This window comes from Phyllostomus discolor, chromosome 5 (genome assembly GCF_004126475.2).
Source record: "Phyllostomus discolor isolate MPI-MPIP mPhyDis1 chromosome 5, mPhyDis1.pri.v3, whole genome shotgun sequence".
NCBI classification, from domain to species: domain Eukaryota; kingdom Metazoa; phylum Chordata; class Mammalia; order Chiroptera; family Phyllostomidae; genus Phyllostomus; species Phyllostomus discolor.
The window spans coordinates 64,020,734-64,309,091 of record NC_040907.2 but is presented as its reverse complement, the minus strand read 5'-3'; the positions used below and the strand labels follow the sequence as shown (position 1 = coordinate 64,309,091).

The 288,358-nt window shown below is 40.7% G+C and overlaps 5 protein-coding genes and 1 long non-coding RNA gene across 12 annotated transcripts; 4 read left to right on the top strand and 2 right to left on the bottom strand.

Annotated features, from left to right (window-relative positions):
• Window positions 1–13,005: 13,005 nt before the first annotated feature.
• Window positions 13,006–61,785, top strand: SYDE2 (synapse defective Rho GTPase homolog 2). 2 transcript variants are annotated; one of them, XM_036026365.1, is made up of 8 exons: window positions 13,006–14,464; window positions 22,630–23,322; window positions 30,907–32,009; window positions 38,517–38,643; window positions 50,642–50,823; window positions 53,852–54,083; window positions 59,128–59,175; window positions 59,740–60,092. In XM_036026365.1, exons 1-7 carry the CDS (start codon window positions 13,156–13,158, stop codon window positions 59,136–59,138), a joined length of 3,657 nt encoding a protein of 1,218 aa, XP_035882258.1. In that variant the 5' UTR covers window positions 13,006–13,155; the 3' UTR covers window positions 59,139–59,175; window positions 59,740–60,092. The 2 variants fall into 2 exon arrangements, with proteins under 2 accessions (XP_035882258.1, XP_028367718.2); XM_028511917.2 differs by lacking the exon at window positions 59,128–59,175 and having other exon boundaries at window positions 13,007–14,464; window positions 59,740–61,785.
• A 15,569-nt stretch (window positions 61,786–77,354) lies between these two features.
• On the bottom strand, window positions 77,355–156,372 carry DNAI3 (dynein axonemal intermediate chain 3). Of its 2 annotated transcripts, XM_028513546.2 has the most exons (23): window positions 156,221–156,363; window positions 143,412–143,507; window positions 142,968–143,006; window positions 133,991–134,172; window positions 132,536–132,640; window positions 129,980–130,138; window positions 128,689–128,888; window positions 123,130–123,246; window positions 119,658–119,848; window positions 118,745–118,869; window positions 116,734–116,823; window positions 114,365–114,451; window positions 113,407–113,535; window positions 110,627–110,700; window positions 107,367–107,511; window positions 105,975–106,062; window positions 95,572–95,702; window positions 90,931–90,994; window positions 86,473–86,618; window positions 84,478–84,682; window positions 83,306–83,397; window positions 82,101–82,223; window positions 77,355–78,052 (listed from the first exon to the last, which is right to left on the bottom strand). In XM_028513546.2, the coding sequence occupies exons 2-23, from the start codon at window positions 143,491–143,493 to the stop codon at window positions 77,906–77,908; spliced, it is 2,721 nt and encodes a 906-aa protein (XP_028369347.1). In that variant the 5' UTR covers window positions 143,494–143,507; window positions 156,221–156,363; the 3' UTR covers window positions 77,355–77,905. The 2 variants fall into 2 exon arrangements, with proteins under 2 accessions (XP_028369347.1, XP_035882256.1); XM_036026363.1 differs by lacking the exons at window positions 77,355–78,052; window positions 83,306–83,397 and having other exon boundaries at window positions 156,221–156,372.
• LOC118500672 lies at window positions 114,372–123,102 on the top strand. The gene is made up of 2 exons (XR_004903247.1): window positions 114,372–114,576; window positions 120,781–123,102. It is a non-coding gene; the product is annotated as an uncharacterized LOC118500672 (long non-coding RNA).
• On the bottom strand, window positions 153,044–154,173 carry LOC114497694 (protein BRICK1-like). The gene has a single exon (XM_036026364.1). The coding sequence runs from the start codon at window positions 154,149–154,151 to the stop codon at window positions 153,924–153,926; it is 228 nt and encodes a 75-aa protein (XP_035882257.1). The 5' UTR covers window positions 154,152–154,173; the 3' UTR covers window positions 153,044–153,923.
• Window positions 156,373–168,541: 12,169 nt separating the features above from the next.
• MCOLN3 (mucolipin 3) lies at window positions 168,542–205,216 on the top strand. 2 transcript variants are annotated; one of them, XM_028513007.2, is made up of 13 exons: window positions 168,542–168,936; window positions 171,786–172,015; window positions 174,447–174,614; window positions 180,736–180,889; window positions 182,064–182,148; window positions 182,227–182,323; window positions 190,324–190,423; window positions 196,751–196,863; window positions 196,948–197,097; window positions 200,978–201,079; window positions 201,181–201,303; window positions 202,118–202,324; window positions 204,056–205,216. In XM_028513007.2, the coding sequence occupies exons 2-13, from the start codon at window positions 171,788–171,790 to the stop codon at window positions 204,188–204,190; spliced, it is 1,662 nt and encodes a 553-aa protein (XP_028368808.1). In that variant the 5' UTR covers window positions 168,542–168,936; window positions 171,786–171,787; the 3' UTR covers window positions 204,191–205,216. The 2 variants fall into 2 exon arrangements, with proteins under 2 accessions (XP_028368808.1, XP_035882255.1); XM_036026362.1 differs by lacking the exon at window positions 168,542–168,936 and adding an exon at window positions 168,956–169,145.
• A 5,669-nt stretch (window positions 205,217–210,885) lies between these two features.
• MCOLN2 (mucolipin 2) lies at window positions 210,886–265,995 on the top strand. Of its 4 annotated transcripts, none has more exons than XM_036026358.1 (14): window positions 210,888–211,560; window positions 226,444–226,603; window positions 232,846–233,019; window positions 234,737–234,890; window positions 241,953–242,037; window positions 242,141–242,237; window positions 243,904–244,003; window positions 250,382–250,494; window positions 251,683–251,832; window positions 253,400–253,501; window positions 253,605–253,727; window positions 260,423–260,629; window positions 262,027–262,148; window positions 265,186–265,995. In XM_036026358.1, the coding sequence occupies exons 1-14, from the start codon at window positions 211,484–211,486 to the stop codon at window positions 265,220–265,222; spliced, it is 1,701 nt and encodes a 566-aa protein (XP_035882251.1). In that variant the 5' UTR covers window positions 210,888–211,483; the 3' UTR covers window positions 265,223–265,995. The 4 variants fall into 4 exon arrangements, with proteins under 4 accessions (XP_035882254.1, XP_035882251.1, XP_035882253.1 ...); XM_028512820.2 differs by lacking the exon at window positions 210,888–211,560 and adding an exon at window positions 212,033–212,230; XM_036026361.1 differs by lacking the exon at window positions 232,846–233,019 and having other exon boundaries at window positions 210,886–211,560.
• The last annotated feature ends 22,363 nt before the right edge of the window (window positions 265,996–288,358 follow it).

Genomic DNA, 288,358 nt, shown 5'->3' with positions numbered 1-288,358 from the left:
GTCATACTTGAGAAGTTTTCAGTTGTTACATCTGCAAATACTTTTCCAGCCATGCTCTCCTTCTGGGACTCTGATGACGTGAATGTTAGTTATTAACCCACCTGAGGCTCTTTTCATTTATCTCAAGTTCTTTTATCTCTGTTGTTGAAACCGGAAAATCCCTATTGATATATCTTCAAGTACACTGATTCTTGCTCTGTCATCTCCATTCTTTGGAAGCCTATCCAGTGAAGTTATTTATTTACCTGTTGTTTGGTCATGCTGCATTTTTAAAACTTCCTTTTGGTTCTATTTTTTGCTGAATCTTTCTATTTTTCTATTTTAAAAGTACCCATGTTTAAGCATTTATATAATAGCTCTTTTAAAGTCTTTGTCAGATCATCCTAACATCTGCGTCATCATGACATTGGTGTCTGTTGATTTCCTTTTCCTGTGCAGGCTAAGATTTTCCTAGTTCTTTGTACCCTGAGTAATTTGGGGGTGTATCCTGGACGTTCCAAAACTCTGGGTCTTGTAGACCCTATAGAGAATGTTGATTGATTTTTTCTTTTTAAACAATCTAACTAGCTTAAGGCTGCAATTTTCAATCCACCTTCTGTGGGCTGTGGTTCCAATATCAGCTCAGCTCCTCAAGCCTTTGTAGCCCTTTTCAGATTTGTTCCACATGTGGGTCATCTGCTGGTCAGTGGGATGGGTTAGTTCAGGTCTCAAGGTCATTGGTATACTGATCAGGTTCTGATGCACATATACAAAACTCAGTGGCAAACCCAGGAATTCATATACAATCTATCTCAGCCTGTTTGAGCCTCTATAACAAGAATACCATAGTCTAGGTGGCTTAAACATTAGTTTATTTATCAAAATTCTGGAGGCTGGGAAGTCCAAGATCAGGGTACTGGCAGATTTGGTGTCTGATGAGGGCCCACTGGCTGTTTAATGAATGGCGGTTTTCTGTGTATCCTCACATGGTGCAAGGGAAGGGGTGAGGAAACTCTTCAGGGACTCTTTTATGGACACCAATCCCATCATGAGGGATTCACCCTTATGACCTAACCACCTCCCAAAGCCTCCACCTCCTAATACTATCACAGTGGGGGTTATGTTTCAACATAGGAATTTTGGAGGGACATAAGTGTTCAGTCTGTAATGGTGAAAATTGTAACAGTGGGGAATTCTAACCCACCCCACCTTTCTTTTGACATTGTTTCTGTAAATTCTGACTCTAACTAATATGTAGCTTGTAGATGAATGGCATATTTGTATAAGGATACTTCCAACTAATTTCAAAACAATAGACTCCGACCTTCAAGAATCCCAGCTCCAGGAGATTTGCTGACCTTCTACTGTGGAGCCAGAATGACGTAAAGTCAGGATGATGTGAATCCAGGATGACTAAACCAGGATGATGCACAATGGACCATCACTTGCCTTCTTGGAATGGACTGTGTTCGTCTGCACATAGAGAACTTTTCAACCTTCTCCCTTGATCTCTTTGTTCTGTTCCCCACTCTCTCTCCTTTTATAAACCTTTGCCTCCACTGAGAGATGGAGATGGGCCTTGGAACAAGAGTCCCCCATCTTTCCAGGAGATGGGTTTTGAAACTGGAGTCTCCCAGGTTGGGAAACTGCAGGGATTTCTGCACTTTCTCTGAGCTTGGAAGTCCCCTTCCACTTTCATGTGAGAGACTGGAGGGCTTCTCCTAGAGCTCTACCTTTGGGGCAGCCCAGGGCCCACTTCCAGATGTGAGGCTGCATTGCACTCAGGTCAAGGGCTACTAGGAAAAAAAAAAAAGGTAAACTCACCACCTGTTCATGGTCCTATGAACTCTTGTCTTCCCCAATCCACCTGCTACTATATACTTTTCAGAGCCCCCAAATTGGTGATGCATGCATTCTGTCCATGTTTTATAATTAAGAGATGGCATATGCATTCTACCCAAAACACTAGTTGCCTTTTTGCTTTGCAGATATTTTATTGTACTTGTTCTGACTGCATTCTAAGAGAAACTATCTGGACCTGGGTATGTTGAGTTTTCTCTAATAAGTTTTATTTGAGCAAGACTTCTCTTGTTTCTCCGTCCCTATAGTATGTGAACCAAATATAACTGTGATTTCTATATTAAATGTGCACTTATTTAATTTACTCCTGAGGTAAACAGAGACATAAAACGTCTCATACCTCCAGGCAGGGATGACCTATGCATTAAACCTTGTTTAGGAGCTTTGTTCTCTTTTTATTTGGACAATCTTTGGATATGTAATTATGACATTGCTGACTGGTACTCATAGTAAGAAAAGAAAGAAAATGTTTTCAGATTAGTGACCTTCTTTTACAGGTAAAGAAAAACTTTTTTTTTCCATGTAATTTCATGGAGATTCTGGTAGAAATGGCATTCCCTAGTGGGTCATTTGAAATTCTTGTTATAAAATAAGCTTTTGCTTTACTCCCCACCCCCAGACATGTTAGATCATTTGTGTTAACATATAACATGCTGATATTTATAATAAAACATCACACTCTATGATAATTGTCCTTGATTACCAGAATGCCGTTTTAATACTAGTAATGATCTTGTTAAAAGTGTGGTTTCCCGGCAGCAACTATCCTTCATATGAAGGTGAATTCCACTGTGATGGCTCCCGGTGTGTCTGCTCTGTGTGGGTGGAGGGGTGTTATGTGAGATTTTTTTTACTTTTCTATGTTTTCCAAGTTATCAGTGATTTTAAAGAAAGAATCACTTTCATCAGATACAAAATGCTTTTAAAGGGGAACGGATTCATATTAGAAGATCGGAAAACTGGGCTTGGATCCTCCCAAATAACCGTGATTAAAAGGCTTCCTCTTTCTCTGCTGGCTGTCTCTGGACAGTAGCTCATGGGCACGAGCTGCCTGACTCCAACGGGCACTGAGTTTGGACCCTGTTGTAGATGTGTGAGCTAAAGCTGTCTTTGCATGAAGGTCGTTCTTTCTTTCTTTTTTTTTAAGAGCAATTTTTAAGAGTTTTCATAGGGCACTGACCATCACAGTGTTTTTAAAGAATTTAATTTAATTTTTGAGAGAGAAAGAGAAATATTGATGTGAGAAAGAAACACCCATTGATTACCTTCCAAAGGCACCCCAGCTAGGGACCAAACTCACAACCCAGACATGTGCCCTGACCAGGAATTGAACTAGAAACCTTTCAGGCTGCAGGATGATGCCCAACCAACTGAGCCACACCAACCAGGTAAGCATCACAGTGGTGATAATGACTCTGTAGGCTCTTCTTTTCTCTTAATTACTGGATCAAGCTGCCTGGTATCTTTTATAGGGACACTAATCTCATCAGACCAGGAACCCACACTCATAATGTAATTATCTCCCAAAGACGCCGTCTCCAGGTTCCTTCATATTGGGGCTTTAACATATGAAATTTGTGGAGACACAAATATTCAGTCTGTAACACCACTTGAATGGCTTTCCATTTCTTGAAGTCTACCATTTCTACACTGAATGGACATTTCTGGCCTTGCATATACTATGTCCCACTTTTTTATATGTGTCATAATAATGGGTGTACCAAAACTTAAAATAACTGGTTTTGTATAGTAACAAGTATCTAGTATTCTTTTCTGGATTACTTGAAATAGTTAATAAATGAGTGCTTATCTGAAGTTCCCTTTTTATATATAGTTGAATAATCAGGAGATGATTTTAATCAGGAGAGAAGCTATCAGGAAGTTTTGGGTTTGTTTTTCCCTTGAGGTGGTTCCCATGCTATTCCAAAATGTTAGGTAACATGTGGCTCCTTACCCTGTGCCTTAGAGAAAATCCTTCAGTAAAAGAATACAAAAAGCTAAAGATGTGTTTACTTACTTATCTCTTTCAGTGTAATTATGGTTTTTCTCAATAGTTTCTTGCTTATAGGTACAAGTAATGGCCATTGGCTTTGTTTACATGAAAGAACCTTGAGTTTCCATTAGGAAATGAAAGAAAGCATTATTTAGCATTATTTCTGAATGCTAAAAATGCTTTCATTTCTGTTTTCTTGATAGTGAGAGGTTGATGGGGATCTGAAAAGTCTTTTTGCTTCTTTAATTTTGTGAGTTTAGGTTTAAATCCACTTGGTAATGGATAGAGAAAAAACAACTTTAAGTAAGAAACCACTGGTATTAATTAACCTGGCTCAGTTGACTGGGTGTCGTCCCCCAAAGCTAAAGGTTGTTGGTTCCGTACTCGGTCAGGGCACATGCCCGGGTTGCAGGGTGCTTTCTGGTTAGGGTGTGTACAAGAGGCAAATGATCAATGTTTTTCTCACACACATGGATATTTCTCTCACTCTCTTTTTCCTTCCCTTCCCCTCTCTCTAAGAATAAATAAATAAAATCTTTAAAAAGAAAAGATGCCACTGGTATTTATTTTTTGCATATATAGAGTTCAAATGGAAAGCTCTAGTGAAAAACTAGGCTGTGGTACATGAAGGCATTTTTGACAGGACTGCCAAGTGAAACAGCTTTCAAGCTGTTTTCATTTGGCTCTCTAACCCTCTCTTAGAGATTCCCTTAAAATTTTTTCTTTTTGATGAATATTAGCTGGGAGTAGCTAAAGATAAAAGGTCAGAAAAATAGTGCTCTATTAAAGAAATATCGATACAATTTGCTTACCATAAAAATTCCCCATTTGTTAAAGTGTAAAAGTCAGTGATTTCTGGAATATCTCCAAGGGTATGCAACCATCACCCCAATCTAATTCTAGAAAATTCTCATCACCAAACCAAAATAAAGCAAAACCCTCTAGCAATCACTTCTCATTCTCCCCTTAACTTAGCCCCTGGTAACCACCAATCTATTTTCTGTTTCTATGGATTTGCTTGTTCTGGATAATTCATATAAGTGGAATTATACACTGTGTGGCCTTTTGTATCTTGCTTCTTTCACTTAGCATAGTTTTCACAGTTCATCTAAATTGTCTGTTACTTCTTTTAACCCTTTAATGAATATCCCATGAAACAATAGCAAACTGATATTACCATGGAGGAAATAGAAACATATTAATTTGCTCTTAGGCATGAAAATCACAAATGTCAACACATTTGTGTGGAGTACCTACACATGCCAGAACTATTTACAAGGTGGGGTTATGGCAGTTAAGGGTGACAATGGTGTTCCATAAACAAATAAACAGATATCTAATATACTACTAAATAGTAATAGGCACAATGAAGAAACATAAATCAACATCAATGGAAGTGTCAGGGGTATTGTTTTAGATAGAGTGGTCAGGGAAAGGGTCTCGGAGGAGGTAACATTTGAAGTGAGTGAGACCTGATTAATGGAGGAAGTCATGCAGAAATCATTCCAGGCAGAAGGAATAATAGCAAATGCAAGCATTATGGGGCAGGAGTGCACTTGGTTTATTGGGGCAACAAGGAGGCCAGTGTGGCTGGAGGGCAATGAGAGGAGGGAGGAGACAAGAGAGGCAGAGGAGGCAGAGAGGGGGCCTCAGGTAGGCACTGGGCCACTCGTCTATGACAAAGAGGCTTGGGGAGGAGGTGGAGTATCAGAGAACAAACAATGCAGGCTAGTAGATTTGGTAGTGGAAAGATGAGGAAGTTTTCTTTTGAGGGTTTTATCTTAAAAGTTTAACAAAAAGAAAGGTCCTAATTGAGGAAGAGGATGAGTGCCCTTGAAATTTAGTGGAGTTGTTGAGCAGCACTGAGGGACCACTTAAAGTTTGTGATGTGTTTTTCCGTACTCATGTTAAGCTGTCTGAGTGACTATGCAAAGTATATCAAAAGTTAGCTCTAATTGGAGTTCAGGTTTTGCCAAGTGAGTAGGACCATGGGAAAGCGGGACAAGAGAGTTGAAATTGTATGCAGGGAAGTGATTATACAAGGGCCGTGCAGTGTAAACTGGGAAAGCATGGAAGAAAGGACAGAGGGAGTGATACACTGGAAGGAAAGCGGGATCAATGTATTGTGGGAAGCTGGGTGCTGGAGGGAGTGAGCTATAAAATAGGAACTGGTGTTCAGACAGTTTGCAGTGATCGGTTATGGCAAACTCTAACGCATGGCTCTGGGATTGGGTGGCTGATGTGGGTGGAGGAAAAGAGTTCAGGGAAACAACAGGCCAGGGTATTTATTGGAAGGATCCTTTTTGTGAACAATGAAATCATGAAAAGTGATGACAAGAAAATCGGCAGGGAGAAAGAGATAGAGAGGCAGGTGCTAGAATGAAGGAAGGGGAAGTTGGTAGATGACTACAAAAAGCAGAGGCAGCAGGTGATAAAGTTTAATGCCATGTGTTTCAACATTGAGCTGTGAATTTTTAGGAGGAAGAAATAAGGATTTGGAATTAGCAAGGGTGAACAAGAGCTCTCCATGATATGTGGTTTTTGTGCATGTGACTTTTCCAGTTAGGATTTGAACTACTTCTATCTGATTTCAAATCATTTCCATTATACCACCTCAGATTTGGATTGGAATCATAATTCTTGGACCTAGATTTCAGTTTCTCTTGCTATCCCTGCAGAGTTAACCAGTGACTGCTCTCAAAGTCGTGTTGCTTTAAACAGCTGTCAGGATCTATTTTAAAAGTCTGATTCCTGTTAAAATAAAAAATATATATTATAGAAAATGTCAAACATGCACAGACAGAGAGACACTGCTAAAACAAACCCCCATGTACTCATCACCCAGTTCCAACAATCGTCAACTCAAAGCTCATTTCCTTTTTCTACATCCTGTCTCTTTTCTCAATTATTTTGAAACAAATCTCTGACTATCCCATGTCATTTTATCAATATTTCAGTATTTACCTCTAAAGGATACAGAACTATTTTTAAAATTACAACTAAAGTTATAATTCCTCAGTTTCATCAAGTACCTAGTCAGTGCTTAAATCTCCCTGATTGGGTAATAATTAGCTTTAAACAGCTGTTTCTTTAAATTACACTTTTCAAGTAAAGTCCATACATTGTAATTTTTAATACGTTAAAGAAGCTGGATTCTCTGACCTGTTTTCTACCATAGTCTGGATTTCATTATTCCATTTCCAATGGTGTTATTTTACATGCTCCTCTGTTCTCTGAAATTTTTGGAAATTGGTAATCAGATGTTGACACTAATCAGACTCAGGTTCATTTTTTGGTAAGAACGCCTCGCAGGTGGTGATGTGTGTTTGATCAGAGGCCACTAACATCAGCCTGTGTCTTTCTCTGTGGATGTTAGTAGCCACTGGTAGCTCTTGCCTAGATCCATTATTTCATTAAGGTGCCAATTAGTGATGTTCTATCACTTTTTTATTAAGATTGATAATTTTTGAAAGATAGTAACTTCCCTTTATCAGCCACAGGTTACTCTGAGGTACCAGTCATCTAGGAAAGACAGGCTATACCATCTGTTTACTTTTGAAAGAGGCTTACCTCAGGGCTCCTGTGGTTCTAAGGATGCATATATTTTACCTTTAAGCCAGGTATATAGTAGTAGCTTGTCCTGCTTTTAAAGTTAGACTACATTTACTCGATGCACATTGTGGCTTAAATATGAATAGATTTACTGTTAAATAGGAATATATAATAGGATTTAGTTTGTAATACCCTTAAAGAGGACAGCCCTGAGAAGCATTCAAATGTTCAACAGGTTTCCAATGTTAGGCTGCATTTCACAAAAGTTCATAAAATATTAAACTCTTTTCTGATAGGTAACCAACTAAATAGCTTATAAAAATGAAGGCTTAAGTCAGTGCAAGTGCTATTACAGCAAGTGTCAATTCTCTTTTTCTATTCAAGGAAACGTGCCAGGAATGTAATGGATGTGGAATCAGATAGACGGGGTTCGAATGCCCCCTCACTATTAGGGTGACCTTGAGCAAGTTACTCTGAGTATCTTAAATATATAATAAGAGAATCTGAAATATCAGTGAATATTCTAAACATACATTTCTGAAAAGTTGGAAAATACATATGCATTTAGCAAAAGCCTCTTTTAAAAATCACTTTAACATGGATGTGAGACTTCCGGCAAGATGGAGGAATAGGTGGATGCACCGTACCTCCTCGTACAACCAAGATTAGAAAACCAATAATTTACAACAATAATTTACTATCAGAATAACACCCAGATCCGGCAGAGGATTTATCTGAATGGAAGTCGGGCAGCCAAGAAGTTGAAGTAGGCGCGTTCATCCGGACTGGTAGGAGAAGACGAGCCGGGCGGGCGCGGGGCTGGCTCGGGTCGGCGGCGCACGGAGGTCGGGGGAAAGTTTGGCGCGAAATTGGCACAAAAGCAATCCGGGGGCGCAAGAACGCAGCGGTGATCCCTGAGTACACAAGCTGCGGCTGGCAGACCCAGAGGGGTAGTGATTGTGGACCAGGGCAGAACTCGGGCCCAGAAACCCAGACAAGGGTCTGAGTCCAGGGGAATGGAACTACCGCCATTGTTTTCTCCCCTCCCGCTCCCGCCCCACCCCCACCCCCACATATAACGTCACATTCTAGCGACTGGGGTGCCCAGCCCCGGTGAGCACCTAAGGCTCCGCCCCCCACCGTAACAAGAGCAACCAGACGGGGGGGGGGGGGGAAGGAGAGATAGGGGGAAAAAAAAATATGTTTTCAACGGAGCAGATCAGTCCCCCAGGACTCATCCTTTTGAGCGACCAAGAATTAGCCAATCTATCAGATGCGCAGTTCAAAACACTGGTGATCAGAAAGCTCACGGAACTGATTGATTTTGGACGAAATTTAGATGAAAGAATGCAGATTACCATAAAACAGATGCAGGAAGACACTCGGAGGAGAACCAATAGTGAAAGGAAGGAATATGAGTCTCAAAACAATATAGTGGACCAGAAGGAAGATAGAATCAACCAAGCAGGAAAGCATGATGAAATAAGAATTCAAAAAATTGAGGAAAAGATTAAGAGCATCCAAGACACCTTTAAACGTTCCAATATCCGAATCATAGGGGTACCAGAATCGGAAGGGGAAAAGCAACAGATTGAGCATGTAGTTGAACAAATAATAAAGGAGAACTTCCCCAATCTGGCAAAGGGAACAGTCTTCCAAGAAATCCAAAAAGCTCAGAGAGCCCCAAAGAAGTTGGACCCAAGAAGAAACACACCAAGACACATCATAATTACATTAGCCAAGGTAAAAACGAAGGAGAGAATCCTAGAAGCAGCAAGAGGTAAGGGGACAGTCACCTACAAAGGAGTTCCCATCAGACTGTCAGCTGATTTCTCCAAAGAGACCTTACAGGCAAGAAGGGGCTGGAAAGAAATATTCCAAGTCATGAAAGACAAGGACCTACATCCCAGATTGCTCTATCCAGCAAAGCTCTCATTTAGAATGGAAGGGCAGATAAAGTGCTTCTCAGATAAGGTCAAGTTAAAGGAGTTCATCATCACGAAGCCCTTATTTTATGAAATGCTAAAGGGACTTATCTAAGAAAAGAAGATAAAGAAAAGACATGTATAGTAAAAGGTCAGCAAACTCACAAATATTAACAACCACACCTAAAGCAAAACCAAAAGAAACTAAACAATTAGAACAGGAACAGAACCACAGAAATGGAGGGCACCTGGAGGGTTAGCAGCAGGGGGGTGGGAGGAGGAGAGAGGGAGAAAAGGTATAGAGAATAAGTAGCATAGAATGTAGGTTGAAAATAGGGGGAGGGCAAGAATAGTACGGGAAATGTAGAAACTAAAGAACTCATAAGTATGACACATGGACATGAACTAAAGGGGGGGAACGTGGGTGGGAGAGGGGGTACAGGGTGGAGGGGAGAGAAGGGGGGAAATGGGACAACTGTAATAGCATAATCAATAAAATATATTAAAAAAATCACTTTAGAGTGTGATAAAGTAAAAAATGTTGCCAGTTGTCAGAAACTGTTAATTATGAAGATATGAGTAGCAAACACTGCTGTATTGAGCACATGCCATCTTTCATCCTAAGGGCAGTGGTAGCGTAGTCCGTTTTAGGCTGAGCACTTTCTTAATACTGATGGAACTGCATGGCAGACCAGGCAGGTCCACTATACCAGAGGATCCCTAAAAGGCAGTTTAGAGAGAGAACAGGGCATTTTCCAGAGTTAAACTTGTCTTCAGTTCCACTACAAGTATATATGGAAGACTGAGCAGCAGTGAGACAGAAATGCGCTCTAATTGCCTAGAAAATAACCGTAACATACCTAGACATTTTCCTTCTATTACTTTTAAACTGAGTTCTCTGCCTCAACCTGCCCTCCCTCCCCCGCCCCCCTCTTCCAGATTGTCAGTCCTGCCCCGTGTCTAGTTTGGCTCTCTGCTGTATTGGAGCCCTATTATCCCACAGCTGTTTCATCTTTTGTGACAGTGCTGACACATAGCTGTTAATTCGTGGGGCATCCAAATGAGTTCCAAGTTGGTGAGAAACAAGTACAAACACTGGAAAATGGGTTCCCCCACCTGCTTCAATCTTCATAAGGATCTGTTGATTAGACATATATGAAAATTGAGCTAACAAAAAGGAAGAGTAATGCACATAAAGTGGGATTTGCATTTTTAAGGTTATTAAGTAGTTTCTCATTGTTGTGGCTGCCTTAACTTCTGTTTTGACCAAAATACTTGTTAAAACTTGTGAATTTATGTGACAGAACATTCTCAGCTTTAGTGTCATTAAATTCAGTTTTTCTGTGCAACATCAGACTAGTTTTAAGTAATGCTTAGAACAATGCATAATATTTTTATTGGCTGTGTTCTTTAACTCCCAATTCAGGAAGTCGACAAGTTGTATTAAGAATATTTTTCTATTCATACATTATATAGTTATATATCAATAAAACTTGTGCTAGTCTTAATAACTATGTTAACCACAAGAATAAAAAGGGCTTGCAACCAGGAGTTGGAATGGAAATAATTTCTGAGCTAGAGATCCAATTGTGTTTATAGACACCATTTTTGGCAGCTTTACTATCAGTCCTTTCCTGTGGGAATATTTCACTGGGACATAATTTTATGCCTTCACTATTCATTAAATAGCTTTGGTTCCATGGAATAAAAAATACTGTGGAACTAAAAATAGTAATGTATGCAAATTACAATGGAACATTTCATGGTATTTTCCTAGATCAGAATTAAGATAATTTAACAAACTGTGTTCCTCTCCATCACCAAAAGAATTTTAAAACAACACTGCTGTAGTATGGTCCAGTGGAGAGTTAGTCATCAGACTGGAAATTAAAGCCATTTAGTTCCTTCAAATTAAAGTTGACATTGATTTAAAAATATTTATTTATCATGTCCATTATATAAGACATTACATTTAAAAGGGAGAACAGTTTTCAGGAACATATATAAAGGACACAGGGACAAAATCAAAGGGGGGTGTGATCATGGTTGGGAGATGGTGATGGCTGGGGTGGGGGGAAGTGGAAGGGGGAAGGCAGAGACAACTGAACTTGAACAATAAAAAAATGTGAAAAAATACATTTATACTGTGCAAACAATACAAAAGTCTATTTTAATCTCTGCCCTTCAGGAGTTTATGAATTTTGTTCTACAGGAGAGAGTATGTTTTGAATAATACAAGACAAAGCAATACATATACTATGTGCAGGTACAAATAAAGTACTGTTGGAGTTTGGAAGAATGGGAGATTATGTCCATTTGGGAAATCAGAGATGACTTTATAAATAAGGTGGTTGGTTAGAATCTTTTAAAAAATATTTTATTTATTTCTTTTTAGAGAGAGGGGAAAGGAGGGAGAAAGAGGAAGAAACATGGCTGCCTCTGACACCCCTTCCAGGGACATGCCTTGACTGGGAATCAAATTGGTGATCCCTGGTTCCCAGGCTGGCACTCAGTCCACTGTGCCACACCAGCCAGCACTAAGTGGAATCTTAAAGGATGGGTAAGATTTCTGAAAATGGAGATGCAGGTAAAAACATTCCGAGGCAGAGATCAGGTACTAACAAAGTTAGTATAGATCAAAGCACATTTAGAAATTGGAAACTTTGAATGGTTGGGGAGGAAAAATCTTACATAGCAAAAATACAGATGGAAATGTAAGTTAGAGCTAAATTCTCTTATTCAGTTATGTGAGCTTTTATTCAACAAATATTTCTTGAGTACTTACTATGTGCAAGTATTGTACTAAAAGTACATTCATGAGTTATGCAGACAAAGGCCCTAATATGTAAACACTGAAAAATGTTGCTGAAATTAGGGGTGATGCAACACACTGATTCCATCAGAACATACTTCAGTTTACAACTGTTACATAGAACATGTTTTTGAGAAAGTTGGTATTTCCAAATGGCATTGTTTCTCAATTTCAATCTAATTGTTCCTCAACCCAGCTTTAATAAAAATGAAGTGTTATCTGGGTGATGGAGGGGACACTACATTTGCGGCTCCATTTTACAAGTTTTGGTCGATGTCAGAATTAATGTTGTTTTAGCATTAACTGATTGGGAAAAAAAAAAGACTTGAAAGAGAGACACCGAAGGTGATTTTCTTATTTTTAACATACAAGGATTTATCCTGATTGAAAAGGAATCGATGCAAATGTCCTTTAGGTAGCTAGCTCTCTGTGCAAATAAAACGATTTGGAAAGTTTCTAGAACACATGGCAACGAGTTACACCTGTCCTCATACTTTGTCAGTCACAGCAATCTTTGTTTTTTCTCGAGCTAGGGCTTGCTTGTGCAATGGTGACAGTGGGAAGGGTGGTGAAAATGATGGGTGGCAGCCAGGAAGGCACTTTCCCTTTCAGTCTTCCTAACCAAAACTTTCCAGCCTCCAGCCCAGACAGATTCTCCTCGTTTCTTCCTGCCTCCCCACTACACTGCCACGCTCCGCCAGCTCGCCCTCCCTCCTTCAGTGTACTTTAGCTCACCTTCACCCAACCCCCCCGTCCTGCCCTCCTCCTGGCCCCGTGCCCCGTAACTACCCGGGCTCGCGGCCCGCACGCCCCGTCGCGGGCCCAGACCCTGGGGCATGCGCTCTGCGCGCCACCGCCCTCCCCCCCCCCCCCCCCCCCCAGCGGCAGAGTTATGCCAAGTATGTGAGGAGCCCGCGAGGGCCCGCGCTGGCCATGGGGAACCGCGGCAGCCTCCGCGAACGCCGCTTTCTGCCAGAGCGGGGCTCGGACCTCCCCCCGCCGCGGGAGCGAGCCTGGCTCTTGAAGCCGAGGGGATGGCGGACCCTCTGAGGAAAACGCTGTCCAGGCTCCGGGGAAGGCGAGGGCCCCGCGCCACTGGGGGATTGGGACTCCGGGCGGCCGCTGCAGCTACTGTAGCGGCCTCCTCCGCTGCCCAAGGAAACGCCGGGGGTGTTTCGGACGGCCCCCCACGCGAGCACGCCGGCGGAGCCCCACAGAGCTCGGAGCCGCCTGCGCCGTCGCTACAGGCGTGGGGTCCGAAGACGCGGGTCCCGGGACCGCGCCCGGAGCAGTCGGGGGCGCTCGGGCCTCGGCCGCGCGGCGGAACGGAGGCCGCCCCTCGGAGCCGCGGCCTCACTCGTGCTCCTCTGCACGCCACGCCGGGTTCCGAGGGCAGCGGAGAGGACGCAGACGAGGACGCCGCAGACTACTACGAGAACCTGCCCAGTGGCTCACAGTCCACGCTGGAGCCTGAGGGGGTGGAGGCGGAGCGGTGGCCCCCGCCTCCCCCGGCGGCGGGCTCCTCCCCGCGGGCGGAGGGCGGCCGCCTGGAGACAGGCAGGCTGCAGACCCAGTTGCGAGAAGCCTATTATCTGCTGATCCAGGCTATGCACGACCTTCCCCCAGACTCGGGCTCGCGGCGGGGCTGGGCGGATCGCGGCTGCCCGGCGGGAGCCCGGGCTCCGGGCCAGCCGTCTTCCGGCTGCGGCGCTGCGGGCCGCCGAGCTCGCCCTAGAGACTGGGAGCGGGGAGGTGGGGGCCGCTCTTGGCAGCAGGTGTCCCCGCCCTGGTCGCCTCCGAGGGAGTCGTGGGGAGGCCGCCCACGGACTCCTCGGATGCGTCTGTCCTGCAGCAGAAGCCTCGAGAGCCTCCGAGTAGGCGCCAAGTCCACTCCCTTCCAGCGGTGGCCGAGCGACAGCTGGCTCAGGTGCGGCGCGCGGGAGGACCTAGACGAGCCTCCGCCACGTGGAGGCGGGATGGACGGCTGGAGCGGAGGCAGCTCCCGGGTTGCCGAGCCCTCCGGCCTCCTGAGTCCACGCTCCAAGGACCCCGTCCGTACCCTGGAGGGCACTTTCGGGGATCCTGCGGGGTCCCCTGTGATACGCAGCAAAGGAGACGGCCAGGAGGGGCTCCCCTTCCTCAAGCCGCCTGCGGTGACAGTCAAGAAGCTGCAGAAGTGGATGTACAAAGGACGCCTGCTGTCCCTGGGAATGAAGGGTCGCGCCGGTGGGACACCCCCGAAAGTCACGGGAGCGCAGGGCACCTCTCCAAATCTGGCCGCTTTGAAAATGTGTGAAAGCCAAGTCCTCTCGGTGCCTCCAGATGAAAGAATTACGCTGACAGGTAGAATAGTTTGCAATAAAAATGCTAACACTTCGAGCCTTAATGTTAACTAACTGGGCTTCTGGGTTTAGAGGGATTTTGCAGACTGGTACGTGCCCGTGCCAAACAAAGTAAGTGTCATGTAAATGGCAGCTTAATGCGATTTCGAGGTTACTTAGTATAATGCATCCACTCGTTTTGCTTCCCCCCCCCACCCTGCCCAAGACAGTGGCATGAGGAACTTGGGTTTGTTGTTGTTATTTCTTTATAACCAGTCAGTGTGCCTACTTCTTAAGTACAACAGTGAGTAAAGGTTAAGTTCACCACACGCTTTTAGTAAGTTTGGAGTTGGGCGGTGCTGCCTTGATTTTTATTCTTTGTAGCTCTAGGCAAATCCGTAGACTTGTGGAGTTTGTACATTTGAATTTGATCCAAGGTAGGCTTTACAGACTTCATAAACTGTCATTTTACTCATTATACCTCCCCCCTCCCAGGCGTGTGTGCACACAGACAGACACATACACCAAAAACCAAAACCTTAGCAAACCAAGAAAAAATTGCCATAGTAAAATTTATTTTTAATCAGGTAGGATTTCACGTACTTCTCTCCATTTTTCCCTCCCTTCCTAACAAAGTTAAATAAATTTTTTTATTGTGGAAAAACAATGGCACAAATATTTTAATCAAAAGAAAAATGCTGTTTACATACTTAAGAAACTGTAGACATAAAGGCATTTGTAAACTTAAGTATACTCGTCCTTATAATAGGATTTTGATACCTATTTTGTATGTGTGTGATTTTTAATTTCTACTGTAGGGTTAGGTTATCAGTTCTAGAAATCTAGGAATCAGGAATCTAGAAATCTAGGAATCTAGAAATCAGTTCTTTTATGTTGTAAGTAGTAAAAATTCTCTTCTGAAAGAACTATAAAACCTTCAGATTGAGCCAAAAACAACACAACCTTTTGAATCTCACTCTTAAATATGAGGACTTTCAGTGAAGATGACTTACACGTCAGTAATAATTTTTAAAACATGAAATGTCGAAATGTAAAATATATTCACAGCACTTGGCAGTTGCTGTGGTAAGAATTATGAATTCTACAGGACTGGGTTTATACACATTGACTTTGTTTAACCAATAAACACAAAACAGTGAGGAGACACAAAGTTCCCAAGACTTCTAATCTCACAATGAGAACAAATCAAATTATTGACTTAAAGTGTATAGGAACATGAAAAGTTTCTTTGGATCTATAAATCTATAATACATGTCTGTCAAAAATCTCCCTCAAATTTATTCCATTTCACTGGAATAACAGAGTAGTAGAATGTGATTTTTTTTTGTTGCTGTTGTGAAGAAAGGTGAACTTTATGTTAAGTTCAAATTATAATACACATTTCAGGAGTAAAGTATTTGTAATCATTTATTACATTTTATTGCCATTGTAGCTGCACCTCCCCTGATTCTGATTCAGTTAACTCTTTGTAGCAGAGTTAAATTTGAGCCACAACAAAAAACCTGTATAGAACTTCAAATATTTTTTTACTCTTCGTTGCAAACGTTAAACTTTTACTATTGGATGACTTTTAATGCCCTTAGTTGTAGTGTAAACATTCAAGGATTTTAAAAGCTATAATAAATGTAATCTTTACAAGTAAACTATTGATATTTTTTATTGAGAAACGAATTAAATGAAACTAAAAGAAATTACAATGAAACATTAGAATTACCATGTCATGGTATTTTAGATATTTTACAAGAATTCTAAGCAAAAGCTTAATCTCTGGCTTAAAGAACTTTCTCAGATGTACTTCCTTTCATATCAGTTGATCTTTTTACAAAAGATAAAAATAATTTGTGCAGCGTTTACATATCTAGTATAGATTTGGAGAGTTTATTTTTTTAATAACTATTTTTCATGGAGGTTAGTTAAAATTATTTAAAACATCCTGGATACTTTACGTGGTTCCCGTATAATCTTTATCTGCGCGGTCCCCCCCACCCCCCTTTGGTGGTTGTTTACTGTCACTGTTCACCATCACCAAAGAAACAGAGAGGTTGAGTAGTTTGCCGAAGGTCACTACTGGATTCAAACTCAAGTCTTTATGACTCTAAAATCCCTATTTGTATAAAGGTCAAAGAGACTCTAAAGTTCTTTTGAAGTTTGATTCAATTAATTCTATTAAATTATTTGGATTGAGGAGATGGATGGAATTTCAACAAAGTTTACAAGATTCAGCAACTTCCTCAAAGTTGAAAAGAAGATAAGGAATTCTAGAATAGGTTTTTAGACATTTTTTAATCAACTGCCATATCTATTTTGAACCTTTACCTTTAAATTTTTACTTAGTTCAAATTGACATTACTTGGATTCTACTTTTAAATATGTTTTCTGAAAAATTAATTGGTCAGTCTAGATGAATCAGTACATTCTTGGTGGTATAAACATGTTAAATAGCCTAAAGGGTTTATTTTATATTCATTTTTCTACACAATATTTTTATGAGTATATTTTCTTTAAAGCAGTTATACTTAGAATGTATAACACAGAATGTAATGGGATAGAGATACCTAATCTATGTGGGTATTTTGGAAATTTTTGACCCATATGATATATGGTAGCCAAAATGATAATCCTATTTTGATTTTTGTCTATTACTAAAAACCACTAAAACTTTTGGTAGTATAGTAATGCCAGTGATTTGTTGCAGTTGAGGATGTAGGATTCACAGATTGACCAATTTGTTCCTAATTGAGATGATTATTTAAGAAATCTAAAGCCGTTACACTCAGTAAATATTGTCAAATTCCTGCAAGCCTTAAGATTATGAAGGAATTTTAACCTGTTTGCCAACTATACTTCATTATGTTTATAAATACGTTTTCATTAGCATATAGTACTCAGAAATAAATTCAAAAGCTCCACTTTGAGCCATGTTGTCCTTTTACCGCTTTAAAAAATAATTAGCCTTACTTTGACTCTGTTTTTCTTGCTCCATAATCTGTGGAAGAAAAAAATTTAGGACATGTAACTTGTGAATATTTTGTCTATAATCTTTAGAGAGTTCTTTTAAATTAGTATTAATTAGTAGGTATGATCTTGTGTATTATATCTAGAAGTGCAGTTGATACTTTTAATGCAGATTCTTCTCTATTTCCTCTATTTTCTCACCTAATTTCTTACATTTGTGGGATACAGTCTTTATGCATTTTTCTAAGAAGCTCTTTTAATGCACCTGCCCTTTGAGATTAGTAGCTATAGGCATACAGCTACTGTGTTCTATCAGTAGTTTTAAATCCCTCTCTGAGAAATTCTGCCATTGTGGCCCTAGAAGCAAGTTCAATTTTTGTTTTTGTTGTATGTGTGTTTTTTGGGGGGAAGGGTATGATAGAATATTGGAGTTGCTGGTGGTGGGAAAACTCCCTCCCACTCTCCCTCTATCCATCCTCACCTCACCCAAGGGTGTGTTCACTGATTCTGGAGACATAGGAAGGGAAAGAGAAACATCAGTGTGAGAAAAACATTGATTGGTTGTCTCCCACATGCATCCCAACTGGGGATCAAAGTGCAACCCAGGCATGTGCCCTGTTAGGGAATCAAACCCACAACTTTTTGGTGCAGGGAAAGATGCTGCAAGTAACTGAGCCACCTGGCCAGGGCTGGAAGTCCCACATTTCTAGGTAGTGTTTATATTTTGAGAACCACTAAGGGTATTTTCTAGACCTTCACCAGTCACTGTGTGTGTGTGTGTGTGTGTGTGTGTGTGTGTGTGTGTTTCACAGTTATAAGGCAGTGCTTTTCAAGTTTAATGTGCATATGAATTCCCTGAAAATCTTGTTAAAATGCAGATTTAATATGCAGAACTGAGAGTCTGCATTTTCACTGCTAGTAAGGATGCTACTGTTTAATACTCATTTTAAGTAGAAACGTTCTAGAATTCTTAATCCCTCCAATCACTTCTTTTAATACATTGGTTAAACTTTTGTAAAACCATTATACTTTATTCTGATAATTAACATTGACCCCTATTAGAGAAAATCACTTGAGCTCTTTCTGCTTTAATTTTATATGTATGAATTTTTATTACTACTTATATATAGTAAGTTTAAGCAATTCTCTCCAGATTGGTCTGATCTTGCACCAATAAAAATGAGAATTTGGAATCTACAAACCATATAGTATGGTGGTAAATAAAATACAGGTTCTGGGTTTCTGATTAGATCCACCACTTACTAGGCTTGTGAACTTGGACAAGTTACTCAACACTGCATTACTTTTGCCTCAGTCCTCAGGTTGCTATGAGGATTAAAAAAGAAAATCCACTTGGTACCATGCCTGGTGCTTAGCTGTTATCAAGAGAAAGGCAAGCAGGCTTTGTGAGAATGTTGCTTGCCACAGATGATTGGAATTCTGGATGGAGAGTGAAATAATCAGAGGTTGAGGAGTACTGCCTTGCGGAGCATTGGGAATTGAGCTAGAGTATACCCCTTTAGGATCACTTACTTACTCTACTCATCTTTTCTTTTGTGCTCTTTTTTTCTTGCTCCTCCACATTACTTTTGTGGAACTGAAAATAGTCTCAGTGTTTTCTTCTCTACTTTCCTGTCACAAAAGCTAACACAGCTTTTTTCTTAGGGTTTTTATTGCTAATCAAAAGGGAGGAAAAGTAAAAGATAGAAAAAGCACTTTCCTTTTCAGTGTACTTCTCTCCCCATTTAGATTTATTTGGAAAAGACCATATATACACTTATATATACACACCTAAGGCTAAAGCTTAAGCTTATTTTAGTCATTTCTTTTGGGCTGCCCAACTTGACGCTATAAGCTGGGCTGCTTGTATTTATTTGAACTTGAATACAGTGTTCATGAGAACACTTATACTTAGGTTTTTAAAAGAGAAGCAAGCAAAAGCAACAGTTTGTTTCTGTAGTAGAAATATTAAAATGAAAAGATATCTGTAGACATTGTACACTTTCACTGAAGGTTGAAATACATTATTTCTCAAAGTGTTTGCTGATGATTTGGGGCACTAGTTAAATGTTCAGTAATATTGAGTCATGTAGATGTATTATGAAATAGAAGTTGAGAGCACAAAATTGGCTTGAGTAGTTCACTATGTAAATATTTTTCTGAGTAAAAAATTTTAATTACCACTTCTGAATTTTCTTATAGGTATTTAAAGTAAAAATGATTTTAATTAGAACCTGATAATTATAATATATTGTTGCAAGAGAACAAAAACTTTTTTGCCTTGTAACTTTGCACATTTATTTTTATATATTTTACTTGTGCTTTATATTTTTTAATTTTACTTTATATAGTATAAAATCTGAAGCTAAAGGTAAGTTTTAAGTTTATGTAAATAAGGTTTAACACTAATTTTAGCATAAAAAGGGAATGAAGGGAAGATTGCAAATAGCCTTCCATTTCTATATAATGTATATTTATATACATCCATTTAACTAACTGTGGTACAAATGAAATGATTTAAATTAGGTATAAATAATTGCTCAAGTAAAATTTATTGTCCTGAATATGTAGCTTATATTCAGCTTTTTAAAAATTATATTTTATTGACCATGCTATTACAGTTGTCTCAGTTTTTCCCCTTTTGCCCCCCTCCACCCAGTACCCCCAACTTTCTCAGGCAATCCCCACACCATTGTTCATGTCCATGGGTCATATGTGTAAGTTTTTTGGCTACTGCATTTCCAATACTGTACTTTACATCCCCATGGCTATTCTGTAACTACCTATTTGTACTTTTTAATCCCCTTACCTCCTCATCCATTCCCTTGCTTATATTCAGTTTTAATAACTGAATAAATTTGGCCTTTATCAGAAATTATAGTAATGTACCTATTTATCTAAATTTAAGCTCCACCATCACACATTTTGAAATATTCAGCAACAGCAATGCAACCTTGGTTTCAAGTTTTTGAAATTTGTAGTCTCATGAAGAATAATGTGTCTCATGAGACTACAAAAGGTAATTATTCCTTTTACTATTTATTACACATTCATTAAATGCTTATATGAATAGAAGTATTACATTTGCTTAAATATGGGATAATAGTATCTTTATATTTCTCATTGTAGTTCCTTGTAGTTGTACAAGTAGCAGTATGTTGAGAATATATGTCAAAAAAACTCCAAATAATGTCAAACTATTTAAATTTTTTGCATGTTTTTAGAGACATTGAGAGAAAGGAAAGTAAGATGTGGCTCATGGCAGTTGTGAGTAGTATAATTTTACACTTCGTGCTTCAAATTTATAGTATGTGTTAAAACTACATGTAATATCCTGTGAAGGTCTGAAATGCTATTAAATAATATGGGATTTGGGTTGGTAACTAGATCTAGACTGCAGTGTATTTGGCAAAAGGATGTAGTGTCTAAAAACCCAGAAGCTCCAGTGATTCTAACAGTGATTGTGTATGTGCTGATTTTCAGTTCTGAATTTTAAGTGTAAGGGAGACAGAACCAAAGAAATACCTTTGAATCCTCAGGGTTTTGTTAATTAAACTGGATCAATTCAAGATATTGAACATCTGTTATGTGTTTGCATGTTAAATTCTGGAAGGTGGAGCTAAGTATCCCAGGTGTACTATACAGATTTCGAAGTAAAAAGGGTTTGAGTGCTGCCTCTTCCATTTTCCAACTGGGTGATCTTGGGCTTGACTTTTCTTAGTAGTACTATAGTTTTCTTTTTCTTCACAAAATTTTTATTTTTTTTTTACAATTATATAGTTTTCTAATATTATTTTCCTTAATCCTTACCAGCAGCCAGCACCCTGTAAGGTTAGCTGGGTTGATATATCACCGTGTTCAGAGAGGGTTGCCTACTTTTCACCTTTTAGTGGGTAGCATGGTGTTGGAAAGACTGGTAAGAGCATGGATTTTAGGGTTAGACAGGCTTAAATTTGCATTCAGGGCTAGCATCTTGACCGTATTTCTCATATTTTTTGAGGCTTATGAAAATAATTATACTTGTCTCATAGGATTATTGTGAGGGTTAAATGAGGCTAAGGGCTTTCTTATTGCTTTATCTCTTATACCTGATGCAATGAGAAGTGTTGAGAAAAATGTCTGGCATAGTGGGCATTCATGGGAGCTTTCTTCCTTTCTTTTTTCTTTTTATCCAAAGTTTTTTTTTTAAAGATTTTATTTATTTATTTTTAGAGAGGGAAGGGAGGGAGAAAGAGAGAGAGAGAGAGAAACATCAATGTGAGGTTGCTGGGGGCGATGGCCTGCAACCCAGGCATGTACCCTGACTGGGAATCGAACCTGCAACACTTTGGTTCACAGCCCGTGCTCAATCCACTGAGCTACGCCAGCCAGGGCTGCTTTCTTCCTTTCTGATTGCTAGTCTCTTCACGCCTCTGGAACTAATTGAACTTGAAACCCAATTGTTTAAGGTTTAAAAATATTTTATCTGTTTATTAACTTTTAATCTGGTTGGGTAATGTTTATAATTTAAAAAGGACAGATTTACATTTTTAAAGGATTTTCTTAATTTTGTGCCTGGCCAGTAATAATGGCTATGTTGTGTTTACTGTGTGACAGTATTTTGGGTTCTAATACAGGGCCTTCTTAAGGGATTTTTGTTTTTGCTTTAGATATTTAGAACTTAAACCCTGCATAAGATACTACTGTGTTATATGGTTAGGAAACAAAATGTTGACATTTTAATAATCAGGCATCTTAATAATGAGTAAGGTTTACTTATTTTGAAAGATTTATTCAAAGTTAATCTTTGTAGAGGTAGGAATATTACTTGTGTTTTCTAAAGACTTCTGGTCCTTGTAGTTAGTTGAAATTATTTAAATATTAATTAAAAGTATACTGTGTACAGAGCATTCTATATAAGCTTTTTTATAGAGTGTTTTCCTTAGGGTAAGGCTTTGTTGCCCTGTCATGTTTATAATGGCAGTCTCATAGTGTGTTTACCCTTTTTTTTAGAGTTCTTATGAATTCTTATATTCTCAGTCTTTCTAAATAATAGAAATAATTTTTAGGCAGAAAATCCAACATTTTTCTTGTCAGTTTTAATTTCTGAATGTGATTAATAATTACTTTTCTATCTTTTTAGAAATAGTATTTGAATAACTGGTCTCAAGGGCCATCTTATTCTTTGTATACCAGGAATTATATTCTACCTTCTTTTTTTCTTTAAAACAGATTTATTTGAAAATGTTTATGGCTCTACAATGAGGAGAAAAGAACTTGATGACTTGAAGGGTAATATTGGATTCAGGGGTCCTAAGCCACTTAACAGCATCACTGTGTCAAAGAAACGTAATTGGCTATATCAGAGTACTCTGAGATCATTTAATTTGGAAGAAGAAACTAAGAAATGCCAAGATATAAGCCATTTATCCATCTCACCTGCTTCTCTACCTAAACATCAACTGTCGAAACCTTTCCTTAAATCATCCGAAGAATATTGTACATATGTGGTGTGTAATACTACAGATTCTTCGTTATCAAGAAACTGTTCTTTAGACTTCAATGAGGAAAATGATGCAGATGATGAAGGGGAAATATGGTACAACCCCATTCCTGAGGATGACGACTCTGGTATATCAAATGTTTTGAGTTTGGGTGAGGCAAACTCTGCTGTTCTGAAGTTTCCTGCTGTCAGTTTGAGAGTATTATCCAGTAGTGACCTGAAAGCAGAGCAGCATCCTGAAGACTTGTTTTGCTCTTCTGAACATACAGAGAATGTTCAGACCACACAATCAAATGAAATGAATCCTGTAGATTCCATCCATTCCACGGACTTTCTGAAGCAGTACAAGCAAAAGCTTGGACACAAGATGCCAGATGGTGTAATAGTGGACGGCACTCCCGTGTTGAAATCTCCTTCTGCAGGTAAAGATGGTTATATATCTACCATTTCTTTCTTCTCCCATTTTTGAATTCTTTGGTGGTACCTAAAACTAAATATAGATGTCTGTTGTAGCTATATACTTTTCCTTACAAATTGAATGTATTTTCATGAAAATCAAAATCATTTATAAACTTTTTATATACATGGTGATTAATTATTTTTACCACACACTTGAGTTTGTTAGTGTGTTCTTTTGAGATAGTAATTATCTTTGTTTTAGTTGCAAGAATGGCATGATGGGAAGTAGAAGAGAAAGATATTCTTTCTTTTTTTTAAAGATTATTTACTTCTAGAGAGAGGGAAAGGGAGGGTGAAGTGGGAGAGAAGCATCAATGTGTGGTTGCCTCTAGTGTGCCCCCAACTGGGGACTTGGCCCATGACCCAGGCATGTGCCCTGATTGGGAATAGAATGGGTGACCCTTTGTTCTTTATGCTGGCACTGAATCCACTGAGCCACACCAGACAGGGCAAGAAAGATATTCTTTTGTTTAAAGGAAATAATTGAACTTTGATACATATTGGATTGAACTATATGAAATTTCTGATATTTAACTGTTTTTGATATGCAAGAAAACAGTATTTCACATAGCTTAACCTAATGGTTTTATTCTTCTTTGATTGCTTTTGATTTTTTTAAAAGATTTTATTTATTTCTAGAGAGAGGGGAAGGGAGGGAGAAAGAGGAGGAGAGAAGCATTGATTGGTGGCACCCAGGCCTGTGCCCTGACCAAGATTAGAATTGGCAATGCTTGGGTTTGTAGTTCGGCACCCAGACCACTGAGTCATACCAGCCAGTGCTGCTTTTAATTTTCTCATGTGCTGCTTCTCAAATTTAGTTACAGACACACCACCCAGGAGGAAATAGAGCATAAGGCATATTTAGTTGCAAATATCAAATATTGGTAAGAAAGCAGTTCTGTTTTACATCATTATTTTAATTTATAAAATTTCAAATGGTACAGAATATTTAAAGATGTGGGATGTAAAGCCCTGGCTGGTGTAGCTCAGTGGATTGAGCGTGGGCTGGGAACCAAAGTGTCCCAGGTTCGATTCCCAGCCAGGGTACATTCCTGGGTTGTAGGCCATAACCCCCAGCAACCGCACATTGATGTCTGTGTCTGTCTGTCTGTCTGTCTTTCTCTCTCCCTCCCTCCCTTCCCTCTCTAAAAATAAATAAATAAAATCTTAAAAAAAAAAAAAGATGTGGGATGTAGTGATACTGTCAGCACCTTGTCTGTATCCCTTGGGTTTTATTACTCATTGAAATGGGGGCAGCCTACTTCCAGACATCAGTGTCTGCATCTCTGCTTGAGGGTCCTTTCAAAGTGTTCGGGAGTCTCTGCAGGGCAGCCTGGGAGCTTCAAGCATTGATGACAGGAGCTGGAGCAGGACCACCCCAGCTCCCTCCTCCTTGGGTGGGATAATTCTACATGTTTCCCAGAGTTTTCTCATGAGGTTAAACTCCAGTTGTCCATAGTGGTAGCAGTCTTCATAATTCACCTTGAACTTTCCCATGCATTTTCTCACTTCCTTGCTGTTGTTTCAGCCTACTTTATAAGTAAGCTACTTGCATCTGAGTCCTTTTCTTAGGGATATGAGGAGGTGGAGTAAATGTTATATTATTAAGAGAAAAAATCAAGTTACCAAATTGTACTATCTGATGCCAATTTTTCAAGAAATGTTGGAAAGTTATACTGGAAATGTTAATGGACCTCCTCCTTCTGTGTTGGGGTTGAAGGTAATTAAAAATTTTTGTGTGTGCATTTTTAATTGTAGTCTGATTTTCCATAGTAAGTTGGTGTGTCTTTTATAATTTGGATGGACAGAAGAATAAATACTATATAAACTAATAGTTTGGAGTTCAGGTTGTGATAAAGGTAGACTGAGGGGAAGCTTACAGGTGTGTGGCAAACAGTGATGGGTATGGAATGGAGCAGAAAAGGCAAGAGAGCATAAGGACAAGAGCAAAGTTAGAAAACCAGTGTCTGGAAAGTGTTACACACTTTAAGTTACCTTCTTTAAACTTTAAGTTTTTCTGTCCATGACAAATATTGAACCTGGAAAGTCTAGCAGACATTTAAAAAAATATGGTAGCACTGTCGTTTCTATCATTTTCCTTAGTGTCTTTTTTCCCTTTAACAGGGATTTTAAACTGGTGTGTCATGAGAATTTTTAAAACATGCAACACCTGACCATTTAGTCAGGGGCACTGACCTCTTTTCCCTTGAATTGCCAACATAAAGAATGACAAAAGCCAACACAATAGTCATCCAGTGTGAATGAATCAAAATTATACCTTTTTCTTTGTCAGATTGGCCAAAAATATATTTTTTTTGGTGTGCTGCAGAATTTTAGTAATAGTTTATGTATGCCATGAAATAAAAAAGGTTGACAATCTCTACTTCAACATATTAAAATATAATAAACACATTTCTAAATTTAACAAAGGAAATATTTAGTTTATTTATATGCCATGTTTTTTTGTTTTAATCAGAAAGGTTATATAAAGTGACCTGTTTTCTTTAGCAATATTGCCAGAAAGCTTTTGAGAAATAGGCAAAGAGAATGGTTGAATTTCAAAATAAGTTTTGAACCCTGGCTGGGTAGCTCAGTAGGTTAGAGTAGGTTCGATCACTGGTCAGGGCACAAACAAGAATCAATCAGTGAAAGCGTAAATAAGTGGAACCACAAATCAATGTTTCTCTCTTTTTCTCTTCTCCCTTCCTCTCTTTCTAAAATAACACCAATAGCCCTGGCTGGTGTGGCTCAGTGGATTGAGTGCCAGCCTGTGAACCAAAGGGTCACTGGTTTGATTTCCAGTCAGGGCACATGTCTGGGTTGCAGGCCAGGTCCCTTGTAGGGGCCAAATGAGAGGCAAGCACACATTGATGTTTCTCTCCCTCTCTTTCTCACTCCCTTACCTTTTCTCTAAAAATAAATAAGTAAAATCTTTTAAAAAATCAATAAATAAAAACTCAAAAAAATAATAAAAATGTTAAAAGAAATTTTGATCAAGGAATAGGAGGGCTGAAGTATTTGAATATGAATGACAATTTTTAAAATATACTACCCCAATTATGACATGTTCTTTTACTTATTAACTTCTAGATGTATCTTTTACATAGTTGCAATCACAGTGGCCTATTTTTTATTGTTATTTCCATGTTGTATCTTCATCTCGTATTGTACATGTTTAACATTGTTATTAACATTATTGTTTCCCAATCAGTATAATGTTTAATTGGGTTGATGTGCCCTAATATGTGTGATTGGTTCCCTGATTGGTGTTAATAGATTGTTTTCATTACTATTGCAGTGATTTTTGTCATGATCTTTTTTGCTTCGTTAGAATTGATTACTAGTATAACTACTGTTTTTTTTTTAATCTTCACCTGAGGAAATATTTATTGCTTTTAGAGAGTAAGGGGAAGGCAAGACAGGGGTAGAGAGAGAAAGGAAGGGGGAAAGAAAGAGACAGACAGACATCAATGTGAGAGAGAAACATGGATTTGCTGCCTCCCGTATACAACCCTGACCAGGGATGGAACTTGAAACCTAGGTATGTGCCCTGACTGGGGATGGAACCCATAATATTTTGGTGTACGGACGATGCTCCAATCAACTGAGCCACCTGGCCAGGACTCATTACTAGTTCTTTATAGCTGGTAACTACTGTAGGTAATTCCTAAATTGTTTTTCCTAAAAAGTATACCAATTTATAGGCAACTAACAATTGGTTGGTTGAATTTATTTATTCAGTAAACACTGAGTTTCTGCTGTGTGCCAGTTACTGAAGGAGTATGCCAGTTTCACTTGATTCTAGCCTGGTTCATAAATTTATATTTAAATATTTTCATTTTATATTTTCCCCATATTGCTAGCCTGTGATTTGATTAGCATAATTCTGGTTTCGTTTGAAGTGATTGTTGAATTTGGTAATATTTCCATTCTTAGATTTTATTTAAAAAAGCATTTTTCTTTTAATAAATTCATTGTTGTCTGCAGTAGAAATTGCTAACTTCTACAGTATATTATTTTAGTTAAGGACTTCAGTAGGAAATAGTTAATGCACAATTAAATATCTATACAATAAAAAAAGTAAGAATGTTACATTAACTCCTTTATAATTTAATAAAACTTAGAGCAATTTAATATACTGGGTAGCTTTTTTATACTGTGACAAAATAGATAGATTATAGACTAAAGCAGGACTCCAATTACTATAAAATGTTTTAGAACAGTAAACCAGTAGAATTGTACTATGATTTACACTACAAGGGAATGCTTTGTCTGGTTTATCAAACACTTCATTTCTTATTAGTTGCTTACCAGAAAAGCCTAGCAGGCATACTTAAAATAGTACTTTTTCTATAAAGAAACGACTTCTTTGTCATTGGGAGAAATAAAGAAGGGTGGAGGGAGAATGTTATATTAATACTTGAAAGAAATGTCATTTAATCTGTTGATTTTTTAAAAGATTATTTATTTATTTTCGTTGAGATGGGAAGGGAGGGAGAAAGAGAGGGAGAGAAACATTGATGTGTGAGAGAAACATTGATTGGTTGCCTCTGATGCGTCCCCAACCAAACTGACCTGCAACCCAGGCATGTGCCCTGACCAGGAATTGAACTGGAGACCTTTTTGGTTTGCAGGATGGTGCCCAGTCCATTGAGCTATACCAGTCAGGGTATTAATTTTTAAAATGAATAAATACTTTTTTCCTCATTTCTAATATTGCATAAAGTAGCCTCTGATATTAGGGTTATTAGGGATTTTTATAAGGAATACTAAGATTATGAAAAGTTTATTTAAATTTTAAATAATTCAATAACAATTGTTTCTTTAGTGGAATAGTTAAAGTTTAATATGTTTTAGAAGATATTTTCATTTTGCTTTATTAATTTGAAAATGTACTAAAACCAGGTTCAAATTTAAAAATAAAACTGATTATTCTATACATGTTTTTTTAAACTGGGGGATTGAAAGTTTAAGGTTAAATAGACTTTAACTTCTTTATAGTTGAGAAAAGTCTTTGAAATATATAGGGTGGTAGGGCAAAAGTAGTTTTATCCTATATAGGGTAGGGCAAATATACAGGGTAGGGCAAAAGTAGTTTACATGGAAAATAATACAGTAATTAATAAATAATAATACAAGATAAATTCTGTATTTTGTGAACTCACAACTGTAAACTTACTTTTGCCCTACCTTGTATATATGTGCAGAAAAATGTTTAGAAGGATGAGGAAGCCAAAAGTGTAGAATTGAAGAGCATAGGTTCTGAAGGCCTGTGGCTGGGTTTGAACTGTGGCTCTGCCTCTTAACAGCTGTGTTATCTTAGAAAAATTAGTTATCTCTGTGCATGGGGTTTCTTATCTGGAGAGTGCAGTGCTAGGGATATTTTAACTCAGTGTTATGAGAATTGAATGAGGGTCTATGTATACTGTTAAATTAATTTTTCATATTTTGTCTAGCTCAATAAATGTTGGCTGGTGTTATTTTAATAATTAAATATTCATAATGTCATATTAAACTACTTTTAATATTATTTTCACCACAATATTTACACTGGTTAATCACTTGCTAGTGCAGTTTAGGCTGTTATTTTATTTATTTTAGTTGTTCATTTTTGTATTGAATATCTTTTTAAAACTTCTGTTGAAAACCTGGGTAATTATGACATTCAGAAACAAATTAAAACTATTTTTGTGTGGAAAAAATTTAAAAAATATTTCAATGTTTTACTCTTTATGAAAAATGAAAATGATAAGAAAACTTATTTATATCTCTGTGTTGTCTGTTTAATATGTTGAAATTTCAATGAAAGGCATTGATTTAGCATTTCCAGTTCTAGGGTATTGTATAGAAATAATAGAGAAAGAAAATGGCTTTACAGTTTTGAAAATTATTGACTTAGATTTGATACTCAACATTCATTTCCTTTTTTTATGTTTTTTATTTTTGACTTTAGAGATGGGGGGAAGGGAGAGAGACAGAGAGGAAGAGAAACATCAATGTGAGAGAGAAACATTGATTGGCTGTCTTCCATACACACCCCAACTGGAGACTGAACGTGCAATCCAAGCATGTACCCAGACTAGGAATCAAACCAGAGCCTTTCATTTTGCAGGATGCTGCCCAACCAACTGAGGCACACTGGCTGGGGCATTCAGTTATTCTTGATTGACTAGAATTTATTCTATATAATCTTTGCTGATATGTTCTAATAGAATTTCAGCACAAGAGGGGCTCTTAGTTGTCAAAATTATAAACTTGTTTGGTCCTTAACTTTAACTTCTTTTTCAACTAGCATTACTATGTGAGAAATTTCATTTTATTATTTTAAGAGGAGATTATTTTTATTATAGATTGATTTCTGAAAACAAAAAAGAGGATTTACTATATGGCTCCCTGATACATTTTCTGTGTTTATTACCATATGTATGTTTATATATTTACTTAAAAATTTTTTTATTGAATTTATTGGAGTGACATTGGTTAATAAAATTATACAGGTTTCAGGTACACAGTTCTATAATGTCATTTGTATATTGCATTGTGCGTTCATCAACCAAAGTCAGGTCTCCTTTTGTCACCATTTCTCCCCCCTTTTCCCTCCCTAACCCACTTTCCTTCTAGTAATCACAATATTGTTGTCTGTGTTTATGAGGCTTTTTTTTTTTTTTGCTGAATCCCTTCACCTTTTCGGCCAGCCCCCCAATCCCCTCTTTGCTCTGATAGCTTTCAGTCTGTTTTCTGTATCTATGAATCTCTTTCTATTTTGTTTGTTTATTTTGTTCATGAGTGAATCATATAGTATTTGTCTTTCTCTGACTAGCTTATTTCACTTAGCCTAATACTCTCAAGGTCCATCCATACTGTCACAAAAGGTAAAGTTTCCTTCTTTTTTTATAGCTAAGTAGTATTCCATTATGTAAATGTACCACAGCTTTTTTATCTACTCATCTACTGATCGATACTTGGACTGTCTTCAAATCTTGGCTATTGTAAATAATGCTGCAATAAACACAGGGGTTCATATATTCTTTCAAATCAGTGTTTTGGGTTTCTTGGGATCTAGTCCCAGAAGTGGAATCACTAGGTAAAAATTTATTTTTGAGAGGATTATAAATATAGAGGAAACATTCTTACATTAGAGTAGAATTTCTAAATAAACATTTAAATAGGAAATATGTTAAAATAAATATTTTACTATATTAAAATATGGAACTTTCCTAGTTTCCTCTCATATACACTATAGTTATAAAATAACATACTCACTGAAGTATGTTACAGTGGAAAAGATCTTACAAGAACCTATATTATCCTCTCCAAACCTTCAGAATTGAAAAGCAGATGGAGAGGGAGATGCTTCTTTCCCCTAGAAGCCATTTGGAGATCCTTATTATTCTGCTTGAACATGGTAATAAAGATTCACCTAAATTTAACACTGAGATGAGACAAGGGAGGAATTTCTGTCCATGTGAGAGGTTGTTAAGTGGGTGGTTTATAAAGTATCAATCAAAATATATAAACTTATAATACCTTTTTTCTTTTTTTTAAAGGTCCTGGGATCCTAGTTCCTACAAATAAACCTGAATGGGGAGTTATAGAACCATCTTCTCCAAACCCTAGCCCTGTGAAAAAAGGCAGTTCAATTAATTGGTCTTTCCCAGATAAAATAAAATCTCCACGAACTGTGAGGAAACTCTCCATGAAAATGAAAAGGTTGCCAGAACTTAGCCGGAAACTGAGTGTTAAAGGAAACTTGAATTATATAAACAGCCCAGATAATACTCCTTCCTTGTCTAAATGTAACTGTCAAGAGATTCATCATACAGTTATTCTGCCTTCTGGGAACACAACCACAGCTGCTAAGAGGAATGTTATAAGTCGGTACCATCTTGATACCAGTGTATCTTCTCAGCACAGCTACCAGAAGAAAACCTCTATGAGTTCTAAGTATTCCTGCAGAGGTGGTTATCTCAGTGATGGAGATTCACCTGAACTTGTAACTAAATCTAGGAAACTTGGATCTGAAAACAAATTTGGAAAGGGAAAAGAAACAATCCCAAGCAGCTGCAGCAAGAATGAAATTGACATTGATGCTTTTAGACATTACAGTTTTTCTGATCAACCTAAGTGTTCACAGTACATATCTGGGCTCATGAGTGTGCATTTCTATGGTGCTGAGGATTTAAAACCACCTCGGATAGATTCAAAGGATGTTTTTTGTGCAATTCAGGTAGATTCAGTAAATAAAGCAAGAACTGCTTTGCTTACATGTCGGACAACATTTTTAGACATGGATCACACTTTCAACATAGAAATTGAAAATGCTCAGCATTTGAAATTAGTAGTATTCAGTTGGGAACCTACTCCAAGAAAAAATCGAGTGTGTTGTCATGGAACTGTTGTTCTCCCCACCTTATTCAGAGTAACAAAGACACATCAGTTGGCTGTCAAACTTGAACCTAGAGGTCTTATTTATGTGAAAGTGACTCTTTTGGAACAGTGGGAGAATTCTCTTCATGGACTAGATATAAATCGAGAACCAGTAGTGTTTGGTGTTGATATTCGAAAAGTTGTAGAGAAAGAAAATACAGGATTGATGGTGCCACTCCTGATACAGAAGTGTATTACGGAAATTGTAAAGAGAGGCTGCCAGGTATTATTTTACTCAGTTTCTCTACTATCCCCTTATCTATCCATCTATCTTAATGAATTAATTAGTTAATTAAATTTATTTGTAGTAATTTCGGGGAAGGAATTAAAGGTAAAAAAATCTAATTTAGACATTTTTCTTTTCTATTGTTTATTTTTATTACGTTACTATTTAGGGTATAATTCATACCTTAACCTATGTTGGCAATGATTGAGAGCGTGGTAGATGGTTCCACATTTTATGTTGTAATCCAGAGCTGATGGGCCTTATACCTAGAATAAGCCAGAGCTGATAACATAGGCAAATAATTAATTAATTTAAGTAATGTTTCTCCATGGTTTAGTTCCAACAGAGAATCTAATAACTCTGCTTCACTCCTAAAATTAACTTCCTGCCCTTATTCCCTTCTCTCCCTTAGTCCCACTCTTTGAAAAGCATAAGCTTTTTTGTCTCATAACTTTGGGATAGCATGGAGGATAAAGAGTGGTTTCTACTAATAAAAACACATCTTATTCTCTTTTCCTTTTAAATAAGAAGGTCAAAGCAGCCTATTAAAACAAACAAAAAGCCTGGTGCTATTTATAACAAGATATGCAAATATTAACCAGGTAGTTGAACTTATTTTTCTTTATTTGTATTAATACATGCAGACTATGACAATGAGAAACAGCATATCACTGAGGATGTTATTCTGAGGTATAAGTAATTGTTCATACTCATTTTTGCAACATAAATTAAGCCTAAAAATCATTATGTTTTGAGGTATTTCTACTTTAGTGCTATCAGAATTTTTAACGTTGATTAAAAATGTCAAGAGTAGATATCACAAAACCTGAGGTTTCTTTATATATAGAAAGAAATTTAAAATAATCTATTATGAACTTATGGAAAGCATAGAAACAGGGTAAGTTAATGGAGTTTTGCATTAAGATTCAGGAAACAGATTCTGGTTTCTTCTTCATTAATAACTGTGTGATATTGAAAAAGTCATTAAATCTTTTTTGTCTTCTTTGCTTATATCTACAAAAATAGATGCACTAGCTCCCTAAAGCTGAAAGGTAGAGCACCTGAACTTTTGAAATCTCTTCTCAGATATATGATACATCAAGTTGAGTTAATGTTGTCTATGTAGGAGTGAGGCCTTTAGTTTCTAATCCAACTTTTGGTCCAGTTACTTTTTTCTTAAGGTTCTCAATTTCCCGTCTACTTTTTTTTTCAGGCAGCATATAAAGAGGTGAGGGAGATTAGGCAGATTTTAAAGCTAATTATTAAACAGAAACTTTTATAGTTGAGTATGAAAGTAACTCAAATAGCACTGTACTTTTATAGTTTATATTCTAAAATATTTTATAAAGAGCAGATATATAAGATTGTTGTACCTTATTTTAAATGCTAAGAAAACATTTTTAGCAATGTCTTTTATTTGTATACTTAAAATTCAGGAAGATCGATTTTAATGAAGACTTACTTTAAATGAACTAAAAAATAAGTTTCAGTTGTACATTGGGACTGTACTTTTTATAGTCCCAATGTACAACTGAGTTTTACAAAAAACTTATTTTGTCTCTTTTGCTTCTCTCCACACCCAGCCTTCCAAAAAGAGGCACAGTCTACCTGCATTTTACAGACTAGTATACTGTTTAAATTTTGTTTGCCTTTTTAGCCAGTATTTGTTCTCATTTTTTTCACCATGAAAATCAGGTATTGATAGTCATGCAAAAATAGTCTATGGTGTCTTAAAAATTCTTTGAAGGCTGCCAATAGAAAAATTTACTGTAGAAATAATACTGATGGTCCATTTAGTACAGATGGCATCAAGCATGTACTTCAAGTGTTTGATTTAAGATGTTAAACTCTGAAGTTTGGGATATATTTTGAAATATCCTTTCCTTGAAATATCTATATTAGATTTTTTTCCTTTAAAAATCCAATTTTAAAAATATGATTATAATTTCAGGTTTTGGGATAACACAGTCCATTAATTTATTACTATTGAAGTATTACTTTCTTGACTTCCAGTCAAGATGGTGGCATAGATAAAAATGGGTCATCTCCTCACACAACCACGTCAAAATTACAATTAAAATATAGAACAGCCATCACTCAGAACCATCAGAAATCCAGTTGAATGGAGTCTGACAACTATGGAATTAAAGAAACCACATCCATCCAGACTGGTAGGAGGGTCAGAGACACTGAACAGGCTGGTCCCACAGCCATGTGTGGTGGATAAAAATTTAGAAGGGATATCTTAGGAGTGAGGAGTCCCATCCCCACACCAGGCTTCCTAGCCCAGGGTTCCAGTGCCAAGAGGAAAAGTCCCTGTTACTTCTGGCTAAAAAAACCAGTGGGGATTGAGTGGTGGACAAAACTTCTAGAGACCCAAGCAGTTCCCTTTAAGGAACTCACACATGGACTTACTCATATTCACTTCCTCTGACCTCCAGCATCTGGGTAGTAGTTTGAAAGGTACCAGTGTCATACAGGGAGGAGCTGAAGAGTCTGGCATCAAGGCAGGAGCTAGAGGATAGTTTTCTCTCAGACAGAAAGTTGGTCAGAATCCACTGTCGCTTTTCTGTGCCCTCTGTACCCATCCAATTTAAGAGACCACCCAAACTATTGCCTATGACTTTTCTGTATGAATAGCTGGTCTTGGCTCATGCTTCACAACTTCCTAAATCCTATCAGATAAGTAACAGCTGGCCTCAGTGAACCCCTGGCCCCTGCACCTCTTGCTAAGGGGCAATACACCCAGCACTAGCCGCAGCCAGCCTAGATTCACAGCTTGGCTTCAACTGGGAATCTCTAAGCCCAGCACAAGTAGCAAGAATCTCAGACTGCTTTATAGCTCAGGCAGGGTGGCTCTGGACAGAACATAGGTGGGGGCTGACTTTGGCCTGCACCACCTGGAAACAGCAGAGCCAACATACCCAGTGGGCAGCTACAGACCATGTCAGAGCACCACCACCCTGCCATTGCACAGCTAATCCTCCACAGAGGGCAGAGTTGGTGGTCAGTGGTCACAGCCAGTCCTTACAGCTGCCTGGCTTGGGTAAATTCCATTGACCTGTAGTTGAGCAATCAAAGCTCAACTACAAGAGGAGGGTACACCTTGAGTACTCAACTTGGGTAATAGTGCCTCTGGACGCTACAGGACACCTATTACATTATGCTATGCCTCCAAGACCAGGAGTCATAGCAGCTCTACCTGATACACAGAAACAAACATAGGGAGCTGCCGAAGTGGGGAGACAAAGAAACATGGCCCAAATGAAAGAACAGATCAAAATACCAAAGAAGAACTAAACAAAATGGAGATAAGAAATCTAGCAGATGCAGAGTTCAAAACACTGGTCATAAAGATGTTCAAGGAACTCAGTGAGGACCTCAACAACATAAAGAAGATCCAGTCAGAAATGAAGGGTATATTAATTGAAATAAAGAACAACATACAGGGAAATGAGGAGAGTGGATAAAGCTGAGAATCAAATCAATTATTTGATTTAACAAGTTGCAGAAGATGGGTCTCAGTATAGGATAGTGTCCATAAGAGATACAGAGAAATGTTATCCAAAATATTTGAGGTGATAAGCTATTGAACAACAACAACATCAAAAAAACAACAAAAAAAAATCAGAAAAACAAGAAGAAAAAAGAATATGAAAAAAAACAAGGAAAGTAAGCAGCCGCTGGGACAACTTCAAGTGTTCCAAAATTCACATCGTAGGGGTGCCAAAAAGAGAAGAGAAAGAGCAAGAAATTGGAAATTTATTTGAAAAAATGATGAAAGAAAACTTCCCCAATTTGGTGAAGGAAATAGACATGCAAGTCCAGGAAGCATAGAGAATCCCAAACAAGATGGATGGAAAGAGGCCCATGACAAGACACATTGTAATGAAAAAGCCAAAGGTTATAGATAAAGAGAGAATCTTAAAAGCAGCAAGAGGAAAGAAGTTAGTTTCCTACAGGGGAGTTCCCATCAGACTGTCAGCTGATTTCTCAAAAGAAACTTTGCAGGCTTGAGGGGTTTGGCAAGACATATTCAAAAGCCATGAAAAGCAGTGACCTACAGCCAAGATTGCTCTACCCAGCAAAGCTGTCATTTAGAATTGAAAGGCAGATAAAGAGCTTCCCGGACAAGAAAAAACTAAAGGAGCTCATCATCACCAAACTGTTATTATATGAAATATTAAAGGGACTTATTTGAGAAAAATAAAAAGATCATAACTATTAACAGTAAAATGGCAATAAATACATATCTATCAATGATTGAATCTAGAAAACAAACTAAGCAAACAGGAAAAACAGAATCATGAATATGGAGAGCATTTTGATGGTTGCCATATAGGGTGCTGGTTTGGGGGAATGAGTGAAGAGGTGAGGTGATTAAGAAGTACAAATTGGTAGTCACAGAATAACCATAGGTCCATAAAGTATAGTATAGGAAATAGAGTAACTGCCAAAGAACTTATATGTGTGACCCATGGACATGAACAATGGTGTGGGGATGGCCTAAGGGAGTGGGGGTGCTGGGTGGAGGGCAAAGGGATAAAAATTGGGACAACTATAATAGCAATAATCAATATAATTGGAAAAGAACAACAACAACAAAAAAGGCTGTCAATATCTGTCCCCCCCCAAAAGTATTACTTTGTTTAATTTCTTCTTGGTTCATCTCCTCAAGTTCAAGGTGATACATCTTATGGGATTTTGTGGCCCTTATTGTGCCAACACAAGAAGGGCTCTACTTAAGTTAGTTTCTTTTAAAGTGATGGCATTTTCTTTGATTCTGTTTAATATTTTAGTTTTATTTTCTTGACCATCTATAGTTCTACCATGTTTTTCTTGCAGTGATGTGACTAGCATAGCACATGCTCTTCTCAGTATGAGTGCACTGTGAATGTGGACAGGAGTTGGAAATCTGAATTTTCTTCTCAGTTCATCACTTGGTTTCCCATATTATGTTGATCCTTTTGAATATAATGGCACCTTGCATTACCTTCTTTTAGAAATAGTTGTAGGTCCCTTACTACCTTTCAATTAATACTTAATAGCTTATCACCTCAAATATGTTGGATAACATTTCTCTGTATCTCTTATTGACCCTATCCTATAAAGAGACCCATCTTCTGCAGTTTGTTCTGTCAGTCATTTAATTACTCAGAAGAGGTTAGTGCCATAAGGAAACCTGGAAGTTTCATTTGTGTACTCCTTCCTCTAGATCATTTATAACATTTTAAAGTGATTTCTAGTTCCAGTTCTATCAGTTATTTTTACTTTATTTCTGCATTGACATAATTTCTGTATCCATAACTTTCTTCAATTCAAGGTGACTGAACTTGCTAAATAGTCTTTGATATGGAAGTGTAGATGCCAACCACTTATTTTCCTTGATTTTCTTGAAGGTTTATTCTTTTAAAACACTTTGGTTGCTTCATCAGGCATGCTTTCTCTATACAGATATCATGTTGATTTTTTTTCTCAGTGAATTTATGGTGGTCTTCTTAAGACTTAATATTTTAGAACCTGTATGTGCTAACGTTGTTTAAAAAACAGTCCCTTGTAATATAAGTTGAGGGGAGGATGGGTAGTATCTGTGCATCTTATATACATTTTGAACTGGAGGTTTTATTATTACCTCTAATATATTTCATTGAATTTCCTCTATCACTCTGTAATCAATTAATTTGATAAATTAAAGAAAGAAACCCTAGCCCTGGCTGGTATGGCTCAGTGGATTGGGTGCTGGCCTGAAAACTGAAAGGTCATCAGTTTGATTCCCAGTCAGGGCACATCCCTGGGTTGTGGGCCAGGTCCTCCTCAGTTGGGGGTGTCCAAGGGGCAACCTATTGATGTATCTCTTGCATATCAATGTTTCTCTCCTCTTTCTCCCTCCCTCCTTCTCTCTAAAAACAAGTAAATAAAATCTTTTTCTTAAATCCTAGGTTTGTTTTTATTTCTTCCTGAGAATCTTTTTTTTCCTGAAAAAATAATTTTACACAAATAGTACATTGGAACTTTATTTCTGCTATATACTTTTCAAAATAGGTAAATAAATTGAATTTTAAAGAGATAATATAAACTTGCCCAAATTCACCAAGGAAGGAGTGATAAAGTGAGACTTTATGAATTCAAAACCCTCGTTTTAACCACTGTGACGGCAAATGAGTTTGCTCTGTATTTCATTCCAGAGCAAAGACATCAAAGGGCTTGGTCTTAGCATGGAGATGCTGGTTGAGCATATAACACTAAAGGGAATGGATTGCATTTTTGCTTAAGGTAGACAGCACTACAGAAGTCAGTATATTGTTTGAATTTAAATGAAAGAATAGAATGTTTTTATTAAAACTAAATGTGGTCGATAGTGAAATTTCAAAAGCTGTTATTTGAGGTCTTTTTAATGCGATTAGAACATATTTGATTGCCAAGCTTGTATGATTTATACATACTATACTATTATATTTTCTCTTTGTCAAATTTACCACAGTATGGCCATGATTTTATTTCTAGGTAGTCGGCCTGTACCGATTATGTGGTTCGGCAGCAGTCAAGAAAGAACTTCGAGAGGCTTTTGAGAGGGATAGCAAAGCTGTTGTTCTCTGTGAAAACCAATACCCAGATGTAAATGTGATAACAGGTAATAAATAGGTTTAACTTTATGTACACATTTTGGAAAGACTACATCTGCAGGAAAGAGAATTAAAATACTGGTTTTTAGCCTAACTTTAATTTGGTTTTATCCTGAAGTCTTAACTTATTCTGGGAAAATTAGGGACAACTTCCTGGAGGAGGTGATACCTCAGACTATTTTTAAAAAAACATTTTCAAGGGGAAGGGAGGGAAGAAGAAAGGGAGAGAAGCATCAGTGTGTGGTTGCCTCTCACATGCCACCTACTGGGGACCTGGCCTGCAACTCAGATATGTGCTCTGATTGGGAATCGAACTGGCTACCCTTTGGTTCACAGGCTGGTGCTCAAACCACTGAGCCACACCAGCCAGGGTCCCGACTGTTTTAAAATGTGATCTGTACTTAGGCAAAGTCTGGAGGAGGGCACTCTATTAGCAAAATCTTGGAGATGGGAAATTATAGAACTTGTAGCACTTGCTAAGAGGAAGGCAGTAGGCTGGACAGTGGTGAAAGATGGCTGCAATGCTTTCTCACACTGGCACCCAGAACTGACAGTGAGGATCATTAGAAACAGCAGAGTTAGAACCTGGTTATTTCCCTTCCCTTCCCTTCTCTCTTGCCCAACTTCATTTTTTCCCCTTTTTTTCTCCCCTCACTCCCCTCCTGCCTCCTTTTCCTCTTCTGCCTGCCTTCTTTCCGTCCTTCCTTCCTTCCTTCCAAGTTAGTTGGATGAGATTTTCCATGTACTAGGTTTTATAACAGCACTCCACATTAGAAACATACAGGTAACTAGAAGAGCTGAAAAAAAGGTAAGAATAATGGTGATCACCAATTATTTAAGGTGAATATGTGTAATTCTAAAATCTTTTTTGGTTATTATGTATTTAGAAAAAAACTTTAAAAAATTGTTTCTTTGTGTTATATTGCTAAAGGCTAAAATCTGAAAGGTTATTTTTTATTTTTTTCTCCAAATCAGAACTGGCATTTTAAACCTAACACTATGTACTTCTGGGGTGCTAGCATGATAGTGGTAGTAGAGATTAAAGTGAGAATCCCAAAGGAGAAGGGAAGTCTGTGCACAGGAATGACTAGAATTCACTTAATCACTTATCTATCCATATCTGGAAATTATTTACTTACTAAGTATTTGTTGAACATTTATTACATACCAGGCATTCTTCTGGGCACCAGGGACAAATGAACGAGATAAACAGTGTCTTGGGGGGAAAATCAGTAATGAAACCAATGAATAATGAGATAGTAACTTATTGGTGATAGTTGGGCAGCAGGCATGATGCTGATTGGAGTTAGTAGTTGGCTTGGTGACTCCGGTACTACAGTGGTCAGAGAAGAAACTCTGAGAAATGCATTTCAAGCTTTGACCTATCTATATGATAAGGAGTTATAGCCACTGGAAGATTTAGGGATAGAGCTCTCGGCAGAGAGAACAGGGTGAAATTTGTGATGGACTAAAGCAAAGATACTACAAATCAGCCTGCCTGTCTGCCTCCAGGAGGTAGAAGTAGTATTAATGATTAGAATGGTTTTATGTATATAATTTTTATATATGTGCTTAATATTTATATATAAATATATTTTAAAATACATGAAATACTTTAAATATATTTATTAAAAATAGAAATATGTAAAATATATAAAATTTTAATATAAATATAAAATATTTATATATTTAAATAAAAATATTTTAAAATATATAAAATATTTATATGTTTAAAATATATGTATTTTTTAGTGCGATGATATCTGTACCCCACCATCAGATGAGTAAAATTTCCCTGTGTAGTTAGTCTTTGTGCTTTAATGAAGGTGAGAGGCATGTGGTTTCATAGTATCTGTTACAGAGCAGTTTCAGAGATGTAGTCAGAACCATTTCTTTATTTCCTTTAATTGCCTGCATTTTTCAAGTACATGATAAAAGTTTATTGTGTTGCACTAAATAAACTTCATAAATTTCCTCTAAGTCTTCCTTAAGTAGCTCCTATAGCATTAAAGATTGTCATGACAGACTTAGGCTTTTTATGTCCCCAAAATGAAAGATGTTAAGAAGGAAATATGACTTAAGATGTTCCTGTCTGCCACTTAGTTTTGGGGGTAAGGCCATATAGCTAATTTCTAGGTTGATGAGTAGTTATATTTTTCTTTGTCACAACATACATAAATACCTCTTCTCTGTATCATTTTGTAAAATTTAAAAAATTTTTTCCCTATGAACCCTTTGCTTGTAGAAAAGAAACTTAACTTTTATTTCATTGACCATAATGTGCATTGAACACACTTTAAGGGCTTAGTATTGGTTAGTAATTCTCCATTATTTGCCCTTAAATGATAGTGAAGTAAGTAATCTTGAACTTAGATTAATTTAAAATTCCATTTATATTAATGATCATTTAACATTAGTTATATAAAGGATAATGATATTTGAAATATACTTTTTAGTAAGTTATAACATTATCTTTTGTAGAGATCATTTAGGTTGTAATTTAATATAAATGCATGATAGGACAAGTCTCACACTCCCAGGGCATACTGAGTTGTGTTAGAACTAACAAGTCTTGCTTTGTCAAGGAACACATGGAGTTGTTTTTGTTTTTTTAAAGTATGTGCTAGAGGGTTAGTAGTTCTTTACGTGGTAGCTACAGAAAATTTTATTTCCACTAATTGTAATTCAACTGTTTTCTTTACACAAAATGTTGCTGTTCATTGTAGATAGTTTTAGACTGCAAAACTAATGATGGTAATAAAGATCATATGATATAGATTAAGGAATGGAAATAAACAGTTATAGCATGCCTACTGTTCACAAAGTGTTTTTATCTTCATCACCATGTACATCTAACATGTATTGATTACTGTGAAATGCCAAGCATTATTTGTATGTGTCATATGTCTTCATTATGTCAAAGAAGAAGTTTGGTCAATATTCTCATGGTTCCCCAGTGTGCACTTTCCAGATTACCTTTCACTGTTTAATAGAAACTTATGCTCTCTTGAGGAATGAAGCTTTTTTGGGGCTAATGGCACATTCCTACATCACCTTAACCTTCCTTATTTAACATCATCTACAGAACTTTTGGGCATTCCCATTTATTCAGTAAAGACTTTGATAATCTTCTGTACTGTTATATTTCCAACCAAAGTCTTATCATCATCCTAAGCTGTTTTAACATACTAATGACCAATTCAGAGTCCATTTGTTAAAACATTGTTCTTTCTTTATTAAATTGTTTTTGCACCTTGTCAAGAAACAATTGACCATAAATGTGAGGGTTTATTTCTGGACTCTAAATTCTATTTCATTGATCTGTATGTTTGTCTTTATGCCATTACCACACTGTTTTGATTACTGAAGCTTTGTAGTAAACTTTAAAATTGGGAGGTGTTAGTTTTCCAGTGTTCTTTTTTTTTGCAGGGGTGTCCAACCCATGGCCCATGGGGTGCATGCGGCCCAGGATGACTGTGAATGTGACCCGACACAATATCGTAAATTTACTTAAAACACTATGAGATTTTTTTATAATTACATGTTGCAGTGTATTTAATGTGTGGCTCAAGACAATTCTTCTTCCAGTGTGGTGCAGAGATTCCAAAAGGTTGGACACCCCTGTTTTTTGTTGTTGGATTTTTTTGTTTTTGTTTTTGTATTTTTGTTTTTTTTTCTATTTTTGGTTCCTTGCATTTCCATAGGAATTTTAGAACCAGCTTGTAAATTTCTGTGAAAAGTTATCTGGTTTTGCATTAAATCAATAATCAATTTAGGAATATTGCCACGTTAACAGTATTAAGTCCTCTGATCTATTAACATAAAGTATAGCTTTTGATTTATTTAGATCATTTTTATAAGTGCTTTTTAATTTTCTGAGTACAAGATTTGTACCATTTTGTTAAATTTATCCAAAAGTAATTGTTTTTGATTGTTGTTCCATTACAGTTGTCCCAATTTCTCCCTCTTTGCCCTCCTCTGCCCAGCCCACCCTGAATAAGTAATTCTATTTGATGCTATTATAAATGGAATTATCTTAATTTTTTTTGACTGTTCATTTTTAGCGATAGAAACACAACCAATTTTTGCATATTGATCTTGTACCTTCTAAACTTGTTTACTAGTTCTATTAGTTTTTTAGTGAATTCCTTAGTATTTGCTCTATATGAGATTGTCATTGGCAAATGAAGAGAGTTTTATTTCCCTCTTTTTAAAATGGATTCTTTTTATTTCTTTTTTTTGCCTAATTGTCTTGCTAGAACCTCTAATATAATAGTTGAGTATCAGCGGTAAGAATGAACATCCTTATCTTGTTTCTGATTTTAGGAAAAAGCAGTCTATAACTATCAGTTATGACATGAAATGGGTTTTTCATAGGTCCCCTTTATTAAGTCAAGGGAGTTCCTTTCTACTGAAATGATCATGTGGTTTTTTTCATTTATTTTATTGATATAGTATATTACATTAATTGGTTTTCAGATGTTAAACCAACCTTGTATTCCAGAGATAAACCCCACTTGGTGATGATTTATCCTTTTTTTTTAATATCTTGCTGAATCTAATGTGTTAGTATTTTGCTTGTTTTTTAAGTATATTTTATTGATTATGCTATTACAGTTTCCCCAATTTCTCCCCCTTTATCCTCCCTCCACCCTGCACCCCCCAGCCCTCTAGCATTCCCCCCACCCTTAGTTCATATCCATGGGTTGTACGTATAAGTTCTTTGAGTTCTCTGTTTCCTATACCATTTTTTATCTTTCCCCATCTATTTTATGCCTACCAATCATGCTTCTTCTTCCCTGTACCATTTCCCCTCTATACCTCCCTTTCCTTTCACCACTGAAATCTGTCCATGGGATGTCCATTTCTCTGATTCTGTTCCCGTTCTAGTTGTTTGCTTAGTTTTTGTTTTCTTTGTTTGTCTTTTCTTTTAGGTTTGTTTGTTGATAGTTGTGAATTTGTTGTCATTTTCCTGTTCATAGTTTTGATCTTTTTCTTAGATGAGTCCCTTTACCATTTCATATAATAAAGGCTTGATGATGATGAACTCCTTTAACTTGACCTTATCTGGGAAGTACTTTGTCTGCCCTTCCATTCTAAATGATAGCTTTGCTGGGTAGAGTAATCTTGTATATAGGTCCTTGCCTTACATGACTTCAAATATTTCTTTCCAGCCCCTTCTTGCCTATAAGGTTTCTTTTGAGAAACCAGCTGCTAGTCTTATGGGCACTCTTTTATAGGTAACTCTTTCCTTTCCTCTTGCTGCTTTTAAGATTCTCTCTTTGTCTTTAATCTTGGATAACTTGATGATGTGCCTTGGTGTGTACTTCCTTGAGTCTACCTTCTTTGGGACTCTCTAGGCTTCCTGGAAGTTGATTTCCTTCACCAGATTGGGGAAATTTTCCTTCATTATTTATTAAAATAAATTTTCAATTTCTTGCTGTTCTTCTCCTTCTGGCACTCCTATAATTCATATATTAGAACATTTCAGGTTGTCCCTGAAATTCCTCAGCCTCTCTTCATTTTTTCAATTCTTATTTCTTTACTCAGTTCCAGTTGCATGTTTATTTCTTCCTCTTGTTCCAAATTGTTGCTTTGAGTCCTGGTTTCCTTCCTGTCACTGTTGGTTCCCTGAATATTTTTTCTTTATTTCATTTGGGTATCTTTCATTTGTCTTTTTCATTTTTCAACCAAGCTCAATCAGTTCTGTGAGTATTTTGATTACCAGAGCTTTAAATTCTCTATCAGATAGTTTGGCTGTCTCCTCGTCACATAGCTCTCTTTCCGAAGCTTTGCTCTGTTCTTTCATTTTGGCCATATTTCTTTGTCTGGGTGCACCTGTTAAGTTGTAAGGGGGTGGGGCCTTAGGTGTTCAACTGGTCAGGGCAGCCCTCCTTGCTGTGCCGTGGGCTGCCTGTTGGGGAGGGGCCAGAAAGGGAACAATGCAGCTTGCCTGCTCCACTGTAGCTCACTTTCCAAAGATTTCTTGTGTGAGACTGGGAGCTTCTCCCATGGCGGCAACCACTGTAGTCCACAGTGAGCTCTGAGTCTCAGTTTCCCATTCAGCCAGCCCTGACTGCGTGGTCTACCACTTCATCACAGTTTCTCTCAGCTGGCTCTGCCCGCATGGTTCCTGACCTTGCTGCGGGTTCTTACCAGTCTGGTTGTTCTGTTTGACTGTTTCTTTAATACCTTGGTTGTCAGACCTCCGTGCAGTTTGATTTTCTGGCAGTTCTGATTGTTTATTGATTTTAGATTGGTTGTTATCCTCTTTTTGGTTGTGCGAGGAAGCGAAGAATTTCTACCTACACCTCCATCTTGGCTGGAACTCCTAATGTGTTAGTATTTTGTTTCTATATTTTGTGTCTATATTTCTGAATATTGACCTGTAGTTTCCTTGTGATATCTTTGTCTGGTTTTGGTATGAGGGTAATGCTGGTCTTGTAGAATGAGTTGGGAAATGTTCTTTCCTATTTTGGGGAAGACTTTGTGAAAAATGATATTAATTATTTCTTCAATATTGGGTAGTATTTATCAGAAAAACTATCTGGGCTTGGCTTTATTTTATGGGAAGTTTTAAAGTGACTAACTCAAAGACCTCCAGCCAAGATGGAGGCATAGGTAGATACATTTTGCTTCCTCCTACAACCAAAAGAAGGTCAACATCAAATTTAAAAACAAAAAATAACCAGACCTGCCAGAAAATGAAACTGTGTGGAAGTCTGATAGCTAAGGAGTTAGAGAACAAACATTTATCCAGAGCGGTAGTAGGGGCAGAGACGGGCAGCTAGGGCAGAGAGGATGTGCGGCAAGGCAGTGGCTGGTGGACTGGGTAGGTGAGGTGTGGCAGCTGGCAGACTGGGCAGTCTCACATTTGCGTGCGGATAAACTGGGAGGAAAACTGGAGAGAGAGAGAGAGAGAGATCACACAACCCAGGGGTCCTGTTCAGGAGAATAAAGACTCAAACTTCTGGCTGTAAAAACCTGTGGGGGTTGCAGCAGCAGAAGAAATCCCCAGCCTCATAAGAGAGTTCATTGGAGAGACCCACAGCGTCCTAGAATGTACACAAACCTATCCACCCACAAATCAGCACCAGAAGGGTCCAATTTTCTTGTGGGTAGCTGGGGAAGTGACTGAAAACTGGCTGAGAGCGGAGCAAGAGGCACTGTTCCGTCTCTGACCCTCCCCCACATACAGCGCCACAATGTAGCCACGTGGGTTGCCCCACCCTGGTGAATGCCTAAGGCTCTGCCCCTTACAACATAATAGGCCCCTTGAGACAAAAAACATGGCCCAAATGAAAAAACAGATCAAAGCTCCAAAAACAGAATTAAGCAATGAAGAGATAGCCAACTTATCAGACACAGAGTTCCAAACACTGGTGAGGATGCTCACAGAAGTGGTTGAGTATGGTCACAAAATAGAGGAAAAAGTGAAGGCTATGCAAAGTGAAATAAAGAAAAATATACAGGGACTTAACAATGAAGGGAAGGAAACCAGGACTCAAATCAACGAACTGGAGCAGAAGGAAGAAATAAACATTCAACCAGAACAGAATAAAGAAACAAGAATTCCAAAAAATGAGGAGAGACTTAGGAACCTCCAGGACAATGTTCCAACATTCGAATCATAGGGTATCAGAAGGAGAAGAGGAAGACCAAGAAATGAAAAACTTATTTGAAAAAATAATGAAGGTGAACTTCCTCAATATGGCAAAGGAAGTAGACTTCCAAGAAGTCCAGGAATCTCAGAGAGTCCTAAAGAAGCTGGATCCAAGGAAGCACACACCCAAGGCACATCATAATTACATCACCCAAGATTAAAGATAAGGGGGGAATCTTAAAAACAGCAAGAGAAAAGGAGACAGTTACATAAAAGGAGTTCTCATAAGACTGACAGCTGATTTCTCAAAGGAAACTGCAGGCAAGAAGGGGCTGGAAAGAAGTATTTGAAGTCATGAAAGGCAAGGACCCAAGATTACTCTGTCTAGCAAAGCTATCATTTAGAATGGAAGGGCAGATAAAATGCTTCCCGGATAATGTAAAGATAAAGGAGTTCATCATCACCAGGCTCTTATTAGATAAAGTGTTAAAGGGATTTATCTAAGAAGAAGATCAAAACTATGAACAGTAAAATGACAACAAACCCACAACTGTCAACAACTGAACATTAAAAAAAAACAACAAACTAAGCAAACAACTAGAATAGCAACAGAATCACAGAAATAGAGATCATGTGGAAGGCTATCAGCAGGGAGGACGAGGGGAGGAATGGGGGAGAGAAGGTACGGGGAATAAGAAGCATAACTGGCAGGTACAAAATAAGACTGGAGGAGGTTAAGAATAATATAGGAAATGGAGAAGCAAAAGAATTTATATGTACAACCCATGGACATGAACTAAGGGAGGAGGGGGAGTGCAGGTGGGAGGGGCAGTGCAGGGCAAAGGAGAAAAAATGGGGCAACTGTAATAGCATAATCCATAAAATATATTCATGAAATTACTAATTCAATATCTTGTCTATTCAGGTCTTCTGTTTCTTGCATAACTTTCAGTTGTTTATCTCTCTGAGTTCTACTTGCATGTGAGTTGTCTAATCTATTGGCATAGAGGTGTTCATAGTATTATCTTAAAATTCTTTTCATTTCTGTGAGGTGATAATGATTTAAGTTGTCTTCTCTTTTTTTTTCTTGGTCAACCTAGTTGAAGATTTGTCATTTTTGTTAATCTTTTCAAAGAACCAACTTTTGGTTTTGTTGATTTTCTTTATTGTTTTCTATTATCTGTTCCATTAATTTCTACTCTGATATTTTTCCTTCTTCTACTTGCTTTGAGTATAACATGCTCCTCTTTTTTTAGTTTCTTAAGGAAGAAACTGAGGCCATTGGTTTGGTTGAGTTGATCATGCACTGGAGAGTGTTCTACAGTATGTGCTGGGAACACGGGGGTCAGAAGAGAGAAGATTCCTGTTCTCATGGAGGCTACATTCTAGTGGTGGGGGATGGGGGCATAGAGGGAGGAAGGAAGTGAACACAATAAATAAAAGAAGATAATGAAAATAAAATAATTAATATTCTTTTCTTATTCTCATTTTCTGTCTCCTTCTCTTTCATTCTCTGGAGTGTCTATTTAATATCTTCTCACTCTCTTTTATTCTTATTTCAACAATATTATTCTTATTGATGACTGTGTCTCTAACTTCACAGAGAAAATAGAAACTATCAGGTAGGAATGTCCTCTGCTTCTTGTGACTCAACCTGCCAACCTGCCTGCTTTTCCGCTATCCTTTCTGCAACATTATAGAAATTATTTTCCTCACATTTTGGATTAATTTTAATTCTCATGTGTTCTCACATGTCTCTTCTTCCTTCTTCTTTGGGGGCTTTGCTCAATTGACTATATTCCTCTTTCCTGGACCTTAAAAGCAATTTTAATATTTTCTTTACATTAGCATTTAAATGTTGAAATCTCTCCCATCTTTAAAAAATAATCCTACTTTGATCCTACTTCACCCTTGCTGTTTCTGCTCCTCTGTGGTTATCACCTCTCAAAGCCAAATTTCTGGAGCAGGTTGCCTATCTTTTTCCCTTTTTCTCTATTTCCTTAATGTCCATTTGCTTCCTAATCCACTCCAGCTTGACTTCTGTGTCCTTTATTGTCCTGAAATTGTGCTTACCAAGGTTGCTTTTCTTCTGTGGTGTACATTTTTTGGTCCTTGTCTCGTTGTTTCTTATCCCTATTTATAAAACCCTGTTGCCTTAGAACCACAACAGATATTTGTTAAAAATATGGGACAGGAGCCCTGACCCCTAGAAATTCTGATTTAGTAGAACTGACATGGGCCTCTGGAATCTATTGTTTTAAAGTTCTTCAGGTTATTTCATTGTGTAGTCAAGTTTTAGAAACACTGTTCACCATAGTATTTAACACAGTTCTTATCTAACATCACTGTTGCTGGGTATCAATTGATACTGTGGACTCTTGAAACATTGTTGCCTTGACTTCCTTGGCAGCATATTTTCCAGTCATCCTCCACCCCCTTCTCCACCTCTTCTTACCACTAATACTTCTTTAGCCATTTATCCTTTAGTTACTTTTTGAAGATGCTCTTCCTGACGACCCATTAAAAGCCTTCTTCAGGGTCTTCTTTTTTAAAAGATCTTATTTATTTATTTTTAGAAAGGGAGAAAGAGAGGGAGAGAAATATCAATGTGAGAGAAATACTGATCAGTTGCCTTTCATATATGCCCCATCTGGAGACTGAGCCCACAACCCAGACATATGCCTTGACTGGGAATTGAACCAGTGGCGTTTGGCTTTGCAGAATGATGCCTAACCAATTGACACACACCAGTCAGGGATAGGGTCTTTACTTTTCACTAGGTCCTCTTATATCACTCATTATGCTTCTCTCATAGTCCATCATTCTTAGGCTTCCAGTTACCATCTTAAGTTGATCGTTCTTAGGTCTGTGTCTCTAGCCATCTCTTTCCTGAGCCTCAGATTTTTATATCCAGCAGCTTTGCATGTTTCATAGATACCTTCATGTATTCAAAATAAAACTCCTATCTACCCCTGAAAACATGGTTTTCCTCCTTTTTCCCTGTTTCAAGTAATGGCACTACTATTCACCTTGACGCTGTAGCCCGAAACCTAGGAAACAGCCTTACTCCTTTTCTCTCAAAATTACAAGTGCATTTTTTTACCTAGCAGTCCTGTTTTGGGAATTATTCCACACATACAAAGTAATGATGTATAAGATTATTCATTGTAGCCTGTTTTAGAATAATAAAACATTAGAAACAACCCAAGTATCCATCTGCAGCAATTGACTTTGGGACATCCATGCACTGAAATAACATGATTTGGCTGTGAAATGTTTGAGGAGGCTATGTGCTAAAGAGATCTCAAGCATATGATATACCTAAAAAAACAAGTAACAGAACAGGACATACATGTTATCTTTCATGTACAAAAGAGGAGTGTAATAATATATAATTTGTACTTTTGTTATCACATATGGTAATACGTATTTTCATAAAACTGGAAGGATGCATAAGAAACTAATGAAACATGGTTACTATTAAAATTTAAAAGATTATCAGATGGGGAGTTTTCTATATCATCATGTTTAAGTTCAAACTGAGCTTTCAAACTAAGTTCCAAGCTCAGAGCATGTTCTGCATCAATATTGTCTGTACTTAGGTTTTTGGTGTCAGAAATACCTCTTATTTTTCCTTGTGATCACATTCTAGTCTTTAACTAAAAACTTATCTACCTTGCTTATATGTAACAACCATTTCCTCTACTCTTAGTTCATAACCTTATGAACTAAGGTTGTGTTTGAAATTATGATGTGTTTGAAATTAACTTCTTTCCTATTATAATAACAAGTTTGATGTTTTCTGTTCTTGGCTTTTGGTTTTGTTTATTTGGTTTTAGGAATGATTTTTCTCTTCCATAGTGTAGTGTTAGAGATAATCCAACCATCCAGTACATATGTGTAAGACATATGTCCTGTATTAAAGAGAAAATATATAGCTCACTTATTTGCTAAGGCTTTGGACCATTGGTACTCTTTCACTATCAAATAAAAATCTAGAAATTCAAAATTCATATAATTGGAATAACTTATGAAATGCCCTGCTTTCTTAACTTTTATATGTACACAGAGAAGCTTCTTATGAGGAGTCAGAATCAATAGGGTATGTATACCAAAAATGACTTATTCTATGAACAACAGACCTAATATGTATGATCATTGGAAATTATATGCATGCATTTTTAGGATGGGTTCAAAACTTAAAGTCAGTTGATGAGTCACTTAATAGATACAAAATGCTAGTATTTTGTTATAATACATTTTTATATTAACACTTTTATGATTTTCAGAATATTAAAAGTTGGGTGTAATAATACTTAAATTTAAAAAAAATCACCACAGTTTTTTTTATTTCACTTTGAAGACCAATCGCTAATTGTCTCTGGTTTGTTTGTTTTCTAAAGGTGTTCTTAAGGATTATTTAAGAGAACTCCCTTCTCCTCTGATAACAAAGCAGCTTTATGAGGCTGTATTAGATGCCATGGCAAAAAATCCCTTGAAAATGTCATCAAATGGTTGTGAGAACAATACAAGTGACTCCAAGTACACTGTAGACCTACTGGACTGCCTGCCTGATGTCGAGAAGGTAAACGTAATTGGCATACATTTTTCATGAAAACCAGCTAGTAAATTATATACTTAGCTCTAGTACTGATAATTTTTTAGCTATTTTGACATTTGTGGCACTCTTGCGTTTTAGCTCTGCCTTTACTAATAGCTTCTTAAACAGTATAAATCTAGAAACTGCTTCTTAAACAGAATAAATTTAGAAAAAATAGTTATCTTTTCTGTATTATTTTTGCCTAGGCATAAATACTCATAAGTTTTTAAAGAGTATTGTTATCTTATTATTACAATAGTATGTTTATTATAGAATAATTGGGAATATATAGAGAAAGATGGAAAAATTACAATGATCAAAACCCATAGGCAACTATACTTAATATTTTATTTCCTTTTAGTATTTTAAAAATATGGCAACTGGTTTGGTGTATATGGCTTAGCCTCAACAGTCAAGCAACCCCCAGCACCATTTCCTTCCTGCTTGCCTTTTCCCATTAGTCCCCTCCCCAGGATCTCAATCTTGGGACCAGTGTCTTCAGGTATGCCTGCAGGAGAGAGAGTAGGATGGCTGGATGTGTAGAACCAGTCTTAACCTAACTTTAGCTGTTGTTTCTTAGACCAAAAGGAAAAATAAGGGAAAAACATGGGGTTGAGCTTGTCTAGGTAAGGTTGACAGCCTAGATTTCTTATGTGAGGGCAGAATGGTCAAGAGTTAGTGGGCAGACATGTTAAGCCCAATAGCTTCATTCACTGGTTTACTATAGTCTTCTGGTTGTCCTGTACTCTGTCCAGTTAGATTAGCAATTAACTACTCCTTTTGGTGGAGGGAGGAGAGTAGCTATAAAGAGGTGAGCAGATGCAGAAGGGTGGAGTGAAGGGGTAGAAATATTCCCTCACCGATACAAGGTATCATTTAACATTGACATATTGACACCAATATAAGTGTCATTTTACGTGTAAGTAAAGAAATTCATGTCAGGGAATTTAAATCACTTGACCAAGGCTAGACAACTTTTATGAGTGTAATAGTCTATCACATGAATTTATGTCTTTCTGACCCTAAACCTCTTGCTATTAACATCCTTTCTAAAAAGACTGCATAATATTCCACTGAGTGGATTTGATATAATATGTCACTACTCTCTTTTGTATAATATTGAGGTTTTGAATCTATTTGTATATATTCAGAAATTTTTTTTTCAGCTAGAATTATTTATCTGAGAATCTCAGAGTGGAATTGCTGATTTAAATGATGTGAACATTTTAAGGCTTTTAATAATGTTTTTATATTAGTTTTCAAAAGGGACAAAAGAGTTATATGTTTTTGGCTCATCTTATTTAATAGACAAAATAGATTTCTTATTTTAAGTTGCACATTTTGTTTGTTGAGATCGAAGCTAATATTTTTTTAAATATTAAAAAAATTATTTATTTTGACAAAGAGGGGAAGGGAAGGGGAAAGAGAGGGAGAGGAACGTGCACATACGAGAGATACATCAATTGGCAGCCTCTTGCAAATTTGCAGTTGGGGACCTGGCCCCTCAACCCAGGCTTGTTCCCTGACCGGGAATCAAACCAGCAACCTTTCATTTTGCAGGCTGGCACTCAGTCCACACCAGCCAGGGCTGAACCTAATATTTTTAACCAGTTAAAAATGTGCTTGTGTGTGTGTATGAGACAGAACTTTATTTCAAAATATCAGTTTATATTCTTTTCTAGCTTCCATTTTCTCTTACTCCCTTCTCTTCATAGCCAAACACTGAAAGAACATTTATTCCAGCTCTCATTATTTCTTTACTGCTCATTTGTTACTCAACACTTTGTAATCCTGCTTTCTACCCCATCTGTCTGGATTTGTTCTTGCCAAGATTACTAATGACCTTCTGATCCCCAAATCCAAGTGTCACTTATAGCTCTAGGAATAAATATTTCATTTTGTTTGTTCTTATAATTTTTTAAAATTACAGTTTTAGTTGGGATTCATTTCTTCAGTACAATTATGAAGAAGAAATTACGCACTCATTTGTTAAATGATTTATTGTATACTGCTACTGTAACTTAAAAAAAATCATTCCTTTTCATAATTACTTAAACCTAAATAATCATTCCATTTCTTGAGCAAATTCCCCTTATTAGTTTCTTTAAGGATTATTTTTTTTTGGATTAGTTTCTTTAAGGATTTTTTCTCAATAAATTTGCTTTAATTTGTAACTATACTGCTTTTCCCTTTTCCATGGTTTGTCAACTTAAAATATCAATTAGTTAAGAAGCACATTGGTCTTTTTCCTAATCTAGGTCACAGGAGAACCTGGCCATGTTCTAAAATGTTCAGCTTCCTAGATTTAAGGATGTCAGTACTCTACTTTTGACTACAGGATTTGTCTGCACTTAAAAACGAGCACTCTTACCCTAATCCTCTTTCCCTGACAATCCTTTCACTCTTGTCGTTTTAGAGGAGGGAAGAGAGGGAAATGTTGATGGTGTATTTACCTAGGGATTCCAGCTGAAATTTGGAATGCATTCATGAACATTTTATAAAGAGTATATATTTTAACCACTTAATAGATCAAATTAATGTTGTTGTAACCTAAGGGTCCTGTGTAACATTTCTATAATAAAATGTTTCAAGTTCCAAATGCCTAACTTATAAGCAAATCTTTGAAATGACTTTTTATTTGTTTTTATTTGGGTGGTTCTATTTTCTAAATTTTTAAATTAAATATATTGGAGTGACATTGGTTAATAAAATAACATAGGTTTCAAGTATATAATTCTGTATTACATCATCTCTATGTTGCATTGTGTGTTCACCACCCAAAGTTGAATCTCCTTCTGTCACCATGTATTTGACCCACTCTGCCTTCTGGTAACCACCATGCTGCTGCTGTTGTCTGTGTCTGTTAGTTTTGTTTATTTGTTTGTCTTGCTTATTCATGAAATAATCTTTTAAAAGTAACAGAATGCCTAACTATATTTTTTGCTATAAATTGTGCCCTTGAATTTTCCCTTATATAATTATATTAAGTGAAACTTAATTTAATTTAATTTAGGCAACCCTCAAGATGTTGTTGGATCATTTGAAGTTGGTGGCTTCTTATCATGAAGTGAATAAGATGACCTGCCAGAATTTGGCTGTGTGCTTTGGACCAGTATTGTTAAGTCAGAAGCAAGAGACTTCCAATCATAACAACAGAGTCTTTACTGATTCAGAAGAACTTGCAAGTGCTTTGGATTTTAAAAAACATATTGAAGTTCTTCATTACTTACTTCAGCTCTGGCCAGGTAAATGGTTCTATGGCAATATTTTTCTCTTTCAATGATAGGGTATTTGAATTAGCTAATCATTAAATATATCATATGTGATTGAAGAAAATCTTTTCTAGACTTTGGTATTTGATACCTGCCCTGTAGGTTTCTCCATTTAAATATTATGCTTTTTCTGATAATACTACATTCTGGATTTGGTCAGATCTGGATTTGAATCTGGTTGTGTCACTTATTAGCAGTCTGACCCTGGGCAGGTTCCTTAACAACTTAGAGCCTCAGTATCACCGTTTGTCATACGGCTTTCATATGTTTGTGGAACTTAAAGGAGGACTGAGTAAAAAATTAGGTATGTAAGGTGCTCTGCACATTCCTTGGCACATAATAGGTATTCAACAAATGTATTTTTCTCCTTAAATAATTTCTTCTTTCTGACATACTTACTGTATTTACAGTCTTTCTTCAAATTATTCAGGCTTGAATTGGCAGTTATCTTTGACCTTTTTATCTTTCTTATCCCTCCTTGTAATAGTAACAAAAGGCTGACCGTTATTTTCCACATATATCTCTTATATAGTTTCAGAGGTAAAAGAAACATGTATTTAATTAGATGTTCCATAAAGGATCCTGTATTTAAGTTCCAAATTTTTCTTATCCTGAAGTAACCCCTGCTTCCTCCCCCAGCACTGCATAGTATTGTACTCAGAGGCCTAGTGGAACGCACAGTGGTAAAAGCACCTCGGCCCTGGAGTTAGGTTTGGGTTCAGATTTGGACTGTGGCATTCACCAACAGTGTGGGCTCAGGCAAATACTTTAGTTTCCTCAAACCTCAGTTTGCTTCTTTGTAAATAGTGCCTACCTCAGGGTTGTTGTGGAGGTTGACATAAAGCATCTAAGGCAGGGAATAGAGTGTTTGGCACAAAGTTAGCTTTCAATAAATGTGCTCTGTTATTCTTTTATAGACGTATATGAGAAGGAGAGATTAAAGTACAAAGAATGCCCGATTTAGTCTTTTTAAAAAAATTTTATTTATTTATTTTTTTAGAGACAGGGAAGGGAGGGAGAAAGAGAGAGAGAGAGAAACATCAATGTGTGGTTGCCTCTCATGTGGCTCCCACTGGGGACCTGGTCTGCAACCCAGGTATGTGCCCTGACTGGGAATCGAACCTACGATGCTTTGGTCTGTAGCCCGCACTCAATCCACTGAGCTACGCCACCCAGGGGCTGATTTAGTCTTTTAAAGTAAATCTTTTTAGCCCTGGCTTGTGTGGCTCAGTGGATTGTGTGCTGGCTTGTGAACCAATGGGTCACAGGTTCAATTACCAGTCAGGGCACATGCCTGGGTTGCTGGCCAGGTCCCCAGTAGTGGGTGCATGAGAGGAAACCACACATTGATGTTTCCCTCTCTAAAAATAAATAAATAAAAACTAAAAAAAAATCTTTTAAAAAGTGAATTAAAATTTAAGCTAATAAAATTTTTCAACTTTTAGATTTAGAAAGTAAAATTTTTAAACATCAGCTTAAAAATAATTTCTAATTGGTATTTTAACTGAATTAGTATGTACTATTAATTATCTTAAAATTCTTAGTCAAGATTCTCTGTATAATTAGTCTGATTTCTGCATTTGGTGCCCAATATAAGGAAAATCACTTCAGTTAAAGTTTTAAATGTGTGTTTCCTAGCTTTTTCTAAAACTGCTTTAATTCCAGTAAACATCAGGCATTGGGAGAGGAGTTGTCTTATCATTCTAAGCACAAATGAAAACTTGCTTGCCTGGAGATGTCATTAGGTTTACTATCAGTATCTGAGTGCTTTATCATTAATTCTGTACCAGAGGTTCATGTCACTTCATTATTTTGTAACAGCCACCTTTGTTTTGGGTGTAGAAGCAAAAATTAAATCATATCTTTTGTTATAGAAAAAGCAGGTTTAGATTTCAGATTCACTGTATTTCAATGATAGCCTTAAACAACTGACTCTTAGTGCATTAATACATTATCCCAAAGATTTGTATTGTTAGATTTAATAATAACTGACACTTTTTCTATAATCTTTTATTTTTCTTTAGTTATTCTTTCTTGACCAAAGGACAGAATAGGGCACAAAGATAAGAGGAAACAGCAGTTAGTTTTGCCTTCTAAACCATTTCCTTTTGGACTCAAGAAAAGGCAGAAATCAAGTAAACATGAGGCAGTTACTGAGCCTGAGAAAGTTGAGGGGATCACAGAGAATGGGCCACAGCTTATCAGCTTGGTGAATGCCCATCTCATGAATTCAGCAAAAGGTTTTGGCTCTCCTTGCTATGCATATCTTACTTACTTTTCCTTTTGGAATTTCCTCCACTGAAGAGGTAAAAAGAGTTATTTCCCCTAGCTGATGTAGCTCAGTGGATTGAGCATGGCCTGCAAATGAAAGGATTGCTGGTTTGATTCTCAGTTGGGGCACATGCCTGGGTTGCTGGCCAGGTCCTTGGTTGGGGGCATGTAAGAGGCAACCACACATTGCTGTTTCTCTCCCTTTCTTTCTCCCTCCCTTCCCCGCTCTCTAAAAATAAATAATTAAAATCTTTTTTTTTTTAAGATTTATTTATTTTTAGAGAGGGAAGGGAGGGAGATAGGGAGAGAGGGAGAAACATCAATGTGCGGTTGCTGGGGGCCGTGGCCTGCAACCTAGGCATGTGCCCTGACTGGGAATCGAACCTGCGACACTGGTTCACAGCCCATGCTCAATCCACTGAGCTACGCCAGCCAGGGCTAATAATTAAAATCTTAAAAAAGAGAGTTAGTTCCACCCTTTCTTTTTGCTTTATTGGTTTTTTGTTTTGTGTTATTTTTTGTTTTATTCATTTTGGATAAGATTATAACTGGCTTTGAGCTTTCCATTTGATAAATTTTGTCTTCAAAGTGATCAGTTAGAACTCTAGCCTATTTGCATTGGAAGGAGAAATTATCCTGCCAATGTTTTTCAGATTTTCTTCTGCCAAAGCCCTAAGGTTCTTTAGAAGCAGCTTCAGGGCCAGATTGGTAGCATGTTAAGGAACAAAATAGAAACCCACCTCCCTTTTGACCAAAACAGTCTTCTCTTCATATTTTCTTAATGTAGTAGGTTTGTACAAAATTGTTGTTTTTTTAAAAATAAGTATCTCTTTTAAGAAGAATATTGAAAATTACTAATAGACCACCCTTTCACTTTACAGATAGGGAAATAGCTTTAGAGAGAGTGTAACTCTAGACTAGCTGTTTGCTCTATCACATTTTCTGTGCTGAGTGGATTTGGGGCAGGGTTTTTGGAAATGCTATTGATTTTTTCCTAATCCTTTTTGTTTAATTTTTCTCACTAGACAAAACTTTAGGAGGGCAGGGACTTATATTCCCAACTCCTAACAGAATGCTTGGCACTACCAGCCAATATATTCTGTTAAATAGGGCAATTATACTGTAGATAAAAGGCTAATAAAGTGGTTTAAAAAGATATAAACATAATGGTAGAAAACAAGATAAGAAAATTAAATTTCTTAGTACTTATCATTATATTTTGAAACTTTTCCAGCAACCATAATGCCTGCAGTTTTTATTTTATTCTGTTGAAAGTAGATGGTCAGCAGTGCTGGGAAAACTAGAACTTTTTTTGGAGTGGTTAAAATTAGCCATTTTCTGCCTTGGTTGGGTGGCTCATTTGGTTGGAATGTTGTCCCATACACCAAACGTTGCGGGTTTGATTCCCATGATACCTAGGTTGCAGGTTCAATCCCCAGTTGGGGTGCATATGGGAGGCAACCAATCCATGCTTCTCTCTCCCTCCCTCTGTCTCTAAAATCCTTGAGTGAGGAGTTTTTCTAAAAAGCCATTTTCTCTGCATTATTAATAGGAAACCATTCCACCATCAGTAGTTTAAAAAGCCAGTGAGATTGATTTTTCAGAAATTGAATTTTTAGTCTAAAAGATATAAATATCACCATAAGTTTCTTAAATATTTTCTAAGAAAATATACAAAAATGTTTGAATAAAGATTGGGTTAACAACTTAGTAAAATAAACCTGGGTTTTACAGGTGAATGTCAGAAAATGCAGGCATAGTACACAAGCTCAAACACAGAGTAACAACTGTTTTAGTGTGGTTGCATCACGAACCAGATGACCTCAGGGTTAGCAGGAGACTGTCATGGGTTGACAAAAACAATAAGCACGACACTTAGGCACTAAGAAATACCACAGAAAATGAAGAGAGAAAAGGAAGGAGACATAGTGGAGATAAGAAGCTAGAGGAGAAAAAGGAATATGAATAATTAAATAGTAGAAAAATTTAGAAATTTTTTACATAGAAAAATGTATACATTCTGCAATTATATCAGTTAATGGTGTGGGATATTTTTATTAATACTGATATTAAAGATCAATTTAAAGTAAATACCAGACCTTTATTTTCTAGAAACTTTAAATCAAGAGCTTTTAGCTATTCATAATATGTAATAACCATCATAAAAATTCAGATAAACAGAAATGTTAAAAACATATCTATACATAATTATTATTTTAATAAATAAGTAAAAAATGATGTAATCTCTAGAAAATGCTATAATATCACTAAGTCTGGAAAACTAGAACCATATACAATACGTGTATGTATTATTTTTCAATTATCTTATTTTGTATAATAGGAAACAAGTATTCAGTATCTGTTGGAGAGTGTCAAGTTGCTGCATTATCACTGATATGTTCCCTTTATTTTAGAGAAGGGAAGTATAAATGGAGAGATATTAACAGAGAATAAATAAGCAGAAAGAGAAGGTATTATGAAAAGATTTTTAATAGCTATGCCTCAGTATTTAAATTAAGTTTGTTTTATATACAGAAGAATCTTAGACAAATGTTTTGTTCAATATACACAAAAGTAAATGCTGAAGCCTTGGTTTGTTATGAGATAATGTGCATTTCTGTGGTTATCTGTATAGTCAGCACGATGTCTGCCCTTAGAAGAAATTAGTCTTCCTATGAAGAATGTTACTTTAGATTGTTAGATACCTAACCGCAATGGGAAAATAAAATATCTGTACTATTTTCAGGCAATAAATGAAGACTATAAGTAGCTAATGCTGTATAATCAAACTCAGGTAACATGTGGTCAAGTCTAGTATGTATTTGTGCATTTTATCAAAGTGAAATTTGGGCTGCTTGGTAAAGAAAATTATGACACTGCTGCTAATAGAATTGCAAAAAATCACAAAGGTCAGAACTTTTAGAGTGAGCACTTTAGATGCCTTTGCCTCATTTATATATTTGCAGACAAAGGAACCTTTTGTTTTGTTTTGTTTGCATATCAACATGCCTTGCCTGCTTTTTGCTGTAGCTTTTAATTTAGAAGAAGCTACCACCTTAGCTACTGTTTGAATTATGGGTAGATAATTAACAGACATTAATCAACACTGGAAATTTGATTCATTTGGGGATGTTATGATATAGCATGAATTAGCATCACTGTACATTCTACTAGCTTCTGTCCCTAATCTTGATTATGTCTGGTCATAGAAAAAATAATTACGGAATGCTTTCTTTGATAGTGCGCATGTTTTTGTTTTAATGCATGTTTGTAGTTATTAAATGCCTTATCCTTAGCTCTGTTTTTTAAAGGCTAGTTGGATTACTATCACCAAAGCAAATTTATGTTTTGTTTTTAGTGCAACGTATAACTGTCAAAGAATCAACAACAGAGCAGAAATCCTCTCTAAATTATTTGAGGAAGAAGAAGGAACGACCTTACATGTTAAATTTGAGTGACACTAATTCATCAAGAGTACTAAGGCCACGGCAAGCCAGGTTAGACAGTCCGCTTAGCAATCGTTATGCAGGAGACTGGAGCAGCTGTGGAGAAAACTACTTTTTAAATACAAAAGAAAATTTAAATGATGTGGATTATGATGATGTCCCTTCAGAAGATGGAGAAAATGGAGAAAATTGCAGCAAAATGTATAGACCTGATATAATGATTAAACAGCCAATTTCCTTGTCCAAAGAGTGCACATTTCAGACATATTTGACAATGCAGACAATTGAGTCCACAGTGGATCGAAAAGTCAATCTCAAAGATCTACAAGAAAGTATTGATACACTGATTGGAAATCTGGAGCGTGAGCTCAACAAAAACAAGCTTAGTATGAGTGTTTGAGATTAAAGAGGTTTTTTTTTTGTTTTTTCATAATGTTTTAAAGTTTCAAATCATTCTCACAATGATGTTTTTATTTTTTTATTCTTAAAGCCTTCAATTAATTTCTAATAAGTTAATGTGACTCAATTAAAAACACTATTCACTAATATAACATCTCACTAGAAAATTTTACGTTGGGTAAAGATAACTTGGACTTCTTGGATATATTTTAATAAATCTTGCCAATTCTGTGGAGATAACTTTAAGTGCACTTAAAGGGTTCAGATAAGTTATTAGCCCCTCAAGTTTTTCTACGTTACAGGAACTGCTCCTCTGCAGCTGACACAGGTGCTCCTTTTGGAGGACCATTGCAGCTGAGTCCGCGTGCTCTGCACCACCATTTGATCCCATTCCATTTGCAATGCAAATGCTGCTATAAGAAAACCTTTTTATAAATAAAAGTAAAACTATACAAATATTAATGTATTCTGTATTAACAGTCAGTAATTATTGAAGCTTATAAAATTAAATATTTTTATAATCCTGAAATATGTATATGTTTATAAGTTCATATATGTGTACTTATTAGAATGGTTGCCAAATCACATGTATCTTTAAAATATATGTCAAGGGGCCAAAATCATTAGCTTAAAAATGTCTTTTTCAGGGAGAGAACATTTAAGTTAAAGGAGGTGCATAGAAACACACAAACCAAAACACTAGACACATCTGAATACAAATAATAGACTTTTTTTGATTTACAGAAAGTCACAATATTCCCAATGAAAAGCCATCTTTTAAACTGAAGTTCTCTAACTGAAAGGATTAAGTTCCAGATTTCTGCACTGATGACTTAGATTATAAAAATTTTCATCTGTTTTGTGCAGTTTTAAGTTCTACTTTTTAAAAAAAATTAATTATAGATAAAACATTTATTGGTAATAGAACATTTATAACATTGACGTTATAATTACCCTCATTTGTTTCTAAAGAAATCTTGCCAGCATACTATGTTACTGATTTTTAAAAATTAACTTATTTTGGCTTAGTATATTTACAGGGTAGTCATTATAGCAATCATAGCAGTGTTTGAAATGTACATTTAGAAGCCTTTTTAAATTAAATTGGAATGTATTTAAAAAATTTTTATGCCTACAGAATGTATAATTTTAAAATTATAAATAAAATTTGAAATACCAACTTAAAGATGTAGCAGCCATTAAAAAACCTGACTTCTTGATGTTTTTCTAAATATTAAAGTATTTAACTGTTTCTATGCAATATACATTAGTAAACAAAACACCTTTTTATTTAATTTGCTCAATTGTTTAAAAAAGAGATAAATATTTTTATGTGAAATTTTCAGTTTTTAAGCTTTGTATAATAATTCAGAAGAATACCAAAGAATATGTGACAGGTATATAGATTGAGTAAACAATCAAAAGAAATGTACTTTAAGTAATTTGAAGGGAGACTGTCTCAGGCTTCTTCCTTTTGTTTGCTATATCATGTATATTGTATTAATTAAGTTCCAGAAATGTAAAATTTTATTAAAATATTATAATCTTGGTGTCATGCTGTTGTAATGATTTTAAGGGTCACTTATTTTAATGCCATTTTTTTTAAACAAATGTGTTATAGTATTAGCCCATTAATGTTATCTATAAATATATGTAATAACTTTTGTCAGAAATTGAATTTCCCAGAATCTGATATATTTTAAGGGTCACATTAATTTTGTTATATTATTACTATTTTTTAAAGATTTTAAAAAAGTTTTTATTTATTTATTTTTAGACAGGAGAAAGAAACATCCCTGTGTGGTTGCCCCTTATGCGCCCCCTACTGGGGACCTGGCCTGGAACCCAGGCATGTGCCCTGACTGGGAATCAAACTGGCAACCCTTTGATTTGCAGGCTGTCACTCAATTCACTGAGCCACACCAGCCAGGGCTATTTTTAAAAAGATTTTAAGTATTCATTTTTAGAGAGAGGATGAGAGAGAAAAAGAGGGAGAGAAACATCGATGTGTGAGGGAAACAGCGATTGGTTGCTTTTTGCACACACCCCAACCGGGGACCTAGCCTGTAACCCAGGCGTGTGACCTGACTGGGAATCAAACTGGTAGCCTTTTGGGTTGTAGGCTGATACTCCACCCACTGAGCCACACCAGCCGGGACATCTTATATTATTTTGGATGGAAATAATTTTCAAGTTAATCTCTGCCATTTTAAATAGAAAATACTAAACATTTTTTGTTGTCTGACTCACGGAGACATAACTATAAACCTCTTTAATTGACTCTTACTGTACTCAGTAGTGCTCAATAAGTTTGTACCTTTACTTTTTATAAGATTTTTAATTTATGTTATTTTTAGACAGAGGGAAAGGGAGGGAGAAAGAGAGGGAGAGAAACATCAATGTGTGGTTGCCTCTGGCCTGTCCCCTGCTGGGGACCTGGCCTGCAACCCAGGCATGTGCCCTGACTACAACTCAAACTAGAGATCCTTTGCTTCTCAGACCAGTGCTCAGTACACTGAGCCACACCAAGTCAGGGCTGTACTTTTATTTTAAATGATCTTTATTTCAAATTTTTGAGTTTTTACATCTTTTTATAATCTCCTGGGATCTTTCTACAGTATTAGACTGTCAACTGTCATTTCTTTCAAAGTCTGTCAGCCTTAATGGTTTTTAGGATTAAAAGAAATTGAATTTTAGTGTATGTACTTGAATAAAAATTTTAAATAATCCAGGTAGATAGGAGATAAAGAGTAAAAGTGGTTTCTCCCTGCCATCTATACCAATCTTACTTTTCAGAGGTAACAACCACTTTTTTAAAAAAGTTAAATTTATTGAGGTAACATTGGCTAATAACTATATAAATTTCAGATATACAACTTTTTCTTCAAGTACTATCTCCATCACTCAAGTTACTGCTGTTGTTCCTTGATTTGTCATTTAATCAATATGTTGATTAAGCAGTTTATCTTACTTCATTTCTCCTCCCTATTTTATGTTTTTAGTTCTTTTGGTTTCCTTTATGACTTTAAATTACTAGTTATAACTGAAGGATGGGGTTACCATCAGATGAGATTGAGATGACTCTCATATTTTTATTTAAAGATTTTATTTTTAGAGAGAGGGAAAAGGAGGGAGAAAATCATCAATGTGTGGTTGCCTCTTGCATGTCCCCCAATGGGGATCTGGCCTACAACCCAGGCATGTGCCCTGACTGGGAATCAAACTGGCAACCCCCTGGTTCACAGGCCAGCACTCAATCCACTGAACCATACCAACCAGGGCTCTCATATTTTTAAAAATGAGCTCCTCAAAATGGACATTGCTATTATTAATAGTTATCCAACGTCCTATAATGCCCTGTTAGCCAAAAGTACTAATGCTTCTGTACCTGGTAATGATGCCCTCAGAGTCACTGTGAGTATAAGAAGGTGAGAGGGCTTCATGTGTATCTAAGCAAAGTCCCACATCATAACCGCCTGGAAAATGTCAGGTTGTGTAGCTTCATCTTAGGGACCTTAAAGAAACAGGTTTGGGCAGTGGTATGATTCCTGAAAAGAATTTAATCTCCAGACTGTAGAATGATTTGGAGTTGTAAGATTTTATAGTTTAAAACTATTGGTTTTTAGGTTCTTGGATAGTGATAACATTGTAGCATGTTTAATAACAAGTACTTATCTGAGTCTTTTGGACCTGAGGACTTTGGTACAAAGGAGTGCTCCCTTCTCCCTGCCCAGTGTTCCTGTTGACTTTAGTGAGGTTCACATCTGATACACATTGAGAGTCCAGAAATCAGTGTTCTTCATCGCAATCTGACTCCACTAAAAACAGGCTAACCCAGGCAGAAACTTTTGATCTCGGCAGAAGTTTCACTGATGTTTACATATCAAGTTGTACATTTAAGATTTGTGTCCTTTACATATATTTATAAATATTTCATTGAATTTATTGGGATGAAATTGGTTAATAAAATTATACAGGTTTCAGGTATACAATTCTATAATATACATATCCTTTATATATTTTTAAGTAATTTTTTAAATGGGAAAGCTAGGGAAACAGGTCTCAGAGAGGCTAGGTGACAAGAATGAGAGTCGCCAAGGGTAGGCCTGACTAGAATGCTGCTGTTGCTGTCACTGCCACCAGACAGCCCACTGTGGACACCCCTCAGATTAATTGTAAAACATCCCTTTTCTTCTGCACCATTCCTGATTGATTCAGAGTCCCTGACAAGCATGGCACTGTGTCCCAACTTCCAGGAGGCAGAACTAGCATCCTTTCCCAGAAATTCACACAATGGTACATTCTCTGAATGTAAGAAGGAGATTTAGCTACGGAGCAGGCTGAGCAGTGACAAATATCCATAAGCCTTCCCTAGTTTTCATCTCTTCCTGTCGCCCCCCAAATTGGAGCCTTCCTCCTGCTCTCCATATCCGACCCATCACAATTTGGATTCTGCTGTATCCTGATAGTGTGCACATGTTACTTCTAACACCGCAGTCCAGGCCATCATCAGCCTGTCTCTTCTGTTTCATCTCCTTGCTATCACTTTCTCCACACCCACGGTCCATTCTATCCACAGAAGTAAGGCGATCTTTTAACATGATAAACCACACCTTTTCCCAGGTCCACACCATTTCCTGCTCCCTATGCTCTAGCATCACTGAGGGCCTGTTCCTCTCTTGGGATCTTAGCACTTGCCATTCCCTCTGTCTGGAAAGCTGCTTCTCCAGCTCTTACTTGGGTAGCTCTTTTTTGTCATTTCACTCCTCTGCTCAAATGTTACTACAGAGACTGCTCTGAAAACCCAATTGGCAACCTGCTTTGAGAATTGAGGGAGGAAAAAGATGGAGATTTCTATTTCCCCTAACAAGTACCAAATAGTTATGGTACTATTTGATTAAACTCAAAACAGGTATACCTTTGTAAAATGTTTACACTTAAACTAAGTTTGAGAAGAAAACTTTAAAAAGTCCATTGTCACTGTTTTATCATCCTGGCTTATTTTCACAGGCTTTTTATCACCATCTGAAATTACCCTGTTGTATTATCTATGCCTACCCTTCTAGAATGTTGGCTCCGTGGCAGCAGGAACCTTGCATTTTTAGTTTGTTGCCATGGACCAAGGAACTATAAGATGTTGAGTTAATTATTAATAAATGAATAAATATAAAGGGATTGTCAGAGAATGATTGTCTTTTTCTCAGAAAAAAACTAAGGACTATGAGATGCCATGTCTATGTAATTTTTCAAGTATTCATTCCTGAGAAATTATTTGTGGTTAGGAAAGTAACATTACCTTTTTTAAAAAATGACTTAATGTTTCTTTTGGAACTAGAATGGCATTACAAAAATTAGTGACTTAAAATGTTAGTGGGTTGGTAAATTTTGGGTAACATTTTGTAATTTTTTTGCTGCAGACCAGTAAAAACAATTATTTAAATAACATGTATGAAAAAGTGCATCTCACCATAAGAAAGGAAGGTCTCTAAAAAAGCTTTTGTTAAAATGTATCATTTATTTCTTTATGGAAATTGTGAGCAAATAATGTCCTCTTAATTTTGGCCTCATTGACTTCAGTGTGCACTTTTTGCTAGAACTGGAAAAACCTATTTTTCATCTTATTAACTTCATAAAGTTGACTTCATAAAGTTGAATGAACTCTATAAATAGAACTCTGATTAGAAAGAAAAGCAGAGACCATATTTTTTATAGTCTCTTTTGGGAGAGAGAGACTATATTAATACTTTTATTTTTCTCGATATCAAGTATTTGTTTCAAGCAAGTGAGAAAAATGCCTAAATATTGACCTCTGAGTTGGGTCAACTTAATCCTTATTGTTTGATAAGGCCACTGGCTTTTAAGTCATTGAGTTCATCTTTCTTTTTTTGCTTAATCTAGGTATTTATATAGTGCGAGTTGGCCTCAATATTCCTTATACTTCGTTGGACAGTCTCTTCAAACTAAACTCTTCCAAGGAGAGTTTAAAATGCCAACTTTAGAAAAGTACAATGGGTATTAAATAAAAAAATTGGAAAGTCCCTCGCCTCCAAAATGCTTTTGTGCAAGTGATGAGACAGCAAAGCCTGCTGCTCACATTCTCCCGCAGCTGCAGTTACTGAACAGTCACTCCTTGTTCTTGACCCTTGTACAAGAAAAGGGAGGCAGGTGGCCAGCCTGTTGTATCTGTTCTTGCCTAACTCTTCCCCCTGTAGCCATTGCAAAGCCCACATTTTAACTGAAGAGCAAGTTTGAATCATCAGGTGAGTGAAACATGTCTAAACTGGTAGATAAGAAATGTCAGAGAATAAAGTGCTGTCTGTCCAAGGTTATGAATTTGTGTTTGACCTGTGCCTGATGTCAAAACTCATCTGTAGTCCTGGCTGATGTGGCTTAGTGGATTTAGTGCCGGCCTGTGAACCAAAGGGTCACTGGTTTGATTCCTAGTCAGGGCACATGCTTGGGTTGCAGGCTGGGTCCCTGGTTGGGGGCTCCCACACATTGGCAACCACACATTAATGTTTCTCTCCCTCTCTTTCTCCCTCCCACTCTGTCTAAAAATAAATAAAATCTTTTTAAAAATTGTAAAAAGCTAACCTTGAGTGTGGCTTTTTTACTTCTACTACTGCCTGTCTTAATGTTTTCTGTGTGGCCAGCATGTGTGGTAATATCCCACATGACAATCTGAAACAGAAATAAATGTTATTACATATTTTCAGGGTTAAAGATTTTGAAAAATCTATTCATATTGGTATGCACTCAGATAAATCAATCACCTTGGGGGATAAATAAAACAATTAAATAAAATCTTAAAAAAAAGCTCATCTGTAAAGCCAACCAAACCATGCATAAAAGAAAACACATTAGTGTCTTTTTCTATCAACATTTTATGATGAACATTTTAAAATATAAAGATAACTTGAAAATTATACAGTGAATACCCATATATCTGCCAGCTGGATTCTATAATTTTAAACATTTTGCCATATTTATTTGATCATCTATCTACCCCCCATTAACTGTCTTAATTTTGGTATATTTTAAAGCAAATCAAAAACTTACATATATTTCACAAAGTGTCATTTCAGAAGCCAGGGGAGAAAAAAAAGCACCTGAATTGGAGCTGAACTTTGTGTGAATATAACTTTAACCTCTAAAAGAGTCACATAATACATGTTCGCCACAAAATCCTAGATTTCATCATGGTTAGAAAGATCCAATATTGCTATTAACAACCTCTAAAAAGTAATACATGTTTGGGGTCTCTTGTGATCCTTTCCGTGTTACTTTTAGCTCTCCCCGGCTCCCATCACTCACACAGCCTTCCCAGTTTCTGCCATGCTCGGGTACTGTGTGGAATATTTTCTTATTTCCTCTGACGGGGTGTCCAGGATGGCTATGAATGTAGCCCAACACAAAATCATAAATTTACTTAAAACATTATGAGATTTTTTTTGTGATTATGTGTCACAATGTATTTAATGTGTGGCCCAAGACAACTCTTCTTCTTGCAGTGTGGCCCAGGGATGCCAAAAGGTTGGACACCCCTGCCTGAGTCTAAAATACCTTTTTTTCAATTAAGGTTATCTTAGAGTCAAACTTCATATTACTGCCATAAATGGAAAAGCAGTATGTATCCTCTGTCATAAACAAGTTACCTGTGTTTTTTCTACATACCAAAAAATTTATAAGGCACATCTTGGCCTGCATTCCATGCTTTGGGAAATACTGAGTTATAGTCCCCATCCTTCCCCTTTTTTATCACAAATACTGGACACAGAAGAGTCAAAACTGCATTGGAAGTTGAACACGGATGACACCAGGCTATTCTCCTTCTCAGGGACAAAAGCACCACATGCAGACTCGCCCAAGCCTGAGTGTGAGCTGGCAATGGGGAGAGGTGACAGGCTTCCCACAGCAGGGCCGAGAAGGGCCTGCGGCCTGTCTGAGAGGGCGCCCCAGGGGAGCCCTCTGTGGTGAAGCCCAGCTGCCCCGCAGGCCCGCACTGGCAGCGACAGGGCCAAACGCCCAGTCCTCGCATCCTGAGTTGCTACTTTGTGGACTTCTCGGGGCTCTGGTCCTGACCACATTTTCTTTTTCTTTCAGTTTCCTCTTATATTTTGTCCCTCTGCCACCAGCATATCTTCTCCAAACTACCTCTGTGTGATCATAGGTGTGGCGGGAGACCACCACACACCCATCTTTCCTTCCTGGATTTGGAACCAAGATACAGGAGCCAGACATATGAAGGTCAAAAGACCAGATTTCCTACTGATGAAGGTAAACTGGAAAATATAGCTTGGGTTTATGGCCAAGTGGGCTTCTTTCTGCAGCCCCCGTGATGTGATCATTTCCATCCAGTAACTGGCAGAGTTGGCTCAAAACAGGCCTCTCCTGGCAGGGGTGGAGAGCCTGCCAGCGCTACAAAAACACATGTGCTGGCACTGTGGGTGAGAGAAGCCAGAAGGCTTCCAGCCAAGTGTGAGCAAGCCCTGCTCAGTTTGCAACTCAGAGGAGCCAGTCTTCTGACTAAAACGTGGCTGGTGGGCAGGGGGAAGGGGGTGGTGGTGCAGAGAGAGGCTGGAAGTGAGCCTCCCGTGTGCTTCCCTCTCAAGAGGCGGAGAAGTTACCCTCCCGTCTGCAGCAACAGGAGAAGTCTCGAGTGTTGTCCCCTCACAATCACTCCTATTGCTTCCTCCCCCGGTGACCCTGTGTCACAGGATGAACTTTGGGGACCTTCATCAGAGGGAGCAGGAAATGGGAATGCCGAACTTTGAACTGTGTGTTGGCTGCCAAAAACAATATGTAAAGACTTTTCAGATAATTGCTAGGCAATTACTGCCATTGGGCACTCTAGTTAATCTGCAAAGTGGCCAAAATTGGGCATATTCTAACCTCCCTTGATAAATCTTGTGCCATGGCCAGCTCTGCTGCCTTGAGCCTTAGTATCCCAACCAGTCTTGGCCTTTCCTTCCATTCCTGGCAGGATCCACCCCCTCCTCGGCCTCCTCAGCCTCCTCAGCCTCCTCAGCCTCCTCCACCTCCGGGGGAAAGTTGCTTTCCATTGGTTCTGTGGTCTCACCTGTGAGTTTGTTAGTACTTTATTTTAAAAATGAGAGCTTATTAAACCACTTTTAAAGAATGTGCACAAGAGACTATCATTGGAACTTCTTTAGTTTCAATTCTTTCTGTTAATTGGGGTCCCTCGGTGCTGCTGCCACCCTTGCATGTCTTGTTCACTTCTGAAAGATTGTCAGCTTTTGTGTTAGCCGTCTCAGCTTCCCGTAGCTGCTTGTGTCCTCAGCCGGCACAGAGCAGCACTTACGCTCTTGTGAATGCACTGACATGGGCCCTGAGTAACGGAGACACTGGGCTTCTAGCAAATCACCTAGTGGAAATCTTATGAAAGTCAGAATTGCATATGTAAATTAACATAAATATACACATGAAGGGCCTAGACTATCCAGAACAACTTTGGGGGGAAAAACAGTGTTGGAAAACTAATACTACCTGATTTCATGATAATTTATAAAGTGACTATTACAAAAGCAGTGTGGTATTGGCACCAGGAGAGACAGACAAGCCCGTGGAACACAATGGAGAGTCCACAGATAGACCCACACACAGTAGAACTGCTTTTTGACAAAGACTGCCCAGTGGGGGAAGGTTAGTCTTCCCAACGATGGCTGCGGGAACAGCTGCACAGTCGTATGCAAACAAACGAAGGAATGAACAACTTTGATTCACGCCTCATCCCACATGTAACAATCAACTTGAAATGATCAGAGACCTACATGTAAACCCTTAAGTTCTAGAAGAAAAGCTTGGGTTATGCAAAGATTTCTCAGGTCACCAAAACCATGGTTCATAGAAAAACAGATGGACAAACTAAACTTCATCCAACTTGAAAACTTCAGCCCTTTCAAAGACATGGCTAAGAAAATGAGCGGCTACACCACAGTTGGGGAGTAAACGTTTGCATGTGTCTGGTAAAGGACTTACATTCAGTATATACAAGGAACTTTCAAATCTCAATAATAAAAGTAACCCTACAAAAATAATGAGCAACATATGTGAACAAACATTGCATTTCATGAAAGAAGATACGTGGTTAAAAATAAACGCATGAAAATAGTCTCGACATTATTAGTCATTAAGGAAATGCAAATGGACGCTGCAATGACTGCTACTGCACACTGATTAGAACGGCTCGACGCCAAGCCTGCCCGTAAGTGGTGAGAGCGTGGAGCACCGGGGCTGCCCTCCACTGCTGGGGGGAAATGCAAAATGGCACTCTGCTCTACAAACATTGGGCAATCTCTTAAAAAGTTGGACATACACACATCGCGTGATCCAGATGTTCTACTCCTAGTTACCCAAGATAAATAAAAACATATGTCCATAAAAATACTTGCAAAAAATGATCTTAGCAGACTAATTTTTAAAGTTACTCTTTATTGTATTCTTTCCGTTACCATTTTGTCCCTTTATACTCCCCACCCCCAGCAACCCCCACACTGTTGACCATGTCCACGAGTCCTTTTTTCCTTTTTGCTCCATCCCCACCCCCCTCGCCCCCTCCACTAGCTGTCATCCTGCTCTCCATCTGCGAGTCTGTCCTCATCTTCCTTGTTCGGTCTGTTCATTAGATTCCACATATGAGCATAATCATGTGGTGTTTGAACAGACTAATTTGTAATCGCTCCAAACTGGAAACAACCAAACCAAACGTCTAGCAAACACATTATGGTAAGTACAGGGTGGGGTAAAAGTAGGTTTACACATGCTCATATGGAAAACAACACAATGATGAATAAATAATAATACAGGAATAAACTGTTTGTGTGCTCTCAACTGTAAGCTGACTTTTGCCTTACCCTGAGTGTCCGTACAATGGAACACCACTTGGCAACGATGGGTGATGGTACCAATACACACAACATGGATGACTCTTAAAGTGAAAGAATAAGACAAAACAAGTAAATGCCATATGATTCTATTTATATAAAATAGAAAATGAAGACAGACCGCTCTACAGTAACGGAGAGCTGGTCAGTGCCAGCCTGGGAACTGGGAGAGAGTTGTCAGGGGGAGTACTAAAGAGGGGCATTCAGAAACTCGAATGGGTGATGGGTATGTTTAGCTCTTGGATTTTGGTGTTAATTTCATGTATGTATACATACGACGAGAGTCAACCAGTTGTATACTTTAAATATATGTGGTACATTTTATGTAAGTTATAACTCAGTGACACTATTAAAGGTGTGTCGGTGTCCTGACTGTGGCTGGGCTGGTTGGGCGTTGCTGTGGAAACAGAAACTCTCCGGTTCAATTCCCGGGCAGGGCGCAGGCCTGGGCTGCAGGCTCTGTCGGAGGTCCCACGCACAGGAAGGGCAGCTGACGTCTCTTACCACATCACTGTTTTCTCCTTTTCTTTCTCCCTCCCTTCCCCCTCTCTAAAAATAAATGAAGTTTAATTTTTAAAAAGTGTGTATATGTGTATTATATATATTAGACTCATAGAGGAGCATAATATTGCCGGTGAAAGCACAAGCTCTGGAGTCAGATGGTTTGTGTCTTGCTATGTGGCTTGGGAAGGAACCTACTTTTTCTATGTCTCAGTTTTTTTAATTGTAAAATGGGCATAACTGTAGTACCACTACCTTACAGAGTTGTTGAGGGGATTAAATGAGTTAATGTATTTAAAGCATCTAGAACAATAACTGACACTGTAGCAAGGGTGCATGAAGTGTTAGCTGTTGTTGTAACTACTATGGCAGCCATTAAGTTTTCAGCAGTAAACAGAACCACTGTCAAACCATAAAGGCCTATTATAAAATATCCAAGTAGTACAAGTAATTCAAGTAATTCAAGTAATACAAGTAAAAGTCCCCTTGCTTCAAAATGATCTGGAGGGAAAGGCCAGTAGATTAAAGATTAGCCCTGTACTGATCTTTATCGCAGCTGGAATGGAAAAGCTCCCTCTTTGCTTCGCACACATCCCCTCTGCTGCCACTCCATTGCTCAGCAGTAAACATAAGGAGCATTTTGATGGTTTTACTTCTGGACCGTTGGCACATATACAGTAAAATATACATATCTACATATTTGTATAAACACATATACAAATGTGACATATGTGCTCACAGTATGCAAATTATTATACAATTTGATTTTTCCCTAAATAACTTGTGGATATCTTTCCTTGTCAGAGTGAATAGATCTATCATTCCTCAGCTCAGCTAAAGACTAGGTAGCTCTTTTTCTGGTTGAATAGAATCTCTTTTGTCATTTTCCTATTGATGGGCATATGGATTCCTTCTACACATTACAATTTTGTTCTGGCTAATATTCACTCTTTTAAAGTGAAGTTTACAGTTTATCTTAGCAACTCCATTAGCACTCTTACCAACAAGACGCTTATTTGTCTTGTGTTGCCATAATAAATGTTCATCGCAAACTAGAAAAGAATAAGGTTCTAGTTTTGGTTGTTAGAATTCTGGAAAATTTGGATTTTGTTTTTTTTTAATTTGTTATATTTAGATTCATGCAGTCTAGCAACTTTATTAAAAGTGAAAAACAGTAATTAATTTCAACTGTTAATTTAATTTGTTTATTAAGGCTGAAATAAAACAGACACTGGTCATATTTTAGATTTAACTTAGTGCTGTTTTCTTTTTAGAGTTTTTTTTTGGGGGGGGATTATTCTTTAAGATATGGCTCCTAAAAAGGGCTGGAAAATGTCTTTAGTTGACAGGGAAGAATGTGAAATCTTCTACTTTACATTTTCTTGCCTTCGCTAAGGAAAAAATAAAAACAGCCTAGAGCATCACATATGCAGGGGACTTAGAGCAAACTGATTTTCCGTGCTTTCAAGTTGATATTATTACAGGAAAAAACAACCTATATTATTTACCAAAGTCACTGTGTCTATTTTTAATGTCCTATTTGTGAACAACAAAGCATTTCAAAGCAATTACATTTATTTTTCTGAAACCATTGTTTCCCCCAATAAACTTGTGTGGCTGTTTTCTTTGGTGTTTGGGATTCTTGTCTGATTGTGTGTGCAGTTGTTTTACACAAGCCTGCCACCCTCCAACAGCTCATCAGCCATGGAAGAAAGGAATTCATCAGTCAGGGCTTAATTTGCCCTTCGCTGAGATATTTCATTTCCGTTGTGGGTCCTTGCTTGGTTACACAGTATCTGACCAGGCCATTGGCAGCCTAGCAACCTGGTGGCACTCCATCTACCCCAAGCGGCCTGGGCTGAGGGCCCAATGAGATGTTAATTATTTACAGTGGCGGATTAGTGAAGCTGTGGAAGTGGACCCGGGCCAGCATCTCCTAGAGAGACTGTCTTTTCAGCTGAAGTGCACACAGCTGAAGTGATGATGTTTATCCGAGGACCTGAAAATACACTTACTTCTACAACACTTCTTGAGGGGTAAAAAGCAATGTGTAAAGTTGAATGGTAATTAAACTTAATCTAAATAAATCCAGCATTATTAAAATGATTAATTTTCTGAGAAGTCAAAAGCATTTTAAGTTATGCAAAAAAGAAAGCTACTGCTCAGATTTTAAATACTGTGTCCAGTATAGCTGGTCTCATTAAAGTAATCAAAGGCCAATATTAAACCAGGCATGCAGAGCCCCTGCATAAGTCCTATCTGAGAGGGAGAGACACTCCCATTATTATTAATAACAATGTTAAAATAGAAGATTGTTACATAGGACAGAGAGGAAACATAAGGTTTACATGGTGTATGTGTGTGTGTGTGTGTGTGTGTGTGTACCTGAGACCAAGCAAGAAAAGGAGGCACTACATTTATTAAGCACCAACTATGAGCTCGGTATTTTACATACATTGTCTTTGTATGGCATTTGTCTGAGGTAGGCAGAATTATTATCCCCATTTTACAGATGATATAACCAAGGCTCAGGGAGAGTGCAGCTTGCCTAGGGCGACGAGGTTAGGATTTAGACTCAGGTCTGGCAGGATCCCAAGCTCCCTTTCCTTTCAGTATGTTGTACGCCAGACCAGAAGACTGGAGGGCAGGAAAAGGAGACTGGGTTGACCCCATGGTGCCCTTGGAAAAGGGTGAAGTTTGGGATAAAGGGGAATGTAAGGAGGCGTACCAGGTTATCCCCTTTTTATTCACGCCCAATATTCCTACATTTTCAATTATAGGAAGCTACTAGCTTCCTGGCTTGAGACTTAACTGTGTTCTCTTCTGCAATTCAGCAGGTCTGGCCTGTCTGCAGTGTGGAGAGTCTGGGTGAGAGAAAAGACATTAGCTTGAGGAACTGCAGAGTCTCAGAGGGAACTCTTCCCAGGAGGCAGCACAGTGAGTCTGCCCGAGTGCCTCAGAGTCAGAGGGGAGTGAGTGTGCAGAGCGAGGAGTGGTCCCGGGCATTTGACCCCTTCCTCTTTCCTTCCCTCGCTGCTCCTTCCAAAGGCACCAGACCCGCAGAGAGGGCCAAGACTCGCCGGGCTTCTTTTGCCCTCTGTCCCTGTAAATCTCTTACACCCGTAAGCCTACCTTGGCGTCTGCTTCTTGCAGGACCTGAACTAGCACAGAGGTATCGTCCCAGCACCTGTCCCCAGGTTACAGGCCATCAGGCATATTGAGAGATGGGAGCCTGGAGTGCCTGGTGGTGGCAGGTTTGCTTTTACACGTTTATTGAACTCCATCTTCATCCCAGGGTTTACAGGACACACCTGGGGGCCCTTTGCAGTGGGAAGAGATATCCAATAAACAGGTGGGGCAAGAGCTGTTAAAACTTGGGCTATGGCTGTCTTATGTGACCCTTTTGGTGGCTGTAGGCTGGTGAGGGGACAAGACCTGGAAAAACTGCAACACACAATGCAGGTATCGTACTGAATCAGTAATAATTTCCATCATAAGTAAGACAAACCTCATGTTTTAGTTTCTATAGCAAAGATATTATAATCATGTTGCATTTATAAATTAGATGAAATGATAGCGAACATACTGCTTGTTTTATGCCAGATGCTATACTAAGCTCCTCACTTGATAAAAGGCAGACACTAATTCACTCTCCATTACCCCCTTCTTCTATGCTAATAAAACCTTGCTTTTATTTGAGACAACAACGTGCCAGCCCGAGGTAATAGCTCATGCCACACAATCGTGACGCCTCTGTTCCCTGTAGTCCTGGCTTCTTTTGCACAGAGGGGCGCCCACACAGCCCAGGTCTGTCCAGCAGACCCAAGCAGTGGCCGGCTAAGGGTGGCGCTGCGGCACTGGGTGATGGAGCAGGCTTCTCCGGGAAGACAATAGGGCAAAACCCCTCACCTTCGCAGGCCTTTGCGTAAATGTCGCCTTACCCGTAAGACCTAGCCTGAGCACTCCGTTTACAACGGTAAACCAGGGCACGTAGTTAGGGCACGTAGTTAAACACTCAAAATATCTTTTTTTCTCTTTGAGTGAACACATGAAAAGAAAGTAGGGAAAAATCATCGAAGAAAATTTGGAACAGCAAGCCCAGCTGTGCTGGGGCAGACACACGCCTGTCACGTGTGGTGAATCGGAGGCCAGTGTGACAGGGTGGTGTGGAGGAGGGTGGGGAAGGAGAGGTACGACAGGGGTGGGGGGTGGTGGATGGTCCGGTCACGCGAGGGCTTGCAGGTCACAGGAAAGCCTTTGGCCCCTGCTCTGAGAGCGCTGGGAGGCTGAGGAGGAGGAGGACTGACGCGCGCTGACTTCCATCTGGAATCACCAACTGGCTGCGGCTGAGAGAGGCTGAAGTGGGTAACCCAGACGCAGGGAGAAGAGTCGGGAGGGCGCTGCAAGGCCCCCAGCCGGTGCTGACAGAGGCTCGGTCCATGGGGTGGCAGTGTGAAGGGAGAGGAGCGATCGGGTTCTGCATGTGTTTTAAAGATTCACACACAGATTGGGTGTGGATTGTCCGAGAAAGAGAGAAATGAAGGGTAACCTCAAGGTTTTTTGCCTGAGGAACTAGAAGCAAAGTCTTTGGGGAGTCTGCAGGGAAACTGGGTTTCGGAGGGAAAACCAGGCACTCACTGTTGAACATATTTAAACTTGAGATGCCTATTGTACATTCAAGTGGAGACGTTAAGTAGTCAAAAGGACGCAAAGCTCTTGTTTTTATGGGAGAGGTCCAGGCTGGGGGCATAGGTAGTAATTAAAGCTGTGGGGCTGGATGTGTTCACCCAAGACATGAGTGTGGGTTAAAAAGCAGAAGAAGGAAAAAAGATGTTCAAGTGCAAGGATGAGTCCTGGGACAGGCCCATGGTGAGGATGCCGAGGTGCTGGGTCCTTATAAAAATGTTGCAAGGTAAACCCTCTCAACCTGCCTTGAAAGGAGTGGGATCTGTTCAGTGAAAAACATCTGTCCAAAGGCACACAGATGGTTAAGTGCTGCTGTCTATCTGACTTTTGTAGAATTAATAAATAAAGCATTGGGTTCATTTCCTCTGGCAACTGAACTCATAAACCTTGGCATCATCCTTCCTGACCTGATCTTTTACTTTAAACTATTCCTACGGTCTCCTAATAGGATTTCCTGCCACGAGACTCTCTCTCCCAGCTCTAATCCATTCCTTATCTCCCTGAACATAAAGTTGATTGTGCCACCTTCCTGCTTGGCCCTGCTATTAATCCCTCATTATGTGCAAACTATAATCCAGCTTTTTAAGCTTGATTTACAGGAGCCTTTACAATCTGGCTCCAAGCTTCTCTTCTAGTCTCATCTCCTGCTGGCCTCCCCCGGCCCCACGTCCCGTATCAGTCACTTTTCTGACATTGGATCTCTTATTGGGATACACCAAGCTCTTTCACAGCTGAGTTTCACATGCCATTTCCTTTTCATGCCCGCACTGCGGCAGTATGGCCCGTACGGGGCTGAGGAGAGGACACGACGGCGGGCATCCTGTCTTGTTCCACACGTCAGAGTCCAGCTTTCAACCTTCACCCTTGAGTATGCTGCTTGTCCTAGGTTGTTTTAGATGCCCTGCGTCAGGTTAAGAATGTTTCCTTCTCTTTGTAGTTGCTAAGGATTTATTCTTGTCTTTATCAGGAATGGATAGCAAGTGTTATCAAATATTTTCCTGCATCTACTTGTTATCATAATTTCTCTCCTTTAATCAATCAATGATTTATTTTCTGCTGATAAATTAACTATATTCCCTGGACAAACCCAGCATGATCTTCATATGTTATCCTTTCTTTATACATATATTTCCAGATTCAGTTTGCTAATATTTTGTTTAGCACATGCCCTGAAATCTGTGCAGCGGCCCAAAGGGAGTACTTTTTGGGAAGGTGACCAAAAGCAACCAGATAATTAGGAGCAGAGTTTAATTTCCACTTCTGACTGGGATTGGGGTTCTGAGTGGATGTCCAGGCTTGGGAATGGAGGGGGTGTCTGAAGCTGTGTATTTCTAAAGGGAAATGAAAGTGTCATTATCCATAACTTCCAGAGTTGGTACAAAGTTCAGTACATAGTCTAGAAATCAAAACAGGTCTTACTAATTGTTATAATTCAAAAATTTTAATAGCCATGAGATAAAAGCCTACTATTTCTAAATAAGCCTGTTTGATGTTCAGTTTGCTAGTTCACCTTACATAAAAAAAAACAATGCATAAAAAGAAAAGAAGGGCCCATGACCCCCCCTAAACAGCCCCACGGGAGGGCTTCCTACATCATCTCCATGAACGACGGCAGCATGTCGGGCGCCTTGAGCAGGCCCAGGTTGATGAGGGTGGTCCTTTCCAGCTCCAAATAGCTCTCGTACTCCAGTTTCAGTTCAGCCTCCAGCTGTTCTTTTGTCTTCTGATAAGTTTTCTGGGGGGAGAAACAAGTCATCCCTATAAAACACTGACAGTTCCAGATACCAAAGGATGACAAGGGGCCGTGTTTGAACAGTGGGCCTGGCTGCTGTCTGGGGGTGAGGGGTCACAGGAGGGCAGGGGGCAGGAGGCAGGAAGGTGGGAGGGCATCTCTTGGACAGCCAGGGAGAGGAGCTGCTGGCTCTGACGGCAAGTGGCCGGGACAGAGTGGAGAAGTGTGGTGGCCTCTAGGCGTCTCCTGGAGGCAGGCAGACCCGGCGTGCAGTGGGCTGGATGTGGCCTCTCAGGGGCTGCAGGGAGTCCAGGCTGGCCTGTGAGCTCCTGCCTCTGACTGAGGGAGGAGCACACTGGGAAGGGGAGTAGCAACAAAAAGGGGCATTTAGTCAGCGAATGTACCACTTGCTGAGTAGCCTGTCTGGGTCTGGGGCCTGTCAGTGTCTGTGCTAGTGCTGTTCTGGTCTAACGACTGTGGCATTGGAGTTCCTTGTGACAACGGCCCGGGGAATTGTGATTTTCAAGAGCTGTGCCCTCATCTGTGTCCTCTTTCTGACGAATTTTAGGTGTCACCCTCGAGTGGCCTTTGTTTCTCCTCCTCTTGGCATGCCCTCACCCGCTGCCCACCGTGCCTCTGCCCCGTGTCACAAAGCCCTGTCTTTGCCGATTCCAGCCAGGGGGCCAGTACTCTAAGTTTTTATTCTAGTGTTTTTAGAGAATCATTTCTAAGAGATATTTTCTTTTTTAAGCATTCCCAATGATGGGTGCTCCCTTCCCTCTGCCGTATTCTTTCCTTATGTTTGCTTTTTCTCTCTTAGTATAGCTGCTTTTCCAGATTCCTTGTGTCTACACCCTGTTGTACCTACTTCATAGTACTATGAGGGTTATAGGAGTTACTAAACACATCAAGTCCTCGGAATAGTGCCTGATGCCCAGTAAGCACTTCGGAAATGTTAGTGACAGTAACCAATTCACAAAAGAGCAGGACTTGATAGGATGAGAGTGGGAAAATACTATCCTTCCAATCCGGTCCTTTGCAACATACATGACAGATCCCATAGTACTTCCTATCACTTTTAGGTAGTAGGAATAGTGTCACTTTGAGATAGTTGTAGATGTTAGCTATTTGAAGGCAAGTTTAATATCAAAGTGGAGACTGCCCCTCGGGGCCTTCTCACTATACTGTGTGCCCTCAGCCTCTTTCTGCAGAGGGTGCCTCGCCTGGTGAGAAAGTCCTTGTGGCACTTCTGAGGCCTAGCTGCTTTCCAGAGCTCCACTTGGCCCCAGGAAAACTCAGCACCCTCACTCTGCCATCAGTAGAAGTTCATTGCCTCTGTCCGAGCAGTTTAAATCAGTCTCTTGCCTATAGATTTTCCAGCCTCAGGAGTCCAGGCCCTAGTCTCCGGGTTTCTCAGACTCTCCTTAGACATTCTACTCTGGTCACTTGGTAATTCCTGGCCTTTGGATTTCTGTGGCTCAGCAAGCCTCCTGCCAGGTGTCAGCGGCCAAATGTCTATCCTGGCCACCGAGCTGTCTCTAACAAGTCTGCTGCTGCAGAAGTGGAAAGTAGGGAATACGTAGCCCTCTGACACCTCTCTCCAAAAAACACACCCCTTTCAGTCTCCTTCCTTGTAACTCTTGCTTCCCTTTTGCAATCTGGAGGGTGGGTACTTGACCAGAGGATGCAGAATTCCCTTGGAAGTCCCAGACAGAGGGCACAGCCTACGGACCCCATGGAAACTGCTGCTTTCCCCAGCTTTGGGTCTCCAGCAGAAATTCCAGTTAGGAAAATTCCTATTTCCTGTTTGAGCTATAATTACTATTATTTTTTTAAGAAATGAATTCAGACTCAATGTTTACAAGGAGGTGGGTGTAGTATTTCCCTCATATCATGGGTTGTGGCACCCAGTGTAATCCCTGGCAACTGGGGGGCACCCCTAAAGACCAGCCTTGCTGGACGGACATGTGATGTTCTCCTGCCCTCTGGAATGGTACGAATAGCAAACTCTTACTAGCACATTCTGTGTGCCAGTCCCTGGCTAAGTGCTATAAATATATGAACTCCTTTAGTCCTCACGGCAGTCCTCTGGGGTTGGTACATTGTTTCCATGTTCCCTTTCATCGGCAGTTGCTGATAAAAAGATATTTCTGACTAATACTAGTTGTTTTTCCTTGGTAACCTTTCATGTTCTGTGTGCTAACAGAGGGGCCCTTTAAAGTCTACTCGCAGAGCCACAGTCCAGCTCCAGAGGACACCTGAGCCGTGGCAGCTCTACCTAAAAGAGGGCATGGCGTCCAAGGGAGATAAAGTCACCAGAGGGAGTTGGAAAAGTTTTGGAAACTTGAACACATGATATACTATGATTATTATAATATTCAGGTGTTTTAAAAGTATTTCACGGGCAAATTATTTTTTTATCATCCACAATTCTACTTGCTTCCACCAACATGGATAAGCAGGAGCTGTTGTGATGGTATTTAAAAACACATAATAATCAGAGGTAATTGCCGGCATGGGGACAGGGTGGCAGATCACCTCCCACAACCAAATTCCAACACTATTTGTGAGTGCAAAGAAAACCAACCGAGACCCCTGTTTGCAAGCTGGGGGAAGCAGTGAGAAGCTAGCTTACTGGAATTCTTTTGGACCTGTCACCTTGAAACAGTTTTTGAAACAAGGCCCCCTGTTTTATTACACTAATTAGTAGCTATCAATATGTGGTCATGTTAATCCAGCGGTTTTCAACGGGTGTGCCACAGGAATTTTTAAAACATGCAGTGCCTGACTGTTTAGTCAAGGCACTGACCTCTTTTCCGTTAGGTTGCCAAATTAAAAAATGACAACAGCTAACACACACACCAACTGTTGATGTGAATGAATCAAAATTATAACTATTTTTTGGTCAGATCAACAAAAAATGTATTTTTTGGTGTGCTGCAGAATTTTAGTAATTAGTTTATGTGTGCCGTGACATGAAAAAGGTTGAAAACCACTTATTTTAATCGATTTGCTAATTCAGCATATTGAAATATTTGCACGGGCTCGTGCTCTTGAGGCCTAGGACCTCACGTGAGCAGCTGGGTCGGAGGAGGCTCATTTTGCTGCTGGGAGACCACAGGTGGGATTAGGGACGGAAACGCTGGGGACAGAAGGGCAAGGGAGAGTGTGAGCAAGAAAGAAACAGCGATAGGGGCTGAGAGGACCTCAGGTAACAGAGAAAGACTCAACACACAGCAAGTTCAAAGGCCTCACATTCCCGTGGGCAAGGGAAGACCCATAGAGTAACAGAGCTCACGTCAAACAGAGAAGTTGAAAAGGAGGGGGATGGGGGCGGGTACTCAGCACCAGAGGGCCTTTGAAGATGAGCGCGTACTGAAGCAAATTCTCCTCTGTCCCAGATTTCACACCGGCAGTATTTTAGAGCCAAATTCATATCTGTCTATCTGTCTGTGTGTCTATCTGTACACAAGCTTCCATTTAATGGAAGTGTACCATTCCTCAGGTTCCTTAACTGGAAGCCTTGCAGGCATCCTAAAAGGTAGTTGTTAGGATTCCTGTTTTAAAGACAGGACAACTGAGGCTCAGCCAGGATACGAGCCTGGCTCCCGATCTCATGGTGGGTAAGTGGCGGAGTTGGCACTTGAGCTCACGTGTCTTGATTCCATATTCCACTCTTTGCACTACCCATTTCAGTGCATTAGTCACCAGATGTTAAAATTCTGTATAATGAAAGCATTCAGACTTTGAATCATTGTGTGTATAAGTGGTCTTTGGAGATCATTGTATCTGAAAAACTTGGATGTGATAGAAAATTACAGAAACTTCAGTGAGGCGGGATCTTATTATGTGTCTGATGATCGTTGCTCATGCCTGCGTGGTAAGCTAGGAAATCGGACAAATGACCTCCTGACTCTCACGAGGATGAGAGAAGAATGTGAAAAGGTATAATTTCCCTGGTCAAACTGTGGAATACAAGCGTGAAAGCCAAGCACACTTATTTCCACTGGGTTTAGAGGAAATCAACTACCATTTCTGAAATTTAACTTACAATTTTTTTCTTCTCTAGCTCCAGCTCCATTTCTTTCTTTTCTTGCTCACGAATTTCCTTGCGCTGTCTCACATATTCCAGGTGCTTGACCTCTCTCTGAAAGTAGTGGCTTACACTTAATACCTGTTGGAAACACAGGCCCACGTGAGGGGAGCCCACACGAACACCCGCCATGTTCTTCACAAAGCTCTGGAAGACTTCTGGCAGCTTGTAATTCACCAGATACACTACCTATTTTGGCATACCGCTAGCAGGTCCACTACTAAAGTAACACAATTTGGGGGCTTCTGTGCTAACTAGTTTCTGGACCCTGTGAATTAGGGTATTCCAGGAAGGGAGTGAGATGGCAAGGAGAGAGCTGCAAAAAAATTTGCACTTTTGTAGAAGGAATAGTGAGGAGTTACTTGTTTCCCCTTTCCTTCCTTCTCACTTCTACACTAGAGGATATTTTGTATCATCAAAAGAACTTGGAAAAAGCAGATGAGGGCATCAAAGTAGACCCGAAAAGGACTGGGAGCAGAATTGAGTTCCTGGTCCCCTGGAGGGCTTGGCGTGTAGGCGTCAGAATAGAAACAGGAGAGTAGACAGAGACCTTGGGCAAGGTGACCAGGGGAGGGAAAGTGTTTTGCCTGGCAGTAACTAGGCTGATGTTGTTGAGACTTGCAACAGATTGCAATCTATATATTTAATGTTGGGTGTATGTGTGCGTATGTAGTTCTATTTATTGATCTTTTTATAACCACCTTATTAACATTGCCTGCAATGGGTAGTGGGTATGATGGGGCAGAATATTGCCACTTCAGACATGCTGCTTGTGGTACACCAAGTCGGGGGAGGATGAGGTGGTGGTGGGCAATGGGAAGAGGAGTACAAATGTCAAATGCACCCTCTGGGAAGGGCATCACTGACATAAGGGTCCCACCCTTCAGTTACAACCCAGGAATAACATCTTATGATTATGAATCTCCAAATCATTCTTCTCTGGATCTGGGTTTTATTTACGTGGCTTCCCTTTCATTGCATGCTTGTTTTTTTTCCAGTTTCAAGCTATTTAAGTCATAAAACAGAAATACATCCCCTTATTTATGACTGGATGAGTCTTTAGTTCTTTTATAAAGTAAAAATGCTGTCCTTTCTGAACACACTTTTAAAACATGCCACAGCAATATCAGTCACATAAATTCTCAAAGCCAAAAGTTACTGACCTCATTGGCAGAAGGGTGACTTAATGTCCAAGGAATTTCTAATATATGCAGAGTCCCATAATAATCAGCTATGGCTATAAATTGCTGCTTAGCTGAAAGATAAAAAAATAGGGGAAAGAAACAACTCAGCAACCAGAAACCCATCTTAGAGGATAAACAGGAGATGTGGTTTTGTTTTGTGGTTCACCAAAGGATCTACAGTGGTTACAATGACCTTGGTTGGCATCTCTGTCAGACATTCATGAGTGGGGACCATATTGACATTGAAGTCATTGTTTCCAGTTGATGAAATGAAAGCCGAGACCCTGAGCCTTTGTCAGCCACCCTGCCCATCTCAAATCTTCCTTCCTTTGTGTCTGTGGGCAAGCGTGGACCCTTGCTGAGGCTGACTGTCTCTGTGGCGGGGCCCACTGAGCAGACCTGGGAGGAAAGCAGGGAAAACACATGGAAAGATTTCCAGAGAAAACTCATGAGGCCAATGGTGACCAAAGACACAGGAAGGGCTAAAGGATTATGCAGATGAATTTCAGAGACACAGCCAGAACTAGAAGCTAGAATGAACACCACATTGTTCCCTTTGAGCTTTTGAGATGGTTATAAAACCCAAATGTGTTTGAGCATTTTTATTTTTATTTCATCATGTGTGTGTTTTTCCTTCTTCTCATTTTCAGAAAATCTGGTTCAAATTGCTAAGTCCTAAACTTGTAATCCCTCTATGTATGCAAAGGCAATGTTTTGTAGCAAAGAGAGGAAAACACACTTTGGTGTTTTTAACTTCTTTAAAAAGAGGCAAATATATCGAATTAACAGAAGGTAGTACTTGGTTGAAACTGGGACAAAGGAAATAAATTATTAGGAGAAGATAAGAAGGATGCTTTTCGTTGTGTGATTCAAAATCACCTTCTGCTCGGTGCACTAAATGTGTCTCAGAAATAATTGTTGATGAGGAAATTAGTGAGAGAAGCTCAGGTTGTATCCAAGACAGTGCAAGAGAGAAGGGGCGGAATGGGAAGGAAAGGCAGGAGGGGGAAGAGAGAGAAAAGAGGGAGGAAGGGAAGAAAAACAGGAACCTGAGAAACAATACTGGAGGCTTTCCAGGTAAATGTCAATATTTTCTTGAGTTACACAAAAAAGGCAAGATGACTTAGCTTGTTTGACCAGAATTAACATACCAGAAAAGGTCCAGGGTTTGATGCAGGTGATCATAGTTATACAGATGTTTTGTGACTGGGCTGGTTCATGGGTTTTCTCTAGAAGGTCCCAGATATCAATGTATCCATCTTCTCGGCCAATATAGAAGACTCCGGGCCTTGTCAGAGACCAGTGCCCTGAGGTGTACCTTTTTGGAGCACAGGATGACTGAAGGAGGGGTCCGATCTTTAAACAAATTTTTTAACAGGCAAATTAAAAGCTTGCATTATTATCAAAGGGATATTCACAATGATTTCAAATACAACTTAGATAGCTATGCTCATGTAACAGCACAATTATGCCTACTGAGAGCTCTTATTTCTTTTCCTTGTAGGATTTTTATATATTGCGAGTTCTCTTCTTTCCCGTATATTTTTATAATACCCTTTTCTTCTTATTTTAATTGCTTTTTACAAAAGATCAAACCTTCCAGTCAAGCTGTTGATGATGCTAATAATCCAACTGCTACTGAAGTCCATTGATATTCCTCCGGAGATTGGAGTATATTGGATAAGTAAAGACTATGAAATTTTGCTTATACCTTTATTTTGCTCTCAGGTGTCTGCTTCCATGGAAACAGCTCTGGTAGTCAGGAAAAGCAAATAAAAAACCAATTCTAGCTGTGAGCTGCATCCAATGACTTACAGATATTATCGGGAAGAGATTGTAGACCAGCAAAGCATCATAAGATCATCTTGTCCTTTCTCTACCACGGGGTGATTTGCCTTCTGTGGGAGGTTTTTGCAGGGACAGAAGATTAAAGTGTGCTTTCTTCGTCCCACTGTTGTGCTCCACCTGGCAACCAGGTATGCTCGTTTATCTATTTACATCTGCAGGAACTGAACTCAACCGAACTGTCTCATACCCTCCAGTACATGCAGAAGAAGCAACCTTTCCTCTGGGGAAGGAGGAATGCCTAAGAGGTGACCCTTCAAACCTGACCTTGCCCACTTTGCCCAGACCCCATGGCTTCTGTGGGTAACCCGCATCCTGCCCCTGCATGGTCTTTGGACAAACTTGCCTAGATTTCCTTTTTATTTTCCTTCAATTACAAAACTAGCACTTGCCAACTGTAAAAGAAGGAGGAGGAGGAGATACAGAAGTAAATTGTATAAAGCAGAAGTTCTTTTGCAGATAGGCACTGAAGTAGTTTCTAATTTGTTCAGTGAAGGAGTTGTGCATATATACATGCATTTTTTCCTTTTTTTTGATATTTGTGTTACAGTCTCAGAAGTGAAAGTGTTAGGGCAAAGAAAAAATATTCATAAAAATTTATATGTATACATAAGTACATTACACAGATTATTTATTTAAAGCATATATATATTTTTTTCAAGGTTTTGATCATCTTAAATTGCTCACCAAAGGGACATACTATAATGATTTCTCCACACCCTTATCTCACTGGATTTTCTCAGTCTTTCTAGTTTTTGGCAGTTTAGCCTCTATCGGTCAGGGCCCGGCCTTCCCTAACCCTGACGGCTGGATCTCCTCAGCACTGTCTCACTTTGACCCATGCATGCCTCTGGTCTGCTGGGATGGATGCTTTAGCTTTCTGACTCCCACTTCCTGAACCTGCTGACACACTCCCCGCACAGCAGCAAGGGTGACGGGCCTTGTGTTTCTCCTTGGGATTCATATAACAATCAGCATCCCTTCTTGTATGTTAACGGGAAGAAAAATAATAATCATCTGATCATTATATATATATAATTTTCAAAGAAAAGACTGTTAGCTTTCAGAGAACAAGTGACTTAAAAATGTCTTCTTCCCTCAGGGAAGAAAAGCAAATGGTTGGGTTTTCAAAGGGCTTATAAGTAGTTCTGCTGGAGCCAAGCTGGAGCCAGGCCATCTGTTTCAATTTCCCTAAAAAGTGCCCCAAAGGCACTGTTATGTCAGAACGGCCTATTGTTCCCATTGTCTTTCTCAATAACAAAGGACCACACACCCATTCCTCCCTGTTGCAAGCAACGTACCATGACATTTTCCTTCCAGATGGCCACGTTCCATCCCCCGACGGTGAGGATGATGTCCTTGTAAAAAGGTGACCTCTGAACGGTGTGGACAGTACCATCATGGACAGCACTATCATGGACAGTGTAGAGGCCCACTGGCTTCCTTGCTGTTGGAGTAGAAAAGGCCATTTCACCTTTAATAACACCGTATAATTGTAAAAGAATGAAGTGACTTCCAATGGACAGACAGGTCATGATGAATGAGACCAAAGAGTAAAGAACCACAGGTCAGCTGGGGCAAATGAATGAAGGAATAGCTCCTCTTCTTTTTTATAAAATGCCTTTTTTTATAAAATGCCTAGTGGCATCAAAGCCACTTTTCAGAGGAATACTTCATGTTCCTGTCCATTCAATTGGTCAGTAAAAATTCGTGCACTGACTCTATGCACCAGGCACTAGATGGCTGAGTAAACAATGGTTAATAAACAAACATGATCCCACCCTCATGGAGCTCACAATCTAATGGGAAAAATGGACATGTGCTTGCTACACAAATTCTAAACTACACAATAAAACATGTGAGAAGTGTTACAAATGAAAAAATATTACAAGAAAAAATTTAAAAGGCATGCATAAATTAGACTGAAAGCACAGAAAAGTCTTCTCTGAAGGTGAGTCACTTAGGCCTGATAGCAGTTTGACCAGAGAAGATTTTGGTGTGGAGGGGCCATTCCAGACAGAGGGAGCAACGTACACCAAAATCCTGAGAAACAAGTGTTTTGTGTCTTAATAAATTTGAAGAGGGCAGTAAGATCGAGTCTGGAAATCTCAGGGTGAGACATGTAAAACAAACAGGGACCAGGTGCTTCCAGACCATGCAGGGCCTTGTAGGAAAGGTGCTTAGGTTATATTCTAGGTGTCATATGTTTTCATGCGTGCTTTAGGCCTAGAAGACAATCTGATTGACATTCCTAAAGCATTCTCTGGCTGCTGTGGGAAGAACGGATTAGTGGCAGGCAAAAGCAAAGAGGGAACTCCAGAAGAGGCTGTGTGGTAGTTCTGGTGAGAGCAGATGTTGGCTTGGATGCGGGTGCAATGGAGAAGAGTAGATAATCGAGACATTTGCAGGCTAGGACAGACAGGGCTTGGAGATGGCTTAAAGACGAGGAGTGAGAGAGATGTGATGAGAATAACAGCCAGGCTTCTGGTAAAAGCAACTGGCTCCGCTGAGTTTCTATTTATGAAAACTGGGGAGACTAGAAGAGGAGCGGGTTTGGACTTGAAGATCAGGACTTCCCCTGCAGTCTCTGCCCCTGGCCCGGGGGCCTCCAGCTTCTCTGGCCTGTTTACATGCCATTGCTTGGGTTTCCTTTCCTCCAGGCCTGTCCTCAGAGCTGGATGTCTCTCACTCCTTGCTGCCCACATCACAAGCCTCAGAGATGAGTGTTAACTACCACCAATAAATTAATCTAGCTCCCGTCCTCCTGCCAGAGTGATTTTCTGATTATTTGGTGGGTCTAGGATGAAGCCCGTTGCAATTAGTAGGGCACCCAAGTCTCTTTGCCACCTGGACCTGGATGTCTTTCCTGGCATCTCTCCTTTGCTGTTGCCTTCTTTATTGCTATGGTTGGGCCAGGAGATGTCCCTGTTTCCTCACTGTCCCCTGGTCTCTCGGGCTTCCATGTTTATGCACCTGTTACTCTTTCTACATGAAATGTTGTTCTTCATCTGAAAAATTGCAATGTACGCTTTAGAATCCAGCTCAACTGCATCTCTCTTCAACAGGGCCTTTTTAAAAAATTTATTTTTTTATTGATTGGAGAGAGACAGAGAAGGAGACATCGATTTGTTGTTCCACTTACTTATGCATTTACTGGTTGATTCTTGCATGTGTCCTGACTGGGGGTCAAACCCAAAACCTTGGCGTATCAAGATGATGTTCTAACCAACTGAGCTACCTGGCCAGTGCAGTAGGGCCTTTTCTTAACAGCTCAAGAGAATCAGTCATCATTCTTCTATGTGTTTGACTTTTCTAGTAGACTGTGGGACTCCTCTAGAGGGGGATAGTATCTTGTTCACCTTTATATCACCAGTGCCTGGTACATAGTAGGTTCTTAGTGGTGCTTTGATGAATAAATGAAATTAAGAAAGAAAAAAACAAACATCAGGGAGGTTCAAATATAAAGCTTTTGGTTTTTAAGTTTATTGTCATTGGTTATTCTATAAATGGAATAAAATTCATTTAAAAAATAACTAAACCTGTTTATCTTGGGTCTTTTCAAAAGCAGTTCAGGAAGCTGCAGGAGGAGGAAAGGCCCCCAGAAAGTCTCTGAAACCAGGAGGAACTAGTGTCCACCTGTGTGTAATCAGTCCTGGCCTCATGCTTGTGTCCCGGGGCTGCGGTGGGGACTGCTGCCACGGACATGGTGCCTGGCATGCATAAGTGTACAATGCACAGTAGTAAAGTACTGAATAAATAGAAACACAAGAAGCATAGAGGTAGCTGATTATAATTCATTACATCCAATAGATAATTTTGTATTTAACTTCAAATCACAGAATTGGGAGTGAATTGAAGGTGGAAAATCGGTCTCAGTTCTGCATGCACTTGACCCTCCCTTGGGTCACATTAATCCCCTCTCAATGCCCTTAATCCCATCAATAACACCCCTTTGGGTGTCTGTCCAGGGGACCCTATGTCAGAAAAGCAGGAGTGCTCATTTCCAGATTAACATGGCTCCCTGGAGGCGATGCTGACTAAGCAAGCCTTCCCAGGTCTGAGGCAGGCTCTAGTCTAGGAACCCGACTCAGCAGACAGAAGTGAAGGGAGTGAAGTTTGAGGCAGAGCCCTGAGTCCCAGCAGCTCTTCCTTGCAGGCTGTGGCTCTGACCTCTGACCCTGTCAGTCACTCACATCCACTTGTCCAAACACTCATGGGATTGACCAGATCCCCTTGAGCAATATCAGGCCGGTGGCTCCATATCACTGCTCTCCAGTATTCTAGCACTCCTGCAAGCTGCCTCTTCCTTTGCTTATGGTTACTCCCTGCTTTGGGCTGTGGATCATATATACTTTTGTGCCAAGAAAACTCCAAAGCTTTAAAGTAAGTAGTCACTGTAGGAAACTTCAAGGCTTTGAGCTTTGACAGGAAGCTTTGCTTACCGAGGAGCCTGAATCTTGGCTGATTCCTATTCACCCCTGGGTGTGACCCTAATACCTCTGCTCAGCTGCCCCAAGTCTGGCCCTGGGAACAGGGAACACATGGGCACCTCCAGTCCTAGCCCCAAAACAGGATCCTACAGGTACTTCTCCCATACTGCCCTGAGGTCTTCAAGATGATCATAACTTTAGCTTAGAATTTCACATTGACTCAGATTTTCCACATAGATGAACTACCATGTTGTTGAGTTATTGAAACAGCATTGCTACCAGACAAGGGCCTGGCCCTGAGTGGGTCTGCCCAGGCCAGCTGTTGTGTGTGGGTTCGTGACTTCATGTAGGAAAGATTTCACCACACGAGTCCAGGTGACTGTGAGGGTACATTTACTGAAGCTGGGGACTGTGAAGTGAGGAAGGGCTTGGCATAGAAGAAGCAACAGGAGAGCCCAGGCTGGGCTGCCTCAGCTTACTGGGAAGTCAGAGAAAAGGGGGCCTTGGGAACAGTTAAGGGGATCAGCCTGCAACAAGCTGCTGCTGCCCATTGCTCCCTTGCCTGTAAGTCTCAGGGTCCCTTAGAGGTCAGGAGATGCTGTGCCTGTGGGGGAGGGAGAGAGGGAAAGGGGATGGTGTGTGAGCTCCCCCGAGGGAGAGGGTGTGCACTGGGTCCTTTGTCCTGAGGCTTTTATCTCTTGCAGGAGGGAATCTTAGGGCAGGTCTCAGGGGAGGGTTTTGGTTGAACAGTCATCTGTTCTCCAGGTGCGCCCCTCAGGGCCGTGGTCTTCCCTGATTGGTCAATGACAGGACAGGTGTTAGTCGTTGCCATTGGTTTTGGTGTCGCCCACCTGATTCTACTGCTTTTCTGTATTTTAGCCTGCAGTTGACATACAACTGACTTCTGGATGTTATCTCTAGGGAGGTGACATTTTGTATCAGGTTGTAAATTACTGGGCCAGTTTGTTCACCAATCTGTCTCAGTTTTCCTTTTCCACTTGCCAGAGAATTTTCCTAGATCCTTACTATCCTGTCTCAGCATGATTCTTTTAAAATTGTGCTCAAGTTTTGGTGTGAAGACAAATCACCTGGTGAGTTTTGTTAAAATCCATACTCAGATTCAGTAGGCCTGCGATAGGGTCCAGGACTCTGTATTTCCAACTGGCTCCCAGCTGACACCTGTGCTGCTTGTCTGAGGCCCTCGCTCTGGGTGACAAGTGTGGCCTCGAGGCCTCAGGTGCCCTCCATTCCATTAGCAAGGCCATGGTTACTCAGGACTTTGTGAAAAAGGGACAAACTATTAAAAATGGCACACACATCAAAACTTACTCATCAGTCGGCCAGTTTCAGGGTCTCTTTCCAGTTTCCAATCTGTGTATATCACTTCACCTTCCTAAAAATATCACAGGTTCCTGATGAGTACAGTGACCACTTAAGAAACAAGAAAATACCTCATAGTCATGTGCTAAGACTGATTATAACGAACACAGAGCAATAGGTCAATTTAATCAAATGATAACGTGGTACAATGTTGGGAAAAGTCTCAACATGATTACTTGATTTTATCTTAAACCAAAAGAAAATGAGTTTGTTGAGCTTTTATCTATACACAGTGACAGGGGAACACCAACCATTATGGAGATAATCTATGTATATGAGTTCCGGCCACTGGGTTTCCAAAGTTTTGTTGTCAATAGGAGATTGTCCCAAGGGACTGAAACCTCCAGGCGAGGGATCTTGTCCAACTTACTCAGTGATTTATTCTCAGCATGGTACAAAACAGTACTGAATAAGTAATTGTGGGATAAGAGAGAAAGAAGGAATATGGATTCATAATATGGTATTCATTACCACGTACAGTTGAGGACAGGAACCATAAAATCCCATCCAAATAACATGGTAAGTAATATATATCCCACTTCCACTTACAGCCACTTTAAGGACAGGGGAAGGCAGAGGGACCTGGGTGAGGAAGAGGCAGAAACAGCCACACAAATGGGAAGGGCAGAACCAGTCAATGGCAGAGGAGGGAGAGGTTAAGCAAAAAGATTTAGCCCCCTCAAATTTCGTCTTACAGATGCAAAACCTGAGACTTGGAGAGGTTTAGTGACTTACTCAAGGTCATTCAAATGCAGTCTTCCCATTTCAATCCCCCCTACCCCCACTGGATAATAAAGGAACAACACAGAGAAGGTTGTATAAAAACAGAAGTTGAAAGGACTCGGAGGAAGGGATAGATTGGGATGTGTAGGTGAGGGAGGGGAGCTGGGAAGACATTTGATTTATGCAAAGTGAAGGAAAAGCTCACCGGGGCCAGGGCCCACTCATGCACCCATCTGCGCTTTATTCATCCTGTCAATGTATTTAACAAAGAAGGACTGTGCTCGGCACTGGAAAGTCAGTGAGAGGACAAACGCACCCTCCACTCACAGGCACAGTCTAAGGGCGCAGACAGGCTGGCTGCACACGGCTAGCCTGTCGTCGTTACCATTCATTGAGCACCCAGTGCTTGCCAGAATTGTGAGGAGCTTTATGGGTGTGGCCCCAGCCCTCCCCAGAGTCCTGTAAGAGAGTTATTAAAGTCTCCTGGGACTCATGGCTGGTGCATAGAGCACTGAAATGAATCCAAGTCAAACAGGAATAGTTAGAATCAGGTCAATTAGTCAATGTGTAACAGGGTGCAGCCAAGATGGGGGGCCCCAAATAGGGATTTGGAATGGGGTCCAGAACTCAAGGTGTCCAGGAAATATTAGGAAAATATATAGGGTGTCCTCACCCCTCGCCCCCACAGGTTTGAGTTGGGGAAAGGGACACATGGGGCAGGACCATGCTGTTTTGTACAGCCATGGGCTTTGCAGCTAACCTCTGGCATGGTCATTTAACATATCTATAACCTTTAGCTGGTTTCATAGATATGTTAAATAGCTGCAGCCATGCTTTAAGCCAGGGGGATAGGAATGACTTCCACCCAAGATGTAACTGGGGGGCAGCTCCCCCTGGTTACAGTGCCTGTGTGAGAGCTTGGAGAAGATTGGCTCCATGACATGGGGCCACACCTGCCCAGACTTACGATGGCATCCCAGTAAACCTGGAAAATACAGGAATGCTGGCAGGTGTAACTGATTGTAGGAGTCAGAAATGGGGCTGCAGAGGAAGATTGGCACAGGGATTTAAACCCAGACATGGCAGCCATGCGAGGAGATAATCACATGGCTTTGGCAGAGTGGGGACCCCGAAGCCTTGACAGGAGTGAGGACCATGTGGTTTGGGGGTGCTCCCTTTTGCCATGTGGCTTAGGAAGCAGGAGAGACTTTGCCTGGAAGAAAAGGGGTGAAAGGACTCCTGCTGGTGGGCCAGGAGAAGGTGCCACATGGCTTTGGATTAACGGGAGATCATGGCGGCAACACAGTGGATGGTGCCAGGAGCCCGAAGCATGGACTTCTGCTTCTTTTCCTGAGATACAGTACTCAGATTAAGGCAGAGGGAGAAGGAAGGACTGTGTGCATCTGTGGGTATCCTAAAGAACTTTAATATTTTAATGAAGACATTAAGTCACTACTCTAAGTCTGTATAGCTTTAAATAAACATTTCCTTTCCTTTTCACAAATCTCTGGCATTGAGAAACGTCTTTCCTCTGGCAGCAGCAATGGTGAACCTAGTGGGGGGTCCTTTCAGTAATAGTATATTGTACACCTGCCTTGGCTCTGTTCTGTAACAAGTGTTGAGTCCTCATTATATCATCAGCCATGTAGTCAGAAAGCATCACTTCCTTCTCCATCTGGTTACTCAGTTCTGACAATTCCGATGTCCTCAGCCTCTCCGGTGCTGTTCTTGGCCCCCTTGGTTAGGGCCTCTTTGTCTCTGGGTTGGCCCCCTGAAAGCCTCGCCAGTCTGACCCCTCTGCGTTCCTGTTGCAGCCCTGCACCAGCCGCCCAGGTCCTAGAGCAGAAGGAGTAGCCACGGCAAGGGTTGGACAAGATCCTTCCACTGGCTTGTCAGCCCCATGAGGACAAAGGATTTTGTCTGTTTTATTCACTGCTCTGTTCCCTGGGCCAAAAACAGTGCGGGGCATGTATTAAATGCTCAGTGATACCTGATGAATGATGGATGAAGTTAATTCCAAGCAGGGCAAGGGCTAGGTAAGCAGGAAAGAGTCTGGTGGGTAAGAAGAATGAGGGACAAATCGGAGCAGCTGGAGTGGCTGAGGGAGACTGGTGCAGAAGGGATGGAGACACAGGGCGGGGCCGAATTATGCAGAATCTTATAGGCCACAGTGTGAGGTACTCGGATTTTATTCATGTTTTGCTGAGTCATCAATGAAGAGTTTAAGCAAAGGGTATTATGCTTTAATTTCTGTTTTAAGATTTTGCAGTTATTTATCTTTCTAAAGCTGTCTTTCCCTGCTTTAAAATTTTTGTGAGCATAGGGACTAAAACTATGTGATCTCACTCACACGAGGTGCCAGCGTCATGGAACTCAGAGAGACAGGGAGCAGAGTGCTGGCTGCCAGGGGCTGGGGTGGGGCGGGGTGGGGGGTGACCGGGTTGGAAGGCGAGTCGCTGGGTTAGTGGGCTCAGACTCTGTTCGGACGGCGAAACAGTTCTGGGGAGGAGCAGTGCCCATGGCTGCTCCGTGACAGAAATGTGTTCATTACCATTGACTTGGACACTTAAAAGTGGTTAAGATGGTAAATTTTGTTATGTGTTTTTCAGAATAAGAAAATCTAAAAACTTTGGTGGGAAGCCCATGTTATAAAACATGTATCTGTTCAGTGGTGCTCCATTGCTCACCCAGTGAAATTCAAGTTACTTAATGAGGCAGAAAAGACCCTTTGTGGGCCCCGACCCAACATTCTAGGCATAGCTTTGCTCCCTGCACCAAACTGTCCCACTGTCTGTAGACAAACCCCAGCCCCTTGTAACCCAAATACAGTCCAAGCCGTTGTGTCTGCTACAAAGTGTACCCTCACCCTGACCTTTCAGGTGCCTCCGCAGCCTCCAATGTCCAGTTGGCTCGAAGAGCACCTTCCCCAGCCTCTTCCTTCCTGGCCCTTTGGCCCCTGGGCTGGTGCCAGCGTGCTGTCCATGCGTCTACATCTTAACTGGGCAGTGAGCACCCTGAGGGCAGGGACGGTGCTATCGATTCGTTTCTGATCCAGGGCCCTAGTGCAGTGCCTGGCAGGCAGTACATTCCCAAGAGCTGGTGGAACCAACTAATTCCCTTGTAATACTGAAGTGTGAAAGCAAATTGCACTTGGTTAGACTGAGGTATAGGTGAGATTGAGCTACAGCATTTCCCCACAGTGGTATGGCCAGGGAGAAAACCCTTTATTTCAGGAAAACAGAGTCATGAATGACCAGGCATCTCTGCTTGCTGTGTGGCCATAAAATAAAGTTCTGAGCCTTGTGTCCTCATCTATAAAATGGGAATAGTGATATCACCCTCACAGGATTATTAAGACTATATGAGGTGTAATTTGGAGAATACCTGTCACAGACTGCTGTATAGAAAATGTCTAATAAAAGTGAGCCCACTTTGGTTATAATAGTAAATACTGAAAAATGGCAGCTGTTATTGTTATTATATCCAGCTGTTATTTACCTCTTAAATTGAGTGAGTTTTTTGCTATCTTTCTTGGTAGATGATGGCGGCCTAACAAAATAGTATATTTTCTTAGTAAATCTCTAACACTTAGTATGGTTTCTTCCATGGTAGTGGTGCTTGATAAAATTTGCAGGTTAATCAATACATTATTAATAAAAATGATCATGCATAATTCTACAAATTTTTCCAGGGACATTTTAAACACAAATCTATGAGGCACTGTGGCTAAAAATGTTAAGAGCAAATAAGCATTTTAAAATGTGAAAATGATATAAGTTTTCATAAAGCAAAGGTGCAATAGAGGTTATCATCATATATTTCAGTACAACTAAAAATATTAATTTAAAAACTATAATTCCAACTCACCTCGGTGCCCACGAAGAACTTTGTGCAGAAGTCCTCTATCGGCTTGAGAATGTTGGCTAGCCCGCTTTCCAGGTTCTGGTAGGGGTTCATTTCTCCCGACTTCATGGCTTTGTTCTCAGCTAACGCTTTGTCTTTCAGAGAAGTGTGCAAGGAAGAAGCACATATTTATAGTGGATGATCTTTTAAAATGAGTGAGTTTATGTTTATGCGACTGCCCCATTTCCTTCTCAGTGTGTCAGGCAACGATCCAAGCATTTTTAGACTTCTAATTTAGCAGTAGAAGTTTATGCAGGGCGCCCGATATATAAAACTGATAGAAGCTGCATTGCTCTTTGAAGTGTTTCCTGGGAGGTAACGGGGAGACCCCACCGCTTCCCTTGCAGGGAGCTCTGAAATGTGCCTGGTACACAGCTTGGAAATCCCTTCTATATGTTTACATCATTTAGAAATCACTTACAGTAAACGTTGGACACAAAGTACACCCCCTGGGTTCTGTTGCCCTTGATATTCTCAATACAATTTTCTAATGAGAAACTTGTGTCATTTTTATTCAGTTGGTGCCACATAGAAATTCTTTAAAATATATTTTATTATGTTATCACAGTTGTACCATTTTCCCCCTTCATTGACCTCTACCCTGCTCACTCCCTCCCACCTGCATTCCCCCCTTTAGTTCATGTCCATGTGTCATACTTGTAAGTTCTTTAGCTTCTACATTTCCCATACTATTTTTACCCTCCCCCTGTCTATTTTCTACCTACCATCTATGCCTTTCTACCTACCTTATTCTCTGTACCTTTTCCCCCTCTCTTCTCCTCCCAATCCCCTGTTGCTCACCCTCCATGTGATCTCCATTTCTGTGGTTCTGTTCCTGTTCTAGTTATTTGCTTAGTTTGTTTTTGTTTTAGGTGTAATAATTGTTAATAATTGTGAGTTTGCTGTAATTTTACTGTACATGATTTTTATCTTCTTTTTCTTAGATAAGTCCCTTTAACACTTCATATAATAAGGGCTTGGTGATGATGAACTCCTTCCACTTGACCTTACCTGGGAAGCACTTTATCTGCCCTTCCATTCTAAATGATAGCTTTGCTGGATAGAGCAATCTTGGATGCAGGTCCTTGCCTTTCATCCTTGGAATGCCTTGGAATACTTCTTTACAGCCCCTTCTTGCCTGTAAGGTCTCTTTTGAGAAATCAGCTGACAGTCTGATGGGCACTCCTGTGTAGGTAACTCTTTCCTTTCCTCTTGCTGCTTTTAAGATTCTCTCTTTGTTTTTAATCTTGGGCAACTTGATGATGATGTGCCTTGGTGTGTTCCTCTTTGGGCCCAACTTCTTTGGGACTCTTTGAGCTTCCTGGACTTCCTGGAAGTCTATTTCCTTTGCCAGAATGGGGAAGTTCTCCTTTATTATTTGTTTAAATAACTTTTCCACTTGTTGCTCTTCCTCTTCCCCTTCTGGTACCCCTATATTTTGGATGTTGGAATGTTTAAAGATGTCCTGGAGGTTCCTAAGCCTCTCCTCATTTTTTTTTTTTGAATTCTTGTTTCTTCATTCTTTTCTGATTGGATGTTTCTTTCTTCCTTCTGGTCCACTCCATTAATTTGAGTCCCAGTTTCCTTCCCATCACTATTGGTTCCCTATACATTTTCCTTTATGTCACTTAGCATAGCCTCCATTTATTCATCTAATTTACAACCAAATTCAACCAATTCTGTGAGCACCCTGATTACCAGTGTTTTGAAGTATGCATCTGATGGGTTGGCTATCTCTTCATCGCTTAGTTGTATTTTTTCTGGAGCTTTGATCTGTTCTTTCATTTGGGCCATTTTTTTGTCTTGACATGCCTGTTATATAGTGAGGGGCAGAGCCTTAGGTGTTCACCAGGATGTAGCAACTCACATCGCTGGGTTGTGACTCTGTATTTGGGGAAGGGGTCCGAGACAGAACAATGGGGCTTGCTCCGCTCTCTGCTGGATTTAAGTCACTTCCCCTGCTTCCCCCAAGCAAACTGGGCCCTTTTGGTGCTGATTCCCAGGTGGGTGGGCTTGTGTACGCTCCAGGACCCTGTGGGTCTCTCCCAGGAACTTTTCTGTGAGGCTGGGAGTCTCTCCTGGTGCCTCAATCCCCACAGGTGTTTTCAATGAGTGTTTTGAGGGTTTATTTCCCTGAGCTGGGACTCTGGGTTGTGTGGTCTGTCTTGTTCCCCAACTTCACCTGGTTTATCTGCACGCGAATGTGGGACCACTTGGTCCGCCAGCCGCCTTGTGCGCTGCGCCCCTCCACAATCCACCACCTCGCTGGGTCTGCCGGCCGCAGCCTTGCCAGCAAGCCCTCTCTGCCCTGGCCACCCGACTCCGCCCTTCCTACTGGTCTGGATGAAGGTGTCTACTTTAACTCCTTGGTTGTCAGATTTCCATACAGTTCAATTTTCTGTCAGTACTAGTTGGTTTTTGTTTCTAAATTGTTGTTGTCCTTATTTTGGTTGTGGGAGGAGGCACAGTGTGTCTACCTATGCCTCCATCTTGGCCGGAAGTCCTTGGAAAATTTTCAAACAATTCAAGATTACCCTTTTATATGGAAAAAATTCTTTAACTTCTAAAAAATAAATTCACCTAAAATGTATCACTTGCTTGTCACAAGCACAGAGTGTAGAATATTACTTGTTTTCTGGTTAGCCCAGATCTATCACTTACGAACATCAGGGGCCCCACTGTGTTGCAGCTGTAACTACGCCTTGTCAGCAGAAAAGCACAGCTGACCTGGGGGCTGAGATTCGAGTGTGGCCTGTTTCTTTTCCAAAGTGTCTCATGTCATTTTCTTTTAAAACAAAAATTTTTATGATCTAAAATTGATCAATATGATTTACTGAAAAGAGAAAAGCATGAGGAAAATTATGGAACTCATCCATTATTATATCTTGCAAAGGTTACTGCTATGAAAATATTGGTATATTTTTCTCTAGTTGCCTGTGTGTGTGTGTGTGTGTGTGTGTATGTGTTTAAACTGGGTATTTTAGTGTTATATCTCACTTTTCTATTCTCTTAATGATATATCTTAGACATTGCTTCAGGTCACTTACTAATTTTTAAGAAATATGATATTCAATTTTGGGGAAAGATGGTAGAGAAACAATGCTCCCAAAACCCTCCTCACCACATCTTCTCAATATACCCCCCAGGTTATATCGCCCCTGGGGAAACAAAAAAACAAACACAAAACCAACCAACCAAACAAACATACAAATGAAAACTAAAATAGAAGAAGAAAACTTCAGCTCCACTAAAAATATATTATTGCATTTCAGAAACTCTTTAGCATAAAAAATAATTATCATGACTTAGTAGGTGCAGTCAAACAACACTTCCATTGTTTGGGATCAGCGTGTTTTGAGGGGGTTTGTTTTCCCTATTAGACAAGACATTAAAAACAAGTATCCAAGTTAAGCCAACCATGGATCACATCTTTAGATAACTGGGTTACAAAGTGTCCATCAGCATTTCAGAAATAAGCAGGCACATCCAAACACATTGTTCTTATGAAAAGATACTCTTAATACATTTAGCAAGAGCAAAAAGATACTTTGTACCCATTTAATATACAATTAGAGTCATTAACTTATTTATTTTAAATTCTCATTTCACTCTCAATGTCTTTCTCTTCTGAAACAATATACATAAATAGATTAGTAGGCTCTCACTTACATGTGGAACCTAAAGAACGATATAAACAAGCAAACCAAACAGACTCATAGGTACACACAGAGAACACAGACTGATGGTCACCAGGGGGGCAGTGGGAGGCACTGGGTGAAAAGGTGGAGGGATTGAGAAGTACAGAGTGGTAGCTGCAAAATAGTCATGGAGATAGTACAGTGTAGAGAATATAATCAGTAATATTGTAATAACTATGTGTGGTACCACTTGGGTACTGGAAATACCAGGGAGAACACTTTGTAAAGTATGTGACTGTCTAACCACCATGCAGTACACCTGAAACTAGTATAAAATAATATTGAATGTAAACTGTAGCTGAAAAAATTTTAGAATTAAATTTAAAAATGTAAGCCATGTTTAAAGTAAAACAAGCTGTAAGAGGGTTAGAGACCAAACCTAATAAATCCAGCATACAAATTGGAAGAGAAAATATCTACTAGTAAAGTAGGACATGTACATAATTTATAAATAAACACATGTTCATTGGGAATATGTGCTCAAAAAGGTTTCTGGAAGGGGTGCAAAATGGAAACATTTGGAGCCCTCTGACGTAACAAAGGAAGACAAAAGCCTGATCCAGGGGTCACTACTGGTAATGCAAAGGAAGAGGCATGTGTGAGACGCACTGTGACTGACAACTTAATTGTTCTGGGCAAAGGACTGGACATCCGGGCCTGAGGAGAGAGTCCAGGTGACTCCAGTTCTGCTCTGCAGAAGGAGAAAAAGGAGGGGGAGAATCCTTGGCATAGATAAAGGGGTACACATCACTGGGGGGAGAGTGTAATGATGAAAGCACACAGCTGAAGTCGGAATCTGAGGTATAATTCCATGATGAGGGCAGCAAGGTAGAAATGGGACCAGGGAAGAAGGCTGAGAAGAGACACTAAAGGAGTAGCAGAAAAATCACAAAAGCAAGAGAAGGGGCTTAGTGGGTAGTATGTAACGTGGTACAGTCAAAGAGCAGGTGGCTAAAGGAAAATGTTATCATCAACATGTTTACTCAGACTTGACGGAAGTAACTTGGGTGTTTATTAAATTCAACGTCATCCTCATGGATTTTCCACCCCTGAGGAGAGTAGTGATAATAGCAGCGAACATTTATTGAAAGCTTACCACATGCCAGGCACTAAACTGTGTGCTTATGAACCATTGCATTCAATTCTCACAATGACTCGAGGTGGTTACACATTAATCCGCCTTCAGGAAGAGTCAACTGAGGCTCAGAGGGGTTAAGCAACTTGGCCAAGATGTCACACCCGGTGACTAACATTTATTGTGAGATGGTCATATGCTGTTGTTCAAGTTGTACACATATCAGCTCATTTTATCTTCACAGTACTCTGTGAGGTACTTATCTCTATTATTTACCCTGTCCTGCCCCCTCCTATTTTCTTTTGTCTCTGGGCAAACAGGTTAAAAAAAAAGTTAGGCACACAGTGGTCTAGTAATTTAACCTGGTCAAACAATAAATTGTGGTTTTGGGATTTAAACTCCATGGACTCCAGACTCCATACCCTTAACCATTATGCCACATTGCTTAGAAGAACATAACACAGGCTCCAAAGGTAATCCCAAATGGGGAATTCCAAAGCCATTTACAGCAAAGCTTTCCTCTTTGGAATAAATGCTGAACTTCTTAAAGCTCCTTAGAAGGGCACTACTATTACGACCTAATATGGCAGGCAAAGGGTGAGTGGCCTGTGGCCACTAGATGGCGACAGAGAACCAGATGCTGACACTGAGATGAGTGAGGCCTTCAGAACAGCCTGGATTTGTGATTGACAGTTGAGGAACCACTACCAGGTCAAAAAGCAAAATGTGGTAAAGAGGCATGTGAGTGTTTTTTAGTCAGCAGGCCCAAGTCAGGCCAGAGGAGGTGGACAGCTGTTAGTGTGTGTGAAGGAGACCTGAAAGACCATAGTTAGATTTCAAGTAAATCCTGAAAGCTGGCCCTCTACATAAGAGGTAGGACATGGCTGTACCAACAGCCTCTAGAGATCGGAGGCAAGAGTCAGCAAGGTCCACAGCATTGCCAAGTGAAATGTCATTCTGTCCGGACCTGTGGAATTGTCTGTAACGTGGATTTCAGGACATACATAAGGGGACACGGCCAATTAGAGTCTCAGATGAGAACCTAAAAACGTGTCCATTCTCTTTATGAACTGAATTAGCCAAATATGCCTTTCTCTAAGAAACCCCCCAAATGGCTGACTGGGAAGAGAACATTCATTTGATGAGGAATATTCCTGTCTGATACCATTTGGGACACATGCTTCCAGGTTCTTCAGTTTAAACAGGCGCTTCCTTAAGTGGAGGTAGATGTGTGCTTGTCAGGTGTTTCAGTGTCTATCTCAACAGAACGCAAACCCAGGGCAGGAGGGACTGGCCTTTTTCACAGCTGTGTCCTCAGGGCCTGACACTCTGTAGAAATTTAATGAATGTTTTGAATAATAAACACGCATATAAATAAGGAGATAACAGTATAAACATTATTCTTTTAAAAACTAAAGGATCACAATATTTCCATCTTAATTTTCTGGTCACATTTAGCATTATGTGTCTATTCCATGGTGTTAGCAGTCCCTATGCCAACATAAAATGTAATGTTCTTCAAAAGGCAAAATAGGCCTCTGTCTTTGGAAATGGTACCATATTTAGGCAGTCTTCAGCAAGACATTGCCTAGGAGTCTAATAATACTAGTAAAGAAATGAAGAATCAACAGAAATTACACTCACGTTGAGGACATTGAAGTTTAGATACATTTGCTTTAAAAAAGTTATATCTCATAAGGATTTTTTAAAAACACACTTTAGAGAACCTTTTGCTGTGGCCAAGATGGAGCAATTAGTGCTGGACTTAAGCTCTCTCATGTAAAACAACAAAAAACAGGCAAAATACATAAAACTAAAATTTTTAAAAAATTGGACATTAGATCACAAAGGACCTTAATCCCTGAGAGATGGTAGAAAAAAGGATGGTAGTTTCAAACCTAATCACATCAATAATCACATTAAATCTAAATGTTATAATGTTCCAAATGTTCCAATGAAAAGACAAAGATTACCAAATTGGATTTTTTAAAAAGCTAGACCTACAAGAAATGCATGTCAAATATGACACAAACAGGTAAAAAGTCAAAGGACGCAAAGGGTATACTGTGCTAACATTAACCAAAAGAAAGCTGGATGGCTACCCTAATATTAGACAAAGTAGGTTTCTGGGTAAAGGATATTACCAATTCATCAAGAGGATGTACTAATCCTAAACATTTATATGTCTAATAATGCAATGCTAAATAGGTAAATGCAAATGAGATCAATGCTCATCTTTTAGAAAGATTAAATTAAAAGGACTAGCCATACTAATTGTTGGTGAGGATGTGGACAAACTGGAACCCTCATGCACTGCTGGCGGGAGTGTGAAATGGTACAACCACTTTGGAAAACACTTTGGCAGTTTCTGAAAAAATGAAACACACACTTGTGCATAGTCTAATTGTTCCATTCCTAAGTATTTACCCAACAATTGAAAGCATATGTCCAAACAAAGACCTGGATATGAATGTTCACGGAAACTCTTCTTCTAATAGTCTTAAGCTGAAAGCAATTTAAATGTCCATCAAGAGGTGAATGGGTAAACATCTATGGTATATTTATACAATGAAATGCTATTTTGGAATAAAAAAGAATAAAGTATCCGTACACACAACAATATGGATGAATCCCAAAATAAGTAAGCTGATTGAAAGAAGCCAGACCAAAAAGGAGTATATATTGTACAATTTACACAAACTTGTAGAACATATAAACTGACACATAGCGATAGAAAATAGATCAGTGGTGGACTGAGGGCAAAGGTGGGGGAGGTGCTGGAGGGACTACTGGGGGAATTCCTCTAGAAGTTAACTTTTGGGGGTGATGAATATGTTTGTTACCTTGGTTATAGTGATGGTTTCACAGGTTTTTACTATGTCGATACATATTAAATTGAATGTTTTCACATGTGCACTTCATTGTGTCAACTACATTTCAATAAAAGTGAAAAAGGAAAAAAAACACCCTTTAAAACATACAATGATATCGTTACTATAAACTGTATAAAAACAATAAACATCCTCCTAACCAACTCTTTTAATGGGCTTAAAAAATAAGACTGGGGCATTTAATACTTTTTACGAGCTGCATTCACCTCTCTTGGTCTTGGTTTCCTGAATTGTGAAATGGTAATGAAAATTCCCAGCTTGCAGGACTTTGGGGCCATTAGCGTCTGTTTTACTCCCTGTGGTACCCTTAGGGCCTAGCACTTTGTAAATATCTGCTAAGTGAATGAAAGCATATGCAGTATTAGCACCATGTCTGACCTTGGCTGGAATTCAATAAATTGTAACCAATAATTGAATATAGAGGGGAGCGGTTGGGGGAGGAAACTCACCTAGAGTTCCCCTGGAATGAAAAAATCTGAAATAAAAAAATATGCTCAATTTTAATACTGCTTTGAATAATGATTCCAATTTTCCCCTACAGATTTTAAATGTTTCTGTAATTATATGTGTTATTTTTTCTTCTTTTATGGCCCCTGGGTGATGTGTATTGTTTGAGAAGGTCATTCATACTCCAAGATTAAAAACAATTTTCCTCTAGTATTTAATATTTTAGTTTTTACATTTATATCTTTAAACCATCTAGGTTTTCTATTTTAACAGAGTCTGAATTGGGAATCTAAGTTTGTTTTCTTGAGGGCTTTATTCTAATTTATTCCAGCCTTTCCAACGGACCCAAATCATTTAATATCAGAACAATATTGTTACTGATTTAATATCAGCAGCAATTGCTGAGGACAGCTTCATCCCGCAGATCCCTCTTCTGCGTGCCGTCTTTCCGAAGTGGCTACTTCTCTGCCGGACCTCCGTACTTCCTTGGTGGTGTCCTGCTGTCTGTGGCTCTTCTTCCCATGTCCTGGCTTTTCTGCGCTCCCTGGCTCCACCTGCGCCTCTCTCCTTCTCTTTGTAGGACCCTCCATCCGCACGATGCTTCTGCTGCCGCGCTGCCAGTTGCTCCTCTCCGCATCCTGCTGCGGGGACCTTCTCCTCGGGCCTCCGTCTCCAACTCCGGCCTGACGGCTGCGGGGCGGCCCTCTGCGGGGTGGCTGGCATCCTCTCTGCGCTGGGCTGCAGGGGGGCCAGCGGCGTCTCCTTGCATAGGTGGGCTTGGACGCCACGGAGTTTTGAAGAAAGGGTCGTGATTTTTCTGACAGTGATTTGGAAATTCCATGTTTGTCTGGAGGGATGAATTTTGGACCACTTTCCACTGTCCTCAGCCTTTTGCAGGAATCGGGAAACTTGGGAAGTGTCTGAGGGAACCTCTCTGCTCCAGCCTGGGAGGTGTGGGGCAGTGTGGTCCCTTTTACCCGCACGCACATTCTTCTGTCACCTTTCTAAAGCAAAACTCTGGTTGTAATCCTCTGGTTTCTGCTTTTTAATATAGTCTTCAAGTTTGTGTTAAAAAGCATCTAAGTCTCAGAGTTTTCCATTATATTGACTGTGGACGAATCTCTCTTCAAGCTTCCAAGTCTTTGGGGTTGTGTAAGCAGTTCTGCCGCCCAAGAGAGCAGATGTTCCCTGGGAACCTCTAAAGGAAGTCTTTGGGTGGGTGTGTGTGTGTGTGTTTAATCCTCAGGAGGGGAGGACATCCTTATTGATTTTAGAAAGAGGGAAAGGGAGGGAGAAAGAGAGGGAGAGAACTCTGGTTGCCTTTTATTCATGTCCCCCCCGCCCCCAACCAATCCTAAACCCCAGTGGAACCTGAGACCTTTTGGTTCACAGGCTGACACTCAACCAAATGAGCCACACCAGCCAGGGCAGGAGGCAGTTGTTTTTATTTTTGTTTATTTTTAACACGAGTTCTTGGCTTATACAAAATACATGCCTTCAAAGTAAGTTTTACCCAAGGTGCATATTAGATACGGAATAGATTTTTCTTAGATGCCCCATCATTTAACAGAAGGTTGAAAAATTTATGAATGGAAAAAAAGAAAAATTTATAAATGGAAATCATTTTGATGAGGCAAGTATTTGAAAAATAGTTTAGTTGCTAGTGACTCTTGTACGTTTTCACTATGCATTATTCTCAACGATGGTCAAACACATTTTTTTTAGTAGTTTTGACAGTTTACAGTGCCCTTTTCAATTGCTGCAACAAAGATGTAGGGTTGAAATGGATTTAAAAGTTAATTATTATTCTTTATCAGTTTTGTCACGGTGCTGTAAAAATATTAATTCTTCTGTTATATTCAGATTGAGAAAGGTAATTTTGTTTCTTAGTACTTCACAAGTTACTTTGCTAGATTTGAGAAATGTCCCATTCTACAGAATTATACTTAGAACATACACCTATTTATTAAGTGGGCTTCATTAATTTTGTTTAATGTATTAAGCTTTCACAAATACACGAATGAGCTCAATAATGTGAAACCGGATTGAAGTGAATAGTTTCAAATCTTTTCGTATGTAAATGCAGTTTTAATGTGTTGGCTGTGGCTATGATAGCCATTGTAAAGTTCCACAGCACAGAGTTTCACTTTTTGTACTCTTTTTACAAATTAGACTATCCCAGCAAGTAACTTTAGACATAAAAAGCTATTAACACTCAGACTATCAAATACCTTTTTAATAACCCCAGGCAGTTACCTTGTGTTTTGTAAAGGAGACGCTCTTCACCCAGGCTTATTTTGGTTGGGCAGTGGTCTAAAGTTGTTTCACCTTTAGATAGTTTCAGCTTTTGGGAGAACATACAAGAGAGATGATTTCCATATAACCTTCAGTTATTCTTGCTTTTATCTTCTGCCCCCAGATTGCTGTTTTCCATCTCCCCCTCTTTCTTCCTTTCCCTCTCTCCCTCCGAGTTGTAGCTGCCTTTCCCTGGGGAAAGCACCTACACCATTTCTGAAACCATGCTGCCGAAAGGGACTTCTGTGGGGGCTCATTTCCTAATCCCAAAGTCTTATGTGTTATATAATTTCTGAAAATGCTTTGTATTCTTTTTCCTAACATGTCCTTATTGGTTTTAATATAAAACGATGGCTCATTCTTCTGTTCCCTAAATCCTTCAGTTAAAGGAGGCTCCAGAAAGATGTTCAGGAACCTTGCCTCTGCCCGGCACTGCCGAGTCCCGTGGGGAGACACGTGTGCCCTTGAGTTCCAGAAGTGGCCCTGGGTCTGCACCAGAATGGAAAATGGTCCCACTCTACACTTTCACCTCTGGGCTCCCTGCCGGCTGTCCTCAGTCAGGATGTTTGTCCACATGCTATACATTTATTCTGAGGTGAGGTTTTGCTTGTTCGTTTCTTTCAAAACTATTTACAGCTGCTCATGGAATCCTAGCCCTGAAAATTTCTTATCCTCTCTTTCTAATTTCTAATCCCAGTTACTTCTCTTCTATTGGGAACAAATACAAAATAATTTAATTCTATTGATACTTATAAATCAAATTTTAAAAAAGTATTAAGTTTGGAGTTAGACTTAGATGTTTCAGACAGCCAGCCGTCGATGTCAGCAGCTCATTCGTACTTCGCACACTCACCACACTACAGCCTTATCTTCCTTAAATTAAAATTCTTTTTCTTGGAGCTCTGCCATTCAAGATAAGTACAAATAATTTCTTGTTCAATTACTTTTCATTTTTATTTGATCATAGGTATTACAATACTCTTTTCCTACTATTGATGTGCAAAATATCCAGAATTTGGGCTACAATAGAGGTAAAAGTAGCTTTTCAGGGCTAACCTGAAAGTATACCCACTCAAAAGCAACTGATATGCAATTGATTAATTATTATGCAAAACATTTGTAAGTTGTGGCTTGCTTACTCATGAACAAATTAATTTCAAGTCACGATGATTGTGGGTTTTGGCTTGATGAAGGCAGGCATCATAATAACTGAATCAATGGATTTACTGGGTGCATGAATACATGAATTATAAAGTCCTATGTGAATCTGAGCTGCTCTACTTTTAGAGTGTATGCATGTATACCTATGCATATAAATTATAAAGAATATAGAATAAATCCTATGTTACTTACCTTAGAGAGGGGTTTCCAGGAGAGATCTAGATGCAAAAAAGTAGATGGTATATCAGAAGGAATTTCAATAGTTTCTTCCTTCTTTTTGTCTGTTGGTTGAGGGGTTGTGGTTTTCAGTGGTCTGATATCCCAAAAACATACTGTGCTTTAAAAAAAAAGTTTACATTTTTAAAAATACATACAACTAAGGTGTAACCTCCAGACTATGATTGTTGCTGCTACACATTAGCAATGTGGTCATGGCTATATTTTAATATCTCTGGAAGTAGGATTTTTATGAAATGAATTCTTAATATTTTAGAGAATTATGCAGTTCATAGAGTTACTTAATAATTTTGCTGGTCCTGAGACTATATTATCAAATATGAGAATTGAGTTGGGAGATTGACAAGGTCTTTTTTTTAACATAACAGCTTTTTTTAAATATTACTCATATACCCCCTAATTTATCAATTTAAAATGCACAATTCAATGGTTTTTAATATATTCACAGAGTTGTACTATTGCCACAGCAGTTTTAGAAGATTTTTTAAAAAGATTTTATTTATTTATTTTTAGAGAGAGGGGAAGGGAAGGAGAAAGAGAGAGGAAGAGAAACATCAGTGTGCAGTTGTCCCTCATGTGCCCCCTACTGGGGGTCTGGCCTGCAACCCAGGCATGTGCCCTGACTGGGAATCAAACCAGCAACCCTTTGGTTTTCAGGCCAGCACTCAACCCATGGAGCCACACCAGTCAGGGCAATTTTAGATTTTTATCACCTCTAAAAGAAACCCTGTACAGGTTAGCAGTCACTCCCTATTCATATATACATAGTGAAAACATCACATATACAGACAGAGTTGGATTTAATATGCTTTTTACATAGTTGATGTCCAATAAATGTAATTTCTTGTTTCTCCTTCCTCACAGGTTGATTATGAAAATCAGATGATATAATGTGTGTGAGAATTCTTTATGAAGTTCTTTACATATATAATGTTGTTTTTAGTGCGATAAACTTGGTAAAAATTTATAATGAAACTTGTACAGTACTGTAGTATAAAGGGTATTTATATTATGTAAAAACATATGATGAAAACCACAAAAAGTATGCCATATTAGTTTCATAATTTCTATTACTGAGGTTATGAGTAACCTGATTTAATAGACTTAAGATGTTATTATGATTTATATCTATATACATTTAGATAAATGGATGGTAACTAAAGAGAAATAAGACTTGTATTCATTTATATAAATTATTTAATACTAATGCTTTATTCATCTTAATAATGAACAGTTAAATTAAAATTAATTGAATTAATTTTAATAAAATTATTAAATTTTAAATGAAGAAATTATTAAAATAAAAATATTGAAAATAGTAATCATTTTGTGTTGTAAAAAAACATAAATTTGGGGGAGAGTACCACAGATGATGAAATAAGATTTATTTAAAAATATAATTATAGTTCATTTAAAACTGTTTCAAAATTATATAGCTCTTCTTGAATTGCATTTATATCATTAATTTACGTTATTTGTGAAATTGTTATGTTAAATATATAAAATTTCAGTTGAACTTCTGTATAAATTAGTCACACATTCTTAATTATTGGAACATTTATCTTCTTCTAGTATATTATGAGACCTTTAGCATAGTTGAAGTATGAAGGTTAGGACTAATTAGTTTTCCAGGTAACTAAAAGTTAGCTTTTCTAAATGCATAAATTTTTTTTATTTTAACAACTTTTCAAGGAACTATTCTTAGGATATTTCTAAATTCAAGGGACATCATTATAAATAATAATCAAGGATCTGTATGTTCAGTATAGAACATGTAATATTTTTAGTCTGTTCAATGTTTCTAAATGTTTTCTAAGGCTGCCGAAGAACAGTATAGCTCTGCCTTTGTGGTTTACAATCAACATTATACCACAAGCATTTCTCCATGAAATAATAATATAATTATAATTGATGCACAATATTCCATATGGCCCTATACATGTCATGTGTTGCTTTTGCCTGGGGAATAATTGCCCTCTCCTCACCTATTTTTTGGCAAAAGCCTTCTAATTGTTTGGAGGGAACTGCTTCTTTCCTGTTGGATGCAGTCAAATTGAAACTGTCCTTCCAAGTGCTCTGCCATTCCTTCCCTGGCCAAAGGGATGAGTTCATAATGTAAGGGAAGTCAGCTAGATTCCCCAGTGACACGGGGCGGGACTGATTCATTCATAATGAAGGGGTTGGCCATTTACTCCCGCTACCCAAATGCCTGGGGCTCTTTCTGAGACCTGAGTTAGCTCTTCCTTTTATTCAGTAACATCATTACTTACTAGCTATGATATAGGATGTAAGTACATATATAGCTCAGTATATATAGTGAACTTTACCTTCTGAGTCTTATTTCCTTTATCTATAAGTATTTTTCAGGGTCGCTGCAAGTATAAAAAAGTTAACCTATTAAGCACCTAGTAGAGTTTTGGCATACACTTCCAATTAATGTATTTCCAGCAAATTTATTCTGTCCCCTTAAGTTAGCCATTGTCAGTTTCTACTGCCTGCAGTCACAGAACCTTACCCAATGCATGCCCACAGGGCTAATCTTGTCTCTTCCACCCCTCTTCCAAGCTGATGTTACTGATGACTCTGCCTGCCACTCCACACACTTCTGAAGAGCCTATAGCTTGAGGCGTCATTGCTTCTATTGGGGTCCAAGCTATTTGGAATGGTAAAATTGTGCCAGCATTTGGATGCTAGATAATACTATTATTCTTTATATTTCCTATTTCATTATGATTTTGAATTCTATAAATTGGGAGATGTAATTTTTAAAGTAAACATTCTTCAACATAGTTACCAAATTATTTATAAAAACACTTTTTATAAATATGCAATAAAAATCTAAAACTCTTACTTTATAAAAGCTTTTCAAATTAAATGTTATACTCTTCATAATTGTGAGACAAAAATGAATGTAAACAATGCAAACTGCAAACTTACAAGAGAATTTGAAGAAGCAGAATGCCTGTGGATAATGCTATATAACAGTATGAATCATGAAATCTAGTTAATTCTTTTTACAACATATTTCATATCTATAAATATATATTTTTAACAAGCAACAATCTATAACATTCTTTCATTTAGTTTTAAAAGGTTTAATGACCACAATAAAGATTATTTAAAGAGCAGAGGAAGACAATGCTCTTCGAAATGTCTAAGAAAAGAAGAACGTGTGGCATGAAAACAGACTCAGTGATGTTTAAGATAAGACTTACCAGTCTGCCGAACAGGTGACAAGCTGACAGCATATCCCACTTCGATTCTCGAAGACGGAACCCATTCTGTTAATCTATTAAAAAAAAAAAAAGCAAGAATTAAGTTCTGTGAACCTAGAACAGTAATGATTTTCTTCTCATAGTTTTTTATAAAGGTTTTATTTTATTCTCACTCAAGAGAGGGTAAAGGGGAGAGAGAGAGAAAACCATCAATGTGAGAGAAGCACTGATCAATGGGCCTCCTGTGTGTGCCCCAGCTGGGGATCACCCCACAACCTGGGCATGTGCCCCAGCTGGAAATTGACCCGCAACCCTTGGGTTCTGGGATGATGCTCCAACCAACTGAGCCATGCCGGCTAGGGCTTCTCATAGCTTTTTACATTTTTAATTTTTCTTTTTTGTTGTTTTAATTTTTATTAAAAGGGCATAACACTATCAGAGAAACTTGGGAAATATAAGGTTTTAAAATCAAATACAATTCTGCCATATATTTTCTAGTCTCTTTTCACAGATGCATTTTTATGTAATTTTAATTAGTATGCATATAAATTTCAATCCTGAGATTATAATTTGAAAAATTTACCTGTGTACTCATGAGTCATTCTAATGGTTTTATAATCTATAGATGATGTATCATAATTTCATTACCCATTATTATTAGAAATGTAGGCTCTTTCTGATTTTTACTATTGTTTGTGGAGCCCCAACAGGAGCTTTTATGAGACTGGTAAACGGGTAAAGTCAATGAGGCTTGTTGTTAGATCAGACACCAGCAGCATGCAGTGAATGTCGAGGTACCTACATTTTCTGAGTAATCAGTGGCACAGCTCTGCTAGCGCTCACAGAATTCCAAGGTGGATCAGTAGTCCTTGGGGTCCTGGAAGGTCCAAAATCCCAACCAGCTAGCTCCCAAATGAGGTGACAGGTTTTGGGGCAACCTGTGCAGGTGCCACTCTCGAACCAAAGGGAAACATGCCTTCCCCTCCTGGTAGGACTGATGAGCAGAACAGCAGAGACAGGGGATCTGGTAGCAAATCAACAGTGAAGTTGGGGCAGGAAGAAGACCACAGGTGCTGGCAAGGCCTGTTGGCATCCCGGGGGCTCGGATCTTGGAAACCTGGCTGACACCACTGTGGCCTGGTTTGCTTCAGGCTCGGCAATCTCCACTTGCACCCAATAAACAGTCTAGAAACCACATTGCCTCTTCTAATGAGCTTCTCTAGTGTAGAAAGTGTGAGACTCCAGGCTTGGAGTCCCCAATATGCTTGCATTGGAGTTTTATGTTTAGATTATTTAAAAAAGCATATTATACAGGTTTGGAAAATAGGTTTTAAAATAAAATATAATTCTACCTTATATTTTTTCCCATTCTTCTTTTATGGATATACTTCAACATGATCTGTCAGGGTGTCCATATAATTTTGTATTTTGAGACAGGAATTTCATTATTTCTTTGTATGAATTCCCAAAATATAAATTACTGGTCAAAAGTTTGAACATTTGGATGCCCTAAGAAGCACATTGATTAATGGTATTCTAAAAGTTTTATGTTGGAACCAACAATGGTTAGAATTTATGGTTGCACCATCTCCTATCTAACACAGGTTATTATTTAAAATTTTTAATAAAAAATGTAAAAGGTCCAAATTATTGTTGCTCTATTATTAATTTCTTTGGTGTTAGAAAGGCTAAATGACTTTCATGTTTATAAACTAATTGTTTTCCAGTCAGTATATGTCTTTTGCTTATTTACTGGAGATTTTGTATTTACCGTATTTGGAGCAAATATTTTTCTTCATTTTATTTGCTCTTTATTGTTTAATTGAGAAATTTACATGTATACTTTCAATTTCTTTCAACATAAATTAGTTTAGGAAACTATCTCCATAACAGAAATATGATATCTTATTCTTATGTGTTGTAATTTTCCTGTAACTTGTTATTTTTATTTAAATTTATAATCACCTGAATTAATATGTGTATGGTGTGAGTTAAAATGGAGTTCCTCCCTTGGGTTGTAAATTCCATTACTATATGTTAAACTTTTATTTTTAACAGAAACTGTATCTGGCCTATTTGCTTTGCATACTCCATTTGAATACCTTAAAGGGCTAATCATCTTTCATAGCTCTCATTTTTCAGATATCCTTTTATATTTTCACTTGTTAGTTCTTCAGAGTACATAGTAGACCTTTAGTGCCACTGAGTGAAACATTGGGGATCTTACCAGTTTCCAAGTTCACAAAAATGACTTTGTGAGTCAAGTTCAGAACCACAGAGCCAAACTGCAGCACAGGGGCTGGGCAGTCAGCTGGGCTCACTCACCGCACAGCTAGTTTTGCCCCCACAGCTGCAGGGGGCACTCAGTTCGAGACTGCCCGGGCAAAATGACATCTTCCCATGTCACAGATCTTTGGAACTGCCTGCTCCAAATAGCTGACATTACAAAATTTAAATCTGCCAAGGCTAAGGATGTAAAATATTTACACTCTACTTTTACATGCTAAACCCTCATCTTCTGCACTATTGTATTATATCAGCATTGACACCAACTGCATTTTTCAGTGCTTTTTAAACCACGGTAGTTGAAACATTGGCCCTACTCTCATCTCCAAGTCAGATGTGGGTCTGGTAACAGTGACATCACTGTCTGGTGCCTAGTTCCTGGCTGTTTCACAATTTAAATGTACATGGCTTGTTGACTTGAAACAGTCTCTTTGAACAAAATGTTCCAAACTTTTCAATCCAGCAGAAGAAAACTATGAATCCGTGAGACTCACCTCAAATGTGTCAGGCAGCCAATGTATATCTGTAATTACTTTCTTATGTCCATTTTCTATTGAGGAGACGGCACAGTATCTGATATACAATTCTTCTTTATTCATGTCTGGTTCAAGGAGAAACATGGGCTGGAAAATTGGTAAAAGAAAGTCATGTGCCAACTTCAGAGATCTGATGAATGAACTCATACTTGTCTCATCATACCAATGAAAATTAATAACTTGGAGAAATACCGATTCAAAGAAAAACAGAAATTAGTGTGTCTATGTACTGTGTATTTAGGTAATAAGATTATGTGCATTTCCCCTTCAAAAATTGTTGACCCACTGCCTAAGGAATCAGTGAGATCCCACCTCCAAAGGAGTATTTCCTTCAGTGCACAGATGTCTGCGGCCCTGAGTTTCTTGCTGAGAGACCAGTTGACATTCAGGTTGAAGCGCTGGGGTGGAGCGGTGCAAATGGTGGGTAAGTACCGAGCTGGGAGCTCGGGGAGCTTTCCCCAACCCTCCTGGCAGAATCCACAGCTTTGAAAAATCCTAGTATATTATTCCCCCTTCATTTTATACAGGAGAAAATTAATGTTTGCTGAGGTGAGGGAAATGTCCGAGCTTACAGGACTGTGACCCAGAGCCTGCGTACACGGCCCTTCTGTCCAGTGCTCCTTCGACTACATCACTTCAGGAACACCACTTGGTCCCTTCGTTTTATTTAATGACAATACCAACAAAGTGAATTTAACAGCCTGGGATGGCTGGTGCCACCTGTTTTGCGGTGTTTTTAATCAAGGGCCTACAAAGAAGTGATTTAGAACAGTGTCGTAAGCAGATGTGAAGGTTTGGGAAACAGTACTTTTTTTCCTATTGAGTCTTTGTTTAACTTGGCAACCCTGTTGTGTACTTTCTGATAAACTCCTGGACAGAAAAAAAGGCAAAAGAGAAAAAACTGTAAAAAGCTAACCTTGAGTGTGGCTTTTTTACTTCTACTACCGCCTGTTTTAATGTTTTCTATGCGATCAGCATGTGCAGTGATATCCCACATGACAATCTGAAACAGAAATAAATGTTACTAAATATTTTCAGGGTTAAAGATTAAAACAATTTATTCATATTGGTATGCACTTGGATGAATCAATCACCTTGGGGGATAATCAAACTCAGCCTACATCTTAGGTAAGTCAGGAGCTTTTAAAGCTCACATTGGGTTGGCCAAAAAGTTAGGTTTTTTCTCTATAAGATGGTTCTAGTAGCATTTAGTTGTCTTGAACTTCATTTGAAATAATTTTGTTAGATTGTATTGTGACAGCTGTCATATCAGTGTGCATTAAAAAAGCTCATCAAAATTGGTAAATTTTTGTGTAGCCATTTTAATATCAAAGACAGAAGAAAATATGCAACATTTTTGGCATCTTATGCTTTACTATTTCTTTTTTAAGATTTTATTGATTTATTTTTAGAGAGGGAAGGGAGGAAGAAAGAGAGAGAGAGAGAAACATCAATGTGCCGTTGCTGGGGGTTATGGCCTGCAACCTAGGCATGTACCCTGGCTGGGAATCGAACCTGCGACACTTTGGTTTGCAGCCCGAGCTCAATCCACTGAGCTACGCCAGCCAGGGCTGCTTTACTACTTCAAGAAAGGTTAAAAAGGCAACTGAGACACAGAAAAAGATTTGTGCAGTGTATGGAGAAGGTGCTGTGACTGATCAAACATGTCAAAAGTGGTTTGTGAAATTTTGTGCTGGAGATTTCTCGCTGGACAATGCTTCACCATCAGATAGACCAGTTGGAGTTGACGGCAATCAAATCAAGATATTAACTGAGAACAATCAACGTTATAATAGGCAGGAGATAGCTGACATACTCAAAATATCCGAATCAATAAAGTTATTGGTGAAAATGAAAAATAGGTATTTTATTCTACAGAAAAAACCATATGGATTTTTTAGCCAACCCAATGTAAAAGAAATGTTTTCTTCCATATAAAAGTATTTTCAACACTTTGATTTTAGTGCTTGCATTAAAAGTGCCAGTAATTTTTAAAATCCAAGGTATCCAAAACAGCATGCAATTCCCCGTGCTTTGGGGAGAGTTCGCCCTCTGTTGGGGGGAATGCGCTATGATTGTGGGGACAACCGTTTAGACCCAGGAGCAAAGGGCCTGTCCTCCAGAAGCAAATACAAACACTCAATTGTCCAAAATGTCTAAGAAATGATGATTTCTATTTAATCAGATGTTATGACCAACTCCAAATTTGCACAGTCATGGTCATTTTTTGAAAATCAGAATGAAGTATAACATGCAACACTAATGAGATTAATTTTTAATGATTAAATTCATTTCAGCACACTAAAATGGTAACATGTCAGGATTACAGAACTGTGAGTGCTTTTATTTTCATCATTTGCTTTTCTAAAATACTTTAAACACACAGTAGTACAACCTTCATAATGAGTGACAAAGGCATTTCAGGGTTTGCTGGGCTTGGACGTTGGTCCCTGGGTCATCATGATGACTGCCCGCTGTTGTTGGGCAAAACCCTGGGAGAAAGTTTGTTTTCCTGGATGCATTTGGTTTTGGGTAAATGGGCGTGGGTGCTGCGGACATTTGCACTTCAACCACGGTGAGTTTTCCCAGCCACACCAGGAAAGACCATCTACCCTGTAATGGTCAGATTCCCTGGATCACAGTGAATTTAAACTTTCATTATAAAGTAGCTTTAAGAGTTGTGTTTTCCTTTATTGGAAAAATAGGCAATTTAGGATAGGATCTAAATTTTACGTAAGTTAGATAACAAAGGGAAAACATGATTTCAAATTACACATACAAATTCAATAATATATGTATGTTTTCCAGAGAATTTCTGTTTAAATTTCATATCATCTGCTATTTCCTACCACTAGGAAAATTTCAAAAGAGGCCTCCTGACTAAGAGGTATTAATGCTTGTGGTTTTTGTTGTTCTGTGAAATCTGGTCCAACGTGTGATTTTTATCTCAGCAATACAAATAGATATGACCTGGTTTTGTTCCAGTTATCATGACTGGGTCACCCTGTGAATATCTCCAGCCCTGACACCACATCTAATATATATTTATTTATTTACTTACAGCAGGCAGGTTTTTAAAATTTTTATTTTTTTACATTCCCATCCCCCAACCTCCTAACACATCTTTATTTTCCAGTTGCTGGCATGGTGGCATGGTCGCATGGCATACAGCTGACACACCTTCTTTCTGCTCAATTGGCTCCTTAAGTTCAAAAACCTACCAATCAAAATGTATTACAGAATGTTGTCTACATTAATAATTAGCTGGAAAAAACCCATGCATACCTGCCCATTTATGCAGCCTCCAGCAATAATATTAGGGTTACTTGGACAGAACTTGAAGCAGAAAATGTCTTCCGGGCTCTCCAGCATTAACTAAAGGAAACCCCCAAAATTCAAGAGTGAGAAAACCTAAGGTCATGGCTAGAAAATAATGTTGAGACAGTTAAAAGTCTAACTTTATAGCTATCTATAAGAAACATGCACAGAAAGTATATTCCCAGAATTATACCTCTGAATGAGGAGTTGCTTGTGTTGAATTTTATTGTGAACATTAGCCATATGTATGGGAGGGAGCAGGTGTATTTTCAAGGGGACCAGGTCTACCCTCACCCATGCTCCATAGGTCATTGTTGGGACATCCTACAATTTTTCATAAACAAAAAAACTGTGAGATCAATGTTTTTTGAAAGTATGGAAAGTAAGCTCTGGGAAGACAGGGTACTTGTCTGTTTTGTTCCGTGCTGCGTACCTAGCCTGGCACATGGGGGCACACAATAAAACACGTTGTGTGAGAGAGGGTGAAGGTGTTACCAGTGATAATAATTCACGTTTCAAAACAATACAGAACCCAGAAGATAAACTCAATTGCTTGTAGGGTCGGGAGGAAGCTCTACAAGGAATACGCCAGCGTGAAGGAATAGGTATGTTAACCATAGGTAGTGTCGGCACTGTTGAGTTACCACCAAGCAAAACACATGTGTGGTTATTGTTCTTCTATAAACATAACTGCCAAAAATAGATGCCCCAAGGCCACTGGTTTGCCATCACTGAACTAAAGATTGTAAACTAGAAGTGGATTAATTATCTTGGTTAATTTAGTACTCTGTGGATTCTAGAGAAGCTCTACTCTTGAAAATAAAATCTTTTAACACTTTCTTATAGTTTTGATAAGAACAAAGACAAAATAAATCATTTACATCAGTTCTTTAAGAAATTATTTGTCTTTTTAAGCTATTCATCAAAATAGAGGAAAGGAGAGTCTTTTCTCTTGCTATTTGCCTGGAAGTTCAGGCAGACTTCCAGGTCATGTGGCGGTGAGCAGATCTACTGGACTAGCAAACGACAGAGAACTTGGAAAGAGAGTGGCACCATTTTTTGAGCTAACTAGGCTGATAAGAAATGAGAGCTGTCTTTTTGCTTTCTCAGTCTATAATAATTAAAGTATCTAGACTTTATTACAGAAAAACTGACTTCATTAAAATGAATTAAGGAAGAAGGAATAAGGCAGGGCTAGTATTTATTAGGGAAAGCCTTAACTACACAATATTTTATAGAAACAAATTATTATTATACTTAAGTACATTGAAAAAAAACTCATCTAATCCTATAAGGTGCCCTCCCCCTGAGCAGAACTGTGTTTGAGCAGATATTGGAGATAGAACCAGATGGGGCAAACTCAGACTTCAGCCTTGTTTTATTTGGATTGTTGTGTGTTTTGGTTTGGTTCGAGTGGGTGCTTTTGTGTTTTGGTTTGGCTGTAGAATAGCTACTTAAAAATTTGGAGATTTCACACAAAATTCCCAATTAACTGGATTCTCTTGATAAGTGGGACCACCTGGCAGTAAGAGCTGACGAGCAGCTATCCCACAGATGGGCTCCCATCGTCCTCCCACACACTCGTCTTTACTCACTATCAGCACCTACTGGTGATCCTGGGAATTGAGGAAACTCATGTGAAACTAAAATCTACTTGCGTTTGAACAATTAGTATTTAAATAAAGCCCATGAAAGAGATTGCTCTTTAAAATCAGTTGACTATTGCTCTTACAATCTTTTTTTTAAATAATATGATCTGTTTAACAAACCTTTTCAGTAAATGAAGTGTAAACTTTTGTTTTGCTCAAATTGACTACAAATTCTGAATTGAAGAAAGCCTGATTTTATAAGGGTTTATACTGTAAACTTTACAACATTGAGAGCTGTAAATCATTTTGTGATTGAAACTGCTAAAAGAGACATGTGGAAGTGATATTTGAAATTTTTAGACTATGGGGAGACAATGCCCCCTTATTACCTGAGGATGTATGGGGTCAGAGAAGCTCCAGAACAGAATCAGTGATGGCTGCAGCAATAATTTGCCAGAAAAGTGAACTCTGTCTTCAAAGGAGAGTCGAACGGCCACCGACACGGCTATTAGCCCTGATTGAAACACAATGAAAATGGAGGTCTACAGCAGCTGTGTGTGGCAAAGAGCTTGTAGGGTTTGCGCTTCTGCATGGTCACTGTTCATTTCCCTTTAGGTGAAACTCGAGTGAAAATATTCTACAGGAGCCCAGGAGCTTTTTAGAGCTCCGCTGTTTAATGTGGTTGCCAGCAGCCACACGTGGCTTATTTAGTAGCTGAAATGTGTCCACTCCAAATTGAGATATACTGATAGTATAAAATAAACAGCAGACTTTGAATATTTAGTATAAAAAATTTGTGTGTGTGCATGTGAGGAAAGGGCCAATGTGGGAGAGGAAAGGAGGAAGAAAGAGGAGGGCAAGGGCTTCCCCCTCGCTCTGAAGTCCCACCTTCACACATTCCTGCCTCCCTTGGCTGCTGAGAGCTCTAAAGCAGGTGAAGCTCCTGTCTGGTCCAGTGACCAGCGAGGCAAGTGTCAGGAGAATAAAGTTAGCCTTCTGTGCCCTGGAGGCTTGAGTCAAATCCAGACTGGGCATTGCACCAGCTGGGGACCTGAGCCAACCATTTCCCTGAGTTGAGGTCTGTCCTATCCTTGTAAAGTAGAGGTCACAGTGGGTACCACAGAGTTGCTTGGAAGACACATGACTGAGAGAAGGTACAGAAAGAAAGCGCTTAGCAGGTGCCTGGCACTCAGCAAATGGGAGTTGTCTTGCTGAAATTGAGCTGATTTTCAATTTTACACATAAAAGCAACAGACCATTACAATGTCATCCCAAATGGAACTGAAGTCTTTTCCATCTCACCGTAGATCTGTGGATGCCACGAGACACAGGTGACCATTTTCTCCGTTAGGTTATGGAGATCGGTAAAGGACTGGTACTCCTTCAGGTGGGTATCGGTTTTGTCCCCAAAGGTGCCTTCTTCTTCTGCCAGGCATTTCCAGTCATCAATAAATGTGTTTGTGATTTCATTTTGTTGCAGGGCTATTTCAACACTATTTTGTAAAAAAAGAAAATAAAAGCAATGAAGACATTGGATTTTATTACTCAATGATATGCTTTCGCTAGCTCTTCCTGCCTCATTTGTACCCAAAAAAATATTCTCAATTACATTTGGTAACTAAGGGCTAACCTCATGTGAAATAAGGACGTAAGAGAAAAACATTCAGGCAGTGTGCTACTCAGGACTTCTAAGAACTTGCTGTTCAGCTTCCAGGACGTGGTTGGCGGGCAGCTTCTAGCACCTTCACTGCCTCAGTGGGTTCCCAGGCCAGTGAGCATGGCAGCTGTGAGGACAGCAGAGCCCTGCGGCTCTGCCTGTAGCCGGGCACCTCCTGCAGGCGTCACCCTCTGCAGCTCCCTGCTGGGCTGGCTGAGACCATCTGAAGTGCTCCCTACCGGATCCTCCTTCCTATTCTTTATTTTCCACAGTGTATCCCCCAGTAAGCCTCCACTTTGAACTGGTCTTATTCGCCTCCTGAAAATTCCATACGGACAAAAAAAGCAATTTTCTTAGCTCTATATTCAGTAATAAGCGATCATGTGTACTAAATATTATATTAACATATAATTAGATTTGTGTGTGTGTATAATTCAAAACAACAAATTAGAGATTCTTAAGGGGGAATTTGCAGTTTAGGTGTGTGTGTGTGCGTGTGTGTGTGTGTGTGTGTAGTGGTAGTGGTTTTACTTGTCAATGCCTGGGAGGATCTCGTGTGTTTAATCCCATTACTAAACCTCCAGCAATGCACGAGATAGTCCCTAAAATGGAGAAGTATCTGGCTAAAAATACTACACTTGCTTCTTTATGAAATAATCTCAGTGCTACACTCATCTCCTAATAGTCTAAGGTCCCTGGCTTGACAGGCTCCTGTCCTACAAGCTACACTAAGTTACTGTACTGTTTCTTGTCCCCTCATTTGGGTAGGTTTGAAAGCTGCACTCACTCCCAAGGCCTTTAGGAGCTGCCCCACAAGAATTCCACCCACGGTTTTACCCTAATGATTTAAAGTCCAAGTAGCCTGCTGTTGTAATAGGGGTGGTAACCTGAAAGAGTGCCTATGAATTAGGAATTTTCGAAAATAAGAAAAAACTTATTTTATTTAGACAATCAGACATAAACATCAAATATCATAATGTATATGCTTCAAAATTAAGCAAAGGCACCACACCATTTAATGCCCTCTGTCACTAAACATTAACACTACCATTTGCTGCTTAATTGAATACTCTGGGTTAAGTTCTTCTTGCCCTTCATCTTTCCAATGAGAGCATTTTCTAGGACCAGCAGAGTCGGCACTGCCGGGAGCTGTCAGAAATTCGAGTCACAGGCGTCACTCCAGACGACTGAGGCAGAGCCTGCTTTTTAACCAGATGCGCAGTGGGTGCGTGTGCACATTAAAATTTGAGTAACCGTGGGTAGGGTAGGTTGGCACCCTGGAGCTTCGGGGTTTAACCCAGTTTCAAGTAGAAGCGTTTGTAAACATTTTCAAAATCGTATTTCTCTCTGTTTCAGCCAGAATGAGAATGGAATTCGGAGGGAGAAGTGAGAGAGAGGGCCTTCGCTCTGGTTTCCTGTTCTTCCCGTCCGGCTGAATGGGGAAGTCCTCTGCGCGGCGGACACAACCACGGTGTGTTTCTCTGGTTTCCCGTTTCTTGATTCCCCTGAACCCTGCCGCCTGGTTCCTGAGGGTCAGGAATTGCAGGCTGGCAAAACTGTTGTCTGAGCTAAAGTCCCTGGGTATCTTTTTTTTTTTTAATCTCCAAATAAAAGTTTCTTAGTTGCTTTGAGAATCTCCTGGAAGTTTCTCTCCTCTAACATAATTTTCTTCTTTTGCAAGCCAGGCTTCCCTTAGGTTCACTTTGGATAAAACTCTATGAAAAAAAAAACTCTTTTATGAAAGAGCTCTTTTCCAGAACAAATCTAGGCTTATATTAATTTAAATTAAAAAAAAAAAAAGCCGTAAGCAGTGCTATAGTGGGAAGAATGGCAGTGTATAAACATGGGTTTCTTATTTATTCCTGGCCAGTGCTATTTTAATTCTTGTGCCCATTTCCTCTCTCTTCTTATAGTTCCGGCTTCTTCCTCCCACATCTCGGGGAAGGCATTATGCTCCTTTCTTCACAAACACAGCAATTGAAAGGGAAGAACAAAACTCCAGACTAAAGATAATGCACAATGTGGGTAATTGAGAAATGACTACAGGCCAATTATTTCCTTGAAATAGGTTATACACTTCTCATTTTTAATGTTATTATTAGGAAAAATTTAGATGCTTTATTTTCATAAAGGGAAAAAGAAACCTTCGGGTTTTTGTTTCTTTCTTTTTGCCCACATAGGAGAGAACTATAGCATGCTTCCCATGAGTGGCAAATAATTAATGCACACTCTGCATCATTGATGAGTTTCTGAACTAGATTCTCCCTAGGCATGGATAATTTTCATGACATTTAATACAGTTGAAAGAACTAATGATTTTTTTTTAAAGTAGAAGAGCTTAACTTGGACCATCTCTGAACTTGACCACCAAATATTTAATTATGGAAAGAAATGGAAACCAGCCTATTGGGTACAACTGGCAAACCTGTCCATCATTGGTTCTACTTCTCTGAACTCTGGTATCAACTTGATGAGAACTTGTCACACTCTCTCTCTGGTCTAGAAGCCACCTGGCTCTGCCCAGGGTCCTAGTGCCACTGCAGAGGCATTTTGAAGACACCTCTCTTTCAGCATCAGTAAGGGTGGTGGCAACACAGGAATTAGAGATAAGGACGATGCCATCCAAGTAGTACCTCTGAGTTGAATTCAGGTTCTTATTTACAAAGATATTTTTGTAAGTTGCTGACATCATCATTGTAACAATGGTCATCATCATCTATGGCCTCCTCATCTTTGTAATCCTACACAATTCAATGACACTAAGAAGGGAGAGTGGAGAAGTGCAGAGTGGAGAAGAAAACTTAAAATAAAAGAGATCATGGTAAATAAATGTTAATTTGCTGTTAGGAAAACATCCTCACATGCTCAACTGTATACTTCTTCCAGGTTTACCCTGTTTGGTGTGGCCCTTGCTTTCGAGGTTCAAGATGCTGCTTAGCAATCGAGGCGAAAGAAAGACCGAGGATCTGCGGACTTTGTCATTTGCGTTTGCACGTCTGGTAACTGGCTTCATGGCAGTGTAGATACCATGTATGGGACTGTTTTCAAAGACTATGATTATTAACTAAAAATACACATTTTGTGTTTTATTTTCAAAATTTAAAACACGGTTTTTACCTTATGCTCATGTTGCTAAGAAAATCAGCTAACGGCTTTGATTGTTTTAGTATTTCTTTTTCCTCTTCTAAAAATTCTCTTGGATAATATTGCGTAGTAGCAGTTTTGGGATATGCCCTAATATATTGAAAGAAAATTGAATAATAAATATTAGATCAAAGAAAAGCAAATATAGTCATGACAGGTCAAAGATTTATTTCTGTGACAGTGTTAGGATATTATTTTATATTTAAAATTTATACATTGAATTTTTTCTTTATTGTAGACAATTGATATTGACTGCCATTCAAACTATATGCATATTTCTCTCAAACATAATCAATAAGCTCTTATTTTAAAAAATTATTTAAGTATCATCCTAAACTTACAGGAAAGTTATAAGAAGGGTATAAGGAATTCCCATATACCCTTTATTCCCATTCACCAATTTTTAACAAGTTGTCACATTTCTTTATCATCTTATTTCTCTTCATTTCTTTAAATCAGTGTTTCTAAACCAGTGCAATCCTGTTCCGCCCTCACACCCTGGGAACATTTGGCAATGTCTGGACACATTTTTGATAGTCACAACTAGGAGGTGCCACAGACACCTGGTGACCAGAGCTCAGGAATGCCGTTAACCACCCTGCAACACACGAGGCTCCTCCCCTCCCCCAACAGATAACTATGCAGCCCAAAATGTCAGTAGTGTTGAGGTTAGGAAATTCTGCTCTAAATGTATGAAACTAGGGACAATTTACATGTGGGCAGCAATGGCAGCACAGTCTCTGGAGAAAAACTTATTCCAATCAGGCTGACTGCTTGCAGAGCTTACCTTCACCCTTGAACATAGCACATAGTATTGTACCTCTGGGCTTTGTCAGCCTCACCTGCCAGACTGGGGAAGCTCCTTGATCGTAGGGTGCGGGGCTACAGAGAGGCCATATGACACAGTCCTTAAGACTGTGCACTCTGACTGGCTGCCTGGCTTTGAAGCCTGATTCTATCACTTACTAGCTATGTGACCCTGAGCTAATTATTGAACTTCTCTGCACCTCTTTTCTCATCTCTAAATAGAATTCTTCAAGTACCTTGTTCATAGGTAGGGTTATTGTGAGAATTGAATGTGTTAATACATACAAAGCTTTAAAACACTGCTAGCACATTTTAAGTGCTTAATAGACTATTAGGTTGTATTTAATCTGTGCTTTTAAAGCAAATGCCAGTAAAATGTCTCTGTGAGGTAAATATATTAAATGAGAGTAGTCAAACAGAGGGCTAAAAAGAGTTTCACTTATATTGAATACAGTAATTCATCTTTTTTTCCCGCCTAGATCCACATCCACAGCAGAGGCAGAGTGATGCAAAGAAAGAATGTTGGTATTGCAACTGAAGAGACTTGGCTTCAAGTCATAGCTTCACCTTTAAATTCTGTCTCACAGGATTCAGAAATTATATGACACCTGGCGGCTTCATCAAAGTTGCAACATGGCTGAGGGGCACTCTTATTTTTTTAATGTGATTTGTGTTGTTGTTATTCAGCAAATCTATTCATTACTGACTCAAATTTAAATTGTTCCAAATATTGAGTTTTCATTTTTAACCTCTCTGCTTCAGTTTCTATGTTTGTAAAATGGGGATAGTGCCTACCTCAAAGGGCAGTTGTGAAGATTAATTGAGCCGATGTATGCAAAGTGCTTACAGGCATGCCCGTTATGTGGTAAGAGTGCTGTAAACATTGCTTTCATTGTCATTATTCTTCAAACTTCATCTTTGATTTCTTTTTACTTCTCTCATCACCATCATATATCCCACCTTTTCCTTAGACCAGCTAATTTCCTAATCTTAGTAAGTGGTACCAGCATTCACTGTCACCTAGATTTGAACCATTTGAGTTCTTTTGATTTGTTTTTTTCACTTTGTAGGTCAGGACCTGCCCTTGTTTCTCATCCATCCATTCCAGCCGTATAGAAACAACTGTCCATTGCCATCAGTCGGCATCCACAGAGATCCTGTCAAGGCCCCTGTTGTCGAAAGTTCCCTGTCCCTTTCTGAGCCTGCCTCCTGAGTCTGCCCTGGCTGACTCATTCTTGTCACTTTTCTGTACCCTGGCAGGAACAGAAAAGAAGATTCTCGTTGGCTTGACCAAGAAATTTCTTTCAAAATCAAAGATTTGTTGGTACTAATGCACCATCTCTCTCCTTCTAGTCTCACCCTCACTTCTTGGTGTTAATGAATCTCTGACATTCTAATTCTCTGCTTAGACTCGACTGTCAATCCTTGTCTTTCTCTTCAACTGTTTGGCTCTGGCCTGTATGTTCATCTGCCTTCTTGGTTTCTGACCCATTTCTTATCCCAACCCCTGGATTCTATGTATGTGTGCCTCAACTTTAACTCTGCACTACACGCATCACATAATGTAGGTCTGAAAAGCTAGTTTTTTACTATACTCCACATGCTGAACCTGATTTTCCTGGCCACAGTCTCTCCTGCTGATATTTCAGGGCTCTTCTCTTCTTTTCTTCTTTTTTATAAGTATATATTACTCTTTTTAAAAATATTTTTTAATTTATTATTTATTTTTAGAAAGAGGGGAAGGGAGAGAGAAAGGGAGGGAGAGAATCATCGATGCACGAGAGATGCATTCATTGGTTGCCTCTTACACGCCCCCAGCTAGGGACCTGGCCTGCAAACCAGGCATGTGCCCTGACTGGGAATTGAACTGGTGATCCTTGGTTTGAAGGCCAGCGCTCAGTCCACTCAGCTGCACCAGCCAGGGCTCATGGCTCTTCTCTTAACATTGAACTCAAGCCATTGAACTCTGTTTCTTCTTTTCTTTAATATTCCTTTATTCCCCTCATTTAATAAATCTGTGCCAAGAACTGTCCTAAAAGTTGGGGATATAGACATGAACAAAATAGACCAAGTTCCAGTCTCATGAGCTTAAATTCTAAGTGGTAGGTAGGAAGAAGGTGAGAAAAGAGAGACAAGTGATAATAACGCCATGACGAAAAAATACAGTAAGGGGACAGATAGAAATGGGGGTTGTTGCTTTTATAAAGGAATACTGAGGAATTCCTCTTTTAAGAAGAGATCTGAATGAAGGAGGAAATGAACCCTAAGGGTGGGACAACAGCAGCCTATGTAGAGGAACTGTGAGCATAAACACACCAGGTATGAGTATGGTTGCTGAATTTAAGGAACAGAGAAGCCAGTGTGGCTGGGAGGGGTGAGCCAGGGGAATTATGGGAAATGAAGGCAGAAGGGCAAGTGGGATCCAACTTAATCTGGCTCTTCTATGGAGAGCAGAATGCAGGAGGGTAGGGATGGGTAGACGAAGTCCAGTTTGCAGGCATTACAATAATCCAGAAAGAAGATGAGGACAGATTGGTGCAAAATGATAGCAATGAACATATTTTGAGGGTAGACCCAACAAAATCCAAGGTTTTGGCTCTGAGTAATTACAAGAATATCGTCATTTACTGAAATGAGGAACATTCAGTGAGTTTCAGATTTGGAGGTAGAGGTTTTTGTTTTTTTTTTTAAATTTTGGGGGCATGCTAAATTTGAGACCCTTATTAGACATCCAACAAGGAGATGAACATAAGCACGTGGAGTTCAGGGGAGAGACTGAGGTTGAAGGCATAGATTTGGGAACAAGCAGAGAATGGGTAACAACAAAGGACTGGATAAATTCACCCAGGGACTAAGTGTAGTTAGAAAAAACACCTAAAGGAGTTAGCCCAGGGGATCCTCAAATATTTAGAAGTTGGAAAGAGAAGAATCCAGTGAAGAGACTGATAAGGAGCTGCCAGTGGGTTAGGAAGTATACAGTAAGTGCTGTCCATAAGCTAAGTGGAAATGTGTCATAAAGGGGAGAAACAGTAAACCATGTTAAATACTGCCGAGAAGCGGAGAAAGAAGAGGTATTACAATTGGATTGGCAATTGGACCATTGGAGGTCTTTGGCGACCTGAAGACTGTTTAGAATGGGCTCCAGACAGAGTGGTAGATGAGGAAGTAGAAGTAGAGAGTGTGCACAACTGCTGTGAGGAGTTTTGTTGCAAAGAAAAGCAGAGAAATTAGATGATAGCTGGAAGGGTCAAGAAAGTTGGGTTTTATTTGTTTGTTTGTTTGTTTGAATGGTGGGAGTCACAGCATTTTGTCCTTACATGTCTCCTTTCCATTGTTTCCTCTCAGTTTACTGCCACCACCTTACTTGAGACACTGGTCACATTTTTCCCTGTTTAATGACAGCAGGCTCCTACTTGGCCAACTGCTTCCACTCCAGGCCGGTTTCCCCTCTGCTTTCCAATACATACAGCCTGGCTCATCTGATTTTAATACCTTACCACCTTGCCGCTCTCTTTAGCTTCAGAATCTGGCAAAGTTCCCTACTGTCTGCACAGAGAAACCACTTCTCCGTCCACCTCTGCTACCCTCTGGGTTCAGCGAACCTCTGGGTTCGTTGTACCCAGGCTGGGCTCCTCGCGGTCCCATGCAAACTCTGTGCTTCCCGTTCTCTTGAATTGAAAAATACTGGGGCTGCTTTCCCTTTCTCCATTTCTCCAAATTATATGTAACATTTGTGTTTTTTCTTCTATAAATCTAAAGTTATTTCAAAATAAAATGTTTTTATTGTAAAATATATAGCTTAGCTAAATATACCTCCAAATTTATACAACATTCAAAGCTCAGCTCAAAGTACTCCCTTGATAATCCATTTCACATCAATTAACTCACTGAATATATTTAAGTAAGAGCATGACATGTGACGTGGTGTTGTTTGTAGCCTCCAGGTGCTCTGGATCTAGGCCAACAGACAGGTAAGCAGATGAGTACAATATGAGTCCTCAGTACTGTGATAAAGATACCTTTAAGGTCTAGTGGGGCCCCAGAGAAGGGAGCGATCAACTCTACCTGGTGTTTCCAGGAAATCACAGAGGAGAGGGCACTGAACTTAAAGGGTAAAGAGGGACAAGTTGGACAAGGCAGTGGAGGGCATTTTAGGCAGAGCAACATTGGCAAAGGCAGGAAGCTGCAGAAGAGCGAGTGTTCTGGGAGACGGAAGCAGAACAGGGCAGGGACACAGAGGACTTGTTTGGGAGTGGGGTGGGGGAGGGGGAAGAGGCTGGCAAGCCCTACAGTGCCTTGACAGGGAAGAAGAAGAACTTTATAATGCTGTCCCAAGGGCTCTGGATGTGATGGCAGTGGGGCAAAGAGGAGATTTAGGCAGTGAAGTAACACAATCTGATTTGGTGTGTAAAATGATTTAGGTAGAATGGAGCAGGTGGGCGGCAATTGTAATACTCCAGGTGAAAACAATACTGTAATTATTACCAACATCCATCATTTTCCCACCGCATAGTCTTACAGTCTTATATACTTGTATCACATTTTCCTATTAAGATTTGAAAAGGCATAGTTGAAAGCAATTGACTTCCTGAATTGACTCTATAGAGATCTATGTCACCATTGTCAATCAATTTCTATTAAAAAGATCTCTCAAAATAATCCTGGACATTTGCTAGATTTTACTGTAATTGCCTTTGAAAACACATAAACCCACTGCTTACTTACCATTTTGTCTGAGTACTTGTGTCCATGACTTGGGGGATTGCTTGCATGCCAACATCTTTCTCAAATAGCTTAATAACAAAATTTCTATCTGGGTAGGCTGTACATTCAATATAGCCATCTTTCACACTGGAAGCATTCTGGTCACTAAACTTAATCGGTGCACCAAATTCATGCCGTTTTCGAGAAATCATATATGTAATCTACAACACAGGTAAGCAGTAAAGGTAACATACTCAATTACCTGGAGAAAAATGGATGTGTGGCAGCCCACAAGGGTGCTCTGCCCACGTGATCTTTGTGTGTAATTTCTGTGCGCCCTCAAGCCCCTTGTGCTTTTTGTTCTTCTGGCCACCCCCTGCTGCTGGTCTGTGAAGCACTGCTCCAGGGCTATAGGGACCATTTTTACCGTAGGTACAAAGGGCAAGAAGTGACTGGCTATTTACATCTCAACCCATCATGGACTGGCAGGAGACAATTGGGAAGCTCATCTCTCTTGCTTCTCTTTGGGACAACTCTGAGGTGTAATTTACCGTCCAGAGTTCCCCTAGGGGTTCTGGCTGAAGTCTTCCCTCCATAGAAATTTTGCCTGAGATTGCACCCTTGCAAGGTTTTTGCCAGGTCCCTCTCCCACTGCTTTGCCTGTTTTCTCATGGGACACTTTCACACTACTCACATCCAAATCCTCTTCTCAGGGGCTGCTCTGGCAATGCCTCTGTTATAGGGCTGCTATAACCAAGTACCACGGACTGGGTGGCTTCAGAGATTTATTCTCTGAAATCTCTGTTGAAAACAACAGAGATTTATTCACTCACGGTATGGAGGCTAGAAGTCCAAGATCAAGGTGTCGGAGGTTGGTTTTTTAATGTGGTCTCTGAGGGAGAATCTGTTGCTTGCCTTTCTCTAGCTTCTAGTGGTGACACAATCCTTGGTGTCCCTTGCCTTGTAGATAACAGCACTCCAATCTCTGCCTCCTTCTTCATATGTTGTTCTTTCTCCCTGTGTCTCTGTGTCTTCATATGGCCCTCTTTTTATAAGAACCCCAGCTATTGGAATAGCACCTTCCCATTTCCCAATAGGTAACATTCTGAGGTTCTAGGGGTTGGGACCTCATATCTTTTGCGGGGTGGAGGTAATTCAACCCATAATGCACACCTAAGACAAAGACCATTCTTCTATCCAAAGAAAAACCACGTGACTATAGCAAACGTGGAAGCCTCACATATCCTTCAGGAATAAATGTTACTCGGCTACAGGGAGGTGATGACTGGAGGTAACAGTTCAAGCTTCTGACCTGCTTTGTAGATTCCTTAACCGATTCTTCCTCGATCTCTTTTTCACTGCCCAAAGAAACCCACGGTTTAGAGCAGGGTGGCTTATAGGTAAACACATCTTCAGGAGTAAGCTCTTTAAATTCTATATGTTCCTCCTGTTCTTCTGGAACTTCTGGAGGCTAGAGTAACACAAATAACATTCCGAAATATATGACCAAATTTAGGTTATAGCTGCATCTGTATGTTTTGCAACAAAGTTTACTTTTATATAAATTCACTAAGTGCTTCTGTATTATTTTTCTTCTTTGTTGGTTCATGCTTTTCAATTATGAGAAGGAAACCAAGCAAAAAAAAAAAAAGAAGAACAAAGAACAAAAAAATATCAAGGATACAGACAGAATAACAGAATAAAAAGATGGGAGAGTAAAAACGGAAAAGATATGTGATAATAAGACAGCATTTACTGCATATCTTTATAAATATGGAATACTAAAACTGAGTGTTAAGTATAAAACTAGTTCTCTCTGACTTAATAAAACTTCTTTGATAACAGGATTATAAGTATGAATAAACATGATATACATTAAATAATAAGTGAATATTTTAAAATCAAGATGTCCACAAAAAGATACATAGAGACACATGTCAATATATCAAAACCTATATCTATATCTCTATAATCTATCTATAAATTGAATAAGTATCAATAGAAGTGAACTGATACATTGTGTTATCATAAAACAAAATCCCATAAAGCAGTTTCAATAAACAAACTTAATCTACATATATATGATATCTAAATATATCAACATGGATGGTGGCCTAGAATTTTATCATTTAATGAAAAACAAAAATTGCAGAGTGATTTGCATAATTTTATGTGACTTTTAGTAAAACAATAAAATACATTATTTGTGGAGCATCCACATGTGGTAAAAACAAAACCATGGACAGAAAGAAAACAGAACAACTTTTGAATGATGGTTCCTTGTAGAGAGAAGTGGAATTACAGAGGATACGAGGGGGAGTGAAGCCTTATCTATTATAGTTTATTTCTTTAAAAAAATAAAGTAAATATGAGCAGACATTAATATTTGTTAGTTCTGGGTAGTGTTTGCGTGGATATTTGTTATACTACTCTCTGTATTTTTCTATATGTTTGAAACTATTCCACTACACACAGTCATGCGCTGTATAATGACATTTCGGTCAATGATGATAGTCCCGTAAGATTATGCTGGAGCTAAAATTCCTTGTTACCTGGTGATGTGGTAGCTGTGGTAAAGTCATAACACAATGTACTTCTTCCGTGTTGGTGGTGATATTGGTGCAAACAAACCTATTGTGCCATCAGATGTAGAAAAGTAGAGCACGCACAAGCCAGTGGTAATAAATGAGTAGTATGTTACTGGTTTATGTATTCACTATACTTTTTATCATTACTGTAGAGTGTACTCTTTCTTCTTATTATGAAAATAGTTTGCTATAAGACATAACAGGCCATGGTATGTCGACAGCAACCGCAAATATCTCGTGTTTACCGCATATCTTGGTTGCATTATTTTGTCTTGTGCTTGATTTAATCTCGTGTTGCTTGTGCAGTAATAGTAGCCCAGGAGCAATAGGCTGCACCACCTGGGATCCTGCGGGTGCCCCCTGTGATGTTCGCATAATGAGGGAATCACCTAATGACACATTTCTCAGATGTGTGTGTCCCTGTGGTTAAGCAGCACAAGACTGTGATAAAAAAAATTTAAACACAGAGAAAAACAACCATAAAAATAAAATTGAAAATGTTAAGGCTAAGTAAAAGATTATTTTTAGTTTAAAAGTGTTAGATATTTTAAAATTCTATGCTTTCCTTTATTTTTCTTGTTTATTGAACAACCACTCAAAACCTTCTGTCTGCCTCCGTTTTACCAAACCTCCCCATAAGAACGCCAGATCAGAAGGCAAGTCTCAGAAAATTGTTAACTTCCATGACCACTTTTAAAAAAAACACACCCTAAAGGTGAACTGATTTTTTTCTTTGGAAATTACCATTCTTTTCTTTTCTGCTTCCCTCCCCATCCACTGCCCACTGACCAAGTTGTCCTTTCAAAATCCTGCTTTTAAATAATCATGACAAACGCTCATGGAGTACCCAGCTCTGTGTCAGGCACTGTACAAAGGCTTTACCCTGTGTTCATCCGTTTAAGTTTCACAACAGCCTTGGAAAGGGATACTCCTGGCGCCACTGTTTTTACAGAGTGGTGCAGCAACTCAGCCCAGGTTATGCAGATTGTAAGAGGAGAACCAGGAATAAGGCCAAGGAGTGGCCGAGAGCAGTGGTACTCCAGGTCACCTGTTTGGGCTCTCCCGGGGTCAGTGAAGCAGATAACTAGAGTACCCCCTACCCTGAGATGTTTGACTTAGTTTGTCCCAGTTACTGCCCACCTCCTCTAGGTGCCAGAACCTGGTCTAGGCCCCAGGGAAATGGAGCTGAACAAGAAGGATCATAACCAAGCTGAGATGTCCCCCAAAGGCACTGCTTCCCTCTGACACTGCACAGAACCCAAGGGCTTGGGTGTGCTTACATTGAAATAGAGCTCCTTTCCCTCTTCAGTTCCAATAATATAAAAGTTAAGGCCATATTTGAAGTCTTTGTCGTAAACAAGCAGAATCTCATCTCCAGGATATGCCTAAAGGAATTTAATCAAAAGAGAAGGTTATAGAACATTTCATCCCAAAGCAACAGAATATACAGGAGTTGGCAAAAGTAGCCTTACAGTTGTTTGTACGGAAAACAATGCAATAAGTAATAAGTAACAATACAAGAATAAACTGTGCTTCACATACAACTGGAAACCTACTTTGCCCACCCCTGTACATTCTTTTCAAGGGTACATGGAACATTTTAAAGGCTAGATGATATGTTAGGTCACAAAACAAGTCTTAATAAGTTTAAGAGGATTAAAACCATACAAGCATATTTTCTGATCACACTGGCATGAAACTAGAAATAAATTACACAAAGAAAACTGGAAAATTTACAATATGTAGAGATTAAACAGACAATATGCTACTGAATAGTAAGAGAGAGCCAATGAAGGTTAATGACATCCAGTGGTCATTCGATTTATGCAGACATCAATACAAAATTGATATTTCTCTCTCCCTGGCTGGCATAGCTCAGTGGATTTAGCACAGGACTATGAACCAAGGGGTCGTGGGTTCAATTCCCAGTCAGGATTGTGCACCAGGTCCCCGGAAGGTGGCACATGAGAGGCAACCATACATTGATGTTTCTCTCCCTCTCTTTCTCCTTCCTTTCTCCTCTCTCTAACAATACATAAAAAAATCTTTAAAAAATTTGATATTTCTCTAATCAATCACTCATAAAAGGTAAGCATAGTTATCTATGGTTATCTTAGTGCTAATCTATGGCTAATAAACCCAAGTTGCAAACTAAAAAAAATTGAGTTTTATTAACTCCAAAAATCTTTTAAAACACAATAGGTCCAAATAGAGAAATGTACTAAGCAACGATATTTCTAACAGGAAAAAAAAGAAGCATCGCTTTTATTTGGCATTATGCTCTGTTGCATGCTAGGAGACAAATCAGGACCAAAGTGATGAACTGAACAATTAAAGCAGTATGGGAACATAAGGATAGATTCCTACTCTAATTAAAACTGGGCAAGAAAAATTAGGGGGGGATGGAATGGGAGGGAGGTGGGGAGGGGTAGGTGGGTGGGCTGGAATGGGAGTAAAGGACAGAAAACTGTACTTGAACAATGATTAAAATAAAATAAAAAAAAAACTGGGCAAGGATCAGTTTTTCTGGGTGTGGGGTAAGGCAGTCACTGGTAAGTGTTTGCTTTTCACAGAGATCACCAAGAAGGATTCCCAAGAACGTGTGGGCAAGCTAGTATTTGTACTAAGTGATGGCAAATGCCAGGTTTGAATGCGGCAATCTCTGCAACTTTCATTGTTATGTACCAGGAACCCCTTGGAGCGAGACTGAAAAATAAACAGGATGTTGTGCTTACCTGGATGATTTTTTTGACTGGGTAGAAATCAGACACTGCAGCTCTGTTGGAAAAGTCTGCCAAAATATCTTGTTTTTTGAGAAGCTTATAAGGTTGTTCATCTGTCAGGTCTTCATCTATTCGGCAGTTAAATATTTCTTGGGTCTTGGTAGTTAGCACTAATGGATAGATTTCTGGATGACCTAGGGAAGACAGAGTCAAATTTTGACATTAAGTGTAACCATTTAAAATACTAGCAATGGGAAACATGCAATTGTTCATTCTAAATACTTGTCTTGGTTAAAAATTTTAAAAGACTTTAAAATCTTCCTTTTAAAGCAAGTCTATCCATTACAAAAAATGTCAAAAAAGATAAAAAGGAAAATAATAGTTACCCATAATACTACATCTCAAGGGAGACCCTCTATTTCCTTCCAGCCACTCCATGTGTAGTATTTTACATGAAATTTTACATCCTGCCTTTAATACTTATGTCACAAGTATTTTATTATGTAGCATAGTTTTTAATAGTTCTGTTGTTGAAAAACATTACATTTTCCCTTCATTTCTTTACAATGATTGTAAACAACTCTACAAGCAGATATCTAATGTATAATTTTTTTAAATCACATTTCAAATTTTCTTAGGATATTTTAAAAAATTGAAATTATTGGCCCCAAGGTATGATCACCTTTTCAGGCTCTATCAAGACTGTATTGCTTTTCTAAAGCATCACCCCCCCATCCCCTCCCCCGTTGCTCTCTCTCATGAGGTGGCCTCACTTCCTACCTCGCAGAAACGATTCTGTGATTGATTCTGCATCTGTACAGCACAGGACTCTGGCAGTCCCGAAGCCTGGTCTCCCAGCTGATTGGCACAGGCACCGCCTTTCCACCCTCCCCTCCTCTTGAGAGACCTGCCGGCCCCTCTCCACCCTTCTCAGCCTTCAGGCCCATTCACTTTTCCTTGCCCTTCAACTTGTCCTGCCTCTGGGCTGTTTTCCCTCAGCATGCAGATTTGCCCAGTGGTCTCCCATTTTGAAGAAACCTTCTGTTGACTTCATATAGGTACCTCTGCTCCCTAGGGCTCCTTCTTTTCATAGTTAAACTTGTCACTCCATTCTTCACATCTTAAAGCTACTGACTTCCCAAAGAAGTCCTCTTAGCAAACCCTTGGAAATGGGGAGGAAGATGGGGTAGGGACTCCCTTTTCCCTCTTGTGGTTCCGCAGTCCCAGGTTTGCCCTCTGAAGAAGAGGGAAGGGAGGTTCAAGAGGCTTCCATTTCTCTCTACCTGTCCCTCCTGTCCCTTTCTCCCCCACCCCAGGCTGGTCCTTGGCTGCAGCAGGCCCTTGGACAGGGGATGGAGGAGGATAGGTATCGTCTTGTCTGTTGTCATCCCCTCTAACAATCCTTCTTCTCATTTTCTTATCACATCAGCTTCGGGCACCCCAGTCTCAGCTCTGCACCTGCCCCCAGAACTCTCTGCCCAACTCCGTTCTCCCAGCCCGAGAGTCCCTCCCAGGCTGAGGGTCCTGCAGCCACTCAGTCCGCTCCAGGCCCTACACGCCTGGATGTCCTGACAGCCTCCCTCCCACTGCTCAACAGGTGTGTCAAGGGGGGCAGTGCATGTGGCCTCTTACATTGGAATTCTGAATTTTCCCACACAAACATTTACACTTCATGTTAGTGGCTCAATGGTACAGTTATCCAGGTAATTTGGGGGGAGGGTTAATGATTATATGTATAACACTGATTATATATATGGATGTGTATTCCAAATTGCAATCTGTTGGCATAATAAACATTTGGAATACAGGTTGTTCATAAGTTAAAGACAACTGCCCATTTTTATCTTCCTCAAAGTGCTAACCCTAACTTTTGGCATGTAGAAGACACTCAATAAACAGCTGTTGTGTTTACTAGTTTATTCACATACAGATTGTCCCTGTGAAAACATTCTGCCAAGGATAATTTGTAGTGTCTAATGCATAATAAAAAGTTCTGCAGTTTTGCCTTTGAAAACCACTAGGTGGAACTGTGGGGCCCACGAACGGAGGCATTCGCAAAAGCCAGAAAGCCCTCTGCCACCCAGGAAACAGAAGACCGTGACAAAGGTTGTGTTCGATGTTACCTCCTCCCACCAAACATGCTTCAAATTCTACTAGCTGGACATTTTCCCCTAAAATGACCCTTTCACACTAATTAGACTTTATCAAGGCAACTTTCACATAGGTTCTAACTTTCCTTTATCTGGTAGTAAAACTAATAGACTCTTTTTCGCTGCAATTAGCAATCAGTGATAACTCTAGGCAGCTGGTAGCCAACCGACCACACAAAACTCCCACCATCTGCTACCTTCCAGCACCACCTGAACAATGGCCACACTAAACACAGGTAGGCCTGATGCTTCTGGCCACTCCCGAGGATCTCTGGCAAAATTCAATAAAGAATGTTGTTATTCAGGCCTTGAGGTCTACACTGAAGACAGCACCCCGGGCATATAACAACGAGGTCGTGGTGATTAGCAGTGGGGTACGCTAAGTGCTACTGGCCCAGCAGAGTGGGATGCTGGTTGCTCCAGGAGTGTCAGAAAGATGATAAGGCAGAGGAGAAGGCCTACAGGGCCACCTGAAGCTTACAGAGGTCAGGGGTCCTGCCACAAGGGCAAGACCTGCTGGATAGGGTGCTGGGCTAGGCTGCTGAGTGCATAACAATGTGGGTGAATAATAGCCATGTTAATTATTGTGACTTCTGTTAGAGTCTGCCCTGCTTGATTTCAGGAGCTGTGACCCCCCATGGCTAAGGCTGAGTGAGAGACCTCCAGACCAGAAGCCACTAAGGAGACAAGCTTATCTCCCTGGCAGGAGCGCTGCTTCTGCTCCTTGCCTGGCCCCCAATACTTGATCAGTTAGCCAATGACGGGTAAGATTCCCCAAGGGGGGAATCACCTAAGACAGGCATGATCATGTGAAGGCCCCAAGGAAGGACTTGGGGGGCTGTGGAAAAAGGGGGTGATTGACCCTTGCCCCTCGGCTTTGACAAAGCCTGAGTCCTCTCATTCTGCCTGTGAGACATCCAAACCTCCCAGCTGCCTTTGTCTCCTCTGCCCGACTCAAGCCTGTGACAATAACAAGGGGTGGTGCAATCCACACTGGTCACTGCAGACTTCCCCGGAGGATCAGACCTGAAAAAGGAATATGTAAAATCCCGTGAAACCTGCTTACTGAGGATGCTCTTAATTAGATTATGAAGGCCCAGGCAGGAAATGAATTTAGTTCCTCAAGTGCTGTAGTTTTTTAGGTGATAAGACCCCAACTCAGGGGGAGCCCTTTTTAGTTCTTTGAACATTATCTGTTGTTTGATCCTTACTGCCTGACAGTGATTAGTGAACTTTACCTGTATTCCTGTGCAAACTGAAACCCAATAAAAACCCTGTGAAGGGAAGGATCAGGGCGCTCTCCTTTGAGAGAGTAGCCAGGCCACTCCGAGGCACCCTCCCCTTGAGAGGGTAGCCTGGCCGTCCCTTTTCCTCTACAGGACTCAGTAGTCCATGTGAATGTCTCATGTCTCATCCATGATGCCTTGGACATCGTGGGCCAGTGTCTGCGTCAACTTCTTGTTGTTGCTTTTTTATTCTTAGTGTTGGTTTTCCACAGGCAAGATCTGGACACAATTCTCTGAGGCATCAGCCAGGTACAATACATTTTATTGCAAAAGTAAAAATTTGTAAGCCTTCGTGTCAAGAGGTGCTGTGGAGAGTAGGTTTTCCCAGGGTTTTTCCTTTACATTTTTTTTATTGTTGTTCAAGTACAGTTGTCTCCATTCTCCCCTGACCACTCCCCCAACCCCAGCCATCCCCACTTCCCATCCTTGATCCTACCCCCCTTGGGTTTTGTCCACGTGTCCTTCATATATGTTCCTGGAAATTGTTTCCCCTTTCCCCTCACCCCCATTATCCTCTCCCACCTCCCCTCTGGTTACTGTCAATTTGTTCTTAATTTCAATGTCTAATTATTGTAACTTCTGTAGAGCACCTACTGAATGCCAGGTGCTGCTATCAGCACTTTAAGTAGATGGTCAATTCACTTAATGTTCACAACAACACTCTGGGCTGGTTATTATAATTGTCTCCATTTTTTTTTTTAGCTGAGGAAACAGAGGCCTACAGAGTTCAAATACCATATTCAAGGTGAGGAGCTAGGAGTTGGAAACAGGGGAGCTGGGATTCAAACGGAAGTCCCTGCACTCTTACTACCATGCTCTGCTTTCTCGCTGATGTGTGAATGACAGAGAACCCAAGAGTTGGAATATTTTAGTTTAAGGTAAATAGGAATAAGCCTTGTAGGTAATATGTTAAAGCTGTTGTTTCAGGAACTGCAGGGTGTGGCCCACCCTGGCTCCCGGGGAGACAGCCAACCTTCTGGGGCACAGCTGGAGACATCCGAGCCACTGTGCTCCAGGAAGAGGCAGACGACCGCCCACCCAGAGACAGCTAACCGCCCAGGGCGAGAGTGCTGCAGTTTTTTAATCTAATTTTCCATGAATTTCAAAACCCACCACTGCACTTTGTTCTCTGTTATAAAAAGGCTGGCTTCAAAGGAAATGTGGGACGGTCAGTTAGGGTACAAACCTGTGTCTTCTCAGATTGCTGGTCATCTGAATAAAGTGCCCATAAAGATTCAATCCCTGTCTCAGCTTTTGGGTCTGGTAGGTGACAGGCAGCATGAACATCACCAGCTTTTCTGGTTTGGTGAACACAGCAGAGCACAGGAGAGGGTCCTGCTCCTTCTCCACACACAGTCAGAGGTAACAGGGGTTACATTCCACAGGAGGCAGTGAGTGGCAGTTATTCACCTAGTAGACTGATGGAGCAGGGGCCAAAAACAGGCTCAAACTCTACACAACTCACTCCTCAGAGCCTTACTGTGTAAAAGGGAAGAGGCCTTGGCAATAAACATTATGTCCTGTATATTGAAACAGAATTAATTTAAATAACTTCCATTCATGTCATCTGTATCTTTTTTAAAAAACATTTTCATTGCTGTTTACTTTTTCAAAAAGTTTTATTGGGATTGAATTGACAAATAATAAACTCCATGTATTTAAAGCATACAATTTACTAAATAAATGCACACACCCCTGAAATCATCAGCACAGCTGAGATAAAGACCACATCCTTAACGCCCCAACTTCCTCTCGCCCCTTCCTCTCAACACCCCTCCCCACTTCCAGGCAACTAGTGATCTACTTGCTGATACGATAAATTAACTATAAATTAGTTTTTCTATGGAATATTTATAAGTGCAATTGCAAACTATGTGTTCTTTTTGTTTTGTCTTCCTCAGCATAATTATTTTGAGATTCATTTATGTGGTTGCATGTAGCAATTGTTTATCCTTTTGTGTTTTAACTAGTGTTCCATAAAAGAAAAAAGTTGATTAGGCAAAAATTTCTTAAGATTTATGGCTTTGGTGTGGTATCTCAAGTTCACAAGATTTTCTCCTATGTTGTCTTCTAGAAGTTTTGTAGTACTTGGTATTATATTTAGGTTTATGATCCATTTTTAAAGTATATTTTATTGATTATGTTATTACAGTTTTCCCAATTTTCTTCCCCCCTTTGTTCATGCTGTGGGTTATACATATAAGTTCGTCAAGTTCTCTGCTTCCTATACCATTTTTGACCTCTCTCTGTCCATTTAATGACTACCAATTATGCTTCTTCTTCCCTGTATCTTTTTCCCCCTATTCCTCCCTTCCCCCTCCCCACTGAAAACCCTCCATGGGATGTCCATTTCTCTGATTCTGTTCCTGTTCCAGTTGTTTGCTTAGTTTTTGTTTTCATTGTTTTTCTTTTCTTTTAGGTTCATTTGTTGATAGTTGTGAGTTTGTTGTCATTTTACTATTCATAGTTTTGATCTTCTTTTTCTTAGATAAGTCCCTTTAACATTTCATGTAATAAAGGCTTGGTGATGATGAACTCCTTTAACTTGACCTTATCTGGGAAGCACTTTATCTGCCCTTCCATTCTAAATGATAGCTTTGCTGGATAGAATAATCTTGGATGTAGGTCCTTGCCTTTCATGATTTTGAATACTTCTTTCCAGCCCCTTCTTTTCTGTAAGGTTTCTTTTGAGAAATCAGCTGACAGTCTTATGGACAGGCACTTCTTTGTAGGTAACTCTTTCCTTTCCTCTTGCTGCTTTGAAGATTCTCTCTTTGTCTTTAATCTTGGGTAACTTAATGATATTGTGCCTTGGTGTGTTCCTCTTTGGGCCCAACTTCTTTGGTACTCTCTGGGCTTCCTGGACTTCCTGGAAGTCTATTTCCTTCACCATATTGGGGAAGTTCTCCTTCATTATTCATTCAGATAAGTTTTCAGTTTCTTGCTGTTGTTGTTCTCCTTCTGGCACCCCTATAATTTGGATATTGGAACATATCAAGTTGTCCCAGAGGTTCAGAAGTCTCTCTTCATTTTTTAAAATTCTTGTTTCTTCAGTCTGTTCTGGTTGGATGTTTATTTCTTCCTTTTGTTCCAGATTGTTGCTTTGAGTCCTGGTTTCCTTCCTGTCACTGTTGGTTCCCTGAATATTTTGCTTTATTTAATTTTGGGTATCCTTCATTTGTTCTTTCATTTTTTGACCAAGCTCAATCAGTTCTATGAGCATTTTGATTACCAGGGCTTTAAATTCTCCATCAGAGAGGTTGGCTAGCTCCTCATCACTTAGCTTTCTTTCTGAAGTTTTGCTGTGTTCTTTCATTTTGGCTCCATTTCTTTGTTTGGGGCCCCTGTTAAGCTGTAAGGGGGCAGGGCCTGAGGTATTCACTTGGCAGGACAGCCCTCCTTGCTGTGCTGCAGAAATGCCTGTTGGGGAGGGGCCAGAGAGGGAATAATGCAGCTCACCTGCTCGGTTCTAGCCCACTTTCCAATGAACTCTCATGTGAGACTGGGAGTTTCTTCCACCATGGTAACCACTGCAGTCTGCAGCCAGCTCTGAGTCACAGTTTCCGCTTAAGTCAGCCCCACTGAGTCAGACTGGGAAATGCTCTGCCATCTTGTTTCAGCTCTCATACTGGAAACAAGTGTCTTTTCCCCTGTCTAGTTAGTGGCACATTGTCCACATTTTTGTGCTTTTTATTGGTGATTTTGTTATTTAAATAGGATACCCAAGCATGGTGCTAAAGTGCTGTATAATGTTCCTAAGCACAAAAAGGCTGTTATGTGCTTTGTAGAGAAAATACATATATTAGATAAGTAGGGTTAAGGCATGAGTTATAGAGCTGTTGTCTATGAGTTCAGTGTTAATGAATTAACAATGTATATTAAGTAAAGTGTCTTTAAAAAGAAACACATGTAAAATGTTATATATTGCTTGGTTAATGAAAATGTTATAACCAGAGGCTCATGGGAGCCTAACCCTGTATTTCCCCTAAGAGCAATGGCTCAGTGTTTGCTCATTCAGTGTTCATAGCAACTGTATGGACCTTTCATAAATAATGAGAATTGACTGTACTTTAACTTCAGAATTATGATAAGTTTTATGAAGGCAAGGGTACTAGGTGAAAGACAGGTCTTCAGGAAATGCCTCTTCCAGAGATGGGTTTAGAGTCAGGATCTGAATGATGAGGAGATAATTGCATACAGATCTGGGGGAAAATCTATCCAGGTACCTGCGGCGGGAGCAAATTTAGTATGTTCTGTGGTAGGCAAGAGTGACGAACCACAGGTGGGGATGGAGAGTCAAGAGAAAAGATCAGAGAGGAAGGCAGAGCCAGGACCACCGTAAGGACCAAGAAAAGCCACAGGAGAGCAGGAAGAAGACATGGCAAGTTCCATGTGTAGAATGGTTGAAGGATGCTGAGTGGAAGCGGCAAACCAGGTAGGAGCTAAGCAAGTCATCTAAGTGAGAAATATGGAGGCTTGGACTGAGGTAGTAGGTGTGGAGACAAGGAGAAATGGATGGGTTTGAGATGTATTTTAGAGGTGGAATTGACAGGAGCCAGGATGGTTTCAATGGCAGTGGGGAGGTGTTGAGGGAGAGAGTGGAGTCAAGAATGACTCCCACATTTCTGGGTGGTACATTCGTTAATTCAATAAACACATATTGGGAGGCATAGCCTGCTCCACCACCGCTTACTGTTCGCTGACATCCTCCACTGTCTCCCTACCTCTGCACTCCACGTCTCCACCCCTGTGCCACCCAGGCCCAACCCACCCCCTTCTCATTCTTGGATGGTTGCAATAGCTCCCTAACCATTTTCTGCTCTGCCCTTGCCACTGCCCTTCTCAACAGAGTAGTCAGGGTGACCCAGTCAAAACAAAAGTCAGATCACGTCACTCCTCTGCCAAAATACCGCCAATACCTGTCTATCCTGTATGGTTAATAGCCAAAATCTTGGCAATGGTCTACAAGGTTTTAGAGCTTTCTCTTTTCCACCCTCGCTGTTTCCTCTGTTTCTAGATGTAATGAGCATCATCTAGTTCAAGTCTAACAGAAAGTTTCAACAACAACAGAAATAAAGGCTTGTTAGTTATTTATCTCTAAAAGTAGGACCAACATTAGTTTGGTTGTCTAAGTTCTAGTGTTTTTTTTTTTTTTTGCTTAAAAATCAGCCTTCCTCCATGAAATACTAGAATCTTACTGTGAAGTACAGATAAATATTGCTCATGAGTCAGAGTTTTTAAAAATATTATTCTACTAAAAGTAATAACTTGCAGTTTTATACTTCATAATTACAAAAGTTCTCTCAAAAATCATTCAATTTGGATTTTGAAGGGGCTGGTTGGCCTGAATCTATTTCTCAATTTAAAATTCTCTCTTCCACTCTTGCTCTTTATTCTTTCTTTAAACATTTTCATTTTATATTCTAAATGACCTGATGTAATTTTAGTCCATGTACACTTTGATTAATCACTTCAATTTACAATATTTTCACTTGCTTATTGCATACTGAACTATTGTAACTGGGGACAATTTCTAAATTGTATTCCACTTACCCATGCTCTCCATGTTTATGGCTTCCTCTTCTTCACCAACTAGAGTGTAATAAAATGATGTCAAATTTACATTTTTTGAATCAATACATATCTTAGTTTATTACATTTTTTTAACCAGGTCTCAAAACACAAAATATAAATGCAAAGATATAATGAATTCTTAAGCTTATTTTATGAATAATTAAATAGACAGAATCTGAATAATTGCCTTTCCCATAGAATTATCTCTTAATGATATGTTTCCTATGGCATTTATTTGATAGTATAATGAAATAAATACAAAGTAAGAATAAATGCCCATATTTGAATTCCACTTATGTTAGCTTTTTTAAAACCAAAATATTTAAGTTTATTTGATACAAAAAAACATGAGCAGTTTTGCTGCTAACATATGCACAAATACTAAAGCCATTAAAAATCCCATTATCAAAAAGACAATCCTACCAGGTGGTAACTCCTTATTTTTGTCATGTTTTATCCCTTTTTTGAGGCCTGAGCTCTTCCGTTTTTTCGATTTTGGAGCCATGGCTGTGACTTAGGCTGCACAAAGAGACAATACCATTAGGATGTGTCTGGTTTACAGTTTCAAATAGTAAGCATTATCATTTAGTAAACATGAGAATATGCTTTCTAAGTTTAGCCTCCATGTATCTTACATGTATCAACATGTATCTTCATAGAATGGGTTTTCTGTGGGCAAAGGTTTGTTGCAACAATGATCTTATTGACAGATCTTGCCACTGCAGCCTGCTATTCAGCTGAAGCACCAGGAAGTGGCCTGCCAACACTTCACAGTTTCAGCCCCAGGCACTGCAGGGGGACGCTGCTGCCCTGGCCTGTTGCTGCAGTTCTGCACCCAGGGAGTTGCTCTGTGCCATCCAGGGCCTGCCTCCCTGGCAGGTGTCCCAGCTACCTAGAGGTTTAAAGTCTGTGGGAAGACACAGGCCCACAATGTGCATATATGTACATAATTTTAAAATTAACATAATTTAAATAGTACTTCTGTCCTAGCATGTGTACATGTAACCACTTGTTCTTATTTGCACTGTCAGAGAATGCCTCTGAAAGTTTCTCCGGAATTGCTCAGTAGTTTTGACAGGATGTAACACTGGCCAGGGGCCTTACTGAGACATCAAATCCTCCTCATCTGTTCGATGTGCACCTCTTGTTAAATGGTTAGGATTGTGATTTCAGGAGTCTACCCTGATGCAGACACTGGCCCGCAGTGTCTGCATCATTATGGATGAAATGAGACATTCACACAGACTACTGAGTCCAGTGGAAGAAAAGGGACAGCATGGCTTTTCTCTCAAGAGGAGCAAAAGCCCCAGCCTCCGCCATGACAGGCCTTTTTTGGGTTTCTCTGCCCATTACATGATGGTCCTCATTTACTATGCACAGCTTCACTTTAGGTGGTTACCTTTTACAGAAAACAAAGGAGCTAATGCTGCTAATTCACATCACAGAAGAGGGATATTTGCAAGTAAAAAGGCAAAAGTGGTTGAATGGTTACACTCAATTTTGAAAGGTTTATCAGGGACTTTAGGAAGTTACTTTGCAGTAAATGTCCTCAATTCAGGGTGAGGGAGTTTTAGCAAAAAGCAAGACTCATAGTGGCCTAGGTACATTGCAGGCCTGATTCCCCATGGGAGAACCTATCTGTGGGTGTAGATCCTGTGCATCTCCCAGTGGGAGCTGGGCCCATGCCACGCAGAATGGTCTCCTACACTACCCGAGGCAGGAGACAATGTAGGAAGAACTCTGAGTCTGCACTGCTGTTACTGGCCAGTGTCTAGCATCCTGGTTTCCGGGAAATGCTTCTTAGCACTTAGGTAGAATGAATGGCACACCGGGTAGGGAGGAGGAGTGGGAGACACGTCTCACCCGCTAACTCAGCAGTCCTGAGCTTGGTCCAATAATATTGCCAGGTGTTCCAACATCACAAGAAACACTATGTTAGCACTGGAGGAGGGAAGTCCTTGAAATTCTGTGTATCATTTCCACTATCTGGGGAAGAAGGCCTTGAAACAATGCTTTTATCCCAAGGCCTAAAAGGCAGGAGAGGGTCCAAAATGCCTAAAGGAAGAAGCCCATGAAATAACTTTGGTTATTTGCCCACCTCTGTTCACTGTCTATGAGGGAATCCCTAATGCTTAAATAAAGAGCACATAAATAACTCTAGGTAACTGCCTCAACTTTAATCAACTGCCTCCCATCATGTATCTGTTTTACAACAAGATGAACAAATGGAGTCTGGAGCAAGATAAGAATTTGGGCCGACAGACCCCCACACATACCTAAGTCTGGGTACTCAAGTCCCCCGTGAAAGCTGGCACCACATTTACCAGTCCAAAAATATGTAACTTCTTCACCCCATCCTGCCAACTATGTAAGTCCTCAGAACAAAGGACCCATGGTGCTTGCCACCCCAGCCTTTGGCTGCCCTTACTTTCACTGCCCTGCTTTGCCCTGAACCTATGCCTTTCCCCCACCCCCTGACCTTGGTTGGGCCGGTTCTCTTTCATGGCAATGGATCACCAATAAACCTGATTGCATGCTGATAGATTTTCCGATCTGTAATCCGTTACAAGCATTAGCAGAAAGAACCAGGTGGCTCCTGTTAACATAAACAGCAGGGTTTAAAAACAGGCTGTACCAGCTGTGTAACTCTGGGCAAATTGTTGACCATCTAATTCTCAACTGACTCATTGGTTTAATGGCAATAATAAAACTTATCTCACAAGGCGGTTGTTAGGATGTCATGACGTAAAGTTACATCGGTATCAATTCAGTCATCTTACACTGTTTGACTCGTTTTAATAACCCAACACAGACTGAATATTCTTTCACAGTATGAGAAAGAATGACACTTTTCTCTGCCCTCAAGATTCTTTTGGTTGGTCTAATAATCAAATAGGTATGAGACAGATGAACCAGAGAAAAGAACCAAATTTAACATATACGTTCGTATGGGAACCCTGAGTACACGAGAGAGTCAGAGATGCCACATGCACAAGAGGTTCAGAGACAGAAAGAGAAGTTGAGGTACATATGACATTCTGAGCTAGGGCGGAGGGAATGCACCCTGGTTTCAAACAGTTATTTCAGAGAGCACGTGTTCAGTAATCATTATCTTGTCCTGCCACACAGACAGGTAACTTAAAAGTCACTCTTGGTTTTAACTCTTCTTGTGGGTCAGGCTCCTAATTTAAATTCTTCTAGATAGTTAGGGGTGGAGAGCAGCAGTTTCTCTCAAGCCTGCAGGGTTTTGGTTGCCTTTAGCTCAAAACAATCCACACACCACTAAGACACACCTAGAGGCAGCTGGGTCTGTAACCCTGCCATTGCCTAGAGCTAAACATGCCTTCTGCCTCGATTACTAAATCTTGACCAAAGTGTGTGTGTGTGTGTGTGTGTGTGTGTGTGTGTAAGTGTTTGGACACCCACATTTTTTTCCTTCGGATTTTTCACATGTATTTTTTCAAATGATAATAATGATAGCTCATGTTTGTTGACTGCTATGTGCCAGGCATGATTTGAAGTAATTTGCATGTATTTTTTAAATTTAATTTTAACCACTCTTTTAGGTAGGCATTTTATTAATGCTGTTATCTTCATTTCCATTTTATGACATGCAATCAGAGGCCTCAAAAGAGACCAAGTAACTTGCCTGAGGGGACACATAAGCTGCAAGCAAGAGGCAAAGTGTGAGCCCCAGGGGTCTGGCTCCAAGGTCTGCGCTCCTAACTTTGTACAAGACTGTCCCTCAGCTCAGGCCAGCATGGCTCGGTGGACTGGACATCAAGTTGTGAACCAAAGGTCGCCGGTTCGATGATATTTCTCTCCCTCCCTTCCCCTCTCTCTAAAGATAAGTAAAATCTTAAAAAAACAAAAGACTATGCCTTGGATTTCAGGAGTAATTATTTACTGTGCTTCAGTACAAATGAAGCTATTTAAAATAATTATCTTTATCTAGAAAGTTATGGTGTGATTAGCATTTTATGTTTCTGACAATTAGGAATTTCTACTTTTTGAATACTCTGCAATGGGTGCCTCTGACCTGTCTCTTCCGCTTGTCAGGTACCCATCTCACTTTCCAGTGGCAGCATAATTTCATGTCTGGAAATGAATCCTGTTTCCAAAATATTCTTTGTAAAAGCACCCCTCTCCATATTCTATTCCAGCTGCATTTGACTTAAAATACTCACGAATACCACCTGGACTCACCGTACACACACACACACACACACACACATGCACACACACCTTCACCATCACCACCATCACTCCACCACTGTGCATTCCAGAAATACTTATTGAGAAACTGTTATGTACCAGGTGCTGTCCTACATGTTAGAAATACAGCAGTGAACAAAAGAGGCAAACCCTTGCCCTGTTAGAGCTCAGATTCTTGGGGGGAGACAGGCAGCAAAAAAATAAAGGAGCAAAATAATTAGTCATTTAGATGGTGATAACTATTAAAGAGAAAAATCAAGTAAGAAGGGGAGAGGGATTGTAGGGGTGAAGACATTGCAATTTTCTATTGAACAGTCAAGGAAGGTTTCATTTAGCAACATTGGAGCAAAGACCTCAGAGAAGGGAGGAAGGCAAAAATGCAGGTATCTGAGGGAAGAAGGGGATTTCCAGGGGGAGGAAACAGTAAGTGTAAAGGTCCTGGGGCAGGAGTGTGCCTGGCACATTTAAGGAAACAGCAAGAAGGTCGTGCTGGCTGGGGTAGAGTGAGTGAGGGGAAGACTAGGAGATGAAGTTGGTCAGAGAGGTGATGGGGGTATATATTAGTCAGCTCAGCTGCAGTAACGATATCGCCCAGGTCTCAGTAACACACAGCAATCATTTCTTCTCATGTTCTGTGAGTGAGTTGCTGCTTCAAGTCTTGTTCTGGGAACCGGGCTGGAGGAGCAGTCCTTATTTGACACAATCCACTTTCATAGCAGAAGAAAAAGTGAGAGAGCTTACAGAACCACGTTATGCCTTCTAAATCTTCTCCTTGGCACCGGCAGGCTGTCGTTTCTGCTCACATTCCACTGGCCCAAGCAAATCACACAGCCGATCCCAATAAAGGGGGAAGACTATCTGCTTCCATGACAATGGTGAGAATATATGATCCTCTTACAGAGAAAGGAGGAGACAGTTGGGTGTGATTATATAATATACCCCAAGGGATCTAGATCATGAATAAGGACTTGGGTTTTTACTCAGAATGAGATGGAGAGCTGTTGGATGATACTGAGCTGAGGGGTAACTTTATTTGATCTGACTCGAATTTTAAGAATCACTGTGGCTGCTATGTTGTGAAGACAGCAATGAGGAAAGGGCTGAAGCTGGGAGTCCAGTAGGAGACATTCAATCCTCTGAGACGGAGATGATGGCAGCTGAGACCAAGGAGGTGACAATGGAAAAAGAGATTAGGTATTTTTTAAAAAGATTTTATTAATTTATTTTTTAGAGACATGGGAAGGGAGGGAGAAAGAAAGGGAGAGAAACATCAAATCAATTGCTTCTCACCCTCACTCCAAGTGGTACCAAACCTGTGACCCAGACATGTGCCCTGACCAGGAATCAAACCAGCAACCTTTTTGCTTTGTGGTGTGATGCTCAACCAGCTGAGCCACACACTGGGGCAAGGATCTGGGTATCTTTTGTAAGTAGAGCCAGTAGGATTTGCTGATGATTCAGATGTAGGTTCTGAGAGAAAGAAAGGGATCAGGGATGTCTTGAACGAGTTTAGCCTAATAAATTGAAATCATGGGGTTGCTGTGTGTTGGGATGGGGGTCCCTCAGGAAGAGAAGATTTGAAAGGAAAGAACAGGAGTTTACTTTTGGGTGTGCAAAGTTGGACTGTAAACTAGATTATAAACTCTGGGAGGGTGTAAGCTTTGTAAGTGTCAGAATTGTACATACTTAAAAAATGGTTGAATTAATAATTCCTTCTTCCCCCTTCCCTTTCCACCATTCTTAGCTTATGAATTTCTAGGCTAAACAAAAGGCTTTTGTCCAATGGCCTGAGGAATTACCTATATGCATACTGAGTTAGTTTTCTATTGCTGTTGTTACAAATTACCGCAAATTTAGTGTATTAAAGTAGCACAAATTTATTATCTTACTGTTCTGTAATTCAGAAGTCTGACATGAATCTCACTAGACTAAAATCAAGGTATCAGTGGGGTTCCATTGTTTCTAGGGGTTCTGAGGGAGAATCTGTTACCTTGCCTTTTCCAGTTTTTAGGGATCACCAGCATTTCTTGGCTTGTGGGTTCTTTTTTTACCATCTTCAAAACCAGTAATGGCTGGTTAAGTCCTTCCCACATTGCATACTCTGTCTGACCTTCTCTTCCTCCTCCCTTTTTCACTTAATAGGACCCTAAGATTACACTGTGCCCACCTAGAAAATATGGAATAATAGTCTTCCTATTTTAAGATCAGCTGATTAGCAACTTTAATTCCTCTTTGCACACAGATGCTAACATATTCAGTTCCCAGGGAGTAGGAGGTGCTGTACTAGTATTAAACTTGAATATGTAGGTATCAGTTTAACACAATCATCCCAAGAAATAAAGTGATCACTGTGCCCAGTTCTTTTCAAATGCTGCTATTAAATGACCTTTAGGTAATCTGGTTCAGCTTTCAAGATTCAGGGGAAAACAAAGTCAATTTTCCATCGGTACATTAGGTGACAACAGTTGAGGAAACATTAAATGTATGCTACCTTACCAGAACAACTCACTTTGTACTTTCACAAATATTAACTCCTATGTCTAAAATGTTGACTAGCGACCAAGGAAAAAGGAAGATGAAGTTGTTCTACGGGCTTTTAGAGTTCCCAGTTCTTCTTAGTTAAAAAGCACAGTATCTCGACACATATAACGTCACAATCTAGAGACTGGGGTGCCCAGCCCCGGTGAGCACCTAAGGCTCCGCCCCCCACCATAACAAGAGCAACCAGACCGGAAAAAAAAAAAAAAGGAGAGACAGGGGAAAAAAAAATACGTTTTCAACAGAGCAGATCAGTCCCCCAGGGCTAATCCTTTTGAGCGACCAAGAATTAGCCAATCTATCAGATGCGCAGTTCAAAACACTGGTGATCAGAAAGCTCACGGAACTGGTTGATTTTGGACGAAATTTAGATGAAAGAATGCAGATTACCATAAAACAGATGCAGGAAGACACGCGGAGGAGAGCCAATAGTGAAAGGAAGGAATATAAGTCTCAAAACAATACAGTGGACCAGAAGGAAGATAGAATCAACCAAGCAGGAAAGCATGATGAAATAAGAATTCAAAAAATTGAGGAAAAGATTAAGAGCATCCAAGACACCTTTAAACGTTCCAATATCCGAATTATAGGGGTACCAGAATCCGAAGGGGAAAAGCAACAGATTGAGCACGTATTTGAACAAATAATAAAGGAGAACTTCCCCAAACTGGCAAAGGGAACAGTCTTCCAAGAAATCCAAGAAGCTCAGAGAGCCCCAAAGAAGTTGGACCCAAGAAGAAACACACCAAGGCACATCATAATTACATTAGCCAAGGTAAAAACGAAGGAGAGAATCCTAGAAGCAGCAAGAGGTAAGGGGACAGTAACCTACAAAGGAGTTCCCATCAGACTGTCAGCTGATTTCTCCAAAGAGACCTTACAGGCAAGAAGGGGCTGGAAAGAAATATTCCAAGTCATGAAAGACAAGGACCTACATCCCAGATTGCTCTATCCAGCAAAGCTCTCATTTAGAATGGAAGGGAAGATCAAGTGCTTCTCAGATAAGGTCAAGTTAAAGGAGTTCATCATCACCAAGCCCTTATTTTATGAAATGCTAAAGGGACTTATCTAAGAAAAGAAGAGAAAGAAAAGACATGTACAGTAAAAGGACAGCAAACTCACAAATATTAACAACCACACCTAAAGCAAAACCAAAAGAAACTAAGTAAACAATTAGAACAGGAACAGAACCACAGAAATGGAGGGCACATGGAGGATTAGCAGCAGGGGGGTGGGAGGAGGAGAGAGGGGGAAAAGGTATAGAGAATAAGTAACATAGAATGTAGGTTGAAAATAGATAGGGGGAGGGCAAGAATAGTACGGGAAATGTAGAAACTAAAGAACTCATAAGTATGACACATGGACATGAACTAAAGGGGGGGAACGTGGGTGGGAGGGGGGTACAGGGTGGAGGGGAGAGAAGGGGAAATGGGACAACTGTAATAGCATAATCAATAAAATATATATATATATATATAAAAACAAAAAAAACAACTAAGCACATCTAGAGCCATCTTAAGGAAAAAATCAAGTGAACTTTTTGGCCAATCCAATAGATATAACACACATAAACAAAAGCTCTCTGGGGTCCTTAGTAATTTTTAAGAGTATAAGGAGTCCTTAGACCAAAAAGGTGCTCTATTCTAGAGGGTGGAAAAGAGTCTAGAAGACAATGAGATAGAGATGATATGGCAGAGGGAGACAGGAATAAAGATGTAAGTTTGCATTTAAAGATCATTTCATACCATGTTGGAAATTGGACTCCAAAGGCTTTTGATCTCATAGCATCTTTAAAAACATTTTTGGGCTTGCATTCACACTATATATATTCTTTTAAATCAATTAAAATATATGATTATATTACATAAAATATTTTAAAAGTGGTGAAATGTAGGAATTTTAAAACACTGCAATAAAGAGAAATCATGTTTTAAAATTTGTTTTTATAATGGTAAAAATCCATTGTGCTCTCAATAAAAATAATAAAATTAATAAACATGTTTCATGATTTAAAAAAAAAAAGCACAGTATCTCAGTTGTTAGGTATCATAGTTGGAGAAATTCACTCACTGAGGTCAGCCTCGTGAATATAGTCAAAACTGAAAAGAAAGTTACGGCTTTGGAAGTAGCTATCTTACACTGTATTTGCATTTCATGCAAAATTGTATAGTTTATATTAGTAATTGCAAATTATAAACACCCTACCAATATTGTGTCTAGAAAATTTACCACTTTTAGTTGGAGATATCTAAATCAAATGAATGATTAGTCTGCATGATTTCTAAAGACACACTTACTTAGGTTTATTTTTATACATATTTCCTATTTAAAAAGAAATTTCAAATAAAAGATATTGCTTTTAAATTTGAGTAGGGCTTAGATTTTAAATGCAGATTTCACTTTACTAAGATTACTCTGAAATGCTGACCACATTTTTCCCAGCTAAAGTAAATTTATTATTAAAAGTAGCAGAAGAGATACCTCATGTATTCCTAAAATAAAGGTTATCCTTACCTCAGTGGCTTGTATTACAATTGGCTTGCAAAACTACTATAGCTGGTTGAATTGCAAAACAGAATTTGTGAAAGATAACACATAAATATTTAAGAATTCTACTTAAATATTTTTGTGTTCAAACCACTTATTTTTTTTTGTAAATTAATTGACATCCAGAATACCTTTCTGCTACCACTGCAGCAAAGGACACACCTTCCACCTTCCATATTAACAGCAAAGACATTAGAGAGCAACATGAGAATTGTGCACAGGGTAAGACCGCCTCTCTGTAATGTTCAAAGCCTGTGCACTCCAGTGATTCTGAGGAACACTGTGTTCAGAACTGTCCATGACCTTGTTCCAAATTACCTTTGAAGACTTGTCCATGATTGTATCTTTTTATGAACCTTTTATTACTTAGAAGGATAAGTCCTGCATATGAAGAAATATGTGGCAAATTATAATTGATATAATACAGCAATTTAAACAGTTATTAGTGCCTTCTCTTCACTTTGTTTGGCTGTAATGCACACATCTGCACACACATTCCCATTGTTACCTGTATGCATGCGTGGCTTACTCCCAGTCATGAGATCTTTAATTCTGAGAAGGCTTGTAGCACAGGTGCATGCCCTCCACAGAGCATCTTCCTTAGAGAGTGTTATGTCCTGAGTCTTCTTCAATGAGCTGACTTTGTCTAGTGGTCACCATCCTCTTTTCTCTTACCAAAGCATTTGTGAGCTCATTGTGCTTGTCTCTCATCTTTTCTTTTTTTCTTTATTTTTATTTATTTATTTTTTTCCTGATTCAACATTGTATCTTTTATTGGAGCATACATAATGTACCCACAAAGTAAGCACTTGGCAAATGTCTGCTGAATGACCAAATGATTCCCAGGATGAATTGTCAGCTCAAAGTCCAAATATGGGGGCTCTGGCTGTTAAGTTACCTAGGCTTTGATCAAGCAGCTTCCCCTGAAAGTGTTGTTAGAATAATAATCCCACACATCAGATTTCTGTGGAATATGAGTCCCATCTCTAGCTCCTCTCCCCACCACAATCACAGCAGTCAGATAAAGTTGAGGAGTTTATTAGTAAAATACCAGAGGCTAGCAGCCCAAATGACAGAAAGAAAACTAAAAATGTCCCTTCAAGCCAAGTCAGGGCCTGGCCTTGACCTCCCTAGAAGGACAATAAAGTGGGGTTAACAACAACATTCTCTGGCAGCCACCTTGCCAGGGCATGACTGTCTCAGCCAGGACTGTCCACCACCCCCAAACAAAGGTGGGGAGGAGGCAAAGACTGTTTATAGAATCAATGCAGAGGCAATGGAAACTGTAAAGAGAGTCGGAGAGAAAGAAAGTGAGAGGTGGGGTGGACCTTCACAAAGTCCCAGACTTTTGGCGCTGAGAGCCTCAAATACATTGACCAGTAGTTCTGCAAAATGTTACTGAAAAGGTAAAATGCCTGATGTTTTCAAGAGTTCCCCTGGACTTCGCCCCACATGCCATATCACACTGTCAGATGTACATGGCAGAGCCCAAAGGCCACATTATTGAAGGAAGAAAAACAAGAATAAGCCCTGTTGTTCTTTAAGGAGAGAGGAAGGAGTGGACGGCTGCTGGGACTTTTCCCACGGAGGCCTGTGTTCTGTAAAGCAACTTCCCAGCAGCAGCCTGGCACAGCTCTAGGTGAGGGTCTCACCTTTTGTCACCCGTGCTTCAATGTACTCTATTCTCCGTTCAAGGGCTGTCAATTTCTCATTCAGTGTTGCGAGTCTTGAACGACAAGACATATCGAACAAGTTGAGAAAGTCCGCGATTTTTTTGATGCTGCTGGTGATGAGCTCAATGTACTCCCGATTCGCCCAGTCCTGGTGAATTTCCCGCTGCACCGGGTCCTCCTGTCCAGCCATGGCTGCCGCCTAAGGAAGAACAACCTCATCTTTTCTTTTTTTTAAATGGTGATTTAGAATATGATCTAAGATGAACATCTTGGGAGTCTGATAAATGTGTCTCTAAGAACTGCTGCTTCTTGGTCAACCTCCAAGACCCCGATTCAGCTTCAAGTTTCTCCTAGGCTCTTCAGTGGTCTTCTGACAAATGCACAACCTCTACCCCTCAGAAATAACTGTTCCTACACTTCCAATTAGTCTGTTACACTTGCTCCAACTGACCTCCACCTCTTTCCAAGACAGAAGACTCATTTAAGTAGATGCTATTCTTTGAAATGTCTCCTGAATTCCAAGCCCTCCTTTCTATAACTTCCATGTGTTCAGGCCTTTAACATGTCCTCCTGTACCAGAGCCCCTAGCTGTTTGGTGCCGGGAACGCCTTTGGCAGCCTGGTGAGGCCCATGCATCAGATAAAAACAAGGGATTACAAGGGAGACCAATTTTATTGAAATGGTACAGTTATCAAAATATTTTTAAAATTATGATACAATAATTTATGTCTTTCTTTTTTAATACATTAAATAACAAGATCTTGCAGTGATTCTAATTACTACCTTAACTTTGAAGCTGTGAGGAGAACAAGTCAGATATCCGTAACATCCATAGTGTAATATGAAAAAAGCTGTAATTTCTCCTAGTGACAAACCACTCACAGGTCTTGTGGTTTGTTACAAAATGCATACATTTCCATCAGCAGTTAGTAAAAATAAACATGTGATTTTATTTCTCTGCCCACAGATTCCCCTCCCCTCACCCTCCACCTGGATCATGGACATTTTTAACTGGTCTCCCCAACCCTTTTCCAACCAGAATAGTCATCCTCAGGACACACCTTCACAGCCCTCTTTTTAAAATGCAGATCTTAACAAGTCATTTCCTTGTATACTGGGGAATATAATAATGTGAGTCTCTCTTGCCCACAGCAACATTCTCCTCCACTAGTGAAAAAATGGAGCTCATTCGAAATGCACACTTCCTGGAGTCCCTGTGATTCTGCAAGTCTGGGCAAGCCTGCATTTTAAAAATCACTGCGAGGCAGTCTTGCACAGTGGTCTGCAGACCAGACTTTGCAAAACAAGAAAAATGTGTAAGCATCACCTTTAACACCCTTCACAGTCTGCCTCACCACATCCACTCTTGGAGTTCTACTCCAGCCTTAAAGGATCACGCTCCAATCTCTAAATAGTCCCCGTATCTCCAGAGAGTCTCCCTGTCTCCCTCTGTAGGGAATCCCTCTCCCTTCCAGCCACACCTGCTCCACACCGTGCACACATTTCTCTGCTTGCCTAACTCACACACATTCTGCAAGCTTCAACTCCAATATGACCTTCTCCCTTAAGCCTCCCCAACTTTCTCACTCAGAGGTGTAAACAACTTTGTTCTTGACACTTTCTAATCACACTGTAGTGCACATAATTATGCCAGGCTTTTGCAAAGGCAGAGGGCCTGGAAATTGCTGTGAATTTATTCAGCATTCAGCATACACTGGGCAGAAGAAGAGAAAAATGGAGCAGTAATTAGGTACTGGAGGTCACTAGATGCGCAAGACAAGGTCCTTACTGTCAAAGAGTTAATGTTTCCCCCTTTAGTTTCTTCTCTCTTGATCTACTCCGGCCCCCTCTTAACAGCCCTGAAGTCATCTCCCTAACTGCGGGACTTCAGCATTTGAGTAACCAGGATCATTCTGCTTTCCTCTCCATCCATCCATCCATCCATCCATCCATCCATCATTTATTGAGCTTCCACTATGTGCCAGACAACGTGGTAGACACTGGGAATAATACGACCTGTGAATAACGCTCAGTACCTTCCTTCAAAGTTCTTGAAAGTATCGTTAACTGCTAACTCGTTGTTATTTTTGTCTTCTAGCTAGGCTGGAGGTTTTTTAAAAGTAGGAAAAATTTTGTAGTTTTTTGCAGTCTTCACTGCTTTTAGCACATAGCTGGCACTACAAGTGTTTCGACGCTCTTGAAAAAGTGAGTAAAATACTTGTTTTCCAAGCCTCCTTTCCTATTCAGAGCTTCCCTTACCTGATACTGCTAAACTGAAGAGAAAAGCAGCCTCGTTGCAGTACCTTAGGGAAAAATTCCTTCTGGGGCTGAAGATGGAAGTGTGACTCTTCTCTCAGAAAAATAAGAGCACAAACCTCAGCTTCTCTACAGGCTGTTGCTGTGACGCATCCGTTGCTAAGAGAAAAGAGGCGGTGATTCAGCAGAGATTGACAAAGCTCCAGTACCAATACTGTCTCCGTTCCCTAACAGTCCCTCAGAACAGGCTTGTGATTGGTTGCTATGATGAAAACGTCACGTAGTGTGAAAGAGGGCCAGGCCTGCAGTTTCCACTTTCAGGGAAGGAAGGAGTTGTGCAAAGGGTGTCTGTGTTGAGGACTGTCGCTCCACCTGACCCCAGGTCTGATCGGCTTGGCCCAGCGCAAGCGTCCCTGAAGGAGAATCCTTTTCAAAAGAATTCTAGACTATGTGTGGGCTCCAGCAGCAGGGAGGGCAGTGCGATGGGAAGATTGCGGCGTTAGCATCTTAAAGCAGCTGCCCTGCTTACCCCAATAGCCAGCTGGGCCCTCCCAGAAACCTGCTCTAGTTTCAGCGTTAAGGAGAGATAATTGGTTCGATTATCTTCTGAAGTGTTACCTTTTGTTCTTGTCAAAGTAACTTGTGTAGAGAGTTTAACTCAAATTGTAAGTATGAGTCTCAGGGGAGGAAGATTAACCCCCTGAGGAACACCAGGGTTCATTTTATCCACTATTATGAGACCTATGGGATTCATACAGTGAAGCTCCTCTCCCTGAACACTGTTTCCCCAGCCTTGAAAAAATCATTGTAACTGATTATTTGTAAGCTGGCAGAATTTAATAAAGCAATGCAATTGACTGCTGTAATTGGTCTAAATTAATTTTTTACACTCAATTTAAGTGAAAACATTTCAACGAGACAAGACTTGTTGACATATCTGAAATTTAATGATCCTAAATTAGGTAAGACTTTACATGATGTGTAGAGTGATCATATACGTGACTTCAAATTTCCATTATTTCAAACTTCTGAAGAATTTGAGTCTGCAAAAATGCAAATAAATTTTACTAAAGGAGTCACTTGTTAAAGTAACTTACTTTTACAAAACAAAACAGGAGGAGGACTTATCATTGTGACAACCTTTCCCCAGGCTCTTCCACTCACTCCCCACACTGAATGGTACCTTTTCCCCTGGGCTCAGTGCTGATTCTTTTCTCACTCTTTGCACCTCCTTCTGCCATCACACCTACTCCCTTTGGTTCAGCCATCTCTCTGAACTCATCGATGACTTCCATTTCTGTACTTACTCTCCATCTCCTCAATTCCAGACCTGCATTCTCACTCTTTTTTGGACATTTCCAAATACAGGTTAGTTCACCATGTTTGATGGTTGCTAAATAAAGATACTGAGTTCATAAGAGGATGAATGAACGAACTACTGTACCATAGGCATCACAACTTAGCAGAGTCGACTCATTGTCTTTCAGCCATCTTTCCAGTATCTTTGGAAACTTTTTTCCTCCTTTATTTTCTACCTTAGGTAATAGTATCCATTGCCCATCAGTTTGAAGAGCCAGAAATCTCAGTCATCCCTAACCCCTCTTCTACTGCTCACAGTCAACCTGTCACTCTCTTATTGTTTTTATTTTCTAAATAGCTTTCAAAAAATTCATCTCTTCTTGGCCATCCGCACTGCCTCTGCCTTATTTCAGGTGTGCCTTGTTTTTCACCTGGAGGATAATAATAGTTTGTTGACTTGTGCTGCCTCCTCCTTTCTAATTTATTTTGCCAAATTCCTGAAAAGTATTTTACAGCAAAGATTCAATCCCAACGTCACCTACTTATATATCCTCCATCTGGCGTATGAAACCCTGTACAAATAGGGTTCTGAAAGGTATCTTAAAGGTATATGGATAATGAGCTATTTTTTTCTAACCTCATTTCTTGCCTCTTTCCCCAGCTTAACCCAACATTTTAGTCTTAGTGCTTCTCAAATAATGTCTGTAATAGCCGAGGACCATGAAACCATAGGGATAGGGAGTTGGTAATAGGTTGATGGAAAGAGGCGTGATAGCTTGAAACAGATTCCTGCAAATTACATGTATTTGTTTCATATAAATAAGTTATTCTGCTTTACAAAGTATTCATGTTTGTTTTAACTTTTATAAATGCCTAAAATCCTTATAAAATGTCATATGTCATTATACCTCAATAAAACTGAAAACATGCCTAAAATCACTATTAACTAAAATTGACATGAAATTGAATACACTCAGTGAAGCCCCAGGCAGCTGTGACATGCTCACTCTGTGTTTTTCCACAGCACACTGCTACACACAGCCCAGGGGCTTGCATGTCCCAGTGTGAGAGGCAGAGCTCTGGTTACACGGAGCTCTTGACCACCTCCCAAATGTGCTATATCTTTCACATCTGTGCATCTGTCCATCTTGCTATTTCTACCTCCACCTCCAACTTACTCTAAAACTCCTTTCTTCATCTTTGCTACTTGATAAACTCCTATTTATTTTTCAAGATCCAACTCAAATATCACCTTTCTGTAAAGCCATACAGGCACCCAACAGAATTAGCCACTCTCTTCTCTGTCCACTACAGCAAGTATTCATTGTGTTGCGATGGCTTGTTTATATGGATGTGTCTCCCACTGGGCTTTAGGGCAGGGTTGGTGTCTCATTCCTTTATATTTCCACTGTCTAGCACAGTGTCTGACATGGATATTTAATAAAATATGTGTTGACTACATTTAAAGCAAATTTAGAAGCCCTTTCTAACAAAACCTTCTTTATATTTTTCCAAATAATTTCTTTTTCTTAAAAAAAAGTCCATAATGCTTTGCAGTCAGATTTAAGGAAGTAAAGATTATAATCTTGTGATCTGGCTGAGCCATCAAGCCTTTCCTTTTCTTTTCTTTAAAGACAACTCCAGGGGATGTCTCTTTGGAGATTAAAAAAAAAAAAAAAACAGCTCAGAAAGTAAGAGTTGAGGATGTTGAATAGGAGTTGTTCTGTTTTGTTTGCATCAGTATGCTTGGGAGGGAGGAAGGTGGTAGGAAAGGACGTTGTCCTGTTTGAGTCCTAAACCGCTGGGAGTTTGACAGTCGGCCTGGGGAACCCATCACACCTGATTGCATGAGGAGCTGAGGCACATCCCAGAAGAGTGGTCACCTTCAGAAGTGAGAAAACAGACAGAAAAGCCCACTTGAGAACAAAGCTTAGATACAGGAGGAGAGGACACAATGTGGCATTTCTAAAAAAAAAAAAAAGGACTGAAACTTCAATAAGAAATTGGAATATGTGCAACACTAAAGCGAGGAGAAAGGCATTCTTAACCATTTCTGTACTGAATTTGAGTCTAATGGAGACTAAAGAAGACACAGGCCCCCTCCACCCCTCGCTGCCCAACCCTGAACTGCTGGTTTCATTCAGGCCCTACAGGTGGTGTGCAGGCCGTCGGCAGCAGATGTCTCTAGATGGGCAAATTCAGGAGCTGAGAAGGAAAACACAGGGCCATGTGGGAGCAGAATGGACTTCTTCGTGAGTACGGGTGAGACTCTACTCTCTATACTTAAACAGTTGATGGTGGGAGAGTCATTGTACGGTGGTGACAGAACTATTAATGCAATACCCACAGGCATCAGGAGCCAGGGCAATCTCAGTTCTACACATATAATGACTATGACCATGAGGGTGCTTTAAATAATTTTTAAAGTGGAGTCCCTCAAATAATATTGTCCTTAGAATATTATGTTGAAGCGTAAATTTGTCACTTGCTAGACAAGTGACATCAGGCAAGCTATTAAACTGTCTATATTTCAGTTTTACATGTGCAAAATCTGGGCTGATAATCAGGGCCCAGCCAGATGAAAATGGAGAGCAACCTTGTTGCTGTCCTAGCGGGTATTCTTCAAGAGAAATGGAGCCTCACAGTAATGAAAAGGAAACAGGTTTTCCATTGGTTTGGGTTTCCACAGGGAACCACTCACATGGCAGGAGAGAGAGAGAAAAACGAATTCTTCTCTCTACCAAGCAGGCAGCTTCAGATTTCAAATAAAATCTGTGTTAAACATTTTTGTCACGTGAGGCTACAAATCACAAGGTTCAATCAAAAGATAATGCTCCAATCTCTGAGTTCAGCCAGTTTTAATATCTAAATTTTAGACAGTTCAATGTGCTCCCAGTAAATTATCTAGTTTGGAATACTATGCTCAATAAATTATTTCAAGTGTAAATAAAAAGAACACACGTTTGTTAACAGAAATCAGTTTTTCCCTATTTCTGCTAGGTATATGACCAGCACGGTGTCTCAAATGAGGCACATGCTTAATGAATGATTAGTTGTTCAGCCAGATTTAATCTTTAATTATGTTCAAAGAGAATTTATAGACATCGCCTCTGTCCTTCTGTGATGATTAAAGGTAGATGTGAATATTCAGCTGTCTACTAGACCTTTCCACTAGGATGTCTAATGCAGAGTTACCCCAAGGGTATCCCCGGTGTCTGAGCCAGCTAGGAAATATACGTTACTGGCCCACTGGTCCATGAAATAGTTTTTACCTGTCTGTGGCAAAGGAAATACAGGGAGTGAAGTTTGTAAAACTTGATGGCAATTTGATAGAAAATTACTTTGTTATGTATCAACAAAATTGAGATTAGTATTTTAAATGTCTTCATTCCATTTTTCTAGCAATTTATTTGAATTATATTTTACAGAATTATCAGCTCATGAGAGATGTGAAAATAAGACCAAACCAACAGCCTCCAACAGCCTTCAACATGTCAGCAGACATGTCCAACACACTCAGGGCTGTGCTCTGATGCTGCCCCGCTGACCTGCTCATGGCGGCCTTCTTCACCTCAGCGGATGGCAATTCTACTTTTATGGTTGCCCAGGCAAAAACCTGAGAGTTCTCCTTGACTAGTCTGCTTCCCTCTTTTACCCTTTGGGGAAATATTTTCAATACTGCAGCAAGACGGGTACAGTTTTGAAACAGAAGTCAAATCATGCCATTCTGCTCAGAACGCTCCACCGGCTCCCCTATCTTTCTGTGTCAAATCTGAAGTCCCCACAGTGGCCTACAGTGGCCGGCATAACCTGGCCGTGGGTTCTAGCTTCATTTCCTGACATTCCTTCCCGTGGCTCATGCTGCTACAGACATGCTGTCCTCCTTGGGCTTTCTCAAATAAAGCAGGCACATTCCCGCTTTGCATTGGCCAGTCCCTCTCTCTGGAGCACTTGAAACAGAAGTCCTTCAAGTTTTTGCTTAAATGTTAACTTCTCAATGAGTCCTGCCCCCACTCTAAAACTGTTCACTCCTGTTTCTCCTTTCTCTGCTTTATTTTTCCCATAGTATTTATCACCTTCTGACACACTCTATAATTTTCTTATTGTGGTCATTGACTTTGTCCAGTAAGATGTAAACTCAAAGAGGACAGAAATTTTTGTCTTTTTTACTGATGCATCCCCAGTGCCTAAATCTATACCTGCCATATAGAAGGTGCACTGGAAATGTTCATTAAATGATTTGGAATGATCACTTCGGAGAGTATTTGGCAGTATTTATTAAAACTGAAAATGTAGATATTCCATAACCTGGAAAATCTACTTAGGATATTTACCTTAGAGAAACTCTTACCCATGTACACAAGGAAATGATTCACAGATGTTCACTGGAGAATTTTTTTGTAATGGTGAAAGATGCAAGCAATCTAAATGTCCATCAGTAGGAAAATGGATACAGTGGTAGGGTATAGTCAACCAATTACCATAAAGCTGCTAAAATAAATAACCTTTCCTGGATGTAGCTCAGAATCAAAAGCATGAGGTAAATGCTGATGATTATGTATGGAGTGATGCCATCTTTGTGTACAAAAAATGCATGAATGATTTCTATGTAATGGATACATGTATGTGAAAAAAATATTACAAATGAACTGAGATTCACTCCAATTTGTGACAGAAGGTTGCATTTGGAAAGGGATGGTTAACTTTATAATGTTTTATTATATCATTTCTTATAAAATATAAAGACTAGAAACAAAATGAGATGTAAAATGTGTTGAATTTAGGGGTTGTAAGTATTAAGTGGGATTAGTGTTTGCTTTCTTGTACTTGACTGTATTTGAAATTTTCTCAAAATTAAAAAAAATTATCTTCTTGACTCTAAGATATTTAAGAGTAGGGCTTATATTTTATTCATATTTCTATCAATAGTACCTAATACCTTTACTGGAATATAGGAGGTCCTCAATAAATACTTGTTGAATATATGTGTTAAATACATAAACATTTTAATGAAAAAACAAAGAGATGGAATTAAGGTGGAAGGAAAATCACTGACATAAATGTAAAGAGACAGAAAGGGGAAAAATAGGGGCGACATATACGGGACTTAATACCTATGCTACCTGAGACTTTCAGCTGAGCTATGTTACTCTAAAGCATACAGGGTTTTTGAGAAGGCTTCATATACACCAAGCTATGTTAAGGTGGTGGTTGCTTAAATTTAAACACATTCTAAAATCACTATGATATTTACTCACCCTCTCTATGTTTGTTTTCATCATTATTATTTACTTCTTGTGTGTGTGTTTGTATTTCTTTAATTTATCTTCATAATTTTATGCAATCTTTCTACTTTTTTTTAAATCTTTGTATTAGCTTTATAGTTAGTTGATCCACTGCTTTTAGTGTTTGCCTTTTTCAGTGAGAATCTTTTTCTTTCTTATATTTTCTTATTCACATTTTTATCTTTTCATTTCTTTTTTCTGTTCATACTATTTTATTCACTCTTTCTTTATTTTTCATTTATTTTTTATATTTTTTCATTACCATTTATCCTCTCCATACCCTCTTCCACCTCCCCCACCCCCACCACCACACCATTGTCCCTGTCCATGAGTTCTTTCTCTTTTTCGCTCAATCCCTCCACCCCTCCTAAGTTCTCCCACCTTGACTTTCAGCTGCTCTCTATCTATGAGTCTATTTCTGTTTAGCTTGTTAGTTCAGTTTGTTCATTACATTCCACAAATGAGGTGAGATCATATTGACTTTCTCTGACTGGCTTATTTCACTTAACATATTGTTCTCCAGATCCATCCATGTTGTTGCAAAGGGTAAATATTCCTTATTTTCTATGGCCAAGTAATATTCCATTGTGTAAATGTACCACAGTTGTTTTATCTACTCATCTACTGATGGACACTCGGCCCACTTTCAAATCTTGCCTATTGTAAAAAATGCTACAATGAACATAGTGGTGCATATATTCTTTCAAAATTAGTGTTTTGGGTTTCTTCAGATAAATTCCCAGAAATAGAATCATTGGGTTATAAGGCAGCTCCAGTTTTAATTTTTTGATGTAACTCCATATTGCTTTTATCATTTCTTTTCTACTTCAAGATGTTGCTTTAACATTTGTTAAAATACTGGTTTAAAGGGGACAAAATCTTTCAGCTTTTTGTTGCCTGAGAAACTATTTCTCCTTGAATTCTAAGTGATAGTCTTGCTAGTAGAGTAATCTTGGTTATAGATCTTTGCCTTTCCTCATTTGAATATTTCATGTTATTCCCTTCTTGCCTGAAAAATTTCTGTTGAGAAATTAGGTGATGGCATTATAGGAGCTCCCTTGTACATAACTGACTGCTTTTCTTTTGCTGCTTTTAAGATTTTTCTCTTTGTTTTTAACCTTTGGCATTTAAATTATGATGTGCCTTTGTGTGAGCCTCTTTGGGTTCAGCTTGTTTGGGACTCTCTGTGCTTCCTGGACTTGTATGTCTAGTTCCTTCATCAAGACAAGAAAGTTTTCAGTCATTATTTCTTCAAATAGGTATGGGGTCCCTGGCCCTCTCTCTTCTCTTTCTGGTACACCTAAGATGTGAATGTTGGTTTGTTTGATGTTGACCTAGAGTTCCTTAAACTATCCTCATTTTTTAAAAAATTCTTTTCTTTTGCTGTTCTAATTGGGTGTTTACCACTACATTGTCTGCCAGATTGTTTACTGATCCTTTTCTTCCTCTAATCTGTTGATTTTCTCTAGTGTATTTTTTAAAATTTCAGTTATTGTATTTTTCAGTTCTCACTGGCTCTTTTGGGGTTTTCTATCTTTCTATTAATGTTTTCACTGAGTTTATCTATTCTTCCCTTAAGTTCCTTGAGCATCCTTATAACCAGGGTTTGAACTCTATATCTTGTAAATTACTTGTCTCTATTTTATTTAGTTCCTTTTCTGCAATTTTGTCCTGTTTTTTCATTTGGGACATGTTTCTTCATCTTATCATTTTGGCTGACTCACTGTGTCTATGTATTAGGTAGATCTGTGACATCTTCTGGTCTTGACAGAGTGGCTTTTATAGAAGGTGTCCTGTGGGGCCCTGTGGTACAGTCTCCCTAAGCCAAGTGCTCCAGGGTGTCCCCTGTGTGGGTTGTGTGTGCCTCCTATGTAGTTGGGTTTTGATTGCTGTTGGCATGTCAGGGAGTGGGACTGACCTTTAGGCTTGCTGGCTATGAGGGCTGCCCATGACTGTAGCAAATGAACTGTTGTGTGTGGAGCAAACAGTATAGAGTAAGAGTCACTTCAGCAAGGCTCTGGTGCCTGCTGAGACCACCCTTAGGGTGTGTCACTTGTGGAGCTGGTGTGGTGGTGCTCTGGTCTGGTCTGAAGCTGGCCATCAGGTTGTTGAGTCTGGAAGCCTCTTGAGAGAATCTCTAGTGCAAGCCAAGGTCAACCACCACTTGTGCCAGGCTTGTGGCCACTTTGTTGAACCTAAGTTTCAGGTCAAGACTGGTCACTGCTTATGCCAGGTTTGGGGCTACTCGATGGGAGTTACAATGAAAGTTGAGACCATTTGTTGCTTTTGGTGGATATGGGACCACTTAGCAAGAACTAAAAGGAACACAGTGGCTTGTTTGGTATTTGTAGATATTTGAGAGATATTGGAAAAGTCTGCAGCATGAACTGAGGTAGGCCACTTGTATGCGGGAGCCACTAAAAGAAGTTCCAGCCAAGACTGCAAGTTGGTTGGGAGTCATCAGGGCTGGGCAGAGGTGTTTGCCAGGTTAATGGAGAGCATAGGCCACTGATTCTGTCCCTAGAGAAAGCTGTCCCAGCCCCTGCCCCCCAGCCCTGACCCTGAAGTTAGTCAATTTAGTTCTTCCCTGCAGTCCTGGCTTTTTTGGAGCTGCTGCCTCTGCCTGAGGATGACAGCAAGTGAGTTTGTAAGTCTGTTTATGGGCCCTTTAAGACCTTGGTCTCTAGCACCCTGTTGTCTTTCTAGGACACAATCCCCACTGGTTTTCACAGCCACTTGTTATGGGTACTCTTCTCCCTAGCACTGCTGACTCAGGCTGGGGAGCCTGGTGTGAGACTGGGACTTTTTGTTCCTTAGGGAAGGCCCCTGCAGAGATATCCCTCCCAATTCTTTTTCTTTTTTAATCCTCACGTAAGGACATTTTTCATTGCTTTTAGAGAGAGAGGGAGGGAGAGAGAGAAACATTGATGCAAAAGAGAAGCACTGATTTGTTGCCTCCTTTATGTACCCAGACCTCCACTGAAACCTTCCAACCTAGGTATGTGCCCTGACTGGGAATTGAACCTGCAGCCTTTCGGTTATGGGACAACACTCCAACCAGCTGAGCCCCACTGGCCAGGGATCCCTTCCAATTCTTAATCTCCACACCATGGATATGAGACCTGCCCATTTTATGTCTCTGATCCTCATACCCATCTCCACAAGCCTTCTAAATATCCTTAGTATAGGAATTCTGTTCAGCTAGTGTGCAGGTGGTTCTCAATAATGGTGGTTCTATAATTTAGTTGTAACTTTGATGTAATTGTGGGAGGAGACAAGGACAGAGTTTACCTACTCCACCACCTGGCCAGAATTCTCATTTACGTTTTTAACAATGAAAATGTTTTACCTGTTTGCAAAGAACTATATTATTTAGTGAATATTCAAACACTGGAAAATGCAGCAAACATGACTAGGTAGTACTCAGATAATGTACATTTGGGGTGTACTAACAAGATCAATAGTATTGCATAAAAATATGTTGACGTCACCAATTCAGGGAGTTTTGTTTGCAAAACTTGTTATTTATTGAAATATCATTCATTGGATTAGTATGTATACTAACTTATTAATCTTTATTGCATTTGCATGAACTAATTACCAGCAGGGCCAGGCACGTGCACGTGGAACATGACAGTTACAAGCAAGCTGACCACTTAGGTTTTAACTGCTTCTCTGATGTGCTCCTGTCATCCTCCCAAAGTGGTGACCTTAATCTTTGACTCTGCATGGCAGAGTCTCCTGTGTTCTTCCTTTTGACTTGGTGTCAATATATTTGTTTAAGTCAGTAGTATGGCTATGTTGATTGCTAAGGTTTAATTTTTCCCTTTACATTGTTTTTGGAACCTTTGTCAAAAATCTACTGACTGATGTATATGTGAATCTCCTTCTGGACTCTCTGGTCTTTTCCACTGTCTACATATATTCTATGTATTTGTACACACATACAAAACTGTCTTGAAATCAGGTAGGATAAGTCCTCCAGTTTTGTCCTTATTTTTAAAAATTGTATGCCTATTCTAGGCTCTTTGTATTTCCATGTGAATTTTAGAATCAGCTTGGCAATTTCTATAAAACAGCTTGCTGGAATTTTGATCAATATTAGGTTGAATTTATAAATAAACTTGCTGAGAATTAACATCTTTTTGTCTTGCAATTCACGAACATGGTTGATTCTTTTACTAATTAAGACCCCCCAAAAAATCAATATGCCAGACCCAGTAATGAATGCTTTGCCTGTACCCTATTATTAAATGGATTATACATAGAAGGAATGGGAGGTGAAGAGGTTAAGTAATTCCCTGAGTCACTCACTAAGTGGAACAGAAGGGAATTTGAGACTCCACCATCTGAGTCCAAAGTCTGGCTTTTTCTATTCGTGTGTCTACTTAAGTCAAATCTAGGGTTAAGTCAGGGTTATCATTTATACCTGCGAACCTCTCCAAAGTTTAGGTTGTTTCAGAAAAGTCAAGCATTTCAAACTTCCATTGGCAAGATGACTTCACTGTTATTGTAAGGAAATGGTGTGAAACATGTGGAGGCATCTGGGCTTTAGAGATTAAGTTATATTTTCCAAATTACACTTGAGAATTGAGTGTGTCAATTATTATAGCCTTTTGAGCATCTATTTTGTTCACAGCACTTGGGATTCAGGTTAACGAACAGCATGCAATTCTTGTACCCCATTGCAAGAAAAGGTATTTCCATTTATAAGTTATCCATGCAAACTAGTTTAGGATTTGAAAAAGATTTTGTAAAGGGTCTGACAACTCTTGATATAATTTGGGAAATTACCTGTTATGAAAATTCAGTGATTTTTACAAACTTACCCACCCCCAAATCTATTAAAATATATCCAAAGTGGTTGTAATTTAAATTAATCAAAGTTCCTGATCTATTCCTGATAAGGAGTAAACTCAGGTTTGATTAAAAAAATAATAAAATAAAGATTATGGTTGGAGGTCTATTCTCCAAGAAAAAATATTCAAAGGCCCTTGTTAAAGGTGTAATACACTTTATTCAGGACTGTAGAGATAGTTGTAGGGACCACTGTAATGGGGTTTCACGGTGGGGGAGAGAGACAGGGATCAATTCTAAATTTGGTATGGTTCAGGGGATGAAAAACTACAGGGGTGAAGGAGGTTCTGGCTAAATGTACCCAGCTGAAAACAGGCCAGGCTGATCAGACGTCACCTGAAGGACGATAGAAGATGAAGAACCCCATCAGATTTTGAGGGTGTGTGTGTTGGGGGGAGGGAGGTTCTGGTAAACTGACTTAGCAGAGTTATTGCTGAAACTGGGTTTTTACTAAGGAAGTGCACAAATGAACCTGGGAGAAAGTTTAGGAGCTTGACTAAAGTTTAACCGGGCACAGACTTGTTGTCACTACCTCAAGTATTTCTAGTCCCGATTCTTCTAAGAGATTTCCAGGGCTCTTTAAGTCCCAGCACCCGGTCTAGAGGAGTCTAGCCAACAGTTCGTTGACTTCAAAGCAATTTTGTGAAACTGGAAGGCCTAAGAGAGGGTCCAAGTCTCAGGCTTGAAAAGGCGTATGTCATGATTTTTCCTGTATACAAGAATCAGAGTGCACAGCTGTTAGAGAGGAAGGACTGAGCACCCCGACCAGCAGCCAGACTCCGAGCGTGCATCCTGGCATCCCGCCCCCTCTGCCGACCACGTGAGAAGAATGGGACCCGAGGGCTGGCCCCTCTGGCTCTAAAGCACGAGTACTTTCATCTCACTTCTGCTCAACCAGTGAGCGTTCGAGTAGGATTGTGCGAGTTGTTTACCGGGACCAGAGAGGCGTGTGGGGAAGGGGTGGGGGTGTCCGAGTCCGGGGGTAACTCCGACAGCCTCCCTCCCCCTGTCCGCCCTCCTGGAAGGCGGCCCCAGAAAGGCGTGGAGGGGAATTGAGCCTTGGGGCGGGGCCACACGAGTTCCAGTGGCCCGAGGGGGGAGGATGCCACCAGCAGCGGCTCCTCCGGTTTGAGCTGGGCCTCAGACACTTGCAGAGCGGTGTCCTGACGCACCTGGTCCCCCGGGGGCAGAGAAGACCTAACCAGGCCCGCTGAACCTGCGCGTCCAGATCGCCCGGTTTCCCCGCCCGGCGCACCCTCCGCGTGCTGCGGGTCGCAGGTGAGCCCAGCTCCGCACCACCCGGAGGCATCAGGTGTCCTGGGCTCGGCGCCCGCAGCTCAGGGAGGAACTGTGATGTCGCGAGCCTTCTGCGACAGAAAGCGGGAGGGTCGGGCCCCCGGACGTCGGCTCAATGGAAGGGACACAGGTGGCAGTGGGGCACCAGCTGCAGCAGTTGGGCGCAGCGCCTGCTTGGCCGCCCCGCCGAGGTCAGTGGGGGCGCGCGCGGGCCGGGTTGGGAGGAGGCTCCTCCGGGCGTTTTGGCGCCCCTCACCGGGTACCCGCGCGTGGTTGGGGGGGGGGGGGTGGGAGGTGGGGGTTCGATCTGCGCTCTGGGGCGGGAGTGCAGGGCTGCAGCCCGCTCTCCTTTGGCGGGGAGGGGTCTGGGCAGGTTTCAGTTGTCACAGTGCCCCTGCTCGGAAGGGCGTGAGTGATGCCGGTAAGTTCACGTTTGCAGGAAGTTTAGCGGTTAGTGTTTTTGTATATAATGTAACGTCTGGACAACTCGGTGCAACGTGCTGAATTAATTAATTGGGATGGCTCATTTTCTCTTTGTTCCTGTGGGTTACTGTTACATGGCAGGTGACCAGTTTGTTTAAAGTTTAATTTTCCCTGTATCAAAATAGGGCTTCATGTGACCTCAAATCTGTAATTCACCAACATGTTTTATGAAGAGCTTCATTATATTGGTGTTCATATGTAAGTTTTGGGCAACAAAAAATCATCTTCGTCTTAAGTCTTGTAATAAGTCCTTTAAAATGCTGATTAAAAGTATCATACCTATTTGAAGAAGGGCATAATGTATTCTTGAGTGAAAATCTTAAGGTATTAATAAGGTTTTTCTTTCCTATATGTCTTTACTTAAGAATTATTGTACTTATACTGTGAAAGGAATTTTAACATACAAACCACACTTTAATGAGTTCTATCATAATTATTTCATTTTGAAGGTGTTCATTTGCTATTGTAAATATGTCTTATGTGTCATTGACTCGGTGATGTCCTTATTATTATTATTTTTTAATCAAGAGTGTAAAAACTTTTCCGATGCCTAGTTTCTATAGTCAATATTTACTGTTTGGAAATGTTTGCTGAGAATGTTTGAATCAGAACCAAAGTGGGAGTCTAGCCTTGAAAAACAGCGTGGTGCCAAAAGTGACTTGTCAGATGCTGTGTTAGCACAGTTTGAATCCTCCCTCGATTTCCAAGTACAGTGGGAAGATATCAGAGCCAGCCTTTTGAATGGCAGGACGCTACTCTCCCTGGAGGTTTGAGGTATTTCTTTTTAGCAGGCTTCCATAATATCACTATCAGTTGGAGGAAAAATCCAAGATAGGTCCCAGTTTCTGGAGTGACGTCTTTGTCACCTTGGAAAAGCTGCCTATAAACACAATAAAATCAGCCTTATCCTTTTCAAATGGACAATAGAAATAATAGGTATGAAGTACTCTGAAAAGTAAAATGTGCTACAGAAATGTAAAGCCTCCAATAAAAGGCAAATATAAGTGACGTGGCTGATTGGGATTTGTGGGGTTTTTTTTTCATTTTTGATGTCTTATTATACTTACAGACGTCCCATTTTTCCCCCTTCACGCCCCCTCTGCCCAGCCTGCCCCCTGCCACTTCCATAGTCAATCCTCATACTGTTGCCCATGTCCACGGGTCCTTCATGTATGTTCTTTTACTAATCCCTTCACCTTCTTTCAATCAGTCCCCACCTTCTTCCTCCCTTTTTACAGCTGTCAGTCTATTCCCTAATTCCATGCCTCTGTTTCTATTTAGCTCATTAGTTTATTTTGTTTGTTAGACTCCTCTTATAAGTGAGACCATATATTTGTCTTTCAACAATTGACTTACTTCACTTAGCACAGTAGTCTCCAGTTCTATCCATGCTGTCACAAAAGGCAGGAATTCCTCCTTTTCTCTGCTGCATAATATTCCATTGTGTAAATATACCACAGTTTTTTGATCCACTCATCTACTGATGGACACTTATAATAGCCAAGATTTGGAAACAGCCTAAGTGCTCATTGGGATTTGGAGCTTCTGTGCTCCGCATTGTGGAACAGTTAAGGCCTCCAGGGCACACAGTGTCTTGGCTGTTCAGAAAACTGCTCTGTCTGCTGGAGCTGTAGGGAAGGTGAGGCTGCTTGCTTTTATGCAGCCTCACTTTGCAGTGACCCTATGCAGTGGTTTTATGTGCATTTTAATTTAACACTCAATACAATCACATGAGGGCAGCTACTGTTATAATCGTTTTGTAGAAGAGAAAACTGAGGTCAGAGAAGCAGAGTGACTTGCCTTGTGTCATAAAAGTATCACGTTATAGAACCAGGATTAAAAACCAACCAGAGCTCAGTGATTTAAAACTTTTTTTGATAATCTGATACATCTTTAAGTTTCTCCCCAAGAAAAGTGGCCATGTGCACATATAAAAAACATTTTGCACATAATTTCAAGGCCCACCTACCCTCTGAACCCCTGACCTGGGCTTTTGGGTCACACCCCATGCTTCAACTACAGCTGTTATGAATGAGACAGGAAGCCAATCCTACCGTGTATATGTGCATGTACATGTAACTTTTTACTAATAGAAGCAGCCCTTACATCTGGTAAATTTCAACTGGGTATATATTCATTTAATAACTGAAACAAAAAGAAAAATGGCTTGTAACATTCTAATTGAGTCTCTAAACATCTAAAGTACAGTTGAAAGCAGTGGTGCTTATTTGAAACCAGATCTTTAGTTTAGACTCCTTCAACTGTCCTGCAATGGCAAAGAATACAAACTTGTGTCTTTACTTACAGAATGCAAACAGTCTTGTTTGTTTGTCTGTTTTTTCCTCTAGAGATGGCAAATTCCGGGGTAGTTATAAGTAGCTGCAGCTCTCATCAGGAGGAAAATTGCTGCACTTTTAACCAGAATACATCTCCCTCTGAGGAGCTTCTGCTAGAAGACCAGATGAGGCGAAAACTCAAATTTTTTTTCATGAATCCTTGTGAGAAATTCTGGGCTCGAGGTAGAAAACCATGGAAACTTGCCATACAAATTATAAAACTTGCAATGGTGACTATCCAGGTGAGCATCAGCAGCTGAATCAGGACTTCAGAGGCTGGGGCACTCTCTCTAATGTATCACCATGAAAGTGGATGCTCCACTCTCAGTATGTATTTGACAAGTTGGAAAAGCCTATATTTTGCGATTCTTTATTCATATTGGTTGTGATTTACTCTTGTGCACATATGTTTCTCTGTTGGTGAGAGTAATTATCTCTTATTAAAAGCAAATGCTTGAACATGAATATTTTCTATTTAAATGAGAATTGTGTCTGAGGCTAAACATCATCTTATCTGATTCTTAAAACAAATCACAGATACTGGTTTTCCCATTTCACAGATGAGAACACTGAGGCTTAGTGAGGTAAAATAGCCTGTCATAGTCAGGAAACCAGAAGGACAGAACTGAAATTCAAACAGATTTATTCCCTCTGAGACTTAGGATCTGAATTACTCCTTAATCTTTTAGGGAGCTCATCTTCCTATGTGTCCTAGAGTGGTCAAGTGGAAAATTGGCCAATAGTTTAAAATGTTAAGCCTGTTGGTAATAAACATGTGAAAGGTGTTTAGGTAAGTTAGGTATGTTTTTGAAATGAACTGAGGGTTTCTTAATTGAGACCTTTCCTTAATTTATATCTGAGCAATCAAGCAAATATATAAAGACAACTTTGTAACTAATCAAACAAGGGTGACTTGGTGGCAGATTCCCTGTTTTCAGGGGAAAAGAAGGTGGATTTTCTGTTAAGTTGGAGACTTTGTGTTTTGGTAGCAAAAGAAAGATGGGTAAAATGATGGGCATTCTAGTCTTCCCATTTCCTGGCTCAGCCTACCAATCATAGCAGTTCTGTCTCAGCCATTGGTCCGCTCGTCCGCCTGTAGGCCCATAAGGGCAGGGAATGGTGACTTTTCATTGTATCCTCAGTATCTAGCTCAGAACTGGCACACAGGAGGTCCTCCTGTATTTGAATGAATTGGTAAAAATGTGTTTGCGAATTCTCTGGAGGCTTTTTGGTTGTCAGTTTCAAAAGATGTGAAGTTCCTGGAATATCAAACTACCACGTTGTTAGGATTTAAATAGGACTTTTAGCTTAAAGAGGCTCTTCGGAAATGGGAGCTGAGTTAGGTGTGGAGAGGGGACATGTGTAGAGTATAGGGCATACATGTACAAGTGAGAAGAAAGGGGAAAAGATTTGTCCACTCTATATTTTTCTGGTCAGACTCTGGAGTACTTTGTGTAGTTTGGGATTAGTCTGTTGGATGGATTCAAGTTTTTAACTATATACTTTTTGGTAATATGACTTAGAAAAATCTTTTAACTTCCCTGAGCCTTTCTGTACTCATTTTGTACAGTAGGACATGAAGAACTATCCCATGGGCTTAGAATGAGGAAAGTTCCTGGAATAGAGTGTGGCCCACAGGTGCTCAGTGTCCTTCCCTTTTCCCGTACAAAATACACCCTGCCTCACTGTGGGGTCAAAGTCAGAGCATTTGTTCTAAACTACGGGCATGTGGGTGTATGCTTGTGTGTGTCTGCGTGGCACAAGGTAATAGAGAAAGATTGAGGCAGTTCGGGAGGAAAGAGAGGTGAAAGAGAGATGGAGTAAAGTAAGGTTTTGGGTATGATTGATGGAGTTTATGTTACCGTGACAGCAGTGCAGTTAAACAAACTTTTTGTGTGTGAACAGCTGGTTTCATGTGAAAGTCTGGGGTCAATCCTGCATGGATATTAAGGATACATTATATTAATAAAACTTACAGATGAGTTCAAAGGATGTTTTTCATTTCGGGTCTTATTGTCACAGTTTTGGTAATTAGAGCTAGGAATATAGCTTGATTATCGGACTTAGATTAATTTAAGGTGTTTCTTACTTTATACTAGATACCTTCTTGATATCCTTCAGAATTCATTTTTAAACTCCCTACTTGCTGTTCAAGTCCCCAAGCCACCTGTCTCCATTTCTTCCACTAATATTTTTTCCTCACTGTTCTTCTAGTTGAATTATGTCCTCCCAAAGCGCTAAGTTCTCTGCCACCTCCTTAGCTCCTCAAATGTCCTCTGCCCTGGTTCTGCACACACTTCAGGTTTTCTCTCATTCGTTTTTCAGTAAACCTTCCTATTTTGTAGCCAAAGTGGCTTTGCTCCTCTGAACACTTGAAGAACTCAAGGACTTTTCTGAACTCCTAAAGCTTTAGATGGCTGGGGCAATGCCATAAGTAAGATCATACGTGAAAATAAATGTTGAAAAGATGCAAAACCATTTTCTTTTGCTTTAGATCTAGAAACCAATATCATCTTTAAGGATAAATTAATTCACAGTACCAAAGATTAATTTCTATTGAACATATTCAGGATTAATTAGACACTGTATCTTGAATAGAGAGAAATTGATTATGTGGAGACCTCTATTTTGTTGCTTTTTCACCCTCTTAACTTTTTCTTTTTTTCTCTTAAGCTGGTCTTTTTTGGGCTAAGTAACCAGATGGTGGTAGCTTTCAAGGAAGATAACACTGTCGCATTCAAACACCTCTTCCTAAAAGAGTATGTGGACCAAGCGGATGACACGTACGCAGTGTACACACAGCGCGATGTGTACAATCAGATCCTCTTCGCGGTGAACCAGGTAAATCAAGCATTGTGTTTTTTTGAAGTCCACAGATACAGTAATGGAATTTACTTGATTTTCTTCTCTCAGAGGTGCATATGCATTCTCTACTTGGGAGAAAGAACAGACTGGAAAATAGTGAGCAATGTGCATAATAGAAACTGACATTCAAATGGAGAAGGGTAACATTTCTGTGATGACATGTGTAAACAATATGTATGCAATCATTTTTAAATTGTAGTTAAAAATATTTCCAATGACCTTTACAAGAGCTTTTGGCTAACACAGAGACAGAAACTTTAGAGACTTAATTAAAAGAATCAGAACTATGGTTTGCCATGACAGCCTCAAAGATTTAACATTATTAACCATGACCCTAGTTGTAAGTAGTCATTAAGTCTTCAGAGTTTATAGTTTTTAGGGGTTCTTAAGCACTTAATGAGAATATTCACTTTGCAGAGTATATATAGCAACCAGGACTTGAAAGTTCATTTAAAAAATAAGTGAGGCTTTTATGCCATGCATGACAATGATCTTATTGTAATATTGATTAACTGCCATAAAAGTAAGCTTGTCCATACAGATGAGTCAAATTCCTATTCTGAGTTTCTAGTCAGTTTGCTTTTGCTATAAACAGTAGTTTCTCAAGATCCTACATCTCTTATTTTGTAGGCATCTTTGAAAGTGTTCTTGAAGTCAGTATTTCCACATGGGTTACCTTGCAGACCACATTTCAAAATTATCACGACGTTTCTTCAAACAATTGTTACAATGCAGTCGCATTGTCTAAGACAAGATGCGCAGGGAGATGTAAACTGCTGAGGCGGGACATGTACTTATGGCCCCATGGCTTTCTGTTAGCGTCCTGATTACAAACTTGGGCCCCAGATCTGCAGGAATAGAAGTAAGCGGCATAAGTTGTTAAAGAGAACTATGTCATTCAACTTATAAGGAAAAAAATAGTATATCGCTGGAGATGGTATCAGAATTTTTGTTTTAAGTTTATTAAGTTTCTCTAAAGCTACTCTAAGCCAAATTGGTAGTTGTTTTTGTTTTTTTTTCAGGGAGGGGACAGAGGCATGAAGTAAACAGTTCATTAAATTCCTCCTAAAACATTTTTACCTTTATTAGTAGACTTAAAAATAATTTAAAAATATAGTACTATTTAGCATTCGTTCCATATTCATTGTAGAAATGGATGTAGATCCCTTACTCTAGTCTACAAGTAGATAATATTAATTAGGGTGGTTTACCTTGGGCAGATGATTGCCCACCATCTCCCAAGCTTTATAGGCATTTTTTGCCTAAGATAAAAATATCTTGATGAAAATGTTCATGAATAACCAGAGATTTTGTGGTTGATGAGGTTAGTCATTCTACATGGTTCCAGAGAACTGAAGAGGGGCGGCATGGGCTGCTGTTAGAGAGGGAGCTTTGTTTGCTTAAGGAAGCATCTCCATGGTTGAGACGATGGTCCCCAAGGGGAACTGATAGGACAGTGGCTTCTCAGCAATTAGAGATAGTCCGTGACCAATTAGTTATCCTGAAGGGTTTAGCCCTCAGGTGTCCTCTACCTAGACCATCTCGAGGACTCATTCAGGTCCAATGCTAGTAATAACATCACTTTATGTTGATTATATTTGTTTTTATATTTGAATGTCCAGACACTAGTTATTTTGTTTTAAATTATATCTTGGCTTTCCTCAGCCATTTGTGGGTCATCTTTCTTGGGTTCCTTTCTTTCATCTGCCCCTTAAATCTGGGCAGTCCTCAAGGGTTTGTCCTTTTCCTGCAAAATTTCCTCTACTCTGCAGCCTTGCGGCCATCACCTCATCAGCAAGATGAGGTGACTTCTAAACAGTCGCTCACACTGCTACATGCCAGACAGCCACAGGCACCTGAGGACAGCTTTGTACAAAGCAGGTTCATGGTCTCTGCCCACCCCCTCCCCTGACTTGTTTCTCTTTTTGGCCAGTTGCTTAGATATAAAAGCCTCAGTGTCTTATAACCATTTACTCTTGCAGTTTAAGCATAGCCTATAAATTCCTACTTCTGGTTGGCTTCCCTTCTTCCCTACCCAGTGCCTTACCACTTCTTGGCTATCTTTTATAGGATTCACCTAAAATCACAGATTTAATTTTATAATACTCCTCATTCATTACATATCTATGTACATTTATATCTATGTAGCTATATCTATATCTGTATGTATATCTATATGTAGTGTTCAGTGCCCAGCATTTAGTGTACTTACCCTTTGAAGACAGAGTATATAAGAAGCACTCAGATGTTTGTGAATGAATAAATAAGCTCAAAGGGTCCTTATATGTGTTAGGATTAGGTGATTACAGAAGGGTCACAAAGAAGCAGTGGCATAAATCTGCTTTGTTTGGGTGCCACATCACTCAGATAAGGGTCTCTCATGCATCTTATATTGTCTCCCAAAGGATGACCTGTGACCCATGCATCTATGTGAAAAACTCTCAAGGCAGAGCTGCAGAGGCAAGTGGGAACAGGTGCCCAGCCTGATAAAAACCTCACAGAGGCCACAGTCACTTAGGAGACCCATCCGTCAGTCCCATAGGTCATCCGCCTTTCAGCCATGGTCCCACACCACATTCTGGTCCCAGAGTCCTCTGACCTGGGCTCCAGAGCTGCCCTTTAGCTGGACAGAGCCCTGCCACTTGCCCTTGACCATTCAGCCCTGGCAGGTGCTCACACCTCTACACAGCAAGGTAGTCTGGCCATAGCGTAGCTTGTAAAGTCAGCAGGTACCTCCAGCCCTGTGCTTCAGATCTGTGTTTCAATACCTTACAAGCTTTCAGATACACAGTTTCTGTGGTGAGGAGTTTCAGATCTTTAGGTAATTCCTGTAGGGTTTCCCTCACAAATAGAGGGCATTCAGAGGGGTTACAAGACCCCAGGTGCGTATGACTTGACTTCATGACCCCTGTTTGCCTTTCCAGCTTTACCTTTCCTGACAAACCACACATTCCAGGGACACTGGTCAGCTGGGTACCTGTGTATGTGACATGCCATTGAGTCAGCTCCAGCTCCCGGAGACCCAAGGAATGAGTGGTGTCCACAGTGTCCTGTCCTTAGCAGCCCTGCTCAGCTCCTGTAGACTCACGCCTGTGGCTTCTTTTATGGAGCCAGGGTGGTCAGAAAAGACCTCTTTGAGGACTCAAAGTCCAGGGAAGAATATTTCAGGCTGAAGGAGCAGCAGCAGCACTGGCCCTGTAGGCCTGGAAAGATCGAACACGTTTAAGGAGAATGCAGAGGAGGCAGGTGTGACTGTAGGGGAGAGACTCTAATACATTTTACCAAAGGCTAATTTTAGCATTTTATGTCTCAGATAGTGCTTTTGGTACATAAATACAGTAGTGAACAACTAGACAAAGTCAAGGAAGTCATATTCTAATAAGAAGAGATAGGCAGTAAATAAGGATCTCTATCTGTTGGTTCCAAGCATACTGTAAACATATAAAAGAAGCAGGCAGAGTGAAAGAGTAGAAGTGCTGGGCGAAGGCATCTCTGATAAGGTGTTGGAGGTGGGCAGAGAGCAGACCACAGAGTGGAGAGGCAGCCTGTGGCTACCTCAAGGAAGAAACAGCAGAAACAGAGTCTCAGACAGGTTTGTGTTTTGGCTATCACTTTTCTAAGAGTTTTACATGTGTTAAACTCTTACTTACTTACAAAGTAGTTTTACTTACTTACAAAGAGTTTTACTTACTTAGGACTATGAGTTCTTTACAAAGGTAGAGTGTGGTGGGAATCCAGTTTGGAAACTGGAAAACCAGGTTAACCAGGTGGGAGATGATGGTGGAGTAGGCTAGGGCATTAGCAGTGAGGGTAATGAGAAGTGATTGGGTTTGGGATGTAATCGGAAACTAATGCATGATTATCTGATGGATTGGAAGTGGAGTGTGAGAGAAGAAGACCAAAGGATTATTCCTAAGTGTTGGCCTGAAAATGGATTGACTTATGGAGCTGTTTATTGAGAAGAAAATTCTTGTAGAAGGAGCCAGTTTTTCTTGTTTGTCCATTTGTGTTCAAGATTCATCCGAGGCACCACAGGTAGATTGCTGCCCACCCGCATATGGAACTGAGTGGAGAGGCCAAGGTCGAACATGTACATTTGGAAGTCATCAGCATTGGATGGCGTATAAAACATGGGGCTGGCTGAGATCACCATGGAGAGAATATGGATAAAGAGGTTGAAGCCTTAATGTAAGGCACTCTGAGATGTAGAGACTGGCAAGAGGAAGGTTCAGCTAAGGAGACTGAGAAGGAGAAGCCTGTATTCTAGAAGTCAGGTGAAGGAGGTACCCCATGAAGGGGAAAGCACTCAGCTGCACCTAGTACTTTGGGGAAGTTAATATAGATGAGAACTGAGAATGAAGCGTGAAGCACGAAGAACTGGGAACTAAGCAACATACTTGGTAACGTGCTATTTGTACCAGGCCTAGCTCAGAATCAATTCCACAGGTGCATATTATGAGGGAGGACCCCCCAAAATCTGGAATTATCTTCTGGAGGGTGGGTCCCTTGTAGTATAGGCTTCTCTCACTAAGTGAGGGTTCTAGGAACCCAATTGTATCAATGTACTGACTGACGTTGTGAGAGGCTGCATTCTGCTTCAGTGAGTTTTTCTGAAGTCTCTTTCAACGAATTTACCCATTTCATGAAGGATGGTTTACAAGTGCACTTATCACACCATGCTGAGTGCTCAGCAGTTTTTGACCCTAAATGGCATGACCCCTGTGCCCCACACTCCCTATTCACCTGATCTCATCCTGAGCAACTTTTTCTGTTCTCTGAATGAAAAAAGTCCTCAAAGGGAAACGCTTTTGCCAGTGGGAAGAGGTAAAACAAAAAATGGCAGAAGCACTAGAAGGCATCAAAATCAACGAGTTCAAAAACTATTTTGAGCAGTGGAAAAAGTCTCAATGGGTGTATTGCATCAAATGGCGAGTACTTGGAAGGAGACTGAAGTTTAAACATGTAAGAATAGGTACACAATTTTTTATAGATAAATTCTATTTTTGGGGTCCCTCCTTGTATACATGATTTCCTTCAATGATCATAGCATCCTTTTATTTTTTATTTTAGAGAGAGGGGAAGGGAGGGAGAAAGAGAGGGAAACATCAGTGTGCGAGAGGAACATTGTTCGGCTACCTTCCATATGTACCTCAACTGGGGACTGAACTTGCGGCCCAGGCATGTGCCCTGACCAGGGATCGAACCAGCAACTTTTTGGTTTGTGGGACTATGTCCAACCAACTGAGCTGCACTGGACAGGGCTTGCATGCTTTTTTTAGTAGAACTATTTATCTATGTGTCTATCTCACTAAATTATTAATTGGAAGAGACAGATACCATATCCTTATCTTTGTATCCCAATTGTGTCCAGTGACATTGTTCAAAATAAGTTTGAAACACTTTGTGTTTTTCATCTACAGAAATCCATTAAGTGGTTTAGGTGGAAATTACTCCATTTGTAAAAGCAACATTGTGTTTTAGTTAAAGGATTCACTAGGACAGGGGAATATTGCTATGAAAGTGACTAAACTGTATTCTTACAAAAACAAATATTAACATATTTTTAATAAAATGTTTTGCTGGTCAGCATGGAACAATTGTATCCCCCTTCCTGTATTTCAGTAGTAAAGCAAAACTCTGACCTTACAGGACTTAGGTCTAAGATGACAAACCATTTCCTGAACTTAATTCTTTAAAGGAGGAAAGAAGATTATGTGGTTAAGCCTTTAAGTTTGCAGATAAGAGACCTGAAACTCAAGAAGGTTTGTGATTGGCCTAAAGTGACAAAATTGACACTTGAACTCAGAACCCTGTTTCTCAAATGCTGAGCTCCTCTGCTGTCTGGGGGCACAGTAGCACGTCATTCACACTGCACATCAGTGTGATAGTCTCCACCCAGAGTGGGAGTGGGAGCCTGCCAGGGTCCCGGTGGGAGGGAGGGAACCATGGCTTCACTTTTATCCTGGCTGGCATTCTCACTTTCTGTTTGTTTTCTCCTCCTTCTCCCCCTCCCCTCCCCCTCTCCTCTCCTAACCCTCTTCATGTGTTCCCCTCTCTCTTCTCTCTCTCTCTTTCTCTCTTTCTCTCTGTGCCAAAGTACTTGCAGCTGCGCAACATCTCAGTTGGGAACCATGCTTATGAGAATAAAGGCACAGATCAGTCTGGTATGGTGATCTGTCAGCACTTCTACAAGCAAGGAAACATCCTTCCTGGAAATGATACCTTTGACATTGATCCAAAAATTGAAACTGGTAATGTTCTTCTATAAGCTAGAACTTCCATTGTTAATTCCTTGATTTATATTTAAAGTCAGTAACTGCATCTCTGAAAACATTGATTTGGTTGGTGCAAAGAGATCATTGTAAAAACCATGTAGACATTACTGTGTGTCAGGTGCTGTTCTAAGCCTTTTAGTTTGTAGCTTATGATTCTTAAAAAGAAAAGCCCCAACAAAGTAAGTTTTATTGTTCTTCCTTCTTATAGAAGACTAAAATATGGCTCAGAGAGTTGAAGTGATCTTCTCAAGAGGCAGCTAGGAGCGGCAGTGACCCGGGCTGCCTGGGCTCTAACCACGATATTCCACTGCCTCTCATGCTGGAGAAGCTAGTTAAACAGGCAGATATTGTCCTTACAAAAACTTATGCTTGCAAATTCTTGATGTATCTAAACTCCCTTGCTTCAATAACACTTCATTATTCAGTATTTATGGGGGTAAGTAGGGGTAGGAATAAGAACCAGAACTTAGAAAAGCACATCTTATTCTTATTAGCAAAGTGTTATTTGCAATTTGTACCTGAAACATTAGCTTAGTTCATTAAAAAAAGGTATTAGTCTTATTAATCAATGTCACTTCAATAAAGAAAACAAGTATTAAAAAACAAAGGATTCCAACAATAGCCACTGGTGTGTTTTTTTTTGGGGGGGGGAGGGATAGTAAAGGATTATAGTAGTGACTAATGAAAACCTTCTAAGATGCTATCTTCATTTTTTTAAGTGCTTATTGAACAAAAATAGTCAACACATAATATTAAAAAAGTAGATTTATTTTTACTTAGAAAAATTTGTCTCTAACACTGCAAGTGCTTCAAACTTATGTTTAGGGTACAGAAGAAAAGAAGGAGTGTAGGAAGGACTCAAAGTTTAGGCTTAAAGGACAGAGAGGAAGATCACATTCTCTAGAAGACTAATGAAACGGAGCTCAGACCTTCCTTCACTCCCATCCACTGCAGAAATGTGGCCACACAGGTCTTAAAAACAAATGCATCACTGTAACCAAGTAGCATAGATGTTCAGCTTTTGAAGTCTTAATTCAGAAAAATGCTAGAATCTGAATATCTAGTTTTAAATATATACAGTATTCTCTTTTCAAAATGCACTTTTATTCATTTTGGCTGCTCTGTTATGTTTCCTTCCTTTCCATGGCAGAATGTTTCTCTGTGGAGCCAGATGAGTCTTTTTACATTGGAACGCTAGAAGAAAATAAACTGAACTTAACGCTGGACTTCCACAGGTGAGGGAAGCAGGCAGGAATGAACTCAGATTTGTGCGTGTGTGCTTTCACTGCACTGAGGTCTCCTCTGTTTTCTAGGCTCCTAACTGTGGAGCTGAAGTTTAAACTGAAGGCCATCAATCTACAGACTATTCGTCATCATGAGCTCCCTGACTGTTACGATTTCACTCTGACTGTGAGTATGGGCTGGGCTGAATTTGGTTCCAGCCTGGAGGAAAGTGTTTCATCTAGTTGTATGTTCATCTACTTGTATTAAGTCATGATCAAATACATAGGATGATTCCACTTGAATGTGCATAAGGGAAGCAATGGTACAGCTAGTTCTTTTTTGTTATAATAACACTTTTGCTTGTTAATTATCTGTTTTCTGCACCTCAACCTAAGTACTATGAGGACAGGGACTTTGCCTAGTTATCACTGTGTCTTTAGTACCAAAACATGTGCCTGGCACAGAGTAGGTGTTTCAATACAAAAGGTTTTGTATGGTTAGCGCCTAGCAGTCTGTGGCTGTGTGCTTAAGGTCATTGTCAAAGGTTCTTGTGGAGTTTCCTCACCACCAAGGAATGTTGGTAGCCTCTGGGTTATTGCTCACAGTGCCTTCCTTGTGCTGCCTCTGAGTGCTCTGATGAGTTTCTCCCCATCAGTCCACCCTATCGCCTCTGTGTTCTCCACCATCAGTTGTAAACGGCTCTATTAATGCTCTCTAGAGAGCACAAGATGTCCGTCATGTGAGCCTGACACCTCACGAGGACTAGAGTCATATGCAGCAAAGCATTGTATACAACTTGCCTTCATATGATACAAATTTCTGTTACTTCGGCAGTCTGTGTTGAAAGCTGTGTCCACAGTACTCACCTAATTGTAAGAAACCAAGTTTTCAGAGATTCAGGTTAAAAAACATTAAGAATATAGTATAATGTGGTAATTGTTCATAACATTTGATAAGAAAAAGTACTAATACTGTAAGGCTGTTTTGAATGAAGCTACAAATTTTGATCTTAATATTAACCAGGCTATGAATTTTCAATATTGCTTGATTTTTTAAAAAAGTGACTTATTCACTGTCTTGTCTTCTTCCTCTCTCTCTCTCTTTCTTTCTCTCTCTCTCATTGGGAAATGGTATTTTTCAGAATTTTTATAAATCTTCAAGGCTTAGCTCGATGGATGCCTCCTTCATGGACCCTTATGTGATTCTTCAATTACAAATACTTTCTGTGCTTTGAACTCCCAGATTTTTATTTGTTTTTGTATTTCTATGCTCTTACCACCTTCTCATTTATTTTAGGATTTTCTAGTGGTCTGTCATCAACTCTGCTAGACTGAAAGCTCCTTGAAGGCAGGAACTATTTTATTAATATTTTCATTCCTCAAAGAATATAGTAGGTGTTTCAAATATTTGTTGAATGAATAAACACTTGTGAAATGGAGGTCCTTTTTAATTTTTTAATTATACTTTCTTGATTACACCATTATAGTTATCCCGATTTTTCTCCCTTTCCCCCTTACACACAGCATACACCACTCCCTCAGGCAATTGCCCCACCATTGTTCGTGTCCGTGGGTCATGTGTATAAGTTCTTTTGCTTCTCCACTTCCTGTACTGTATTTCACATTCCTGTGGCTATTCTGTAACTACCTGTTTGTACTTCTTAATCTCCTCACCTCTTTAACCATTCCTCCAAATCCCCCTCCCATCTGGCAACCATCAAAATATTCTCTGTATCCATGATTCTATTTCTGTTCTTCTTATTTGCTTAGTTTGTTTTTTTAGATTAAATTGTTGATAGATATGCATTTTTGCCATTTTATTGTTCATAGTTTGATCTTCTCTTTCGTAAATAAGTCCCTTTAACGTTTCATGTAATAATAGTTTGGTGATGATGAACTCCTTTAGTTTTTTCTTGTCTGGAAAGTGCTTTATCTGCCCTTTGATTCTACATGATAGCTTTGCTGGGTAGGGCAATCTTGGCTATAGGTCACTGCTTTTCATGACTTTGAATATGTCTTGCCAGTCCCTTCTAGCCTGCAAAGTTTCTTTTCAGAAATCAGCTGACAGTCTTATGGGAACTCCTTTGTAGGCAACTTACTGCTTTTGTCTTACTGCTTTTAACATTCTCTTTTTATCTTTAACCTTTTGCATTTTATGTATGATGTATCTTGGAATGGGCCTCTTTGCATCCATCTTGTTTGGGACTCTCTGTGCTTCCTGGACTTGCATGTCTATTTCCTTCACCCAATTAGGGAAGTTTTCTTTCATTATTTTTTCAAGTAGATTTCCAATTTCTTGCTCTTTCTCTTCTCCTGGCACCCCTATGATGCAAAGGGTGGACCTCTTGCAGTTGTCATAGGGGCTGTTTATACTATCCTCATTTTTGCGGCGGGGGGGGGGGATTCTTTTTTCTTCTCGTTGTTCTGATTGGTTATTTTTTTCTTCCTTATGTTCCAAATCATTCATCTGATTCTTCATCCACTCTACTGTTGTTTCCCTGTCAATTGTTGTTTATTTCAATTAGTGTATCCTTTGTTTCTGACTAGATCTTTTTTATGCTGTTGAGGTCCTAAGTTCCTTGAGCATCCTTATAACCAGTGTTTTGAACTCTGCATCTGATAGATTGCTTATCTCCATTTTGCTTAGCTCTTTTTCTGGAGTTTTGGTCTCTTCTTTCATTTGGACCATGCTTCTTTGTCTCTTTGTTTCAGCAGCCTCCTTGTGTTTGTTACTATGTATTAGGTAGGGCTGTTTTGACTCTGTGTCTTGATAGTGTGGCTAATGAAGTAGGTGTTCTGTAGAGTCCAATAGCTCAGCCTCCCCTATCACCCAAGCTGGATGTACTCAAGGTATGCCCTTTATGTGGGCTGAGGGCACCCTCTTCTTGTAGTTGAGCCTTGGTTGCTATTGGCAGATCAATGGGAGGAATTCCCCAGGCTAGTCAACTGCAAGGATTGGCTGTGACCACTTACCACCAACCTCCATCCTCTATGGAAGATCAGCTGTGCTGGAGCAGGGAGATTATTTTTTAAATATTTTATTGTTTATGCTACTACAGTTATCCCACTTTTCCCTCCTTCACCTCCCACCTTCAATGTAGCCCGTGCCCCCCACCAATTCCATTATCAGTCCCCACACCATTGTCTATGTTCTTGGGTCCTTCATATATATTCTTTGACTAGTCCCTTCACCTTCTTTCAGTCAGTAACTACCTCCTCCCTCCCCTCATGTGGCTGTCAGTCTGTTCTATGATTCTGTGCCTCTGGTTCTATTTTGTTGATTAGTTCATTAGATTCCTCTTATAAGTGACATCATATAGCATTTGTCTTTTCACCAACTGGCTTATTTCATTTAGATAATAGTGTCCATTTTTATCCATGCTGTTGCAAAAGGTAGAAGTTCTTTTTTTCTTTCTGCTGCATAGTATTCCGTTGTACAAATGTATCACATTTTTTTTGATCCACTCATCTACTGATGGGCACTTAGGCTGTTTCTAAATCTTGGCTATTATAAATAGTGCTGTGAACATGTGGGTACATAAATTCTTTTGAATAGGCATTTTGGGGTTCTCGGGGTATATTCCTGGCAGTGGAATCACTAAGTCAAAAGGCAGTTCCATTTTTAGTTTTTTGAGGAAATTCCATATTGTTTTCCACAGTAGCTGTATCAGTCTGCATTCCCACTAACAGTGCACTAGGGTTCCTTTTTTTCTGCATCTTCACCAGCACTTGTTGTTTGTTGATTTATTGATGATAGCCATTTTGGCATGTATGATATAATATCATATTGTGGTTTTAATTTGCATCTCTCTGATGGTTAAAGATATTGAGCATCTTTTCATAAGTCTATGGACCATCTTATATGTCTTCATTGGAGAAGTGTCTATTCAGGTCCTTTGCCCATTTTTTAATTGGATTCTTTGTCTTGCTGGTGTTCACTGTATGAGTTCTTTATATATTTTTGAGATTAAACCTTTGTCCAGTGTATTTCTGGCAGATATGTTCTCCCATACCTCTGGTTCTCTTTTCATTTTGATGATGCTTTCTTTAGCTGTGCAGAAGCTTTTTAATTGATATAGTTCCATTTTTTTAAATTTTCTCTTTTATTTCCTTTGCCCTAGGAGATATATTGGCAAAAATATTGCTATGTGGGGTAACTGAAATTTTATTGCCTATGTTTTCCTCTAGGATTTTCATGGTATCACAACTTATGTTTAAGTCTTATCCATTTTGAGTTTATTCTGGTGTATGATGTAAGTTGGTGGTCTAGTTTCATTTTTTCGCACGGACCAGTCCAGTTCTCCCAACACTATTTACTGAAGAGACTGTCTTTACTCCATTGTATGCTTGTGCTCCCTTTGTCAAATATTAATTGACTGTAGAGACTTGGGTTTATTTCTGGGCTCTTTATTCTGTTCCACTGATCTATGTATCAGTTCTTATGCCAGCACCAGACTGTCTTGATGACAGTGGCCTTGTAGTGTAGTTTGATACCAGGTATTGTGGTTCCCTCCTACTTTGTTCTTTCTCAGGATTACTGAGGTTATTTGGGGTCTTTTTTGGTTCCATATAAATTTTCAAAATATTTGTTCTAGATCTGTGAAATATACCATTGGTATTTTAATAGGAATTGCATTGGATCTATAGACTGCTTTGGGTAGTATGGACATTTTAATGATGTTAATTCTTCCTATCTATAAATGTGGTATATGCTTCCACTTATTTGTGTCATCCTCAATTTTTTTCTTCAGTGTCCCCAAATTTTCTGAGTACAGGTCTTTTACCTGCTTGGATAAATTTATTCCTAAGTGCTTTATTTTTTTTTTATTGCTATAGTAAATGGGATTGTTTTCTTAGTTTCTCTTTCTGATAGTTCATTATTGGTGTATAAAAATGCCATCGCTTTCTGAATATTGACTTAGGAGATCTTTTTAAATGACTCAATATGATGCTTAAAAGCAACCTGACCTATTAGACACATGCAGATGTTAGAGTTTCACAATTATTGTAGAATCATCCCAGTCTATGCCTGTGCATTATGGATTTAACAATGCATCTTGTAGGACTCTGGTAGAACTTCTGGTAGTTTAATCATGAAAGCCACTAGGGGGTACTTCATTGTCATAGGGAAGCATGAATGGGGCAGCATGCACTTGAGGCAAAATGCAGGGACTTTGCCATCAGACAAGCCTGGATTTTAATTCCAGCTCACCAGTTAGTAGCTATGTAACTTTAGGCAAATTACCTAATTGGATTGAGCTTTAGTTTTATCACTTGTTAAATGAGATTAATGCTCACAAACTGAACAAAGTTGTTGTCAAGACTGAGGATAACATAGACAAAGGACCATCCAAAGTATTTAGTATATAGTATATATTGAATTTATTCAACAGCTATTTATTAAACCTTTTCTGTGTGTGCCCAGTTGGGTTTATGATGTAAAAGTAGTACATTAGCGTTCATTCAAAGTAGTTTGATAAATTCTTGCATCATGTATTTTGAAGTTCTTTATTAGGTGTATACACATCTAGGGTTCTTGTGTTCAATTGAACTGATTCTTTTGTCACTTTGAAATAGCAGTCTTTAACATTGGTAATATTCTTTGCTCTATGATTTACTTTGATGTTAATATAGCTACTTCAGCTTTTTTAAATTAATGTTAGCATGGCATATCTTCTTTTATTTCATCATTTTAAACCTATTTGTGGCTTATATTTAGAGTGGGTTTCTTATTTGACACCATGTAGTTGAGTCTCGGTTTTTTACCCAACCTTGCAATCTCTTTTAATTAGGGTGCTTAGACTAATTAAATTGCATGTGATTATTAATATGGTTTCTCTCTTCCTCCTTTTGGATTGAGTATTTTTATGATTCCATTGTATCTCATTTGTTAGCTTTCATTAGCTATAACTCTTTGTTGTATTATTTTTGGGTGTATATTGCCCATATTTAACTTATTACCATCTACATTCAGACGATATACCACTACATAACTAGTATAAGAACTTTATAACAGTACGTTTCCATTTCTTCAGTCTTGGCCTTTTTGTTGTTGTTATACAATTTACTTTACAGATTTGTTATACAAATTGCTATTTTTGCTTTAAGCAGTCAATTGCCTTTCAAAACAATTTAAATGATAAGAAAAAGCACTTACACTGGCCCTACAGTGAGCATTTCCGTGGTGCTTCATTCCTTTGTGCAGCCCAAGGTTTCCATCCGGCATCATTTCCCTCCGGCCTGAAGGGCCTCGCATAACATTTCTACACAGTGCAGATCTGCTGGTGATGAGTTCTCTCAGCTTTTGTATGTCTGAAAGAGTATTTCTCCTTCATTTTTAAAAGGTAGTTTCAGTGGGTATAGGATTCTAGGTTGTTTTTTTCACCCTGAACCCTAAAGATGTTGCTCTTCCAGCTCTCACTGTTTTTGATGAGAAATCTGCTGTCATCTTAATCTCTGTTCTTCTGTATGGGATGTGTTTTCCCCAGTCTGGATGCTTTTAAATTTTTATCTTTGTCTTTGATTTTAACAATTCGATCATTAGTGTATTTTCCCTCATGTTTCTTGTGTTTGGATTTCATCAAACATCTTGGTTCTGTGGATTTATAGTTTTCATTGTATTTGACATTTACTTAGTACAATTTCTTCAAATATACGTGTGTATCTGGGCATTTGAAGTTGTCCCACAGCTCACCAATGCTCTCTTTTTTGCTTCATTTTTCATTCTTTTATTTCTCTGTTTCATTTAGATAGTTCCTATTGCTATGCCTTCAAATTTACTAATCTTTCCCTCTGTACTATTTAATCTGTTAATTTCATCCAGTATTATTCTTCTTTGTTTAAAGAATTTATTGAGATGTGATTGACATTAAATCAAAGTGTATTTACTCAACAGATATTTAGTGAGCACCTAATATTTCCCAAGACCCTGAGGCTCTTTGGGAAAACATGGTTTTCCCTTGGTAAGGATTTGTAACTCACTCAAAAAATACCTAGCATCTTCCTTGTGTGAGGTGATAGGCTGGGTCCTCCAGCAGCTATGAAGGTGGACAGACACTGACAATGGCCTTGGTTGCTTGTCAGGGAAAGAAGCTTACAGTTCAATATGCTGAGACAAAGAGACCAGACTCATTAAATTTATTTGATATCTTTTCTCTGAAGTGGTATCTGATTACCCCACATGCAGAAGCTACAATAAAACTCATTTAAATGACAGACTTTTTAAAGGACTTTAGAGAAGGTGTTTTAAAAAGAGACTGATTTTCTTGCCTTGCCTTTCTTCTCCCTGCAGGAGGGATGTGGAAGGAGCTGGAAGGGGAACAGTGGCAGGGCTATGGGAGTTCTGGCATGGTTCTGTCCCCTTTGTGCCTCGGGTCCCTAGTTATTTCCTAGTTATCCCTGAAGAAAGACCATGGCAGCTGGTTCCCTGGGACCACATCCTTGGTAATACATATGGTTCTATAGTGACTAGGGAATGTAGGTCCAGAAGGAAAATCAAAAAAGTTCCACCTGGAATGCCTCAAGAGAAATAACAAACCTCTGTGTCAGTAAGAATTTCAGCAGCACTAAAAACCTACCCCTAGCTGAGGAACTGCTGGATGATGGAGAAAAGCACAGTTGTACGAGCTCTTTAAAAAGTTTTTTTTTATTAAAGTCTAGTTGGGATACAATATTATATTAGTTTCAGGTGCACAGCATACTGATTCAACATTTACATACCCTGCAAGGTGATCACCACACTGAGTCTAGTAAACATCTGTCACCATGCAAAGTTATTACAACGTCAACTGTATTCCCTCTGCTGTACACTGCATCTCCATCACTTATTTATTTTATAACTAGAAGCTTTGCCCCAGCCCTTGCTCATATCAAGAGGGCATCTCAGGTACTTAGAATGGGAGGGCGGGGAAGTTCTCTTAGTTTAGAAGTTGTCTAGGGCTGGAATATTGTCCTAGGAATATAGGATTTTATGACTGAAAAGCCTCTGTAGAAGATACAGTTCAAACTTCTCATTTCACAGAGAAATAAAAGTGAACTTCCCAGGGTTGAACAGAGTTAGCAATAGGTTAGGGATGAGTCTCTGGGTTTCTTCTTACATGGAAAGAATTACTTTCTAATTAATGCATGGAGGTATCTTGGCCTCAAAAACTGTAGGTATGTTTTTGACCCTTTTCCTTTTCTTTGCAGATAACATTTGACAACAAAGCCCATAGTGGAAGAATTAAAATAAGCTTAGATAATGACATTTCCATCAGAGAATGCAAAGACTGGCATGTGTCTGGGTCAGGTAAGTGATATATTTTACTAGTTTTCAAAACGGTCATTAAATTACTGGTCTCAGGGATATGTGGAGCCTCACCTGAAAGACTGTACCATTTCCAGGTCCCTAACTCTCTGCAAGTAGATCAATTTGTTGTAGATAGCTGATGTTCTAGGTGATACATGCATTATTAGTATCTAACATGTCTTTTCTTGCATTCTCCATGTGCCCTCATTGGCTCACTCCTTACTAAAAAATATACTTCCAGTCCCCCCAGCAAAAACAAAAAATCACACTGAAACCAATGTTTTAAATGCTTATTGCATAAGTACTTCTACCTATGTTTTTCTCATTTTAATATTTTAAAATATCCTTGAGATAGGCAGTATTACTATTTTTATAGATAGACAAGACCCCTGACTTTGTGGAACTCTATTCTACTGGAGTGATACAGGCAAGAAAGGAAAAAAGTTAATGAAGAAAATACTTTCAGATAGGAGAATATGAAGAAAATAAAGCATAATAGCTAATGTGTATTGGTATGCTATGCAGAGTTCTAAGCACCCATGTGAATGAACTCATTTGATCCTCACTGCCACCCCAGGGAGAGAGGCCTGATTATTCCCACTCCTCAGGTAAGGAAACTGAAGCACAGGGAAGTTACAGACTTGTCCAGGGTTAGGTGGCCAGTAAGTGGCAGAGGCAGTTTTCAAATCCTTGCAGTCTGTCTCCAGCGTCTGTCACTCTGCATTAGTGTTTCTTGGCCTCCCTTGGGAACTTGTAAGAAATGCACATTCTCCAGCCCTACCCACTGAATCAGAAATTGTTTTAATGAGCTCTCCTTGCACAGGGTTAATGTGGGGGATTGGGGATAAGAGGGTCATTCATATTGCGTAGTGAAGGAAGGCCTCACTGAAGGGGCAGCGTATTTTAGGTAAGACCTGACTGACGAGACAGAGCCACCCATGCAGAGATCCTGGGGACTTGCAAGTGCAGCGTCCTGGCCAGCATGAGGGGAGCCAGGTGGAGAGAGATGGGTGGAAATCTCAGCTGTCATGTGCTCTGCTCCAGAGTTTGTCTTCGTCTAATGAGTTGGGCTGCTCTTTTCTGGTAAACACTAGCTCTGTAATGAGGCATCCTGCTACATTGGCCAAGGGGCTACATTGGTCTAATGGTTACACAAAGGTCTAAATCTACTTTAGAAAAACTCAAAAACCAAGAAACAAGCATTTGCAAGAAAGCCTGTGTTTCAGGCACTTTCATAGGCTCTTAGTTTCCCTATTCTACAGTTTGTGTAGAAGTATCATGATGTTTACCGATGATGACAAAGCAGGCTGGGTTTCAAATCATTTGTGATTAAGATAAAAGTTGTGACTCAAGAGCCTCCTATATTTGAAGTTACCCATTATTAGTGAAAAGAATATTAGAATGAATAAATTTCACTTTATTTACTCTTATTATCTCATTTTACTACTTCTGAACTTTATGCATCGATCAGTAGGAAACCTTGAAGCAATTATTATCCAAGTATGATATGAGTAAGGACTATCTGCATATTCCAAGGCCCCACCCCAGATATACTGGCTGTGCACATGGAGCAGGGAAACTGCATCTTAGGTGTCTGGAATGATTCTTCAGCTCACTGGAGTCCAAGCACCCTATGTGAATTAACTCATTGAGTTACTCACTCGTAGAGTCCCTGACCTGCTCATGAAGTCTAGCACATCATACTACTAGGTTACTTACAAGAGGCTGGAAAATGAGGTTAAGTCTTTCCAGTCAGTTTTCTCTAGTTCAGCTCCAAAATCCTCAGTGGCATTCAGTCTTCCTTTTGACTTGGATAGAAGATGACTATAATGTGTGAATTCTCTTCTGAGCCTTAGTTTCTTCATCTGTAAAAATAAAGATGCTGTCTATCTTGTTCATCATTGTCTCTTATTAATAACCCACTTGGCACATGGTGGGTTATTAATAAACATTTTATGCCTAGATATGTATATTTTCATAGGATATGCAGTGTGGCTAACTGTTTTAAGAACAAGACACCACAAGTTGTTAATTAAAGATTTTTGATTGATGGTTGTAGTGATTTTTTTTAAGTACGCAGGCAAAGTTTATTAGTGCTAAGTTCTCATGGGAGAGGAAAAACAAGGGTGGCAAAAGCAGGGTGGTAAGAGCAAGGTGGCAAGAGGCCAAGTGGCAAAAAAACAGGGGTGGCCAGGGACCCCCCGGCCAGGCCCTGGCCCCTGTCCTGTATGGTGAAAGAGTCAAGGGAGCGAAACCTTTGCTCTGATGACTTAGAGTTAACAGGATGGGGGTGAAGAAATTACACACTGATTGACAGTAAAGATGGTGCCAGGTTTCCCACAGGAAACCCAAGTGTTATGTGTGGGGGTCTGCTAGCCCAAATCCTTATCTTGCTCCAGGCTCTATTTGTTCATTTTGTATATGTAAAAGGAGGCAGGCAATTAACCAAAGTTGTCTTATGGGCTTTTTCTTTGGGCACCATGGACCCCTCCCCTTCTAGGCCTTTGCATGAAGACACAGTCTCAAAGTTTTCCTTTTCCCAGCTAGTAAAGATGATACACACAGACTTGCAAGGGCTCCCCCCTCTGCACTGTCATAGCTTTGCTTTTTCAGAATGCCTGACAGTCTTATCTCCAAGCTTAGGACTACTGGATCAATGGGTGAGACATGTCTTCCTTTGCTTTTAACTTCCCATTTTAAGTTTTTGTTAGATTGCAATGGTGAGGGCTTGCCTTTATTTCCCCTCTGGCCACTCATTCCTAGCTGCTACCTAAGTGCTAAAAGATGTTGCCTGGCAACCAGGATGCTAGCCTCCAGCCAGCAACAACAGCACAGTCTCACAGTTCTTCCTATGCTGTCTCCTACAACAACTCCCCTCTGAGAGACACAGTTCTCAGATTTCTTCTTTGGGTTGCTGAGGGGTGATGTTCTGTCTTCTGTAGCTACTTCAGGCTTGGATGGGACAGTAGACCGTGCTAATTGAGAACCATAAAACTCTCACCCTATTCTATCTAGGAGTTGGTGAAGAATTCCTGAGACTGTGAGGGACACTGTATGTTGGTCAGAGGAGGTAGAGGGAAGTGTCCTTCCATTGGCCTGGAGCCTGTGGTCCCAGAGGTCGATAGTTGTTTATGAGGATCATTTGTAGCTTTACAGCCTCTATTTTTTGCTGGGAGTTGTCTGTGATCTCTCAGCTGCTGCACTTTCCAGAAGTTAGTGTCCCAGCCATCAGCTTCACATAGCTGGCTCACCAAAACTGAGAGAGCCAGGGTCCAGTCACATGGACTCTGGATCAATATGTGCTTGTCACATCTTCAGTTCTTACGATTGAGAAGATTGCCTTCTTTAATAACCACAGACTGAGCTGCAACTCTGCTAGTCCTCTGTAGACTGATGCTCCCTCTGCCTCATCTGTTCCTCCTGGCCCCAGGAGATGCCTCCTGGAGGCTGCTGTAGCCACTTAAACCGCCTCTGCCAAACAGCACTATGAGAAGCCACAAACACTGTCCCCAGCTTCCTGACAGGGCAAAGCTCTCCTGGGCGTCTTCGAGACACCACCACCGTGATACCAATGCATGAGTGCCATGTGGGCAGAGAGGTGACTCAGGCACTCCCTCCTGGAGGGGCTTTGCAGCCCACACCTCACAGTTTAGGGGCCAACCTCTAGGTCCCCTTCTAGCAGTCCTGTTTAAATCCATTAAATTTGGGAAAATTCAAGCTGAAATGGAGCCACATATTCTGTGACTGCTCCTAGAATAGTTAAAATCCAATTGGAAGCTATAAACCCTAGGAAATGAAGTGTTATTGCCTCCACATTACTCACCATTAGGAAATAAGGAAGAATACAAAGCACTGTGCTCTGAATTGTTCAGCAATGCCAAGTCACAAAACAACACCAACTCTGAGAATTTCCAGACTCAGTAACTCATGGCAAGAAAGGTCCCAAACTTAACAACAGTGGGGAAAAGCAATTATCCTTTGACACCTTCTCACCTGATTCCTCAAATCCATAGGGGACCCACCTAATTTTGTTACAATATTAGCGTTAACTTTCATCGTTAGGGAGAACTGGTCAAAGTGGCTACAGCCAAAGAAGACCCTTTCCATCATCAATCACTTCACTTATGGGACCAGAACTGTCCCCCAAACTCTATCTCAGCCCTTCCCCTTGCCAAGCACACAGTCAGGATGAGATGCCCACTGGGGCAGCATCCACTAGGACAGGGACATTTATTTCACCAGGGACATTTCTGATATATAAATACTGACTTCCCTACTGGCACCTAAACAGCAGAAGAAAGGTCTGGAGAATAAAGAGCTCATCTACTAAGCCTGCTGCCCAGATGCCATCCTGTGTGAGCTGGTCCGATTCTCAGATGCCAGAGCCTCGGCCACAGCACATAGGGTCCAGCATGGCAGGACTCTCCCTATTCTCACACTGCTAAAAACTAGAAAAGTCCTACACTCCTTTACCACACTCCTGGGATGCCCGTTTTCTTTTTCTTTCTTTCTTTCTTTTCATAACCAGGAAAGAAAGAGAGAAGCAGCTAGGCAGCACTGGAGAGCAAATCCATTTAAACCGTCAGCCAGCTCCAACTCTCCAAACCCACCTGACCTGCCCACACCCCCTTCCCTCCCTGTCAGAGGCTGAAGGCCTGGCAAGTAGAACTGTTTGCAGTGATGCTGCTCCACTCTGCTCCCTCTTCCTTCCCACAGCTTCAGGGAACCCCCACACCTGTATGAGCATGTGGCCCCAGTGTCCCGTCTCCCTCTCCGTTGCCCTTTCCCCCAAACTTTCTTTCTAGGCTCTCATGTTCTCCATTACCTCCGTCCACCAACAGGTCTCTTCTTTCTGCAAACCTCAGTTCTCTTTATTCCACCCAAATTCTGCTGTGGGCCCTTTCCCCTCCCACTAAACCCTTTCAAAATCTGCCCCCACACATCTTCAACCCTCTCCTCTACCCACCTGTTCACAACACCGCTCACAAGGGTCCAGTCCTCTTTCCAAACACGCCACCCAGGCCAGGGGGGAGGGGCGAGACCGCAGCTGCACCTTCACCTCCGCCCCGGTAATATCCACCTCCAGGTCCAGGCTGGGCCTATTTAAGCTCAGACATCAGCCAGTGCTTCCCTTCAACTCTCCTTCCTAAGACCTTTACGGACCCCACACTGCCCCGCTGATACCCCTCCAGAGTCTTTGCACCAACCACACCATCTCCCACATGGGTTCATCCGCACGGGCACATCCCAGGTCCTGAGGCTACTAAGAGGCAAAAGATGGGACAGGCGAACCAAGGGTAGGGAGGGGCTGCGATCTGAGAAGGGCCTCCGGAACCCTGCCAGCAGGTGTGGCATCAGCACTGCAGTGAGGCTGATGTACCAGACGAGGGTCGTGAGGCAGTGGCACTGCAGGGGTGTGGCTTTGGTGATTTTTAAAAGAAGGACTTTGAACCTTCTAAATACTTATAGGAAGAACATTTATCAGGGCTTTTTCTCTTTGTTGTCTTTGTGTAAGGAATACTTGGATCATTTCATTTAGTCTAAAAAGGACTGTGAAGGGTCCATATAAAATTTGAAAACTCTTCAAAAGAATGCTAAAAGAAGATGTGAATCAAGGAGAAGGCACATCATCTTTTTGGATAATAGACTCAACATCATGAGTATGCCAGTTCTCCCTTAAGTAGCCTATATGTTCGACATGGCCCCCTCCCAAAAATTACCAGTAAGATTTTTATTGGAACTTGACAATCTGATCCTAAGTAATTTGTGGAAAAATAAAAAAGCAAGAATAGCCTGTAAAAATTTCAGAAAAAAATAATAAGAGATATTTGTCTTAGGCACTGACATACTAGAACACTTCAAAAGGGTAATATACATGATACAGATGGCATTTCAAACCTTTGGGAATAATAGATTTGCTATTTTAATTGGGAAAAGAAAAGATTACTAATATCCATTGGTGGAGAAGATGTGGAGATATGTGTAGGTAGGTAAAGAGGCATGATCTTTTTGGAGAACAATTTCTTAGCATCTTGTTTTAGAAGTATATGTGTGCCTTGATCCAACAATTCCTTCCTCCTTTAGACATTCATTCACCTAGAGAACCCCTTGCACCTGTGCACAGAGGGCTTGGAGAGTTGTTTCTAGTAGGAAAAAAAAAACAATCAGATTACAACCTGAGTGTCCTTTAACATACTGTACATTTATACTGCGGTATGCAATGCAGCAGTTGAAATAAATGCTGCTAAGAATGAAAAGGAAAAAAGGGAAGTTGCTGTCACGGTATTAGTGTCCCACTTCATAAACAGGTCATCCTTTTCCTTCCAGTTCAGAGGAACACTCACTACATGATGATCTTTGATGCCTTTGTCATTCTGATATGCTTGGCTTCCTTAATTCTATGCTTTCGATCTGTGATTAAAGGAATTCAGCTTCAACAGGTAAGGGTTGTTTTTTGGGAATATTACAGACATTTTGATAGACAGAGAAATTTACTGTGCTCCACCTCCATCTTTTCCCTGAAGGAATTTGCCAATTTTTTCCTCCTCCATTATAAGAAAGAGGTCTCTCTTTCTGAGCGAATGGAATTTGTCAATGGATGGTACATTATGATTATAATCAGTGACTTACTGACGATCATCGGATCAATTCTGAAAATGGAAATCCAAGCCAAGGTAAACTTTTTTCCTATGTATGCTATTGTTAGTAGCAGATTGTATTAACTGTAATTTATTTTTTCCAGAGTGTGAGAATTTGTAGAGTAAGTTATTTCTTTCAAACATTGTATTAGGTGAACTTGGAACTGGTGGCAGCACTTTTCTTAGATCTAGTCAGGAAACCCTTTGGGCAGAGTTTCTCACAGTGTGATCAGCAAAGGTCTGCGTCAGAGTCATTGGGGCACCTGGTAAAAATGCCCAAGTTAGACCTACCGAATCTGAGCTCTCAGTGGGGCCTGCGAGCTCTTACACATACCAAATTCATAAACACACCAAGGTATCTCAGGTAGGAGGTATTTTCTGTTGTTCTTATAAGAAATGCCAGAATCTTTAACAAAAACAGAGTAGGGCTGGGAGGTGCAGAGTGAGGCCCAACTGTGATTACGTGAGTGCTGTAGTTGTTTACCTTGTCCATTCAACTTGAGAATGTTTCCATATTCTTGTTTTTCCCATTGATGGACTGCAAGGTTTTCCATTTTGGGGTTATGACTAACCCAGACTAGAAATCAACCCAAAGCAAAAATCATTATTAAAAAACTAATGTTGTTCAAAGTAATCCTGTTCAAATTTATTGTTTCTAGCTTTGGCTGCAACTAAAAATGAGCATAAGCCTGTTTTCATTCAGATCCCTGGGCAGAAATCCCCAAATGCAATGGCTCAGATAAGATAGAAGCTTATTTCTCCCTCATGAAATAGTCAGAGTAGATTTTCCAGGTTGGTGAGTTGTTCAGTTCTGGGCAGTCATTCAAGGACCCAAATTTCTCCCATCTGGTTTTTCCACCAGCCATTGTGGGCTGATCCAGACTGCATGAGTGACACTGGGTCATCTCCGAGATAGGTTGCAGCCCGTGGGAGGGAAAACGTGCTGCAGTCTGGAGGTGGTTGTCCCACAGTCTTACAGCCTTGGCTCTACTGTGGTAGCCTTCACTTCTGTTCACGTTCCACCAGAGAGGATTTAGTCACATCTAACTGCAAGGGGTGCATGTGCCTCAGAAGGAGAGAATAGGTTTAGGTTAACATGGAGCAGCTGCCACCATAGCATGGCTGTTGTGTAAATCATCAGAGTACTTAACTCCAGGGGGCAGGAATAGGGGAAGATTGGCAGCAAATCTTTGTCTTTACCAACCTCAACTACCATTGACCTCAATGAGCTCTTTCCACATTTTCCTAGACCATTTACTGCCCTTGTCTTATAATTTCATGTTTTCTTCTCTTCTGAAACCTCTAATGTCTCTGCCTCATCCCCAGTCTCAGGTGATGACCTCATTTCCTGTTTTACAAGAATAGGAAAAAAATACATGTTCCACAGACCCCCACCTCATTGATTTACCTGCCAGCATCAGTACCCATACGTTCTGCTTTTTGTCTGTCACTGTGGACATAGTATGCCTACCACATGCTGTCCCCACTTGCTCATTCATGTGCATTGTTCCCACTATGCTTCCTTCCTTTGTTCCTTGTGCATCATCAATTTCCCATTCTCTACCCCATCATTCCCATCAGCATGGCATGTTTTTTTTTCTCCTTTCTAAAAAGACAAAACATCAATGTATTTCTCCCTTAGGTTACTTCCCCATTTTCTGTTCCCCTTTATGTAGCAAAATACCTCAAATGAGTAGTTTGTCTTCTTGCTGATTCTGCTCTCCCATTCTCTCTCATATCTTTTCCAACTGGGCTGCCTTGCCTCTCCACAGGAAGTGTTCTTTCCAACGACCTCCCATGTTGCTAAGTCAAATAATCAATTAGTTATCCTCATTTTGACCTATTAGTGACGCGTGCTCACCGGCAGGCAGTGAGCGCGGAACGCTGCAGATGGCTCGTTGAAATGCGAGAAAGACATACACAGAGACAACTAGGTCCTGTGGGGAAGTAGGAACGAAATGGCCACTCTCTCTGGTGGGGAGAGTGACGTTCCCCTGCTGGAGAGTCTTTTTATTGGTTTCATTTGCATAAGAATTCAGGTAAAGCTTATTACTCATTTTTAGGAAGTAAGGATCAAACAATAGATAACAAGGAAGTCTGAGGGCCTATTCTGAGTCAGGGTCAAAGAGCTATAAAAAACTTTAAGGAAACAAACAAACTTACTTCTTCCCTGGACCCTCATCATTCAACTGAGAGCATTCTAAACAAAGCAGGTTTCACAGGATTTTACCTATTCTTTCTTAGACCTGATCACCTGGGGAACCAGCCTTTCCAGCACAGGGCTGCACCACCCCATCATTGTTTCAGGCTTAGGTGGAGCAAGGGAACTAAGGCAACCAAGAGATTAGGAGATTTTCTCGCAGACGATGAGGACTCAGGCTATGTCAAAGCTGAGGGGTGAAGGTCCATCACCCCCTTTTGCTGTAGCCCCCAAAGTCCTTTCTTAGGGGCCTTCCACGTGATCGTGCCTGTCTTAGGTCGTCTCCCCACTTGGGGAATCTTACCCGTCATTGGCTAACTGACCAAGCATTGGGGGTCAGTTATGAATGAAGCAGCAGAAGTAGCTCTCCTGCCAGGGAGATAAGCTTTTGTCTCCTTGCTGGCTTATGGTCCAAGGTCACTCCCTCAGCCTTAGCCTTGGGGGGGAGGGGAGGGTTATAGCTTCTGATACCAGGCAGGGCGGTTCCCAACATATTAGCAGTTTTTATCATTTTGAACACTCCCTCTTTGCTGATGCTTTTTTTTTTTTTTTTTCTGGACTATCACATACCTGGTTCTCCTCTGAAGAAGACTAGGGTGGGTCTTCTGACGTTCCTTAACCAGTTTCCTCTTATCTTTCCAACCTATTAAAGTGACAGTGCTTCAAGGCATAGTGCTTGGACATCTTTTGTTTTCTGCCACTGTCTTGGTGATTTCATTCTGTTCCATGTTTTCAAACAGCATCTGCCTGCCAGTGATTTCCACATTTGTGTCCACAGCTTGGAATCCTTCCAACTCATCTTAGATATCCCTCTGTCTATTCCACACCTTCACTTGGATGTTTACCTGGCCTCTCAAACTTAACATACCTAAAACAGAATTCCTAAGGTCCCCACCTCCACAGTCCAAACCTGCTTCTCCTTTCTAGCTTCAGTTAATACCGGCTCTCTTCAGTTGCTCAAGACAAAAGCCATAGTTTCACCCTTGACATCTCTCTCTCGTTAATTCCTTCTCCTCTACATCTGATCCAAGAGGAAATCTTATTGATCTTCCTTCAAAAATCACTTCCTCGTCTCCACCAAGTCACCATCAGCCCTCACTGATATTATTGCAGTAGGCTTCTCACTCTTCTGACAACCTGCTCTCAACCACAGCAGCCACTATTTGATCATCTCACTCCTGTCCAGAGCCCTGGCCTATTCTGAGTAAAGATAAAGTTGTTAAATTACCCACAGGGCCCTAACTGCCTGCCCTCTTACCTCTATGACTTCACTGCTCACTCCAGCCAGACTCACTATCTCGCCAGGTACCCTTTGGCCTTGGGGCCTTTCACTTGCTGGTTCCTGTGCCTGGAAGGTTCTTGGCCTTGACTTTGTTTGGTTTGTTCCCTCACTCCCTTCAGGTCTTTGCTCAAGAACTGCCTTTTCAGTGAGTCCTTCCTTGATCACTGTACTTAAAATGCAAACCCCTGCCCATTCCTTACCCCCTCTCCTGAACTTTCTCCTCCGCACATACCACCAGCTAATGTATAAAGTGTTTATTAATTTAATGCTGCCACCTCCCTCCCCCCATTAAAATGCAAACTTCATGAGGGTAGGAAATTTGGTCTTTTCATTGTTTTGTCCTCAGACCCTAGAACAGTGCCCGACCCATAGCTACCCGATAAATAGTTCCTGCTCCAATGAATTTCTGATCACTTGTTCCTACTCCGTTTCAGAGTCTAACAAGTTATGATGTCTGCAGCATACTTCTTGGGACCTCTACCTTGCTTGTGTGGATCGGCGTCATCCGATACCTCAGTTTCTTTCAGAAGTACAATGTAAGGAGTTTCCTGGCTCTCTCTCTTGGTCTTTCTCCCTTTTGAAGTGGTGCTTTGGGTGGAGGAGAAAAGCATTCTAAGGACCTCTGTTTCTTTCCCAGCTCCTTATCCTGACCCTTCAGGCAGCGCTGCCCAACGTCATGAGGTTCTGCTGTTGCGCAGCTATGATTTATTTTGGCTATTGTTTCTGTGGATGGATTGTGCTGGGGCCCTACCACGAAAAGGTACTGTCACACGGGTTTTTTTTTCTTGGTACCACTGAGCTCTCAGAACAGTGCCAGGGGCTTGTTTTCTCCTTTCAGATGAACTCCTTTTATTCTGTCACTCAGCCTTAAAAATGCTGATGGTCGTAATATCTGTTGCCATGTTTATAAACTGTTAGGGTGTGACCAACATGAGAGAATAATTGATTCACTCAACTTCCTCAGTTTCTTTTATGGAATGGGTCAGATAATTAAATCATTTTTACTACCAGAGAAGTATAAAGTTTAGTCAGTTTGATTCATTAATATCTATTAGGGTTGGCTATTTAGGTAAGGTGTCTCAAAATGTGATCTTATTTAAAAAGTATAGGGAGAAACCTATAGAAATATTTGAATATTTGTTACCAGAATTAGAGCCTTGACTATTATGCCATTATCTTAAGTGGCAAGAACTTTAAAATGAGAAATATGATCATGCATGGAAGGGGCCTGGGTTTCTCTGAAGAGACATTTCAAAGGTGTCTTTCCACGAAGGTAAAGGGGAGGATAAGGCTGGACTCACGGAGCACTGAGGGCAAAGACCACCCCTTCTGCTTTCAGTTCCACCTGCCCGTCAACTGGAGTGTCAAGAAGCAGCCGTGTATCCCAGGAAAATAGTAGGCTGGGGCACACTGTGTGCATTACCAAGCAAATGCGTGTAGTTACCTCAGGTTATTGCTTTGAAAGGGTAACTTGAGATATTTGGTCTCATTGCTTTTAATATGAAGTCATGAATAAAGGTCTCCCATGGGGAGGAATGTGGAATAAAGTGAACTTTTCTTTTTTCTTTTTTCAGTTCCGTTCTCTGAACATGGTCTCTGAGTGCCTTTTTTCTCTGATAAATGGAGATGATATGTTTGCCACATTTGCAGGAATGCAGCAAAAAAGTTACTTGGTCTGGCTATTTAGCAGAACTTACCTCTACACGTTCATCAGCCTTTTTATATATATGATTTTAAGTCTTTTCATTGCACTGATCACTGATACATATGAAACAATTAAGGTAAGTTCATTGGTAGCCACAGTGGTGGCATTTTCCTAGACTTGCAGAGTGACAATAAAATATAGTACCTATGGGGGAAGGGAATTGATGGAATGTTAATTTCTTCAGGGTGGAGAAGAGTGACTTCAATTTTGGATACTGAGAAACAGAAAGGAAGGAGAAATAGAATTTCTAGAATGTTGAAAGTTTTATCTTCACTTTCATTGTGCTTTTATTGTACAAGGTTTCTAACCTTTTATTAGAATTATAAGAACCAGTAAGTATTGGGTGGGTAAAACAAATGTCATTTCAAAAAGCCAAAATTGGGGGTGAGAAAATTTTAAAATGCAGTTTTTGTAAACAAAATCTGATCTCTTCCTTTAGAGTGTGTTGTAACTGAACACTTTTTGCAAGGCTATGCATGGTCCTCTCCCCAGTTGGAAACTTGATTTGAAAAACTGTTATCATTGGTATTATCACACACAAGGAATATTTAAAAATCAGTTTGGCCTTTTGAAATATGGAAAGGCAGAACAAATACCCACATATATTTAAATTTCTAATAGCTTTATACTGTCATGGCCACTGCTGGCATAGACACTTTCACCTGGGAACTTCTCTTTCTGGGTGTGACGCGGTGTGAATGGTCCAGGGACGAAGGGAAGGCCATCAGGAGTGGATGGATTGGGAAGCGCCTTGCTCATGAAGCCAGGGTCATGGCTTCATTCCTACTGAATCAGAGTCCAGGAACTGACTGTCCTTAGTACGTGCTTGGCAGATTTGTGCTTAGAGTCACCAAGGTGACCGGGAAAGAATGTAGGCTGCACCTGCCCAGATCCCTCCCCATGATGCTCTAAAAGTTTACTACCTTCCACTCTGCATGCAGTGAACTAGATGTTATTTAAAGGTGACATACAACATCTCTAAGAGTTATATGACTTGATGACTCTCCATGACACAAGTCTGAGAGTCGTAGTTTAGATGTCAACCTCTTTTCATGGGCTCAGAGGACGTCCAAATGGGAAAGCTAAGTTATTTCTGATTTTTTCTGGCCAGGGAACATTCTAGAGGCCTCATACCCCAAACCGATATACATATGAGGCCCTTAACCAAGCCTGTCTGTCCAGAAGAGAGACACCAAAACGGTGTGTGGACTGGAAGATCCTTTACAGCATTCAGATCTTGGCCCAGACATCCAGACTAGTTTAGGAGCATTCAGAGGTGTGCTGAGGTCTTCTGAGGCCTTCTGAGGAAGGTTGAGTACACCCACCCCTCAGCTTTCAACAGCATCATCGTTCATGTGCACCAGCTGGGCTTCTTGTGGCCTGAACCTGGTGCCATCCAAGGTGCCTGCTACACATGGGTCTGAAAGTCATGGGCTGCAGGGTGGAGCAGTGACAGAGGATCTCAGACTTGGAACAGGATTGGCCAGATTCTTCCTGGAAGCAGGGCCTAGGCTGACAGAGATTTCAACATGCTTATTTTGGGTTGAATCTAACCCAGAAGGGAGAGGCCAGGAGGGCACTGCAGAAGCCCAGACCCACTTTGCCTTAGCCAAACCAGAGTGGCTCTGGAGACTACACCTCACTAAGATACTTGGAAGTGACTAACCTACCCCTCCAGGGGTAGCTTCCCTGGAGGATAGCTTCCCTCCAGGAAGATTCCCTCCCTTGCAAAATGATCTATTTTACATTTGGAATAAAGCTGTTTTCAAGGAGTTTATTAATGAGAGCTGTTTTTTCTTCTGTACAGCATTACCAGCAAAATGGCTTCCCAGAGACCAAACTGCGGACATTTATATCAGAGTGCAAAGATCTGCCCAACTCTGGAAAGTACAGATTAGATGATGACCCTCCAGTATCTATATTTTGCTGTTGTAAAAAGTAGCTGTCAGGCTTCCGCGTGCTGTACAGGAAAATTCGGTGTGTAGCTGAGTTGGGAGACTGTACGTATATTTTAAGATCTGGTGGAGTATATGTGAAAATGACTATTTTGAGCAAATTGATAGCTATAATTTATTAAGTACTCATTAGGTTTATAATTTTAAAAGCAATATTTAATGTCTTTCAGCTTTATGTTGAGTTCATTTAAAAAAAAAACCTTAGCTTTGATTAGGGAAGCTATTGGTTTCTCGTTCTTTAATTTGCCATAGTCTTAGAAGGTGTTCTCTGCCACTCTTGACTCTAGCTCTTAGCCCGTTGCTTACTGCTGATGGTGTCCTCAGTGGAAAACAATACCCAGCCTGACAGTGCCTTCAGATGACTCACTAACCCAGGCCTGGACCACTCTCTACTAGAGAGATGGGATGGCTGCTGTATGTCCAGCAATCATTGCATTTTAAGACCAGGCCAGAATGAGAAACAACCATCACCAGCAAACAATCCAATATGTGGTTGTGAGGGACAACTGGTATACACAGGCTCTTTCAGAACTGGAGAGAATCAGGCTTCTTAGTATTCGTGTATAAGTTTTCTCCTTCAGTGTTAATGTAAAGAACTTGAAAGAGTATCTTATACATATATGAAAATTAAAGCACATATCAAATGCATGTCCGAGCCCATGAGGATTATGTATGCACACCCACGTGGCCTTGTGAACATGGTGTGATGCACTGTCCTTGCGTATGCACCTTTGGTCTCATGGAAAGAAGTAGCATTTTAGGTTTAGGAACTGTGGTTTGTGGGCAGGGGTTTCATAACTCACATTAAAATATTTTGTAAAACAATTATCCTCATAGCTTAAATATAAGTGGGAAATATATGCCTTTAAAAGACAGAAACAAAGTCTCTATCCTTACCAAATGCTGAATTAGATCTTTCAGGCATTTTCATAATGTGAACCTTTGTTTTGTGTATTGTTTGTTCAAATAGAAATGAGTTTGATGATGTGCAATAAAGAATTTCTCAAAGCAAACTCTTTTTTTAAAAACAAGAATTAATTTGTTAATTTTTATTTTGGTTTAAGGGCTAAATGAAGATAGGCTTGAGACACTAAGATCTTATTATTTAATCATGACCATAATAATGAATGCAGGTGTTGGAAAGTGAGGCTTTACCTCAAGTATAAACTATGCATGTAGTGTCTTTGGCTTTGTAGAAGTGAAAAAAAATCTAAACCCCTAGGGAAGTTTTTTCCTTAGTTCTAATATTTGTATCATGATCATTTTTAGAATTTACTAGAGTGAAATGTGAATTTTTTAAATTGTATTTATTATCTGGTAAATACAATTTTTATACTCATTGTAAAATTTCTGGACTAGCAATAATACTTAAATGCTAGTGTTAGGATTTGCCCTGAAATTGTATTCTTGCTGTGGAATTAAAGCCAGTGACTTGGCACCTGATATCAAGCTTTCTTATTGTGTCAGGAGTGAGTCCCTAATTAATCTTAGGGTCTACTTTTTAGTAATGATGCCCATGAGAGAACATCTCTATGATTTCCTGAAAGAAATGGCACTAACTTTTTAGAACTGGCTGCAAACCAGTACAGACTTGCTTTGGGTAGGCAGATAAATTATGGACCAGCCATTTCCATGTTTTTCTCTTATGTGTATGTGTCATAAAGAATGCCAAGATTTTTGTAAGAAGGAATGGAGAGACCTGGGTGAGTGCTTCAGTTGGCTGGAGCATTGTCCCATGCACCAAAAGGTTGCAGGTTCGGTTTCCAGTCTGGGCACATATCTAGGTTGCAGGTTCGATCCCTGGTTGGGGTGTCTATAGGAGGCAACTAATTAATTTTTCTCTCACATCTCTCTCTCTCTCTTCCATCTTCCTCTCTCTCAAATCAATAAACATATCCTAGGGTAAAGATAAAAAAAAAAAACAAGAAAAAAAAAAGAAGGGAGAATGGAAGTCTTCATTTCTCCTCCTAGGCTTCTAGACTGGGGAACAAGGAGGAGATGGGGGCGGGACTTTTGTTAGTGAGGTCCATTTGTCTGGGGGTCAGGTTTAGTGTTCTCTCCCCCTGACATAATGATTCCCAAGCTCATAGACATAAGAATTGTGGAGGCAGAGGGAGGGCTCATGTTAAAATTGTGGATATCCATGCAATTCCAGCAGAGGCTTCTTATTTTTCACGTCCTGTAGTGAGGCTAGGAGCTTGCACATTTATTATGCACACGAGGTTAAGTTTGATGCAAGTGGTTTGTGGTGGCTGCTTGGGCCAGAGCAGGACCAGGAACAGTTAAGTCACTTTCTTGGGGCTACAAACAAGGAATTGTCCGAAAGGCTCAGGATTCAGACTGCCCTTCTGTTTCTTGACCACATCAGTTGGGGAGAAATCTTAGGGAGAAGTTTATAGATATCAAAATAGTTATCTAACAATATGTGTTGTCTGTTATGAACATTTTTTGGTAAAATTTGATTTTGTTGATGCCCCATTTTCTTTAAACAATTTAGATGCTATTTTCTTCTATCACTTTGTAAAGCTTTAAAAAATCAAATACTGAATTTTAATCTTTTTGTCTCAGCATACCATTTTCAAATTAAGATTTAAAAAAAGATAAAATTCTTGATCATTGATGATATGATGATCTACATAGAAAAACTAATAAAATTAACAAATCTTCAAAACTAATTAAAGAATTCAGTGAGACTGTTGGAAGTAAGATCAATTTAAACAACACTCTAAGCTTCCTCTCTATATTAATAACCTTCCAGAAAAGATAACAAAAATTAGCCCTGGCTGGCGTAGCTCAGTGGATTGAGCGTGGGCTGCAAACCAAAGTGTCACAGGTTTGATTCCCAGTCAGGGTACATGCCTGCGTTGCAGGCCATGACCCCCAGCAACCACACATTGATGTTTCTCTCTCTCTTACTCCCTCCCTTCCCTCTCTAAAAATAAATAAAATCTTTAAAAAAAAAAGAGATAACAAAAATTAGAAATTATCTAGCAATTATCCCAAAGTAGAATGTGCAAGGTCTTCCCAGAGAAACTTTCAAAAACTCCATTACAAGACATAAACGATCTGAATAATTGCAGAGATAATATATTCATGAATGGAGGCAACTTAGCATAGTAAAAATTCAATTCCCTTCAAATTAATCTATAAATTCAATGTAATAAATTAAAAACTCTAGGTGAAATTTTAGAACCTCAAAAATTGAATTCTGCCCTGGCTGATGTGGCTTAATGATTGAGTGCTGGCCTGTGAACCAAAGAGTCACTGGTTCAATTCCCAGTCAGGGCACGTGCCTGGGTTGAGGGCTAGGTCCCCAGTTGCCAGCATGTATGAGAGGCAACTGACTGATGTCTCTCCCACATTGATGTTTCTCTCCTTTGCTTTCTCCCTCCCTTCTCCTCTCACTAAAAATAAATAAATAAAATCTGTAAAAAACAAAAAACTTCTGCTCCAGAAAAGATACCATCATGAGATCAAGAAGATAAGCCACAGACTAGAAAAAAAGTTTACAGAAGACATGTCTGATAAACACTGTTATATAAAATATGCAAAGAATTCTTCAAAGTCAACAAGAAAAAAACAACCTGATGGAAAAATGGGCTAAAAACCTGAATAGATACTTCACTAAAGAAAATATGCAGATGGAAAATAAGCATATGAAAAGGTTTTCAACATTACATGGCATTATGGAACTGCAAATAAAGCAACAGTGAGATAGATACTACTAGGCATCTAGTAGAGTGGCCAGAATCCAAAACACTAACAAAACCAAATGCTGATGAGAATGTGGAGCAACACGAACTCTCATTTACTTCCTATGAGAATGCAAAATGGTACAGACACCTTGGAAGAGAATCTGGCAGTTTTTTACAAAACTATATTCTTACTCTACAATTGTGCTCCTTGGTATTAAAGCAAATGAGTTGAAAACATGTCCATGCAAAAAACTGCACATGCACGTGTATAGCAGCTTTATTCATAATTGCCAAAATTCGGAAGCAACCAAGATGTCATTCAGTAGGTGAAAGGAGAAATAAACTGTGATACATTCAGTTGATAAAATATTAGTGCTAAAGAGAAATGAATTATCAAGTAATGAAAAGACGTGGAAGAACCTTCAATGCACATAACCAAGTGAAAGAAGTCAATCTGAAAAGGCTACATACTATGTAATTTTAACTGTATGACATTTAGGGCCCAAGGAAACTTTCACATGAAGGTCACCTGCTAGAGAAATTTCAGGTCTATAAATGTAAAACTCCTTGTCATAGTACACTATTGAACAAAAGATTCTTATGTGGTTATTGGTAATTACACATTTGAGTCAGAGTACATAACTTTCTGTATGATGAAATACAAAGCAGAACACAGATCTTTGAAAGAAACAAGCATAGCACAGAACAATGACTGTTACTGCCAGTGAGAAATGAATCAGATCTTTACCATAAGCAGTGACTTTTGAAAATGAAAAATCTAATGCCTATTGTGAACTAATTTACTAATTAAAGAATGACCCTTGGCTGGCATGGCTCAGTGGATTGAATGCTGGCCTGCAAACCAAAGGGTTGCTGGTTTGATTCCCAGTTAGGGCACATGCCTGGGTTGTGGGTCATGTCCCCAGTAGGGGGCATGTGAGAGGCAACCACACATTGATGTTTTTCTCCCTCTCTTTCTCCCTTCCTTCCCCTCTGACTAAAATAAATAAATGAAAGAATGAGTGAATGAATGAATAAATAAATAACCAAATAAATAAATAAATAAAATCTTTAAAAAATGATTAGATTAGGTACCTAGAACTATAATTTATTTCTTTCCGTTTGTATAATATTCACAACTTTCAGCTATTTGGAGTCCAAGTATTTTCCATTATTACTCTCCTCCCCTCTTCTCCATCCCCAAATCCCTCACCACTGAAGTTAAATAATTCCTTGAACCTTGCTACTTAAAGAGTGGTGCATGGACCAGCAGTATCAGCAACATCTTCTAGTTAGAAACACAAAACCTCAAGTCCTATTCCAGACCTACTGAATCAGAGTTGGCTTCAGTAAGACCCCCTGGTGTTTTGTTTGCACATTAACATTTTGAGATACTTCAGCTCTCTTGCAGGTATTTTCCCTATACAGTGTTCTGTAAGAATTTACTTACTTTTTTTTTTAAGTGATACTTTTGTATCTGTTGACAACATGTGCATCCAGCTTTTTATGTACATGTATCTCATCTCTATTTTGTGCAACCGTTGATAGATTGTTACAGATGTGCAGTTGTTCAAAGAAACTTCTCCGGGTCAGGAATGCTGCTCCAGGGCAGCAACTGCTGATCATGTCTCTATCGGTCTAGTCGTATGGTGAGAACAAAGGTTTTGAAGACTCAGACACCTGAATAGAAATTTTGAACCTACTACGTATTCTGTGGGTGACCTCCTGGAAGTAACTTCAACCTCTGAATCCATTTCCTCTTTTCAAAAGGGAGATGACAGTACAGAGTGCTGAGCATTCAGTGAGATAACACACACATCAGCCTTCCTACCTAGTTGGCACCCAAGTACTTCTGGCCGCTTTGAAGCACAGATCCCTTGCATATGGTAAATGTTCTTAGTAAATGCAGTAGTAACAGTTAATTTTTTTAACCACTTGCTGGGAAGTTATTGTGTAGAATTACCAGAGCTTTAGAACACACATGAGAATTGTGCTGATTTAAAAAAAAAAGTCATCCCAGTTTACAATCCCCTTCTAAAGGAATTATTGTCCCTAGTGGAGCCCTAGCATTTTGAGGTTAATAGATTGTCCCTTTATTGTGGCTTTTCTTTGAATTACTCATCATAGAAATTATATAAACTATATATGATATATGTGTATATAACATATAAATGTAATATTTTATACTTACTTCCTCCAACACTTTCCATTCAAGCCACAGTCTGAGCCCATCACGGGAATCCCCCCCACCCCCGCTCCCCACAAGTACAGCGCTGTGACATTTCCTCTCCGTTTATTATAAAAAGGAACCTAACCACACCACTGTTGCACGCACCTGCGGGGACTGCGACTAGGCAAACGGGGTCTTCCAAGCCTGTCTACACCCAGTGGGCACCTCTGATAATAGGGGCTCTAAAATAATTATTTCTTTTTCTTTTTCTTCTCATTCTCTTTTTTTTTTAACCTAACAGCCTATTTGAACTATCTTTTAAATGAGGGTCACTTATGCATACTTTTACATACGTTATTTTGTCCAACTGTATCTACCTGGAGACACATATTAAAATAATTACCTGGCAGGGTAGTCTTTGCCCTAGTTATACTCAGAGACGTTTTAAACATTTGCTGATCCAAGCAACCTGGAACTTGAGGCTTTCAACACTGCTGCTGCTGCTACCTGGTGAAGAGTAGGGACAGACTGACTCCGTGGGAAAGGGCCTGTTGGCCGGGTCCAGACTGCCAAGTCAACATCACCCTCAGCTGAGCATGGTATTTGGGCATGGGTCCGCAGTCCTCATCTCTAAGACTCATGTTTGGTTTCCCAGGGGCACGCGTGTCCCTGCCGCACACGTGGAGGGAGGAGCAGCAGCCGCGGCAGCGGCCGCAGCGGGGTGCGCGGGTGGAGCGAGGCTGGCGGCTCCCGGCGCCCGCCTTCCGCGCCAGCCAGGGGTCACGCGGATGCTCCCTCCCCGCTCCGGAGGTCTGTTCCAGTTTCCCCACACAAGCGAGAGGCGTTTCGTTTTATTTTCCTTGTGCTTCAGTAGCACTTTTCACATCTGAAACACGAACCTTGTCACTGTTTTGTGATCGTGCCCTTTAGGAGGAGAAAAACACTCTGCATCAAATGAACTTGTGGGTTTCATGTGGAATCCCAGAGGGAAAGGGCCACGTCTTTCTTTCCTCGTGTATCCACAGTGTCCAGCACTCGGCGTGGCGCTCAGTGAGGGTGTCCTGAACGCATCACATGGAAATGGCTAAAGAGATGGACACATGAATGGACGAGGAAAACGAAGGAATGGAGAAATCGAGGAAGGAACGAAGGGAGGCTGGAGTCCGGAGGGCTGGACGTGCGCGGCCCCACCGCCCGGGGGCGGTGTGCAGGGGCGCGCGGGCCGCCCGAACTCCTTTAGAAGGCTCTGCTCCGCAGTCCTGCCGCCGGCAGACACGCGGGAGGCGGAGCGGGTGGGCCGCGCGCGCGCGCGCGGGGCACCTGAGACGCGAGCGTGGGAGCCCGGGGCCCGCGGCGGAGGCAGGTGCAGCTGTCCCACCCTTGACCTCTAGCTGCTGAGGCTCTGGGGCCGCACCATGTCTCGCGGAGCGGAGGCGCTGGCCCTGTCAGTGTGGAACTCAGCTTCAGACCTGTCCTGGGAGCCCCGGCGCAGGTCAGTACCCCGCGGGCGCTTGGCGCCGTCTACTGGGCGCGCCGCGGGCCCTGCGCCATTCCACGGTCGATCCCGGGGGCGCCACCGCCGCCCCTGCTCGGGCTGCTCTCCTGCTCCCGTCTTCTCGCGCCCGCATCCGCGCACCGTCTCCCTCTAACCCCAGCCTCGATCCGCTTATCCGCTTCCCGCCTCCCGGGGCTCCGAGAGACTGGCTCGCAACACGTGGAAAAAGTCTCCCGGGAAAACGTCTCCTCCGGGAGGGAAGCTAGGGGTGGGGTGGTGACTCGGGGGCGGGGCGGGGACACCGGGCGGGCCACGCGCCGCGTCCGGCCGGAGAGCACAGACCCGAGTGCAGCTCGCCGCCGACGCCTCCCAGCAGAGCCCGCCGCACGAGGCCGCCCGCTGCGTCTGCCTTCCGCCTTGGCCTCTGCGCGCCGCTGGCAGGAAGGGTAAGCGAGGACCACTAAGAGAAGGGGGAGAACCTGGAAGGTTCCAGTTGCAGGGAGGTGGCCCCAGCAAAGCAGACAAGCCTGTGCCCTGAAAGTTTTTCCTGCTCCGAATCGCGAGAGCTGTGGAAAGTGTGGAAGGCGAGGCCTGACCTGGCAGCCTGTTCTTTCCCCTAGGCCAGGTGGCCTAGGAGAGGATCAGATGTTTCCAGGTTAACCTTAAGGTGAGGCGTCTGAGCCACGTCTTTCAAGGACTCTGGAGAAATCCTCAAGTGGACGGCCTTACGGTTCTAGACTGGAGCTTGCTTGCTGCCTTGAGAACGCTCCCTTTAACTGCTAGCAGTGAGTTAAAGAAGGCTGGGCTGTGCCTTCCGGAACAAACAGGCCTTTTCCTCAGGTGGGAGGGTTGTGGTGCGGTTAACCTCAGTTCCTCTGCCTTCATGAAAAGGCGTACAGTTCAGCCCAGTGGCGCTGCCAGGGGGCCCCACGTCAGGGGTCGGGGCTGCTAACCATCCAGCTGCGCAGCTGAGCCCGAGCGTGATGAGTACATGGGCCTTGGCTCCCCTTCCTTCTCGCAAAACAAATATAGTGGTGGGTCGTTACAGTTCCTTAAAATAGTGGAGAGGCGTTCCTGCCTTTCCTGCGTGGCAATATCCTCAATATTATAAATGGACTTAATAATACTATCAAGGAAAGTAAGAGTTCAAGAGGAGAATTCACTTGATCTTTGGTGACTGCCCAGGTAAGTATTTAATTCCAAGCAAGAGTGCCATATATTTTTTAGACTTTGAAAGACCGATTTTGAAAGAGAAGACATACTGTTGGTGCAACTCCTTTGACAGCTGGAAACCTGTGAATGTTACAATAAAATGGCCAGGAATCATGTAACTTATAAGCTATCTCTTTTAATGCTAGGTGACTACTTTAATGGGTCAGGTGGGAGAAGTTATACATTCCTTCCATCTGCCCTAGCTTTAAAAGTGCTATCTTAAAAAACCGAAGGAGCAAATCAGCTCTGGGTGTTTTTACTCACTCCTGCTGACACTGATGTACAGGTGTGTGCTCATGGTGCGTGTGGTGTATAACCTTTCTATTTTTTTTCTTAAACTTTTTTTCTTAGCGTATTTCCTTCAGGACTTAAGTGGTTTTATTGTATACAGTATCTTCAGAAGTTCCCGTTCTTACAGCGAGGAAGGACACACTCTTGGGTGTGCACATAAATCACTTTTGAAGGAACCCAGGTCTGAGATACGCACATGCCTGGTTATACAGCACCGGTGGAAAACAGCAGGTTGTATGGCTTTGAAGCAGAAAACGGAGGAAGGATCCAGTGAGAGTGAGGCAGCAGAAGCTGTCTGTGGATGTCAGGGCATAGATCCTGATGTTTTATGTTGAAGGGACCAGCTACCTCCTTCTCCCCGAGGTGGAATATGGGTTTCACTCTTTCAGATACTGCTGACCACCTTTGTGATGTGCTCATGGTTAGCAGTGAACCGAACAGCACAAGTTTGGGGGGATCTGGTACCTTCCTCCTAATGAGTCAGCAGTCTCGAGATTTTAGCTGTTCTTCCTATTCACACTTGAAGATGAGTCAAACTCCCATCGCCATAAAAGGTCCCTTCTCTTTTCATGAGAACCTTCTGTAAACTAGGTTCTGTGGCCTGGACCCTTTAAAACCAGTCACATTTCCCACACTTCCCCAACCATTACCATGAAGAAGCCACCACAACAGTGCCAATTTTATTTAATCTCCTGCACTTGAAAGTTGATAAATCCCAATGAAGTGTTTGAAGAGATTCCATTCTTTTCTCCCAAGGAGGAGCATATCAAAAGTGTTATTTTTAACAAAATAATACATATAAAATATCTTAATGAAGCAAGTGGAAAGAATAGGAAGTGACGTTCTGAACAGAGTGGCAGAGAATACAGAACCAAGAGATGAGAATATTTACAAACTAATCTCTTTGGCTAGGTCTCTAATGATAAAGTGAAACCCAGAATAAGACAATTCTTAAAACTTAGTGGAATAACAGGTGGCTTCTTCTGGCTACAATTTTCAAAGTAAAAACAGGGGTCAAAGAAAACCCCGTTGGCTATGAAGATTAAAGGCAGAATTCTCCCTGAGGCAGACTGTTACCTTTTCTGAGGTCTGGAACGCAAGGTCAGTTCTGAAGAATGAAATCACCTGAGCTCTCATCTCACCTGTTACAGGCTTCAGAGAGAAAAGTAGTTATATTCCCAGACTTCATTTTCTTTATCAAACTGCAATATTTTTTCCCTACTAGTGTTTTAAGGCATTTTATTATTATTTTTTGTTTGTTTGTTTAGTTGTTTGTTTGCTCTGGCAGTCGTCTGGGTTTTTTTTTTCTCCCCACTTTCCTCATCCTACCTGTAGCTGAGCTTGGATAGCTACTCTGTTTTGAGTTTGGGCCCCTGCCTCCTTCTCCCTAGTGTGACAAGACAGCTTTGGGTCATGTTGCCAATGTTTCTTTCCCGTTAACTGGAGGGACTGCTTTCTTTCTTCTCCTCTGAAGGTTGTATTTTATCACCTCACCTTGAATAAATCTGGTGGTAGCAGCTTAAAACATCTGTCAGGCAATAATTGGTGACTAGTGAGGCTAAGGATTCTGGGAAATTGTCCTTGGTGTGTGTAATTCCAAAATATCTGCAATTTAAATGGTGGCTTTTTAAAGAAAATTGTGTCTCTTATAGCAACTAGAGGGAATTGCAAGAAATAGGGTGACTCAAGGTTTTTCCCAACTGCCACTGAAGTGGGCTGTCCAAAAATAAGCTACACTTAGTCAATATTTTGAGGAAAAAATATTAAGTATGACTTTATAACTTCTCTTAATTTTGCACTTAGAGAGCGTCATCAGCATGACCTCGCTAAACTGGGCACTTGTTAGAGGAAGATGACAACTCTGAGGAAATGCCCTACGCCACTCATCATCCTCAGCTTTACTGCATGTGACATCCCGTATTGCTAAGAAATGGAGTTTTACTTTATTTATCTCTGACCCAGACAGCTGAGTTTTCAGGATATTTTCAAAGGCAGGGAGGCTCATTCAGAACAAGCACTTGAAAATGTGCAGCTCTTTCCCTGGCTGGTGTGGCTCAGTTGGTTGGAGTGACCTGTAAAACGAAAGGTCGCTGGTTTGATTCCTGATTAGGGCACCTGCCTAGGTGGCAGGTGCGTTCCCTGGTTGGGGCACCTATGAGAGGACTCCCATCCATCCATGTTTCTCTCCCTCTCTCTTTTCCTCCCTTCCCCTCTTTCTAAAAATCAATAAGCATGTCCTCAGGTGAGGATAAAAAAAAAAGGTGCAGATCTAGTTTGGCTTCCCTGCTGGCTCAAGGCGGCAGGTGGTGATGGGAGATGATTTTATAGGGACTTAGCAGCATGGTTGTCTTTAGGGAAATTCCTAGAAATTGTAGCATGCTCATCTTTTGTGCACGTATGTGGCTTTGGTGGGAAATAAAAAGCCCCTACAGTCTTTCTTCTGCATGCTTCTCAGGAGTAAAAGGACCCATGTTATTTATTTCTGAGGGCTGTGTGAGGAGGTAACCAAGGTTTCTTTCTTTGACTTTTCCCCCCTTAACTTCCTTTTATTGTGGCCCAACTACCCCAGAGCCTCAGGGAACTGAACGTTTCTCTGCTTTCTTTCCCCTTCCCTCTTTCTCCCTCTTTCTCTCTTTCATGAGATTAGCAAATCATGAGTTAATAGCTCACTGTAGGAATTTGGAATAAATTTTAAAAACTGGTATGGGAGTTGCTAGTGGTTAGTCCAAATAAAGTCTTCCATCTGCCAGATGGCACTGTCATTCACCAGGGCTGACATGGTTGTTGTGGTGGAAACGCTGAACTTCAGTCTTCACGTTGCTTCTCTACCCCACCTCTCGCCCACCTCCAACAAACAAAGGGCAGGGAAGAGCTTACATGTTACCAGGCTCTTTCTTTTGGAAGTAGCTTATTTTTACTCATAAAAACTCACTTACTAATTGCTAAAAATCAAGAAAGTATGGAAAACTTGAGGAAAATTAAGATGACTGATAGATAGTTCTACTTCACAGGGAGTAGCAAGATTTTTTTCTTGTTATGTATTTTTAGTCTTTTGAAATGTCTACATATAGAGATAAATGTCAACATTTTTAGAAAAATGAGATCCCAATATATTTCCATTATAACTTAAAAAATATTTAATATGTCATAGATATCTTTAAGTCAATACCAGGTTACAATGAACATTTTTAAAATCATTTTTCACTGTTTTTTTAACATTTGTAGTATACATCCATAGAAGTTTGATTTGTACATCACAGAAACTCTTCTAGAAACTGCCCAAGTGGCCTTCAAAAATGTATATTTCCTTCCATAGTTTTTTTCCCATTATTATTGTTAAATGTTCATTAACTTGTTCAGCTCTTTTGCCTCTTATTATATTGGACTGTCTTATTCTTATTAATAATTTGGAGCTCTCTGCAAGTAATAGATAGTAAACTTTTGTCTGTTTAAACATGTTGCAAACCCTTTTTTCCCAGTTTGTCTTTTAATTTTTTTTTTGAAGTCACATTTTTATGTTAAGATCTGTCAATCATTTTCATGGGTTCTGAATTTTGTTATGATTAGAAAGTCATCTTAAATTGTATATTAAAAATCTATATCCAATGCTTTTATTTTTTAATGTGTCTAAGTTTTATGTTTTATGTTTGTATTTGGTTTGAAGGAGGTCTCTAACCCTCTCTATCTCCAGTGGATTCCAGATAATCATGATAACAATTCATTGACTAATTCATTCTTTGGAAGATCTTTAGGAATATTAATTGAAACAAAATAGTGTTTCTATCAGCAAACTAATCAACTAAATTACCTAAATTACCTAATGTATCTTGACTAAACAAAACATTTCAGTGCATTTTAGTTCATCTTTCATATAAACATTTTAGACTTTCTATTATTATTGTGTCATTTTATTATATTTGTTATTATTATTATTATTATTATTACTACTACTATTTGATCTTAATGGTACTGGCCAAGGGAAAGTTCATGTACTCAGCATCATTGTCTCCTTCATTGACTCATTTCTTTTTTCCAACCAAGACTCATTGGACACCTATTGGGTGTTGGGTGCTGTGCCATATGCTGTGGGATATAGTGTGAAGCAAGAGGAGTCTTCATGAAACTCTGTTCTAGGGGAGAGCAATAAAGATTGTGATCTCAATTATGAAGGCAATTAAGTGATAAGAGAGCAATGGGGAAGGTTGGTTTTAAAAGATGGTCAGTGAGCCCTCTCTAAAGAGATGACACTTGAGTGGAGAGGTAAAGGGTGAGAGAAGCCAGACCTACAAAGGGTTGGGGGAACAGCAGCAGGCAGATGAAGCAGTAAATGCAAATGCCAGAGGAGGGAATGTTCCAGGGCCAGGGAAGAGGCTGTGGGTAGTGAGGAGGGTGAAGAGAGGGTATGGGAAGGAGTGGACAGGAGACTTTCAGACCATGGTGGGAGGGTTGGATTTTAGTCTGAGAGCAGGGGGAAGCCCCTAAATGGTTTTAAACAGGAAAGTAATAAAATATCTGACTTCTGCTTTAAAAGTTATTTTTCTGGCCACTCTGTGGAGAATTGGGAGGCTGCAGTGGCTATAGGGAGACGGAGACCACCTCCTGATGTATTTTGAAGGAAGACTTGATCGGTTGGATATGAGGGTTGAGGAAATGGAGAAATCAATGCTTGCCCCTGGACAAAAAGTCCTGTTCTTTGCTGCACATTAGAATCACCAGGAAAGCTTAGCAGAATTTCAATGTCCACCTCATACCTGGTCACCACCTAAATCACAATGTCTAGGGCCAGGAAACCAGGCACTGAAACCTTAGAAAAATCCAGGTGGTTCTACTGTGCAGCCAAGGTGGAAAACCACTGACTGACTAGACAAGGGATTACAGCTGAGAGATGCCCAGTGAGGCGGGAAGAAAACTACGGGAGCAGGGTGTTCTAGAAGCAGAAAGAAGAGGTTGTGCCGGGGATATGGTGATCGGTGGTATCGATGTTGTTGAGCCACTGAGTTCGGGCCTGAGAAGTGGTGTTGGAACATGCAGCAGTTTCAGTGGGGGAGAAGGAATGGAAGCCTGGTGTTTGCCCCAGAGCATCTGAGGCACAAAGATAACCTGAGGAGGGCAACAGTTGAGTGCATTCCATCATGTAGCTCTCTTTCTTTTTTCCTTTCCATTGCAATAACACGACCATTGAGAAGCCTCCTGAATTTATGGACTAGGATGCTGTTGTTTACCAAAGGATCACTCATTTTAAATAAGAGAAATTGTGTTTGAAATAGTAGTTTATTTGAACATAACATTTTTCTTCATTCTTGACCAACTCACAAGCTGTTACTACTGTAAAAATATTAATTCAGGGATCAGGAAGGAACGCTGGACAAGGGGGTCAGGGGAATTGGATTCTCATTGTTGGGGCAAGTTGCAACCTCAGGGTACCTTAGTTGTGTCATTTGTAAAACGAGGAGACAAAAACAGGCAAAATCTCCAGGGCAGGGGATTTCAAACCGGGTACATATCAGAATCACCTGGGGTGCTTTTTCAAAGCTCAGATGTTCAGGTTGTACCCACATCAACTAGGCTGGAATCTCTGAGGCTGAGGGTGCTGGGCATCAGCGTTTTGAAGCACTCCAGGTGACTCAGTGTGCAGCCAAGTTTGAAACAATGGACTAAGTCCTTGTCTAGTTCTGACACTGAATTTTTCTATCCTTTGGTATTAATATATTCCTTGCCCTCAACAAAATTAGGAAGAGGGGAGGAATGAAGACTGGGCAGGCAGCTAGTGGGGCCTGTCACAGGAAGTCTCAAAATTGACCTTCCAGGCTTCTGTCACAGGAAGGGATTGAAGGATACTCTCCACAATAATGAGGGAGCAAAGAAAAATGGAGATGGGATCCAGGAAATGTGGAACTTGACTTTGGAAGGAGGTAAAGGGTATTCCCAAACTGATGGCCCTGAAAAAGGATTAGGAAGCAACCAGTGTTGCTTCCTACAACAGGAGGAGGAGCAGGAGCTGGAGCAGGAGCATGAGGCTTCCAGGAATGAGGTCCCTGGGAGAAGAAGGGAGTTGACAGGATTCCCCCAGCTTGTTTGTGTGAGTTGAAGAGAGCTGGCAGACTCAGCCAGAGTTTTTGGTTAAGGTCCTGGGTGTATGTAAAAAACTAAGCAAATGTGGGAAAAGGCAATTAACTCCAAAAAATTTTTTATAAGAAAATATAAAACCACGGTGTACTAATAGCTCAACTGTGAACAAGTATTTGCGTATTCACTTCATAAATTGTAAATGTTAATTTATCCAAAATTTTTATTAGAACTTGATCGGGGAGATGGGTGGGGAGGTGAAATGGGTGTGTTTGCTGGTGGGGGGGCAGATGTAAGAGCTGAATCCATATTTTTCACAGGAGGATGTAAACTGAGAGTGTCCACAAGAGGCAAAACAGTGGAACACTATTATTATGAAATAGTAAAGTAAATAACTGAGAATAACAGGGAATAGTGGTTGCCTGTAAGGAGCAGAAATCAGAGTAGGGTTTGTTGTGGTTTACTTTAAATTATGTACACAGTTAAGGTCGGGACGGGGATGACAGTGGGAAGGCAGGTGGGACCAGATGGGAAGGCACCTGCGCAGATCTGCGCTGATGTCATCTCCGGGTTTGGTATCTGGATGCTGGTGGTGCTGTGCACTGTGAGGAGGATATAGGAGGAAGGACAGATTTTCAGAGTGGTTCATCCTGCCTCCCCTGCTCCATCCTCTGTGACTCGGAAGAGTTAGCTATGAATTAGAAAGAACATCCTACTCCAGTGTCACTGCATCCAGACATGATACCTACATGGGTCTGACAGGAAAGGGAATTCCTATCGCGGTTATTTTTTATTTATTTGTTGGAGCCAGGAGAACAAACAGCAGTTTCTCCAAAACTCAGGAATTTATAATACCAGCTGGGATAACAAAAGGACAGCCATATCCAAGGTGTGGTGGGAGTTTTGAAACACAAGAGAAGTAGTCCCCATATTTTTGATAATTTATCCTCATCAGTTAAAAGAACAGCTACCATCTCTGAGTGTGTATTTATCTGTATATTGTAAACAGAACCAAAAATGCTATAAAACAACTAAAATGAACATTCTAAGGAATGAGACAGTTGAAGATGTTGAAATGAATTGCTAAATGCAGTGACTTCCTGATATCATTACGACTTCATAGTGTCATTAGCTGATGTATTAAGGTACTATATGTACCCTCAGGGTCAGGTCCATCACTTAACAGCGGTAGATTTAGCCTATAGTTTAAGTAGGTTTTTTTTATGACTTTGTCTTTTTTCCCCAACTTATTTTCAGATCAGATTTGTTTTTCATGTTTTTTTTTGTTTTTAAACTCATGGCCAAGGAAGTTTGTGTTAAGAGAGTGTTAGCTTTCCCATTTTTCTTGATGTTAATTTAGGCTTACATTAATTCTAGGATGGGTCTAATTTTTTGCAATAATCTTTAGGTACCTTGCTCATTTTTGTGAGGGTTAACTAAAGTGGATAATGTATTCTACAGGCGTCCCCAACTGTTTTGGCACCAGGGACCTTTTTTCCATGGATGGGAGTGGGAGGGGCAGGGAGGTGGGACAGGAGCAGGGAGCTCAGGTGGTAATACGCCCACCACCACCTCCTGCTGGGTACTGGTCGGTGGCCCTGGTTGCAGGGAGGTGGGTCCCCTGCTCTAAAAAAATGCTTAAATGGGCTCACATAAACTATAAGTGGTGGGGGTGTGCTGAAAACCAGTGAGGGAGCCACTGTCAGTGGAGCCAATGTGTCAGTGAATGGTCTTGCATACCCCCTGTGGGAACACACCCCACTTTGAAGGCTACAGACAGTAGGAAACTTTCACATCTCTTTTTGAGGTTAAGGGTCATGCAAGCTTAAAAGCAACAGAAGCCTGGGCTGGTTAGCTTATTTGCTGAGCAGACCGTTCCCATGGGAGCAAGGTACCATCGTTGAAACTGGTGTGTGCATTTTTTTAGGGCAAAGACCAAGAACCTTCACAACTTCGCACAGGGGCTCATGACCCCAGTGAGGCTAAGAATTGCCAGCATCTGGTTTTGTTTTTTTAAAACCGCATTCTTCCAGAGATCTTGCAGTCTTTGATTTGATAAAGCTAGAATTTCCCTTGGTCATGTGAAAGCCTTAAAAATAGCTGACATTACACAGTTCCAATTCTTTGGAAAAAGAGTAGGTTTTCTTAATGACTGATGGTAGCTTGGATGTGCTTTCTCCCTGAATTCTCACTACAGTACCAGGCTCAGGCTTCTTTGCTAAGTCCTGTTTACGTTTCCATTCAAGCACCTCTAGCTTTTATGTAGCCCACTATGTGAGTGACTTTTCTTTCTGTTCCAGATCTTGTTTTTATGCTTACAAATATTGTGCTTTCTTCCTCTGATATTTGTATTAAGCTTATACAAATCCAGGTCATTCATTTTCTATAGTTAGTGAAACAAATAATTCATAAATTCATGATTGCCTTTATTTATTCCATGTAATTTCCATTGCATGACTGCCCAGCAATGGATGGGTCACCATAATTTAGATCTTCATTGACTTCTATTCCTCAAATGGTTTTATGGTGTAATCACTTTCACTCCTCGTTACCCCTGAGTTGTGGTACAAGTTAGCATCTCTCTGTCCTTTTCTAAACCTGTTGGTGATTTTCATCAGGTGTGGTGAAAGTTACAGTATTACTCTTCCTGACTTAATTATTTTATTTTATTTTTAAAGATTGTATTTGTTTATTTTTAGAGAGAGGGGAAAGGAAGGAGAAAGAGAGAGAGAAACATGAATGTGTGGTTGCCTCTCACGTGGCCCCAACGGAGACCTGGCCTGTAACCCAGGCACGTGCCCTGACTGGGAATCAAACTTGCGTCTCTTTGGTTCTTAGGCCCATGCTCAATCCACTGAGCCACACCAGTCGGGGTTCCTGACTTAATTCTTGCTTATGAAGTGGTGATTGCAGCTCAAGGCTCCTGTACCAAACACCCAGCCTGGCCTGGGGCTCAGCACTTGTGGGTGTTGGATAAGTATGGGTCAAATGCAGAATGTTTTAATTCCATGATATTGTCCTGTCTCTCTCTCTTTCTCTTTTTAGTAAATTTCCTTCTTTTCATCTTGCACTATTTTTTTCACCATTGTATTTTCGTTATAGGAATAAGATGTCTGGTTGCATGTATATATGCTTAATACCTTTCATTTTCCAGGGAACTAGGGCAAATCTACAAATTGTGGAGGGGTAGCAAGAAAGAACCTTCAGAAAAGAAATATTAGAAAGCTTACACATTTACATTTTCCTTGAGATATTAGATTTTTTGAACTAAAGCATCATTACCTTTTTTCCAAACTTTAGATGTTATTTCTAAACTTAAGTTAGACTTATTAAAAAAACAGCAGTCTCATCATGTAACTTTATTATCCATATAAACTAACTTTTTTCTGCATGCCTATCATTAGTGGATCACATTTGCCTAGCACTTTCCTGTGTTTCACTTAGTGGCTCCTATATGCCACAGAGGAGTTTTTCATGCTAGCTTTTTCAGGGTTTTTTTCCCCCCTCATCACAGCTGCCCTGTGAATACCTAAGTGAAAAACTTGCAGAAGGGTACAGCAGTGTAAATAATTTAACACAATCAATAATCCGTGTTCTCAGAAACCTGAAGGTTTGTGTTAGAGGATGTCGCTCTCATGCACAGTTAAGATACTACCTTCTTTTTGGAAGTCCTGCCGCAATGCTCCTTGTCAGGTGTCCCGTAGCACTCACCGCTCCAGGTGTTATGACTGTGAACCCTTCCCTGCAGTGTTAGGACTCTGCTTCCACAATACTTTCTACACTTGAGGTGCAGCATTCTCTAAGTTATCTGCTGATTTGTGAACATGCGCTCACAGGTCTATGTCTTCTACTGGACACCAAGCATCTGAAGTTCAGGGAATGTATTCAGCTTTGTGTCCTGAGACCCAGCACAGTTGCCCCGCACAGTGAATGTTTAGCAGGTTGGAGATCGAACCAAGAGGTAATTATAACAGGTACAGGGCAAACACATTTAAAAAGCCTTCTCATTCTTTTGAAATGAGACTTATTATGGGAAATTATATTTCATTTCTGAAAGTTCTTTTGTTTTTCCCAAGTTAATCTCATAGCGGATATTTTTACCTCTATTTGTTGTTCAATAAGGTAAGTGTGATTGTTTTGTAATCTGTGTCTGGTTCCATGTACTTGGCCCTTATTTCTAAGTTGACTGTTTCATGTTACTTGGTTTTCTCATGTGCTTGGCCGTGCTTACGACTGGTAAATGCATTCTACAAGTGGTTTGTTAGAGCATCCCAAGTCCCAGGATGCACCTCTGGAGAGGTCTGTGTGTGTGTGCTGGGAGGTGGAGGGCTGTCCCAGCCTGGAGCCCCCTGAACGAGGCACGTGGCGTGACATTCTCGGGCTCACTGCGCATGGGGCTCAGAGGCTGGGTTTTGGTCGCCATTCTCAGGGTGGGTCTACATTTTTAATGTCCTTTTTGTTTTCTTTGATTTGAATTGACTCCAGTCTTCTCTGTAGTCTTTTACATTTGCGGGGCCAGGCAGCTTGAGTGCTGGTTGTTTTTCTGAGGAGTTAGCTCTTTGGGGCTCTTGCCTAAATTTGAGGAGGGTCTCCTTTTATATCTTGGATATGCTTTGGGCCTTAAGTCTTGGCTCCTTTATTCTCCTCTCCTGGTGCCACGAACCGAAGCCTAAGTGTGTGTGAATGGCAGTGGGCTCCAACTTCACCAGTTCCCCTAAGATCAGCCTGGTAGATCTTTGCTCTCTTTACGTTTTAAGCATTCTTAGAAACATCTTTGTTCCAAGTGTTCTTTTTTTCAACTGAAATATATTTGACATATAACATTGTGTAAATTTAAGGTGTACAATGTGTTGATTTGATACATTTGTTATAATATGATTGCCAATGTAGTGATAGCCCCTCTTTCATGTCCTGTAATTATCATTCCTTTTCTGTGCTGAGGATAATTAAGGTCTAGTCGCTCAACAAATTTCACGTTTTGATGCACTGTTGTCTGTATTCACTATACTAGGTGTTAGATCCCCAGGACTTGTCTGCTTTTAACTCTTCAGTATTCTACAGTTTAACAATAAATTTTGACCAAAAACTGCAAGGCAGACAAAAGCTTTATTTGGGGGCATTTTTTAGATGTTGCAATCCAGGATACACAGATTTGGGTAGAAACCCAGCTGTGTCTTGAGGGGGAAGGAAGGGGACGGAGTTTATAAAGACAGAAAAGGGGGAATTTCCAAAGGAGTTACACAAGGGTGGTGACTGGTGCTCACAGGAGGACCTGTAATATGCTCTATGTGATTAATTTCTTATGTCTGCTGTCAGGTGAAAAAGTTATTTCTTAATAGAGAATTCAGGGGATCAGTCTGTTCCAAGAACTATATCGGGAAGTAGCCATTTGGTTTTGGCGAAGTTCAAAAGTTCAGCTTCCCATGAGGTGAGGTCTATTGGCCCAACTTCCTGGAGGCCTCCCAGCTCCTTTTTAGACTGCTCTCCTGACAATATTAGCTGCATTTTGCTCCTTTTCTTTTACAAGCTACTTGCTCCATCTCTCCCCCAAAAGATGCATTTTACCTAGCATGTTTCTTCTCTTTTTTCTTCCCTCCCTCTTCTTTCTCCTTCTTTTCCTTCTTTCCTTTTCTCCCTTAATCCCTCCTTCCTTCCCTCCTTTCCTTCCTTCCTTTGCATTGGGAAAATTCCAAATAACCTAGCCTACTAATTCTGGAAATCAGAGGTCTAAAAATTTGTCTAAAAATAGAAAATTATTAACAACTTCATATAAATTTTAAAATAAGTCTTAGAATAGACTTTCCCTTTGGACGTCTTTTAAACTTATTAGTTAAGGTAGATACTGTGGATCATAAGTCAGTATAAAATATGTCATTTAGACATTTCAGGTGAAAAGATTCCCAAGATTGACCCCCAACTATAAAAACTTCCCTAGAAATGAGTAGCTTTACTGATTGGCTGAACCAAACAGAATTTATTCATTAATTTTACCATCCAGGCACTCCTTGTTGTAAGAAACAGAATTCTAATTCAAACTGGCTTAAATCCCAAAGGGTATATTTAGCTCAAATTGAAAGTTTTGGAATTATGGCTTCAGATACAACTGGATCCAGGAACTCAAACACTGGCATTAGGTCTAGCGTCTACCGCTGTCTGTCCCCCTGTGTTAGCCCCACTCTCTGCCGAGCTCCCCTGCGGTAACAAGCTGGCTTCCAGGACTTCAGACTCCTGGACTGTGCTTTACGTCTGTGACCTCCACACTTTGTTGATTATGTACCCAACAGTAAAGGTTAAGCATATGTCCCCAACGTGTGTATGTTTATAAATTAAATGCTACTCTATGTGGCTGTTCTTCTGTATGTTATGGTATATTCATTATTAATAGAGTCCAATTTCCTGTTTTGCACACCCTGCTTTGGGGACTAGTTAGTGGAAAGACCACATCTCTCCCATTAGTTACAATCATAGTCCTGCGACCGCATCCCACTGGCTTTTTTGGTCCAGCTTGAGTCACGTGTCCACTCCTGAGTCCAGAGCCCTTGAGATAGTAAAAGCAAATTTTACTAATGTAAGGCGACACAGAGATCTGATTAGGCAGAAATACAGAGATGCTATATTAACTTTTTAAAGATATTTACAGTTTAGGATCTTATGTTATCAATAAAGGGGAACATAATCCTTCCTTCAGTACAAAGTTATAGAATAAAGATTCTGTATTTCTATAAGAACTTAATTTCATTAGTCTATACTAAATTTCTGTGATTTCACTCTTGGAGTCCATGAAAGTACCTCATCTAGTTGTTTTTTTTTTTTTTTAATTTATTTTTAGAGAGGGAAGGGAGGGAGATAGAGAGAGAGAGAGAGAAACATCAATGTGCGGTTGCTGGGGATTATGGCCTGCAACCCAGGCATGTACCCTGACTGGGAATCGAACCTGCGACACTTTGGTTCGCAGCCCGCGCTCAATCCACTGAGCTACGCCAGCCAGGACTCTCATCTAGTTTTGTTAGTACTCCAGTGACAGGTGAGTATGCTATGTTAAAATTAGAAATGGATGAGTTTTGCAAAAAAAAATTTTAATTTATTATTTTTGAAAATGGCCATTTTAAACAAGATGAGTAGCTATGTGGAAAGGCAAAGAATAGAGGGTCCTGAATAATTTTCACATTCCTAAAGAGAACACAAGTTTACTGGTTGCAGAGAGCATTTTGCTTGTGAGAATGGGTTAAGCATGTGAATGCAAAGTAGTATTTAGGAGCTTCCTGTTGAACAGGCTGTTCTGTGTACTTAAAAATTGATCTTCTCTGGCAGCAACGCAATGGCTCATCGTGATTCTGATGTGCAAGAAGAATGTCTGAGGGAAGACCTGAAGTTCTACTTCATGAACCCGTGTGAAAAGTTCCGAGCCAGACACCAGATCCCATGGAAACTGGGTCTGCAGATTTTGAAGATAGTCATGGTCACCACACAGGTAATTTATATTATGAGTTCATTTGGTTTTTTCTTCCTTACCCCAAGATGAAACTGTTTTGATATGTCCTGCCACTGGCTTCTGTTGTGGGAAGCCCACACTCGAATTCATAAAACTGTAAAATTATGTTGACTCTGGAGGTTAGATGGTAGGTTAAGTTCATTTTAGATGGCAACCTTGTTTTTTTGTAGGGATTATGGCTAGTTTCCACAGGTTCTTTTTTTTTACTTTTATTATTTTTTAAGATTTTATTTATTTATCTTTAGAGAGAGGTGAAGGGAGGGAAAAAGAGAGGTAGAAAAAACATCAGTGCGTGGTTGCCTCTCACACATCCCGGGACATGGCCCACAACCCAGGCATGTGCTCTAACTGGGAATTGAACCAGTGACCCTTTGGTTTGCAGGCTGGTGCTCAATCCACTGAGTCACACCAGCCAGGGCTCCTCATGTTCTTAAATCTAGATAAATAGTAGATCTCTATTTCAGAGTGTGGGTTTTTATGTCTGAATGAGGCACACAGGCTCCTGAAGGCTGCTCAATACAAAGTGGTTTCTGTTCCTGAAATCTCTCATCTTCATCCAAATTCTTCCTACTTAAATACACTTGAAATTCGCAGTCTTGACTGTTTTGACTTTAAAGACTTAGGGAATGCTAGGTTTCCCTTCTATCAGTGGCTGAGTACTCTGAGGAAATGCTAACCTCCAGCACTCTAAGGAGCATAGAAAGGCTACATAGAGACCTTTTGTTTAAGTCCATATTGTTGAGCCCTTTCTCTCCAGGGTCGCAACAGCGATCAGAGCTGTCCCTAGTTTGAGGGCCTGTGGTATGGAACCATTTTCAGGGAGGTGTCTCTCTAGGTAACTACATTTGAAACATTTGAAACACATGCTCTTCTAAAAACAGGACTGATGTGAGGTTTTCGGCTCCATCGGCAAATAATCGTCTGTTGTCAATGTAAAAGTGTTTGCAGAGATGCTGTTTCTGGAACCCCAAAGTAAATACCTTTCTAAAAACACCTCCATATAGTTTTAGAAACAAGAGGAGATTTCTGCCATAACTGAAGTTTCATCTTTATTCTACCTTCATAAAGAGGTCTTTTTATTATGTGACATGCTGTACCAGCTCAGCAAGTTTGAGGGTAACCAAGTTACTTCAAAGAAAACAAGATTGTGATGCAAGGCTATGGTTAAATGTATATGCTTAGCTTTTTTTCTCCTTTTCTATTTTTCAATTTTAATTTTTTGTTTTGAAGTTTTAATTTTGGTAACCTGTAAAGTAGGCACATTGTCAGTATTACTTGGAAGAAGGAGAAATAGTAGTATCCCCTTTTGTCATTTGGTTAATTTTCATTGTTTCCCAATTTCTTCTCTTGCCAAATTAACATTCATTTTAGTTTTTAAATCTAATAATGTTACTAAAATTCCAGCTTATCGAGGCATAAAACATTATCACCGTCCTTGACATGTCTTCTTTGTCCTGATACCTATTAAGTCCCATGGATTCTTCCTTCAAAACCGCACTTACTTATGTTTTGCCATACTCACTATTTTCTTTCTAGCATGGACTTTTCTCTCATTAGTTAATTATATGTATGAAGCACCTTGTGTGTTATACATTCTGTTGTTCGTCCAGTTGTAGATGTGTTACTGCCTTGGACAGCTAACCTAACGAGTAGCATATCGTTTACCATGTGCCAGGCACAGTAAGTGCTTTCTGTATGTTCACTCAGTTTCATCCTTCCTGCGGATCTGTGAGGTAGATCCAGTTATTACCCTCTTTCATGGATAAAGAAACTGGGCCAAAGAAAGCTAAGTAATTTGCTTATGACCATTCAGTTAGTAAGTGGCAGAGTTGGAGTTTAGGCCCCACTAGTCTGGATTCTGAAGTCCATATTTTTATTCTCATATTGTTTCTGCTCTACATATAGGTCCTCAGAGCTTGCAGTCTAGGAATATAGAGAAGTTAACTAGGCTACTTCTAGTCTTCAGCTTACGCCCACCTTTCTTATCCACAGACAGACCAGTCTAGTCAATGTGACCGTTGCATTAATTTTTCTTAGCCTACCTTCATGTGTCAGTCCCTGCTCAGAAACTTCTGTAGGACCCCATTTCCCACAGAAGAAACTCATGGCTCTGTAGCCGGGTGTTCACAGATGTCCACAGCCCCCTTCCGCTAGCCTTCACAACAAGTTTTCATCTATCACCTCATCCCGGCCAGATGGCCCCCAACCAGATGCCCCCACCCAGTAATTCCTGCTCTATTCCACCAAGTCCAACGGGATTTTTGTACCTCCCTCATCTTGCAGGTGCTATTTTTAAAAATATGTTTATTGATTTTAGAGAGAGAAACATCAATGTGAGAAACATCAATTGATTGCCTCCCATATGCACCTTGACCAGGGATCAAACCCACAACCTAGTATGTGCCCTGACCCGGAATTGAACCCTCATCTTTTTGGTGTATGAGATGATACTCCAACCAACTGAGTCACACTAGCCAGGGCTTATCTTGCAGGCACTATTTGAAGTATATCTCTCCCACCAACCTTGCCTGACTACTCACTCAGTACTGTGTACACTAGTACCCCTGGTCCACCTCACTAATTTCACTTTTAATAAATTATTGCTTGGAATTGATCATTCAGTTTGTGTTCAGGTGTACCCTTACCCTGTTTCTCCTAACAAAATTGAGGAGGGTGATTAAACTTTTGTTTGCCTGTAGGATCATTCTAATAAGGTTCGCTATTTGAGTGATATCTAATTGGAGCAGATTTCTTGAATACATTTTCTTTCTTTAAATCCCATTTTCTGTTCCTCCCCTTTTCCAGTCTCTTTTAGTATTCTACCCTCAATTCTGGTGGGATGGGTGGCATTTTATCAGGGTCAATGAGAAGGAAAGTTATTTTTAGACATTTCTACTCTCATTCTGCAGTAATTTATAATCTGGAGAGAGGTGTCTACATTCTTTTGCTAGTTCTACTCTTCTGCTCCCATATTCTTTGTACGCCATTAAAGTGGTATCTTGTTTTTATCTGGTACAGAATATTTTCTTCTACACTGATTGGTTTCATACTCAGATCTTAAATTCATAATCTTTGCCAACTGTACTTAGCTGTGTAATTATTTTTCCTGTCTTATATCATTCTCAGCAAACCTTAGGATCTAGTTAGTGGGGCTAAGATGCATTTTTCCATCAACTCCCTTTTTAAAAAGCCTTTTGGCCAATCCTATCATCTCCTTACTGTTGCTCTGTGGGAAGTGTTTGGTCCTGCCACAGAAGGAAGGGGACCTCATAGTCTCCTCTTCAAGGTTTTCTTCCTTTACTGAGAGCTGCTTTGAAAATCCCAACCCTGACCTAATGCTAGGCTGTACATGTGGATCTTGGCTTGTTCTATGAACAGTAGAATGGAGGAATTGTCTTGTTCCTGATGCCAGATGGGCGTGGCTCCAAGCAGGATCACGCCTCCAGTTCTCTCATTCCCAAAGGGGAGTTGATGAGTGTTGAGTTTAAATAAGATGGTGGCTTAAAATATCAGCACATTGTGAGCCATTTTTCTGGTCAAGCTATCCATCCCCCTTCAGACTCTGTGTGTGTGTTTGTTTAGTTTCACTCGAGCATGGGGTGAACAGGACTCCTATCACTGCTTCTAGAGTTAAGGTGGCACCGTTTCAGTTGGCGAGGCAGTGTAAGCAAGTGGCCAAGAGAATGAACAGGTAAGTCATACAGACCTGTTTGGGTCCTCTCTCGGACACTTTCGGCTGTCCCAGCCTGTATGCACTGTGTGACTTCAGTTTACACAAGCATAACATGAGATTATATTCATCGGTGAATTCAGGACTCGACTCTGACATCGTGGTGGGCACTATTCCAGTTCCTGAATACATACTAGTTGGAAAAAAAGAACAATAATCTGTTCTTGTGGATTCCAATGCATATATCCCTCATAGAGTGTTGGGGAACTGGATTAAATTAAAAAACAACAATGACAAATTTGGGGCACAGTGCCTGGCACTCAGGAGATGAGAGTTGTTATTCTACGCCACGCAGGGTTGATCTTGCCCACACTGCACCCCAGTTTGGCATAGCATAGGCACTCAGCAAAGTTCGTCCCTGTGTGTGTACCAGTATTTTTCATATGCATGTCAGTACTTTGAACAAAACCTTGAGGTAATCACGTGTGTTGGTTCTCTGGTTCCTTTATAGCCTTCAGAACGCAGCAGGACTTTTCTGCCACCCCCACAGGCATTGTTGGCAAACATCACATTCTTGCAAGGACGTCAGCTTCTGTTGCTTGATTTTCAGCACAGGTTGGATGACGTGGGACTTCTTATCTCCATACTTGTCTAAAATAGCTGGGTGTTAGCAATGGCTCCATGCTCTGACTTGGTATTTGAGGAATGTGACCTCGCCAGGCTCAGGTGCTAACGAGCATCATCTCAAACAGTGGTTGCAGTTCTGGAAAGCTGGCACCCAATTCTTTTCTGCAAGAAGAGCCTCAAAGACAAAATTTTCAACAGAAGGAAATAGTGTAGCACAATAAAAATGACTTTGGAGTTAGGTTTGGAGTTAGGTTTGGCTTTTGTTCTACAATAGTTTGGAGACATAGGACAGATTAATGAGGCTAAATCTCAGTTTCTACATTGGTGAAGTGGGGATAAACAGTTGTAATTGTTTTGTAGGGTTGTTACATTAGTAAATGAGGAAATGCATGTAAGCAGTTAGTGTTACCCCTGCAGCAGAATGGTAGCTATTGTTATTCATTATTTAGCTTTTTAAAAAAGTCAGACAAAACTTAAAGGCTAAAAATTAGCTTTGTAAGTATGCAAGCAGATGAGAAAGGAAACTGGGGAGGTAGTGGAAGAGAGGTGGGCAGGGCTTGTTAGGGTTTGATTCTGTTCCATCACTGTGTGTGTGTGTGTGTGTGTGTGTGTAAGGGAGAGAGAAAGAATGGGAGAGGAAGGGGCCCTGTGTTTGTGCAGGTGCTGGAGAGTGTGTGACAGTGTATATAGTAAGTGTATGTACATGAGAGTATGTTAGGAAGTGTGTGGTGACAATGTGTGAGTGAAAGTGAGTGTGCATGTGAGAGAGTGATTGAGAAAGTGTAGCTGTGTGTAATTCCTGAGGTTGTTTTTTTTTTTTTTTTTTTTTTTTTTTTTGATAAACCTTTAGTGCTTGCTAATTTCCCCCACTTACTGGATTCGAAGAAAAAAAAAAACTGGGGGTGGAAGGGATACTTTTCACTCTTGAGGAAGCCTGACCTCCCGCTAGGACACAAGGTGAGGGAGAATGAATGAGCAGGAGTTTCACCCCCAGAAGGCACAGGACAATGAATGGTGTTAACATCAGAGAGGTGAGGCAGAGCCCTGCTGTCCTGTCTGCTGCTCAGATGCTGTGGATCTTGGAGAGGGAACTTTTAGGTGTAAATCTTACAGAAGAGTTCTTGCAGGACTGGAGTAACTGAATTCCTTCGACAACTATCTGCTCTTAGCTGGAGGGAGGTTATGTAGGCCACTTTTCAAAAACATTCTTAAAAGCTACATGTAACACATAGTTGTGATTTTAAAAATAGTTCTACTTTCTGAATGCTATATCAATACAACATGAATTATTGCTTTACTAATTACACCAATTTTTAAAACGATTAATTTGAAATCCAAGTATAAGGAAAGTGGATTCAGACTTAACTAATTTGGATTTCTTTTTTTTTTCTTCTCCTTCATTGAAGGCCAGCAGGGCAGTTAGTCATTGAGAGAGATAATTTCTTCTAATTTTGTGCTATGTAGAAATGCTCATTTAGCTTAATTAGGTTATTCTTCTTTGGGACTTACATTTTAATGTTGATATAATTAGTAAAAACCAAAGCAGTGAGATTTTTCTTGCTGATGTTTACAGGTGAGAGCTGATGATGAGAAGGCATTTAATTAGTTAATTAATTGATTGATTGATTAATTTTTAAAAGCCTCACCCGAGGGCATGCTTGTGTATTTTAGAGAGGGGAGGGGAGGGGAGGGAGGAAGAGAGGGAAAGAAACATTGATGTAAGAGAGAAACACCTATCATTTGCCTTTTGTACGCACCCTGATTGGGACCCAACCTGCAATCTAAGCATGTGCCTTGACCAGGAATTGAACCCGGGACCTTTCAGTTTGTGAGATGATGCCCAACCAACTGAGCCACACCAGCCAGGGCAGGAAGGCATATAAATGGTAAAATTCATATATGTCTATTTGACTTTCTTTTCTAGCTTGTTCGTTTTGGTTTAAGTAACCAGCTCGTGGTTGCTTTCAAGGAAGAAAACACTGTTGCTTTTAAGTACTTGTTTCTGAAAGGCTATTCTGGCATAGATGAAGATAACTACAGTTGCAGTGTATATACTCAAGAGGACGCCTATGAGAGCATATTTTATGCTATTAATCAGGCAAGTTTTTTGTTGTGAATGACCTATATTTAAAGAATATATTGATACTTGATCTTGTTTTCTTAGCCAAAAAAGAAAGTTATGCATATATTAAAATATTCTAATTAAAACTTGCATAGTCTACCAATAACTATTTATTGCTATTTCTATAGCTATATTTCCACACAATAGATTTTGCATATTTAACATTTTCATTATGATTTACATTTTTTATTTATCCTTTCACACCTACTGCTTTTGGGAGATTACCCCAGATCAAATGGCCAAGAGCAGATTTACAATCTCAGAAGGTCTGATAGATGAGATACAGAATCTGAGATTCCAGGCTGTCAACTTTGATGTCTCAGCATAAATAAGCCTAGCTGAATCTTAAGACTATGGACTAGGACATGATGTACTTGAGTGTAGGCAGGTATTGAGAAGTCAGATTGGGAGGCCTGAAGAAAGCATGTAGGGGAGAGAAATTGTTATTCTTATTCTTTCTGTATTTTTTCATTCATTCATCCATTCAATAAATACTTGGGTACGGAGTATGTGCCAGACACTTTTCTAGACATTGGGGATACAGCACAAGTAAAGGATAAAACCCTGTTCTTGTAGAACTTAATTCTAGAGGAGGGAGCCAGACAAATGACAGGAAGTGAAATGTACAGTGTTAAGTGCTGGCTTCCTGAAAACACCACCAAAACATACATTGATAATAAAAACAGCCTGTTGCTTAGAGCAGTAAGGGAGGCACCATCTTGACTGTTCTTCGGTGTGCCTTGGGGGAAAGGGGCAAAGTCCAGACTTGGATTCTGAAGTCTGATTTAAGGAGCAGATGCTGTCTTCAGCTTGACTGGAATTGGGTGAAGATGGTGATACAACAGCTGAGGGTTGGTGGACACAGCCAGGTGCGGGTTGGGGGTGGTTTCGAAGAGTCTTAGGGTTATCAGACTAAGTCTCCAAACTGTTTAAATGATTTTTGGGATATTCCTGGAATAAACAGTTTAGTTTTTTGCAACTTTCATGTTTCTGGGCAAATGTTTCCTGGACTAACAAAGTCATATTCATGAGGATGGGGGGCCAGTAAAGCCCTGTTAGTGTAGAGAAGCGGCTGGTGAAGTCATGCTAACGCAAGTGTTAGCGAAAGCTGGGGGCCTCGGAAGGTCTGGGGGGCAGTGGTGTGTCAGGAAGTGGTAGCTGCTGGGTGGCGGGGAGAGGGGAGGGAGCCTGGAGGAGCCTGCTGGTGCCTGAGCGCTGGTGATGGATGTGTGCTGTTCTCACTGCACAGTGAGGGGGGCCTCGAGGACCTGAGGCAGCAGCCCTGGCAGATAGAAAACCCGGGGTTCTGGGCAGAGGGAACAGCCAAGGCCACAAGCAGGAGTGTGCCTGGGGAGCTCCGGGAACTGCCAGGAGGCCGGCGTGGCTACAGGAGGTAGAGGTAGAACCAAGGGTCCGAAGTCTGCCATTAGGTCAGAGAGGTAGGCAGGACCTGAACTGTGGCTCTGAGTGAGGTGGGAGCTCTGTCCACATGTTCACATCAGTTTTGAATTCTGAGAGGCAGTGTGTTTCTGCCCAGCTGAGGAAACTGCCTTCTGGTATTTTACACTGGGGAGTTCTGTTGAGTGGTATGACACAAACAATAAAAAATAGCTAAAGGATATTTTATATGCTATAACTTCTGGTGAAATTCTTGGAAGCGCCTAAGTGTTTTTTATTTAACTATTTTTAATAGTATCATCGTCTAAAGAACATATCCCTGGGGACCCTGAGCTACGGAGAAAATGAAGAAAATAGAATTGGCCTAAAAGTCTGTAAGCAGCATTACAAGACAAGGGCCATGTTTCCTTCTAATGAGACACTGAATAGTGACAGCAACACTGAAGCAGGTAATAGGTCATTTTATTACATGCCTGTTTCTTCTTCTGTGGTAAGAGCAAAAATGCCCTCATGTGCTGGCAGATGGAACAACTGTAACTGTGCGTTGTGACTGCTAACCTATTTGAAGCTGTCTCTTTAACACTTGCCTACAAAGGGTTTGGCTCAGGAAAATGCAGGTCTATGGTAATAGGACCCGGAAATCTATGGGTCTCTTAGGTGCAACTCAAGGTTGTTGGTTTTGGGGTAGACGCCCAGGTGTTTCCTGTTCGTTTTGGTTTGTCCCTTTGTTACTGAACAGGGGGCCTGGCCCTGAGCGTGTCTGCCCAGGGCCAGCTGTTGTGTGTGGGTTCTTGACTTCGTGTGGGAAAGATTTCACCACATGAGTCCAGGTGACTGTGAGGGTACATTTATTGAAGCTGGGGACTGTGAAGTGAGGAAGGGCTTGGCATAGAAGAAGCAACAGGAGAGCCCAGGCTGGGCTGCCTCAGCTCACTGGGAAGTCAGAGAAAAGGGGGTCTTGGGGACAGTTCAGGGGATCAGCCTGCGACAAACTGCTGCTGCCCATTGCTCCCTTGACTGTAAGTCTCAGGGTCCCTTAGAGGTCAGGAGATGCTGTGCCTGTGGGGGAGGGAGAGAGGGAAAGGGGATGGTGTGTGAGCTCCCCTGAGGGAGAGGGTGTGCACTGGGTCCATTGTCCTGAGGCTTTTATCTCTTGCAGGAGAGAATCTCAGGGCAGGTCTCAGGGGAGGGTTTCGGTTGAACAGTCCTATGTTCTCCAGGTGCGCCCCTCAGGGCCATGGTCTTCCCTGATTGGTCAGTGAGAGGGCAGGGCCTCTTCAGTCATTGCAGTTGGTTCTGGTACATGGATCTTATCTCTAGAGAGGAAAGGCTGGGGGAGGACAGGTTACCTTGGGGGTAAGGTCCCTATTTTTTCAGTTTTGCCCCCTGCCAAGAACTGGGGGCCCTTCCCCTGGGGACCATCTGCACCTGGCTGTCAGTTACTCCCCCACTGTGTTCAGCTATTTGTCTCAGTTTCCCTGCTCCACTTTGCCAAGGAATTTTCCTAGGTTCTCACTATCCTGTCTCTCCTCCTCCATGAAAGGACACTTAGGCTTTTGGGGAAAAAAATGAGTCTGTATTTATTAAATGAATAATGTATGTTAAAATGCTTTGTATTCTTGTTTTTATTATTTGCAAAATATATTAATGCTCTTCAAAGGCAAGTTGTGATTAGCAGCTCATTTCTTCTTTTAGGATATTGCTTGGCAGAAAGCTAACATCTAAACAAGCAGAATTGTTTCATGCTGTTCTGTTTTGGTTTAAAAGCAGGCCTTATGTAAATGTGAAGTGTTCAACTGGAGTTCTGTCTTTCATTCAGCAATCCTCTGGTGCACACCTACCGTACACACCTACCATGCCCAAAGCACTGGCTGTTTCTGTAGTCATGTGTGGCATGACCGTCAGCCAGTGACAGACCGCATAGACCATGGTGGTCTCATCAGATTATAATGGAGATGAAAAACTCCTGTGGCCTAGTGACATCATAGTGTGATGCATTGCACAAATACCATTATGTTACAATTGCCTACAATATTCAGTACATTAACATGACATGGGTTTGTGTGTAGCCTAGGAACCAGGATGACAGTTTGTCACCCCAAGATCTGTCTATCTGGCATAAGGATTATTTTAGGCTGGTTAATTTGAGAAACAGCAAACATGGAGGAAGCTCTGAAAACCAAGTGGAAGATCCCCTTCGTAAAAGACATCTCCATTTGTAAGAATGTCTCCCTCGCTGTGCCAGCAAGAGCAGGTTGACTTTATCTCTATAGGCTCCTATCAATGCAGAAGATAAAGATTTAAATCTGCTAACAACCTTACCTTTGTTTGCCGTGCTTTCCCTGGTAACCTCTCCAACTAACTCTCCCCATCCCCAGCATCTTCTTTTGTCTTCAGCCGAAGACAGAAGGTGTTGGCTTCAGTTCTCCTGGGTCTCAGTGTCCAGCAGGTATCCATGTTGCTAAACTTCTGTTTTTCTCTTGTTAGTCTGTCTCTTATTCCAGGGATGTCTCGGCAAAGAACTGGAAGGGCAGAGGGAAAACTGTTTCCCCCTCCCACAGAGCCGTGAGCTGTACCTCAGAGCCTAGGTGTGTGGTGGGCTGTGCCATCTAGGTTTGTCCACCTGGGTTTGTGTAAGTGCACTCTGTGATGTCACACAACGATGCAATCGATGCAATTGCCCAACGCATCTCTCGGAATGTGACCCTGTGGTAATGTGTGCGTGACTGTACTGGGTGGCAAAGATTCATCAGTCACAGCTTCTCAAGGAGATAACAGTTTGGGAGTAGGGAATCCTAGTAGCAGTTTAAATGTGGAGTGGTTTTATGCAAATGAGAGCATCCCACCATTCATTTGGCCATAGGAAACTGTGATCTGATTTTAAGATGTCTTGGCAATACAGTAGGTCACTTAGCAGAAGCTGTTCTACTTCATGAATTTGCATCATCTTTCCCATGAGGAGAATCACCCTTCACTGGGCTGAATGCAGAGATCTGCCTGCGTGCCCGCTCTCTCTGCAGGTGAACACTTAGTTACACGATGGTGCAGTTTGAGTTAAGGGTCTCCTTTAGTTCATGCCGTGGGCGCATCTCTGTGGTCCTGCCTCTAGACCTGTGGCTTGACCGTTCGGCCTTACTTGCAGGACTGTTATAAATCCTGTTTAAATTTAAAAAAAAATATTTAAATAGCTATTATCCTAATATAGTGTTTCATTTTCTTTAGTACGAAGCATTATGACCATTTCATTATTCTTCCAGCTTTAAAAAAAACATGTAGTTTTCTCTCCATTTGTCTCCAAGAGGGTTGCTGTTTCATTCCCTGGAGTATTCTATTCTGTAAATGAGATTCATTGGAGTGGTGAGTCTGCTACTCTAATACTAGTTTGTTCGCTATAGGTTTGATGTTTTGCCTAGGGCTTTTGCCATTCTTTTAAAGTCTCAGTTCTTATTAGGCTTTGCTACCTCCAGGTACTTGGTGTCCTCATTAGCAATAACTCTAGCATAAGGTCAGCCAGACTTTATAGCAGGGGTGTCAAACTCATTTTCACCAGGGGCCACATCAGCCTTGTGGTTGCCTTCAAAGGGTCAATGTAATTTTAGGGCTGTGTAAATGTAACTACTCCTTAAATAGGGGCAAGGAGCTCTGCCAGATAAAACAAGGTGGAGGGCCAGATTCGGCCCAGGGGCCTTGTGTTTGCCACCTGTGCTGTAGAGAGTTCTGCATGTGTATTTGACAAAGTGTACCCCTATAATTACAATTACAAAACTTGACTAACCAAATAGGCTTTTATAAGGCTAATTTTACATATAGTGTAAAATCAACTAATAAATGTCATATTTCTTTAAATCTAAGATGCCATCATTTTTTTAAAAAAAGACTAATCTGTTTTAGCGATATTTAAAAGTGAAAAAATAACCATAATGAATAAAATACAAGAGAAAAAGACCTAGGACAGTATTTAGCACATAGTTTTGAACAGGTCACTTCCTTCAGAATGGAGTGATTTTAATTTAATTTAGTTTAATTTAAATGATTTAAATGTTTTTTGGTTTTCTTCTTTTACTTCACCTTAGAATAGGAATGTTAGAGGAAGAGTCAGTTTGGCCTTCATTTTGCATTGAGGAATCTGGTGCTCAGTCAGGCTAGGTGACTAAGTCAAGGTCACTGTAATGACCCAGTGATGGTAGGTCTTGGCTACTCCAAGCCCAGCAACCTGGACATCATTTGGTTGCTTGTGGGAAAACACAGAATCTCAGGCCCCACCCTAGCACTGCTGAATCCAGATTTGCATCTTAGCAACATCCCTGCATGATCCATGTGCATGTTAAACTTTGGAAGCACTGGTCCGCCACTCTCTAGCTGGGGATGTTCGACTTCGCACAGACCCAGACCTCTCCTTTACTGACCCCCCACCCCCATCTATCACCACCTGCCTTCAGTGCCTCGTGTATCCAGGTTAGAGACCTCTGTCCATCAGTGCCACTCCTTTATAAGGCTGTTGTCTCCCTTCTCATCTGGACCTTCTCATCCATTACGGGCGGTTCCATCCGTACCTGTGCCCTAATGCCCCAGCAGCTGATGCTGCCAGGGAAAGCTCACCAGAGCAGAACATGCTCATCTCGCCACCACATCTTCAAAGCTCCTGGCACAGCGTCCCTAGAGTTACAGAACAAACAAGCAAACAAACAAATGAACGAACAACAGAGGTGAGGTGAGGCTACACAGCTTCTGAGAAGTCTTGCTGCTCCTTTCCTCTCACCCAAACTTACATTTCTGAGCTGAATTACCCCAAGCTGTAAATTCTTGTATTTGATTAGCTACTTGACAACCCCACTGTGGCTCTAACAGGGATTTGAAACATGTTTGTCCAAAGCACAGCATTTCAAACCCCCCCCATTCCCTACCCCTGACCCAGTATGTGTTGTAGTCTTCCCATTTCAGAAAACAATGCCAGTGTTTTCCTGTCATGCTATAATACCACAGTCGCTCAAGCCCCAGACTTGATCTTCATTTCCATCATCATTGTTATAGTCCCAGCTAGCATCGTCTCTTGTTTAGACTATTCTCCTTGTTTCACCTTTTGCCTCTTCTATCCCCTGCTCTGTCCCACAACAATCAGAAAGATATTTTGTAATCGAGTCATATCATTCCCTGGTTTAAATAACATGAGTGGCGTCCCATTTCTTTTGGAGTGAAACTCACAAGTCCCTACAGGAGCTGTCCACCCACCTGCCTCTCCAAAGCCCCTCATATCTGTCCCCTTTTCCCTGTCCTAACATTCTTGTTTTGTTGAACAAGCCAAACTCTCTCTTACCTGGGAGACTTAGTGCTTGCTTTTCCTCTACCCAGAGTACCCCCCACGCCAGACCTACACACAGCTGTTTCTCTTTCCACCCATAGTTGTCCTTTGAACTGTCCCCAGCACCTCAGAGCCCTTCCCCAGCCACTCCTCCCAGTTATTCTCCATCACCTCATTTTGTCTTCACAGTTCTTCTCACACTGTGAAATCATCTTGTGTGTATTTTTCACTTTTGCTTTACCTTTTCCACTAGAACGTGAGCTCCACACAGAAGCTGTCTCTTATTCACTGCTTTACCTTCAGTGCCTTGCACAGTGGCTGACACATAAAGGCTTTCAGCAAATATTTATTGAGTAAATGAATGATTTGGGTAGGCAACCTGGGTCTTTTGATGTTCTTTTGAAATAGGTACTCACAGGTCAGCCCCATCCGTCTACTGGTGAGGAGCTCAGGCTCAGGAACTGAACACGTGGATTGCAGTGCTGGCTTGCCTCCAGCTAGCTGTGTGCCCTTGAGGAAGTCTCCTGGCCTCTCTGTTTTTTAGTTTGCCCATGTGTAAAATTGCAGCAACAGTACCTATCTTACAAGGTTGCTTTGGGGATTACACAGGATGATGCATTAAATGAGAGAACATATAAAACTCCTAGCACAGTGCCTGATATATTTTTTTGCTATTGTTATCATCATCAGTCTTTTGCTGTAGAGATCAAGTTTCTTTGGATTAACTTCCCTCACCATATGAATCAAGACCTAGTCAAGAAAACCAATGTTACACTGGTTCTTGACATCAACTCTCTATTTGCCAAACACAGGGAGGCACTTCCCAACCCTGACACTTGCTTTTCTTAAATATCGTGCCTGTCGAGTTGTCCGTTCAGCTCATGGCCTTGTTTTTGGCCCAGGAAAACTAATTTTTCACAAAATGTTCACAAAACATACTGGGACATGTTTTGGGTGTCAGCTACATGCTAGACAATCAGTTAACCACCCAACACAGTGTGCTCTGGCTTGCAAAGATCTTATCCTCTAGTTGAGGGGATAGATAAGCAAATAAAGAATTGCATTCGTGGGAGAAGACTTTTAAGGAATTGGCCATTGAGTCTGCCAGGATTCTGGAGTTCCTACTGAGAACCAGATGCTGGCGTTCCCATGAGGATAAAGGCAGCCGCACCTGAGCCAGAGGCAGCGAGGCTGGCTGTGCAGTGGCCCTGCCTGTGAGGGTCCCGTGGCTCTGAAAGATGCCTGCCAGCTCCAGACCTCCTCGGGTTCCTGCCAAGGTGTTGGGCTGCACAGTAATGAGACGGAGTTTTACGTGAGGCTCTTGGAATCATTCTTTTATAGTTCAGAGGCTATAATTTGTTTTTATTTGAATACAACCTAAGTTCCTTTCCTTACTCTGTATTTTTTTTATTTTGAAAAAGTTTCAGATAACACAGAAAAGTTGCAAAACAGCACAAAGATTTCCTTGTATACCTTTCATCTAGATTTCCCAAATGGTAACATCTTACCACATTGGCTTTCTCATTCTCCCTGTGTTTAAATAGTCCTCCTGCAATGTATGAGAACAAGAGGGTGACGCTTTACCTGTAAGTTACTCCAGTGTGCATGTCCCAAGAATGGCCTTCCACATAACCACTGTGCAGTGCTCAAAAGGGCAAATAAACGTTGGTACAATATTGTAATCTAAAAACCCTCTTCACATGTCATCGATTGTCCTAATATTCTCTTTGGCAAAAGAAAGCTCCCCTGACCCCAACCTCCTTGATCCAGGATCACATATTGTTGTGCCTCTTCAGTCTCCTTCAATCTGGAGCAAAATTGTTCCTTGGTTTGTTGTTGGGGTTTTTTGTTTGTTTGTTTTTACTTTTATGACCTTGACATTTTTAAACAGTGCAATGTCCCTCACTTTGGACTTCTCTGTTTCTTTATGACAAGATTGGGGATGTGCCTTTTGGTGGGAAAACCACACAAGCAGTCCATGGTTTCAGGAGGTATACAATGCCTCTGTATCTCATTACTGGTGATGTTGACTGCGCTCACTTGGGTAGGGCACTGCTACCTGCCAGCCTCTCCACTGTGAGCTCCTAGTCTTCCTGGTATAATCCATAAGTATTTTGGGAGATACTTTGGAAGTGTCCTGCCCTCCTCACACATCAGTCCTCTGGGTTTCGCATCTGATTCTTGCCTGAAACAATGTTCTTCGTTGGCCCAGACTGTCTTCACTTGGACCTCCAGGCCCTCTCCGAGAACCCTCCAGGCTGGAAGAACTCATCATTCTTCAGACTGGAGTTTTATAGGTAAATAAGGTTTTAAGTCTCATTTCCCAGGAGATAGGGAGGAGGACAGGAGAGTAGACAGTAAGATGCTGACAATTTATACCTTGTATTATTTTTTCTTCAGGCTCTTGCAAGTTGAAATCTCCTTTCACCTCAAAGGCATTGACCTGCAGAGGATTCTGTCCCGAGAGTTACCAGACTGTTACGTCTTTCAGAATACGGCAAGTGTCTATTTCACTGAGTCACTTTTTATCATTTTTCTCTCCTCTTTCTGGAGTGGATGTGGAGTGGAAAACACACCAGCCTGTGCATGTGTTAGATGCAGTTGTGTTTTAAACCCATGTAGTGACACTAGGGCATTGTTGATCCAGAGACGATTACTTCTGAAAATGAAGCAAGCCCTTTCCAAGTTTCAAAAACCAAATTTCTCAGTTGAAAAGATAAGTTTTCAAAATCGACTTTGACCTTTTATTCTTCTAATACGTTTTTTAAAAGTTTATGATGATTGTTTTAAGTGTCCATAATGTTTTTCCCACTTTCAGAGGAAGGTCTTCGCAAACACAGCAAATGCTTTCAGACCTGCAGGCAGAACCGGCCCCTTGATCTGAAGGCCCAAGGCCACTCTGCAGAGGACTGGTTGTTGCCTTTTTCATTTTGGGACGAGGCATGCGCAATGGGAGAGACTGTGCACTTTTGTGGGGAGAGTGACCTGTCTTCTCACTTTCATGAAATTTCATACCCTTCCCTCCTTCCTTCCTTTTCTTCCCTCCTTCACGTTTATGGAAGAGCAAAACTGGATGCTGAGCTGAAAGTTGTATATAATTGTCTTAGCAACTCAGAAGAGTGCTTTGTGCAACAGTCAGTAAATAGTAACGGACCCCTACTGTGCACCAGACGTTGCCATGCTCTGGAGGTGCAGTGGCCGCGTGCAGCTTAGTGGAAGAGGTAGACAGAAAAGCAAGTGAACAAAGAAATAAAAGTAATTATTAATTGTGACTGGTGGTAAGGAAGAATGTCTCTGGCAGAGAAGATCATGATTCACTGCCCTGGGGTGATCTACATATTACAAAACACATTGAAAAAAATTTTAAAAATTTGCAGGCAAAGAACTTGAGAGCTGGAAGTGTAGCTGATCTATGATTAAATCCACAAGCATTGGCGCATCTCTGAACACCAGCCACGCTCTGTGTCATCCAAGAATCTCACTATGACCAAACCAGAGCTTCAAGAATTCAACCTGCAGACCTCCTTTCTATACCTACAAGCTATGACTAAACCTCCACTAAGCCTGGCACTCAAGGCCTCATTTTCCCCAAGGGAAATATCTAAAATACTTCCCTCAAGGTCTAAAATACCCAGCATATTTCACTCACAAATTTTAAGTGATGGAAATGTAATGTGGGAGATTCGGGATATTTGGAAATCTCAATTGATCTGGCAGCCTTGAATTAATCTTTGCCATTTCTGAAAGCATTATATGTAGCACTTGAGGCAAACAGAAAAATAATCTCCAACCTAGTAAAAACCTAGAATTTCATACCCAAAGGGCTGAGTGGAAGCAAGTTCTTTTAAATTCCATTCAGTGTAATCAGTGAGGTCACTGTGTTGTCTTGTCAAATACTGGTGAATCTCATGTTTGTTCCTGGAACTGGTGGGCTGTTTTGCTTCAGGATTTCTCTGAATCTGCCTGTGGGTTTAGTAGAACTTAATACATTCAGCCTTTGGACCATATATTTTCATTAATAAAAGTGGCGAAGGATTCATGTGATGAGGACATTTTCGTCAGTACAATTTTTGGATTAGATAATGTTTGCATGCCATTAAAATTTTAAGCAGAGTCAATCTAGCAAGTCATACTTTCTGTTCTCTGTACACTTGTGTCTCCAGATTACCTTCGACAACAAAGCTCACAGCGGCAAAATCAAAATCTATTTTGACAGCAATGCTAACATTGAAGAATGTAAAGGTTTAAACATATCTGGATCTGGTAAGTATGTTATATGCTTGCCCATTGTGGCTTTGGATGATTTTTTAGTATTTTATTTTAGGATTCAGGTGTTTAAATGGTTCATTCAGATGGTGATAGGAAGAAAGGACTCCAGAAAACCACATCTTGAACATTAGATTCTTTAAAGCATCTCCAAAAGCTTTGCATTTTTGTTTAGTTCAGCAAATATTGATTAGACCCCTCTTAGGAGAGACAGCATGCCCAGTGGTTAGGGGTAGAGCCTTGGCAGCCAGACTGCCTGGGTTTGGGTCTTGGTTCTGTTTCCTATGCCTGTGAACTTGGACAAATTATGGAACCTGTCTCTGTCTCATTATCTCTTTTCCAAATGAGGGCAATAACAGTACTTATTTTCCAGTATGTTGTATATCAAATGAGTTAGAATGTAAAGCAAAGCATTGAGAACAAGATTTGGCAGATAGCCTTAGCAGGGTGGCTCAGTTGGTTGAAGCATTGTCCTGTACACCAACAGGTTGTGGGTTCGATTCCCAGTCAGGGCACATATGGGAGGCAACCAATCTACGTTTTTCTCTCACATCTCTCTCTTTCTCCCTCCCCCATCTTCCTCTCTCTAAAATCAATAAAGTTGGCATATAGTAATTGCTAGGCATTCTGGAAAAGAAAGAAAACACCTTTGTTGGGGCATTAGACATGCTTATAAAATCTCTAATGTGTTATGGATAGCATTAAGTCTTAGAAATACAAAAGGCATGAGGGTAAAGAAAGCAAAAGTTAATTCAGACTGGGGCAGAGTGAGAAATAAAATCTAGCAATGGTTCTTGGAGAAGGTGTGCTTTGAACTGAGCCCTGGACAATGGGGAGAGATCAGGGACTTCGGAGCCCAGAGAACAGCCTGTACAAACACCAGGTCGCCTACTCAGTCACGACTCAGAAAACACCTCTTGATCCACAGTTTGAATTGAGCTACACACAGCCTGTTCTCACTGAGGGTTCGGGATGTTATGATGGGTGGTCAGTATTTATTAATTTATAAGTTTTGTTTAACTGAATTTGCCTTTGACTAGGTTATCAGAACAGAATTAAATATAAATATACCTGTGGTTCCTAACTGGGCTAGATTACTTTAAAAATAGATTCAATTCATTGCTTGTTGCTTCAGTTATATGCCCTGATGATTTTGAAGTTTTGGTTTCAAAGTTCTAGTAACTGACTTAAACCACTGATTAGAATATATGGTTTCAGTTTCTGTTAAAAAAATGGTTACTATTCCTCAGCAGACACACTCTTCCACAAAAACACCCAGATCAGATGCATATTTTTCTAGTCCATGTATGGGTTGCAGCTATTTTTAGCAAAAGAAGCTAACTTTTGTCATATATGAGCTATGGTTTGGAATAGTCACTATGACTGAATGAGTCAAACCTATTGGCAGAACATGGTTTCCTTCCTCCCCACAGGACTCCTATATTCAGAAGAAAGGAGATCTGAACTTTAGCTTTTTCTTGTCTGGGAAGCTCTGTATCTGTCCTTCAATCCTAAACCAGTAACTTTGCTGGTAGAGTAATCTTGGTTATAGGTCCTTGCTTTTTATCACTTTGAATGTTTTTTGCCAATCCCTTCTGGCCTCAAAGTTTCTGTTGAGAAATTAGCTGACAGTCAGTCTTAGGGTAGCTCTCTTGTAGGAAACTAAATACTTTTAAGAGTCTCTCTTTATCTTGTTAGGCGACGTGGCTCAGTTGTTTAGAGCATTGTCCTGTACACCAAAAGGTTGTGGGTTCAATCCCCAGTCGGGGCATTTATGGGAGGCAACTGATGTCTGTTTCTCACATCTCCCTCCCCTCCCCCCCGACCATTCCTCTCTCTTTAAAATCAATAATAGAAAGCTGTGCTTAAGCCCTGGCTGGTGTAACTCAGTGGATTGACTGTGGGTCTACAAACCAAAGGGTCACCATTTCAATTCCCAGTCAGGGCACACACTCCTGGGTTACTGGCCAGGTCCCCAGTAGGGGTTGCATGAGAGGCAACCACACATTGATATTTCTCTCCCTCTCTTTCTCCTCCCTTCCCCTCTCTCTAAAAATAAATAAATAAAATCTTTATTTAAAAAGTTATGCTTAGGTAAAGATTTTTAAAAAAGATTCTCTCTTTGTCTTTAACCTTCTGCATTTTAATTATGATGTGTCTTGGATGAGCTTCTTTGGGTCCATCTCATTTGGGATTCTCTGCACATTTCCTTCCAGGTTAGAGAAGTTTTCTGTCATTATTTTTTTTCAAATAGATTTAAAATTTCATACTCTCTTCTCATTCCAGCAACTTTATAATGTAAATGTTGGTATGCTTGAAGTTATCCCAGAGGCTCCTGTACTACCCTCTTTTTTTTGGATTTTGCTTTTCTTCTTGCTGTTCTGATTCGGTGCTTTTTTGTTTCCTTATATTCCAAATCGCAGATTTGATTCTTGGCTTTATTTACTCTGCTATTGATTTCCTGTAAATTATTCTTCATTTCAGTTAGTGTATCTTTCATTTTCAACTGGTTCTTTTTATCACCATCAAACCAGTATCACATGAAATGTTAAATGGTGTCTTCTTGTTGTTCTTAAATAATAATAATAATGGAAAAAAGATAAAAATATGAACAATAAAATGGCAATAAATATATACCTAGCAACAACTGAATCAAAAAAAAAAATAAATGAGCAAGCAGAACAGAAACAGACTCATAGACTGAGAGAATATTTTGATGGTTGCCAGAGGGTAGGGATGGGAGAAAAAGGTGAAGGGGTTGAGAACTACAGATTGGTAGTTACAGAACAGTCATGGGGATGCAAAGTGCAGCACGGGGAATAGTCACTATTCTAATAACTATATACTGTGTCAAATGGGTATAAGATTTCTCAGGATGATCACTTAGTAAGTTATATAATGTCTAATCACTGGGATATATGCCTGAAATTAATATAATATGTATGTTAGCTGTAATTAAATAATAAAATGATTTGAAGGAGTTTAAAAAAGAAGAAAGGAGGTCTGGCTCCCCCCTGTGGCCAGTGAGGAGAAACACCGATATTTTAATAGACGTCCAGACCTGTGCCCTAAGAAACCAGATTCTGTCTCTAGGAAAATGGGAATTTAAAATAAATTTAAAATAAAATGATGTGATAATGTGAAAACCCTAAAAAGCTGAAGTTTGGAAACTAGCTTAGGAAATGGAGCCTCCCGATTCCCTGCCGCAGGCTGGTGGATTGATGGCTCTGACGGGGGAAGCAGACAGACAGGAAGTGGGACAAAGGCAAGAGTAATGTCTGGTGGGAACCTTGCACTACTTCCAAAATGTTCTGAGTTCATTCTCATGCATATACTCACCCTGAGGCGTCTCTCTCCCTCTCATCATTGGCTCTGTTATTCAAGGCAGACAAAGGAGGGAACGTCCATTTTCACACACAAGCCAGACATTGTTACCTTTGACTTCGAGTACCCGTCCCCCAGAGTGCCACTAATCTCCACTTCAACTTGACTTTACGAATGTACAATTTGGGCACGAAGGGCTGGAGGAGGTGTTGGTGGGCAGGACTCCCTATCGATGGGTGTTGTGATGGGTGTTGGGATGGGTGTCCCAGGGAAAAGGATTTTAGTGAGTGTGGGCAGCCCGGGGTGAGAGCCACGCCAGGGGGCAGGGGTGGTGTGTGCAGGACTTCTCGGGCCTCCGGAAGGACTGGGCGGGGTGAAGGGCTTCCCTAGCCGACCTGGCTGAGGCATCTCTCTGGACTTGTGTTCTTCAAACCCAGGTTTGGGAAAGGTTCCCAAAGGGATAACAGAGCTTCGATCGAGTGAGAAAACAATTACGATGTTCAGAAAGTACTTTTTGTAACACACCAAACTCGTCTTCTCCATAGATAAATTAAAAGAATACTCTGTTTTCTCTGTTAGGTTTCTCTGTTAGGAGGGATGGTTTATCTTTCTAGACCTGGGCTCAGTTTTCTCACTACACGCAGTCTTAGAGCTTTGTTTAGTTATGTGTTAGAAAGGAAGGTACTAGATGCTGTCCTTGTGTTTTACAAGACTGTGAATCCCATTTGTCTGAGAACTGCCTCTGTTCCCTCTGCCTCATTCCATGGTCCAAAAAGAGAAACAAACCAACCAACCCGAAGTGGTCTGGGATTGGGGTAGAGTTAAGTTGCTTCCTTACCTACCCATAGATGCTGTCTCGAGGTAACTTGCATAAACTTCTGAAGTATAGAATGAAGGGTGGGTGGCAGTGGTATGTGCTAGGCATGGTTCTAACAGGCCTGGCCCCGGCTTGTTTTACTTGGTTCCCTGGCAGCTGCGAGGCAGGCCCAGCTGCTCCCCCATTTTGTAGCCGCGGCATCTGAGGCTCGGCGAGGCTAAATAATCTGCACAGTGAGTTACCTTTATTCACTGCGGTCCATTTATTCAGTGGGCTGCGGCTGTAACCCACTGGGTGAGCAGCTTCACCTCAGACACCCGTGCCGCAGTTGCTCATGCCCTTGTGTTTAATAAGTCTGTGGACACTCTGTTCTTTCCCTTAAACACCTTCTCTGCAGGGATGTCACTCAGCAGCACTCTGACTTTAGACTCCTTGGAAGGTTCCCTGTCCCCAATCCCGTTCGTTGCCTTCTTGGGCCTTTCTCCATCTGGTTCCTGAGCTCATTTCCTCTTCTAATTCTCAGACATTCCTGACTGCCTCCCCTCAGTCTGCATGTCTCTCTGCGGTCTCTCTGAGTGGCTGGCCCACACCCATGGCTTTAGCTGCCCCCGAAGCATCCTCTCCTGTCCTGAACATCCAGACGGAGCTCAGTTTACTGAAGACAGAGAACCAGGAGTCGTGCCCGGTTGGCCCTTCCTCCTTACTTCCTATAGGCCCCACAGGAGGCCGCTCTGCCTCTCTGCTCCATCTCTCGCCACTTCCCTGTGCCCTCTCTGCCTCTGACTTAGCTCGGACCTTCACAAGTTCTGGTGCAGATTACTCAGTGCTCTCTCTTCTCATGTTCTGCTGGAGTCTCTGCACTTATTTGTAAGCATGTTGAAACATTATGCTAAGCAAAGTCACTGTAATGTTGAAAAATACTTATGGTCTCCACCTTCCAGAGCCAATCATTTAGTGGAGAAGATGGGCATTACAAAAAATGTTTGTTGTTGTTATTTACCAGGGGCTGTTTCTTGTGCTTTCCTATATGAACTTACTTAATCCTCACAACAGCCCCATGATAGGTAGTTTTTTGATTCTACCCATTTTTTTGGATGAGGGAACTGAGGCACTTTCTCCGAAGCTACTCAGCTTCTGAGTGCAAAGCTAAGATTCAGACCCAGGTTTTCAGGTTCCAGAGGCCAAGTTCTTTCCCATTTTACACTGTCTCTCTTCCTCATTGTGCTGTTTTGAAGACATAATTACAAGTTCAGTGGTCATCAGGCAAAGGGGAGTTAAAAGGAGCTATCAGTGCGTACACTTACGGTGAATGCTATGAAAGAGTAGGGGCAAGGCTAGTAAAGATGGGAATCTAGGGAATTTCATTCTGAGAGGAAGATACTCAACCTGAAACCTGAGGCTGAAAAAGAATAACCTAAACATGTGTTGTGGAGAGGATGCTGTTCCAGGCAGAGGGATCAGCATGTACAAAGTCTCTGAGGCAAGAGAGAGAACCTGGCAGGAGCAGGGAAGGAGGAAGACCAGTGTGGCCTCAGGGTAGAGAAGGTGGGGGAAGAGAAGCAATTGCCCAGGTGATGAGACTGCAGGCAGGGCGCAGGGCACCAGGCAGGCGAGAGCCATGGCTGGGATTTGGGACAATACCATGTAGCCTGAGAGAAGCTAAGGTTACAATTTTATCTTCCTCTAGTATGTTCCCCATACTACTGTGCTCCAAGACATAAATCATTACTACTCTCCTTCTTACTACCATTCCAAGAGGTTATTTTCTCCGTGTGCAGGCAGAGCTTACTGAAGGGCACTCTTTGCTGGGGAAGTGCATGGTTAAGGTTGAGAAGCTGAAATGCAGAGTCTGAGTTGGTGGTATTTTCAGTTGTTTGTTCCCTCATTGATGGAGAACTTGATGTTTTTGCTTTTATGTGAAAGAATTCAGAGTGTGTCAGTAGTTTTGCCTGTTCTGAGTGGAGCTCAAATGGACGACCTTCTGTTGAATTCTGTTCTACAGTGAATATTTGCAAATGCATTTAGTATATATATTGAGTTTATGCCTTTATATGTATAATCTTAACATTGGGTGGTATTATACCTTATTTGTAGACTTTTGAGTGAATGCTTTGTGATTGGTTCCTAATGTTTAAGAATTTATCATTTGAACCTCCTTTTTGACTGCCATCTTGTTCAGAAATTATTCCCAGGTAAGGTGAGTTTGACCTTTGAATTCTGTTTTTGTTCCTCAGGTCAGAAAAACACTCAGTATGTGCTGGCATTTGATGCGTTCGTCATTGTGATTTGCTTGGCTTCCCTGACTCTGTGCACAAGATCCATCTTCCTTGCTCTGAGTTTACGCAAGGTAAGTGTGTGTTTGAATGTTCTTCCTCCCCTCTTGGCCTCTGCCTCCAGTGTGTCCGAACAGTGGGCCCTGATGTTGGGTCATCCTTCACTTTCTGGGGCCCTTGACCAAATGAGCTCCTTCGAGTGGTGTCCCCTAGGAGGCATGCCTCAGCCTGAGGTGTGTAGGGTGAGCAAAAGCTCCCACCTCACATCAGGTGAGATCAGATAATTATCCTGCTTAAAACTGAGCTGATAAGCACAGGTACACGATGGTGAATTCTCAAGCTTTTGACTGTTTCTAGAATGAGTGAGACCCTTTTGATTCAGGCGTCATCTGAAGAGCAGAATAATAGCACGTGTGGGTTTCGTCTTTTGTCTTCAAACCAGAGTTCATTTTGACAGGGAGGCAGGATAAATGGGTTATAATGAAGCATAAAATACTCTATTCGGTTTTTAAATAGTTTCAAAATTCTCCCCTGAGTTTCATTTTCCCTTTTTACTCTCAGACCTCTTGTGACTCTATGTGTATCCCAGCTCCCCACAAACTTACCCTGGTCTGTGGTACGAGTGGAAATGCAGACTGGGGTCAGGTGCAGGAAGTCATCGGAATACCATTTGTGGAGCAAGAGAACAGTCTATATTCTATCTTTCTCATTCTTGACCTTTGTCAACTTATTTTTTAAATACCCATGTCCATTACTGCCCCTCCCCCCAGGTGGCCCGATACTCTGATCCCAGGTCAGGGCCCGGGTTCTGCCAGAGCGGAGTGGGGTGGGCGCACTGGGAGCACATGTGGTGGGGCTGGACCGCCCATCTCCAGTCCTGGCTTCGCCTCTCTATGCCTCATTCTCTCCTCTGCAAGGTCGGGCCAACAATGCCTAATTCATAGTCTGCTGTTGGGTTGAATGAGCTGATAACATGGAAAAGAGTGGGGACGTACTGGGTTAGCTTTTACAGGAATCTGTTGAAGTGAGTGCATAGCCTACAATGGTTGAGTTCCCTTGGGAGGCCCTGGAACGCCGGAGTCTGGCTGGGCAGGTTGGGGGAAGAGTGTGGGCCGTCATCTCCAGCCTTGAAGTGGATCTAGTGAACAGGGAAGGGTGATGCCATATCATTCTACAGGCAAGAGCACTGTGTTGCATTTGTCTTCTCCTCCCGGAGGGCACTGAGGTTTGTAAGAAATGTTCTTTTAAAATGTTTGCTGCAGAGATTTGTACATTTCTTCCTGGAGAAGTACAAGCGGCATGTGTGTAACGCTGACAAGTGGGAGTTCGTCAACGGGTGGTATATCCTGGTGATCATCAGCGACCTAATGACAGTGGTTGGATCCATCCTGAAGATGGAAATTCAAGTCAAGGTGAGGGGCAACCCATTTTAAATCTGTTTTGGTTTCTCTCCTCCTGGGTGACATCATGTCCTTTAAGATACAAACGCCTTGTGGAGACTAGTTCGATTCTCATGTTTTCTCTTTTCTCACGCCCCCACATTTGAAGCCTGACCTGATTCATGAAGGGAAAATAAGGAAGCTGATGTTCTGTGAAAGGTGATGTTTCTGGGAATATCCCCAGGAAACTTGGGAGCATCTTGAGAATAGGAATGCAGGTGTGAGAAGATTGGTTGTTTGGGTGGGTTTCATTTATTTTTTAAGTCACAGAAGGAACAGCTGACCCATGAACTAGCCATGTCAAGAGCCAGTGGTGACCATCCCTGACCAGCAGGCACTCTGACAGACAGGGGCAAGGGCAGGAATATCAGAGTGTCTTCGAGGGGCCTGACACCACGTGTAACTCGGTTGATTTGATCTTATGACAAAGTCTTGACTCCTCCCTCACCCAACTGTTCTCCGCTCCAAGCTCTGCTGTCAGAGGGGAAATCTTACCGACTTTTCCACCTGATGCTGACGTCCCTCCCTCTCATCCATTCTGACCTCCTCTGGCTTCCTTCAGGCCAACTTTCTCTCTGGTCTGGATTGTTACAGCCGGTTCCTCATTGCTTGTCCGCCTTTGGCCTTGCATCTCTCATATCCGTCCACACAGGTGTCAGAAGAATGTTTCTGGGAGTGTCTATGTTGCCGTTACAGTCCTTTCTTACGGGAGCCCCTTTGGGTGAAGTGGCGTCCAGGTCTTTGTCATTTAGCTCTGCCTCCCTCTCCTGCCTTAGATCTCACTGATCCAGTGATACCGCGCCTCGAGGACATCTTTCTGGCCTTTGGCACTGGGCCTTGGTTCAGCCTTTTGCCCGTTTACCTGCAATGTTCTCCCCTAGCCTACCCTCTGGGCCTGGCTCTGCTCTGGGTCATGCCCATGGTAGGCATTTTATGACAAGCCAGCATTCTATCTCTTACTGCACTAAGTACATTATATTAAACTCATGGCTGTGTATTTGTCTCCTTAATTAGATATAGTAATCCTTGAGAGCAGGAACTGTATTAGCAAATCATGTTTGAGCTTTCCTTCAAAAGCAGCTGACTGGCCCTGGCCGGGTGATTCAGTTGGTTGGAGCATTGTCCCATACACTAGAACATTATAGGTTCCATCCTGGGTCAGGCCATGTACAGGGGACAGACAATGGATGTTTCTATCTCAAATCAATAAACATATTCTTAGGTGAGGATTAACAAAATTTCTTTAAGTTGTTGACTGGTATTGTTTCATATTTAACAAACACCATCAGTTTATATTACTTAATGCCTAGGTTAATGCATTTTCTGTTTCAGGATATTATTATCAGTTCAGCCAATTGAAATACTGCACAAAAATCAGAAACACAGTTAGAACTGTGCTCTCTATTATCTACAAGTTAAAAAAACACCCTTTGTATTGGCTACAGAGAGGCAGGCTGTCCGTTCTTTTCCAGTGAACTTGAAGTGAGATGAGTAACCGGAGTAGAATATTTCACTCATACCTCTGTCTTCCATTCCTTAGAACCTCACAAATTACGACCTGTGCAGCATTTTGCTCGGAACATCCACACTTCTCGTCTGGGTTGGCGTCATCAGATACCTGGGTTACTTCCAAAAATATAATGTAAGGATGCAGCCTTGGGCAGTGCCTCTGGGGTTGCGATTCATTTCTCCCTTGGGTCCCATAGCTCCTCCTCCATGTCCCCTATCTGCCACTGTGTTTTCAGGTGCTCATCTTGACAATGCAAGCCTCACTGCCGAAAGTTCTTCGCTTCTGCGCCTGCGCTGGGATGATCTACCTGGGCTACACCTTCTGCGGCTGGATTGTCTTAGGCCCATATCACAATAAGGTGCGTAGTGCTGATTCTTCCTTTTGCAAATTAGTCACTTGAGACCCCAAAAAGTGGGTTTCCCACATTTCACCTCCTTCTCACTTTCCTCCAGCACGTTCCCTTGATTCCAGGAAGCCCATATCATTGCCATGGTTTTCTTCCCCTTTTCCTTTTCAGGGAAGCTACTGTGAGAGACTAGAGAGCACATTTCAGAGCTGTCTGGGACCAGCTTATGGGTCACATGTCAACCCAGCCGACCATCAGATAAGAGATGTTTAGACATGAGATCACTATAATAAGATGAAAATAGATGGGGAAATTATTGTGACATCTTTCTAAGTTAAAGTACTAGGGTTTCCATCCAAATTAGCCAAGGAGAGTGAAGGTGGTCAGAGAGCCCGCAATGGGCCGCGTTGGGTGCATGAGTAAGACGACAATGCGTCCTGCCTCTGCAGTGGCTCTGGTGACAGCGCGCCTCTGCGCCTCATTAAAGATCAGCGTCTGGATCTTAAACTGTGCTGGGCTTCTGTCAGCATCATGATCTCAGGGACATCCAAGTTATGCTCATATTTTCTTGTCTTAAAGTAATAACTTGGCATCAGGAAATGAAATCAGGTAGGCCCTGTTTTCAAACTAAAAAACGAAAGGAGTTATTACATCTGGTAGTTTTCCTTCCATGGGCCTCTGAAGTTGGAACAATGGGGACAACGACAGAAAGAGCAGCAGCCCGCACCCTGTGCGTGCGTGTCGGGCATTGTGCACAGCATCACTGCCTTCTCGCTCCTTTCATCGCTGCCGCAGCCCAGGCTCTGTTGTCTTGGCTGAGGTGCTCTGCAAGAAAATAACATGCGAAGGATTACACTGCAGCTTGTGTAACAGCGCAGCCTTAAGTTTTGACCTTGATTTCTGCTTTAGACAAAATATGTGATTGGATCTGGTTTATAAATTTACAAGTTCAAGCTTTCTGTGTTGTCCTACTTAAATATACGCTTTTGTAATCTGCCACACACGAAGGCTTTCTCCTCTTTAAGGGTTGCATTTAGTACATCCAAAGAGAATTCTTGTTTTCCTGTTTGAGAAACTGTATAATCAACAAAGTGACACTCTCTGGGTTAATAGTAGATCTGGATAATATTGTTGCTGTTACAATTTCATGCCATTGCTTTAGAGGTGACTTATGAGCAAAAATTGTTCTTCGATAAGATCTCTCTGACCCAGAGAACTTACTGTCTTAGTACCCAAGGAAAATTTACATTTTTCTTCTTGACTTGTTTTGTTCTGTGGATGCTTCTCCAAATTTTTGTCACTAGAGGGCAGTGTTGCACTGTGTGAAATAAATACCAAGTTAACAGATTTTTGGCTTTTATTGACTGGCTACAAGGCCTTGCTGACAAGCGGTCCTATCTCCTTTGCTCTTCATCTCTCCTACCCCATCATTATTTTGGAAGATGCTCAGATAATGTTGCTTGAATTTTATTAATACAGCTATCATTCTTGAGTGCTATGTGCTATGTTAACTCTCCAGTAGCTCTGTAGGGAAATACTATCTTTTTACAGAAAACAGGGATCTTAACATGTTAGATAACTTTCCTGAGGCTACACAGCTAGTAAATGACAGAGACAGGATTCGCACCCAGGTCCCCTGGGGTCCTCTGACCCCAATCCACAAGCTTCAACCTATACCCGGTAGGGCTTTTCTTGGTATTATCTGTAACAGACCATTACAAAACAGCATTTCGTTTGACCAAGGAATAGATCAATTATGAGAGGATTTCTCTCAACCTGCGTCAGGGTTACCTTGTGGAAAATGACCTTATTTGCTTTTGTGAATCTGACTGCATTTCCATATGTTCAATTCTATCCTTTCAAAGAATTCCTGTGAGATTGCGATGCTCTGGGCCAGTGTTGTCTAATAAAAGTACCATGAGAGCTGCAAATGAGAGCCCTGTGTGTACTTTAAAATTTTCTAGACCTTTATGGTCTTTAAATTTTTCTAGGTATATTAAAATAATTTAAAAAAATAAACAGATAAAATTGATTTAAATTATATATTGTATTTAACCCAATATATCCAAAATATTATTTCAGCATGTACTTAATAGAAAGCATCGAGATATTTTACCCTTTTTTTTGATACAAAATCTTTAAAATCCAGGGTGCACTTTTTCCTGGCCACCCATCAGTTGTTCCACAGTCGTGTGTGGCTGGTGGCTCCCGTTTTGCATGTGGCACCTCTCTCCTTGTGCCTCTCACTTAACACCAGCCTTCCGTTTCTCCCCGGAGGAGCAGCGGGCATAAAGGCTGTCCCTAGGGCTGCTAGCAGGTCTGTTGATGGCTCCTGCCTCCCATCTCTACCCAGGCTGACACACCGGGGACAGGCATAATTCGGTTAATCCAGTGAATGCACTAGTCAGTGGAAGGAGCAGATCTTCAGTGTGACTCAGGACTTCCGTGCTTCCCTTCTCTGTATTGCTGTTTCTTTGAATCTGAACTTAGGAATGTTTCCTGGCCCCTGCATGGCTCCCCCCACCCCCACACAAATTAGCTCAAACTGTGAACACTTTCAGGTTCTGCCAGTCAGTATCTATTGAATCAGAAGGTCTTCAGTAGTTCCTGAAGCCTTCAAAGGCTGGGCACCACAGTGAGCATTTTCTAGGATTTAGAATCATAGCAACCTCAGGTACTGTAGAAGCTAACTGTTTCTTTAAACAAGCCAACCACTCTAAAGGGGAGGTTTTAGGAAAGCTAGTTTTATACTGCTGTATGGCAGGCAAGGGGGCAGGACCCACATTTCAGCCTCCTGTTTTCCTAGTGGACATTGGATTTCAACAGTCCAGCTGAAATGGGAAAACATAAAAGAAGTGTCCAACCGATGTTGATTCCAGCACTAATGGACGTTGGCTCAGAGCCCTTTCAAGAGGTGTGGGCCCAGAGGGCTAGAGACTGTTGATATTTAATAATTCAAGATGAAGTTTGGAAGAACATTACTCTAATGTGGCTTTTACATTTCCAGAGGATTTTTTTGCTGTCAGGAATAAATCGTAGTCTTGCATCGTCTCCATTTTCCAAGTGAGGAGACCAAGGCATTGAAACATGGTTGGACTTTGCTGATGCCGCAGGTAGAGTTTGGCAGAACCTGTACCACTTCTTCCTGCTGTTAAGGCCTCTTGCTTTAGCCCAGCACCCCTCTTATTCAAAAGAACTCTTAGCCAGTAAAAACATTTAACCTAAAGTTGCTCTTGCAGCCAATTTTTATGTCATTCTCTGACATAAGCCATTGCACATTATGTTTTCATTCAAATAAAAGTTCTTTCTGGCTTGATTTCAAAATATGATTTGTGAAATGAACACTTGGGTTCTCACTGTGGTCCCCATAGAACCTATGTGGACTCCTTATGGGAATGCCTTTACTATTCATTAAATGTCGCTTGTGCACCGAGCATTGTCAGGTTCTTCTAGGCTGAGTTCCCGAAGCCAGTGACTATGGGTTATTGTTGTTTACATTCCCCGTGTCCAGCATGGCGCACAGAACATGGTAGGGATTCAACACAATGTTTGCATGGACAAGAAGCAGAGAGACAGCATTCCCTGCTTCCCAGGGGCTTACAAGCTCTTAAGAACCAAGCTAACTCCCTGTAAAAGCAGTTCTGCTGGACTGGACACACCTGAGGGCCTTATTTCTCCTCCTCTTGGGTCTTTCTAGTGCTCCCTTCTGCTGTGGGGTTGGGTCATGGAAACTGGCTGGTTCGCAGCCACTTGTGGTACAAAATGACAGGGTGTATACCAATCACTTCCCTCACTGAGTCTCTGTTTTAACTTTTTTGTGGGTTAAAATAAATCTCACCAGCAGAGAGGAGAGAGCAGTATAGTGACTGTGAGGGACATTAATGTTGAGACAGGCATTGTGTCCTGCCTGACACTAAGTCACAGCCCTGGAAGCAAACTCGTGAAGTTGGTATGTGCCGACCAACCAGTTATTCGCAGTTCCGGAGCCTGAAGTGTAGACTGTTAGGGGTTTTGAGACAAAAGGAAGGAATTGACCAGGTTCCACAAGAAGGTGTGAGAAATAGAAATTATTAATGGTGCTGTTAGGGTTATAATTGACTCCCACAGAAACCAGTTTTAACTTTGTTGTCTGAAGGCTACTGGTGGGGATGGAAAATATTTACTCTGAGAACTTCCTGTCTTACTGTTAAATAATTTGCATATTGTTGTGCTTTGCTCAACTGGATATTCCCTGCAGGTCTCTATGGAGAGTGGCTTCAGAGCTGCTGCTGGTGCAGTAAAGGCCTGGGCGTGGTCCCTGTTGGGGTTAAATTTGTGTCCGCTACCCTGGTTACAGGGACTTCATCCCGCACGTCCAGCCGTGGTGGAGGGGGGCCGGACGTGGTGCTGGCCGTCCAGCTGGGGTATGGAGAAGTGGGTTCAAAACCAGTCTGAAGACCAACCAGTAGTTTACACTGTGGTTCTTACTGAGACAGACGAGGGACCAGAGCTTCCCAGGCAACCAGTCTGGAGGTAAACTTTGAAATAGCCTTTTAACACTGGCTTCTGTTGGACACAGAAGAAGAAGCTATCAGTTGAAGAGAATAAACTCCATGAGGCAAAGGCGGAGACTGGGTCTGGTGTTGTGGGGGGGGGAGAAGAGCACAGGGCAGTAGTGACCACAGGAGATGGGAAGAGGCCACCCATGCAGAGGAGGCCTTTACTTTGCATCCAGATGTTGTATGTGCCTATGCAAGAGAAATGACCAGGAGGTCGTATTCTGCGAAGTTCAGACTTTACTGCAGCTTGGGCTGGAGGGTGAACAGGTTGGCGTGAAGAAGACGTCCTTGGAAGTTTCTGTAATGATCCAGATACAAGTATGGCATAAGAGTGAAGTAGAAAGACTGGATCAGAGAAACACAGGGGCAACAACCAGTGGGTTGAAGAGGGGCGAGATTAATTAATTCAACACATAGTTTGAAGTCCCGGCTTATTTTGGAGTAAATGTTTCTTGGGCAGGAGACTGAAATCACCGATGGGAACAGGGAGGTGTGGAAGGAAAGCCCAGTTCCAGGTTAGGGTGGTGGGAGGTCTTATTTGCTGCATGTAAAGTGGTAGCACAACTTCCAAGTAGAAATGTTCCATTCACCCAGGACTTGGCTGTTCCCAAAGCCACACCGACACACAGTCCCCACCACTAAGGACAGAATTTGTTTCAAAACTCCACAGTAACTTGCTCCCTCTGTGTTCCTGAAAACCATGTTATCTTCTGCCTGTTAGGTCATTATCATCCTTGAGAAGCTTTCATCTAATGCTAACCCTCTGGCCCTAGGATGTTTGCTTATTTAGTACCTGCTGTTTGTCTGTAGTCAATGTGGCGGGAGGTGGTGGTCCGCCACCTAAGCGAGGATGCTGGCTGCAGGATCCACTGGTGTTCCACGCCAGCCCCCACCAGCTTGGAACTCCGGGTGCATGCTTCCAGCTACCTCACACCACACTCCTACCTGGCCCATCAAATTTGCCTTGTGTAAACTGAGTCTATTCAGAGGCCTTTCCTCTTATCCCCTTCCAGACTGATGTCCTCCTCCATTTCCTCCTTTGCCAGCCTTGACTGGGCTCCTTGCGATCCTGGGCTCCTGCATGCCTCCCTCCCAGCATCCCTGTCCTCGGCTTTTCCCCTGGTAGGAGATCTTCCACGTGCCACGGGTGCCCTTTAGGGATAGATCAGACCACTCCTCTGGCTGCAATCTCCTACTGCTTTCCAGGCCTGGCCTGCAATAGTTTCAAGTATGTAACAGACCAAGGAGGCCTGCCCTTGGCAGTGTGGCACAGACGTGCCTCTGCAGACACTTCTAAGGCTCGGCGCCGCATTTCCCCCATTTTCACTGAGCGAATCCTTCCCTTTCTCCTCTCACTGGTGAGCTCAGCCTTCCGGTCCTAGTTCTGAGGGGCGCTTTCCTAGTACCGCCCACCCAGGCTCTCCCACTGGGCATTGTAATATATCTCGGTCTCGGCCTGTCCTCTGTCAGCATGGGAGCCCTAGGAGGTACCGGGCAGGCCGTTCATCCTTCAAGTTCCTGTCACTGACAGCCTTCAGTGTTCAGTGTGCTGAAGTTACCCAGGCCGGTGGGTGGGAAGGCTACAGTGAAACCATTTGTGTAGCAAAATTTTCTTGAGCCTATCCTGTGCCTCAGGCCTGTCCATCCTTGCTGATGGTAGGATATGGTTGCTACAGTTCTTTCAGAAAGCAGTTTGTTGGGCAGATTGTAGCCTTAAAAATGTGAATCACTTAGACCCCAAAATAGGAAAAAAGTGTTATGCTTGGAAACGTTCATTTACATTGTTCTTTGCAATGATAAACATTATTGGGACATCCAGTGACAGGAAAGAGTTAAACTTTACACTGCTAAGGGACGGACTGTTATATAACAAATGCTAAGTGTGAATAAGATGTTGTTAAGTGGAAAAAATCAAGATCCAGAATTGTTAGATGATATGACTGCAAATATATAAAAACACACAGGGAAACCTGAGGGACATGTCAAGAGACTGTGGTGTGCAAGGGAGTCTTGAATGAAGCTTCCCTGCGCGTGGCCTTCTCGCTGCCTTCGCACGAATGTCCCTCATAAGGACGATGACCGCAGCTTCAACAAAACGAGCTGGCTGGACACTTCTCTGCTGTTTTGGATGATATGTCTCAAAAACTGATTTTGGTTTCCCCCTCTCAGTTTGTAGGTCTGAATACAGTTTCTGAGTGTCTGTTTTCTCTGGTCAACGGTGATGATATGTTTGCGACCTTCGCTCAGATCCAGCAGAAGAGCATCTTGGTGTGGCTGTTCAGTCGCCTGTATTTGTATTCCTTCATCAGCCTATTTATATATATGATCCTCAGCCTGTTCATTGCTCTTATTACAGATTCTTATGACACCATTAAGGTTAGTAATTATCACTATTTCCTGCCAAGAAAATTGTAAATTCTGTATATATTGGAACATTGGAACTACTTTTTTTTTTTTACTTAAAATACAACATTTTACTCACATTTTGAGGTTTTGTAGAAAAGAAACTTGTTGGATGTTGGAAGCTGATTTTCAATGTGAATTTAGGACATTGTCCCCATCGCCCAGATCAGGGCGGGCTGGTTGGGAGGTGTGGGGGGAAGGAGAGAGGCGGTGGGTGTGGACGGGCTGAGTTTGGTGAATCTCGTCGTGGCTGGGCTGTGGGTCCCAGCACAGACAGGTGTGCCCGCCGGTCCTGGAACTTGGGCTTGGAGTGGTGGTAGGTTTCAGCGGTAAGGGGCGACCCCCACCTGACAACTGTTCAGATGCTGGAACTGTGCATGCACTGGCTGATACAGCCATTTGTGTGGTGCTTGTTACCTTTAAATTATGGAAGCTGAGGCTCTTGTGGCTATTTGGCCTCCTGTCTTCCTAAGCTACCTGATGGGGTTCTGTATCCTTTCCCTCTACGTCCATTGAACCGGGCTGTAGCTTGAAGGAAGCTCTGCTGCTTCCGGTGGTGAGCCCCCTGCAGCGGACAGTCCTGCTCCGAAAGTCCCGTTTGGGACCAGCATCAGAGCACCCCGGGCAGTGCTGTGGCAGCATCTGGGGCGTTGTCCTCTTCTTGAGCCTTCTCAGACTGACTCAGAAGAAGCGCATCCGTGGGAAGTGCTCCCGAGCACAGTTGTTCGAGTGCGTGGGGAGATCAGTTTCCATGTGGGAATGGTGGTTGGCTCTAACAGCAGTCCCGGGCACAGAGAGAGAATTGCTGCTCACTTCTGCCACATGGTCCCTGTCTCTGACGTGACAGTGTCCCTGTGCGTGGGCCCAGCCTTGGTTGCTGGTGGATGACCTCACTTAGCCTGAGGGGAGGGGGTCTCAGACTCTTCATGTCTACTTGAAAGACAGACACTGCCTTCTTCCCCCCTAAGTGACCACCTTCCATAAAAGTAGAGGCAATAGAGATTACTTACTTCTCAGGCAGATTGTACTTTGGCAGTGAGGGGGAGGGGAAGTCTTACCTGGTCTTGCATTAGCATTAAAACTTTAGACTTTAGATTATCTCTTTTATTTCCCTCACTCACACACCCCACCCCTGCCTCGCCCCGGGCTTGCTTTCTAGCGTTTCCCTTTGGACTGTTCTGTTCCCTGGGAGCCCCACTGGGCCTTCTGGGGCTGACAGATTGATTCATTACTGTTCATATCACTTCTTGGAGCTGAGCTAGCAATGTCGGAGAGTTTCATTTTAGCAACGGTGGGTTTGGTTTGTTGACAAAGGGAGCAATTTCTCATGCTTTATGAATGCAGTAACAATGCTGTGTGCTTTTTTAAAGAAATACCAGCAGAATGGGTTTCCTGTGACGGATCTGCAGGCGTTCCTCAAGGAATGTGGTAGCCGGGGGCAGTGTCAGAAGCAGCCCTCAGCCCTCCAGTGCTGCGTCTGCTGTCTGAGGAGGTCAGTGTTGTGTTTAGCCAGGTCTCCGTGCTCCTGAGGTGAGTGGCTCTGCACCCTAACAGAGAGGCTTTTGAGGTAAACCCTGCTCTCAGAAATCAGCTGACTGTGGGAGAGAACTCAGCTTTCCTCCCACTGAAATCAGCGTTAGAAATGAATTCTTATAAAACAGAGTGGAAAGCCACCTGGCATGGTTGGACTCTCACGGGGATACCATGAGATTATTATGAGAAGGTGTGAATTATGTCTCTAAAGTCAAGAGGGTGAACTCTTAAGTGACCAAAGGAAGAGGTCAAAGCTCTTGCTTTTAGAGGTGGAGCTCCGAGAATGTCAAGGGCATTTTCCCTTTGCACAGTCTGTGGTACAGCTGAGCCTCCTAGGCCAGAGCCGGAGGCCTGCCTGGGCGGAGGCTGCGCACGTCCTGGGCTGCACACGCACGCCGGCAGCTCCTCGTTCACCAGCTGCGCTTCACTCCTGTCCCTCAGGACACACAAGAAAGTGGTCTAGACCCGAGATGTTCAGTGCGTTCCTTCTTGTGGCACATAGAACATCAAAACTATTTTGTATTTTTTGCTGACATGACAAAAAAAGTGTAATTTCGATTCATTCGCACCGGATGGCTATTGTTGTGTTGGCTGTTGTCATTTTTCATTTGACCATCTCAGGGGAAAGAGGTCAGTGCCCTGACTGAGCAGTCAGGTACTGCACGGTTTACAAATCCCTGGGGCACGCCAGTTGAAAATCACTGCACACCTCAGTGGCAAAGCCTACTGGTTTGGGAACTAGAGTGGGGGTCAGATGAGGATAGTGTTTTTTTTATCCTCACCCAAGGACATTGTTTTTCATTGCTTTCAGAGAGAGAGGAAGGGCGAGAGAGAGAGAGAGAGAGAAACACACACACACACACACACACACACACACACAGATGCATCAGTCAGTTGCTTTCTTGTACATGCCCCAACCAGGGATCGAACTTGGGTTTGTGCCCTGACTGGGAATCAAACCCTTGACCTTTCAGTCCGTGAGACAATGGTCCAACCAACTGAGCCACTCCAGCCAGGGTGTTTTTAACTGTACCCATGTTTGTTTTTGTCTCTAGTCAGGGGAGCAGGTTGTTAATGCAAAGTATCCCCTACCCATGTGTGTTGAGAAAGATTCTCTCATCCAGATTTCTGAAGGAAGCTGGGGGAACATGATTGCAGCTTAAAACCACAGGATGTATTTCCCGTTAATCAATTCCTACCCCTTCTTGGGATTTGAAATATGACTGAAACCTTTCCAAAGACTGACTGGTAACTATGAAAGGAGGTCTTCTGAGAAGAGTTAAGTTTTTAAAATCACATTGTATCCTCTCAGAGCATTAAGTTGTTACCATGGAAACTGGGATAAAAGGAAATTAATTTTTTTTAATAGGCAGCTGCTTCCTAAGAGGCACCTTGTATAAGGAAAGTCTTTCAAAGTTGCTTTTCTAATGTAAAGTTAACTGTAAACAACAAAAAAATCATCTTAGAATGTAGTTGTGAATTTTGGAAAGTAACTGATAGGTTTTTTGTGTTTGATTTTTGTCCCTTGGTTTGCGCCATAAAAAGCCCCAGGAGGTTATTAAATGTTTTCTAGTGCAGCCATGTGGAGTAAGTACGAGATGTGAGGGGCGGGCTTGAAGACTGACTATATGGTTGGTCTGAGTGGTGGGGACCACGATCAGCGGACCATTGGCCCTGAGATGCATGCACTACAGGTTGTTGAGAAGATGCCTGGCACAAAAGGACAGTCTGGCCCATCTTTAATGAAAGAATTAGATGGAGCAGGAGAGTCTACGAAAGGAAATCACCTGAAAAATGGGGATGTTGAAAGTTTTGTAAAAAGAGGATATCAAAAATAAAAACAGAAGTGGCTGTTACCAAAGGTGGTGGTTGGTGAAATCAGCTAGAACAGTTTTAGCTGAATAATCTGATCAAAGCCTGGGTCTGGTGGGTTTGGTGGACCCTACAGAGAGTGAATGAAGATCGTAGGGCATGAGGAAGGAATTGGATTGTACTGGGCCTTGAGAACAGTGATGGCTTCGACTTTATAAAAAAACTAAGTACAACCTGGGTGGCTGGGTGACTCGGCTGGTGGGAGCATCATCCCATACACCAAGAGGCTGCTGGTTAGATCCGTGGTTGGAGCACATATGGGAGGCAACCGATCAATGTTTCTCTCTCATATTGATGTTTCCCTCTCTCTACCCCTTCCTCTCTCTCTCTCAAATCAATAAACATATCCTCAGGGGAGGATTAAAAAATTAAGTACACCTGGTTGTGTTTAAAGGCTAGGAGCCAAAGAATGGATATGTTCCTCAAAGAATGGAGGAAGGGTCTGAATGAAGAGTAACTGTCAGAGAAAGCCCTCCCTGAGGAACTGGAGGATTAGGAAGGGCCTTCTCGCCAGGACTGCGATAACCGTGACGGGCAGCCCTGGCAATCACAGCTCTGCCCCTCCTCACTCTTTCCCCAGGCAGTCCAGCAACCACCACAGACTGACCCTCCTTCCAACTATCGACCGAGCCTCCAGCCTGATCACCAGAATACCTTGGTTTTGTTTTGGACCCTGCCAGTTACCCACCGTATCCCACTACCTCTCCCAAACCTCTTGGTTCCTCAGTGTCATGAGGGTGAGCAGATGACCTCTGACACCCCTTCCAGCTCTCCTGCAATGTGGTTCTCTGGGAAGATGTGCTCAATTGAACAGATGCAGAGTTTACCTTTCCCCTTCTCTCCTGCAGCAGAGGACAGTCCACTGTTCTAGTCATTAGGAAGGCCTTGTCCAAGGAGGGAGGTGCAAGGTCCCAGAGAGGTGGGCAGCTCCTTGAAGTTGCCAAGAGCATCTACTCAAACCAAAAATAATGCAAAATGCCTCTCTTAATTTTTTTCTTTTTAACGTTTCACTTAGCATGTTGATAACCTATGTATGCTTAGAATATGGAGTATTCCTATTCCTTGTCAAAGATTTTTGAGTCATTGTTCTCTTTTCTCTTTCCTCTTCCTCCTTTCTGTTGCAGGAAAGAAAGTGATGACCACTTGATACTTCCTAACTAAAATTCTTCTGCCAAAGATAATCGAGTTGCAGGCTCCTTATCCAGTGACAATGTGGAGGGACCCCCAAATGGCTTGGACTGGCATGTCCAAAAATACCGATGTTCTGTGTGGAGTAGGAAAGAAGCCTGTCAGCTGGCTGACCACAACTGAAGTTCCCAAGTTCCTTTTTGCACACTTGGATGGTGAAGCACAGACCACACCAACTACTGGGCATCAGTGCAATGGACCAGTGATTATGAAATTCTTGTAACTTATGACATGACAATGTTAGGATGCAAAAAATCATATTTCAGAATGTGCAAAAGAATGGTGTTGGAAACCACGCACTTACAGATGCGTGATTATCCTCACATAGGGTTTTTTTTTTTAAGTGATTCTTGGCTTAGAAGATGTCTGTTAATTCATGGTCTGCACAGGGACAAATTTGATTGCAATACCAAATTAGAGGCTCGAGCTGGAAAATGATTAGGCCATTTAAGATGACATCTAAATCCACAGAAAGACCTCTGGCAGTGGACATTTCCTGGCCCATTTTCCTGTGGTTTTTCTCAGTAGGATATGAAGTGACCATTGGCACAGTGAGCGAGGTGAACAGGAGACACCTTGTCCCTTGAGCTCGGGGCTGATTGCGCGCACACAGCGGGCGGAGGTCACCTGTAGCTGTGCTCGCTCATCTTAACAAATGGACAGTTTCCCCCATGGCGGGGACTCACCCTTGCCAAGCAAGGAAAGATGGTGTTTTTTACCTAAATAAATTTATTTTTATCATAACATATGGAATTACTAGTATTTTATTTTAAATGTAGAATCTCTTAACATCTGTCTACCTAGCAAAAAATTAATGTCACATTTCTGTCAACTCTCTGGTCTCTAAAAGGGATTTCTCACTTTCTTAAAAGCAGCAAAGGAGACAAGGAGGCTAGAAAATAGAAGTCATTCAATTAATATTTATATGAATGACTTCAGAGATTAAGATTACTCCATGCATAGGTTTATTTCGTACTTGAGCTATCTCAGGGGTCAACTGTTTTAGATTTATTGGTGAAGAACAGAATTTGAATTAAGCAGGACCCTCAGCCCAGGGCTTTCTCTCTTTCCCTCCTGCCCCTCCCAGCCCCGCCCCTCCCCTCCCAGCTTTCCCATCCCATACCCCTTTCTTCCTCCTTGTCCCACATTTTCTTCACGTCCCTGCACCAAGACTGGGCCGGGAAACTTAACGGTAATACCATTGAAGTTCATAAAGTGAGTGACTCGTGTGGACACACAGAATACTTTCCTAAAATTATACTTTTGATTAACTACTTTTGTTACCAAAAGATGTCAAGAGTTATTTTTGGCTTTTTAAGCTGATGAGACCATTTAACTGATGTTTCTGGGGTCAGTTGCTGGCTCCAGAATCAGGTACGCAATTAGATCACGTACTTCGAGAATACCCCCATACTTAATTGTCTCTGAATAGAGTTGCCGTTGCAGCCTTTTGCGAAATCTGCAGCTGTGACAAGCGTTGGAGTAGGAAATTAACGATGTTTTTCTTTCACTGACTTTCACGTTTTTTGTTATTTCTTTTCCCTCCAGCCGGACAGAACACTTTCAGAAGGAGAATCTTTTCTCAAGGTTACCTTGTATCTGTGAAAGCATTGTTTTCTCTCTTTTTAATAATTTTAAACAATTGTCACTTTACCAACTGTGTTACCTGTTCAGATTTTATCTAACGATGTGTTCTTATAACTGCTAATACACACATCTGGAACAAACCATTTTCTCTCCTGCCCTCAGCCTCCGCTTGGAGAGCTCACTGTGAAAGTTAGGAGACATGTCCCTTCCACCTGCTGGTTTCATTTTGGGATCTGCAGTTCTTTTAGAATGTACCTTCTTGGTTGGCAGTCACCCCCTGAAAGCCAGATGCAACATCCTTAAGCTTGTTGACTGGGGTGGTGGAAATGAACGTGAGTGTGGGAGCCATCCAGACAGACTTGAGATGAGATCCCAGCTTAGCCTTTAGCTCTGTGGCCCTGGGCAAGTCACTTTCTGCTTGGAAGTGGGGATGATAAGCCTGTGGGATTGGCATTTAGGTCAGATAACTCATGCAAAGCCTGGCATTGAATTGAAACCCGAGCCATTCTTCCATTTTGATTTTCCGCCCTGTTAGTAGACAGGTCCCATAGGACCAGGGAACAGTGAAGACAAGAAGACGTGCAGTCTGCAGCCCATCTGCCTGGGCTCCCGTCTTCCTTCTGCTCTCTGAGTCTCCCTGCCTTGATGGAGGCATAGGACCTTGACGGGTCACACTGGGCCTCGATTTCCTCATTTGTCAAGTAAGGATTGTGAGGATTAAATGTCAGAACATAAAGTGTATAGTACAGGCCAGGAGGCATAAATGTTCAATGCTTATTATTGAAAATGCTTCTTGCATAGTCTACAAATGCACAGATCTATTCACCTGGACTGGCCAGGGACATCTTTATGATGGAATGAGCTCACCACACACCTTGGTGGGCTGTGTTCCAAATGGGACTTTCTGTGTGCAAATGCCTCACATCAGATTCGGGCCTGGAGACGATAATCAACTCAGCTGTCAGAGCTCGCACTTAGCTGTGGGGTAGTGGCAGGGACATGAGCAGCCTCAGTGCCCTGCCGGTAGGGGCAAAGTGGTCACTCCTGACAAGAAGGACGGTTAAGGTCTCCGGGGTGCACAAGCTGTCAAAACCCCAGCCCTTCATCCTGGAAGAGGCCCTCCATTCTCTACCGAAAGCCCACTGCCTTGACCAAATGCAGGGAAGCCAGTGAAACAGGGTGAGAAGGGTGTTCAGGAAAAGCTCTTCATGAGATTACAGTCACCACTCCCAACCCTCCAGAGACCAGCACCGTAACAACAGTGGGAGGGCCTGACCTGGGAGGCTTAGGCTCAGAATATCAGGTTTAGGAAAAGCTCAGCAGCCCAGGCTTTTGATCTAGGGGCAAATAGCCAGTCACCCTCTAGTGCCTGAGGGCCTCCCTGTGAAAGTAGCCCAGCACTGTCATTGAAATTCAGGGGGCCCACAGTCATCGGGGAAGTATGTTCAACCAACTGCTACCTGGTCTCAGCTACAGACTGCTCCTGTCTATGTAAAGAGCAGTGACATTTAAAGACATGATTCCAGATATCTGAACAAGTCACTTGTGGTCACCCCTTACTCCAGTAAAATTGAGTGACTTGACTCCATTTTACTGCTGATTGGTTTCACCTTTATTTTCATGCAACTTGAGCAAATTTTACTTTGCTACTCCTGACTTAGAATTTGAACATCTCAACCACAGTATCCCAATGACACAGAGTCTTCCTCTACCAGACATCTAGAACTTTTCACTACTTGTAAAAAATGCACGAATTAGCTCTTTTGTGACAGGTGACTGAGGACCTCACACATGAACCCTAAGCACAGCATTCAGATTGTTGGCCCTGTAAGGGGGACAGTGAGCTGTAGGCACGGGCATAGCAAACTGGCGATTCGACCTGCTGGAATAAGTACTGAATGCCTTTGCTTTCTCCTTTTTCCCCACTTGACGAATATTTGGTCAATATTGAGAACCCAAATATTGGCCAGCTTTGTGGCTCTGTGACCTGTGTGTTCTCAAAGGACCCACACTTGGTTTAGTGCTCTGCTGTCACAGTCTTGCAATTTTAATAGTGTTTGAACAAGGCATCCCCAAAGTGCTGATGAGAAGACTGTATAACTCAGTGATTGGCTCAGAGATAAAACATGGCCTTTCAGGGGAAGGCTAGGAAATCAACATTGTACTTTTTCTTTAAGTCAGTTTAAGTATAATGACAGGAAAGTGTGAACCTGAGTAGGAACTGCTTTGGAACAGACATTCGGGTACACCATTTTCCTCAGTCCCTGCCCTCACAAATAAATGGCTGTGGAACTTCTTGTATCACAAAGTTGGAGGCATCATTGGTCAGTATGTTTCCATGTTGCTCACATGGGCAGGCTGGACGCTGGGCTGCTCACCTTTCCCCCGTGCCCCACTCCAGTTGACGAACAGCCTCATTTTCTGGCTTTCCATTTCATGTTTTCTCCTTGACAGAGAATCAGTAAAGGGTGGTTTATCTCCTGCACTCAAGAACATTTGCCTACTCGCCATGTGGCCTCTGACCTCGCATGGCAAAGCCCTTCGGGACCTGCCCCACACACTGGCTGTTCCAGCACCACCTCCCAGCTCTCTGCAGCCTCCTGCTTTTAGCATGAAGGGCCTGTCTTTGAATGGGAATGTGTAGAATTGTTAAACATGCTGTGCATTGGAGAAAATAACCTATGAACACTGGGAAGACTTCAAACCCACTAAATCTCAACATAGATAGATACCCAGGTTGTTGGGGAAGGCAATGCAATTCATGGTTGTTCTACCATGGGCTCATTTACAGCAAATGCTCCTGCAAACCGGTGGACAAAAATAATGGCAAATATTTCTCTTGCCATCTGTTTGTACCAGAGAACCGGGGGTTGAATGAGAAGCTAAATGAGTTACACATGAACATTTGTTCACCACCTCACATAACAAGGGCAGCAAAACTCTGACTTTTTAAAGACCCCTGGGAGCTATTGACTGTGGTGAATGGGAGAGACAATTTATTAGTGTGATGTATGTTTCCTAGTTTCTAATGACACATAAATTATCCCATGAGCCATGATACATATGGTTTAAAGAGAATTTTAAATGAAAGCAATTTTTTTTTTCTAGCAACACTAATTGCCTAGCAGCAGTAAATTACTCATCCCCCGCTGCCTGTTGGCTGTGGTCATTACTCTCTCCTTGAGGTTGAATGGATGTCCCCCAAGAGGAATGTTTGCTCTGACAAAGTGAATTTACATCCTCACTTGTGAGCCTGCCATGCTAGGTCTACAGAAGGAGAGGGAGCTAATAGTGCCTTTCAATCTTAGTACTGGGGTTTGTGCCATCTCGCATGTACTACCTATGGCAATAGGACAGTGAGTTGGGTCTTAGCTTCTGGTTGCTTTTGGGGGGAAATTACATAGTTCTTGCCTGCCTTAAGTATATAAATTAAGGCACCCTGAAGAGAACTAGACAGTGCTAGAAGCAAGACTTGAATACTTTATTGTATTTGACCAGATGGCCAAGGTGTGGGGTGAAGGTAGGGTTTTCTGCATAAAGGGAATACTAGGGCAAAGGCTTGGACATCTGAGAGAGAATCTTGTCGGCTAGGAAAACTATGTTGTGAGGCGGTTAAGATATAGGTTATTATAACTCGGGAAAATGATAGAAAAGTAGAGAAGTGACAAGGGGAGGCCACGAGGCTGCGAATATGCAGGAGGGCTGTAGACCTGGGAGCTGCCGAGCTGGAAAAGGCAGAGCTGTGAAGGCTGGAGGGGGGTGGAATGTGACAAGCAGGGACATCAGTTACAAAGCTGCTTCAATCATTCAGGTTTCTTTTTTTTTAAAAAAAGGTGATATTATCATTCTGTAATGAAGCACAACAAACACAATGAAAACTTGCCTGAAAAACTGTCCCTACGGAATATACCAGACTTCATGCATATGTTTTATCTATCTACACATGTATTTTTCTCTTTATTGAAAGACTTTTCTGTTAAATACCCAGTCATTTTCTTGGGAGTTCATGCTTTTGGACTATGCATTTGGAGGGGTGGGTCTGTCTTTATCACTTCTATTATGGAGAATTACACTTATTGGAATGAGTGGATTACATGTGCATTTCTGTGACATGAGTGGTTCTCCATCTGCCATATTTAAAAGAAATGTTCTGTTTCTGTACCACCCCTCCCCAAGTGCCCTACACATGCGCATATTCTGAAGTACTCCGACCCTGGCCAGCTTCACCTCATGTGTATAAAGGTGGCAAGACTTGTGGTGTCACTGCTAACAAAGCTAGCCTAACATCTGCGTCAGAAGCTCACTGAGACTTCCTGAAGGTTCCATCTCCCTGCTCCCTGCATATGGGTAAGTAATCACAGAGGCTCAGAGCTGCGAGTGGCCACCTGGGAAAGGAGAGTGTTGCAAGAAAGAGCACAGAGGTGCCATGTCTGTATGCCTCCCTAAGTCTGGGGCAGTGTGTGGGGAGGTTCAGGGTTAAGGCACAGGGATGTTAACTGATTTAGGGACTCTGAGAAAGGTTGTGTCCATCCCCACAGCCTTGAGATGGAGGGCGGTGGTGAATGTAGTCTTGTTAGAGGAATGTTCCTGCCAAGGTAGACGCAGGTGGGGGTCAGGACAGAGAGGGTGGCAGGACCCCACCTCACAAATGGGAGAAAAACCCAAACAAACATGAAATATTGCAAGTGCCTGAATGCGTGTGAGCTGTTCTGCCTATTTACTTCCGGAGCCCTGCAGGGAAGGTCAGCGCTCTGTGCCAAGACCAACCCAGAGATGTCTCCTTTCAAGCTTTACCTGCCTCTGGGGAACTCACCCCATAAGGATCAGAGGTGGTAAACTCTAAACGCTTCCTTACTGTGGGGACCATGTGAGGGTGCCGGGGGAGAGGGGAGTGGACATGTCATCAGGGGTTTCCTCACCTCTCAAAGCAGGAGGGCAGGGGAGCGGGGTTGGGGTTGGTGGGTCGGTGTCAAGAGAGGACTCTCGATGCTCTGCAGGCTGACCACAGAGCAGGGAATGATCTGCACTGCACCCTGAGGAGCACAGTGGGCAGCCTGGTGCAGGCCACTGGGGGTCACCCTCTCTGTGTACTCAGAGGGCCAGACCATGGCCTTAGGGCATCTGCGCCAGGGCTGTCACTCTGGCTGACCAGCCAGACACAACGTGGGAAAGCTATCAGGTCCACAATCATTTCTGGACAGTGAGGCAGGCCAGCTTTGTCTCTTATCTCCCAGCGTCCTATCTCTGAGGAAATTGCACGTGAATTTCCAGCCTGGCTAGCCTGCAGACTGCTTCCTGTGTCTGTTGTGGAGAAGTTCAAGCTCCTGGAACAGCCTTTAAGGAGCCACATTTACAGACTCAGGAAGAGGTGGGTGGGCCAGAGAGGATTCTTTGACTTGACTTTTGCCTCCCTTGGATAAACGGCTCCTTGTCCATCTGGAACAGATGCGTGTTGGGCAGATGAGAGAGGTGTAGGCGTGGCTGTGGGCGTGGCTGTGGCTGATAAGGTAACCTCAGGACTTCACCTCCCTCACACTTCTCTCCATGCTTAGAGAGGCCCTGGACTTTAGTCCTTAACCAAAATATTCTGTCAAAGTTTCCACATTTATATGATTGAGACAAAAGAATTGACATTTATTAAGATGAAGCAACTAAATAAGATAAAACCCACAGACATATGTTTCCTCTCCATTGACCTTTTTAAAGGATGGCCATTCCTGCTCACAGCCGGTGGCTCAGAGGGTAAGTTACTGAGACAGAAGTGGTGCAGGCCAAACGGACTAGTATCATCAATCAGCCTGTATCATCAGGAATGTGTCTTAAAAAGATAACTATTCACCGCCTTACAACCATGCAGCCAAATAAATTCCAGGTGAATTGAAAATTTAATGTGAAAAACTAAACCTGTAAAAGAACCAGATACACATATAGGTGAATATTGATCTGATCCAAGAAGTAGAGAAGGGCTTTCTGAGTTTAAAGCTACAAATAAACCATCAAAGAACAATCAGATTTACTACATAAAAATGAAACATTTCAGAGAATTAAAAAGGCATGCAAAATTTTTAAACGGCAGCACATATGACTGGCTCCATGTTTTCACTATACACTCAGAACCATCACGGCGTCCTGGAGGGTCGCCCCCAGTGGCCAGGACTGAAGTTTGTGTCTCTGTGTTTCACATGCGTAGCAAGCCAAGGTTCCTGGAGTGTAGCAAGCACTCACAGTTGTGTCTTTTTAAAGTGGTATTTGGTTGAGTGCCTACTATACACATGTATTATTGCTACTCATCCCAACAGACTCACAGTGTACGTATCAGGATTCCCTTTACCAAAGAAAACAACTGAGAGCAGAGTAGGTGGCAGAACCTGGCTTCAAATCCAATGCTTGTGACCCCAAAGCCCTCTCCCACTCTCCCTTTCTGCTGCCAGCCTTCTAAATAATACTTACTGAATAGAATTAAATGTCAGTAAAAAATCTTTGATCTACTTAATGAGAAATGTGACTTGCATTTTCAAACAACGCCTTGTGAAGCAACATTCCTTGAACTCACACAATGCTGTGCTAATGAAAAATAATCCATATCTTCCTGGGGGAGCTGAAAACTCCGTAAATGGTCCCAGCTCTAACAACAAATTGCTAAGTGATTCAGACAAGTTGCTAGTTAAGCTGCCCCAAGCCCCAGAATCCTTATGTGTAATACAGGGATAATAAAATTGAGAGTACAGAGGAGTGAAGTGATTTGTCCAATGTTACACGATAGTAATTACCAGAGCTGGGACTCAGGCCCAAGCAGCCCCTTCTTAGAGCTGGATAGTCCACAAGGCTGATTAGTGCCTAGGAGACCATGCATGTAAGAAGGCTTTGAAAAGGATAAATGGCACATATGGGTGAATGGAGATAAAATTATAAGCCTGAGTTTTTTTGATGCAAGGGTTGTGAAAGTAAGAGCTTGATAGGGACATCTCAGATGCCTGGGTGTGTCCTTCTTGACCTAATATCGATTTTTAATTTCTGTAGCTTAAATGTCCACTGGCAGACTGGTCATCCCCTCCTCCCTCCCTATTTATGTGAACCAGTGTGGTTGCACTGATTAATGAATCAGAGTCAATGAGCCCACAATTAGACTCTTATCTAGCCTACTTCTTAAAAGAAAAGAAAAAGAAAACAGATAATGCATCCACTGGGGTGGGGTTTCTGGCATGAGCAATAATGAATCACCAAATAGTTGTGATTGAAAACAGATAGCACCCCATAAAACCTCAGCGCAGCACCTCTTCCACCTCGCTGGCCAGAAGCCAGGAGAGTGGGTGTTACGTAATGTGTTTTACTATCGCTCGTGTGCTTTTCGTGCCTCGGTGCAGCGTTTGATCATCGATGAAGTCAGCAGTTGTACACCCATCTCAATTAGTGTACCTTTTGGGAACTGCCCTTCACATTCTCTGACTCTCTGATTTATTGAATTTTTTTTATGAACCACTTGAGACTAGGTTGAGTATATCATACTCCTTTATGCTTTAATACTTCTGTTTGTATCTGCTAAGATCCAGACACAGACGGTATGATGATTACGCAAGGGAAAGGGGGTAGAAGAGGGTCGGGGGTAAATGGTAATGGAAAGAAACTTGACTTGGGGTGGTGAACACACAATCCAGTGTATGGATGATTTATTATAGAAGTGTGTACCTGAAACTTACATAATTTTATTAACTAATGTTACCCCAATAAATTCATTAAAAAGGGATTCTTCCCTTATGGGAATTTGCAAAAAAAAAAGTTATAAAATCACAGCACAATAATCAAATTTAGGGAATTTACCATTGATACAGTGCTTTTTGGGGGGGGTCACATCTGTGGCCTACAATCCAATTTCTTCAATGGTCTCAATAATTCTCTTTATAGTGTTCTTTCCTCCCTGAGTACAGGACCCAAACCAGGGACACTGCTGAGTGGAATGGTCACACCTCCTTAGTTTCCTTTCATCTGGAACACTTTCTCTGCCTTTCTTTTTCTTTATGACACTGAGATTTTTAAAAAATACTAGTCATTATTTTACATAAGGCTATTTAATTCGAGTTTGTTGATCTTTCCTAGTGAATAGGTTCAGGTTATGCACTTCTGGCTGGAATACCAGAGAAATGCTGCGGTGTCCCCCACTGGGTATCATATCCACAGGTACATGATATTGGCATGCCCCTCATGGGTGATTTTTATTTTGGTTGCCCAGATAGGATGTTGCCTTCTCCATCATTGTGGTGGCCATAAAAATGCAGGGCTCAGATCCCCTGCAGTGAGAACCTTACACTGACAGCTGTTGGGCTTACAGTCCTGTGCAGAGATCGACCACACTTCTCATTGGCTGCTCTCAGCCAATGAGTGACTGCAGCAGCGATCCTGAGGCAAGCCAGGTCCTGACAGATAGGGGGACCCCTCTGATGGACTCCCATCAACCTGGCTGAGTCCCTTCAAGAACCGTGCTGCATCTAAGACTCTCGTACCCAGTGCTGCATCTTTTACTCTCTTCCTTTGAGGTGAGGCCTGCAGTACAGTCTGACAGCCCTCCCTGCCTCACCCAGCTCACTCCCTTTTTCCCTCAGGGGATTCTCCCCACCCCAAGTTCTCCTGGTGGCTGCTTCTTGGCAGCCTGCTTCTTGGAGGGTCTGCATTAACACAAAGGGATACCAAAAGAGGTTGGAGAAAACAATGGTAAATGGAGATTTGGGGCTGGTTTATTGGTTGCTCATGAGTGAAGAGGATGCTGTTCTGAGTGGCAGGTGGGGTACAGATGAAAGGTGGTGGCCCAGGTACCAAAGATTTCTGCTGGTGACCTGGAAAAGTGTCCTTGTGATAGGGAATGACATTGTAGCTGTGATGATTCTGGATGATTCCAGCATTTAGAACATATGGGTAAAGGGATGCATACAAAGACAGAACTGGTTCATTACTAGTAAGTTGGTTGACACTCCACAGAGGTATGAGAGACTGAGGGCTGAAAATAGGTAGTTAAAAGTGAAGTATGAGAACAAGAGGTCTCAGTGGGAGCTTACAAGGAGGTCCTGTCTTCTGCAATGCAAGAGCGGACAGACTGAGAAGTAGGCTAAATACCCTGATTAGCAGATTTTCTTACCCGTATGTTATTTTATTTAATTTTTATTGATTTTATTTTATTTTTATTAGCATTTAGTCCCCTTATGCCCTCCTACCCCCAGCAATCACCATACTGTAGTCCATGTCCATGAGTCCTTTTTCCTTTTTGCTCAATCCCTCCACTCCCTCACCTCCTCACTCCCAGCCGTCATCCTGTTCCCCATCTATGAGTCTGTCCCTATTTTTCTGTTAGTTTAGTTTGTTCATTAGATTCCACATGTGAGTGAAAGCATATGGTATTTGTCTTTTTCTGACTGGCTTATTTCAGTTAGCATAATGTTCTCCAGGTCCATCTGTACTGTTGTAAGGGGTAAAATTTTCTTCTTTTTTACTGCTGAGTAGTATTCCATGGAGTAAATGTCCCATAGTTGTTTCATCTACTTATCTACTGATGGACACTTGGGATGCTTCTGTATCTTGGCAAGTATAAATAGTTCACAATGAACATAAGGGTACTTATGTTCCTTCAAATTAGTGTTTTGGGTTCCTTCAGGTATATTCCCAGAAGTAGGAAAGCTGGGTCAAAAGGCAAATCTATCTTTAATTTTTTGAGTTATCTCCATACTGCTTTCCATAGTGGCTACACCAATCTGCTTTCCCACCAACAGTATAAAAGGATTCCTCTTTCCCTACATCCCTACCAGCACTTGTTATTTGTTGATTTATTGATGATAGACATTCTGACAGGTATGAGCTGATATCTCATTGTGGTTTTAATTAGTGTTTCTCTAATGATTAGTGACATTGAACATCTTTTCATATGTCTATTGGCCATCTGAATGTCCTCTTTGGAGAAGTGTCTATTCAGGTCCTTTGCCCATTTTTTAATAGGGCTGTTTGTTTTTTTGGTGTCAAGTTTTCTAAGTTCTTTATAAATTTAAGGTAAAACCCCTTATCAGATGTATTGGCGAATACGTTCTCCCATTCTGTGGATTGTCTTTTCATTCTGTTGATGATTTCTTTTGCTGTGCAAAAACTTTTTAGTTTGGTGAACAAAGTTGGAGGAATCATACTACCTAATATTAAACTATGCTGTAAGACCATAGTAATAAAAACAGCATGATACTGGCATAAAAACAGACACATAGATCAATGGAACAAAATAGAGAGCCCTGAACTAAACCCACACCAATTAACATTCAACAGAGGAAGCAAGCGCATACAATGGGCTAAAGATAGTTTATTCAATAAATGGTGTTGGGAAAATTGGACAGATACTTGCAGAAAAATGAAACTGGACCACCTTCTTACACTACACACAAGAACAAATTCAGAATGGATCAAAGACTAAAATGTTAGATCCCAAACCATAAAAATCATAGAAGAAAACATAGAAAAATCTTGGACATTGCTTGTAGCAATATTTTATCAGATGTATTTCCCCAGGCAAGGGAAACAAAAGAAAAAATAAATAAATGGAACTACATCATACCCATATTTTACAGACAAGAAGATAAACATGCAGAGAGATCATCTAACTTGCCTTTACTCACTCAGATTTGTGACAGGTCTGCCTACCTTCATAGCCCTCACTCTTTCTGCAGCTAATGAGTTGAGGCCATGGATCCTACAGGAGAAGAAGGCCGTGGCCTTGGGAGGGAACATTGCTGTGTCATATTCACTGTGTATTCTATCTCAACCCCTTTTCGCTACAATTTTGACTAACTTTTTTGCCAGATTAATGTCCTCCACCTCAAGAATTCAGGGTTACCTAAATAAGAGTAATGGATCAAACTGTAGTGAAGTACGGCAAGACATGCTAGTTATGCTTACAAGAGCTAGAAAACCCAATACTAAGAAAATATGTTTGTTTAAACACTGAAATGCAGTTCCTTCTCTTTAGGTACATACACAGCCCTCGCTGTGCGTGTGCAGTGAGAGAAAGGTGAATGCTGAGCACTGTTTCACTGGGCCATGCTTGGATTTGTGTAAATACCTGAGTGGGAGTAATTTAAAGATTAGATAAAGCACAATAACAGATAATTGAGATTTGGTGACCTTGTTCAAGAGATGGTGGGGAAAGCTTACATAGTAGTAGTACCTTACATTTACATGGTACTAAAAAGTTTGCAAAGGGCTTTCTCATGAATTATTTAGTTTTACTCTCACAATAATCCTTCACTAGGTACAGCATGTTCTATTATCCCTATTTTATATGTAGTAAAATTATATTCTTTCACAAACAGAAAAACTAAAGTTAACTGAAATGCCCATGCATTATAAGAAATGTATCTGAAACCTGGCATACGAGAAACACATTCTCTGAAACAACCTATGGTTCTGCCTGGAAATTTCCATTTATTTTATAATATTTAATATTTAATATAATTGCTAATACACTGGAGTCAGTGTTCTCAACTTGCAAATAACTCTCGCTCAAATCTATAATTCCTTTCACTGCTGTTTGCAATCAGAAATCTTTTTCCTTTGACAATTAAAAAAATTTAAGTGTCTTTAAACCCTTTAGATTGTCATGGGATTAGTTGAAAAGGAGAGAAAAAGAACCAAACTTAATAATTCTAGATCTGATCTATTTGGGAGGTGGGATAAGACTACTTCTCCAAAGGGCTGAAGTTTTGAGAAAAGCTTTATAGACAAAAGTCTGCTTTCTACAAAGTAGCTTCCTGGAGAATTATTTCTTTTATATATGTGGTGATTGTCTTCATCCCAAATAGCACTTTTTGCCTTAAGATCTCTTCTGTTTGATAGTAATTGACTTACGCAGGCTTTTTTGTTGTTGTTATTTGTTTAGTTTATATTTCTTATCATTATGACTTAAATATATCTCATTCACATAGTATGTAGCTGGATTTGTTGGCTCAGTAACTGTGCAGTATCTATCTTTGAATACATTCATTTATTTGGTTTACATCATTGTGATAACAGATACATTTGTGTTTTCCATGTATCATGCTCATTTTTTCTTGTTTCTTTCCCTTTGCCCTTCCTTCTGGTGGGTTAGTGGAGTTTTTCTTTATTCCTTTCTATTTCTTTTCTTTTAGTATGTACTCATAACTTTTTACCTAAGTTAGAAAAACTGAAGTTAATAAGAATCTCTGTGCTACTCTTCAGTAATGAAAGAGTCCTAGATCTTTTGCCTCAGGTTGCCCTCAGTCTTCATTTATTCTCTTACATGGTTTTCTTGTCTAGTATTTTAGTTCCTTTTTCTGTCTCCTTTTCCTCCTCAACTGTAATTTTTTACTTCTTGTCTGGCATGGGCAACATTTATTCATATTTACTCATGTTTTTACCACTTACTTTAGTAAAAGCACTTTTTGCAAACCACTTCTTTCTGGGTTGAATTTCCTTCTTTCTTTGGTAACTCTTTTATTGAACCTCAGTCTTCATCTAAAAAAAATCATTATTTCACCTTTAGTTTTCAATAATCCTTTAGCTGAAAATGAAATCCGAGGTTGCCCACTGCTTTCCTTCAGCACTTTGGCAACGGCCTTTCTGTTGGTCTCCATTGTTGAGAAGTGTTATCAGTCTAAGCGATCTGCCTGTTCTCGCTGGTTGCTTTTTAGGTTTATTCATTTTTAATACTTCATTATGTATATGTGTGTATTTTAAAATTTTAGTTGTTTGAAGTCATTGTAGTTCTAGAAGCAAAAAAATTTCCCAAGTGCCCATCAGTAAATGAGTGGATCAAAAAGTGGTACATTTGCACAATGGAATATTACACAGCACAAAGAAAGAAGGAGCTCCTACCCTTCACGACAGCATGGATGGAACTGGAGAGCGTTATGCTGAGTGAAATAAGCCAGGGGGTGGAAGACAAATACCTATGATCTCATCTATAAGTGAAACCTAATCAGCAAAACAAACAAGCAAGCAAAATATAACCAGAGACACGGAAATAAAGAACAAATTGACAGTAACCAGAGGGGAAGAGGGAGGGGGATAACAGGACAAAAAAGAGGAAGGGTCATTACGAAACAAGAATAAAGGAGACATGGACAAGGACAACAGGTGTGGGAGAGGATTGAACGTGGGAGGTGGGGGTGGGTAGGGCAGGGGAGAGTAAGGGGGGGAAATGGGGACAATCGTAATTGCACAGTAATAATAAATAAATAAATAAATAAATTGGTGATACATTGAGGGAAAATTGGTCTGATATGTCAAGGTATATTCATCTTAATATTTAATGCATTATGAAGTGTCATTTATCAACTGATAATATAACTTGATAATGTCAAAAAATTCATGAAAAATATTCATGTCTGTCTTTAATTCTGAAAAACGCTGAGTTATTTGTTTTTTAAAAATATTATTTCCAGCCCTGGCTGGTGTAGCTCAGTGGATTGAGTGTGGGCTACAAACCAAAGCGTCACAGGTTCAATTCCCAGTCAGGGCACATGCCTGGGTTCCAGGCCACGGCCCTCAGCAACTGCACATTGATGTTTCTCTCTCTCTTTCTCCCTCCCTTCCCTCTCTAAAAATAAATTAATAAAATCTTAAAAAAATATTATTTCCTTCTACCCATTCTCTTATCTTGATTTCTGAAGCCAATTAGAAATATGTCGCACCATCTTGCTCTTTTTGCCGTATCTCTTAACCTGTCCTTCATACTTGCAGTCCCCTTCTCTCTTTCTGCTGTGGTCTAGTGAACTTTTTACGATACATGTCTCAGCTCTTTAATTCTCTCTTCAGCTGTTTTTAAATTTTCGTTTAAGGGGTTCATCAAATCTTTTTTTTTCATTTCAATGACTCAATTTTTCATTCCTAGAAGTTCTTTTTGGTTCTCTTTCTATGCTAACCTCTTTCCCTTTTAAAATGTTTTACTTATATTTTCAATTTCTTGCCTGAGCTACACTCATTAAGATGTAAACAGAATACAAATTTAATTTTTTTCCAACTGTCCATTTAAACCCGGTATATGATTGGCCTTTTTCCCGCTTTTTGGATGAAAGCTTAGCCATCTCATAAATGTTCTAGCTATTAATTATTAGATGATTAGGTATCTTGTGGTTACTTTTAGACACAGAAACAGTTCTGTTTCAGTAATTTTAATTCCGTACCAGGTATATTAATTAAATTTCTGAATTTTATTCAAAGTTAAAGCTTTCTTCTTTCCAAAGCTTGAGTTTTTCTGGGGGGAAAGCCTGAAGTAGGGGAGCCGAGTCTGGCTGTCACTGGTGTTCCTTTTCCTTTCAGTGCCGGGCCTCTCAGTTGTGCTGGTTTCCAAATTCTCTGGGTAGAGCCCAGGAGGTTGGGAGAATAGAAGAATGGGCAGCTCTTCTGTGGCTGGTCCTGTCTTCATCTGCCTTCAGGACGGGTAGCAAATGTTCAATAGCTGCCACTGTATCTCACAGGAGGCCTTTCTGGATCCTTCAGAGATTGCCCAGAACCCAACCCCAAATGCCTCAGGCAGTTCTAGTTGCCACTCTCAGGAGTGGCCGACACCCCGCTTGGCACCCGTTCTTCCTTGTCCAGTCCTGGCTCTGGCTTTTGTAACTTTTTAATCGTATGTTTATTCCAACACATGGACCGCTGTTCTTTTTACCATTCTCATACCTTCTTCCCCTCATCGTTATTTGCCTGCACACTGTGTGCTCCCGCCACAGCAATAGAATCAGAGTAAGCTGTGTCCCAGTAATGAACGGGAAACCAGGACCCGAGACTCCTGGAACATTTTCTATTGTAGCGAGATAATTTATCATGACATGTTTTCTTGCTTGTAAGTAAAATATTTATTAATATTTGCAACACATATAAAATTATATGATGTGTTATTACAATATGCTTTTCCATAAGATTATAGAATGCTATTTTATATATTTTTTATTTTAAATTTTAGAACATTAAAAAGAAAGCTGAAAACTCAGCTCTTGATCTTCCATTTTAAATGAATCCCCCTTCTGTTTTGTGCAGACTAAAGGTTAACAGCTTAGATTGTCTCTCTACAGCATTTGTGTCTTACTCTATTGTATTAGTATCCAAAATACAAAAACATTAAATATTTATCTGGTCAGTATTCATCAAATCCAACTGAAAAAATCAATCCGGGAGATAAGATGTTAGTGTCATATTACAGTTTTCTTTTGCAAAGCAAGGAAACAAGTTTAGTGCATAGGATGCAGAAAATTCTAACAAGATTTATTTACAGCTATTTTCTTTTTCTTTATCAGGTTTACCAGAATAAATATTTGCACAGCTGAAAGTGTTGCTAGTAGCAGGTTGTCGTTGGCTGCCTCAGGCAAGGCAAATATCTCGTCCTAACTGGAGGATCAGGTTCGGGAGACGTTAGCCTATTATGTAAGGTGTTATCGCTGTTCACACGTGGCCTCAGCCTTGCCTGTGTGGACTCTCAGCACCCCACACTGTCGACTACGTGCGACCTCCATGATGCCCTCTTCAGGTATCTTGGTGTAGTACGTACACATTTCTCAGGTTGCAAACTTTGCCAGCAAACATATAACTATTTTTCTGCAAATGGACCTAAATTTTATCTTTAACTTCCTATTTCTATCACTGACCGAAAATTTAATTGTCTTACTTTCCTAGTAAACTCATGCAAATTCAGCAGTCTTGGTCATTTACATTTGTACTTAAGCTTCTGCGCCTCACGTTCTCTCCCTGTTGTGAGATTTGATTCTGAATGGACTTTGCAGTGTTCAGGTGCTGGGGTGGGGTGGGTAGGTAATGCATGCCTGGTTCACGACATCCTTTGAGAAGTGACGCCCCTCCTCATCCTACTAGCCTCTCTTCCTGCTGCATCCACAGCCCATATTTCCCTTTAGGTACTTTTCCACAAAGAACTGACTTTAGCACTTTTCTCATTACTCTGGAGCCCAAAGAAAACTCAAGATTCAGTTCCTCCTATGCCCAGCTTTGTCAGGTCACCTCTTCCATATTGCTGTTCCTATGTCACCACAGCAAGGAGCACTTACGCATGAACGTTTTCTACCTAGGTTGCAGATAGACAGCCAGATACAGTGCCATCTTCTGTGTTAGAATAAGCTAGGTTCCTCTGTGTTGACGAATGTTCCCCAAATCTCAGTGGTTTAAAAGGACAAAGGTTTGTCACTTGCCTGTCACCATGCTTGGATGAGCCCAGTGCTGCTCCCTGCCTTCTTTACTCCTGGGGCCAGGCTGATAGAGCGGCCTCCATCTGCGGCACTGCTGGTGTTGGGGCAGGGGGAATGGGGACAGAGGGAGCTGTGTGCTGGTGAATAGGCTCCCATGTTGTTGGCCAAATAAACAAGCAGAGAAATAGAATTTTCCCTGAGGTAGGGGCAGTGTGTGTTGTAAAATAATATACTCCTGCACTATTCCTGGGTTTCCAGCTTAAAGGGAGGATCTATGTTTCTCTAGTAACTTAGCCTGAGGCGTGGTGAGGGGTCAGAAACCTCGTGCGGCGTCTATTGTTCTTTCTTCTCTCCGTCAAATTCTTTTCCCGAGTTGGGAAACCTTATCTAGTCTTCAGGGAGGGTGGTGTGGTTCTTCATCTGTTTTCTTCCAGTTGTTTGTTTATGGAAAAAGAAAGTTTGTGTTCAGCTTCTTTCAGCCTTTCGCCCTTTGAAGCTCCAGAGAACACACCTTTTGCAAATCAGAAACCTTGGTGTTTTTTTTAACTAGTTATGGGTAACAATTTAGGAACCTAGGAGCTGAAAACTGTTTTCTTTTATTCTTTTGGGGTTTTTTCCTCTTAAAGATTTCTTGTTTGTTTGTTCTGTGTCCTCCTTCATTAAATGCCCCTCAAAACAGTGAGTGCTGAGGGATCAGGGGGACAAAATAAGAAAAGGTAGAAAGAGAAAGCCTCAATTATTACCTCCAAATGCTATTTTTTCATAGTTATAAAGAAAGTGAAATGGTTGCTAACATGAAGCCTGCTTGGAGGAGGAGAGATTTAGGGTGCTGTTATCCTGAATGAGTATTTAAAGTCTGCTTTCCTCGGTGGTGGCAGATGACCACTTCCCACCCCAGGATCTCCAAGGCTCATTGTAAAGGATGTTTGTGAACAATTAACAGCGTTAGCTTCCTAGCTCTGATTGGGACCTTTCATCTGAGAAATACAAATGTGCACCTGGTTGGAAACTAATCCTCTCCCCTTAATTCTGGTATCTCAGACCATAGAAAAGTGAACAAACCCTCAAGTCTCAATTTGACTATATACAGTTTTTATCCTAATTATTTGTTTCAAAAGTCATGTGATCCACTAATAAAAGTATTATTTTTAGGCAATTTGGGTCATAAATGTCATACACATTCATTGCAGAAAATTTTGCAATTATGGAATAGTATACAAAAAATAAAAATATAATAATCCCACCTTCTCATAATATCTATAGTTAACATATAGAGGTATTTATTTGGGGTACTTTTTCTTTTATACAAACACATGTTTAAAAAAGAAACAGATTTAGTATATAATGTTGCATCCTATTTATATAAAACTTTAGTATGAAATGATGAGCATGTTTCTGTCCTTATATATTCTTTGAAAGCATGATTGTTAAGGCTGCAAACATTTATTCCTATAGATGTATGATAATTTATTTGATCAATTTCCTACTGGATTTTTAGGATAAATTTATGGATTGTTCTTAACATGTCACTTGTATAAATAATACTGACCTGATGATATTTGTATTAAAATCTTTGTGTGCCTTCCATGGCATCTGCAGGTTACCTTTCTAGAGGCGAATTTACTGGGTCAAACGGCATGAACATTTTTAAGGTTCCTGGTATATCACAGTACATTATGCCCTAGATCTCATAACCTGTAAGGTGCACCAATATTTTATGTAACACAAAGAAAAGGTTACCAAATAAATATAATGCTTTCTTATCACATATGCCTGTTACATTGTAATTTTTGAAAGAGTTATTTGGACTTATTTAAATGTATGATCAGCTTCTAAATTATTCTCAGGTATCCATAAAAGAGAAGCAAAAACCCTGACTAAGGTTTTCACTCCTAAACTTTCTCATTTTCTGGAGTCACTTTTTGTATGTGTGTGGTCCTGGCCCTGAGTTCCACCAGGAGAACTTGGATGAGGCGTTAAAAAAAAAAACCCCAAACAAGGCCCTCACTGGTGTGGCTCAGTTGGTTGGGCGTGGACCTCAAAGCAAAAAGTTGTCGGTTAGATTCGCAGTCAGGGCAGTTGCCTAGGTGACGGGTTCAGTCCCCAGTTGGGGCGAGTGCAGGAGGCAACTGATCAGTGTTCCTCTCTCACATCCATTTTTTCTCCTTCCCTTCTCCCACCACTAAAAAAAGGGGTGGGGGATGCTTTGCTTTCTGCTCCAGGATTTTCTTCCAAAAGCTGGCATCCATTCTTTAAGATGTGGTATGTATGACTGGGTAGGTAGTAACAGACAACTAAATCCCAACAGCTGTCCGACTGACAGTGACCATAAAACATGTCTCAATTTAGAGATACTAACATGTGAGAAAAAAGGCAGTATTTCTGAGAATGATTGAAAGCTGCTATGTACAGCAAATTGTCCACCAGAAAAGTTTTCCCAGCGTGTATTCCCACCAGCACCACAGGAAGGTGCCCATTTCCCTTAAACCTTGCTCAGTTTGGGGAATTCCTATAATCAAAAACTTTTGCCAATTTGATAGGTGACAAGTACTATCTCACTTTAATTTATACTTGTTTTACTATTAGATCAGTTGAAATGTATTTTTATATATTTTTGGTCATTTGTATTTCTTCTTTTGCTAATTCTTCATATACTTGACTTATTTTTTTGTTTCGATGTTAATCTTTTAAATGTTGTGTTTCCTTGAAAACAAAAACAAAAATGAATGAAGCAAACAACTAGAACAGGAACAGAAGCACAGAAATGGAGATCACATGGAGGGTTATCAACAGGGGAGGGGGAGGGGGAAGAGTGGGGGGAAAGGTACAGGGAATAAGAAGCATAAATGGTAGGTACAAAATAGATGGGCGGGGGCGGGGTGCATTAAGTAAGGGTAGTATAGGAAATGGAAAAGCCAAAGAACTTATATGTATGACCCATGGACATGAACTAAGGTTGGAGGGGCTGCAGAGTAGGGGCGAATAACGGGGAGAAAAACTGGAACAACTATAATAGCATAATCAATAAAATATATTTTCAAAATAAAAAGAGAAAAAATAAATATTGTGTTTTCTACATGCCTCCCAATGAGTGATGTGGGACAGGCATTCATCTTCTACCTATCATATGCTGCAAATAGTTTTCTCCCCCAGTTTTTAGTTTGACTTTTTATTTATAATAAATTTACAGGATTATTTTTATTATGTGCAGAAATATCTAATTTGCATACAGTCAAGTTAATTCATATTTTTATGGTTTCTTCCCTCACTCTTATATTTAAAAACATTCACCCCAAACTTCAAATCAAATAAATATTAATCTTTATTTTCTTCTAATTCTTTTATGGTTCTTTTTTTTTTTTTTAACAAATGAACACTTTAATGCATATGAAAATTACTTTAGTAAGCATCTAACCTTATTTCTCCCCAAAAGTCAATGAGTAGAATCAGGGCCACAAATTAAATAAGCCTTCCCTTTCCTACTTATTTAAGATGCTAACTTCTTTAAATATAAACATTTTTATACTTACTATGATCTGTATATGGGATAGCTATTCTAGTGTTATGTTTTGTCTCTCTAGTTTTGTACCACCATCATATTGTCTTAATTATTCATTAAATTTACTATATAATTTATCATCCAAACTAGGATGCTTTTGCAAGTGAATTATGCCTGGATGACAGGCACAGATCTGGGCCCTGGGGTACCCTTGTTATTATGGGTTTATGATAAATTTTCATATCTGCTAGAATAAGACTTCCATCATGACTTTTATTTTCAAAATTTGTCACTCTTTTCTCAAAAATGTGCAGAATTAAGCCATGATGGGATGAATATGTGGGAAGTATTTTTGAATGACTCACAGATGTCACATAAAATGGTTTCTTTAATTTAAATGAAATTAAGTTGATTTTTGATTTTTGGTTTTCTGGTATTTGTTGACTCTCTCTGTGACTTCTTGTTGCTTTCCACTTGAAGTTACATGCAGTTGAGAGATACACTACAGGCCATCAGCTGGCTTAATGCCATCTCTTTTTTTCTTTGATTTCTCTAGTTAACCTTTTGCTCAGTCTTTCCTCAGAACCTTCTAGCTGACTGTCATTTCAGGTACCACTTAAATCTCTCACTTCATAGCTACCATTCCACTTCCTCATATTATTCACCTGCTGTAGTCATCCTTATGGCTAATTAGTACAGAAGAACAGAATGTAACAGTTGTGTTACACTTCACTTCAGATATTTCAGTTCAGTTATTTCCCAAAGTTATGAGTGCAAAGCCTATGAATTCCTGTCCATATGATCAGAGGTCCACGCCAAGTTGGAGGTATAGAGACACGGGCCTCTTTACATAAATCCAGAAAGGAAGAAGTTGGCTGGAGTCCCACATAGCTTCTCACTGTGGCAGGAGGCAGGTCTGGTTTTAATTTAATCACTGTATTTATTTTGCAGCATTTATTCCCTGCCAAATAAAATGCTGGCTGACACAGAGTCTCCAAGGCCATCATAATTCTCCTCCATCAAGCATTCTGAAATGCCCCTTTTGCCCCTTATAGAAACAATGTTATAAATCTCTGTGTCTCCAGGAACATAAAACACAACACTGTATACAGGGAGCTGATCCACAAATGTCTTTGAAGAAGTTTTGAATGACTTTCCCCACAGTGGTCTTTAAAACAAAGTATACCCTCAGGCTTTGTGTCTGCCATTTTTGATATTAATTTTTAACTTGGTTTTACTAATAAAGTAGAGCCCTGACTGGTGTGGCTCAGTGGATTGAGTGCTGGCCTGAGAACCAAAGGGCTGCCCGTTGGATTCCCAGTCAGGGCACATGCCTAAATTGCAGGCCAGGTTCCCAGTAGGGGGCGCATGAGAGGCAACCACACATTGATGTTTCTCTCCCTCTCTTTCTTACTCCCTCCCCCTTTCGAAAGAAAGAAAGAAAGAAAGAAAGAAAGAAAGGAAGGAAGGAAGGAAGGAAGGAAGGAAGGAAGGAAGGAAGGAAGGAAGGTCTTTAAAAATAAAACCATTTTGGTAGAGAACTGAGACATCACAGACCCTACAGGGACTAAAAGAAGGTTCTGGTGGATAATCCTTGGGCTTCTTGTTAAAAACTAGGATTTGGGGCTACAACCTTATTTGTACTAGTCCTTTGCCTCTAGTCCCTCTTTTCCTGTACTTAGCTGTAGTTCTCTCTACATGTAAGGTGGGTGGTCTCCCTGCCTTCTTCCCTTTGCATCTTTTCCCTAGATCACTTCCTTGCCTTCTGCTCAGATATGACCCACATCTACATAAAGTATCTTTTTCTTTTTGCAGCACCGCTCCCCACATCCCCTTCTCCTCTTATTT

Coding starts and splice junctions, on each gene's coding strand:
- DNAI3 (XM_028513546.2), bottom strand. CDS start 143,493: ATGGCTCCAAAATCGAAAAAACGGAAGAGCTCAGGCCTCAAAAAAGGG. Junction 123,247..128,688: donor ACAAGTACTCAGACAAAATG/GTAAGTAAGCAG, acceptor TCAATATATTAG/GGCATATCCCAAAACTGCTA. Junction 82,224..83,305: donor GTCACCCTTCTGCCAATGAG/GTCAGTAACTTT, acceptor TGTTTCCAACAG/GTATTAAGTGTAAGCCACTA.
- MCOLN3 (XM_036026362.1), top strand. CDS start 169,070: ATGGAAGGGACACAGGTGGCAGTGGGGCACCAGCTGCAGCAGTTGGGC. Junction 180,890..182,063: donor TGATCCAAAAATTGAAACTG/GTAATGTTCTTC, acceptor TTTCCATGGCAG/AATGTTTCTCTGTGGAGCCA. Junction 201,080..201,180: donor GTTTCTTTCAGAAGTACAAT/GTAAGGAGTTTC, acceptor TTTCTTTCCCAG/CTCCTTATCCTGACCCTTCA.
- SYDE2 (XM_028511917.2), top strand. CDS start 13,156: ATGGCGGACCCTCTGAGGAAAACGCTGTCCAGGCTCCGGGGAAGGCGA. Junction 50,824..53,851: donor GCCTGCCTGATGTCGAGAAG/GTAAACGTAATT, acceptor AATTTAATTTAG/GCAACCCTCAAGATGTTGTT. Junction 54,084..59,739: donor CTTACTTCAGCTCTGGCCAG/GTAAATGGTTCT, acceptor TTTTGTTTTTAG/TGCAACGTATAACTGTCAAA.
- LOC114497694 (XM_036026364.1), bottom strand. CDS start 154,151: ATGGCTGGACAGGAGGACCCGGTGCAGCGGGAAATTCACCAGGACTGG.
- MCOLN2 (XM_036026358.1), top strand. CDS start 211,484: ATGTCTCGCGGAGCGGAGGCGCTGGCCCTGTCAGTGTGGAACTCAGCT. Junction 244,004..250,381: donor TTTAAACATATCTGGATCTG/GTAAGTATGTTA, acceptor TTTGTTCCTCAG/GTCAGAAAAACACTCAGTAT. Junction 251,833..253,399: donor AGATGGAAATTCAAGTCAAG/GTGAGGGGCAAC, acceptor TCCATTCCTTAG/AACCTCACAAATTACGACCT.